At 43.1% G+C, this 241,748-nt stretch overlaps 4 protein-coding genes across 9 annotated transcripts in view; 3 read left to right on the top strand and 1 right to left on the bottom strand.

The window, feature by feature from the left end:
• The first annotated feature begins 11,086 nt into the window (after positions 1-11,086).
• Positions 11,087-61,007, top strand: XRCC5 (X-ray repair cross complementing 5). Its single transcript, XM_053982293.1, has 21 exons — positions 11,087-11,126; positions 13,230-13,343; positions 13,924-14,107; positions 15,767-15,815; positions 17,385-17,507; positions 20,209-20,397; positions 23,341-23,455; positions 25,062-25,200; positions 27,259-27,371; positions 30,742-30,804; positions 31,470-31,607; positions 32,302-32,392; positions 33,633-33,760; positions 37,844-38,040; positions 42,249-42,339; positions 43,754-43,823; positions 51,046-51,155; positions 51,670-51,766; positions 53,781-53,848; positions 58,582-58,653; positions 59,467-61,007. Exons 1-21 carry the CDS (start codon positions 11,109-11,111, stop codon positions 59,479-59,481), a joined length of 2,184 nt encoding a protein of 727 aa, XP_053838268.1. The 5' UTR covers positions 11,087-11,108; the 3' UTR covers positions 59,482-61,007.
• Positions 61,008-77,525: 16,518 nt separating this feature from the next.
• On the bottom strand, positions 77,526-183,488 carry MARCHF4 (membrane associated ring-CH-type finger 4). 2 transcript variants are annotated; one of them, XR_008437865.1, is made up of 5 exons: positions 182,717-183,488; positions 116,831-116,986; positions 107,743-107,935; positions 88,827-89,256; positions 77,526-77,598 (listed from the first exon to the last, which is right to left on the bottom strand). XR_008437865.1 is itself a non-coding variant. In XM_053982295.1 (4 exons), the coding sequence occupies exons 1-4, from the start codon at positions 183,173-183,175 to the stop codon at positions 88,895-88,897; spliced, it is 1,170 nt and encodes a 389-aa protein (XP_053838270.1). In that variant the 5' UTR covers positions 183,176-183,488; the 3' UTR covers positions 86,651-88,894. The 2 variants fall into 2 exon arrangements, 1 of the variants encoding a protein (XP_053838270.1); XM_053982295.1 differs by lacking the exon at positions 77,526-77,598 and having other exon boundaries at positions 86,651-89,256.
• Positions 183,489-201,236: 17,748 nt separating this feature from the next.
• Positions 201,237-236,367, top strand: SMARCAL1 (SWI/SNF related, matrix associated, actin dependent regulator of chromatin, subfamily a like 1). 5 transcript variants are annotated; one of them, XM_053982065.1, is made up of 17 exons: positions 201,237-201,257; positions 202,077-203,019; positions 203,706-203,756; positions 206,373-206,633; positions 207,810-207,860; positions 210,581-210,761; positions 211,709-211,859; positions 214,758-214,916; positions 216,670-216,735; positions 224,405-224,545; positions 229,325-229,543; positions 230,327-230,397; positions 232,529-232,631; positions 233,302-233,484; positions 233,973-234,073; positions 235,553-235,649; positions 236,053-236,367. In XM_053982065.1, the coding sequence occupies exons 2-17, from the start codon at positions 202,167-202,169 to the stop codon at positions 236,251-236,253; spliced, it is 2,889 nt and encodes a 962-aa protein (XP_053838040.1). In that variant the 5' UTR covers positions 201,237-201,257; positions 202,077-202,166; the 3' UTR covers positions 236,254-236,367. The 5 variants fall into 5 exon arrangements, with proteins under 5 accessions (XP_053838040.1, XP_053838039.1, XP_053838036.1 ...); XM_053982064.1 differs by lacking the exon at positions 201,237-201,257 and adding an exon at positions 201,359-201,545; XM_053982061.1 differs by lacking the exon at positions 201,237-201,257 and adding an exon at positions 201,552-201,686.
• A 3,718-nt stretch (positions 236,368-240,085) lies between these two features.
• The window catches only part of RPL37A (ribosomal protein L37a), a 3,012-nt gene continuing 1,349 nt past the window's right edge, over positions 240,086-241,748 (top strand). The window contains exons 1-2 of the mRNA XM_053982066.1: positions 240,086-240,175; positions 241,136-241,264. Coding sequence (XP_053838041.1) covers positions 240,173-240,175; positions 241,136-241,264 — 132 coding nt within the window. The 5' untranslated portion in view covers positions 240,086-240,172. The remainder of the gene's footprint in view (positions 240,176-241,135; positions 241,265-241,748) is intronic.

The raw sequence follows: 241,748 nt of genomic DNA, 5'->3' as shown, positions 1-241,748 counted from the left end.
GCTGTACTGCAAAGATTTCTTACAACCCTTGGGTACTTCAGGCATGACTGTGGTAAGTCAAAGGAGAACCCACCAGTACAGTTCGTCAAGGTGTCTAAATATTAAATGACGCCTTTGGATCTCTCCCACATGGTCTTATTACAGCCCTACCCTCCTGCTGGCACAGGGAAAACACTTATTTAAAATCTTCTTCTAAGAAGGAGAGATAGATCTTCAGAAAACCCAAACAAAATTCCTAGATGAGGGCTAGCACAGCTTCAGTAAAACAACTCTTTGAGTCAAAAAGCTACCTGTAGGTAATTCCCTCAAACTGGAAGTGCAACAGCTGGAAATAGCAGGAAGGGGCTTTTGGTTTGATGTCTGCTGCAAACATGGCCAGGGGAACAGAATTCCTTATGTGGCAGATGTATGTTGGGGACTCCCCACCTCTTCACCCAGTGAAGAGCACAATGAAGGACACAGCTTCCTGTGAGATGGAGGTAGTGGGCCCAGAGAATTAGCTCATTAGCCTTTGCAGTTCTCACTTCTGAGGTGCAAGGTAATCATTTTATAAGCTAATGGTTATCAGTGAGAGACTCCTATTGAAGATCTTTGCATCAGGCAAAGCACACCTGTGTGACTGCACCATGTATCTCACCAGGGGAAGAGGATGTGCTAATTCTGCCTGCTGACTTACCCCATTCAGTTTCTTTGAGGACTGAAACAGCATGAATGTGCTTTTATCTACATTTAGTCCCTCAAATTCACCCTTCTAGTCCCTCCAGCCTGTGTTTTGAATCCTAAGGCCAGGATCCTGCAATTCCTTGCTGAGATTATCAGCAGAGGTTGCACAATGGATCCTCATAACCACCCCCCCAGGTACCTTTTAGAAGCTGCAACCAGTAGCTAAGAAAAGCTACTCCAATGTGCTCTTGAACACTGAAGCATGCAATTACACTAGCATTACAGAGAGAAAATAAGGATGCACAGACCACAGTTCTGTACTGTGATGGACACAATTTGGCTCAACATTTATGCAACCCCTTTTTGTCCCAGGCAGTGAATTATCTATGGGATCAGTGCCCTCCCTGCTTCTTTCCAAGCATTTGGCAATGTGGAGGCAGTTGTATTAATGTGTTTTCATCCCTAGATTAGTCCTTGGACATTTATTCCCTGAATGGAAAAGGGAACTAAAAAAAAAAAAAGAAAGAAAAAAAAAAAAAAAAAGAGAGGTTGAGTCAAATTCAGGAGGGGCTAATCCACTTGGAAACACAACTTTTCAATTAATTTGGTGAATTAGAATAGACATATGTTTGCTAGTCTTAACTACTAAAGCATGGTTTCTCTTCCAACAGGCAGACACTTAATGATGAGGGAGGGCTTGTGGTTGTGTGTTAGGTCCAGGTAAATTACCCGGGGGCTCAAAAAGCCCCTAAGCATCCTTCCACATAACAGGTGAAGTGTGATTGCATGCAAACAAGCAGTCCAGAGAAACGAGGCTTGAGGGTCTGTCATGTATCCCCCCTGGTCACCCAGTTCCATTAACTTCCAGTTCTCCTAATTTCATGTCATTACACGGTAGCTGAAGTCTGTCAGAATGCATTAAAATACAGAGAATGCCTGAATCAGGCCAACAATGCATTTTTCCCTGTGTTAAAAAAATGCCCTTGCTTTTAGTGTGCCAAAACATAAAACCTTACTCCCAGAGTACAGCAGCTAAAATCCATTGTGGTTTGTATGCATTGAAATTAGATATGCCATGGATGAATTTGACCTGGAGCCCCTTAAGATACAAATCTTTGATGTGATCTCCTTGTCTTAGGGCTCCTTTTCCCAGCCATTTCTTCCAAGTGCAAACTTAGCTTTACAAGATAAAAAAGGATAACTACTGATTTTGATAGTATGTTCTGCCTGCAAATAGGATAAACCCCCCACCTCCCAGGCAACATGTTCCCCCAGAGCATGGTTTATTACAAGTTCCTCCAGCAGTAATGTATATTAAGATAAATATATTTGAAGGTGCCTTAGACTATCTTCATATATATGCCAAATTCTTTCTGCTCCTACAGTGGTAAGGTAAGAGAATAAGAGAATCAATTCTTTCTACTACAAAATACCAGCAAACTTGCTCATTAGGATATAACACAAATATAGCTTAATTTATTCTAGCCTGATTATCTGAATAACCTGTAGTTGTGATCTGAACACCCCAAATATCATAAATACACTGAATGGCTGTTATAGTGTCAGTGCTGGGCATGAATCCAACAGCTCCTGGGTTAGTCAGCCTAAGGAGAGCATGCATTTTATTCAGTCTTTCTAAAATACATTCTTGTCCTGAAGTATGGAAGTGTCAGTTTCTAATGATGTACTTAAATGTATTTGTAGTGAGTTTTAGAATTAGAGGCAATTACTAGAATATCCTTCCATGATAATGGAGATTTTCCTTAACACTTTATCCATGGAAAAATGGCATGCAGAATTAACAAACAGAAGCAATTTTAACCTCCAATAATTTATTCAAATGAGCTCCTCTGTGACCTAAGAAAGGAGCAGAAATAATTCGCAGTATCTGCATGTAGTAAAGAAAAAAGTGAAATATTTAATATAATGAGCAATATCATCCCAAGGCACACATAGTGTCATTGCTAAATGGTATCTCAGTTCTCCTCAAATATATGTTGGTGGAGCTGCCTTCAGTAACTCCCAGTGATTATAGCACTGGCTTGTCTCTAATATGATTAAACACTGCTGGAGCCATGGACTCTAATATCGAAACAGGCTGCAAGGCAAAAGTTTCATGTCATGGTGGTGACTTCAGCCAGCCCCATGATTACAGCAGGATTGCTCTGAGGCTCCAGTTCCACCCTAAAACCAAGTCTGTTTTGATGTCTAAATTTGCCATTTATTTCAACAGAAAGTTATAAAAAATTAAATGTCTGTCTTGAATGTCTAGTACAAAAGAACATGCAGAAATCATTGTCATCTTGATGACTTCCTTCCAAGGAATTTCTGTGAAACAATAAAATAACTGACAGAGAAAACTTGAAATTATTCTTCCCCTGGCTCTACATCTGACACTGTCACATATCTGCTACTGTAGTGGGTTAGCATCAATTCACACAAATAGAAACCAAACCTAATCCCTTCTTTCCTCTCAAATATAAGCTCTCTCCTTCACATTGCTGCTTTGTCCCCCTAAGCTGTACAAACTGGAAACTCACAAGAATTAAAACATGACGTCCCCTCCTCAATGCCGCAATGCTCCATTTCGAAAGTGCAATTAAAGCAAATATTTTTCAAAAGATCCCAAATTTCATCCTTTCAGTCTGATTTAATCTGCTTCCAGGTGCAGGCAAACAGATAGAAATTTAAAATGGGATCTTCTCAGCTCACAAAGAGCCTAGTTTGGCAGCTGAAGACTCCTCATCCCTTCCCACAGTTGAATGGATAAGGAAGAAAATCCTGTGCTGCGAGGATTAAATTAGATTATTAGCCAGCCCGTGTGTGTGTGCATGCAAACATGCACCATGCTGGTGAGGGCAGGATAAAACTAAAGGGGAGGATGCTAAAGGCTTATCCTTGTGCATCTGCTAAGCAAATCCCTCAGGCAGTGAGTTATCCCAGCTAGCTTGTCCTGAACAATCCGCTGCATGAAAGCGCTTTCCAGAGGCCCTGCAAACACAGCCGCATTGCTAATGGCTGCCAACAAAGGCACTGCACAGGCAGCGGTGCGGTACAGACTGCGAAACAAAGGGCACATGGAGAGCAAGATGGATGAGATTCTGCTTCCACAACAACCCCATCTGAAACAGCAGCAGCCACTTGGTACTTACTACCTCTTAATAAAACACTGGCTTTCACTTTTTCCAAAAGCTATTTGCTACTCTTTTGCTGGGCTGCTGCTTTCCCCAAAGCACATACCTGCCATGATCTCTCTGGTCTTCTCCAGGAACCCAGGTGCTCTGGAGCTCAGTTGAGCCCAACTATTTCTATTTGAAAGAAAATCAGACCCTACATGGCAAATAGTCCTATAAAATGTAATAAACAAATTATTTGTTGTAATAGATTTAACAACTAATCCAGAGAAGTCTGCCAGAGTTGTTTCCACTGCAGACACATGTCTGGGGCTTTTCAGTTACTTAGCAATGAGAAATATTTTGCTTCTCGTGATACCAGGCTGAATGGCCCTTGCATCACTGCCTGCAGAAATCCTTTGGCTAATCCACAGATTTAGAACTTGTGAAGCAATCCTTAACAGAAACACAGATTTTAGATGTAGGAAGAATTTTAAATCTACTTCCCCAAAAGGTAAAATGTAAGCGCATATGGTTTTTTGCTGCTGTTATTGCCTAATTTCTGCCAGACTCATGTACAGAAACTCCTCTGCAGTTCGGCAGTGCTTGCTGGGTGACGCTCCCTACTCCCGCGGGCTGCAGAGCTGCTACCTCTGCCTGGTGTCTGGGATCACGTTGCCCTCCAGTGGCTGAACTGAAAAACGGGGATAAAAGGCCCCTGCAGTACTTCTCTCTGCTATAAAAATGCTTCCAGAGAGGTCTACACGCCATGAAATTGCAATAAATTGAACTAAGAATTTATGTCATGCTAATTTTTAATATATGAATATAAAACTAATCCTTCCCTCCCTTCCTGTTCCTTGTAGGTATGCAATCTGGAACAATCTTCATCCTGCTCTTTCTCTGGTTTGCCAGGCTTATATAGTGGGCCATGGGAGAATGTTTAGTGAGAAACAAATACAGCATTTTGATTTGTCCCTATATATGAGAGTGTGGTCAAACTCCATTTTCATAGATTGTGCAAAGAAATTTCTCAATAATACATGCTACTGTAACGTATACGTCATTCTCAAAAATACTTTAGGGTTTTTTTTCCCCAATAACATGTGACATAAATGCCGATAAACTAATATGTGGCAACAAAGGCACAATATTTTAAAAGATACAAAAGTCTAAAAAAGCTCAGTGCCCCTCTGAGCTGGCCCTTGCAGATGATTTTTTTTAACATTCAACATAATGAGGCATTTTCTGTTTTGAAAGTGAAGCTCCATTCACAAATGCCTGTGAATGTTCAACATTTATGCAGATCTGTCATATCTCAAACTGAGCACTAAGAAAATGTGATTCACACAACCACTGCTTACTGGTAAGAGACTTGGTTCAAGTGATACATAAATCAGATTACAGGCAATCTGCTGAACAAAACCAGAGTTTAATTTGTAAAGTGCCATTTAGTTACCATAATCATAAGAATTTCCTCTTTCACTCTCTGTCTCCCAATTTTTGTAACAAATGAAGCAAGAGCCTCATGAGTCCTTGAGTGCACAGCCCTAACTTTATCCCAATATGTATTGAAATAGGCTATGACATTGTCAGACAGAAAGTACCTGGTCCTGTAGTTGAATCTGTATCACAGTGTAGAGAAATACTTGGTTAAGGTTGGAAAATAAACTTTAATGTCAGAAATTTCTGTTATTTTGGAGCTAGACTTTTGCAACTTTAATGTTCTCTTTACTTCTTACAGAAAAACAAATATATAATAAAGAAAATGAAATTACATTAAATAGTCTCCTCCTGACAGTTACATGAGATTCAGATGGGATGAAACCTTTGGACCCACAGCATATGCTTCTGCCTTTTGAGCTAATTAAATAATTGACAGCTGTGGAAGACTGTCCATTTACAAAGGTCATCTGCAATCAGGCAACAACACAATTAACATCAGCAGCAAAAAGTGATTAGAGATAAAACGGGAAATATCAGAGCTTTGCAGTGGAGATTTTTCAAATCAACTGAACCAGGTGAATTCCATTCAAGGCAAATATAAAAATAGCCAAAGCAAGCTTTAATGTTTTCCCTTGAAAATCATGTGTGAGATTACAAATATAGTGTCTACTTTGAAAAGGGATGAGAGAGGGCAAAGATGTTAGGGTGTTAGAGAATATCTGTGTTCTAGAGAGTGGAATGTAGAATAGCAAATAATTAAACCTTTAGTAGGTACTCAGAGCACAATAAGTTAAAGGAAAACTGGTGGGTGGGGTTTAAGGACAAATGTTGTTAAATCATCCACCTACCTTCTTTATTTTCTTTGATGCTGTTTAAAATTGCATTCTCCTGAGCAGGCTGGGAAGTGTTGTGCATTTTGGTGCATGACAAAATAGCTGCAAAAGTGGGTAGAGTGATGTATCTTAAGATATGCCTAGTGGTTATTCCCAGGACTGGCCACCTTGTGCTGTGCAGTGTCCTTTCATGACCTAGCTGAAGACAAAATAGTTCTTATGAAATCTGGAAATGTCATCAGAACGAGGGGGATGGCAAGCACCATGCCTGAGAAGATTAAAGGTAAAAAAAAATTATTGTTGCAATTTTGTAAATGGATTGAAAGAAACCAGGATTCAGCAGACATACGTGCTGTTCAGTTCATTGGAAATAAAAACCAGCAGGTGGAAGAACTACTGGATAGGCAGCAATTCTACAGGACAGTACATGCAGGCTTCAGCAGAGTGTGATTCTCAAGTGTGCCTTCATGACAGTGTGGAAAAGGTAAAAAACTACATGGGGGAAAATGGGCTGTAAACATTGTTGGCCTGTGATTTCATGCTTTCTCTCTCTGTGGCACTTGATAAGGCCTCTGCTGGTGTACAACAGCCAGTGGAAGGGGGGAGGTTTCTGCCTGAGAAATGTGTAATTACTGCATAATCTGGAGAAGGGGATGGGATGGGCAAGAGGAAGCTGTAAATTCAGCAGCTGGGGTGGGAGGCAGTGATGAGGAAGTGACACCCCTGTGGGAGAGGAACTGCAAACATGGTGATTCTGTCTCTCAGCTTCATGCTGAAGGATTTGAAGAGCTATTTCTCCTCTGCAGTGCTATGGGATTAGGAGTTCTGGGTGTGCTGCTTTGACGTAGTTTGTCAGCTGTGATCCACCCATTTGCCACTATTCAGGATCCCCTGAACTGTGTGTGCTGGCAGGACATACCCCAAGTCAATATACTCTCCTTACCCATTACCTCTCCTTCCTATGTTTTTCTTTTGTGTTTTCAGGCAAGGTTGGATGGTGTGGTATAGTCTTTCCTATTTTGCTAATTTTCCTACTGCAGTAATGTCTTTGTTTCCTAAGAGGCTCATTTTTTGCATTGCATGAACTAAACTCAAAATAGACAGAACAGGTAGACCAACAGATGAAAACTGCTAAATGCCCCAAAGGATTTTTTAGAAGTCATTTTCCAGTTTATTAAAGGCACAGTTTCTAAATGTGCCAAAGGTGGTTGAGTCACAGACAGAGAACAAGCTCTGTGGACTTACAGCTGAACCTCAAAGCCAAAGATCAGTTTTGCTTTAGAGAGTAGATCTTTGAGATCCTTTCCCTGTGGGTGTATTCCACAGAAGCAACTAAGCAAACATTGTAAGTTAGGCTTGCATCCCTTGGGAAGGGCCATCAGAAATCACTAAACAGACATAATAAATACTAGTGTTAGTCTGCATCACAGTTTTGGCATGTTCTTTCAAGCAGGTGTTTGGAACGGCCTCTTGGGAGAAGACAACTACACACCTCACAAAGCCCAATGTAGGAGGATGTTAACACATGTGCTTCCAAGCTCTGCTTTGTTTTGAGTGCCAATTTCCCATCTACTTTGTCTTCCAGCCTGCTGCCAAGCTTGTACTGATGGAAATACAAAGCTGATTGGTGTCACAGTGTGTTTGCCCTGCTTTGTTTGTATGTAGAAAATTCAGTTCATAATTCCTTCGTTTGCAGTTAGCACCCACTATTATGTATCATCCCAGGCAAAGAATAGATAATGATTGCAAAGTTAATTCCATTTTTCTGTAGAAAATTCTGCTTCATGTATCCATTTCAATACAGCTATTGGGCTAGATCCCAGATGGCTATAGTATTCATCTTTCCACCAGGCATTTATCCAAAGTTTTACCCTGTGGGTAAAGAGGGAGAAAGGCCAAGTCATCTTGCTACTTTTACATTTAAGCCATTTACATTTGCTCAGAGATGCCATAAGCAGCTGGGTCTCAGCTATAACTCTCTGGGTAATATATTCCTTCTTGTAAAAAAACAGGGAAGCCATTTTCCTTGCTGCCTTGTAAAGGCATTGAGTGAAGTTAAGCATAAAGCAGACCATTCATTGCTGCTTCCCAAGAGTGTGCTTGCTTAATCCAGGCTTGGTTTGGGGGGAGAATTAACCAAAGAAGGAATGAGCAGAGCAATGAGTGAGACCCTCACTGACACTGAGGTGGCACACACTCTGCTGTGAATGAGATTACAGCTGATCACCCCGGATCCTGAGTCCTCTGAGATGTCATATATTTATTATTTATACCCAGAGACTGGCATTCTATACAATAGAAATGGACAATTAGTCACAAACTTTTTTACATGCTTTTACAAGCAAAGATCCTCAAATCTTCATCCAGGCTAACAAAGCACCAGTGCCCCAGATGGAGTTGATTAGTCAGATTTGATTATTACCAATAAGGGAGCTCTGTTCAGACTTGCAAAGGAAAAAGGAAATGTGGATTAAGGTTTGTTTCAGGAATGATTAGCCAGTTTTTCTTTGAATGGTGGAAACAGCTCTGAAGAAATCTGGCATCATGAAGGTGTGAAGTGGAAATGTTTGGGTTTATTGTTTGTGTATTTTGCCAGACAGCTAAAAGCCCCCATTTATGTCAGACTGAGAGCTAAAAGACAGGACTATCACAGATGGAGTTTCATGATTACAGGTGTCTTTAGTTTTACTCAGACTTTGAAAGGAAATAGGATGCTGGTACCTGGGCTGGGCGTACAAACTTCTGCGATCAGAGGTTCCCAGTTCTGGCACAAATTGGGTTTCCCTGAGTAATGTTTGCAATTACAGCTCTAGCTGCAAGATCTTGGACCAAAGCCTGAGATTCAGCTTTCATGTCAAATCTAGGATTCAGAGAGAAGGGGTTTATGTCAATATTCTGTTCCAGCAGTCAGGGCTGGGGTTTTACTTTCCAACCCCAGCAAAAAAAATAAAATGTTCATTGATCAGGATGCCTTGCAAAATGCTTTTCTGCCGGTGTGTGAAAAGCTATTACTGATGAAATTGACGAGTTCTTGCTTCTCTGTTCTTCCTGCGTGTGTGTGCACATCTCCTGTCTTGTGCCTAGAATTTAAGCTATGCTGGAAATCAGCTGGAGTGGGGTTTGCCTGGTTGTGAGCCCAGGGGAGGGCTTTTGGACTAAGATAACATCAGGAATAATAATAATGATAGTAAGCAGCCCGATTTCCTTGGCTGATTAATCTGAAATCTCCTTAGAGACATTCAGGAAGACAATGCAAGATTTTCTCTGGCAGTAGCTGACTGTTTCCCCTAAAATGTTTGTCACATTGCCAAGCTGCTCTGTTCCTTTGATATGCAAAGTGCTTTGAAGAGAGAATCCCTCAAATACCCAATCCCTCAATTCCCAAAGCATGGCAATGTAGTAAGGAGGGAAAGGGGATTTTTGTCTTCAGACATCACTCATTATAAAAAGGAAACACTTGTTTTTGTAGGGTCATCTTCAGGTACAAGATTTTTGAAGTGTTCACATGAGATTTACTCTTTTGTAGCTATACTAGTATCCCAACTTCGAGCTCTGTTTTGAGAATAATTATAGATATGTGGGTTTTGAGATATACCTAGAAGTGAAAGACACTGGTAATGATACCCTCAAAGGATACAGGGAAAGTAATGAAGAACAAGAAGTACAAAATACATGTGATGAAATACTTGCTGTTCTCATATCTCTAATGATTTAATAGCCAATGGGCACCAAGATATACCTGATATAGCATCTATTTTACTAGGACTTAAAATCAGTGGGCTCCAGTTTGATCAAACAGCCTGGATGTAGTGTGGTTCTGAAATTCTCTAGTGTTGTGCCAGTGTTTAATGAAACAATCCTGACCCACTGGTGATTCACAGGCAGAATGCAACTTTTGGGATGCTTCAGGCAGCTGAAATCCTGTCCCAGTGGTGAAGGGGAGCAGCTGCTCCCCGGCAGGCTGTGTCCTGTGGGACTCTGAGGTGCCATGAAGAGGAGGCTGGAGAGCCCTGGAGACAGCCCCTCTGGGGTGATGTGCTGGGCTTGGCTGGGATAGAGTTAATTTTCTTCACAGCAGTTTGGTATGGGAATGTGTTTTGGGTTTGTGCTGAACACGGGGCTGATAATATAGAGGTGTTTTTGTTATTGCCGAGCAGAGCTTACAGAGCCAAGGCATTTTCTGCTTTTTGTATTGTCACGTTGGCAAGAGTTGGGGGTGACACAATTGGGACAGGTGACCCCAGATGACCAAAGGGGTATTCCAGACCATATAACATCATAGTACATAAAGGGGAGAGGAGGAGGAGGAAGAGGGGCTATTTGGAGTGATGGAGTGTGCATATTTGGAGTCTTCCCATCACCATTACATGTGATGGGGCCCTGCCCTCCCTGAGATGGCTGAACGCCTGCCTGCCCTGGGGAAGCAGTGAATTAATGCCTTGGTTTGCTTTGCTTGTGTGCATGACTCTTGCTCTTCTTATTACACTGTCGTTACCTCAAGCCACGAGTTTTCCACCTTTACCCCTCCCGATTGTCTCCCCAGTGCTGCTGGTGAGGGATAAGTGAGTGTGGGGCTGGGCTGACAGCCGGGGTTACATCACCATGGGTGAGGGATGGGGCAGCCAGGAGGTGCTCCAGGACAGGACAGAAGAGCTTCTGACATTTGCCCTGCCACCGTCTCTCCTCAGGGGCCCCAGTCCACCCACCTCGGGCTCGTCCTCGGCTACGCTCCGCTCGAACTACGGCCAAAATGACAGGCACGCCTGCGAGATCTGGCACTTGGAGGGAGGGCTGCGCGGAGCCCTGAGGAGAAAGATGCGGGGGGCACCCGACATCTCCCTTCCCTCTCCCATAGCCGGCCCGTTCCCACCTCAGCTTCCCCCTCCCTCAGCCTGTCCCGAACCAGTGCCGGGAGCGGCCCGGCCCGCGCCCCCTCCGCCGCTAGGCGGCGCTGCCCCCGCAGCGGAACGCGAGGCGCGGCCGCCGTGTTCCCGGGAGGACGCGGGGCGGGAGGAGCGCTGCGCGCGGCGCTCCGGGTCCCGGCAGGAGCGCGATGGCGCCCAGCGGCAAGGTGAGGGCGGGGGCCGGGGGTCCCGCCGGCTCCGGGCACCCACATGCACCCATCCCTGGCACCGGGTGACTACTGCCCGTGCTGACCGCCGAGCCGCTGCCAGTGCAAAGCTGGCTAGCTCAGAGGGAACCAGTGTTCCTGCTTCAGAGCGCAGTGCAGCTCCCGCAGCAGTGACTGGCATTGCTCTTGCTGGAGTGATGATAAAACTGGTTTTGCTCTGTTGAAAATGCAGTTTGTATGTGGGGTGCGTTTAAGGGAACTTATTGGTGAAAGCAGTGTTGAGGTCTCTTGTGTTACGGGGCAGTTTAGTATCTGTTAAACACAGCTTTATCTGTGCTGCTGTAGCCATCTCTCTCTTTGCTTTATTATAGCTACTTCAGCGCCGAGAGGCCAGAGATAAAGGCGGCTTGTTCCGTATCGCCCTTATCAGTGCCTGAGCAGAGCGGGTTGGTTTAGCTCAGGTGTGACAGTGCTCTCCTGCGGTCACACGTGCGGAGCTCCGGGCGGGTGTCGCTTAGGACCCCGCAGCTGACAGCAGCAGCTCTGGGTGCTCGGGTGGGATGGCCAGAGGTTAATAACAGCTGAAGAGAGACATAGAGGAGGGTTACCACGAGAGCTCTTCCTGAAGGATGATTTCACATACCTGAACGGGCACCCAGCCTGGGTTTGCTGCCTTCCAGAAGAGCATCTTGGCACTCGGCAATTGATCGTGTGTTTTGTAAGCAAAACAGCAGCTCTTCACTCCTGCACTTCTTTGACTCCTCTGCTGTTATCCTGCCATCTATGAAGGGAATTTTACCCCTTTTGGACAACAGGATGGATTTGGCTGCCAGCCATTGTGTGTTTTTAGGGAGCACAGCACCAAGCCAAGGAGGGTCTGCAGCTGCTGGTGTGGGTAGATACAGCAGTTCCTCAGGCTGGAGGTGGGCACTGACAAGGCTCTTGTGAGAATGCAGTGCAGCCTCTGTAACTGCCTCTGCTCCACTCTGAGCTTCTGCAGACCTGTCTGACTCTGGCACTTATTCCCAGCTCCCAGGGAAGCCACTGGTGAAGGCAGGGTGAGGAGTAGAGTGCTGAGACTGAGTGTAACCTGCTGGGCAGCTTGTGGAGCTCTGCTGCTCAGCAGGTACTTGGAGTTGCTTGCAAGGCCATATGCAGAGCTTAGACCAACACCTTTTCTCACTGTTCATCTATTTTGCTTTGTAGAAGCAGACTCTACATCTTGTGCCACTTGGCAGATTTAGGATTATTGCCCACATGCTTTTGTCAGCTTCATTTCTTCTGGAATTGGATATATCTTGTATTTTAAAACAAGTCAGCTGGCTCCAGCCTAGGTAATACCTGCCTTTCCTGTGTTCTGACAAACAATTTTTTTTCAGGCAGTGTAATTTCATCTACTGGCAGTCCATCAAGCAAGGTTTTGATGTATATTTAGAGAACTTTGGTTTAATCCATGAGAATAAATTTGAGCTGGCTTTGGACATGCAGAGCCTCATTTTGCTAAATTCTTCTTTCAACTACATTCATCTGGATGATTAATCAATGTAAGGGGAGTCTATGAAAGAACTTCAGAGGAACTTAGAGTCAAATGAGAAATTGCAAGAAACAATTTTATTTAATTCTAGTGTATAAATCAATTCATGGGCAGACTTGGGCAGTGTTTTATATAGATCACTTAAAGAGGTGATCAGAAATGCAAAAACATAGACTAATGTCAGGGATTTAAGCTCCTAAATTGAAAATGGAATTCATCATTCCAATTGTCAACTAAAACATCTGATTGATTTCCTGATGCAGAAAAGCCCTTAGATCCCTAATACATTCACGGGATTGTATAGAAATTACATGCTCTTTACAGGTTACTGTGTAACAGGATTTTTTTGTATTTTCCACTGAAATGTCTGGAACATGGTAGAGGATGAAATAATTTTCTTTTCAGTGCAGTTATACCAGTTCTGTCTTCCACCTTTGTCTGTTATTAACAGTTAGTGTAAAAGAAACCTCTTGTAAAGTAGCTTGATTTTTAGGTTTTTTATGAACCCTTTTAACCTTTTAAGTAATTATGCTTGTATTTTATTTTTTACTCTCACTCATGCTTTTCAGGTGGCAATAGTGCTGTGCCTGGATGTAGGCCTTACAATGAGCAGTTCTGCCCCTGGTGAAGAGTCTTCACTTGACCAAGCCAAGAAGATTATGACAAAGTTTGTGCAGAGACAGGTGTGTGTGACTTCATAAGTGTTAATAAGATCTGTGAAACATTTTTCTCATTTACTAATAATTGGAATAAATTATTGGAATGAGTGAGAAGTAGTCTCTATTTATGCAGGAGTGACAGTGCTCTTTGTTATTTTTGGTGGTTTGGTTTTTTGTTTGGTTTGGTTTTTGTGGGTTTTTTTGGTTTTTTTTTATTTTTTGTGCATGAGATGTGATAGTTGGGTTGGTCACCCTTTTTCTTCAGGGCAGTAGAAATTTTTAGGGAAAAAAAATTGCTTTTCTCTTTATCTAAAATATTTCAACACTTATAAGTTACCACACAGAAGACTCATTTTGAGGACTGATTCAGCCAATTTTATTTGTTTTATCCCAGATAGCCTCTTGTAAATTTGTTAGTTTAATTATATCTAACTTTGTGATCTCACTGTAAGTTTGCATTTTGAGAGGATAGCACCGAATAAATCAGTAAATCCATTGTAACTGATGTTTCAAAATTAGTTTGTCATGCTGTAATCTGCCTAACATAGTTGTGTGTGAATCTACCTGTGTTTTTATACCTGTTTTGTGTTCTCTCTATCTGCAGGTTTTTGCTGAGAGTAAAGATGAAGTTGCTGTAGTTTTGTTTGGCACTAATGGCACTAGAAATGACCTTGCCAGTGAAGATCAATACCAAAACATTACTGTACATAGATCACTAATGCTGCCAGATTTTGATCTGCTGGAAGACATTCAAAATGTGATTAAAGCAGGCTCTGAACAAGCAGACTGTATCCTTTTGCTGCAAAGCACTTCTTGAACTGATTCAGCTACGCAGGAGACAGGAAGTCAGTGTTGCAAAATTGGGCTCAGCCTCCCAAGTTTTAACTACTATCAGAGTTGAGCTAATTTGTAGTTGTAAGTTTGTCCAAAAGCAGACTTAGCTGCTTTTTGACGTTCTTTTAAGCTAACAGATGTAGCCTTGGCCTTAAAAGGAATCATTGCTTTTATGAAGTGTTCTGTTAATTAAAGAGAACAAAGATAGTAATATAATTTTAGACTTCAGATAAGGCATGTATTTTTAAAATAGCATTACAGAACTTGGTTTATGCTTTTTAATAAAAATGTTGTTTATGAAATAAGTCAGCAGAAGTTCCAGAAACCAGACTGTCGTGGTTTCAGCCCAGCTGGCAACTCAGCCCCACACAACTACTTGCTCATTCCACCACCAGTTGGATGGGGAGAGAACTGACAGGGTAAAAGGGAGAAAACTCGTGGGTTGAGATAAAGTTAATAGGGAAGTTAAAAGCTGTGCACACAAGCAGAGCAAAACAAGGAATTATTCACTGCTTTCCCAGGGCAGGTAGGTGTTCAGTCATCTCCAGGAGAGCAGGGCTTCATCAGACTTAACAGTTACCTAGGAAGACCAACACCAGAACTCTGAATATCCCCCCTTCCTCCTTCTTCCTGCCAGCTTTACGTGTTGAGTGTGATGCCAGGTGGTGTGGGATATCCCATTGGTCAGTTGGGACCAGCTGTCCCTGCTGTGTCTCCTCCCAACTTCTTGTGCCTCCTGCAGCCACCTCACTGACAAGGTGGTACAAGAACCAGAAAAGGCCTTGGTTCTGTGCAGGCACTGTTCACCAACAACTATAACATCCCTATGTTATCATCACTTTTTCCAGCACAATTTCAACTCACAGCCCCATACCAGCTCCTGTGAAGAAATCTATCTCTACCTCAGAGAAAGCAGAAAGAGGTTTATCCGATTGATTTATTCATGAAGTATTTCTAACATTGCCAAGTATTACTCCCTGGTTTGAATGCCATTCATGTTTGACTGTTCTGCTCTTAGTTACATGTAAGGTGAAGAGTTTTAAAGGGTGAGCTGTATAGTGTTCCTTCATGTGTTTCATTTACATTCAGTTCAATTTCCTGTATTGTCTCTCTCTGGCCATAAAGTGATTGCTGTGAGCTCTATCCAGGCAGTCAGAGCTGTTTCAGAGAAGTGTGCAGCCACTCAGCTGGCTCACACATTCCCAGTGGACATTGTGATGAGGAAGAAACTAGGAGATTGTCAGATGCAGGTGGTTCAAAGAAAAACTTGCATGAGGAAATGTTATATATTGAAATTTTGTTGGTGGAAAGGTTAGATTGCCTCTTCATGGACTTGAGCCTCTTATTGACAGTTGAGAGGCTGGGATCTGAAGTAGTCTTTTTAGTGTTCCATTGGGTAGATGGGGTAGAGACAAGATCACAATATGCACAAGTTATATAGGGACCTCTTGCACATCAGTTATTTGAAAAGTATTTATCTCAAAAGAGTATTTCTTAACTAAAATGCATGTCTGTCAGTCTTTGAGAGGGAGTGAAAGTGTAAAATTGTTTTATACGAAAACCACTTATCATTACTTGATTCATATTCTGAGATTTTTCTTAATTTTGCCTAGTTTTGGATGCTATTATTGTATGTATGGACTTGCTTCAGAAGCAAACAATGTGAGTATGTAACTTGAGGTCTTATACAGAAGTCTGTACTGTTTTCTTGTCAGTCTTATATTTACTGTAGGTATAAACATGGGAAGTGCTTTCTTAAAAAAAAAAAAAAAAAAAAAAAAAAAACCGCCCAAAACATTAAAGATAAACAGCACACTGTTTATCTTGTCTCCAAAGAATCCTCATGAGAGATCTGATTTGTCCAGACAACTGGAGAGCTTTCTGAGGCAACTGGCAACTCTGTAGTAGAGCCATGAGAGTATTAATGCCATTATAGAAGGCACAAAGCCTTCCCTTTCTGTCACATACCTTGTGTTCTGCTTTCAAAAATTGTTAATCTGGATGTTAAAATGCTTAGAAAAGGGTTACTGAATTTAAATGTGATGGCACATTTTAGAAAGAAAAAAAGAAAACAAAACTAGAAAAGTGAATTTGTTCAGTCTAGAAATTTAAAGACTGTTGGAGATGAAGTGGCTGCTTGTAAATATGCATGCTGTGGGAAATAAAGGTGCAATAGGAAAAAACACTCTTTAAGCTGAGAAAAAATGTTGACATCAGTGTTACAAAGTTATCAGTGAATGTACTTAGGCTGGCAAGGTGTTTCTAACACTCTGAACTAGTAGTGCAGGGAAAGGAAGGTAACTGCACTTGCTCTCAAACCAGAGCTTGATCATGTTTCTAAAAAGGTTATATGATCTAATTGTGAGCGCTGTGTGAAGACTGCACTTGATGATGCAATTCATAATTTTATGAATAAAGTTGAATCAGTGTGGAAAGCTGTATCCATTTAATGGTTAAAACTGAGTTGTGAATGAAAATTACTGTATTTATGGCATTATAGTCTTGAATAGCGATGGAACACTGGGTTTTCTTGTAGCCTGTATACACCAACCCCTTTGATATGGAGTTTGTCTTAATTTGAGAAAATACTATAGGGTAAAAATTCAAGAAAATCCCTCTTAAGTTTGATTATCCAGATCAAAACTGTGCCAATACAACTGAATTTTGTTCTGTCATTGGCCAGCCTTCCTGATCTGTACTGTACTTCTACTGTACTATCTATACTTCTTAGTATATTAAGTAGTCTTGAAAGTCCATCTTCTCTAATGAATCTACTGAATTAGATTACTAAAATGGAAACCCCACCAGCAACAGTAATTTAAAATACATTTTTACAAGAACAGACTTACAACTGCAAAGGAAATAACCAGTGTAATCCATAAACAGCCTAACATATTTTATTAGCATTTTATCCACATTGATGAAATTTGGCAGAATTCCATTCATTTAGATGTAGTTACTGTCTGCAGTCACAGGGCTAGAATCCTCAATTTTAGGGTAGGAGGGAGAAAGGGGAAGCATATAAAGATAAACACTTAGGATGAATAGTAAAACCTATGATAGAACAACTTCTACCAAATAGGTTTATTTGCTTTCTTTCATTTTACAAGTATCTCTCTTTGGTAAAAGTAATTACAAATGTATTACTTTTGTTATTATTTTATAAGGAAATAACTTAAAAATAACCTTAGAATATTTTCAATATATGTAAATGTTTTTCTCTATTTTAAGAGGAAAGAAATATGAGAAGAGACACATTGAACTGTTTACAGACCTTAGTAGTCCTGTCAGTGAGGATCAACTGGGAATTATCATTGCAAACTTGAAGAAAACAGGAATTTCGCTTCAGTTTTTGTAAGTATTAAAATGGCTGTTATGTACTATGCCATCTTTTAAAGGGAAATTATTCTTTCTTAATAATTATATTGAAATAGCTGGTGATCTGCTGGATATAGCCTCTTCAGAGATGTATGAGTAAGGAACATGATTATTGTAAGTACTTCTCTCAGTTATATGTACTTTGAATTCCACTTATGAGCCAAATCCCCTTGGTTAAGTAATGTGCAAATAAATGTTAAGATAATGGCTTTTTCTCCAGTTAAGCTTATAGCTTAGAGCCAAAGTGTAAAATGGGGGACAAAAGAAAAATATAAGCAGAGAATTAGGAAACAATAAGCCAAATATAGCCTCAGAAACAGTGGTTTTGTCACAGCAACAGCCTTTTAGGTAAGGACATTACTGGGAAGAAATAATGAGGTAGTGTTGCAGATGTTAATAGCTTGATTCTGGTGTCAGTAGAGGAGCAGGTCTGGAGAGAAGGGTTATATTCACAATGATGGGCTTGGAAAATGGAAGCAACGTCTTATGTGTTAGAATAGGAATCCCTTTATTGTCATGCTGTAGATTCAGGCATTGATCCAGATAATCAATAGTGGTCTGTATTGGCTGTTGCATGTGATGGCAAGTGGAAGCTGTGAGCCTTCTAGAGGAGTTTATTTAAAAGCAAAACTTTATGTGGCTGTTTATAATAAATACTTTCAAAGGAGAAAGTTGAAGCCCTAGATTTACTTCTGACCATGTACTTTAACCTAGATCCAGCATTCTATAAGGAACAATGTTGTGAACTTATTAATGAATTCATTTAAGCCATTTGCCAACCTATCTGGAAGATAAAAGAGGGGTTAGATAGGGAAATGTGACTGAAAATCGTGGTCTGATCCTCCACAAAACATCTTTGCCTTTGCTTAGGAGAGGCTGGATGCAAAAATATCAGGTTCTGTCTACACAGGAAAAACAGTTATGCTTCTAGTGTGACAGGCCCCTCCTGGCTTATTTGAGCTGTTGTTGGCACTGGAGCCAGTAGAGGTGCAACACCATGAATCTGAGTACCTCTGCCAGTCAGAGTACATCTTTTGGAGCCCTGGTATTCAGCTGCTGCTCCCTTGTCTATGAAGCAGAAAAGAAATGTTGCTGTTACAGCATTGGTTTCAGGTTTGCACCCTGTCTCCCAGCCACAGGAACAAAGGATTATTTGATTTTTACTTGTACAAATATAAAATGCTTATTTAAAAAAAATTCTTGATAAACCTTTTGTTATAACCTATGCTTCCATCTCTTATGCCCTGATCATAGACTAGGTTGTAACTTGCAGCAGAGAGTTGGTTTTCCTCCCTGTTTCCAGGTGCCAAGCACATGCTGAGCACTGTGTAGTGTTGGGTATTGCGTACTTCTCATCACAGTAGTCTCTGGGTATTGTATAGTGAATGTAGCCTAACTTTTACCTATCAGAGGTTTGAAGCTTTTTGATGTTGCCCTATCAGCTTAAAAGTACAGTTTCTATATTTTGTCATCAGAATCTGCTTCCTAAAAAGGTACCAAAAACCTTGCTGAAGCTTGATCTTTAATTTTGCTGTATGTGACACTGTTGTGCATAATGTTAAATCTGCTTATTATTGGTTGCTTCATGGATAAGTTTAGTGAGGGCTAATGAGGTGGAAGTATGGTAGAGACGTGTAGGTTGCCTTTTAAAAAACATAATACAATACTAAAGTTATTTCACTTTGTAGAAATGTGGTAAAAGGTATCATGTGGTTCATTCAGAATTGAATCAGGTGAAAGACCTGAAAAATCTGCAGGTGTTTTCAGAGGCACAGGATCTTACACATCTTTCTCTGCTGTGTTTGTTATACTTAGTTAATGCTCTCCTATATTTTGAAGAGTAGCAAAATCATTTTATCTATAACCCCTGGCTAAATTTTAAAATCTGATTCATGAAGTGCAGGAAAAATGTGTCATCTTCAGTTAGAAATTCATCCAGTGTTGTAAGCTATTAAAATCTCAAAGAATAGCATTGTTCCAGAAATACCTAATAGCTCCACTGTAGAGAATGTCCTGCTTGCTGGCATTTGGAGCTGATACAGAGTCACAGGCATGAATCACCTTTAACAAGTCATCTGGAGCAATCCTCTACTTCAGACTGGGTCAGGTGTATGCCTGTCATTGCTGAGCAGTGTTTGTCTAACCTTCTGATAAAGATTTGCAGTGATGGAGACTCTTCTCTCTCCTCAGGCAGTTGGTTTTAGAGATTATGGTTTGAAATGCCTTCATCAGGTTTTTGACTATCTGACCTGACTCCATGATGTGACTGCAGGCAGAATACAAAGAACTGATTGTTTCCTTACTCTCTGCAACAGCTTTTTATATTTAAGGCTGTCTTGCCCTCTAATTCCCTTCTCTACTGGCTTTATTTTGTTCAATCTTTTTTAATGGATCTTGCTTTCTAATCAGCATTGACTTTACTGTCTAATCTATTCCTGTATGTGGATGTCTTTATTGATGCACAATACCCAGAACCGGTGCATTGCTCTGGTCAAGATGTTACCAATGCCAAGTAGGCTTGAAATACTCCTTAATTTGTTTTGCAAGTTCTGTGGCTCTTTATATACCTGTCTGCAGCTAGACAGAAATCGCTGATCCTAAGAACATTTTGTTTTATTTGCTTGGTTATTTTAATAAGGAAGAAAGTCAAACTAACTGCTTCTTCTTTTGTTCTTAGTCTGCCATTTCCAGTGAGTGTTGATGAAGGAAGTGGAGATACAAGTGCCGGTGTATATGCTCATATGCATAGAAACTCTTTTCCAATAAAGGGCTTAACTGAACAACAAAAGCAAGGTATTGATGTGGTGAGGAAGCTCATGTATACTTTGGATGAAGAAGGAGGGCTGGAAGAAATTTATACTTTCAGGTAAATTTGGCTAATCCTGGTTATTGTACTATAGATATACTTCCTGATTTCTTCTCCAAAAGGTGAAGTAAAGTAATCAGTTGAAGTCAGTGAATTTTATGACTTGCTGTACCCTCAGTCCCCTTCATACAGCTTCTTCAGTGGCTTTAGAATAAGTAGAAGAGCTTAGAGATTTCAGGGAAAAATTAATTTTCTGTATCTATATTTAAATTAAAAAATCAGTTTCCTTCCATCTTTAGTGTTGGAGGATTTTGGAGGGAACATTTCTGTAAATGTCATTTCAAAAATATGTTTTAGAAAGAGATGGAATTTGTGGCATAGTTCAGCTTGAACATCTGCATTTAATGGTAGCCTTTGTTCCTTGGTTGCAAACTACTTTTAGCTCACTAGTTTGATAAACTCACACAATTTCTTTGAGTAAATGTTGTTTGTTGAATTCTACTCTTTAATCACATTCTGCTGTGCCACTGTGACAAACAATATACTTTATTTTTCATTTTTCTTGCATTAGTAATGCAAGAATTGAAAGGTGATTTTTCACTTGTTTTCCAAATGAAAGAATAAAAGTTTTTGTATCTCTGAAAAACTGTAGCTAATGATATATCCAAGACTTTTCTACATAGGTGATGTCTCAGTTGGGAAACAGGCAAAATGCACCTATCATAGTCTGATGTTACTGTCTCAGTAGTTCTGTTCTACAATTAAGAAAAGTGATCTTTTAGACAATGTGATTTTCAGGAAGCTTAGCAGACCATAGCTGTAATGTCGTTATCAAAGGTAATTTTTAGATGAGGGTTGTCCCTGTAGGTTTATATGCTGTAATTCGTCAGATTATTGGTGGGATTTCCTTCCCTCCCCCAGCTCAGCTGGTCAGCTTTGCACCTCAGCAGCCAGAGAAGCTGCTCCTTGAGCATTGCTGTGCATTAGTGAAGAGACACGTGTCACTGTGTCTGTGTTCTGTACTAGTCAACAGAGCAGTCTGAGTCTCTAGAAAAAAACAGGCTTTGTCGCTGCTTCAAAGACTGCACAGAAAAGCAGAATCTTTCCTGGCCTATTTATCCTTTAGGATAATCCATATGCATGAGCCTACCATGTGGCTTGGCCTCTTTATACTTTTTTTATCACAGACTCTTGCTACTTCACAAGCTGTCTTTGTGCCATACTTTCAGGGGAAATCCAAAATCTCTGGATAAAAAGGCATTTGGCTAGTAGATTAAAGCTTTAGTTGGAAAAGTTGTTTAAGAGTATGTGAGGTTTTAGATGCAATTAAGTTGCTTATCAAGCTTTAAGAAGTCAGCTTTGCAAATCTGTCATGATAATTGGCTAACGCAGATACACTCTCCATTTTCCTAGATTAATTATTCCTGCTGGTAAAAATATTTCAACTCTTGTAAAAATAAATTAGCCATGCCAGGAAAGTGAGTGAGGAGGTTTTGTTGTGATTTTTTTGTTATTTTTGTTATGATACTCAGCCTATTAGACAGGATGTACTTCTGCTGCCTCTGGGTTTTGAGGGAAGGGATTGCAGAGCAGAAGAGAAAGGTTGTGTTCATTAAATACAAGCTGAAATATATGTTTGCAAGGTTTTATTGACTGGATCATCTTTAATTACAGGCAGCATTTTTCTTCTGTAAATATAAGAAATTAAAGGCTAGAGATAATAAATTGAGCTTAAATTACATTTTTAGGCATTTGGCACTTGTATATTTGATTTTTTTACTCATCCCTGAATGTATGTGTTGCAGTACTCCTAATGATGCAGTACCATGTTCTGTTTTAAAATCCTGTATTGATGTCTTTATTGCTAGGAAAAAAAAATTCCCCTCTTTTCCATAAGGAAAAAAAAACCAAAAAAAAACCCCAAAAAAACAAAACTAAAAAGGAAATCCAGTGTTTATCTCATATAAAAAATCCAGTGTGTTTTTGCCTTTCATTGTGCTTTTAGAATTTAAGAACAACAACTCTGTTCATACTAGGAAACCTGAAAAATAGAATGCCAAGTTGAATTCTCTACTGGTCATTTTAGGAGTTCATCTTGATTTCTGCCAGACAAGTGCTTTAATCAAGAAAGTGGTGGATTCCAGGTTTTATCATAATGTGAAAAAGAGTACTTCAACTTTGTTTTATCTTTGCTTTATCATGCAATAAAAGAAAAAAAATTGAGAGCTTTCTCTCTGTTGGAATTTTACAGCCAAATTGACAATATAGTTTATATTAGCTGAAAGCTGTTCTAGGGGGCAAGCCTCTTTGAATTCACAATGATATATTATAAATTACTGTGAGTTGTTAATTTTGGACTCCATTGCTAAAAGTTGTGCAATTAAGTTAACACTTTTTAGTATAAATTCATTACAGTTCATTTTTTCGTGTTTTTTTGAACTTGTATATGTGCTGCTTAGGCTAGAAATAGCTGAAATAACTTCTTTCGCTATGACAGAATGCCCTTAAATTAATGACTTCACTAGTAGTGTATAAAAAAGCGCCAAAAGTTAATTTCTACATAAACAAAATCCCGTTAATTGAAACTGGATTCTTTATTTCTTCAGCTTCTCTATAGAAAGCATTTTACCACATAGAGAGCCTTTTCTAATTTTTGTTGTTCAACTTGCTACATGGCCTAATTGGATGAGCACAGAAAAATGGAAAATGCTTAAGAAGCAGTTGTGTGGTTTTAGCACTAGACTTAACACAGTGCCTTTAAGCCCTAGTGTCACACCATCATAAAAGCTGAAGATGGGGATAATCTACTGTACCACCTCTTTTTTTTTATTCTCTTTTCTGACAATGGGTAATTGTAAGATTATTGATACAGTTTATTTGCTTTATGCAATCAAAGCTGAAACAGTTTGGACTCCTGCATTTCCTTAAGGAGAGTGTATTGTCTATAATACTTTATTACAGTTCACCAGAGTTCATTGCTGTTTTGCTGATTCCTTCATTTAGAGAGAGCTTGGAACGCCTTTCAATGTTTAAGAAAATGGAAAGAAAGCCTATGCCTTGGCCCTGCCAGCTCACTATTGGTCCTAATTTGTCTATAAGGATTGTGGCCTACAAATCAGTAAGTGTGTAAGATCATATGTTCCAGTGTAATTTGGCAGCAAGTTAGGTGCAACTACATGTTGGTTTTTTTTTTTTTTCCTTAAAGCTAAGAAAATAAAGAAAAAACAACATCCAAATAATTACAATAGAGATTTTTGTTTGGTTAGAAGCCAGTACATCTAAAATTGTGGTTCCCACAGCAACTTTAACTTCACCATACACGTTAAATAACTAAAATTCATAAGGTACAGCCATAGGAATAATTGCTGTCTGCTCTGGCACTTAGTGGTATTGAAGTTGATGACCCTGATTAAAAATGTTGTGATTGAAGATTTACATTCAGCATCAATTATATGTGAGACTTTATATAGGCATGAGAAGAATTTTGGACATGTGTGCATAAAATGGTGGGTGTAAATGTTTTACCAGCCATCGTTTCAAATCACATCTGTTGTTATTTCAGACTTAGAATAAAAGGTCTGATTTTTCAGCTTGTTTGTACTGTTTGGCAGAGCTTGGGCCCAGTCTGTTTCTTATGGTTTATATGGTTCCTTTAATCAGTGCTAGGAAAAAGTAAGTGTATTTAAAGGCAGCAAATGTGCAAATTTCTTGTTATAGAACAGTTAATAGGTAACTGTGTGGTGTGGCAGTATTGATGGATCTGGTGAGATGGAGTTTAATTGGCTTGTTATTTCAACACGAGACTGGGCCTGATATTATGAAGATGAAATATATCTGAAGTCTGAGAGCTGGGTATATTAGCCTTGAAAGATATCAGCTTTATATTTATAGTTATTAAAATTTTTTTTATTAGGCTGTTGTGCCAGACCAGTGCAAATAGACAGAAAGAGTCCCCTCCCAAAGATGTTTACACACAAAATAAAGTAAGTTTGGGAGAATAAGCAACATGAACTGAGTGACTGGCCTGAGGTCATACAGCAGTCATACTGCTATAATCTATTCTGTTTTCTGCTCAGTTCTACATTTTTCTTCTCATGTACTAGCTAGAACATCAATTTCACTTAAGCAGAGAGAAAAGAAAGCAGTTTTATTTCCTTGTAGTTGGGAAACATTCACTCATTGTAAATACTTATTCCTTCTTTCCCACCCAAGTTCCATAATGCAACTGGAATCTTAATCTTTTTGCCTTTTGGGGAAGTTGCAGTAATATAAGGTATTTTTATCCTGAAGTGTAGTAAGCCTGATGGAAAACTTGGCCAAGCAAACTGAGTGAACATTGAGTCCTACTGTATCTTTAGCATATTTCTTAATGCTTTGTCAAAAATATTTATACAGTTGGAGGTAGTAAATTGCGTAGCAAGCAAGTTACATGGTATCCTGTGACTCAAAGACATCCACAAATGGCTTAACCTACAGGTTTAATGAAAAACCAGGACAAGAGTGCTGTCAATATGCTACAGTTCATGTGTTAGGTCTCATACAAATGAAGAAGTGCTGATAGCACTGTGGTGGCAGCCAGAGATGCATTATTTGACAATCTTCATTAGTTCTTTATTGGCAAAACAATGCAGCACTCAGGCAAAGGATTTTTGGTGTGTTCTGGTAAGTACTCTGGTTCCCATTGTAATGTTAAACATTCCTTTTCTTTGAATTCTGATATCAAGGTCACAGAAGAGAATGTGAAAAAACCTTGGGCAGTTGTGGATGCTAAAACCCTCAGAAAAGAGGACGTGCAAAAAGAAACTGTTTACTGCTTGAATGATGATGATGAGACAGAGGTTCAGAAAGATGATACTATTCAAGGTACGAGATCGTTATGTGCACCCTGAAGACAAAGGGAAGATAATGGCTTGGACTCTTAGGTCACCTAAGGGCCTCTTAGTTTTATAAATTGAAGCCTAGCTGTGGTTGTAGAATGTGAACCCTGTAGGCTGATGGAGCACAGACTGTTGCACGAGATGCTTTGTTTTCACATATTTAAAAAAAGTCTTATTTTGCCAGTAGTAGGAATAATAATAATAGGAATAATAGTAATAGGGCTAACAACAACAATAATAGTAATAACAACACATGGAAGTTAGAAGGCACTACAGCTTTCTGAACTACACACTGTGGAAGGCCATACCTCAGTTCTGTAGTGAGTAGTTCTGCTACCACTATTCCGTTTTTAGATCTTCAGTTGTACTGATAACATGAATGCTTTCATAGTGCTGCTTTTTTTGTAGATGAGCAAGTGCTCTAGTTATTCTGCACTTGGAAAGTTGAAGCCATCAAAGGAGGGTTTAGTGCTCAAGAGTACTAGCTTTGCTGTTCTATAACAGGATCAATCGGAAGAAGTGGTAGGCAACATACTTTTTATGACCTGCAGCTTCTTTCTGAGCAGATTAATTTCCTTAGAAGACTATAGGCCCAGAAACAGCAGGAAATAGTGCACTTAATTTTAAAAATTGAGTTAAGCAAATCTGTTTTATTTTTTGTGATTGTATAGATATACAATTTACTAGTTTTTTTTTACTTGTTACTAGTTTTTTCCTTTCCTTTGCTATTTCAATCCCACACAAGTAGGGCAAGTATATTAGCTATAAAGAGCAGACTAGCCAGATAACAGTATAGAGAGTGCTGTCAGATGAATAACATAAATTGAAAATTAGAATAAGCTGTATTTTTAAATTTATTTCAGTTGTAGCATTCATAGGTGTTTCATAGCAGTATCAGATAAAGTCACAATGACAATGTGACCTTCTTTAAGCAGAAATGATGGTTAAAAGATGGTCTAGTTACGTTCTACAACTTCAAAACTGTGTAAAAAAAAATCCAGTTCTTACAGAGAATGCATTTTGAAGGATTTGTGACTGTTCTCAGCTAATCTTTTGACTGCTTAAGTTAATAAGTAGTTGTGGGATACTAGTAAAAAGAAGTGGTGAGCAGTTCAATGTGAACAAAAGAGATAAAAGATTTCCCTGTCAGTGATGTGGTATTTCTAATGCTAAAAGAGGTACTGATGCCTCCTGGACTTTAGTGAATCTTTTGAGAAATGTCATAATTAGACAATATTTTGTATTTGCAGCACCTGTACTGAAATTTCTTTCATTCTGTGTGTTTGCTTTTCAGTTTGTAGGAAAATGTATCTTATAAGTTTTTCATCCAGGGATTTATCTCTGTTCCTTCTGCTTTCTTCACACCTGAGGATATCATCCTTAGTCTGTGGCAACATAATAAAGTGATGACATTACAGGGAGGTTATTGGAAGCTGAGATAGGAAAATAAGCAGTTGGAGCAGATGATACCTCTGAGAAAGTACAGCTTCCTATTTTATGGACATATACCTGTAATGTATAGCATGGGAAGTAAAATACAGAAATATATAAAAAGACCAGTTCTGCATATAAGAGTGTTTTGGTTTTCCATTGTGTACCTTGCTTCTACTGGTAGCACATTTTATTCTCTGAATCTCTTCTGGTGTCACCTCGTGTGGTATGATTTATTGTATGTTTGAGGTTGCTTGTATTATGCTTGCAGAGAGTGTTGCAATCTGTTTGCTGAAATCTATTCTGAATTGCTTAAATCTATTCTGTGAGCATAACTTTGTTAGGCAAGATGTTCCCTTATTTTCCTTCCTGCTCTCTGAGAGTAGTTGTGTTACATAAAATGATGTACAAGGAGTGCAGCTGCTGTTTGCGAAGTACAGAATGTGTCTATGGGTGTTTGGGTTCTTTTTGCTAGCAGGGAAAGTAATTTGATGAGCATGTGTGGAACGTAGCTGTGGGGCACGAATGCATTGTTAAAATATTCAGAGAGCTAATTTCAGTGTTAAAATTGTAGGCCCATATGCTTACCAGATGCTCTTCTCTCATTCTCCAGGTTTTCGGTATGGGAGTGATATAGTTCCTTTTTCCAAGGAAGACGAAGAGCAAATGAAATACAAAACAGAAGGAAAGTGTTTTTCTGTTTTGGGATTCACTAGATCCTCTCAGGTGTGATGCTAAATATCTTCCTATTCAGCTTCCTGGGTTATTCAAGACAATCAATCTTGGTTTGAATTCAGTAAAGTCATGGTGTTGTATTGGGTTTCAATACTGGGAATGGGGCATCTCCACTCAGGTATGCAGGGGTGACTTATTTGCTGATTCTAGTACATGTAAGCAATATGTGGTCTTGTGAAGGAGAGAAGCTCGTAAATGTGGCCATTGGTCCCTCAAGTGAAGCCAGACCCACTGAGTTCAGATCTCTGCAAAGAGGAGACAGAGGTATTGTTGTCTCATTTAATCTCACAAACTTTAGTAGTCTGTCTTCTGTTCAGCTCAGGCAGCAGCCTTTCTGGGCTTTTTCCAGCCAAGAGTATGGCTGCTTCTTAACAGAAGCTTTTCCTTCAAATAGTGTTAAAGTAAGCCTGAAGCTGTCTCCATTCATTCGCAATTCCTTAAGGGTTAGTTTGTGAACCATGACTGGTCTCATCTTTCTATTGTGACAAAACTTACATGTAGTGAAGACTTCTTCATGTAAGAACTTAGATAAAGGTAGCATAATTCAAAAAACTCTCCATATTTCCCTGAGATGCTTGGTGTTTGTAATATACTTATCTCTACCTGTGGTATTGACTTTGCTATTTGTTGTCCCTGACAGTTGTAAGAAACTTACTTTGAGCAAGTACTTTAATAAAAGTTACCCAGCACAAGGTGATTTCCTTCAGAAAATCCAGGACTTAAGCATTAGTAAAGCCTTAGGCAAAGGCTTAACAAAACCGTTCTTGAAGAAGGACACATGAGGAGAGAGTACAGAAATGTGAGTGCCAAGTAATTGCTGTGAATGTTAAGATGCTCCCCATCTTTTTTCTCTGAAAAAGTTTCTCACTGAAACTTTACTCATCTTAGAGTTACCCACGCCCAGTCCTCTTCACCAGTCAAAACTGAAATGAAATCTTAGGGCAGTTCTACACCTTCACTCTGACAGCTCCCAGCCTTCCTGCTCTTTGAAATCTCTCACTATCTGAACAAATGAGAACTCTTGATAAAGGCTAAGGCATCATCACCTTTACAATGAAAGAAATATGCTAATGAAATAGGAGGCATCTGTGGGAGCTTACTCTTAAATGCGTGTTACTAAACACCTTCTTACTTTACAGTATAGGTGTCACAGAGACCTTGTGCATGTTGCTAGATGTGTCATTAGACTACTGCAGTGCAGTGTTCTAAAACATAAGAACTGAGGAGCCAGGAAGTTACGTGATTTACTGAAAGCAGAAGCCAGCCCTACTGGAAACTGTAACCTGGTTGCTCCTTGAGGACTTTCAGACTCAGTTGTTGAGTAATGTGGGAGTTTGTGCACTTCAAGTGATTGATCAAGGAAACATCTCATGCTTGAGCTTATGTGCTCTAAATTGGCCAGGGCCAGAGAGGTGTTAGGGAGTGCTACCTCCTATACCAGAAACTGGATCTAATAAGTGAAATGTGTCTGAATCCTGTGTTCCAATGCAACAATTTCTTGGATCTCTCCATACATTATTAGCCTCCAGCTGAGTCCTACTATTGTTATTTAGTTCTGCAAGATGTATTTCACTGTGTGCAGAGTTTTCTTATGCTGGAGGTTGGCCTCCTGTTTCAACTTAGTCTGACTTTATTTGGAAATGGAAACTAAGAGGAAAGCAGAAGAGAAATATAGTGTTATTTCACGTGGATTTTTATTTTCCCGTCATTGGTCAGATAGTGTAGTAATAACTTCAAATACATAGTTAATGATTTTAGGGTTACAGTTAATTTTAGGAATATTTTTTGAGTCATGTAAATATGCATAAAAGAATTAACAAGTTGTTTTTAAAAAAATTCAATGTACCAAATACTGATTGCTTTTAATTAATTTTTATTGTCTCTGGATTTCATAACAAACAGAAATGATATTTTAAGTGTCCTCTGGTCCTGTAGTCAGGAGTGTGAGTAGTTATGCCGAGTAGTAGCTGCACCTCCCCTCAGTGGAGTAAAATTATTCAAGTGTGCTTGCAGGATTAAAATTACAGTGGGTGCATAATGATATCAGGAAGTTTTTAACTACAGCTGGAATTTTCAAGACCAGTATGTTATCTTAAGTTTTGCCTCCTAAATTTTATTGTTTGGAATGATAAAACTGACACTACTCAAATGTATGTTTTTATTAAATTGTTTTTTTTTAAAAACTTCCATGGAAAGATGATTCATTATTGACTAGAAAAAGTGGAACAGCTCCAAATACATAATTAAATAAGGAATAGAACCACCTTACATTCTTTTCCTGAGTTGTTCACATCCCTCAGGAAAGAAGATCAGAGGCTGCTTAAACTTTGATTTTTAATTTATTAGCCCATGCAATGTAAATCAAGAAATAATACTTGAAATATTACAAAGGGACAATTCCTTTTGCAAACAAAAAAAGGTGTAGTGATACATACGTGTAGTTACGTATACTATACTGAACGTAAAATTTCCTGAGCATTTAGAGACAGAACAGGAAAGAAGGATTGCAGGTAGAGTAATCTGAGCTGACGAATCGTGCTGTAATACCGTAAAGAGATCTGCTCTGGTGCAGGTTGTCACCGCCTTCAACAGCCTTATGGTAATTTGCTAAATAAAGAAGATAAAAAGATGAAATGAATGAAAGAAAAATCAAAGATATAATGAAGTTCTGAGACTGTAATTCAAAGAGTTTTTTCTTTAACAAAGAGAGGTTGTTTTAATCAGTGTCCATAGTAGTGTGTGATCTTTGTGACAGGTGATTGCAGACTTTGTGTGTGAGAGCTGCTGTAGCTCCAGCTATTTCAGTGATGCCCCTTGATGAAACTATTTTTCCTTTTTGTTTTAGATTCAGCCATGTTCATGAATAGAATAAACTCTGCTAATAGTAGTGCTTCTTTGCTAGCACAACTGTATATACTCTGGGTTGCTGTTGAAGTAGCTTTATTAATTAAGGATGCAACTTTTTGCAGCTCCTTTTTGATGTATCTTTGCTAGAAAAATGTAATAACATAGATATGATAACCGTTAGGTTTACGTCTTGTATTAACTATTGTAGTTTTCCACAATGACTTTTGAATTACTGAAGTATAATTCAGACTGGTAACAGCTGCCAGTAGTACTGTCTTTCATTCCTGCCCATCAGTAAGAAGCTATGAGAATATCCTACCCAATATGACTGAATATTCATTAAGTGATAAATGGAGATATAAGACAAATGCAGGACTTTAACCTCTATGCACTGTAATTAAATTTGGTGGCTTCTGACTTGAGTAACACTAGTTGTTTTGTAATTTAATTGGTCCAGTTGCATTAGTGACCTTTTCTTTAGGTCAGGCTAACTCTTGACCATTTGAATCTGTAGATCCAGAGGCATTACTACATGGGCAACCAAGCTCTGAAGGTCTTTGCAGCAAAAGATGATGAGGTAAGGTAAACTGAAGGTTAATGTTGAACATACTTTGCTGCAGAAAAAAAAAGAATAGTAGTGATGCTTGAGATTGTCCTGTCTTTCTGTGTTAATAAATACTTTTAATGCAGCTTACAGAAATGTCTTATTTCATTGCCCAGTAGGTTAAAAAGAAGTTGGATTAAACCCCAAATGAACACAGTATCTCATGAATAATGAAAAACTAATAGATACTATGTTTGAGCAAGGTTATGAGGAACCTGAAATTGGTGTTTAAGTCAATTCTCATGCAGAGCAACAGTGTGCCCTGTCACTGTGTTATTTAGAACAGACCTTCAAAGTACTGGAGGTAAAAAGCCCACTGTGGTGCTCTAATATGTTCTTTTGAGTGACTTCCCTCCTTTTCTCTATCTCATGCAAAACCTCTGAGAGTTCTTCACACCTGGTAAAAAAGGTGGAATGTGCTGAATCTAAAGTTGGCTCAGCTTTGAATGGATCCACTCTCGTGATGAGATTTGCCCTTTCTGCTTCTTTGATTTATGCACATGAAAAAATGCTTGTGCTAAAGTTATAGCTGAAATGGAAACTAGTCTTGACTAAATCAATGCTGTTGAATTCCCTGTGAAAGATGTATTTCATGATTAAGAACTTGCATGATTTTTGGAGTTCTTTTTTCCCTCCAGAATGCAGCAGTTGCTTTTTCTGCACTTGTTCGTGCATTGGATGAGTTGAAAGTGGTGGCTGTAGTGCGCTATGTTTATGATAGAAGATGCAACCCACAAATTGGAGTAGCTTTTCCGCATATTAAGGATGCATATGAGGTAACTCTTCTCTCTTACCCTTCTGCAGAGAGACCCAGTAGCAACACAGTATGTCAGAATTTTTGCAGCATATGTTTCCCCTGATCTTTCTTACGAGAGACTATTGAAAGAGCCAAATATGTATAGCATGGCTGAGCAGTGATGGAGGTGGGGGCGGACACAACAGTCTTCAGACTTTTGAAGGGTATAAACATAAAAGATGGAAAGGAATTATTTAGGGTGGTATGAACTGGAGGAGGTAATTGAATAAAGAAAAAATGAGGCAGAGAAATGTTAAAAAAACCAAATCTAGCTTTTGACTTTGGAATACAGTAAGCTCTGATAAAACCTCCCAAAGCACCAATATATTGGATATTTAAAGCATGGATAATTGGAAATCTGCACAAGAAAAAGGGATCAGATAGGTTGGGAGGTCTTTATTCCACAAGCAGAAAAATTGAGTGTAGCCATCACTATGTTATAAAATATAATGCTGTGTTTTATTCTGATTTAAAATTGTTGCTCTATAAATATTTTAAGTGTTTTGATGTGCACAGACATACAGACATGACATTTTCAGATTTTTCTTAGGTTTTATATTGCCCTGATATGGCACTCTGGGGATACAGATTTTTTTTTTTCTTCAGGCTCAGTTGTTTTTTCTTACACAGTGTCTCATCTGGGGTTACAGATATTATTCTTTTCTCTTGCACAGTGTCTCATCTATGTGCAACTACCCTATATGGAAGACCTAAGACAATATGTATTTTCATCCTTGAAAAACAGTAAAAAATGCATTCCTACAGGTAAGATATTTGCTGGTCAACTGGAAAAGTAACCTGCTTGTTGTCTTCTAAGATACTCTAAAATAGTTAGAATATTTGGCTTACCAATGAAAGCCTAAGTTTTGTTGTTATTTTGACTGAGGAAGACACCCAGGTATTTGGGCATCCATTATGGTGATGTCATCTTGAGGTGTAAATATGTGTTAGAGGTTTGCCACTTCAGGTGTGGGCTGAGCAGACCTAAGTTTGCAAGCAGTATTTCAGCTGTTCTGTTAAATGACTTCTGGCTCAGGTTACAGCATTGTGAGTCTCACAGGATCCTGTGATAGAGAGCTGCGATTAGTCCTCTGTATCCTTTGATCTTTGAACTCATTTGTGGGAGTAAATGGCCAAACCTTGTGGGATCTACAGTGTGTGATTAGCTAGCTAGAATTAGAGCAGAGGCAGCTGCTCTGTTGGTGCAAAGCTGGTCCCGTAGCCATTTGCAGTATGGCCTGTTAATATAATGTACAAAGGCAAAGACAGTATTTTCTGTGGAGTGTTATTAAACTGCGTGCTTATTGGTGTCCAGGTTGAGATGGATGGCATTTTTGGAGAACATGCAGCTACACAAAGCTTGACTTGCTGTTCTGAGAGTTTTGCACAGCAATGAGTCTTAAGTGGATGTAGTTTAAAATCCACTCCTGCTTCTTTCAATTGTTATGAGATGCATTGAATGGGCACCTGCACGTCAGGGTATATTTAGCATGCTGTTTTGTTTCTATAGCAGTTTCTGTCTTCTTGCCTGTAACCAGCAGTTTGATAACAAATCTAAAACCTATCTTACCAAAGCAGTAGCTGGCTCTTGTGAACTGTGTTAATTCGCAATCATAACTTTAAAAATTTATATTATGCCATTTAGTTTTGCAAACCAACTGTTCTCCTTATTTTCTAAGTGGCCTATAAACCTTCTGTTGCAAATGAAAACATCTTGAAAAAGAAGAAAAGCTAAAGCAGAAAGGCAACAATAATTGAGGTCTTGGGGCAAAAGAAAAAGGCTTTATCTTTACACTGTAGTCCTTAAATAAAGCAGGGGTTTATTATTGTGTCCATTATCCATATTCTTTATTAGCACATCTACAGCTGCAGTGCATTCTGTGGCATGTAATGACTCGGTGAAAATCTCACATTGTGAAGCAAATCTTCATTTATAAACTGTTTCAAGAAATCCATCCATCTGCAAGTGTATTTAATCTTCCTTTGTATGTGATTGCTACCTTAGTGGATCAGTTATCTGCTGTTGACTCACTGATTGATTCTATGAATTTGGTTCATGAAGATGGAGAAACTTTTGAGGACCTATTTAAGCCCAGCAAGATTCCAAACCCTCATTTTCAGAGATTATATCAGGTGAGATGAACTATATGGTATTTTTTAAAAACTTTTTTCTTAAGATTTTTCTGTCTTTCTTTGATTCACGTTGGAAAGATCTGCATTGTGAAAATGCAGATATAAATCTCTGGCATTAAAGTATGTGGTAACCAGTGATTTCTGTGTTGTCCCTGACATAAATTTATGTTTAAAATTTCTAGTTTCCAGGAAGCAAGGGAAATTATACCTGTGCTGAGGTGTCTACAACAGCATCAGTGATATTCACAGGCACATAGACTAGGCAAGTTAAAACTTGCCTCTCAACACTGTATTGTGGACATAGATTCAGTCTTTGACTTTTGGACAAAGAGAAAAATTGGCTCAGAATTTGCAATATCTTCAGTTTCTCATTCTGTGTCCCATCACTTTTCTGTGCATTGTTGCATCTAGCAGTGTTCCAAACCAGGTCAGTCTGAGATGAACTGGATCAGTAATAAATGGTTATTAACTTTGTTGACATTTAAAATATTGTGTTGGGGTGTCTAAGCTGATGCACTTTACAAGCCAGCAGAACAGTTCACACTTCCTGCAGTTATTATATCAAGCTGTCTCCATTTTGATTTACATTCCTTTCATGTCACGAAGACTTTCATTGCAACTGTGAGGATGAGAGACTTAATTATACATTGGAATGCAAGTGTTTAAAAAATGACACAGCAAATGCAAAAATAAAGAAAATTATGTTGCAATTTAAGCAACTGCAGAATTGTACTGTATACAGAACCATGGAGATATATTGAACATGTGACTCTTCTCTGAAAATTGAACAAAAATGGTATTATAGCAATCACATTCATCATATCTCAGCAATTCCACATGATGTATTTTGGTTTACAAGTAGGAAGATGTTTTTTTAAATTAAGAAAACTTACCCTAGCTTCCCAAAGCCTTGCTTTCTCAATGTTGTTAAAATAACTAAAGGATCTGAAGGTCAATGTGTGTTTCAGGAACACATGTAAGCCCACTGTCTTCAACCCTACTCTGATTGACACCTGAAGAACTCAGAGGTCTCATCAAGTTCTGCCAGTCATATTGACAAGACAGTGTGTAACTGAATAAAAGATTTGATCAGTTGGAGGTTATTGCAGGGCAAGAACTTAAAATGAACTGACCTCTGCACAGCTCTTATTTTAGGAAGGGTTGTTAAGCTCGGATATTACGAAACTTGGGCTTTGCTTGTAAATCAAATACTTGGGGGATAGAATTTCCTCTGTTATATTGCTAGATAGAGGTTTGCATTCTTTTAGTTTAGTGGATGTTACCTCTTGGTGAAAGATGTTTTTATTAGGTGTGCTATTTGTCTTCTGAAACAGTGTGATAGTGGTGTTCCAGCACTTGGGACAATTACTGCTGGAAGAGAATAACTGAGTAACTTGCCTATTTCCTTAGAGGATAATAGGATTTTGTAAGGTTGAGTGCTACTGGTAGAAGTATTTATTGACTGAATGTATGGGGTAGGATACAATTTTTGTCCTTGCTGTTCAGGAAGCCCTAAACTGTCAGTCCCCTTAGTGCTTTCTTTTGGCCACACACAGCCCCATTCATTTGTCTTATTACAAAATTACTATTAATCTGCGCTTGTTCTCTCCTTTGCTGCAAAGATGTTCCAGATTCTTAGTATTTTGCTCTTAGGCAAAGTGGCACTGCTGGTTCCTTAAGAACTGTGAAGAAAAATTCTGCATCATCTTTTGACTGTAGCCAGTAAGTGGATTGTTTGAATAGAACCTATAAATGGTTTTGAAAAATAACTCTGAAGAAAAGGATGAACTCCTACCTCATTTCCTTGCTTTGTTGCCTCATGAAGATATTTGGAACGATAAGTGACAAGAGCCAGAATTTAAACAAAAACATCAAGCTAAATTATATCTCTGGAAGCAGTGGTAGGCATCAGGAAATGACAGAGTGGATGAGAAGTAGATGTTAATGCTTGCTGGAGTGGAAGATGAGGAATATCCTATATCCAGACTTTCAACCTTTATTCCTTGCTTCCAGAAAAAACTAGGTGAACTTCTGTAGCTTTTGTAGTGGTAAACTTCCAACATTATTGTTTAAGTTGCCCATCTTAAATACAGGGATTTGAAGCACCTAAGATGTTTAGGGGATGCAGTTAATTTTATTTGTTAGCCAAATAAACAAACTGCTCAGCAAGGGTGGTTCTGTAGAAAGATGGACCTGTTGGTCTGTTGGTGCATATATGTCATTGTTTATCATGGAGTTAATGGTGTGAAGCCCGCTTCATTGCATCCATTGACCAGTACCTTGGTGTGACCCCTGTTCCTGAAAGCTGGCTGTGTCTCTTGAAGTGGAAATGTAAGAAATTAGGAAAAGCAATGAGGAGCTAGTGCCTTGGTGACAACATGCATGAATAGAACAGTGAGTCTGCAAGGCAGTGGCAGTGTGGGTTTCTTCTAACTGTGAAGGTAGGAGTGATTCCTGCTGGACACAGAAGGAAGGGGGGTAGCAAGGTTAAGAGGGACGGTGTTGCTTTAGAAACTCCAGGCTGTCTGTTTAACTTAGTCTCCATTTAGCACCTGAGTTTTGACAGTACCTGCCATCTCAGGTTTCAGATGTAGTCATCTACTTTAAAAACAGGTAAAAGTAGATGCTGTGGCCACTCAGTCTGCTCAGCTCCTGCAGCTGCACACATTAAGATGTCAGTTACAAAAGCCTGAAACACATAGGCATAACAAGGGACTTAAGTTTTTTTGCTTTGTGAGTTTAATTCAATTACCTAATTTTTTGATTTTTGGGTGGTTGTTTGTTTGTTTGTTTGTTTTTGTATCAGAAGAGCCATTACTGCAGCTTCCAGCAACATTTTTACTGTCTTTCAAAATAATTGTGCCTTAAATCATTACAAGTTTTCCAAATCAGTAGCCTTGTACAACTGCCTCCTTTTGGCAGTACGTTCTAATGTGGACTGGAATCTTAATGGCAGCCTGAAAACACATCAGTATTGATGTGTCGCATATTGTCTTGATTTTCTGTATTGGCAGATTTCCAGTATGCATAGGAGCTTCTATTTGCTTTGATTTTGTTTTTTATATTAATGTCATGTCTGACAGCCAACAGGGGAGCAAATCTCTGCTGTATTCCTAGTTTACTGAGTAGGTGCCTTCACATGGGTGTCTAATGCACCCAGTACAATGAGCATGGGAAAAAAATTTGTCTCCTTTGTATATCACATGTTTTGATGTATTTGTGTGCGTGCACTGGTATCTGTGTGTGTATTTGTAAATGCACATACCTCTCTACTGCTATCTCACACTTCACAAAATTGTAAAGATATTTACTTTGTTTTCAAAGCCCTCCATGGAATTTCTGTAGCCTGCCTCATTAACCTCATCTCTCCCCGTCTGCTTGACTCCGTGACTGTGTGCACTGACTCTACACTTGGGTGAAAAATCCTTCTCTGTAGCTCTCACCATCTGTTCCAGCTTTGTGCATCTGTCAGGCCCCTTCATTCCCTACTCCTGTCAAAGCTATGTTCCAAACATACATATATTCTGTGCCTCACCTGTGCACATTTAATATTCTCTCTTTCTATTTGCATTCTCTCTTAAGCTTATGAACATTCCTCCTGTATGCATACTGAGTTTAATTGACCAAGAAGAAATATTTTCTTTGAGGGACATTAAACTGTTAAAATAACTGGAATGTGTGGTTGGGATAGATCTCATTTACTTAATTTTGAAGTGTATATAAATATCTCCTGTGGGACTGTTTTTTTATAAGAGAACTGCTTTTTAAAGGTAGAGTGAAGCTAAAAATATGAACAATTGCAGATTGTTTAATTCCTGGGATTTTTCTAATTTTCATAGAACTCATTCCAGTGAGTGTGGGACCACTCATCTGCATCGGTATTCTTGTTTAATATCATTAATAATCTCCTTAAACAGTTGATCATAGACTTTCAGTCCACTGTGAGACAGGATATTTTTCAGCAATACAAAGGTTTAATACGGAAGATATTTTGCAGTTACCATATGGTGTACAGGCATTACATTAAAAGTTTTTAATATAATTGAAAGTTCTACTTTGCTCAGACTGTTTTGTTTCTTGCAGTGTTTGCAGCACAAGGCTTTTCACCCTGATAAGCCACTGCCACCAATAGAACAGCACATTTTACAAATGCTGGAAATGCCTTGTGTGGTAAGAGAAAGGTGTCAGGCTCCTCTGGAAAGAGTAAAAGCACTTTTCCCCCTAAAGGAAGTTGGCAAGAAAAAAGAAGAGAAGACTGCGCAAGACATCTTCAAAGACAAGTAAGTTAGAGATGTATTACGGATTTTTTGAAACTTTTTTTTTTACACTTCAGGTTGTTTTTGCTGGATGAAGCAGGCTCAGAATCTTTTGAACAGAAAATCAATGAGTTACACAATGGAAAAAATGCTGATGGATAGAGAATGTTGTAGTGCCACAATGTCTGGAGTGTTTTGTGAATAGTGGTGGTCATACTGTTGCAGTGCAGGACACACTAGGAACCAGTAAGTTCCTCATGTCTGGGGAGCCTGTACCTACTCACGTAAGTTCCTCATGTCTGTATTTGCTGCCACAGAATCACAAAATCCATCAGATTGGAATGGACCACCAGAGGCTTCTAGGTCAACCTGTTGCTCAAAGACCACCTGTGAGATCTAAGCAGGGATTCATACAGTCTGGCTTTGAAAACCTTCAGGGTTTGTGCATCCTTTCTGGGCAACCTGTTGCATTGCTGCTTGTCTCCTGGTCAGTTAGTTTGTCCTAGAGGTCTTTATAAAATAGTTCAAATAACACTAACAGAGGGTCTAATTTAGTTTAGAATAAATGCCATGGCAGTTTAAATTAGCCATAAAGTTGAGCCTTCCTTCTCAGCATGCTTGATTTAGGTAATTATCTAGCTTTCATTTTGAATATCAAAAGAAAAGCAGTTTCATTATTATGTACTGTGCATTTGATGTGGTTGTCTCCAAGAAAATCAAGCTGTTATAGACTCTTCCTGGAACAGCTATTGTTCGAACAGTTTTAAGACAGGGTATTTTTGATATTATTGAATATAGGTGTTTAGTTTATTTGTGCTGCAGAGAGGAAGAATAAATGCTAAATTGATACTGCACTTGTACTGTCACCTCAGCCAAATCAATTTATGTAAACAAAATCTGCTTCTGAGAAATTAATTTACTGAAATCTATAATTAATATAACTAGTGGGCCCCTGAGATGTTGGAGTGTTCTCAGTTAGCTCCTTCTCCCTTTGTTTTGTCATTTTTGGTTCAGTCCTTTCAGCACTAGGAATGACGTCTTTGAGGTGTTTTGAGCTCTTGCTTAGCTCATTCCTTTCCTCTGGGTTGGGTAGAGCCTCTTCAGCATGTTGTTTTGGGAAGACACAACACCGGACTCCTCACTTCGCTGCTTGAGGCTAATGACCACATTCCTTTCTACAGACTGGGACACGCCTGGCTTTTGTTGTTGTTGTTGTTGCTGATTTCAGTGTATTCCTGTTGCCTTGGTGTGTCTGTGAATTCATACTGATTAAATTCTCTTTTCCTTACTCCATGCCCCAGTTTCTCTGGGTTTATGTACATTTATATGTATAGCTTAAAAAGTGGTAGAGCCAGATTAGAAATAAAAGGTAAAAAATTGGGTTCAAACAAGCTAGAGAGAGAATTTAAACAAAAAGCAGTGACCCATTACTGTTAGTTGCTTTAAAATATATCTTCCCAAAAGCATCTGACAAGCAAGAAGGAAATCTATTTTGTTTAAAAACTGGTTTCCTTTAGAGGGGTGATAAAAGTAGTTGTAAAAGTAATGCAGATAGAAATTGATGTTGGGCATTAAAATTATTTAAAAAAAAAAACTGTAAATGAAGTAAAAGGATACAGACTCAACTATGCAAAGAAGAATGAATGATAGTTAGGATTTGTTTAAAATTGCAGAATAATGGTATTGCTGTAGTAATGAATGGGTCTGGTAGTATTTTATCATTGCTACAACAGCAGTCTTAACTGTATGTTTTTGTTCTGTGTTTGGGGAAAAGCTGAGATTATATAATTTATTCACTGGATCAAGAAAAGTGCATCACTCTGCAACAATGATTAAGGAAAATATTAAATAACAAAGGCATTGGTACAGGTTGCCCAGAGAGGTTGTGGATGCCCCTTCCTGGCAGTGTTCAAGGCCAGGCTGGGTGGGGCTTTGGGCAGCCTGGTTTAGTTGGAGGTGTCCCTGCCCATGGCAGGCGTGTAGGAAGTGGGTGATCTTTAAGGTTCCTTCCAACCCAAACCGTTCTGTGATTCTAAATGCTATGGTTCTATGAGATTCAACTCATTAATACTAAGATATAGGTTGCATTTAAGTATTTGGAAACACTGTTTAGAAGATGTCTTGACCATTATTTTTGTTTTCTAAAACTGATTTGTACCTCCTGTCATCATATTGACCAAATTCTTCTCTGTTAATGTTTAAGGTCTAATGGGACTAAATCAGCATAATTGTAGGCATGATATCTTAATAGAGATTTCAGTATTCATTTGTATCACTTTTGCTTAAGATATGTGTAGTTAAAAAAAAAATCCAGTAGTATAGAAAACATTTTACCTTTTCCTTCTTAGGTTGGCTATGGAGAGGTTGTTATCTCATACAGCTTTTTAGGATGTGAGAGGCTTCTATATTAATGTAGAAGTGGGTGTTTTAAATTAATCTTGTATTTTATTAATTTTTCTCAAATAGTAATTGCACGTTTTGCAGTTTAAAAATACTGCTAATCAGTGCATATTCTAAATGTCAGATCCTTGGCTGGTATAAATGGCTATGAATTCATTAGTTTCTGCTGTGCTGCACTGATTAATGACAACTGTAGATTTGGTCCTAGGCTGTTAAATGCAGCATCATCATTTATTTTCTCCTTCCTCCAATCCCAAAGCATTTTGAATCGGTAAAAATAATGCAGGAAGAAAAAGAAGAAAATTGATTGCCATATACTTTTGGAGGAAAATATTCTGAAAGGGAATTTTTGTTGTTCTTTACACCTTTCATCAAACCATGTTAATATACAAGATTTTTGGTTCCAGTGGAGTTTCTAAACTCTCTGTTGTTGATAAGTATCAGTTTCTCCTTTTACAGAGAGACACGCTGGTTTTTCAAAACAATCAAGCAACTTGTTCAAGGTTAGCCAGAAAGTCAGCAGAGTTGAGAATGAAGCAAAGGTATCCTATCCTTGTCCCTAGGCATAGCTAAAGTCATCGTTTCTCCTAGAGTGATAAGTAAGGTTATGGTGAATGACAGGAGTTGCTGAGGAGAAGGGATTTCATTTTTGGTAGTGACAAAATTAAGTAAAGGACACAGAAGATTGCTGAAACAAAGTGAGATAGACAATGATTGTAAAGTAGGGGAGGGAGTGTGCTATGGAAAGCAAAAAGGAAGAATGCACAAGTTCTTTCTAATAGTTGATTGCTTCTGTAACATGGAGTGCAGTTTTTGCAATCACTTCTAATCTTGCAGAATGAAAAGTGGCTCCTAATCCAGGATCTCTGGCTTTGTCCCTACATCATCATGCAGTTTCTTCTTTTCACAGCAGTAGAATTTTTCAGAAAAACTTGTTACTTTGTTTTGGGATTCCTTGAACACAAATCCTGCCCTTTGGGTTGCTGAGTAGCTTTCAGTCATTCTTAAATGGAAATCAATTTGTCTGTGTCAGTAGCCTGTCAGCATCTAATTTTCTTCCCCTTTTGTGATTATCTGGATTTTCCTGTTGCTGAGATGTGCTCTGAAGTGTAGCATGTTACATTTTAGAATTAAGTTCCTAGTTTGAATGTACACCTTGCTCTATGTTACCTGTAAGGACAAAGCAAGAAAGTAGCCCAAAATCACACCTAACTTTTAAAAAATACAGTCTTTTGAAAGCATTTTGAGATGTAGCTTAAAATGTCCTAAGAGAGTTCTGATCTGCTTAACTGGAGTTTGTCTAGCAGGTTTTAACAAATACAAGCTGCAAGTTTACAGAGTTCTCATGTGATCTAGCAGGTAGTGACTGAACAGTAAATTAATGTCTTACTAAAATGGTGCATTTTCACTTACATTTCATGTTTATAAAAAAAACCTAGTGAAAATACCAAACGTCATATTATATACTGTAAATTATCAAGGCTACCTCAACACAGAAGTTCTAAATAATGTGTTTGGAGATATTCTGTATTTAGAAAGATGAAGAAGGTTTGTGTGAATAAGGAAATTCACACCTGAAATAAGCAGTAAGAATCTCGTACCTTCTACAAGTGATGCCTTTGCTGTATGTGAATATGAAGTTTGGTCTGTTTCTACTGTCTGGTTTGTGCAGCCCAAGGGAAAAATAAGGCATGTTTAAGTGTTGATTTTTGGAACAGTTATGTAATGAAGTTTAGTTCAGTGTATATTTCATTAATTTATTGACTCCCTGGTAGTAGGCAGGACAGTCATCTTGAAGTGTTTGTATTCATTTTTGTTCTTCTCATTTGCAGCGAAGATGAACCCAGCCTTAAGAAACCAAAAATTGAAGATGAGGAAGAGAGCTTTAGCATTATGAAACTTGCTGAAGGCAATATCACCTCTGTAAGCATATTTTTACAAATCTGATTATCAAAGGGAAAGATTAATTCTCTAGGTCTATTGTAGTGAATATACAGAATTCCTGATAAAAGGAGGGTTTCTAGCTGAAACATAACTGAAATACTGTCTACTTGTACGTTTGAGACTCTGCTAGAGATTCTGAAGACAACTTTCTCTGCCCTTAGGCATGTGTTAACACAAGTTTCCATCAGTCATGGATATTTTAGGACAAAATTCTCTCCTGGTGTTTAGAACTCTAAAAGGAAAGCCTGAGGATCTGAAGAAAACAGAATTGGAGCTCAGTGGTTGAATTTTGTTCTTGCTGTCTTTCATATCTTCTGCAACATAAAAGTTGCCTCTGTGTATTTAATCAAAAGTATTGCTCTGATTTTAGACATTGTTTTCTGCATTAATTTGGGGTCTAAATCAGAAATTTGCCTTCATCTTGCCACTAGATCTAACTTAAAATTTGGTGGCTAGATGAAACCTGTATCATAACTGTGCACCTTCCTTTATTTAATGTTTTCCTATTAGCTCAATATTAAATATTTTTTTATAACTTCTCTTGTTTTCAGATGTGCTGTTCTTTAAGGTTCATTTTGAAAAAAGCATTATTGATACTTATAAAAATATTTGAAGTCTAAAAAGATTTCGGTGTTCTGCACTTCTAATATAATTTTCTGATATTTCCTGAAAAGTGACATTGCTAGATCTTGAAGAAATACAGTGAGACCAAGCAAACTTATTGCAAAGTCCATTAATTATTTTGACAGCAAAGCATAAAAAAGTAGAATTATGATTGCTGACAGAAAATTTTAAGATTGTTGTTTTTTTTTCCCCTCAAGTTAATGCATCCATTTTTCAGTGTTTATTTATGTTTGACCTGGTTTTAGTTCCTTTGAAAGGTTTCTGCATTTCCATGCCCATTTAGAGCATTTAGACTTTAAGATGTTAGACTCTGCCAGAAAGCCTAGATGATTTAAGTGCAAGCTTTTAATTTTGAGGTCCTATTGGAGTGGCAAACCACTGATTCTGTACCCATGTGCCATGGAGCCCACGCTCCTCACTAAGCATCTGGTGAGATTAGAGAGGTCTAAGAGGTCTGTGCTACAGAAGATCTCTAAGCTGAACTAGCAGATAACCTGAAGTGCTGTGCTTCTGTCCTCTCAGCACCAGGGAAGTGGTCGACTTGTAACAGTGCAGCAGAGTGAGTTCATCTTGCTCATGTCATAACCAACTTTTGCCAGGAGTACTGTGCATTAACGCACTTTAGAAGACTTGCATTTTTGAGTCTGAATGCAGAGAAGTACACAGTTCAAATATTCAAATAAAAAGAAATTTAAAGATTCTTGTTGCCTGACAAGAAGAAAGAGATGCATTTTGGAAGACAATTGAATTGGTTTTGTACTTTTTGTAGGTAGGCAGTGTTAACCCAGCAGAAGATTTCCGAATTCTGGCGAGGAAGAAAAATGCTGACTTCAAAGATGGTAAATGACTTTTGTCTATCTTAATTATATTAGTAGCACTTTCAGAGTTCAGTAAATGCAATTCATTTGTTTAAACATAAGTTTCTAGTGCAATGTGAGTTGCTCTGGAATTTACAGGTTAGCTTGTAGTGCCTCTCAGCCAAGGAAGGTGTCATCTGTAATTCCCATGTTAATACTTGCCTTCCCCAATTAATTCTCAGGTAGCTGTCTTTGGGTAAAAAGGCACTGAACAGCTACACTGAGGCACCTGAGCAGCTCATCAGATGTTTCTAACGAAGACCCCTTGGTATTCACTGACTGCCTCATTCAGAATGAGTCTCAGCTTCTCATTCCTGGGATCTTTCTGGCCTGAAGTGGACAGCTGTGGGGGTGCACAGTGTGAGAAACCTGTCTCGTGTTCCATGAACAAAAAAAAGAGACTCTCATGCCTGGGACTTAAATCTTCACATGCAAAGGTCATTTCCTACTGCTTGTGAGTGGAAGAAAGCACAGGTGAATTCAGAATGGAATAAAAAGGTAGTATTTGTAATCTGAAAGTTGAGAGAAGGCTCTGTGTGCACTGACTCTTCTCAGAGATAAAAATGAACACAAGGCACAGGTCAAGCACTGGCTTGCATGGCCTAAGTCTGAAAATGCTATGAAATTATCATTGATTTGTATGGTAGTTCCCTCCAGGAGTAGCTATACAGAGATATATGTAATCCAAAGGTGTCTTAAAAAGAAGGCACAAGATGGATGGGGTCCTTTATCTCATAAAGGGTGATTGGAAGGTTGTGGAAGGATAAACCTGATCTGCCAAATAGCCACTAATGTCACATTGCTTTTCAAAGAAAGATTTGCAGAGGTGCTTAAGTGAGGTACTGAGTATTTCAACAAGACCTTTGGTCCTTTTGGATGGAGTTTCAGGAGTGTGTTTAGCGGTATATTGAGTTGTAATATGGCATGTTTAAAGCCTGCATAGCTATTTCTCTCCAGAATTTCCAGACCTCTATGACAGCTAGCTAGCTTTTTTACATGGATTTTTCATTAGACCCAGAAGAAATTATTTATTTAAAAAATATTGAGTTGTCTTCTTAAATCTCAGCTATATTAAGATGCAGTAAAAAAAGCATTGTACAATTCATTAGAATACAGAAACTGTGAAACAGTTGACTACTTTGTTATGGTGATAAATTTTATCATGTAGGAAAGCTTTGAGGCAGAAATAAGTATAGTGATTATCCTTGAAGATGGTTTAACTAGAAAGAGTGTTTAAATATGTCCACTTGGTAGCTGTGCTGGAGATAACTGCAGTACATGGTTGGAAGGTTATGAAATTTTGAGCAATTTGCTTTTATGCTTTGTAATCTGCTCTGTAATGATAAGGTGTAGTTAAACAGAATGTAGTGCAGTCACCCATTTAAAGGAGAGATAGAAGCCACTACAAATAAAAACATACTTTGCATATTATCTCTTTCTTCTGGATAATCCTTTTTGTGCTTTAGAGCCTTTTAGGTAGCTTAATATATTGAACATTGCAGGCATGTTTTTAATGGCTTGCTGTATTGCACTTTGGTTATGTAACTAGTAAATTCTGCCTTAAAACTATTCAGTGGTTCTAAGGGGTTTTTTGGTATAATTTTATCACTTAATGATGATTTTTTTTCCCTCTGCTAGAACATAAGAAATATAAAATTTCTTTGCAGAAAAGGATAATCTGTGGCATTCAAATACTTATTTGTAAAAAGGTTAGCATTTTATGTGTCAGGATGCAGACAGGAGAACTGCTAAGTTGCATTCTGTTTTTCTTTCTTGTATTAAAAAAACATCTACTACAGTGTTCCTAACTGAATAGAGCTTACATTCACCTTTTAAAATAACAGCAGTCCTTTCATTGGGAGGAGAAAGACCTTTCAGCTGTTTGATTGGAGGTGGGTTGTTTTTTAGTAGATAGAGAAGTTGTAGCAGTAGGAAGAGTTGTACTTTAAATACTGACACTACAGTTGCTTTTTAATTCAGCTACAGGTTAATGGCACACCCACACCAAAATTATAAAGTTAGCAGTACCAGAGGATGGCAAGGTGATTATTTTTCTTTTTCTTCTGAAAGAGCTTGTAGGAAGTCCTGATGGTATATTTATCACTGAAAATAGGTACCAGTATATTTCCTGCAGTGCCCTCACTGAGATTTGTTAATCAGGGCTTGTTCCTTTCATAGCAGAAGTCTTAAGTGGAAGCTAGTCTGTGTTTGATGCTGTGTGAGAACTTTGCCACTAATGCCTAAATACATATCTGCAGAAAATCAAGGATTTTCAGATTGGCAAGGGTCTTAGAGATAGGTTTTCTGGACTGGCAGCTCAATTCCTGAAACAATAGTTGACTTTGGTTTTACCTGAAAACTGTGTTGTTTATTACAGCAGGGAGCTGCTTAGGGCTTACATGTTGAGATATGTTTGATGGTTTCAGCGTACTGGTTAATGCTGATGCTCATGTAACTAGAATTGTGTTCCCCTCTAGACATCCTTACTTTCTTATTTGCATTCATGGCCTGAGCAATGTCATGTTATGCAGGTCTTATTTTGAGCAAGTCACAAGTGTGCAGTTATCACAAAGAGATGTCTCCTGATAACAACTTCTGACGTTTGTCAATGATTGCACATAAAATAGATTAGTTTACCCGAGTAGAATTGAATTGTTGCTCCCAAGGGTGTACAATGAGTTTCTTCATTGCTGTGGCTTCAGAGAATGCAGTCAGTGCTTGCCATCTTTGTAATGCCAAAGGAGTAGCCATGTACTACCAGTTCATCCTCCTGTTTGGAGGTTTCCATCTATGTCTGCATCTCTGGAGAGCAAATCATGTCTGATGTGTTGTGTTGTATTTTCATAGGCTTTTGTATAAGAGAGAATCAGGGGAGTAGAAAAAGGTAGTGACGCATGCATAGTATTTTCTTTGATTTGTAAATTTTCTGTGTGAGTTTATAGGCCACATTCATTGCATCTTACAGTACTCCTGTCTGAGAACATGATGTCAAAAAAGCTTTTTTAATTTACTGATTTTCAGCTGGGAAAGAAATCTGCATGTCCAGAGAAAAATTGCACTAAGCTCTCATTTCTGTATTTATAGTAAATTAGTTAATATTTTTTTCCTAGGCATTTCTAGAAAATTATAGATGAAAGAATAAGTAATTGCATGTGAACAATGATGATATTTCATTGCAAGATTTTCTGTAGGAATAAGTACAGTTAATGACCTTTCTGGAGCCAAGATAGTTTTCTAAAAAACAAATACTTAATTCTTTGTTGGCATGTTTTTTGCAGTTTGTCTGCATTTTTATCTTACTGGATGTTTTTGTATATTTCAGAGACTATTCATGCTCTACTGCTAGGTAGGCCAAATGCAATAACTGGTTTGATGAAAATGATTCAGTCATTAGAAGGGGTTTTGCAAACCAAATACTTGAGTGTATAGAATCACTTTGAAGTTTTCTGTATATCTGCTTCACAGAGAAGATGAAGCCAGGTTTGTCTTTGAAGGGCATAGTGATTGGGTGAGACTCAAAGCTCTGAGTTGCAACAAACAGAATTTGAATTAGATGTTATAGGGGAAAAGATAATAAAGATCACAATGATGGGACTTACACAGAAAAAGGGGCCCATGAGAACTTGGAGACTCTCCATCTTTGGAGCTACATGGAACTCAAGTCTGTGGGGCACTGAGGCACCTGTTCCACAGTGAACCCTGTTTTTAGCAGGGATTTGGGTCGTATGTCCTTCAGACATCCAGCCTCAATCATGCTGATTCATACTCACAGGGCATTTAGAGACACCATTTCAAAACTGAACCAGCACCTCATAGGGTATTGGATTAGTTCAACAACCAACAGCTCTTGGTCTTAAAATTCTTATTTCTTGGCTTAAAGACGAAGGAGACCCTTAAAAATTAGTACAGTTTTCAGTTCAGAATTTCTTTCTTCTTTTCAGTTCTAGAAAGATGTTACAGAGCAGTATTTTAAAATTAATTTTCAGGTGATTTAACTGATCTGTTAGTGAATCACACTTTAAGCACTGCCCATGAATACAAATCATTACCACCAGCAGCACATAAATCAGAAGATTAACAGGAGTTTTTTGTCTAAAGGAAGAAATTTTTTTAACCTGATTTATTTTTTTTTGGGGGGGGGGGGGAATCCCCAAGGAATCAAGCTTGGATTGTAATAATAGACAGTTTTGGCTATTATTATTGTATAATCTGATTGGTATAGTAATCGAGACCAAGAGCTGAACTGAACAAACATGAAAATATAACTGCACTTCTGTACTGTAGCTGTTCAGAGATAACAAGTGAACATAATTGTTCATGGCATATTTCACAAAAAATGACAGCACTAGTGAATGTATTTTGGAGTAGCAAATGTATCTGAATGCCAGAGGGGAAGGGATTAAATTCTGCTAGAACTAAAAGATCTTCTATTCCGGGATTTATTTTTTCCTGCAGTTCTCCAACCCTTAATAACTGTATTTGTTATCTAACCTGTCAGGTACAGTAGAAAGAGGAAAGAGAACATTAAAATTTCTTGGGACGTTCTGCAGAATGTGGTGGTTATTAGGAGTGCTTCCTGAAGTGTGTGTGGAGTTCGGGAAGTTGGGCGAGAAGAAAAAAGTTACAATTACACAGGAGTGGCCTGAATAGGCTGTCAGTTTGTTACTCAGGGACCTACTCCTCAAAACATCAATGCCTGAGATTTGTCTGGGATACATCAGAGTTAATGCTTATCACAGCTTAGTTAAAAAGACATCTTTATGCAGAACATGCCTGGCTCCAAAAACAGGGACATCTATTTTTTGCAGCATCCAGACCCAAAGATTCAGACTAATGAAAAGGCAGCAGGAAATCAACGAAGTTCTCAGATTAGAAGTGTAAAGGAACAGCAACCACTTCAAGAATTTCCTGCTATAATCCTTATCTACTCTCTTTAATATTACTTTTGTCCCCCTGAAGTAATTCGGTAGTCTAATCAGAACATATGAATTTTTGTCTATTTTAGATTCATCCATCATTGGCCTATGATTTAAGGGAAACCTAATAGACAGAACCAACTTTTTAGCCAAGCTACCTCAGGATATTAGAGTAATGTGACTTTAATACTGTTGCCATGTAACCTGTTTGCTGCCTATATTATGGACTCTCAGTTCCTGGTAAAACATTGCAGGTTTCATTTGGTTCCTTACCACAGATTTCAAAAGGGGGCATCTCACAATCAGTAGCAAGAAAGTCTTTTCTTCTGATGGCTGCCAGGGCAATCAAATGGAAAGGGATTTAAAAAAAATTAAATGCAAAAGAAGTAGTAGAGTGTCTGATAATTTCAAACAGTATGCTGGAATCTTTCTGACAATAAAGACTTTTATTGCACCCTTATAGTGCCTGGGGTTTTAATTTAACACATCAATGAGAAGGCAGTGTTTAAAAAAAACACCACCACCACTGAAAACACCAGCAGGACTTGCTTTTATTAGTGCAATTCATAAGAAATTAGAACATTTAATGAGAAAATCATTAACCATGAAAAAAAATGGACTGACTTAACTTGGGAAGCTTAAGTAGTTAGACTTCAGTTCAGTTTGTCAGCTACTGGTGAGCTGATTACCTCTGGCACAATAGGCACTTTAGCACACTTAGTTGTGCTGTAGCTGCTGTTGGGCAGAACCATTATCTGCCTCCTTTTCTAGAAACTGTGAAAACCTAGTGGGAGAATATCAAACATGCCTTGTTTCACACTATGCAGAGATATTGTCCTTCAGATTCAGTTCAGTTAGGCATTTTATAGAAAATTATGTAACAGCTGGTGCTGTGCGTGCTCACAGTGAGCAGAGAGGAACACTGTACTTAAACAATGTCTTCTTGGTGTGTTTACGTCTTGTTTCTTCCACTACTCTGGTAGGTGCTTTTCTTTGTTGATGCTTCTACAGCTGAGGTTCTTGAAGTGATGTCTATGCCCATATAATATCTAGAGCTGGGAAGGGCTATAGATCAGAGGAGAGGTTCTGCTAATCCACTGACTGGTCTTCAACAGTACAAGAACAATAAAAGTAGATGCTGTGACTTGGTCAGAAAGCTTTCCTGAATCTTTTTCTTCAGTGGCAACACCACTGTTAATCTCCCTTGACAGACATCCTCTTTTAAGAATTCTAAGAATTTGTTCAGACATTTTTTAAGTTGTTAAAACTTAAATCAGCCTTTGGTAAAGGGGTTAACTGCTGATGTATGCTTCAAAAGATCCTGTTTTATTGTTTGTTCTTAACCCAAGTCTTGGCTCTTGTTTTGAGAGAGGCAGGGCACTATCAACTCCCTATTCATTCTTTTCACAATGCTTCTGAGTTTATAGATCACTGTTGTATCCTCACACTTGTTTTTTCCCTGGCTGAGGTGTTTGCCAGAGGGTAAAATTGGACAATTCCTTAACTGTAAGTAAACATGAAGAGAAAGTAAATTACTAATATCCAGCAGAAATTACTTTGGATTTGCAGAGCTCTTGGGTGACATTTCTCTTGTCTGTTTGCAGTGGTTTACAGCTACCTACCTTTTAGGAGCTCAACAGTAAGGGTAAAACTGGTGTTCCCCTTCTTGTTGGAACAGGTCTCACTGTTTACTTCTGATTCTTTCTGTCAGGTGTGCACAGTTTATAATCTCTATAATCACAAACCTCTTTGCTGTGATGAAAAATTATCAAACTACCTGTGCAAGAAAGAGACAAGACATACTCTGATGTCAATAACAGCAAGGTCTTTTAACTGCAATCACCCTACATATGTTGGTTTGACATTAGTACACCTGTCTCGTAAATTTAATGCTTTTATTGAAATATGCATTGATTGCAAAGGATGCTTAGGGGAGGGGATATGCTTGTGTTGTAGAACATTATCCTTCGTAAGCTTTAGAATCCCAAATTTTTATCAAACAAGTTAGGCCACTGCTTTTTTTTCTTGGCTTTCAGGGAAAAGTATGCCTTGGACATCCTTGAGGTTCTTCCTAGTATATCTGGCTTTTCCAGAGAGGCTGAAATTATTGTCACTAGCTTATATAACAATTATCAACTTGCATAGCTTGAGGCAGTGTGGGTATGATTAACTACTTAGATGCCTGTGGAGTAGAAAAAGAGAGATGTAAAAGAAAAGCTGGATTTTTTTTCCCTTGAAAGTGTGCATTCTTTTATTTAATTATCAGTTTATTTCTCCTTGTCTTCCAGTGAGTCAGCAGTTGATAAACCGCATTGATCAGTTCTTGGAAAATAAAGGTTCACAGTACTACATGAAAGGGATTAACTGTATCAGAGTTTTTAGAGAGGAGGCCATGAAGGTAATGTCAATGTGTGAATACTCTTGACCTCTTTCAAATTAAAGGCATGATGGGCCTATTTGCTTGATAATCTATTGCTGCAGCAAAAAGAATTTAACTTTAAGCATGTTTCAAATTTTAGAAATAGAGTTGCATTTTATGGGAATGGGGACTAGCCTCTCTGGTATTACTTGCTATTTGTTTTTGTTTAAACATAAAACAGAAGGCCTATGACCTGATGCTTGTGCTAGTTAAAAGTAAAATTCTACAGTTTTCTTCTTCAACAAAGCTAGTTACAAGAAAGTTTTTCTAACATTCTGGGAGGTGCTTTTTGTGGCTCACCTTTCCTTAGCACTCACAATTTTAATAGAAAAAAACAAACAAAACAAAAAAAAAAAAAAAAAACCAACCAAAAAAAATTCTGTAGAGACTTTTGTATTCACCATGTTAAATGACTTCATGAAGAATTAAGCTTGCAGTCCTCTTTAGTAGTTTTAATATTTCTTGCTTACAGTTGCTGTTACATTTTTTTCAGCTGTCCAAGGTGCAGTGCTTTAATGATTTTCTGCCGGCCCTGAAATCAAAGTTGGAAGATAAAGCCTTATCTGATTTCTGGGAGATCATGGTACAAGGTAGGATGGCATTTAATAAAAACTAGATAATTTCTAGTTGTATTGCATTTATCTACTAAGTAAGAAAACTTCATTAGCAGTGGGGCACTTAAACTAACCCCACTGCAGCATTTTGATAAGTTTCATTCCTGCAGCCTATTAAAAAAAGAAAACAACAACTTTCATGTTGCAGCTTCCTTTCCTTTTCTGCACTAATAGTTTCATATCAGCATTATTCATAATGCATTGCCAAGTCTTGTTGAAATGGTAAATTAATCGTGGAATAAGAGACAAATTAAATGTTATGGGGTAAGGAGAAGACACAATTTCAGAATAAATGGAAAAAACTCAGACCTATAAAAAGATTCTTGCAGTTTAAGCTTCCAAAAGGTCATAGATAGCGTTGAAATGTGTCACTGATCATTTTGTATTTACGCAACCTGAAGGACAGAATATGTGGTAATATGACACCTACCTATGATTAAACTGGGAGGTACAAGGCAGTGCCATTCTAGAAGACATTCAGAGGCTACACAAGTGATAAATAAAGGAACATTTTCACAAATAGAAAATGTAGTGGTCTAAAAAAAAAATCTTTTACATCATACTCTTGTTTTTAATTGGAACCAATGCTAAGAAAATCTGTTAAATGCCCAGCTGTATCTCTGAAGGGTGCATGCTATAAAATGCAGTGATGTGATTTTGTGTAGTACCATTCAAAGTGATGAACTGCAGACATGCTGTAATGTCTACTTCATCCAACTTTGAATTACAGGATGGGAATTTGTTTAGCAATGTGAAAAAAAACAGCACAGGACAACACTGAGAAGAACATTATATTCAGTAGTGCTGTAGGGGACTTTCTCTGTATAAATTTGGAAAAATAAACCAATGAACTTTGAAAGTAGCAAACTTGGATCTTTCAAAGCCATGAATAGTTTTTAGTTAGTATAATTCAGAGTTTTTGACAAACTGGAGTATGTTTTTGAGGAAAAAAATCAACCAAACAAACAAATACAGAGAGAGATGATACTTTCATGCAGCATAGATTATCTTCCTTTGAGAACATGATGAAATGAAATCTTGATGCTTAATGCATAATCTGGCTGCTCTCAGTAGGCAGCTGAAATTGCTTTTTACTTGCTGCTAACAAGAGCAGAAGTTCTGTTTTCTCTCATGCTTGCCATGTGACCCATCCCCTCTTTTCTACCAAGTGTGATGTGCATTGGGTCTTGTCATGAGTGACTGTCATCACCAAAAGAAGATGGATGTAAGTTAATGAGTTAGTGGCTCAGAAGAAAGGGAGATCTGTTTGACAAATTTCTTTGTTTTGTGAAACCCTGCCATGTGGCTCTGTGGGCACAAGGAGAGGATTCTACACTTACACTGCTGCTGAAATTTCTATGACTCTCTTATTTTTTGCTCTCACACCCACTGCTGCTTATTCAGGCACAAGCATTTGTATGGCCAAGTGATGAACTGGGCTGAAAAAATTGTTGGGGTCAAAATAAATGGAAATTTTTTTGAAGTTTTTTTTTGGGGGAGGGGTGGGACATCACTGCATAAGGTAGTGCTGCTGGCACAACCAAGGAGCAAAGTGGGGCAGGCCCAGCACTTTGGTAGTCAGACTAGTTAATCACAGCAAAAGTGTCTGAATGCTAGGAGTTAATTTTTGCTGAGGACCTAAGAGCATGCTGTGAATGACTAAAAGTGTAATTTTTAATAGATTTTCAGCATTTCATCTGTGATCTATGATTTCAGTGTCTCATTAGTTTGATTGTCACAATATTAGCAGTTTCCTAAATGGATACTTCCGCAAGCTTATGAATATGCTCATTAATTTATTTTTATATCATATTTTATATCATAGTTGACTCATTTATGCAAGTCACATTTTCCTTTGAGTGATACTCTTTTCTGCTGGTGATGATGACACATCCAGAAGTTGGAATGTGAAACATTTTTTCACTTCTAACATTAGGTGAATTTTTGGGAAGCCTTCTAATGATATTTTTATGTTGGGTTTTTTTTTCAGAAAGAATTTCTTTGATCACTAAAGATGAAGCAGAAGGAAGTTTGGTGACGGGTGAAGAGGCTGAGAAGGTATCATTTTTTTCATGAGCATCTGTTTGTATAGAGCCCTTGCTGTGGCACTGAAGACTTTATGTGGATAAATCTTCAGCTGAATGAAATAAGATCCATATGAAGAAATAAGAATGTTCATTTGCCACACAACTGAAACTTCTGCATTTCAGAGCAAAAATACCTGAGCATGTACTACAGTGTTTTACTGTAATTGGTCTTTAAAAAGTAGCATGTATTGAAATTATCTGAAAATATCCTCTACAAAGAATAGGAACTTCAGCAACTCAGTGTAGTGGAACAGCAGAGAGCTATTTACATATGTAAGATCACTATTTGAACTTCACAGAAAGAAATATATTCTCACTGGTAGCACCAGTTCAAAAATCTGAGTTTTTTAAAAAGGTTTTATGAGCTCCAGCAATTCAATTTGTTGAGGCTAGTTTTCACCATATATGCAGTGATACCAATATTTTGACTTCATGCAGCTCTTGTAGATTGGTGGACATCATATGTGATGCTGGGGGTATTATTGGTGACCATATTAGATCCTATTGGAAATGGAAGTTTTGGACTATTTACAGATATAATTTCTACAGATATGTAGCATTTTAGTAACTACAGTGATGAATGAAGGATCTCCCAGTTACAAAGGACTGAATTGTAACAGGCAGAATGGTGCCTTCTCTTTGGAAGGAATCAGAATTCAGAGCTGCTGTCAAAAATTATATTTGTGTGGAGAGGATAAGATGGATGTTTTTGTATCAGGCTGCTAGTTTAGGAAAAAGGTCCTTGTATCACAGACCCCCCTGAAGGTAAAATTGTGTCTAGAATCACAATTTTGCTTTTATAAAAATGGCACATTGATTTTTGCAACTTCCAGGCCTTCCATAAGCAATAGCCAGAAGTGGGTAGAAGTAGGTTCCCCATGATTTAGTTAATGAGCAAAAAAAGGTTGTATTTTAGAAACTGCTTTTTTCATCTGTAACAATTTACCTCTAGGAGAAGAGGGCACAGAAATGTCATGAAAATGAAAAGCTAACAAACCAGGAGTCCAGAAAGCTGAGCACATGTGCAGGACACAAATGACAGAGTATGCTGATTTTTCTAGACATGAAGGACCTTCTGGCTGTTTATCATTACACATAAATGTACAGAGCAACTTTTCCCCCAGTAGTGGTTTTAAAGAGTATCAGTCCTTTTTATCTACTTCAAGTGCTATGAATTTACTTGGAAACTTCCTAAGACAATATTGTTCTTGAGAACTGTACTTTCTAGTCTGAAACTACCACTGATGCTGAAAAAAAATGTGCTAATGCACATTGAAATAGCCAATAGTGAAATAGCCACTGTTCCTTAAGGAAATATCTATTAACCACAAAGACCTTGCAGCATACCATTGTCTTCAGTGTGAGCTTGTGGTGGCTAAAAAATACTGTGCCTGCATAGGAATCCAGCACAAATGATAGAGTATCATGGAGTGGATTCACAGCTGCCAGGCTAAGCTGGAGAAGGCATTTATAGACTGACTGCAAATTTACATTTCTGTTTACCATCATCCTGCAATCACCATATATTGCAATATAGGAAACTATTATGTGACTGAAGGTCATTTTGTGATTGATCATTTGGTCATACAATAGCTATATCTTCCCATTAAATTGGAGGAATACAAGCCATTGCATGAAATCAGTTTTGCAGCAGTGTTCTCTAATATGACAGTTACTTTAACTTCCAGAGTAATTGGATTGCATCTCTTTGCTAACTAAGCAGTTGGCAATTCCAGATATTCACTTGATAACCATCTCCTCACACACTGTCCAAATCCAAACCCAGAATCCTAATTCCCATTGTCTGTTAAGTCATATGACTTTTTCATTAAGAAACTGCAAGACTCTGTATTCTTGGAGTAAGATCTGCAGGGTTAGAATATTTTATCTCAATATTGTGGGGCTGGTATAAAATCTAGTCCTCTTTGGTCCAGTTAAACCCTGCCACAGTTTTCCTGTGTAATACAGAGCCAGCATTTTCCTAGGTCTACAGCAGATTGCAAAAGTGCTTAATTTGTTTTCTGAAAGCGATACCCTTCACTTAAGGGTTATATTGGATTTTTTTCAAAATTCCTAACAGAGTAAGATACAAGTTTTCTTCACCTCTGTAGAGGTTATGTGCAAGCCTGTAGGTCATGGGGATTTCTGTCAGTGTTGTCCTTTGTGACACAAAAGCCCATTCTCTTACGTGCTGTTTCCTAGCTGCTAGTAGTTTCAAGACTGTTTTGTCTGTAAGATTACAGGTTATATAGGGTTGCTGTCTGCAGGAAAAAGGAGGACTTACCAGGCTGCTTATTAGACAGGTCAAAATTTCCTTTTTCTTTTTGCTTGAGGTAGGTTATGCATGCATATTTTCCTATCACTGAGAATTTTTTTCTTCCCTGTGATAGTGGAGGTACTCTTTTTAGAGTATGAGGATTGTAGGTTAAAAGAGCAGGAATGTCAAGTGCTTTTTCTGGTTGCTTTGGGGAAGATAATGATTTCAGCACAGCTATTATATGTCATTTGCTTTTGCATAAATGTAAAACAGGTTTTCAGGGAAAAAATCCAACTTTGGATGTTCAGCATTTGATGGAAACTTCAGGTTTCAATTTACTGCAAATCTTCATTGTACATTTCTCTAGCTTTTAGTTTCCTTTGCATAATTTAGCATGAGAAAGCTGATTGTAAAAATTTTGATAAATGTGCTACTTCCAGAAATACCAATTGACTCTTAATTAAATGTGAAAAAAGGAAATTTGATCTGGCACAAAAAGCCTTTCAGAGCTGACAAATGTCATTAGCTTTTAGTTTCATAGTATCTACTTTATATTACTACTAGATTAAGAACTCTTCCAACAGAAAAGATAAACAGGTGTACAGCATCCTGAAATTCTAATTCCTTCTGTCACATTCCCTGCCTTTTTTTTCAGCTACACAAATCTCTATGCTATGTTAAACTCAGCATGTTAGAACATGAATGTTGTCTGTGGAGTGAGATTTCTATATTTCTCTTGGTTGTTGCTGCTTAGGATGTAGGAAAGGTCTTACCTTTGGTCACTGAGACAATGAGGCAGAGGTTGCCTGTATCCTGTGTCTTTGGTGTTACCCAAACAAGATGTATTTGCTTTTCATCCTAGATGATGCAACAGGAAAGTCAGAATTTTACCCCACGCCTAAAGCTGTCACTGGGATTCTAGAGAGGATCAGAATGTTTTATTTATTTAAAATAATGCTTAAGCTTTTCACACTACAAATGTATTGTCTCAGAGATTGGTGATGTTAATAGGGATCCCATGACCTCTTACACAACCTCTCTGGCTGATACAGTTGAAGTCCCCAGCTGAACAGCAACTCCCTTTTAGGAGCACAAAAGAGTTATCTAAGCAGGTATTTATAGCCTTTTTAATGTGGCTATTTTCTACTTAGCTGTTCTCTTTCATCATCTGGAGTTATAGTGAAGTTGTTTCTGACTTAAGGATGACAGGACTCCAAATCTGGGAATGTGGCTTTTCCTCGTTAGCTTCATACTTGTTTTCTTGGGGACAACGTTGTTTATAGCTCTGTATACTTGTTCTGGTGCATTTTAATAAGAAGAAAAAAAGAAAAGAAAATAAGAAGAAAAAGAAGAAAAGAAAATAAGAAGAAAAAAAAAAAGATTTTATATTAAGGATATTGGTAAAAAGGTAGTAACTAGGATTTGTAGACAACTGGATGCTTTTTTAAGTAAGAGTTGAGTATTGCCATTTTTTTCCTACCATTTTAGTGTTTTTGGGTTTTTTTAGGCTAAGAGAAAAATCTGTGAAATAATTTGGAGGTGGTTGTACTCCAGATATTGTCTGTATGTTTGATTTCAGTTTTTATAGTATCTGAGCAACTTACCTTTCTCTTCTGTTTATGAATGTCATGCTTTAAGTGAAGGGCATATGGTGAGTTGTATCAGCAGCTACGGCAATGTAATTTTACATAATGAATTTTCCATTTTTAAGACTGGCATTCTAACCATCTTGCATGTTAGAGAGTTTTTTTTTAATTCATATCTTTGTTCATTTGGTAAATGCTAATTGAATTAAATGGGGAAGCTTAAAAATTCAACACAGAACTAGAATGCTGTGTGTAGGAAATGTCTCAAAGAAGCCATTGGTCACCCTCCTGTATGTACTCACATCATTGGGAGCATTTTGTAGCTACACACAATATTTTTTAAGATCATAAACCTGGTCAAACTGAAATGGATAAAATTTCCATCTAATCTAGAATTCCATCTGAGAGTGGACAAAAAGGGATGGGTAGAGAAAAATGTATAGTCCCAGGCTGCAGCCACTGATGTCTCAAAGACTTTTTGTGCCCAAGGTTGTTTCTGTGGGCATAGTAGACTTAAAATGATTTCTCTTCTATGCATCTTTCTCATCCCCCCTTAGTTTAGGGAATAATATTTGCAGCATCCTGATCACAGGGTGCTCTAGAGCCTCACAATGTATTGTCTCAAGAACCATATCCTTACATCTGGTTTTTGACACATAAAATCCTTTAAAAGCAAGTCTTACAAAGTTTTTTGTAGTTTAATATCGTTTTGAAGGGTGGAAGCCAGAAAACACTTCCTTCCTTGTTTTTCATTTTATGTGGCTTTGTTTTGATATACAGAGGAGACATTCTGTTAATTTCACATTAAAGGCTCTCAGTTTTGTCCTCATTGCATAATTTTTCATTTTTTTTTTTTTTTAGTTCTTGGCTCCAAAAGAACAGAAAAATGAAACTCTGCCTCCTACAGATGAAGGTGGTGATGTTGATGATCTGGTGAGTACCATAAAGATATAGTGTGGCTTTAGAATTAAGCTCTAAGTGCAAGGTGCAATGAGAGAGCCAAATGCTTTTTAAAGCAGTAGTTATTAGAGTGCATGGCTTAGAAAACACCTAAGGAATTGAATCAGAAGAGCCACATGAAATTACTTACTTGCCGTTGTAAAACTTAGTCAGGTGTATAATTTCATGATGGCAAATATTATGTGATGTAGTAACATAGGTGTTTACAGGGGTGAAATGTGTCTTCTAATATGCTTCAAAATAGCCAGTGAGCCACTCATTTAACAGTGGATTGGTATAATTTACTATAATAGCATTTTAAAAGGTTTGCAGACCTTGAACAGCTACTTATGTGGGTTGAAAACTCAAAAACATTTTTAAAAAGATGTTTTGATCTTTTGAATTAAACTTCTCTATATAGGCTTGCTGAAATTCAAGGATACCAGGTTTTTTAATAAATATTTTAGCCATCTTTTACAGGCTGACTCATTACAAATCTGTCTCCAAGGCTTAAGCTGATGGTGTAGATGGTTTTAAAGAAGCTTCGATAACAAACAGATTTCTACTTTGGACTGTACTTTTAAAAATCTATACATTGCTCAGATTTGCAGAGATTGCATAGATTATGTGAAGATGAGATTTTTAGGTTTGTTTTTGGACTTTATAGAAGATTAGTACTGAATTCTGTGCAATCTGTTAATGTTACATGATAAGGATTTGCAAATTTGCTTGGTTTTCTCAGCACTGAACACATGTAAGAAATAACTTCAATGCTGCTTCTTTCAAATCTGTTTCTTCTGTTTGCAGCTGGACATGATGTGACCAGTGATATATGGTGACTATAGAAGCAAAGTTTTGGAAGAGATGTCTCTGTGAAAAGGGACACAAAAAAAGATGCTAATGAGAAGACAGTGCATCCATCTTTATTTTCTCAAATGAGAACAGAAATCCCAGAAAAGTTTCCAGCTGGTATAAATGTCATATGACTTTCAAAACTAGAACAGAAGATTGAAATTGTCTGAAGTATTTGGGAAGTAATAATACCTTTGAGGCATCTTTTTTTTTTCTTTTCTTTAGAACTGAATTTAGCTTGTCCTTTGTATTAGCTGAACACTACTAAATTTAATGAGAATCTGCTCTGATGCCTGAAACTTTTGTTGCATTGCCTGGGAAGGAAGATAGAAATGTCACAGCAAGGTTATCAGGTAATACTGAATATTTAGTGAAGGTAACCCTATAGGTTAATTGTTACAGAAGGGAAAAAGTCTCTTATTTTCATGCTTTAAAAAAACTAACCAACCAACTCAAATAAAAAACAAGATAGAGTAAAAAAACCCAACAAAGCACCATGAAAACCACCACAGAGGCTTGTGGGAAAAAATTCTAGGCCAGGGACTCACACGTTAATAGTTTGAAATACACAACAGGATCTAAAGCACACAGCAGGGTGTGCTGATTTTGCCACACTGACCCCAGGTCTGTAGTTATGGTCATCTCTGTACTACAGGTTCTCTCTCCTCTCAGCTCAGCAACAGCTCAAGGTCTCTGTCCCTTTCTGTTACACATTTTCATGTTTCATGTGCTGGGCTTTTTGATTTTTTTAGACTTCTAACTAGTAGGGTTACTGTAGATGCTCCTGGTACTAAAAGGAGAATGAATCACTTCTGTGTCCATTCCATACACTGCTGAGAACTGCTAACCCAGAGCAGAAGACTCCCTCAAAGCTGTACACTGACAGCTGTGATAGATACGTGATAATAGTCAATACTGGTAACCAGGATGGAGTAGTGTCTACACAGAGCAATCCAAACTAGTCAAATACTGCTTAGAAAGAGACATTGAAGTCTGATTACAGAGCTGAAGAGACAGTAATGACACCTTCACACATGCTTGTCTGTTCTAACCAGATTCATTCCTTTAAAAGCTGTTGTTTCATTATTATAAATGTATAAATATACTGTGCAAAATGGTATTAAGATCAGAAAAAAAGGAAAAATCAGGATCTGTAGTTGCAAAATGTTGTGGAATGTTTGTACTTTATACTGGCCAACAGCTCCTGTGTGGGAAATAGCAATTGTTTTTTGCCCCTACTTCCTTACACAGCAACCTACTCTCTCCTGTCTTACATCCTATCCTGACTGAGTTGAAAGCATTTCTCAAATGCAGATAGCAGGGAGCAAGTGATTTTTGCAGACCTTTATAGCTTTTGTATCACCAGAAGATATTTTTCTCAACTGTAAATAAGGATTATTTGATCAGTGTTTTAAAGGCCAATATATGGAGTATAGTGGCTGGGGGTTTCTTTTACACTTTATTTTTTTTGTTCAATAAAAATATTTTAAAGGTCAGGTTTTGTCTTCAGAGCCATGTTTGCTAAAATCAGGTGACTACTTATGCAGTGCCTAAAGGAAACTATCAAAAGCCCCTTTTCTGGGCCTACAATGCAAACATTGAATATCAAAATCCCTCCACAGAAGCAGAGTATACTTATTCCATTCTTTATGAACTCTAAACTTTGCAACACCCCAGTAAATTAGTTTTTACTATATTGCAGAGATAATAACATCTTGGGTCAAGAGCACACAGAATATAGAACCTGGTGAGCAGGATATGGAGTTACTTTGTTTCTTTTGATTTAGTTGACCACATTTCTAGACTGTAGTGCTTCTGTTGTGGAATATACATTTAGTTCATGGAGAATTGCTGCATAGATCTTCTTGCTACCTGTACAGCACAACATGTACAGGTAGGCTCGGTGTGGTGATTGAGTTGCTAATACTGAGAAGAGGAATGAGAATATATGATTCAAAATAAGTAAAAGTGAATTCTTGGAAGGCAAGAAGATCATCTTTCATTCTGCCCAGGCTTCCGAGTTCAGTCTTCAGAAGCTTTTGATCTTAGTGAGGGTCTGTCACATCAGCAGCCTGATGTTACATTTGTTCTTTGGCAAAGGACCAGCTTTCAGATTCTCATTCAATGAAAGAGATCTTGCCTTTAGTTTAAGCTCTCATTTTCAATTGCAAAGTCTGACTTACTGTTTAGTAGGCTGACTCACTGTTTACAGTGAGAATTCTCAATTGCCACACTGACCAGTCCTCAGGAGCACTAGAGCAGTTAGGTGTTCGCTTCAAAAGCAGCTATAAAGGAAACATAAAGTGCATTTGTTTTCCTGCAAGCAGCAGAACATCCCTTGTAATGTACTTTATAGGCAGAGAAATTATCAGAGCATCTGCAAAAAAGAAGACTCTGAAGTCTTCTTTAATTAGAATAGGGGTGTGGACTAAAAAAAAAAATATATTGCAGGGTGGACTTTGGGAGGTGGAGAATATTCAAAAGTATTATACCAGAAAGGGTAAGTAACATGTGAGAGATCTAGGACCATAGCATGGAACTGAGAGTATTCTACAGAAAAGGACAAAATACTGGGTTTGGGAGTCATAGAGGAAGAGTAAGACTCTTCTGGTTACAATATACTGTGAATCTGTAAGTATCTAGGCTATATCAGTTCTGCACAAAGCATTTTGCTCTGTCACTGTAGTGGGGTCTGCCACCTGTTATGCAGTTCTCAGGTTTGGTCTCATTCCTTTTGTACTCAGAAACCAAATTTGTCCTCTTGGACAGTTGTCAATATGCCACAGTAATAAAAAATAACTTCTAGAACATGACATAGTTAAAGACTTGTAATTTGTGTGAGACTAATCAGGTTGAAATGAATGTCAGGTCAATAGTATAATGTCAACATGTTTGGAGAATTCTGAAAGCAAGGCTTCATCTCTGTCCTTAGAATGTAGCACAGAAGTGTTACACGTGCCATCAAAACACTTCTAATGTGAAGAGACCTGTTCTGCTGCACTGTGTCTCTTAGTTGTCAGGGTGGATTTACATCTTGCAAACTTTTCTGGTGTTTGGGTTTTGACAGAATTGTCTGTTTGATGTTGGAGCAGGATCTTTGGAATTAGAAAATGAGGAAGGAAAATCAGTTATCTCAGTTGTGAATTCTAAAGACACAGGCCATTTTTATAGTCTGCATTTGCACATGAGGCAAGGGAGGAATTCCCTTGTGATCTCAGTAGGGTTGGGGATAATCTGGAAAGAAGAGTTTTGACTTGCATGTTGCTAAGCTGGCAAATACACTGGTAGATGTTGCTACTGTGCTTGTAAGGGTGGGTTTGGATTTGTTCAGCCTCACCGCTGTCAGTGTGAAATAAGCACTTTAAATTTAGCTGTTGGTTTGTGACAGTGGAAAACTCATTTCCAGTAAATTTTCAGCTTTGCTTTCTTTCCCATTCCATCTTCATTCTTCTCTCGGTACCATTACAGTATTGGAGCTCAGTGCTGGGAGCACTTGTGAATGTCAGATGTAGGAAACTTCCAAGTTTTCTTGTGTCTCTTTTGAGATGTGGGTTACAAAGATTTTTTAAAAACTCAAAATGTTCATAGCACTAGCAGGGGACTGGAGGCCCACCCAGGCTTTTGTTTCTTAATTCTTTGAAGAATTGCCACATAAATAAAACAGTTCTTTCAACAAACCATCACCACTTAAAGGTGCTGGTAAAGTGAGGCAGCACTGACTTCTGCAAGAGGTGACTTGCCTTTCTGGGGGGTGGAGTTTGTGTTTAGCATTTCTCTGCACTGATTTGAGGGCAGCTCTAGAAGAAGTTCTGTAATAGTTTGGACTCTTCTTTTCTTGTGATTACTGAACCTGAAAATTTTAGAGGAATAGATTACCATATGTTAAAGACAATAAAGGAAACCAGAATAGGTGAAGTTTTCTTTTGTAATACTGTCATATTCTGATATGAAGGTCTGAAATAGATATATTAAAAAAGGCAAGGCTGTGATTTTTAGCCTCTCTTACTTTTCCCAAAGGATCAATACCCACATTGAACTCCACATTAAAAAATTGGCATAGAGATAATAGATAGAGCTAGATAATAGATAAAGAAAATTACTTGGAAAACATTTGAACAAAGCTTAGCTTAAAGTTTGATCATATTTTTCCATTCAGCAAGTTTTGGTAAGTGGAAAGATTATGTCCCCCTCTACCTTCCCTCTTCTACTGTTCTGGAATAGTGCTTGCTTTTATGAAAATAAAAGAACAGGAACTAGAAAACCTCTCAATTTTGTTTTTACAAACTAGGCATAACTGTAGTGCATATGTGAGATGAGTGCCTTAAAATAGACTCTTTGCTCATCTGATTCTGCACATACTGTACTTTAACGACTTAAGCTGGATAGAAATTAATCTGCTTCTTCCCAATAAACTTTGTGAAGACAGCACGACTAAGACAGTAAAATTAATTCTGTTCCTTCTGATGCTTCCCCTGTACAAGTCTCAACAGTTGACCATCAAAAGCACCTCTTTTGCCAGTAACCTGAAATACTTACAGTACTTTTTGCTGTTACCAAATAATGAGTTATTTTGCAGCAATAAAAAGTACTCAGATTTGGTCACATATATATTTACTGATGTGTTAACTCTTAGGACACCTCCCTGTGCACCAAGTCAGCTGTATCGACTGCTGTGAAAGTTTCGGGGCTCTATAATGGAATTAGTAGGTTGACCATGGAAATATATTCACTGTTGCTTTAAATATATCAAACCAAAGGATTGTTTTTCTTCTTGGTCTTACTGAGTTCCAACTCTGTCTCATCCTTTCTTCCTATTTTACTGTACAATAATAGGCAGTAATAACTGTCATTTTCTTTTCCTCCAGAAGGGAGTGAATCTTGCAGCTTTCAAGATATTATCAGAAAACAGAAATACCTCCAATGTAGGGTATAACTAGAAACGTTTTCTGTCTGCTGTCTGAGACAATGCATAAGGGGAGCACAAGCCCCTGAGGAGACCAACTGTGGTGCAGATATTTTTGCCTGAAGCATGTGGATCAGACATAATGCTAGGAAAAGAAAGGTAAAATAGCTGTTAGTACCTGATTGCTGGAGTTTTATATGACTGGGATGTATAAGAATGCCTTCTCCAGCCTGCTAATGCAAGTAGTCAAATGACAAATGTTCTCTCCCCATGGAGTGAGTACATCTGCAGTGTGAAGAAATGGCCCCTTTGCTGACTTTTCACAAGAGTTACTTCACAAGGAGCTGTGTCAGAATGCTTAGGGACCCTTTACTTACTGAAAAAGGAGGGAGTGGGGTGGAGAGAATTTTTTTCCTTTGGTCCCTAGCAGGCCACCATTGAAGGCCCTGATCTGAATGGGTGAGAGCCAGCCAAGAGCATTTCCCTGTGATGCCTTAATACTGTGTGAGTCCAGTGTGAATTTGATCTAGTCCACAGTTGTCCTGAATGTTGAGGTGTCATTTCTCTTCCTGCAAAGCATAAGAAATGGCTCAGCAAAATTGAGTTGAGAAATTACATGATGTTTATCTAGTGATTGTGATGTAGATTCCTCCCTATTAGTCCTTGGGAACTTTCAGTAGTTGTCACCTGTAGGATCTCTACATTTCAGTTTAACACCAAGGTTTAGATGGCTAAATGCTCTCCAAGAAGAGCATAGCATAAGTGATAGTAATCCACCTTTCACAGAACTGTGCTGGGTACTGTACAAATTTTCATATCATCTGAATCCTACCTTTAAATAACATCTGATCTTCTAGCAGCTCAACTTGCTGATTCACTTCATTTTCTGGGGGGAATTCATCAAAGATAACATCAGCCAGTAAGTATATCCTTTTTCTCCCTGAGTAAGAGGAATAAAGATTTTGGGAAGGAAAGTTGGTTTGGTGATGGGGAAATTGCATATGTTTAATGAACTTGCTTTTGTTTTATATGCTATCCCTTAAAGTACCAGGACTATCAGTGTGTTTTTTAGCTATTAAGCCATTGATTAGTAGCAACAGCAACATTATCTTTGGATAATGCACTTACTGCAGAAATGCCTTGAAGAGGCAGAGATAGGGAAGGTTTCTGTCTTTAGTACTTTTGCTGGCTAACAAACAAGGAAAACTTGGGAGCACCTGCACTTACAGGGACAATACACATAGCTTAGCTGGGTGGGCTTGTTGCATGTTGTTTGTAAGGGGTCTGTGGCTTTGTCACAAGGGGTGGCTCAAAACTCTGTGAGATCTGGTGGTCAGGTTTCTTGAAAGATAAAGGAGGTACTCCAGAAGAGGTGAATTCTATAACAGGTGAATCCTCAATGATTCCATCTAAATCAACCTGTAAATTAAACAGTAAGAGAAACAGGTGGTGTCCTCCATAGCTGCATTAAAATTTTCTTATTGTTTTATTTTCTAAGAAAGTAAGAGATCTAATATGGTTCACTAATTGAGGACAGCAACAGTAAGGTTTTATTCCTAGTTGTGTTGAAGGCTCATTAGGGGCCATTTATTCACAGTTTCACAGAATATCCTGAGTTGGAAGGGACACACAAGGGTGATCGAGTCCAACTTTTAAGTGAGTGGCCCATACAGGCATTGAACTCACAACCTTGGTGTGGTGACCAAAAATCTCTCTGCCTGTTGATTATTCTCCCTCTGTAATTGGGGAAAGTTGCTTACTTACGGTATCTCCCAGGGAAGGCAGATGAAAGACTTTTGATGGACTTTGGTTGGATGAGACTTCATATACAGAAGGTATGTCAGTGCAAAAGTTTTATGACAGAAGATTTGGGGGGGATGGGAATAAATGAAGAAAAAAAAAAGCAAGTTATTGTGATGTTCCCTGGGCATGAGGAGAACATGATCATTAGTCTTGAGGAGAAATGGAACAGTGGGAGTTCCATTAAGTGTCCCACAGGCACCAGGAATATATGAAAGGCAGACATTAAACAGACAAAGACAGGTATTCTGGAGAAGTGGAGAAGCAGTTATTCCGCTTAATGACTTTGAAAGGCAAGGAGAGGAAACAGATGAGGTTTCAAAGCTTATTATTGGAAAGAACAGCCTTTCTATATCTCTTTTCACATTCCAGAAAGAATGATCTGTTTTACATAATGAGCATTTACTTACAGTTCTCCCAGACACACACACACTGACCTATTTAAAAATGCAAATGGTCGTGAAGTTCCCTTTGGGCAGCAGTGACAAAATCAATGTAGAAGGAATAGGGTTAGTCCAGCAAGACAAGATGTAATTGTGTTGTAGCTTGTCTGCAAGAGATTTCTCCGCAGTCCTCAGGAAACAGGAGTAATATAGGCTTTAGCATTCAAATGACTCACAGCTCGAGGTTTACACATGAGATTGTGTATAATCCCCGTTAACCTAAAGCTCATGATGATTCAGAAGTAAGAACTGTGATGAGACAGAGGACATGTGAAAAGGAGCAAACATGATGAGAGAAAAACATGCAAGAATGACCTTTTGCTACCCACAGGTCACTGTAACTTAAAATACAAGAATGACACATACCCAAGGGGACCACTGGAAATCAAGGGAACCACGTTATGGATATATGTTACAGATTGAATGTGTGCTGGAAGGCAGGACCAGCTTCACCTTCTGGACAGCTGTGCACTCCTCAAGGGAAGATTATTCTGTTCTTCACAGAAGAGCTGTGTGCAGTTTCAGAGATTTATTGTGGAGTAAAGAGAATTGAAACTCCAAGTCACAACTACATTGACAAAACATATGTTAGGTATCCAAAGCAAAATAATAATCCTTCTCTGAAGTTTAACTGCTGAAGTTTTTGTGCAGGAATTTCCTTGTGATGGAATCTGGTCTTTAGGTTGCCAGTATCTGGTCTTGAAAAATTACTCTAGGCCATGTTGCAAATGATTTGTAGCTGGTACAAAAATTCATCCTATGGGATGAGCGAAACTGAAGAAAATTCTATCATTCATTAAGTAGCTGCAGAATGGCAGGAATTATTGGAATGTAATTCTATATTTTGTTAGGCTTTAAGTCATAGAGTAGTTTGGGTTGGAAGGTGTGGTAGGCACACAGTTTGTGGTAATTGGAGTGGGGCTGCAGCTAAGCCTCATCCCCAGCGGGTCCAGCTGTGAGAAGCGGGTGAGCAGCACTGACAGCAATGAGCCATGGAGTGCCCAGGGGCACTGACCAACCACCAAAGGGCACAGAGGGCACACAGGTGCAACGCATGAACATGAGGGCTATAAAAGCTTGGGCTAAAGAACAAGAAGGGCAGATGCTTGCAGCCTTCTGATGAGGTCTGGTGTCACTCTGTATGGATTGGAGCCTTCTGATACTGTATGGTGACACTCTGTGTATGTGGCTGTCTCAACTGTGGCATGTGCTGTGGCATAGGAAGGGGCCTTGAAAAGTCATCTAGTCCAGCCCCTCTGCATTGTTTCTTTAAAGAAACAATCAACCCCACTTTCCAATTCCTAGAAGAGCAAATGCATCTGTAGGTAATGTACCCTTTGTCATACAAAGATTTCCTAAAGCCTCTGAGGATTTCCTGTGTACTCTCAGAGACAATGTGAAACCAGCCAGTGGGGCAGAAGTTGATGTCTTCATTGCACTACAATTTTCCTCTGGGTAGCTTTGACTGCATGGATGATATTGAGGCAAAATCCCAAGGTACACCTAGGACTGGCAGCCTGGTTGATCTGGTTCTAAATGGTCTGGTGGCAGGGTGCAGGGAAGCTTGCACAACTGCTGTGAATGCTCTTCCTCTAGATTCTTTTGGGGATTTTTTTGGTACCCAGCAAGCCAGGCATGTCTGTGGAGCATGAATTTTTCCCTGCGTGAATTAAAGGCATCAAGGCAACTAAGAGGAAGAGAAGGGCAAGGCAACTCAAAAAGCATATACAGTTTGAAGTCAGATATCAGCTAAAGAAACAGTTCTGCTAAGTTGCAGAAGCCAAGCCACATGATTCCCCCTCCAGCCTGTTTTGCAGCTGTGCTTCATTCCCAGCTCTTACCTTCAGATAAAATCAGCCATGTGTGCTGCACTTCCAGGTTTGGCAATCAAAACCATTAATTGCAGGAAATTGCCATCTGATTCTGACTCTTGGGGACTGGAATGACACCCCTCAAATCCTTCTGTCATAATGGCTTTTCAAAAGCCACCTCTCCAGAAGGGTACCAATGAGGTTCCAAGGTACCATTCTTTGGGGACATAACTATTTCTCCAATGCTGCATGGTAGACCTCTTGCCAATTTGTTGTGCTAGGCTGCTCCATTATAGCTTTTCATCTTGTTGTACAACTAATCTCTGCTCTCTGAAGCCAGTGTCAACTTGGTGATCTATAATTATCTCTCCCTGACTTACTTGTGATCACTAGTTCCTGAAAATCATTTTGGATGATAAGGTGAGAAGAACTCATATTATGATGCTGCTGTATGAGCAGTTATGGTGTTAAGCATATGTATTTAACTCATGTCCAGAAACTTCTATGAGTAATGAACCAAGAATTCAGGTCTCCCTGCTGCTGAATTTCTAGCATGTGCAGGTTGTAAGGTTTTTTTCAGTGAGAATCTGCTAAAAAGATTTCAGGACTTTGTGTGTTTATTAATAACTTAGTGGCACAGAGAGTACTGTAACAGCTTACTTTCATCCTGAGGTTTTCAAAAGAACAAGTATTGCTCCTATTTTTCAGCTGATTTCACAGATAGGTCAGTATTGGTAGAAATGCAGATGTAGGCAGGGCAAGATTGTTCCTGTGGAGGATTTTGAAGATGCCCATTTTGGGCTGGGGCACAGGCAGTGGCAAAGGCTGTGCTCTGCCTGCATATTCTGTGTGCATGTTACAGTGTCCCAAGGCTGCATTGATTTCCTTGCAAAATTAACAAAGAAACTGTTCTTTACCCACAGGCCTTGAGGGTAGATGTCCTCAGATGATGTCTGCAAAAATAGGTTAGATCTGAAAAAAATCCAGTGGAAGTGGGCTGGTTGTGCTGTTCCCTTACCCCCTTATTGTCTGTACTCAAGAGGCTAAAGCATCTTCTAGCAATAACAGAGTTTCAAACTGAAATCCTTCCTCTACCTGATTCCTCTTGGCTGTTAATCTCTAGTCTGTGTCTGTATCATTGAGGATGTGCTCTTGTATAAGGGTATATTCACAGGATGACCAGCTGGAAGCTGCATCTAGGAGGTGACTATGAAGTACCAACCTAAAGCAGCATTTTCTGGGACACTCTCAGCCTCCTTTGCAGGTCTCATCCCCTCTGGGCCACCAGCTGCTTAGAAAAGAGGCCCTTTGCTCTGAGGACAGTGTCTGTTTGACCACACTATAAACAAACCAACCCTGTGTTTTGCACTTCTGGGGGGATATGTAGTCGGGAGGTGGACTAAATAAAACAGGACATGATTTTACAGTAAAGGAGAGCTAGGCTCTGCTCTGGGTTCTGCCACAGATACTCTGCACCTTACATTCAATGTACTCCTCATTTCCTCCCTGTACCTGATTGCAGAGTGGCCATTTATCTGTGCAGTGGATAGATCCTCCATCTGAATCATGGTGGAAGTGCTGTGTTTACTTAGTGGCAGCTGCTCTTTGGAGCTGAACTCTGCTCCCTGCATTACAGTGAGTCATTTAGCTTGGCAATTTTGACCCTACTGTTTGTATGACAAAGAAATGATTTTTATAGCTCAAATAAGATCAAGCATAGATGATCTTTTAATGAAGTGATTCTTGTGCCTGATTGTATTAACATCACAGGGAGACAAATGAACCTGAGCTGCAAAGAGCCCCCCTGCAGCTATAATTAGATGAATAAGAGGTTCATATTGATCTATACATTGGCATGAAGAAGGAAAGAGCATCACCCATATATGCTTTCAAGACCAAAAGCTGGCGCAGGCTGCAGAGATGTCAACTTAAAATTGTGATCCTAAACCAAAAGTTTCAACCTGCTTGTATGATACTGCTCCACCTACTCTGCAAAAGAGATGGTCTGGAGCAGAGTCTGTGCCACTGGAGCTTTTGGGGTCACTGTTAATTTTATTTTTGCTGGTTTGCATATCAATACAGTTTCATTGACTTCATCAGAGAGATGCTTATTTTACATATTCTTGTGAATAAAATAAGTCCCTCTGCATATCCAGATGGGTCTATGACAAAAATAAGGCAGCTACACTGCAGTAACTGGTTAGTCAAGAACTATACTACATCAGAGAAGAGCTGGTTTTGTTTTCCCCTCTTCCTCCTCACACAGCTTCTAAAGGTACAAATGAGATATTCTCCTGACACTGAGATCTGAGAATGCAATTGTTCATTGTGCCAGGCTAATTAGTACTTCTCTTGACTGTCCATGACAATAATGCTATGTAACTGGAGGTATTAACTGGTTTATAAAACAGGAGTTAGAAAGTGATTTTTAAATTATTTTTATTGCTCTTCTACTACATGCCTGCTTGTGGAAGAACAGGACAGAAGTGCAGTAGAGAATCACTAATTCAATATGACACTTGTTTTGCAGTGTGGCAGGTTACACCAAGTTCTTCTGTAGTACCTGGTCTTTACAGTGGGTAAAAATAACACTGGGGCTTACCTCAAATTGACAGTGGTAAGAAAGAAATTTGAAGCTAATGTTATACCCACATCCCCATCTTACCTTGTAATGGCCAAATACTGCAGGGAGCTTGGAATGATGGTTCTCTTTGCAGTGTGCAGTAAGGTTTTAATGTTCTTATGAAAAGTGTTTCTTCTAACATGATTCTTTGGAGGGAGCTAAAATTTTAACACTAAAAGTTGATATGTGAAATGGGCTTAAATCTAAAACTGGGACGAAGAAAAGAAATCCCTGTCCTTGGAGCATGGTTTCTCATACTTTTCCTGCATGTGCAGTCTTTTGGGCTGGACAACAAGGGAAGGGATCTTGGATAATTCAATGAGTTAAATATGTAATACTTGGAGGGGTTAGAAAGCAAAAAGATGTGAAAACCCCAAATCCCTACCACATCCTTGCTCTCTGGTTTTTGGAATGCTCTTTAGTTGAGCTGCAGGTGGAGTCAGAAAATCTGACCCAAATCTCAGGTTGAGTAATGGATTCAGTCCACAGTGGATGCACATGTCTGTACCTGTCTGTCATGTCAGCTGATCTGCAGAGACATGCCACATTATCTGCTTCCTGAAGATGCCTTAAAATGCATTGGTGGAAGATTAACCTCCTCTTGCCCTTTGGGCTCAGGGGAGCACAGTGTTCTGAGGAGATACTTGCACAGTTCTGACTTAGCTGGCTTTTCTGAGATGCCTAGGGCACTTCTGCATGCTTCTGTTCTGCATGATGCAGACATACCTTGAGGCAGCTGGGGCTCACCTGGGCAATAACAGCTCCTTGTGTGTTTTGGTTAGTCTTCAAAAATTTTAATCCTTGAATATCTGGTCTGTTCTAATTTCTCTTCCATTCTTCTTCTGAGAAATATAGGTACATATGTGGCATCTATCTCTCACCCTCCTTTGCTCAGATCGAGATAAGAGTAATTACTATTTGCAAATGGCCACAGCATCTGTTGGAAAGTACCTTCCCCATTTCAGCTCTATTTCTTTCCTTGACTGTTTTCCTCTTTTTCTGTAACTGGAAAAGCAGTGCATTGTTACTTTACTTGTATATTAGAAGTTTGCTTTTTGAAACACTGTAAGAACCAGGTACTGTAATTTGAAACAAGAACTCCGTGAGTAAACCTGTTTTGTTGTCCTCTGCTAACTGGGTCATGTCTTACCCCTTGATACATGGTTCCTTTTCAATTACTGAACTAAAGACCCAGCAATAAGAGCCATAATCACCCTCTCCCTAATGTGGGGGTGGCAAGTCACTGGAACAGGTTGCCTGCTGTGGATGCCCCATCCCTGAAAATGTTCAAAGCCAGGTTGGATGGGGCTTGGAAGGCAGGGAGGTTGAAACAAGATGATCCTTAAGGTCCCTTCCAACTCAAACCATTCCATGATCATAAAGCAGTTGTTTCTGTATTTACTTCAGCATGTCTAAACTTGCTCTTTCTTGTCTGCTTCTTGCTGTTTCGTTCCAACCTGAGAAGCTATGGGAAGTTGCAGCTGCATCATGCTGAGCTGAGCTGCAGAGGACTGTCCTCTTGTCCTCAGGAGTGAGGCAGTATTTAATGAGAGCAGCTGGCATGATCCAATGCACTGATGCCTCCAATTCACTGGCAGGCAGAGGGATTGTTGCATTATGGCCATATTGACTAATCACTGCTGATAATTGTTATTAATCATTGCCTTGGATCTGTAGCATGAAGAAGCTTTATTTCCTCAACTGTTACTCTTCGAGGTGAAATGCAAGAACTGCTTAACAATGCATAAGTAGGATAAAAATGGAAGGAAAGGCTTTTCTCCCCCTCTCTCTGAAAAAGCAGCACCTTTTGCAAGGCCTCCAAACCACATGTGTGAGTTGCACTGGCTTTGAAGATGATCTGGTACCCTCTAGCTCTGTTTGTTGCACAAGAAAGTGGATTTTTGTGGTGTTCCCTCAAAATCCCATTGTGTTGTAGTTGTGCTTAATTTGTAAAACTTCTGTGCAGATGGAAGGCAAAAAGTGAAAAGCACTAATTCCTCCCCCCTCCCCGGCTGTGGGCATTTTTTCTGCAGTACAGTGAGAACATTTTTTGGGTTTAAATGGTTGTGCACTAGGGCTTTCCTCTTTTCCCTTCTTTGGAAAGCAGTTCTGGAGTCTAGGATTTCTCACAATAGAAAGTGCCTTGATTAGCTTCATCCTGTTGGACTCAATGATCCTTGTGGGTCTCTTCCATCTCAGGATATTTGATGGCTCTGTCATGCCCTGCCTGTGCTCTGATGGAATCGGGACACATGGTTTGTGTCTGGTTTCTCAGTCTTCCCTTGACCTGCCCACAGGTGCCCAGTTTGTCACTACTTTCTGAGCAACTGCTGCTGATTATTGTCATTCTTTGATTGCTGAACACAGGAAGCATTGGAAGAGTTTGGCTTCCCATTGCTTTTCTAAAATCCCTCTTTTTCAGGACTGGTTACAACTAGTCGAAGGAGAACAAACACTCAAGAGAAAAAATGTAACCCATTCATTACAGCTTGGAGAACCTGGACAAATAACCAAAAGGGCCAAAGCCCTTAATTTCTTCAGCAGTTCATGTGGTTTACTGAGACTGCCCCTTCTGATGTTGAGAGGAAAGAAAAGGTGATTAAACAAGAAGTTAAAACTACTAGGCCCCAGCTCCCAGCGACACTGAAAGATTAATGCATCATGTTGGGGATACTTCAAACTCCATTATATGCTCTGCTGTCTCTGTTCTGGGGCTGTTCACAGTGGACTCTTCTGCCAGTTCAGTCAGTGATGCTGCTAGATTTATTGAGGATTTTGGCAATTAATTGCTTTCAGACCTGAGAAGGGCCTCACTGTTGTCCATCAGAGTTTTAATTAATCAAAGCAGCAGATGGGTAGTATCAGCCTCAAATGCTGGTGTAATTAACTCATTCATTATCATGTTCTCTTGCTCAGTGATGGTATATAAAGGACATCTTTAATCTAGCTGTCATGATTCTGTCCCCATAGTAGGAGTTAAATCATCAGCCTTTACCATAATTACCTTCTGTCCAGGATACCATTAGGGAAAATGCTGATTTTTGCCAATAAATATGGAGCCCCCCCTTGGCTTCAGACAGATGAGTAGAGTTTGACCTGCAAAGATAAGCAGAGCTGGTGAAATTAGAGATCCTTTTTTAAAGTCTCTGGAACATACCTTTTTAGGCCCTCAAAACTGGCTGTGCAAATTGCTTCAGGCAGGTTTTGTTTGCAGCTGACCAAGTCCTTGCTGGGATATAGTGCCAGTTTGGGAGGAGTTTCTTGGGTCTTTCTGAATATTTGAGACATCCTTGTCATGAATAGATGTCCAGGAAACACTCCCAGGCTCATCTTGGTAAGTTGTTAACACAGATTTTGACCTCCTTTTGGCCCAAGCTGTCAGCATGAGAGTACCCAGCAAAATTCAGGAGTTGACACAGATCAGGAGCAATGGACAGTTTGGATGTGGTCACCCTTTGGCCATTTTTGCCCTGAGGAATAAGAGTTTGGACTTGGTAGAGTTGTGTACCAATTGACATTGGCACCAGAAAAAGGTCCTGAGCACACTGGAAGAAGTGTTGCTATAGATACACTTATCATGCGTGAAATAAAGAGTTTAAAGTAGAACCAGAAACAAAAAACCAAAGAACTTAAATTCTGTGTATCTGAAATATAACCAGTACTCCTCCTAAATAATCATGTGATGCCTGGGAGGATTTCTGACTGTCTTGTGGCAGCAGCTGCTTCAGGAACTGTGGAGTGACCTGCACAACTGCCCATATCCAAATGACTGCTTGCAGCCTGATAGGGCTGAAATGGTATTTCCCAGATTGCCTGCAGGGTTGTGAAAATGCAGAGACTTTGGCCTACTGAGGAAACTTTTGTTCTGGATGCTCTTCCGAAGAAGTGGAGGGGAGGTCTCAGCTTTATCTCAACTGTGGCCCCTTATGGATGGAGGCAACCTCTCCACAGCAGTGCCCATCCCAGCTGAAGCCAGTGCTTCTGTCCAGCACTGAGGCATCTTAAATAATGAGATCATCCACCTTCAATGTGGCATCAAGAAGGCAAAGTAAAGAGTTTGTAGCTCTGACTGTTGTGTGAAGACTTTCCTGCTGCCTGCACTGTTGCTTTCAAAACATTTGTTAAGAACAAAAAAAAACCCATTAAAATTTAGACCAAAATCCTCAGCCAAACCAATACTGTGACTTTATTAAGCACAAGGTTTGGAAAAAGAACAGCTTGGCTGTTCTTAATTAAGGTTGTCTTTCCCTGGCAGATTAATTACCCAGAATGCATTGCAGATTCCTGGCACCATGGATGTTATTGATCCAGTCAGGCTGATAGTTTGTGCTTGCAGGGATCTGTCTGTGATCCTCCTTCCATGGGAATTTGGGGAGGGAGAGAAGGAGAGAGCTGGCTGGTAGTTATTAATAGAATTTGGAGCAGGTTTTTTCCCCATGCTGTTTAAATCAAAATGCTAGACAGTTGCATAATCTCATGCATCTCAGTAACAGCAGCAATTACCACCACCACCACAGGGCAGAGAAAAGTGTGGAAGAAGTGTGGAGACAGATGCCAAGGAAAGCAGTGCATTTTCTTTCTGGAGAGGTAAAGTAATGGGATTTTTTTACACATGTTCAGAAACAGAAAGCTGAGAGTGTACTGTGGATGTTTCAAATGCCTCCTGGGCTGTAGTTTTAGTGTAATATGATGTGTTAAATCAAGTCCATGGCAAGGAACAGGGTTGCTGGTACCCTTTGATGTGCATATGCAGGTCAGGACTGATCCCACCAGTGCTTGAGAGCTCAGCCCAAGGCCCACTTGTTGGTGGGGATAGGAAGCCAGAGACATCTGCTCCTGCCCTGCAGGAGAATAGCATGTCTTGGCTTTCCAGAATGGGAGGCTGAGAGGTCAAGTGACGGGAGAGGAGCATTGCTGTTTGGGTAGCTGAGAAAGGCAGTCCAAGGGAGGTCTCCTGGGTGCAGAGCTCTCCCTGAAAACATCAGTTCCTTGTTGTGTGAGATCATGAATGATTCCCTTTCACAGATTTGTTACTTTGCAAAATTTAATGGGCACCAGCAGCTTTACCTTGTTGAGCCTCTGATCTCCTTCAACCTTGAAAATAGTATTTTAAAGCCTCAAAACACCTCCCTGTGCCTCTTCTTGTTTGCTTTGGCTGTCGGACAAATGCCTTAGTTAAAACTTTTCAGGCATGATTTCTAATCCTGAGGCTGTCCTGTAGCATGGGACTGTGCTTTCCATCAGGCCAGCTTGTTGGCTATGGTGGCTTTACTTGCTCCATTTTGTCTGGTACTCAGCCTCTTTCTACCTTTCCTTTTCTGTTTTCTCAGGATTTTTTTGCAGGCTTTAAACAAGAAAACAAACTATTCCCTAAAGCTCTGAAAGATGCTTCTGTTACAAGATGTGCTGTAATGATGAGAGTCACAAATGGTGAGGGGAAGCTGCCTTGCTGTTTGGAGAACAACTTTTTACTAGGCTTCATCCACAACCTTGAAGAAATTTGCTGTTTAAAAAATCCTGGGTTTCCCCTGAGTGTTTAGAAATTCAGGCCTGAATTTTCAGGAGGTAACAGTAATTTGAGGTGCTAAATTGGCCTAGAAAGCATTTTTGTTGGTTTGTTTTTTTTTTTTTTTTTTTTTTTTTTTGGGTGGATGTTTGTTTTGGTGGGTTTTTTTTTGTTTTGTTTTTTTGGGGGGGTTTTTGGGTTTTTGGTTTTTTTTTTTGTTGTTGTTGTTTGTTTTTTTTTTTTTTACTTTTAGGAAAAGTTGAACAGCATTTTACTTTATGCTTTTTGCAAATTCAGAACCAAAGTTGAGAATAGGAGGCAGGTTTCAAGCAACAGATGTAATGATCTGTAGACCCCAAGCAGAATTAGCTGCAGAGCTGAGAGATTTGGTAGCTGAAGTCTCACACTGACTGTGAACAGTAGGAGAACCTCACAGTTGCCATAGGTTCCTTCTCCCTTTTTCAGTAAGTGAAGAAACAACTGCTTTGGGGACCACCTCTTGTATTCAGCCTGGGCAGCCAAACTTACTTCCTTTGATTAATAACGTCGGGGGGAAAATGACTGATGCAACTGCTGGGTACATGCAAAAGAGGGGTGGGCGCTTTTTTCCTAACTTTACAGATAGGTGTCAATTTAAAATTGAGACAATGGAGGCCAGTCAAGCATCTCAAATCATACTAGACAACTGTGTGGGTAGTTTGTGCTGAACACAATTGAGATGAATAATTCCTAGGAGGCACCTATTTTTCTCTGATGATTACTAAGGAAGCTTAGAATTTGACAAGTGGCCTTTAGATGTATAAATTTGGGTGAGCTGTAGCTGTAGATGACTACATTAAATACGTACAAAGGCAGGTGGAAATAGATGGCCTTAAGCATTGCTCAGCTGGCAGAGGTTGTTTACTGGAGATTGAAGACACAGAGAGCTTCAAGGGTCACTCCAGGTGCTGTGAGCAGAGACAGCTCCAGATCTGGCTTCTTTCACCACCAAGAAACTTGATCTGAATGGAAAAGACACGGCTTGTATGTGAAAGTGGCACTCAAGTGAAATAATTTTGCCTCCTTGTACACCAGTTATAGCTTTGAAAACTATCCATTATGCTCTGACCTGAGACTGCTCCAAAGTTTGATAAGGCTTTAGTGATGCAATAAAGTTCACAGCATTCAAAAATTAGAGAGAAGGCTTGGGCATTAAAAAAAAAGTATATAAAGAAAGTGCATTTATGGGTGTCTGTGGCAAGCACATTTCTCTCTGTGCACCTCAATAAAAAATCTTGAGAGAGAGAGAAATGTGCTTGCCACATGTGTCTGTTGTTATTTAATGCATTAAATAACCAGGGCACTGTTTAGATAAGTAATCGGTGCTTGTTGCTCCCAGCTATACTTGAAATGAGAGTGAAATACTTCAATTATTCTCTGTAAGGTGTGCAGCTCTGTGACTGTAGCATGGGGCTACTTTTGGCTCTTTTTGAGGATGGAGGCCTTGTTTACAAATGTAACTGACCTTGGTAAGAACTCAGAATATTTCAGCTGATTACCATACCTGCCTGTGAACAGGCTCTTCTCCCCTGCAGATGCAGGTCCCTAACTATGGTTCCACTTTGGCTGATGCCAGTTTATGGGGCAGTAAGACAATGCATGCCAGGAGTCATCTCAGGTGGCCTTGCTCTGACCTTGTGTGTGCCTGAGCAGTGCCACCTCACACAGGCACGTGTTTATACACATAGGCATGACTGGGTGTAGCTGTGTCAATTCACACGAGGCTTTTGCAAATGTGATGCTTTAAATGCTATTAATTCAATGGGAAACATGGGAAGGAGGGGGCTGTATGGTTAAAATAGTAATTTTTGCAAATCCTGCAGCAACACAGGCTCAGTTGACCTCGCAGAGCTGATCCACTTCTCCTGTGCTCTTGCTTCTGGATTGCAAAATCAGAAAAGTACTGAGAAGCTGGGAGAACAAAATGCCCCAAGGGCACAGCCCTGATCTTATGCACCCACTCAAGCCTGAGGAAAAATCCTGCTGATTTCAGTCCGGTTTTTGTTAGCCCCTTAGGTGATCTCATTCAAAATTAATAAACTTGTTGTCTATTTAATAGACTTCTATTACATTGGGAATTTTACCACTGTAATTGCAGACAGCTGTTTGTTGTCTTCTTTAGAGATGGGCATCCTCTGGCCATTGAGTGGACAGCTGTTATATTGCCTCTGGAAGTGGCCAGTACTTCTGGATGGCAGGCACTGACTCGCTGCTTGAAATTCTCAAAAAAGATTATTCTCTTTAAGATTCAGGTAAATATATTCCCATTCAGATTATAGCTACATTCATTGTAGTTTATGTTTTGAAATTTCCTCCCATTTCCGAACCAAAATACTTGCGTGTTTCCAGGGGTTAAAACATCTTCCTGCCACCACCTTACCTCTAAAGCTTTTTACTCTTGAGCCTGTGATTTTTGCAATTCTGTGGTGAATTTGCAGCTTGAGCTCAGATCCCAATGTTTTGGCAACATTCCAATTCCTTTCTCTATCTGTGAGGGAATCCAGGCTGCAATATCACTCAAACCTCCCCGTTTTACAGGGTACCTTACATCTGTGTAGAGCAACCCAGTGTTCCAGTATCCCTGTTCTCTTGCAATCCACTGAGGTGGCAAAGGCCACGCTGTGTTACAGCTGCTACAGTTCAGCAGAACTGTGGTTGGCTGGTGTAGGAAATTACTTTTGGTCTGAGCAGGTGCAGGGCACATAATGGCTTTTAGCAATGGAGCTGTGTGTACTGAATAAAACTGGCCCTTGGAGGCCACCTTGAATTAGGAATAATACATTCTATTAAGAATAATTGGGTTTGAGGTAAGATGATGTGTGCAGTAATTCGTGTTTGTCTAGTCTGGGTGATGCAGGTTTTTGTTAATCAGGGCATATGATCTAGCAAAAAGTTTGTCAGGCTGCAGTCTGTGAAAGAACCAGTTTTGGTACTGGACTCATAAGCTGGGTGGAGAAGTCTATTTTGTCCATGTTTCATGGCTTCTTCCTCATTTCCCTGAGGATCCTCTAGAACCTATCTTGTCCTCTTTATTCCAAAACCAGCAGTGTTATCACTGCAGTAATCAATAATTGCCACCAGCCTCTTCACGTATCTTCCTTCCCTCTACCAGTCCTATCTGTGTTCCCACTTTTTTGTCCCTCATTTCTGATTAGCACAGCTGTTTCTTTACAGGCACCTCTTTGTCCTGCCTATTTCCTTTTTCTCTATTTGTTCTTTTCTCCCTCTCTGTCTCTCTCTGCATTTCAATAGGCTTACTGGAATAAATCTATATTAAAAAAAAAAAAAGTGAGAGAAGAAAAGGACTCATGTGCTTCCAGGGGGATGGATGAGGAACAGACTGCCTAACTCTACAGAGCAGTATCCTCACATGTGCAAGCATGGGGAAGTTCAGTGACCTTTTGGCATGAGTTTTCAGAATTCCTTGTGACAATCTTCTGGTGAAACACTGCCCCTGCTTTCCTCCTGAGATAGGAAGGCTGTGTGGCTGATGGCACTGGGCTTCTGGGCACATCACCTTGACAAGTGATGCTCTAGGCATTCAGCAGGCACCCCAGAAACAAGGGGCAGCCTCAGAAGATGTCCTGGGGTACAGCTTGGCTGCCACGTGCACTCAGGAGAGGACCTGTGGATCTAGCCTAGCTCTTTACCATCATCCCCTTCCAACCATGTCAGTGGTGATTGCTTCCAGTGTCCTCCCTTAGCTGTGCATGTTTGCTCTGAGCATTGCCTGTGTCTTGGTGTTTCCACAGCAATCTGTAGAAGGTACAGCCCTGGAGAAGAGGTTGACTCCAGCACTGTTTGGACAGGAGATGTTCTCTGTTGAGGGCAGTTCTGTACAATCCCTGGGAAGGACACAGCACATCAGGGTGGATACTCTGAAAACAGCTGCATGTACTTACCATGGTTGCCTCAAGCTTCTCTCTTGACACTACACAAGAATCTTATAGTGATGTTTGGTAAACAATTTTTGCTATTTAATGCCATAAACAATTAAAAGTGCTAACACATTGTGCTAGGCATGCTGAGCCCTGGCCCTTTGTTCAAATCTCCTTACATTAAGTCTTCTCCTCTGATGTGTAAAAAGAAGATAAAAGTTTACTGTGTAAGGCCCTGTGTGAATTGTGACCAGAACGAAAGAGTTTTTATTGTAGCAAACAAATGAGAAAGGAGGTGAATTTCACAAGATGTTACAAGTGAAGAGAGGAAATGAAAAGATTACCAAGAGTCATTAATTTTCTTTTTTTTTTTATTATGTATATTTTCGTTAGAAAACAATCTTGAACACCCAGGAATAGTTTTCTAATAAACGTAAGCTCATGAAGAGCACTTGGAAGTTTCCATTCTGGGTTCAGGAGAATGACGGGACAGTAACACAGTTGACATGGTCATTCCTTTTAGTCAGCCCCTCCCTTGTGGCTGATTTTTCCTTACATTGCTGCCTTCCCTTCCCCGTGCTTCCTGCCCTGGACAAAACCACCCCCTCCCTCCCAGCCCCACAGACTCTGTAGTAGTCTCAAGAGAGTATTTCTGCATGGATGCACCATTGAATCATATCAACCTTCAGTGAACATAGTGATTTCTTGCAGGCTTGAATGAGGATCCCAGCAACAGACCTGGGGGATCCATGCAGAGACACTGCTTCCTCTCCTGGGCAGACCCTGTAGTAGTGAAGGAGGCCTTAGGAGTGACTTCAAAGGGGACTCACATGTAGAGATGCAAAATTTGCCCACTGGGGATGAAGATTCAGGGAAGTGTTCTTGCCATCCCTGCTAGCCACCTCCATTCTTGCGCTCAGCCTCTCAGGGGCAAAAGTCCTGATGGGATTGATGCATAGCTACAGGCTGGTTGTGCTTCTGGAATGAGGAAGATTTCCTCCCCAGGCCTGGCCTGCATTGCCTACAAAAGGGTTTGTTTATAATGGAGAGCTGATGTAAATGAGCTAAAAACACGAGGGAACGAGGCCGTTTTGATTTGCTACTGTATGAAGCTAACAAAGATTCTTGCTCCCCTGTGATCAGAACAAGCCTCACCCACGTTTACCACCATCTAAAATACAAGTGCTTTGTCCTCACTGTGTTTCTGGCTCAGTTACATCATCCACTGTAGTTACCCTGAGGCTAAAAAACAAGATTCCCCATGCCATTATCCCACAGCTTGATAGCAGTGAAGGAGATGCTTGAAAGCAGTTGTTCTTCTGGATCAAGAAGTGAAACTCCATGAAAAAGGGTTCTGCTGGCCACATCAGTCTAGAGGGGTGGGAGGAATGTTTGTGTGCCTGTTAACAAGGAGTAGAAGGGCTGTCCAGACTCCCATCTCAAAGACTGCTACCATTTGGTAGCAATGAATCACCCCTTTCCAAAGGAAAGCGAAGATTATGGAGTAGTGAGTGAAAGGGGAGGGGGAATATAATCTCATAAGAACATAGGTACTGAGATCAGCTGGTCAGAGAACATTAATTTTTGTCTCTCTAGCTGGAAAATAAGATCAGGTGGGTTAGTCAGAAGTCTGTTCATCCTTAAAGGAGAAAGAACTTCTATGAAGTGTTGTAGAAAATCTCCCAGATAAGTGTGGCAGGCTGGATTTTAAAGGAAAGCTCTCCTGTGATGAAGACCAAAGAGCAGAGTAGCTCTCATCAACTTCAGCTGTGAAAGGATGAGACAGGTCACTTGCACGGGCACGATGGGAATGTGCAATTTTTGTGATTATTAATATCATAACCAATATCAGCTGATCAAAGTTGCCCAACAGTGACTTGCTAACAGGTGGTGATCCCGCCACAGAAGACTGCAGCTGGAGGCAAACAGCCTGATGCCAGCTCATCCAGATGGGAGCTCTGGTACTCTGGAGAGCTACACTCTAGGAAGTCTCGATGAGCAGACTCAGTCACTGAGACTTTCTCTGAATGATCAGGGAACTGAATGTGATATCCTAATTCTGTTTGGCAAAGCACATCTTGATGCATAATATAACATAGAAAGGAGCATCTTCTCTTAGTATCTCTTCTCTACTGTTACTTACTTCTTTAAGATTTAGGTATCAAAATACTCCTTTTTAATTTTCTCTCTCTTTTTTTTTCTTTTTTTAAATAAGAAATATGGGAAATGTGGCTTGGAAAAGAATTTCTGAGTTCTTGTCCCATTTAGAAATCCATCTCTTTTCAAGCAGTTGTGATGGCAGTTGTTTGTGCTTTTGCATCATTGTGCTTGTTTAAGGCTCAGATAATTTTGAGGGGTCTTTAGTCTGTTTCCTGCTGCTGGAGCTGAGTGTCTGTTTTCCACATATTTCTGTCTTAATCAAACGCTATACAATAATGAGCATGAACTAAAGATAGGCCAAGAGTGCCTTAAAAGTACTTCCCTCTTCTGTCTTCTCTTTGCCTGAAGTCAAACCCTGTGTCGCATTTTCCACACAGCAACTCCCTGGATTCTGTCAAGACCTATTCAAAAATCAAGTATTGTTGTAGGTTTATTTAGGTTTTTATCTCTTCTTTATGTTTCCAGGATAACATTTATAAATATATATGTATATGTTTATATATCTATTATCTTGCCATTCCAGTTCTGGAAGAAAAAACATCATTCTTTCATCAGAGGAGAAATTCACCCACTGACCTGGAGGTAATTTGAATAATGAACTAAGATAGTTTTTGATGTTTGTGTAAACAGCACAAAACTGTCAGATTCTGCTCTCCTTTTATCTGACATGATAGATGTGAGATCAAAGACTGCCTGCAGTAACTGCTGCATGTCAGACTTGCATTATTGAGGGAAATATTCCTATAGCCACTGGTCCATTGCTGCAAAATGGAGGACAACAATTGGTGTTTTCACCGTATTTCCTTCAGCATGTAAGAAATGATGAAGGTCAATGCAATAGGCTCCTATACTTGCTTGTCCTCTCAAGATCTGAATGTCATTGTTTATCAATAGAGTGAATTTGCCTGTCTGGAAATGCAAATGATGTAGAAGACTTAAAAACTACTCTGGGAGGAATTCTGTGTCTGTTCATGAAATCTTCAGGGCCAGAGTCTAAGGATGGCAGAGGGGATGAGGCATCTGTTACCTCAGGAATGAGAAGGAGCAGTCACAGGGGAGATGACGGTGGAGGGGAGATCAGGATACTCAGCCAGTACTCCCTAAGGCAATTGTACTGCTGACTGTTTTCCTCCAAGCGCTTGACCAACATAAAAGAGAAAGAGGAAGGAGCAGCTCTTCTGACCATGCATCCTCACAAGAAGATGGACAGGAATCCTGGTAGATGTACCACAGGTTGGAAGTGCTAATGGTACAGCCTCATCCTACACTGAAGAGCATTAGTGCTTTGCTTAGTCAAAATACTCTTTTTCTCTTAAGGAAAAGAAAGGGAGGATGCTTGGATGAAAGTCTACTACAAGTGGACAGAACTTGAAAGTCTTCAGAAAGGTCCTCCAGCTACAGCCATTTGCTCTAGTGTTTTACTGCTCCCAGATGAAGGGCTTTGAGAAGAGCCAGGGATCTGGCAGGCATGAGTAGTATTTTCCTGTCTCCGTGAGCGAAAACAGGACAGCCAACACTTCTCTTGACTCAAATCTAAGTTGCTGACTTTCTCTTTCCTTGGGTTGCCCATCCCATCATGGGAAGGTAAAACAAGAACCTCTTCACCACCTTGCTTGGGAAACCACAACAGGGAACATACCAGATTTTTCGGAAAAACAGCCCATCATTTCTTACATTTTAAATTGGAAATCAAATGTTAGCTGGGTATATGGGTTTTGCCAGCATTTAGTAGTATTTGCCAGCATTTGCCAGTAGTTTTTTTGTAGCAACCAATTAACAGGCACTGAGATTGGCAAAGTAAGTATATATCAAAGACTGATAGTTACAGAGTTTGACTTATTGATACAGACTCTTAAAATTCCCCGTGTTCTCTGGTGACCCTTGGGTTAGTGCATGTGCTTGACCCCTTGCAGGCACAGAGGAAGAGGGTTTGAACTTGGCAGTGAGTATTTACCAAGAGACAGGACAGCAAGAATGGAAGAGCTGTGGAAGCTGGAGGCCAGCACTGATGTTTCAGTAGGCAAGAACGGCATTGGCAACTGACACAGAGCAAAACACCTCTGAAGAGCATAACCCGAAAAGCATTACCAGAAAGACCTGTCAAAGCTGACAGAAAATCAGGGGACTGGCAGAAATCACAAGATTGAGCAGGACCATACACACATGATTTCTGATGATGGCTGAACACAGTCCTCCACACTGACCACCCCCAAACAATGCTGGAGGACCACAAAGCCCAAGAACTGAAGGGTCTCCACAGTAATAGGACCCAGAATTTTCTCCACTGGGAGAAACAGCTGCCAAACTCTGCAAGCTTTGTTTGTCAGTGGAAGGTGATCTGACAGTTTTGTAACAAAATACAGGGAACGTCTCTTCAGGGACCCAGCAGACAAGACTAAAAGAAAGACATGGGGAAGAAGAGATGCCTCTGTAGCATAGCTCTGCCCCATCTTGTCTATCTGCTAGAATCACCCAATATTCAACTTACTTTTCATGTCTCGGGAATGTGCTGTCTCCATTTGCACCTTTGAAAGTCCTGCATAGTAGCACAAAGGGGACAGCACAACGAGACTGTGGGAGATGAGAGAACTGTGCTATGGAAGGAAGAGATCCTCAGTATTTCTGCCATCAAAACTTTGAGGAGAGAAAAAGGGAATTCAAAACCCCAACCCCCATACTAAATTTGCACTTGTTCTCTCAGGCTGGCAGCCCAGAAGTTCGTAAACTCAGAAGTACCTTGTTCTGGAGTAAACTGTTTTGAAAATAGTTTCCAATGGCTTCCCCCGAGCTGCTTTGCTGGTGGCAGCCCTTCGGCTCCCATGCTGGCACATGTATGAAGCTCTTTGAACAAGTTTTGACCTTCCTTTAGCCCCTCTGCCCATCAAGCCAGCTAATGACATGCTTCGTATTGCACAGAACACATACAATTGACAAGTTCATTGTGTTGTTTAAATATTAAACAGTCTAGACAGGCTTTTGAGTCTTATGCCACTGTGAAAAGGCTCAGACCATGCCCATCTCTGAAACTGGGCTGCGGGATCATTTGCACAGTAAGACAGACAATAAGACTTGTATACATTGCCATGCAACAGAATAGACCCCAAACCGCCAGCCCTAAGTGGAAAGTTTATTTCTAAGCACAATATATGGAAAAAACAAACCAACAAACCCCACAGATATAGAAAACGTTGTAGCAAATCCCTGGTCAAGTAGGACTTCATGTCTGTCACTATCCTGCACCTCACAGCCGCTTAAAATGTCATGCAATGGAGGAGAGGGCACTCGGGTGACAGCCTCCGCTTCCGATCAAGGAGGGTCTCCAAGCAGGAGAAGGCCGATGGGACTCCCGCTGTGATTCGGACTGTAACCAGCAAAAGGGCAGCGCTGCTCACCCCCACCACACGCCTCGTGACTACTGGTGGTAGACTTAGCACTTCAACAGGCTTTACCAACGTGGATTCTCACAACACCCCTGTGAGGTAGGTACGTATTGTTATTCCCCCTTTGCGTGGAGGGGGGACTGAGCCAAACAGCCCAAGGCTACAGAGTCAGTGGCAGAGCTGGAGTGAGAGTATGCAGAGTCCTGTGTGCTCAGAGTACACCACTCTTTCACAGCAAGTTGTGCTTCTGACCTCGTAACATTTTATCTGTTAGCCAAATTAAAGGAATTTGACTTCTCCATATTAAATGAGTGGAGGGCAGGGAGGGAAATGACATCATGGGTGACAGCTGTCCCTTCATCTGTGTATGATTCCCCCTTCCCAAAAACACTGTAATTACTCATCTCTTGGAATGAGGACAGCTTCCAGAATAGGCATAGGGGTGAGAGGCTGCTGTGTTTGCTTGCTTTGGCCAGGTTTCTCTCTACTGAAGCAGTTCTTCCAGAGATCATTCATTGCAACACTTTCCTTCTGGGGGATAGCTACTTTCAGAGATGATTGGAACTGCCCCTTCCCTCTCCCTCTGCCCACCACCATCTCTTTTCTCCCCTCTGCCAAAAGCACTCTTTGGTAGATAGTAAATCTGGTCAGACAAAGGTACAATGGCCTCAGAAACCATGCTGTTTCACACTGGTCCTCAGTAAGCTGGCTTTCTCGGACAGTGTTCCACCTCCCACATTCTCTGCCAGAGAAGTAAGTACCTGTGCCGTTGCATTCTGATATTTAAAGGGACACTGTCAAGTAATCGAGGTGAAAAGTATGACCTTGCTTTAAGCTGCTAACCTCCATCCTCAACGCTGCAGGATGGCTGCCATGTTCAGAGGCTGAAGTTTGACACCTTCTCCAGTCCAGAAACACCTGACCTGTGACAGCCTGGCTGCCAAAGGAGCTGGTAGCCCACGTTTGCACTGTCTCCAGAGAAGGTGTGAGAGGTGCTGGTATGATGATGGAGGGCAGCTGCATTCAGCCATCTTGCAACGTTGCTTGGCACTGCTGCTAAATGGATGCAGTTTGGCTGAAGACATTATCTTGATTTTGGAGGGAGCTAGGTTCAGGCTTGAACACTATGGGGTCATTGTTTTGTGACAACTGAGCTTTTGCTCCTCAAAATCCTAGCTAATCTCCATATTTCTAGGGTTCCTGCTCTTATGCTTCCTCTGTGGCAGCTGCAAAATAACCCCATAGAGTTGGGACATACCCTCCATAGAATGAGGACAGTCAGCAGGAAATCAGAAATATGGATTTCCTCCTGTCACAGAAGAAAGCTGGGGAGGAGAAGGACAGGGAATGGTGAAAGGAATGGGGTGAGTGGAGAGAACCATACATGCCCAAATGGAAAAGGACAAAACTGATAGGGAAAGAAATTTTATTTTCAAGCTTGTAAGAGAATATTACAAACAATGGAAGAGTAAAAAAAACCCAAACCCTAAAAACTATTTAAAAAGTACTTGACAGTGTCCCTTTAATATCCACAAATGATTCAGCCATTGTGCATTGAAAGAGAATGTTCCTGAAGAGCAACCGATACCTTTGAGGATATATCCCAGAGAAGGAGACTTATTAGAAGTGCTACACAGTCAGTCAGCAACTGTGCTCCCTCTTCAGACTAACTCTTTTGGATGATTGAATGGAATAGACTCTGTAATAAACTAACAGACTGGATGTGAAAGGATCAGCCTACAAGACTGAGTGAGACTGTTGCAAATTGAGCAGCAGAGATACAGACACCAAAAAAACAAAGGTACATCTCTAATGCATGAGTGTCTGAATCAGCAAGGGAGCAGAAACCCACCAAAGGTGGGTCAGCTTCTTGTGATTAGAGTAAAATGGAAGGAAATTAACCTGGAATGTCTGCATGGAAAATGATGTGTGTGGGTGGCAAGGTCTGGATGCTGGATTTGGGGTTATGAAGGCATGAATCACACCAGTACTTGTGCTTGAGACACCTGCGGAATGTTTGTACAAAATTTGCCAAAAATGCCTATACGTCAAATAAAGGTTATGGAGCACCCTCCCCCCTCCCAGTTCTACCCTCACAAACCCTTTGTCAGGAACATTATGAAAAAAACAGGCTTCTTGGTGAAATTTGGGTATGCCTGGATTTTGTTAAGATTTTCTTAGTGAGATGATTCAATCTGTCTTCTGTAAATCAATATGGAAAAATCCCCAGCCATTTCACTTCAGGTACCCCATGGTAAATAAAACAAGGCTCCAGTGACTCATGAAACAAAACAACTCATAGCCCTGGTTAATTGGAGTCTGGAAAATAAAACCACTCCAAATATTTCGTTCCCTTCCATGTTTTTATAAATCTCACACTACGTGTGTGTTTGTGTGCGCGTGCGTGTGTGTACGGGGCTGTGCACAGAGTGTTACCTATTCCAGGTAATAGGATTTGTAAGACATGCTAAACCGTCTGTTCCTCTGCTTCCCCAGAACTCTGCCTACTCAGTTTGTAGTCTGTATTGCACTTGTTTTGTTGGTTTTTTTGTGATTTGTGTTGTTATTTTTTTTCTTTTTTTTTCTTTTTTTTTTTTTTTTTTTTTTAAACAGGCTGGAAAACATTAACCTCTTTAGCATGAGTGTGCAGCTCTCCCTCCACCTGCTTTTTTCCTTAGCTGGCCAGGTGCCGCCTCTTATATCTTGTGCAGTTACTGAAAGAAGAAAAGAAAAAAAGAAAAAAGAAAAGGAAAGAGAAAGAAAAAGGCACACCATGCTCCTCTGCTTTATGAGTTCTTTGTCTCCTCCACTTCGTGTTAAGGCCTCCTGAATTCCTCTGCTCAGACCGTCGTGACCCTCATGACGAGCTCTCTGTTACTACTAGACTGACTCCTCTGTTCGTGAGGCCTCAGGTGGCTGAGTATATGCAGGATGGTATAAGCACAGTGGTGGTCAGAGAGGGTGCCTGTGGCATGGCCGGCAGCCCGTGCCCCGCTGTCGGCTGGAGCGGAGTTAGTGGCTGTACCACCAGTGGAGGATGAGTGGGTGGTTTGGGAGGAGGGGCGCTGATTTGTCCTGGTCCCTGTTTTTTGCTCCTCCATGTCCTTTGTTTTGTCATAGTTCAGCACTTTCCACTGCTGATTGACCGCCTGCCACCGTTTAAAAATCCGGTAAACCGAGGGCCCTTCGTGTATTATTAGACCTGGAGGGAAGGGGGAAAGAAATAAACAGAAAACATAAACAAAACTTTAGAAAGAGCCATAAACCTTCCCCAGCATTTTCCCCCAGTTAGCTGGTTAAGCTCAGCTCTCCAGCCAGTGCTTTCTGAAGGATAAATCCTGTATTTTAATTACCGACAGGCAGAGCACTGGTGCTCCTCCTCTGCTGGATCCCTTTTTACCCTGAATTAAAGGGATTACAGTTTTATCTCAGCCATCGATAAACGGATCGTAAATGGAGCACAGTGAGTTATGCTCTTACAGCAAAAGAGTATCTGTTTACCAACAAATGCCCAAGGTTTATCTCTCACTGGGCTAATTTTACACGCTGCATAGGCATGATTCACTGGGCTCAAGCGTGTGTTTGGAGGGGGTGTAACTGCAGCTGACGTGTCAGTGACGGCTGCTGCACCAGCGCCGTGTATGTGCACAGCCCGTGTCTCTCCCCACACACAAAGCAGCAGAGCAGACACACCTGTGGAGACCAGAGGCAGCAACTGAGCAGAAAAAGTGGTCTGTCTGCACCTGTAAGTGGTTTGTTATCCAAGGCAAAGTTTTGCTCATCTGCAGAGCAGGTACCTCATTGAACATCACTCCCTCCTTTGAGGGGGAGCTCAGCACGCTTGACAGAAGGGGCAGAGTAGCTCCCAGTGTGTGCAGAGCATGCAGGCAGTGCCTGTATCCTGTTGCCCATCTCTAGGCACAGGACCGATGTCTGAGGACGGCTCTGGGCTGCAGGACATGGCACTGGTAATGGTCTCTGTGTTCATAAGAGAAGGAGCAGCTCAGATCCCTCAGTAGCCCACCAGTTATTGCATTTCCCAGCTGTCTCTATCATCCTCCCCACCCTTGCATGAGGACTAAGGAATTAAATAATTTCAGTTGCTTGGATGACAATACTTGAGTATTAAGCTCTGCTATTATTATTGAAGTTGCAGACTCTGGCTAGACCCTGTGGAAGCACTAGGTCTAGCAGTGGCTGCAACACAGGTCTTCTCCACTGAGGCTGGAGGAAGCTGCAACACCTCCTGTATACTGGCTTCGCTGGCACACTAATGTATCTCACAAGCTTTGCTAGAGATGGGATTCATGTGGAATGAGGGGAGCCTGAATGCCCCTGCTTTGCAGCCATCTGTCTCTTAGGCAAGTGCCTTTGTGTCCCATGTAACTGAAGCCAGACCAGCAGGCAGTTAGCAGGGTGAGTTAGCACATGGAATGGCTTCATTGTCCTTAATGATGAAGGCTTCACCATTCTGGGTCAGGAGCAAGATTATCAAAAACCTTTCTAAGAAGAGTAGCTCTCCTTCCTTCCTGTTGCAAACATAAAAATACGTGAACAAGAGTCACAAGAATCAAGCTCATGCCTAAACAAAGGGGATGACTTGACCAACAATGTGTAGGGAGACGATGGGCACCACAGAGTAAGTGTTTTACAGCTATTCCTGATTAATCAAATCCTACAGTTTTACCCACCACCTACCTTTTCCAGATAGTTCTAGTTTCTGATGGCAGATAATTACTGGAGACAACCTGTGCCATATCAGACCCCAAAATACCTGAAGGTCATCTTACGCTGGGGGCTGATCTCCCCATTACTCACTGATGGGATGCAGCCACTTGGTTTCTTAGGATCAGCATCTGATATTAGAGAGTTTAAATCACTGCTTCAGTACAGATTGAGATTCCAGTCTCTCTGGTTCTAAGGATAACTAGGAGCCCTGCTGACTTGATCCTAGATTAGCTTCAGGGGGACTCACATGCATTGAAATGGGTGCTGAGCCTGCTCACTGGCTATAGAAGTAACTCCACTGGATAGCTTGTATGCAGATCTGACTATTTTGGGACAGGGAATGGTGTAGGGCACTACACTACGAAAGAGCTCTACCCTCTGGTTCCCAGAGGCCACTGAGATTGCACAGCTGTAATCCTGCAGCGCTGCTGGCTTTTTATAACCAAAACCTGTGATGTCATAATAGAAAATGTGGGTTTTCCTTCCTGCTTTGAAACATGGTTAAGAATTCTGACGTGGTGTGATCAAAGCATCAACTATAAAAAGCAGGACTTAGGGAAAGCCTGCAGATCCAGCCAAGGAGACAGAGCTTTGAAGCACGCCAGAAGTGGATCAGCCCACGACAAGGGACATTAGACATACATTTAAATGAGCTGTCTGATTGGTAATGAATGAAATTCCACTCTGATCAATGTTTCTCAGTGCTTCTCAGAGACCACTTTAAGCCTGGGATAAAAGAGCCAAAATCAAATGTTTTCTCTTTGGCTGTAGAACATTCTCCATAGAATCAAATCTATTCTACAAAGTATTAAACACCGAGCCACGATTGTAAATCTATTCTTAATTACCTTATCACAAATATTTAATGCGCAGCCTGATTCAAGAGGGCTGTTTATAAAATTCTTGTTTGTTTGCCTTCTAATTATAAATGTTTATGATCTTATGCAATTAACTGTGTGATGCTGATGGATGGGTTGCTGAGTCAATTGAGCAGCTGTTTTCTTAGATAGTTTTGGTTTCCAAATATTTATAAAAGTACAAAATAACCTCTTTTCATCTGTATTTACTGGGCTTTAAATTACTTATCGATTTCCCAGTGTCAAGTTCAGGAGGCTGTAAAATTAAGAAGGAACCAAGTGGAGGGGTGGGCATGGAAGCGGAAGTAACAGTGATTCATTTACAAGAGGAAGTGCCAAGAGTAAGCAAGAGTCTATCAGTAAATATCAAGCTGCAGGATGCTTAATGCTCTCATTGAAACAAATCTGCTCTGCCTCAGATAAATTAGGATTGGAATTCTTACATTCAGCTCTGTGCATCCCTTAATAAGAACACCCCTCCCCTCAAGAATCATTCTTGTTGACAGAGGTGAAATGTTCAATTTAAAAGCCAGAATTCAGTGGGAAGTCCTTTAGGAAGGACTGTATTCAACTTGAGGTGTCCATTTAGAAGCAGTTATTCCATAAGCCAAATCTCCTGTGTGATTGTGTAAGGTTGCAGGCTGGTGTGATTCTCTCTTTGTGCAGTCCTCAACACAGAAATGTCTATAGCAGAGTTTCAGATGGATTCTGTGGATTCTGGGAGTGTCCTGGTCCTTTTCTACTCCTCCCCATTTTATTTCGCCCTCTTCTCCTTCACAAAATCTGTTCTCAGTGGATCCTCTGTGAAAATCATCATCTTCAGAAGGAAAATTTCTGTCAGTTGTACACAAAACTTGTTGGTCCAGGTTGTTGCTTGCTTCAAGAAATCCCTAGTTTGTAGTGCTGGTGAAGTGAAACTCCCATGGAATGTGGGTACTCATGATGTGCTGCTCTCATTCCCATTTTCTCATGTAGAGACCTGGCTGGACCAGCATTGGATGAAATTCCTTGATCTGAAAATTGTTGAAAGCTGGACTCCCTTGGGATTAGATGAGACAGAGGTGCATTGCATCAGTGGGCTTGTAAGAAAACTGATCAAGAGAAAGGTCCTCAGCCCAAGGGCCAGAAGGACTGCTGGAAGAACAGTGGCAGATGTAACAAGGGAATTGTGTTTCTGTCTCTGGATGGGGAAGCGGGGATCAGTTGCTCTACCACCATCCTGTGATATTAACCCAGGGGGATTGTGAGCCTCCAATTTCAAGTAACTTTGGAGCAGCAGTTTCCCAAAAATGACATTCAGTGAATTCCTGAACATGGTCAGCCTCTGCCACCAAGTGATGTTTTCCTCAGAACTTTCAGCCTCTAATTAACCTTCCTCTTATTCCAACACTTGCCATGCATTTTCTTGAAAGAAACAGGTAAAATTTTTGGGGCAGGAACTGTTTCACCTGTTTGCCAGTAAAGAAAACCACCAAAATAAGGCTTCTGCTGATAGTGGGTGGCACATCACCCCTGCACTGACACTCATATTATCTAAGGAGGAAAAATCACAGTCCATTCCAGACAGTTACCTTCTCAAAAACACCCTGTCCTGTCACTTCTTGTTTCCACCTTCAGCAGGACTTTGCCTTTTTGTTTTCCCTTTCAAATGCGATTTCATCTCAGCCAGACAGCTGCCATGCCTCAGCCTGTTTCTGTTGCTTTCATTATTGGGTGTCAGGGGAAGATTATGGCAGCTGTGATCAAAGCTTAATGTTTGCCTCCACAGCAGTCATGACTCAGGCCAAGGTAAACCAAGCTTTCTGGGAAATAACACTTTATTTGCTAGGCTTTCTCTCTATTGACATCATTGCATATACAAACCCTTCCCTCCCTTTCTGTGAATTCTTTAATCTTTTGTGACAATCTCAAATTTCTGCACTTTTGTTTCCAAAGCTCCACCAGCTCAGCCCTCACTAATCTTTTTGCCTTAATCTTATCTTATTTGCTCCATCCTTAGTCGCCTTTTATCTTGACCTAAGAATGGGAAAGTGGCTGATGATAAATCAGGAAAAGAGAGGCAGAAGAATCTGTTCAGACTTGGAAAGGGGTACGTAGTATCTGGCATCCCTCACCATTGTGCCCAGGTCAGTTCCAGCTGAATATGACAAGTTCTCTGAACAGCCTAGCATACTTAGATGTTCCTGTGGCTGATACTCAAGGCTGCAGAGCTGTGCTCTTCGGAAGAGGGTAAACCAAGGAGCAAGGAGAGGTAGCTTTGTAGTTGAAAACAATGTCATGGCATCAAAGCAACTCTGCACTTGGGATGATTTGGAGGAGAGTTGTGAACCTCGGAGCTGACTAGGCTGGGAATGAGCTAATGTCCTTCTCCTCAATCCTGCTCATCATCTCCAGAACCTCTTCATTTCATCCCCCTTTTTCTGCAGGTGAACTCCCCAGCAGGGTGCAGTCCCAGAACAGAGAGGTGCAGAATCAGCACTGTAACACCCCACCTGCCTTTTGATTCCCTGATGAAATAAACAGGTATGTCACTGTCTTCAGCAGTGTGACTGTGGTCCAGCTTGCATTTGGGATTCTGATTTCTCATTCCTAAGGGTAATGCTTTGCACTTCTCTTTATTCAATTACATCTTGTTGATTCCTGCAATTTGCCAAGATAATTTCAAATTTCAAATGCTGATCTGATCCTCCAAAGTGCTTGCAGCCTTTCCAAGCTTGGTGTCATCTGTATATTTTATAACAACACATGCTATTTAATTATCTAAGTCATTAATAAAAATATTGAAGAGAGCAGAGTCCAAAAGATCTTCTACTTGAAATGTGTTTCCAGTTTACAGCACACCACTAACAACTGCTGAGAAAGCAGTTTCTCCACTGGCTGTACACCTGCATTATAGTTATTTAATCTAGAACATGCTTCTCTGGGAGGAGACTCCAAAGGCAAAGCACCAAGAGCATTGCCTAAGCCACAGCATATTAAATTAACAGCTTCCTCCTTAGCCACTTTGCAATTACCTTTCCAAATTACATCTGGTTATACTCCTGTGCTCACCAATTGGTTAGCTAAAAAATATTCAGTATCTTTCTATGAATCAGTTAAGCTGATTTGCCCTTCATTTCCTCAGTGCCTACCTTCATTATCTGATAGAGATTATATTCAAAAAGTTAGGTACTCTGCTTGCATTTCCCCAGCTGCCTGGCACCTCCTGCATCCTCCTCAAGTTCCTGATGATGAAATGCTCGTGGGTCAGCCATTGTTCCTGCAGCTGCCTCTGAAGTTCATTAGGACATGCTGGCAAGGACAGAGCTAACTCATTTGAGTATTTTTGAGGCTCTTCTTTTCTGATTCTGCCCTGGGCTCCTTTTTCCTCATTAAAATTATTTTAGTTAAGTTTTGAGGACTGAAACAAAGGCAACATTTAACTATTTGGCCCTTTGTTATCACATATTATTTGAGCTCTTAGACTTGCCTTGTTCTTCCTCACTTATGCGTATGGACACAGTTCTTTTTGCCTTTTGAATCTCTGGATGGTCATCTTGGGGCTCAACTCTGACAGCTCCCCATGCCTGTCTGATTTCTAGAGACTTTTCATTAGATGAAGGGTATTCTTTCTGCCTTTTGTGTGATTGCAGCTTCTGATTTAGGGTCCTCAAAGAGTTCCTGATGCAGCCTCTGTGCTCTCTTCCTACGCTTCTGAGCTTCCCCCTGCACAGGCACAGTTTGCTGCTGTGCCTTTAGTATCATCCCTTTTGGCAGCTGTGAGCTGTTCACAGCTCTTTTATCCTTCAGATTCTCTTCCCAAGAGACTCTTACTGCTCTACTCCCCTGGGGCTGCTGCTGCTGCTTTTCTGGAGTCCATTATCCTCACATCTTACTTTTCTTCAGCTCTGGAATGCTTTCATTAAACACTTGTTTCCCATAAAAACTACCGATACTTTCAAATTTTCGGGGAGCCTTTGCTTTCTGGGGAAATTGAATAGGAAGTATAGATTCCTTCATAACTGTTATCTCCACTCTCCAAAATATAATTTTTGTCCCAAGAATGTTTCAAGAGCTGAACTGCCTACCCTGCATACAGAAGTAGTTCATACTGGTTAGGTTGGAACATGTGGTGCTGTCTTTTAGACATTTCTGGAAGCTGCAAGACACTGGTCCAGTGATCAGGATTTCTCTAGTCCACAAGATTTTTAGCAAAGATCTGCTCTGAATTATGCTGGAACTGCACAAGGTGGGTGTACAAACTTAGCAATTTCCAGCACTGAATGAGATAAAGTATAAATTGAAAATGTATTCATAATGATTAGAGCTCAAGTGAATGCTTAACATATGGAAAAATAATTAGCTGATTATAATCAGGCATTTTCTTATCAATCATTCTCAATGCACATTTTTTTTAATGTCTGAAGAACTGATTATGTATGAATCTGAACTGTGTTTTGGCTCAGCAGGAACTGGGATGTCTGCATGGCTGGACTCCCTTGAGTGCTGTTATCACTGGATGACATGGCCATCATGGATCCCACGGACCTGGGGAAGACAAAACCCTCCTTCTTCTGCGAAGTGCATTCACTGTAGTGAGGTTTCACTGCCACACAGCTTTCCCAGCACTGGGATGCCATGCTTGGATCTCCTGGGCCACAGGGCCATGACTCCAGCAAAACTGAAACTGAGTCCCTGGTACCTCCATGGCCAGGGAAGAGCTCCCACCAGTGTACACAGAGAAGCTGTTCCCAGTTTTGAGGAAGTATTTTATGGAGGTTTGGACTCTTCCATTTTGGGTCACTACAGCAAAAACAAGCTGGCCCATAACCTTCAACTGCCGCCTAACCAGAAAACCTTGTTTTTATTACAGCTCATTTCTCCTTGTTCAAAGGCAGCTGTGCCTCAGAGCTTCCTCAGCCCCTGGTGGGCCAGGACCACCCCCCCACATGCAGTGAGAGCCCTTCTCCTTCCTGCTTCCTCCACTCCAGCTGGCAGAGCCACGGGAGCAGCAGATCCCATCTGGGCAGGTCATTACGCTGCGTCCCAAGCTCTCTGCAGCCGTTTACACCCAGCCCCAGAGTCAGCAAGAGCCCTGCCAGGTGGGACACGGATCCAGCGAGCTGGCACCTCAGGAGTCCCCACAGCTGCTGCTTCACCAGGTGGGTGATCCTGGGGCAGAGTGTGGGGGGCTGGGGAGAGGAGGCAGCTCTTCTATGACTGCTGGGAGTGCCTGGTGGGGCAGCTGGCAGCGTCCCTCCCCCGGGAAGCACTGTGATTTTGTAGGATGCGGCTGAGTTACATGGCAAGAAACAACTTCCAGGCTGTGACACTGCAGCATGTCATGAGTTCATGTGACAATAGTATGCAGCAGTGATTCCTGTGTGCACAGGATGCCATAGGTTCCTCTTGGAAGCGGGAGCTGTCCACCCCACAGACACGGCATTTGTAGCTGCAGAAGGAGGAAGGTTTTATCCTGCAGGATGAATTGAGTTGACAAGTAGGACTGCCTGTCATGGGGCTTGTGGAGCTCATGGGAGCTGGGGGCAGGGTGTTGCAGGAGCATTTGGGGAGCATTTGGCTGCAAAGTAATGCATCTTCTCTGCGAGATGCTGCCTCCATCCCAGGGCAGCCCTGCTCAGCCATGTTCTCCACAGCACGTGGGCCTGGGCCCTGTAGAGCTGAGCTGATAAGACCCAACATGAGGAAACACTGGCAAAATTAAGGAGCTGAGAAGAGGTGTCCAATGGAAACGAAATTTCATTTTGTTCAGCACTCCCACATGGTTTGTTTGCAGTGGGAAAATAACACAAGTTGTCCTGCAGAGATGTGACAGATGAGCTGGGCTGACCCCTGGAGTTGCACACAGCAACACCATGGCCCTGGAGATGCCACAGTACTTCCAGCTGTAAACATGCAAGCTACCAACCACCACAACTTCCTCCTCCTGCACTGCCCAGACCAGTACTTTTTTACCCTTTGACTCAAAACAATGATAAAAACCACCCAAAAGCAAAACAAGAAATAACAGTGAAAATAGGTAAAATGAAACCCAAAGAAATTCTTACTCAGTCAGTCGATAAAAGCGTAAACCGAAGTACTCCTATAAACTCAGCTGGCTGTGGACAGCTACAGCAAAGTGGATGTTGTGCCCTAAAGGGCCCTTGTACCCCTGTAGTATTTAACTCACAGGACATGATAAAGCAGAGGATTAAAGGGCAGTCTGTAGTTATGCAGGCAGCAATAAATGAGGCTCTTCTTGGAAAAAGCAACTAAATAAATAGAGATGGGAGCTCCACCAAGAGAACAACCCCTTGCTTCTGAATCATGCCTCTCCAGCACCATTCCCCACTTGTGTGTCTATGTGTCTATCCATACCTGTGCCAGAACAGGAGGGACAGGGCTTGGAGGCAGTACTCATATACCCTCTTGCTGTCTTAAAGCTTCCCCTCCTTGCTTTGTAGCTAGGACTGGGTAGATCCTCTTGGGACCTTTATTTTCTCCTAATTTAAAATGGATATAACAGCAACACCCTACATCTTGAAAAGGCTTTGTTCAAGAGGTGAAAGACACTCACTGTGTGCATGACAGATACTGCAAGGTCTTTAAAAGAAGGGAGTAAATAATGATTTCAAGCTAGGTTGAACAGAGCACTGATCTCTAGGTGATTTTATGGGTCTTTTCTATCTTCAGATTTCCAGACTTTCCCTACAGAAGTTCATGGAGTTGAATACTTATAGTGAGGAGAGAAAAAGCACGTGACTTCCACTTCATTCTGTTTGCATGATGGAAATCATTCCTCCAGATCTGGGTCCTGAACCTTCCTAGGCCATAGCTAATGTTCCTCTGACCAAAGCATTGCCTGTGCAGTCATGCTGATCCTCAGACATTCCAGGGACACTCCTTTAAAAGGAAAGCTGGACAGCACCACTGTGCTGTGCAGGGCTTGGGAATCTGCCTTCACACTTGCTTGGAATGAGACCTGAAAAAGTCACATTGTTCCCCAGAATGGAAGAACACACATGTATTTGCAGACAGGTTAAAATGTTTCATTTGGAATTGAATTTTTTTTGAACGTTGTATTCCAAATTCTGACACTGAATTTAAAATACTCAGCATGAGCAGTCATCTCTAAATGTTAAATCAAAATGCTTTATTCAAGAATGATCAAAACATGACATTTGCTTATTGAAAGTAGAACTAATGCCTCCCTCTCTGCTTTTATTAGCAAATTAAATTCTGTAAGGAAAAATGAGAATAGTTTCACAATTTTTTCATTTTCTAAGGGATGCAGGTCCTTTTTGAGCCCAATTCTTCCAGACTATTCCAGTCACCTAAGTGCTTTTTTCACTAAGAGAAATACAAACCAATTAGGAGAGACACAAAGGTGAGTACAGATCACCCTTGACATCTCCCTGGGTAATGTAGGGCACATGGGATAAATTAATGGACCTGACATGGCTGTGATGTCAGATGTTGGTATGTGTGTTGTGATTGCTTCTACTGCCTCACTGGAGTGAGATGTGGGCATCTTTCCCCTCCAACAAGCAGGAAGGCATCCCAAGGATGTGAGGCAGAAGGTGTTCATGCTGGAATTTGGCCAGCCTTTTGTTGGGATAAATGTGTTCCTGGAACACACCATGGTGCAGCCTGTCCTGTGCCGCTTTGTTCTTCACAGCCATGACAAAAAAAATCTTTCATTGCAAACCCAGGATTTCTGTGAGATCTCCCAAAGCCTTTCACCTTGGGTGCTGCAGCCTCTCTCTGCTCCCTGACGGCGTCCCCACAGGTCTCACCCCACCTTCTCCCCTGCAAAGGTCTTCGCCTCTCCCACAGAGGCACTACTCAAAATTAACAAAGGTGGTAGAAGCCAAGAGGAAAAGGGTCTGTTGTTTCTGATCTGTTACTAGCTAGGATCTCTAGGAAGGCAAAACATGTTCCTTGCTTCTCTGCACATACAAGGGTCTTCCACCAGAGCTGAAGGCCTTTGTGGCTGCAATATCCAGATGAGTGAATGCTGAGAGATGCTGAGGGACAGATAAGGGTTTACCTGCACCTATGGGATCTGCCAATGCCTGGCTTACAAGTATGATAGCAGTGAACAGAGCTGAGTGTGGCTACACCTGCAGCAAAGGTTTAGAGAGCTTTGGAGAACACAGAAAAGTTCTTCATGTGGCTGTGGCTGAGCAGAGTGAATTGTTCCACCTGGCCTAGTATGGATATTGTGGAACCAGCTCTGCCATGGGGCAGAGGGGCTCAGGCTGTGGCTGTCATTTGTGGGTCTTGGTGCAGGAAGAAAAGCACTGCTTCAGGGAGTAACTTTCAGGGAGAATTAAGTTTAGCAACTTAGCCCATAGGCCTGTTTGCAATATTCTTCACTACAGCCTGTTGTATATGGGTTGAAAGATGGCTCTGCTGGTAGGTAGCCATCATCAGTCCCTATGAGGTGATTCCAGAGCTTGATTAATGTGGCTTCATATTAATCTCTTCTTATCTCCGCTTCTGGCTCCCCACTGAGCTGGGGACACACCAAAAGCAGCCTCATCCACTATGCATGGGGGTGACCCTGCCGTGGTCTCATTTTGATTATGGACTTGAATTCTCTTGCTACAGCCACAAGAGCCTGCCATGGACCACAGCTTCCACCTCCATGAGTAATGTGTCTGTGGGGTGCAGGCTGTAGTAGAAGGAGCGATGGGACAGAAGGCAGTTGGAAAAACACAGTCTGGCACAGAACTGAGGACTTTTTTCATCCCTTACTTGATAGCACAATTTGTGCAGCTGGCATGGGAGATCCTACCAGCTGCCTACAAAGGAATTTCCTGCCATAGTGTAGAGGTTGTGACAGGCAGGCAAGTGCTCCTGCCTCTGCCCACATACAGAAACTTAATTCAGGGACACCAGGCACTTGATTTTGTCAAGGAGTTTAGTGACAGGAAGGCACCATTCTAATTGTAATGTATCACACTTGAAAGCACATGATGCAGTTCACAAGGTGAAAGAATTTCTTTTTTCCCTCAAAAACTGTTAATTATGTTGCCCTCATTAAACGCCAAACACATTGATCCACTGGAGCAGAGAGCACCATATGGTTATTCACAATAAATACATCTCTGGAGCCCTGCTGCAACAGTGGGACCCTGCTGGAGATGGATGTGGGGAGGGAGTGTGGAGCTGAACGCGTACATGTGAAAGCCCAGGTGCTGCTCAGATTATGCTGGAAGCGAAGTTCCTTCCCTGCAAAGAGGGAGAGGGTTCAGAGCCAGGTCCAAAGCTGTGTCTCTTTGCTCAGCAGTGATGTGCTGGCTCTGTGAAGAGTGGCCTGAGCTGTGCTGGAGTCCTGTGGGCACACAGAGCCTCTGCAGCCCTGCCCACTGCTGGGAGCACACAATGCACATGTGCCAGCTGCCCCTCTGCTCTCTTATGCAACAATCAATGCAACAGTGGATAAAAATAGGTCCCTTCTTTCAGGGGCAGAAGGGTGGCTTGTCTCGATTTTGCTAAGCATCCACTGTTCCTGGATAACAGCCAAGGAGTCAGTGGTCAGATCAGCTTTGCAGCGTTGCTTCTCCTGATGCTGGCCCAGCTACAGGGCCCACAGTGATTGCTCCCCAGGAGGGACCCTGCCCAGCTGGATCGAGAGCCCTATAACATACCCTGTGGGGACTGTTCCTATCTACACAGCCTCCAAACAGCTGATAGATCAATGATTTGCTCAGTGGTTTTTAAAGCATGCACACTGTGGCTGAATGTGTCCAAACCAGAGTTCATGGTGAAGAAAAGGTGACTTTGTTGCCTAGCTTTATCCCAACTGCCTGCTCTGAAGGTAGGACCTGGATATGGCCACTCCAATTAGCTCCTGATAGCTCCAGTTTACACGCAAATTGGGTAAGAAATGCATGAAGAGCATGGCAAGCAGCGCATCAAGCTGAAAGGCACAGAACACTTCTGTATATTCTCACAGTTCTCTTCCAGGTATGCCAATGCCACACAAATTTGCTGTGTGGGCTGCTGTCAGGTCTCTCCTCCAAAGACATTTGCTGAACTTCTCTGCCTTGTGCTCCGCCTTTAGGGTGTCATCAAGCCAACATGTGGCTTTGGCAATTAAAACTGATTTCCTACCGCGGTAGCGATTCTTCCAGCTGTGTACCTTGGGGGACTGTGTAGACCTGAATGAAAACATCTGCTTTCCTTTTGAGAATGGGATCGATACAGATGAAGACCAAGACCCTGCAGACACCTCATTTCTCAGTTTCTTTTTATTTCATTGTGACTTTGACTCCTAAACCACTTGAGGGCCCAAGTGACCTGGCTAGATAACATCCCAAGCCTACCTCAGCCTGGTCTTTCCTCTAGAAAGCAAAGCTCATTTAAAACAAAATCCCATTAGTCTTGGCAGGAAGCTTGAATTGTCACTGTTTCAAGGAAGCTCCATTAATTATTGTTCCCACTGTACTATGAAAGATCAAATGCTGTGGATCAGTTTTAATTGGCTATTGATTTCTTATGTTATTACCTATGGTTGTGCTGAGATGCTGTCAGACATACTGGATGCTTTTGATTATTCTTTCTGGCAGCTGGGATTAAAAACAGCAGGCAGACATTTCCTGATCTGTAATGGATTGCCATGGTGTGCCAACAAGAATCGTTGGCTGGATGAATGGTCCTGCTCTGCTTATCTTGTGCTGCTGAGCTGCAGTGCCATTTTGAAGGCAAATACCATCAGGGGCCAGCCAGGGAAAGAGCGGGAAAAACTTCAAAGAGCACGAGGATTTAGTGCTTGCAGAAGTGCACTGCTGTCAGCATCAAGGCAGGGTGAGCCAGGGAGCAGGGACTTGGGCACAGACAAAGCAGAAGTGCCCATCAGTCAGTGATCCACGGAGAAGCAGATCAGATTACTTTTGCATTGCTGGGGATAACCCCACAGCATGCCAACCTCAGGGTTACCCCTGAGCAGGCCAGCACACACAAACCATATCGCCACAGCCCTGTGCACACAACCTGCAAATGGCCCTCCTGGGACACGCTTCTCCCTCAGAGCCCATCTGGGGATGCCTGAGCCTACTCTGTGACATGCTCTCATTAGCTGGCAGAGTTCCTCCTTGTTTAACAGGAGATGCTTTCCTGTCCTCCTGACCCCAAATGACACCTTATTCTACAAATGTCGACTTCCCCTAATTGTACCTTGACAGAGAGAGAGGCAAACCCCTCCTTTCCTCTCCAAGGACTGTCATTTAATTAACAGGCAGGTATCTCTCAGGACTTACAGGCCAGCTCTAAGCTGCTACTCTCTCCTGTGAAGGCTCATTCCATTTATCTGTGCATTTCGATAACCACATTTTTGCTAATCTCTTGCTATGCGAGAGATTTACCTCTTGGATTTACCTCTCATGGACCATGGAGAGAGCAGTTAATCAAATGAACAGTCCCCATCTCATATGGTTCCTGATCTCAGATGTCTGTGTTGTAGATGACTTCATAGCAGAGCAATACCTATGCCGGCACCAGCACCAGTTTCTAGTTTAATCCAACTCTCATATCTGTCCTACAGACATGACCAGAGATAGCACAGATGAAAGAGAGATCAGAATCAAAGACATTGAGGCTGGCTGGATATCAAGAAGTACTTAATTTGTTCCTCCTTCACAAACTGGGATCCTCTCTCTGCAACCTGTTCCTGACATATGTTTTCTAACAGGTTCTTAAATAAAATCCAGTACTGGAGGTTCCCACAAATCCCAAGCAATCTTTTCCAGTGCTTCTTGCTCTCCTGTTAGATGTCTGAGGGCAAGGGGGAGAACAGTGTTGAAAGGCCATCTTGCACATCTTGCCCAGATGGACATAGCTTCTGGTGCTTGAGGCCATACCACCTGTCTCGCTGATCATGAGGAGCAGACTGGTTTTACTTTGGTTGTGGCTTTTGTTTTCATCATGGGTGAAGAGATAGACAATGGTTCCTGACCCTTCCAACTGTTTTTGTGGGGCATGCTAGATCTAGAAAAGTCCAAATAAAACTAGTATATTACTGAAGGTTAGTGACTGAGGGTCAAATCCAGACCCCTGGATTTTGTTCCATGGATCAATGGTCTCTGAGTAAACAGACATATTTTGAGAGTTCAGCTTGGAGATGATTTGACCATTTCAGAACAAATGAGGATAACAACAACCAAATGATCTGTGCTGAGGGAGCTGTGTGTGCAAGGAAGCACTCATGCCCTCACCTTTGGCTCCACACTGGAAAGATCAGTGCTGCCATGGGATTGTCCATGCAAATTGCCACAGATATCTCTATTTTGGCAAATTTCTACCTAAATCCCTTACTGACTTGGTAGAGAGGAGATCACACAAAACAGCTGGGCAGCTGCTGACTGCCTGTCTGATTTTAGTCACACCTCTGCAGAGTTGGTGACTCTCCAGCTTTGAGACTCCACAGTGCCAGAGGAAGTGTCCTGCTGAGCACCTCCAGTGACAGGGTGTGTAAACTAGCCTCCAGGACAAGAGTCACTGGCTGCCCAGTGACTCACCCAATGGATGTGAGACACACAAGTATAACTGAAGTGCAAACTGCCAGGAACTACAGAGGAGCTCTGTTTCAGCATATCTGCTCTTCACTAAGTACCTTGTCTTTCAGCCTCTGCTCCTCTGCTAGCGAAAGAAAAACTTAGGGGTCAAGCTGGAGGAAGAAACAACTGGAATTCATACAGTTACTGTAGCACCTATGGTATCACATTCTGCTAGCTAAGGCTGCCCAGCCTGTTACAAAAATATGTACAGACAGCACTGTACATTAGCTGGAAGAAACAAGTGTGGTAGAACTGAGTGCACCTAATGTCCTGCCCTTTCCCCATGACTGAGTTGACTTAGTTCTTAAATCTTTCCTACCCACCCACAGGCTAGGTAACAAAAGAGGAAAAGACCTCTACTGCAGAGGAGGAGACACTGATTGCACAGACAACACTCCAGTATTTCAAGATCCATTGCCACTGTAATTATCCATGAGAGGTTTTATCCTAAACTTGCAGAAGTAGAACTAAAACCCAGGAATGAATAACAAGAGGCTTTTGGCCATGCTGGCAGTCAGGAGCAGAACTTTCAATCTCCAGAGCTGCCTTTGACCATTTTTGTCAAAAGACCCTGCATGAGACAGTAAGGTTTGGAAGAAGGATGAAGAGAGGGAGAGAAGCTGTTCCACAATGAGGAACTCACTGCAAGCCTTCTAGGGAGACATTGCTGCATCCATCACAGCTGCACAAAGTTATAATGAATGAGGAATTCACCTCAATTGCAGTGTTCATAGAATGGGTTGGGTTGGAAGGGACCTTAAAGATCATCTTGTTCCAACCTGCCTTGGGCAGGGACACCTCCCACTACTCCAGGCTGCTCAGAGCCCTGTCCAGTGTGGCCTTGAACACTTCCAAGGATTGGGTACCCACAGCTTCTCTGGGCAACCTGCTCCAGTGCATCACCACCCTCACAGTAAAGTAGTTCTTGCTAATATCTAACCCTTCTCTCAACTTAAAGCCATGACCCATGTTCCATCACTACATGCCCTTGCCCTAAGTCCCTCTCCAGCTCTCTTGTAGGCCCCTTGACATACTGGAAAGCTGTATCCTCAGACTCCTCTCTTCTCCAGGCAGAATAACCCCAACACTCAGCTTGTGTTCATAGGAAAGAATTCCCTGCGATCAGTCCCTTCCCCTGGGTCTGACCTGGCCTTGCCTCTCAGTGGGACAGACCAGCCTTTTGGCTAGTGCTAGTGCACCCACTGAAATCTGCAGGGCTGAGGAGAAGTCACCCAGAAAAGAGAGATGACCACATAAACAGCCAGGGCAGTCACAGCTCCTGCTGAAGATCTCATTTGTCACTGAGTTTGAACTGGGTAGAAGAGGAAGAGGAGGGGAGGAGAGTGAACACACACTCTCAGCTAGTATTGCTCAGAGCTCATTTCCTCTCCACTGCTGAGCTGGCAGCAGCAGCAGCAGCAACAGCTGAGATTTCAAAAAGCAAAAATGCACTATACAATCAAGTTTTACACCGCAGGGTGGCAGGGGCAGAGGGCTGGCAGCATGACATATGAGCTTTTTTACAGGAATGGAGACAGAGCTCACATGCTCCAGAACATCCCCTCTCCTGGATGAGCATGGGTGGGCTGCCTGGCAGCACGGGCAGACGTGCTGCACACAGCCCAAGTGGAGCCAGCTCTGGGTAGCTGCTGAGTGCTGGGCAAGAGAACCCACGTACAGACATGTTAACTCACTGCATCTGTAATGCTTCCCACTGGCTTTTGAGTCTGTGGGAAAGCCAGCATGCCTGGCACCCCAGGACTGCCAGCTGTGCAGGGCGGAACATGAGACAAGGGGATGCCCCAAGTCACGACTCTGAAATGTTCCTGGGAATGGGATGTCTGCTTGTTCTTTGGGGGAAAAAAAAAAAATCAAAGCTCACAGTTTAGGGCATTATGCTTAATGGTGACATCAGCGGAGAGGCAAATAAACTTATTTTTCCATCAGAGAAGGTGGAAAAGAGAAATAGAGGCCAAATTCTAGAAAAATTAACAAAAACAAACAAGTAAACAAAACCTAAAATCTGATCTGTCTGCCCAGTTCCCCTTCAGTTCAAGGTTGGCATGGTTTGTTCTCTGCTATGTGGGAAGATTTACCTCCTATTATCAGATGAGCTAAGCAGTTCCCCTCAGCTCTTGAAGCTTTATCAAAGCCAGTTAATCGTGTTACTGATGTCCGCCCAGCTCAGAGCTCTCCATTTCCGTCCCCTGCCAACAAGGTGACACATGTGCACACCACACACGCATAGGGAAAATTTTTCTCCACTTTCAATTCCTCCAGCAAGAGGACATCGCTTATTGTGCCTACTGTGCCAACATATAGGTGCTGCCCATCTCTCTTTAACCCCCTTTGCCATACTTTGTTCCTGGAGAAATGTGGTAGCTCCACCAGCATCACATATGAAGGAGCAGGATGATCTCTACAGGCCAAGCTCACATCTCATTGCTAGCACAGTGGTGGCAACAGTGGGAGGAATAGGTCTTGGCAGGCCCAAGTCCTGTGCTGGAAGGCTGCTGAGGCCAAGAGCCATTTGAACCTGGATACCAGGGTGTGCAGTCCAGAATTCTGTCCCTGCCGCTGGGTCTGTTTTACTTCTGCACTCAAATTCCACCAGCTGCTGCTCTGTCCTGCTTCTCCTGAGGGCTGGAACAGGGGCTGTTCTTCCCTCTGGAAGGGCTCTATCCACACATACACATATCCAGCAAGTCAAGATGACTGCCTTTTCCCACTGAGTTTGAGAAGGCTTCTTCTAACTTCATAACAGTGATGCCAGGACCCAGACACAAAGAGCTCTCTGGTTCCCTTTTGCTTCCTGTCAGGGTCACTTTAACTGACAAGTTATCTTGTGGCCTGGGCTTGGGTGGACACTGCTCAGGGGCACATTTGGAGGTGGCTGGTGCTCACCAGGAGCTGCTGCAGGTATTGGCAGCTATGTCCCTCCATCCTGCAGACCTGCACTGGGTCCCAGCGAGACTCTGCTGGGGCCAGGCTGACAGCAGCTGCTGTGCTCTCCAGGCTTGGGCAGTGTGAGTGAGGCAGCTGCATCCTCAGAGAGCTGCTCTGTACCAGCAACCTGACAAGGACCCCAGGCTGGCCCGTGACCTGGTTTGGACTTGCAGCTTCAAGGTGGCCCAATGAAGGGGAAACCATTCCTGCCTGGCAGAGAGACTGGGCTGGAGAGCCAAGGAGCTGCATGTGGAGAGACCCTGCCATGCCTGTGGGGCAGTCCCTAAATTAACTATTCCAGGAGAAAAGGAGTTTCTCTAAAGCCTTACACTCCTCAGACTCCCCAGACCTCCCCACCCACTTCTTGCTCTGAAGAGACATCTGTTTCTCTCTGGCGTTTTTGCAGGTCCCTCTGCCACCCCAGCCAAGGAAACACTCTGGGGCTGCCCAGACGAGCTGAGAGAACAATGGGCCATAAAAGCAAAGAGGAGCAAAAGCTGTGGGCACTCAATCCAAGCCAACCTGTATGGGCTGGCTCTCCATGCCACGTCCCACTCCTCTCCACAGGTGAGTGAGCGGGCGGCCGTGGCCACGGTGTGAGATACGATCACCCACCTATACAGACAATGTCCATGAAGCCGTACATTCCATAGCAGATCTGGAAGAGCAGGTCCTGGCGCTGCCACTTGGCTGAAGGACTGAAGGTCGACCAGATGAGCCACGAGATACTGGCGATGAGGAAGAGGGAACCCAGGATGGCTGCTGCTATCTGAACCTTCTCAATGACTGTCAGAGAGATGGCCTGCCACTGTACAGAGAGGGGAGAAGAGGGACAGAGGAAGGACAAAAGAGAAGAGATTAGTTACTTGGAGCACATCACTGTTTTACACCATTGTAGTGGCTTTGGAGATCTCAAAGAGCACATATGGGCATAGGTGCTTTTACCCCATCCAGATCTGGGATGGAGCATGGCAGTTGTTCAATAGTGCATGGCCTTGGGTTTCTTGACAGCACTGCTGAAGAGGCAATGGAAAGAAATCCTGCATCTCACCAGGAAAAAACAGCAACCTGAGTAAGGCAGGATGGATGAAGGTAAGACACCAAAAATAACACTCCCATGACAGTAGATCTGCGATGGCCATCACAAACCATAAAGTTCAGTTGCTTCCTCAAACAGAGGCCAGGCAACATCCTCATCCAGGGCATCCCAGTACCAAAAAAGTAAGTATCTCAAAGAACCAAGCTGTCTTTTGAAGGCCTCATATGAGCTGGCTCTGTGCCACTTTGTGAGATCTGACATGATCACAGCCCTAGGTAGAATCTCACAGTGGCAATACACATCCCACAGAACGTGCTACAAACAACACAAGTTGTTGTGGTTAGGACACTCTGCCTTTAAATTATGACATGTTCAGGCTGTGTTCCAAGGTAAACATCAATGCTTCTTCCTCAGAAAAAGAAAAAAATAGAAATAACTCCTCCAAATCCATTCACTTTGTCAAATAGCTTTGTATAAGCTACGTTATAAATATCCTAAACCCAGACTCCTCTCTGTCATCCAGCATAAAACCTCCCCACTCAGATTTACACTGCTGAGAAAACTGTCCTATAAAACCAAGAGCAGAAATTGGAGTCTTTAACAAGACTTGGGGACATGGTCCATAGCATCTTCTGCAAATCAAAAATCAAATCTGTAAACAGGCTGAGGAGAGACAGTCTCTCCTGGCATCAAAGTATATAGGCCACCTCTAGCTGTGAGATACATGCCCTTGAAATCACAGTGGGACAGGCAGGAGGATAAACAAAGACGGACTTCAACCTCCTCCAGGTACAGAGGATTCAGAGGAGTTGAAAATCTTTAGCCTAGATTCAGCCCAAAATCAGTTTCCCCGTGAAGTGACAGTCTTGTGAGATCTCAGTGCCCTGCATGTTGGTCAAACATATCCTAGGACAGCAGGATCACCCAGCAAGCCTTGTCCCATCCTTCTGCAGTGCAAGAAGGGAGTTCAAGTACTGGGTACCTCTTTACTGCTCAGGCCAGCCAGGAGTTAGCAATGTTTTTTGCCAGGACTTTTGAACCCTGACTGAAGGGCAAGAAGGACAAGAAGTGACTTTTGCTGGTACAGGCATGCATGGCACTGCTACCAACGATCAAACCCCTGAACCAAATGCACTTCCCTGAAAAGGGCTGCATTTGGAGAGGGACAAACAAGAGCTTCAGCTGGAGGCTGAGGTCTGTGGGTTGCAACTGAAGGAGATTGCTCTGCCTCTGCCAGCCTTGCTCTTTGGCTTACATCCTGCAAGGGCAGACAGCCCTCAAATGGTCTACCATGGATGTGTAGCACCAGCAAGGTGGGCAGTACCAGCTTATTTGGTAGTTGGCCACAGAAATGGCCACAGAGCCGCTAAGCAGAGAGAGAGCTTGTTCCCCAGTGACTGGGCTTGTTCCCCACTGAAGCAGGACTGGGCTTAGCTAAACCCAGTCTCTTCCCTGGGCCCAGCTACTCCACTCTCCTTCCTGCCATCTGCCCCAGCAGCTGACCCAGCCAAAGGCAAACATAGCACTAGGGACACTCAGTAATCTTTTCAACCATTCCCACTCTGCCACTGCCCAACATGCTCCATGCCTCCACCAAATCCACCTGGCCCCTCTGTGCCACTGAGAAGGTGACACAGTGAACAGCCTGGAAGTCCCAATGCTGCAGGGGTGCTGGAGTCCACAGAAGTGCAATGGTGCAACTCCTCTCCTGACATCAGGCAGAGCAAAGGCCACCCAGCACTCATCACGTATCTGGCTTCTGAGGGTGGGATAAGGAGCTCTGCCGTCCTCCCATCTGCTCCTCAGCTTTGTTCTCAACAGCACCATAAGCCAATGAAGGACAAATCTGCAAGCAATGCCATTAGCCCAGAGCTCCAGTACTAAATTCATGTGGTGGGCAGGGAGCTTGGCTATGTGCATGGGGTTGCAGTTTTGCCCCTGCAACTTTCCCCAGACCTCATTTCCCCTTCCACGGCCTGTGGCTCAGAGGGAATGAGAGTGCTGAGAGCACAGCCTGGTGCTGCGTGCGAAGGCTTTACTGCAGGCCCCTCACACTGACCCGCGTGCGCCTGTGCCAGCCAAATCATTCTGCATCATTTCTCTCTCTTGAGGAGGTAATGGACTGGCTCCTCACCATCTGCCTGGCAAACTGTAAGGCCTCTGGTAGCAACAGGTCCTTCCAAGGTAGCAAGGTAGAGGCGAAGGGAAGAGAAGAAGGAGTTTTTTTTCTACAACTAGAAGCCATGTACAACCAACACCATGGCTTTGCAGAGAAAGGGGGCTTAAGTGTAGCACTAAATACAGTGTCAAAGGGGATGGGGCTCAGAGAACAGAAGAGTTACACCTGAGTGCAAAACCTCAAACCCTGCTCGCCTTGGCTGGGAACAGGGAGGCTGAAACACTGGCAGGGACAGTGCCTGACACTGCTCAGCTGGCAGCGGCTGCTGGGAAGTTCACTGTGGTTATAATGAAGAGCCTGGAGTCTGACAGCTGTGCCAGGGGGTAGGAGGCTCTCCCCCTGCATCTGGCACTAAGTGACAGTGACATACACAGCAGCAGTCCTGACTCTGTTCAGAAGGTGGCACTGGGGTGTGATTACCCTCTGGCAAGGAGGTAAATGGGTCAAAGCTGAACATTGGGGAAAACAGCCAGCATGCAGAAGAATTTAATATTTTCCAGTAAAAAAAAAAAAAAAGAAGTAATAAATGTTGTATTTTCTCTCTGGCAACCCTGAGAACTGCAATTTAGTGTCCCAGATCTAGCTTGAGCCACTAATAACTAGAGTCATTATTTTTCATCTTTTAATTCCATCTTAGCGTATGAGATAGAAGATCTTAGCATGAGCCTGTTACTCCCATGAGTGCTCAGACAGAAAGGTCCAAGAGCTGTTCAGAGCTGGAACGTGCTGATGAATTTCAGCTGCAGGAGCTGGGCTTGATGTGTCCCTGTACTGGTAGCCTTAGGAGCTCACCTCAATCACAGCACTGTGCCTTTCAGATTTCATAACAGCCCTTAGAAAATCACCCCTTTTCACAAGGCCTCTCCACCCTCATTACGGTCAGCAGACCAAGGACTTGGCAGGTAACCCTATCATCCTTGGGTCCCCACTAGAGCTGCTCAGCAACTCTGGAGTCCCTCTACTGGCACATCTGAAACGTCCAAAGCTCTTTTTCTGAATGCCTGGCAGCAGACACAGTCCCCTCCCTCCAAATCTCCAGCTCAAATGTTCAAGATCCTGCAAGATCACAGTGTCAAGCAATCCCACCTTGTGGGGAGAGACCTAAAGCTGAGTCCTTCTCCCCTCAGCTGATAATGACTCAAGCTCCAGGCAGCCACTGAGCTGCACTAAAGTGCACCTTTAACAACGCAGCTCACCCAGGCTGTCAGTCAGGGACATGACCTTTAGGCAGGTAGAAAGCTCTACAGATGCTCTGCCAGTGCTGAACAGCGCAGAACTAAGAGTTCGTGGTACCAAAAAAGCTTTAAAGGCTCCTACAGGATAATATGATCAGCTTTGTGAACTCCAGACTCACAATGGCTTCAGAACATGCCCAAGCAGTTCTCTGTGATGGTCTGCCACCTGCACTGGAAAAGTGCTCCAACCCTCCAAACCATTCTGGAGAAGCTGTGTGGAGCTGTCTGTCTGTCCTCTGCTACCACCCCCCAGGGCCAAGTGCTTTGGCACACCACCCATGTCTGCAGGTGCAAAACACCTCTCTCTCTCAGACCAGTTTCCCCATTTTGCTCTAATCACAAAGCTCTGCAACCCAGATGCCTCAGAAAGGGCTTCTTAGGAGCTCAGGTCTGACATTTGTGATGACTTTAGTCAGGATCCAAGCTGGTACTGCTGCCTTTGAGTCATGTCACTTGTTCTCCTGCACTGTTTCAAAACCTGCAAGTTGTACTTGACATGAAGCTCTTTCCCTGCTTGCTTCAGTGCTTCTGCTTAGAGGTTTGTAAGTGAAAACCTGCTAATGTAACACAGATGAATAATGTCATTACTATAGTATTTAATGCCTGATCTGTATTTCCCTTTCTTTGGCACTTGCAGTCTACAAAGGTTCCCAAGCACCAGCACAAACATATCCAAGGCAGATACTGCAGATGATGTCTATGTCTTACTGCAGCAGCTTGCAAAGAAGTCTCATTTGCTGGAGAAGCCTTCCTGCACTCCCCTGAGAGCTCCTCCATGCCTGCCTCAGGCAGTTCAGTTTATTTTTATTGCTGTATCTGACACGTCCCCTTAATACACATCATTAACATCCTGAGCTGTGCTAGTAAGCAATTGAATTCTCAGACCCAGGGTCACAAGCAAGAGGAGCTTTTTTCCTAGAAGGTTGGAGAGGATCATTTGCAGCTTAGGTGTGGTTCTCCCCTTGCTGCTGTCCCAAGACCCTGGCCATCAATTATCTTCTGGAGGATGGCTTTTTTTATATAAATCTGCCAAGCAAAATTAAGCCACTGCTGTGGCACGGCTTCCCTGCTGTACACTTACAGATGTTGTGGTTTATTCACATACTAGAAAAGCAAAGAGGAGGAGGGAGGGCCCAGTAGGGTCATGTAATGGAAACTTGCAATGATGAAAACCCCCCTCCTTCATGTGCCACAGCATCGGGTAAGACTCAGGCTACAGCATCAGCATCCTGGAAAATTCCTGTTATAACACACAGGCCCTGAAGTCTCTCTTGCAGTGACTGCACCCATTGCATGCAGGCTGTAGCTGAAGCTCAGCAGGGACCAGCAAAGCTCATGCTCAACACAACTGATTCAGCAGGCTGGGACTACCAGGAGACATCAGTAAACTTGCCTCAAGCTTTTTAGCTCAGGATCTCAGGCTGAAGTTCAAACACCCTGTGAGAACAGCTGTTCTTGCAGTTCTGAGTATCCTGATGAAGAGGCCATGTAAGAGCACTCATCAGCTCCTAACAGATCATCACCATGGACAAAATGGAGCCAGAGGGGAACAGAGACCAGATCCCAACCCCAGCATTGGATAACTGGGGATCTTTGGAGCTGAAACAGCCCACAATGCAGGAAGAGTTAGAGATAACAACTGTAAATCAGAGCCAAACTCATCAAGACTGCAGACAGTTGTTGGGAAGGTTGGTTCAAACAGATTTTCTCTTTGCTAAAATTTGAGCATCAGAGTGGATGTGGTTCAGGACTGACTACAAAGGAGGTGTATAAATTAAATACTCTTCAGAGGCCCATCAAGGCAGATACCTACTCCATTATGTATCAGCACCAGGGTGCAGGCAGTACTAGCACGTGCTTCTAAGTCCTGTGCCTTCAGGGTCTTTTAAAACTCATGGGCTTTACACAAGTATTACAATGGAAGGAAGCATTTAAAGCCTCCAAGCCCATGACTCCTGTCTCGGTAACTGGCAAACTGGAGAGCAGGAATCCACTGGATTGGTGGATGGATGGATGGACACACAGACGGACGGATGGATGGATGGATGGATGGATGGATGGATGGATGGATGGATGGATGGATGGACAAAAGCTCTGGATTTCCTGGTTGTTCACAGCTGATGGAATATTTTTGCTTATTCGCTGCCCGACTGCTTCTTGGCAGGACACCTGTTATGTTTTCCAACAACTTTAATCCCCCAGTCTCAGCAGGTTAGCAGTATTGCTGCTTTAAGACCTTTGCTCTTAATTGCCTGCAATCCAGGGAGCAGGGAGTGGGGTGGGTTAATTTATAGAGATTAATTCTGCCAAAACAGAAGACTAAAGGTCTCTCTCTGGTATGAAACATCGCAATAGCCTGGAGGCTGGAAGGAGCCTGTGTTAATTATGCATGAACCCGGCTGTAAGTTCTCTGCCCACACCATGAGTCTCCAGACACATCTGGCCCATGCTGTGCTTCTAAGCACTCCAAAAAATGTGCAGCAGCTGTCAAAATGGGCAGAGAAACATGCAGGTCCCAGGGAACATGTGGGTGTTGGATGTGCTGCTATGCTTAGACCAACTGGACATGCTTCAGGTAGCCCAGGGTCTGCCAGCTGCCTGGATTTGGCTTCCCAGCAGTCTATCAGATACAGGACACAGGAGAGAGGTAGGCCATGTTGCTGGTTAGAATCTAGCCAGGTTCAGAGCATCACCCAAATAGATTATATTGGACAAGGACATGAGGCTTGTGTGGTCCTTGCCTGTATTATGGTTGGCCTGGAAAAAACAGATAACCATGACTTCCTACAGTATTTGCCCTCCGAAAACTGTGCTTGAGAAATTCAGAGATTTCTTGTAAGGATAAAGCTGAGGCCAAGTTCCAGCAGACCCTGAGAAGAAAGCTCAGGGACTTTGTATGTCCAGCTGGCCTGTGTTATCCACATGTGGGGTGCAGACCAAGCAGAAAGGATGCTCCTCCCACCTATACATGCTGTGACTTTTTATGGGATACAGTGTTGGGGCATCGTAACTCCTGTGTCTTCTCTGCCTCCTTTTCTCAGCATCTTACCAGATGGTGAGAGCCACTGAGAAATGAGGCATTCATAGTAATGGGTTACAGGGGGCCCAAGCCCTTAGTACTGGTACGAAGTCCTGGCCTGGTGCATCAGCCACTTCCCACAGGATTTTGCACATTAATGCCAGTGTAGCATCTGCTTCCCAGCAGTGCCTTTGTGCTGGCACCAGACAGGGCACCCAGGCACGCAGCTGTAGCTCTACACACTGCATTTATTCCAGGCCAAGTGGCTTTTCACTCCAGTTGCTTCTTCCCATCCTCCAAATTTCCCCAGTGCTTCTGTGAGAAGTGCTGTGAAGTCTAAGCCAACAATGTGAAGGCTCCAAGCCCTGGATCTGCACAGTTCTCTGGGATCCTTGCTCCTGGAGCTGAGCTCTCTAACTCAGCTGTTTCTGCCACACAGTTTTTGTGGCAAAGACCATCAGATCAGGCCACTTTATGACAGGGGAGCCCAGAGAGAGAGAAGCTTTGCATAGGCTCTGAAATTTGTGTGTGTGAGGCGGAAGCTTGTCCATGAGCAGCTCCAACAAATTTTAGCTGAGTGAGGAACAGGAAGAAAGTCATTGACCCATTGCCCTGAGCCACCTGAAAGTGCAGAGCATTTGGGAGTCATTCACTAAAGGCAGTTCTGGGGACACAAAGGCTCACAAATTTGTACTCACAAACCTTCAGCGCTGCTCAGCATCACATCCCCAATCTGAAACACAGGAAGCATTAGGGCACTCATGGAGCAGCTTTCCAGAAATAAACAAAAGCTGCTTTGTCCACATCTCCCCTCCTGTGTTTCAATCTGCTCTGAGTTGCTGGAGCCAAGAAATTAAAACACTCTGGGTCTGAGGCTTGGGATGAAACTACTGATGTGACCAGCCCATGGCTCATGGAAAATTGAATCAGAAGCTGTAGGGACTCTCAGAGAGCAGGCAGGTTTTTCCTTCTCCTCAGCAAAGTTTCCCCATGATGTTCCCCCTAATTTCACTACTTCATTTAAGTCTGGAGTCCTGATGGGTTGTCCCTTTTTCCTCAATGTGGTAAGTGACCTCAGGCCTAGAAAAAACCACACAGAGATCACAGTTTGAAGGAGAGAGCAGGAGTTTGCATTCCCCCACTCTTCTGTACAACTGGGCACCATCACCAGCACTGTCCTTGCCTCCTGGTAGAGAGTGACCCACAGAGGGCCAGGCACTAGACAGACCGAAATCCCTATAGACATGACCCTGGTCTCTAAACCACTGTAATGCCTCTCCAGTCCAGATGATGCTGATTAAGCAGAAGTGTCTGGGTGTAATGTGCTTCCTTATAGCCGAGGCACTAAGGATGCTCAGCAAAGGCATGCAGCAATTAATGCATCTTCAGGCATTGCCCCCGCAATAAATCAATAGCTATTAAGGATAATTTATCCCATTTTTAATAGTCACACATTTCCCCATTCTGAATCCTGATTTTAAATCACCAGTCTGTACTGCGACTGACTCAACAACAATGCTTTTCAGATAAGAAAGAACGTGGGTCCTTGGATGACTTTCACACACACATCAAGATGTGCTTTACCTGTTGTGTGCACATCTGCAAAAGCCCATCAAGAATCAGGCTTGAAGAGACCAGAGTATCAGAGTCAACACCTCCTGTGCCATGCCATGATTGTGTGAGAGTAGTAAAGTGAAAAAGGGAGTGAGATCAGAGAGGAGAGCTCTAAGAACCCTCCATCTGCCTCCACCATCCCTCACGCCAACACCGCGGAGTCTCAGCAGGAGGAGATCAGGATTAATGGCACAACTACAAACACAAGGAGTCTCGACTGCTCAGTCACAGACTGTGTGCTCTGTTGCAGTAAATCCCACAATAGCGCAGAGCTTGCCTGGCCCTGGAGACAGGCACACCTGGGGTCTCCAGTGGATGAACACATTTGAATGGCTGTGAGGTGTTATAGCACTATTGTGGAATTTTCAACAGGAGGCAAGTGAATATAGGAATTGCCAAGGACAGAAAGAGCAGACTCCTGAGGGATGCTCCCAGAACCACTGAGCAGAACATGGGGCCTCTTTGGACCAGCCCCTAGCAATCCTTTCTAAGTGTCTCAGACATATGAATCCCTGTGCACAGGAAAGGAAAACCCACTGAGGTAATATCCACTTGCTCCCAGAAACAAAAACTGAAACAAGAATAAATAGACTTTGAAATGTCTCTAGTACCTTTACCTGCAGAGGGTTCTTTGTGCTTATGGCAATGACGTGATACTTGTAGTAACACAGCTCACAGCTCCAGCAGCCTCTCTCGCTAATCCACTTGATCAGACATGGCTGGTGCGTGCACTTCACAGATCCATCGCATCGACACGGGCTCAGCAACTCCCCCTGAAAAGAGACAGACAGCATCAGCCAGGCTTCCCTCCTTCCACAGCATGGCACACGTGGCACGGCATGGCAGAAGCTCCCTTAGCCACCATTTGAACTTTCTTCCTTTTTTACCTGGTTTGGCTCAGGCAATCATGCTGCTTCCATCCCTTTTCCCTCTAATATTTCTTGGCTGATATGAACTGAGACTGTCAGGGATGTAATGGTCTCAGATACTGGGGTCTTACATGCCTTGTCACCACTGAAGGAAAAGCTAGATGAGCACAACTCTTACCACTCCAGAGGACTCACACTGACTCCAGCCAGTGCACAACACACTTCTGTTGGCAACCAGATGCCACTAGTTCATTCCTCAAGGTTTTGTCTCTCTGCTACCTACTTTAGAAACTGAGGTTGGTGGTGGTGTTGTGAGACAGCCTCTGCTGCAGACTCATGTCCTGCTCAGACCCAGGTAGCTTCCTCAAGCCCAGGCATGCAAAACGTCCTCAAATTTCTCTCCCACACTGTCCACCATCCCAGACAGTCATACTGGTGAACTACAGGGCTGACTATTTGCACCCTAGAAGCAAGCAAGATGGAGAACAAATTGTGTTCTGGCTTGTGACCCAGACAGTTATGCGTGGTGGTAGAAACACTGAACCTCCTGGCTCATTCCCTTGTTTCTGGTGCAGCTTATAACAGGGTATCCACGAAAACCTCATATTATTCTGATCTGCTATCATCCTATTCACCATGAGACTTAATTCCTCTGTGCACACAAGCTCAGGAGCCTTTTACAGTTGTTTGCCGTCGCTTATTTAGGTTAGGAGAGAGCCATCACATTTTACTCCTCACTGTTTAGTGTTTAAAAGCCATAGCATAGATTCCAGTAGTCTCTTTAGCTGTGCTCCAAGATTAAAAAGCTTTTAAAGGCTGAATAAGAATATCTATGGGATAGGGAAGGTTGGATCATACTTTCAGCATTGGGGAGAAGATATTTGCTCTTACAGCCCAGATCAGCCTCATCACTAGCCTGATGGAGCACCAGGATAACAGACCCTGGCACTGGACACTGCTAGATATGGTAAAAGACATCCATTCCAACTGCCTTGGCTTATGAACCTGCTCTTGCTAACCCTGGTAGGAAACTGTCTCAGCTTCTAGGTCACAACATCAGGTCTCAAGACCTAAGGAACTGAGGACCACACTGGGCAAGAGTGATACTTTTCACAAAATCTAATGTGAACATGTTAGTAATTTCATTTGTTTCAGCTAGGTCACCTAAAAATGTCATCTTTCATGAAATTTTAGCAAAACTGTAAATAACTGTTTATGTTCCAAACCCAGCCTTGGCTCTACTTGTTACTGCTCTTCATTACATATTAGAGGGGATAAAAAGGGAGAGGGGAAGCAAGGAGAGTTGTAGGCTCCATGAACCTTTTCCACCTGGCAATGTGGAACCTTTTCCACATGGCAAACCAGAAGAAGGGAAGTAGGGAAGGATTAGATGGGAGAAAGGTGCATGTGGGAATGAGCACTAACATTTGGCACTCAAACTCCCCACATGAAGTCCAGTTTGAGGGGGCTCAGGTTTGGCTGTGCATGTCTGTGCTCTTGGCTGAGACTGGGGTGGGACATTGCCAGTGTGATTAGGAGCCCAGAAGAGCAGGTACTGCCAGACAGAATGCAAAAGGGGAGGGACCAGAACCTGGCACAACTCCTTTGCTTCCCCACTCACCAAACCTCTTCTACACCAAGAGCCAGCCTGGTACAAGGACCACTGCTCTGTGCCTCTGGTCTGCCCTTCTCATCTCAGTCCCTGGTGCCTTACTTTGTCAACAGCTTCGCTCCTCAGCACACAAGTGTGGCCCCAGCAGTAAGGAGGTCACACAGAAACCTCACAGAGCTGCAGCATCCCTGCCTTTCCACCTCACTGCACACCTGGGTCTCTTGCAGGGCTCAAAATGATGAGTGCAGGACCCAGGCTTTGTCTAATGAGCAGCTGGAGGCATCGATGGTGAGGGATCAGGAATGGAGCAGAATGGAGCAGGAACGAAGAGCAACAACCTCCAGGCAAAGGCAGAGGGGAAAAGCTGCAGCTACAGCCTGGACTTGCGTTGGCTTCTGGGGCTCTGTAATAAATGAGTCTGTGAAATCTGAGCTTCTCTCTTCAGAGCCAAGAGATGTTCACAGATGTCCTACAGCACCATGGGGACCCAGTCTCCCTCCCTAACTGTGATGCTCAAACACACAGTCCTGCCAGCTCCTACAACCTCAGGATTCAGCTGTGGAGATGAATCCTCTAGTAACTTGATTTTAGCAAATCTAGCAAAAACCCAATTTATCACATTTTCTCCAGCCGTCTGAAATATTACATCCTTGTACATGGCACACAGCTATTTTTGCATACTGTGAAGCCCAATTCTATCCACAGCAGGCATTTGTAAAACACTGCCACGTGCACACATGTGCACATGCACTTCTGTATGAGCAGAAAAACAAGCACCAGGGGCATATTAAAGGAATAAATCCTTTGTACAGCAAAGGAGAAGGAGTCTCATTGCTAGCTGTACAGAGAGCTCAGGAACAGACCATTGGTTGTCATACACAGGAAGGTTTTGCTGTACAGAGTCCTCTGCTACTAAAAGCTAGAGGAACACAAAAGCAAACCCAAAGGGAGACACAAATCACAACAATTAGAGATGGAAATTAAATCCCTAACACCCATTTTCGCAAGTTTGTAGAAGATGGGTCTGCACAACAAATTCTCCAGTGCTCAAACAGCAAATCCCTTTGGGGACTGCTCTCAAAAAAACCTTTGAAGGGTCTATTTCCCTACTTCACAACATTTATTTTTGCGTCTTCCCATTGTAGAGTTATATCCCATCACTGGGATGAGTCTAAGCAGCATTTTTCCTTTGTCAATAACTAGTGGAGAAATGCTCTCCAACTGCAAGTTTCCTCTTTTGCTCCTCAGTTTGCTCACTACCATCTTGTTCTTCTGAAACACTGAAGTGTGCTTTGGAGTCAGGGCACCTGCCCTTTTTTTTTTTTTTTTTTTTTCTATTATCCAAGTCTAGATTAAAAAAAACCAGAGTTAACAAAAAGGGAAAGGTGCTCTGGCTCAGCCACAGCCATTTCAACATATGCATGAAATGCTCTTCCCTACTTCTGGAAAGAGTAATATACTAATCAATTATATATATAATATTCTTCCCTATTTCTCACTATGATGGGAGCTTGTCTAAAGGAGCAGCAAGGGCAAGGCCAGGCTGAACTGGCTTTACCCTGAGGAAGACAATACTGCTGGAGATGCACCAGTAGTGCAGCTCTGCTCCAGCTCTGTCCTTTCTGTCTGACTTCCCAATCTGTACCCGCTGCAATACGTCAAAATGGTTAATGATTATCTGGCCCTGCTATTTAAAGCCTACGGGCAGGAGTGCTGAGAAGGGATGGGGGAAAAACATTATTGCTGGTGCGTGCTTGTGATGCTCGGTATATCCAGGGAGAAAATAACCACGTCAGGAGCAGCGTCACCCCTGTTGAGTGGTGGTGGCAGAGTTTTGCCTGGCTTTTAGCTGCCATTTATCAGTGCTGGGAGCCCATCCGCACATCCACAGCTGCAGCAGCTCACCCACCAGCCGGCAGATACGGGATGTGTCTCCCTGGCCTGTTCTTTTAATTGGAAATTAAGTACAGCAAATTTGCCCACCCAGTCTCCTTTAAACAGGGCAGGGCTGGGGATGACAGTGTCACTGGGCTAGGAATTTGCTTGGTCTCCTGGGGTTGCCCAGCTGTGCTGACCTATGTCTGATGCCTGGGCTGCTCCTGAGCACCAGCTCAGCTGGAAAGAGCCATGTTACCAACATCCTACTTCCACAACCATTAAAGCAAACATTTTGAAAGCCAGTGCAAGCTGTACAGAAAATCAAGATAGCTGATGATGATCTTAAGACCTGCAGTTTTTTCTTCACCTGTGCATTTTTCCTGCACAGGTATGCAAAGTAGCACAAGCATCAGTCAGAGGAGCAGTGCCCTGGGCCAGAGCAGGTCAATGAGAAGACACTGGAGGAGTTGTCCCATCACAAGGGCTGCCATCTCTCTTTGGGGGTGAACATGCAACTGCTGCTGCTCACAGACCTGCATGCATGCATCTGATTGCTAGCATTTATCTGAGTTTGTCTTGTTTACAAAAGGAAGCCAGGGTCATTTAATTTCAGGTCTTCAGCTGTGTCTCCTAAATATACTTAAATCTTCACACTGAGTTTAAATGCAATGGGAAGTTTTATTACAGCAAATAAATGCCAAATTATTTCTATATTAGGAACTTAATTACAGACAAATTAAGTACAATGGCAAAGAGAAGCCCATTGTTACACAGCTGGTAAACTTCAATAAACATGCACTAATGGCCACCCTGTCTTCACACACTTAAAAGAGTTGCCCTTCTATCCTTTTGAACTAAACACATTATTACCAGCATCTCAAATGCTTTCCCATGTACACAAGCACTGTGCCAGCCAGCAACAGGCAGCAAGAGACATGGAATAGGTATCTATGTGTATGTGTGTGTATATATGTATATATATATTATATTGCATGAAATTCTCCAGCACTGGGGGAAACTGACACAGAGTATGGACCCACAGAGGAGTGGACCCAGGTCGCCTGTGGTGTCAGGACAGCAAAGGACATGGTTATGAATGGGGCTCTGGTGAGACAGCATTTCCTCAGGCACCTCAGCAGAGCTGGGTGCTGATCCCAATCTCCACCTTGGCAGAAATCTGATGACTTTCCTTGACCCAGATGGGGGAATACCCTAACTGGGTACCTCCCTAAAATCTGGAGAGCCTATAGGAAAATCTATGCGAGTGATTACAAAAAGAAAGCATCCAGACTGCCATCTCTGTGACCAGAATTGGCTCATCCCACAGCTCCCCTGCAATACCTGATATCCCTGTGCCATGCAGAGATGGCACTGCCCATGGCAGGCAAGATCTGTGTGCCCTGGGGTGCTATGAGTACCCCCATCCCAACAGCAAGAGAAAAATGCAGCCCCAAAAAGGAGAAAAATCCAGCTCTGAACAATTGTATCTGTTGCTTAGATGTGATTTTATGAGGTCTGTGACTACCTGGCTGAAGCTTCTGGTGTGCACTCTTGGCCTGGCAGCTCCCTGGGTCAGGATCGTGTCTCTGCAGGGCTCAGCTGTGGTAGGGGTGTGGGCCCCTCTCTAGGATTCCTCAACCTCTCAGCAGTAAGAAGGAGCAGCCACAGCTGGGCATGTCAGGCTGGGGGCTCTGAGATGGGTGTGCTGGGGGCACAGCTCTGCTTTTTCATGATTTTCTGCAATTTTCAATGGGTATTAGCTGTTCTGTGTGCCTCAGGCATCTCTGCCTATAGGCTGGGTGTGAGCAGACAGGGATCTCAGCTTTAGTACACCCAGCAAAACCATCACACACCCCTCTGGGACCACCGGGAATACTCTGATGATGTCTGCGAGTGTGGGTGCTGGCTGGGAAAGGGATGTGTCTCACAAGGTCCTGAGCCAAAACTCCACATTTGTTCCACAGTGAGTCTTGTCTGAAAAGCCATCATGTCTGCAGAGCTCCCAATGCTCCAAAAACAACACAAATTGCCTTTCCACCCACAGAGGCTGCTGCTGTGGCACCTGTGAGGAGCGCTGGGGCTGCCACGCTGCTCAGGCTTTTTCTGCACCTCTCTGATGAAAACACAAAAGGCTGCAGCCACCACTGTGAGCAGGGCAGGGTGGGACCTGCTTTGCATCTTCCTTCTGCTGGAAAACTCATCCCACCACTATCACAAGAGGCATGACTTCCCAGCTGAGCAGCTGATGCCCACAGCCTCTGGCTTCACCATGAACCAGGGAAATTTCAAGTTTTCTCTGCTCTTTCCCATCTGCAGTGTTTTGTGCTTGTCACCACTGCTGAGACAGACAATGACAGAGGTGTCAGCTCAGAATTTGGGAGTGGGATGGAGAAGTGGGAAGGGAGACTTTCCATTTTCTGAGCATTACCATTCCCCCTGAGGCCTCTTCTGTCACTGCAGAACTGAGGGACCATCACCTCATCTGGCTGCTCATCAGGGTAGGAACAAATCTTGCCCATGTTTTAAGTCAAACCATGGGGGGTTTTTGTTGAAGCAGATGACTCAAGAGTCTCAGCTGTGCTGGAGGCAGACAGTGGGTCAAATCCCTGTACCCTCATGTCCAACAACAGTGCAGGGATGTGGGGGAGAGACATCTGACAGGTCCCTTCTCAAGGCTGTTCAGCAGAGAACTGGAAAGTCCCAAGAGGGCCCTGAGTTGCACTGGCTGCCCTCTTTACCAAATTGCCCTGCTCCTACTCTGCCACCTCTGAGCAGGATGTTCCTCATGGCACTCTCTGTGTGCCCCAGGGGATCCCCACAGGGGGATCCTGCTATTAACAGGGATGGGTGCCACGTCACAGAGGCCTGAGGGCAACCTCCGTACTCCACCTTCCCACAGGGTAAGCAATGGTGCCACAGACTCAGCCAGGCAGCAGCAGGATCGGGTTTCCTCTGCACACAGATCATCTCTCACCTCTGCCAAGGAGCAGGAAAGAGGATGCCTTCTTTTCCTCCCTTAATTGCTAAAACCTTAAAGAGTTCTGCAGGGCAGGAAGGTCAGAGAGAGAAATGAAGACAAGGAATAAAATCTCAGGAAGAAAAGAAAGAAGAAGGAAGAGAAGTCCTGGGTGCAGAAAGCCCAGCGCATTAGAGAGGCGGCTCTGGCTCACTCAGCCAGGAGCCTTTGCTGTGGTGACTCATCCTGGGAGCAGTCTGGAGTGGTGGCTCTGCCCTCACTCCTTCACTGATTTCCAGAGCAAGGTGATTGAACACAGCTCCACTGAGCTTAATGTGAACTGTCAGGGAGCTGGGGCGCATTTGCCTTGGTAACGGAAGAGAAAACAGGAAAGTTGCAGAGTCTAATATAAAAGATTTGGACATGACCCAATCCCTTTTCACTATAAAAAAGGAAAAAAGGACTTAATCTAGGCTAGAGCTGTTTCAGTATTTATCTGACAGCAACTTGGTCATGTGTTTGCCCACACCTGGTACTATCCAACAGCTCTGGGCGTTTCTTTGGCACCACTGGTAAAGACCCAAGGGAGTTGGTTCAGAAGGGCTGGGTGTCTCATGGCTTAACACCAATTTCCTTCACATGAGCAGAAAAAAATGCATTTTTGTGAGAAACAAAGAATCACAGGGCATTTTATGTGCAATGAGCTATGGAGTACTTTAACACCTGGTTTCAGGCCAGTGAAAGGTGAAGGGCAGAGAGCCATTAAATTTAAGTCCCACTTGGCCAGGGAAGGGAGCCAGCATGGAAAGGGATGCTGGGGATTGGTTCTCACCTAAGTCAACCACTGCAGGGGATGTGAGAGGGAAGGGCAGTCCCTAAGGGCCCCCTTAACTGAGAGGAAAGATGCTGAACTCCATCTCTGTGTGCAGGTCTTGCCAACAGACGGGCCCTTCTCAGAGGAGATTCCTCTGAACAAGAATCCTGACCCATCAGTTTTCCTCAGAGCAAATAAGCAAATGAGAGCAAATCAGAACAAGGCAGTCCTCAGAGCAAATCAGCTCCTCAGCAAACACAGGGACCTGCAAGCACTCCTGCCATGTTGTTGTTGCCACCAGTGAACCCATGACAAAGCAGCTGAAACTGATCTTGAAAAACTGTTCCACTATAACAAAGTTGAACCTTACCTGAAATACGGAATAAGGAATCAGGAATTAATTATTAATAGCCCAAGGAGCAGAGAGGTTTCCATATATGGTATTTATTTGCTTTTCTCTCTATAGAAAGATTTTCACAAGAAAAATTACTTGACTTATGTGTTCTACAGCCCACTTCATCCTAATGTCATTGAACATGTTTTTGATTAGCTGATTTAAGTAATTCTTACTAAATGTTGCTTGGTTGCAAGGAATCAAAAGGCAAGTGTCTCAAATATCACCTGCTGTGCCTCATCAGGTGTGATAATAGCACCGATTAAGTGAAGAGCCTTCAGTGCATGGAAATCACAGTGCTGCACATGTGAAATCAAGATACCTGAACACCCCTGAGCACTTGGGTGTTGCACTGAGTTCAGCTCCAGACTCGTCCTGACCGAGTGGAGCCATTTCAGCATCCCAGAGAAGAAATGTCATAGTCTGTAGCTTCTGGGCTTTCACCCAAGGTATTGAGAGCTTTAAGCTTCTGGAGATTTACTGTAGACCCCAACCCTTTCATGAGCTAGAACACTCTAGTTACTTCTGAAAAAGAAATCCACAGTTGTTTCACTCTGGCTCTTCTTAATTAAATTTAAAGTATTTCAGACAACACTTAGATTTATTCTGTGTGAGATACAAGAGGGAACTCAGTTTTGCTCCCTAGGATGCGATGCTGGGATAAATCTGATGTGACACCATGAAGTCAAACAACTCTTCAGCACAAATCAAGAACCATTAAGTTATGGCTTCTTGTAATAAAACTTTAACCAATTAAAGAGGTTTTCTTTTCTTTTTTTTTGGGGGGGGGGTACAAATGGCTTTTTCACTAGAGAAAGCCTCATCTAAATAATTTTTTTCTACACATACTTATTTTTAAATAGGTAAAAAAGAAAACTTATTTCTAAGTTAATGCTTTCAGAATGCAAGTACCGTACAATGCAATTCTTATCCAAGATGTGCTCATAATTCAGCAAATTGAACTTTGCAGCTACTTCCCTGGGAAGCTGTTCATAAAGATACTCAGCTAATGGCCATTTCAGGAAACATTATGCCATCAACTGCTGAGGAGCAGCCATGGACAATCCATGGAAATGGATGCTGTTTTGACTCTCCAGATGTAGACCCCACTTTTAAAGACAGTGAAACAAACAGACCAATAGGCTTTTTGTCTTTTTTTTTTCCCTCAGAGGAAGCTGAAAATCCCTTCAGCATTAGACCTGAGAAAATCTTTACTCTGTAATATTTGCCTCATCTTCTTGGGTTCATCAGGAATGAGAAAATGTCCAGATGCTACTGGCAGTCATCCAGCAGTGAGATGCTCCTTCCAAAAGTGCAGCAACTGCTTAGGAGCTGCTTTGCCCTGGTACCAGCAGCTCATCAGTGGAGGGGAGCAGAACATGATGGCAGCCAGGATTTGAGGGTTGTCATTTGCCATAATATCCTCAAGTGACCCCCAGTCAGGACTGAGGGCAGCATGGTGGGGAACTGGGGGAGCCAGGTGCACATTCAATAAGTGGAAGCCAATAATAAGGTGCAAATCTCCACCACTCGAAAGTGGTGTTTCCCAGCTGGGAGTGGAGATGAGGACATGACAGGAGGGACTGTTCCAACAGGTCTGGATGGGTATGGTTATGCAGGAGCTTCTCCTGCTCCATTTGGGATGGTCAAGACTGGAAGCTCAGAGATGGAAACCCTCCAACGCTACGTCTGTCTCCGAAGCTGTTTGTGTCTCCTGTGGCATGAGGCAGAGCTCGAATGTGGGCTGCTGGCCTTGGGTGCACCTGGGGTGAAGGCTGAGGACAGCCTGGCAGGGGGCTGAAAGCAGAAGTGAGGTGGGAGACAACATACACATGGCTGCTGCAGCAGCCAGGGAGCTGTGATATAAAATAATGAGCGTGGTTTGTTTACTTTTGGCTTCACTAGCACTGCGGGACTGAGCTGTTTCATTAAGACATGGCCTGATCCGCTTTTCCTTTCTGCCTCCCAGACTCAAGGAGAAGAATATGCAATTACAAAGTTCACTCATGTAGAGCCCTTCAATTACTGGGTAACTCTGTTATGGCTTTTCCAAATGTTTCAAGACTCGTGCAATAGGACATGACATGTGAAGTAATTCATTTTTCATCTGCTGATTAGCAGAAATTAAAATGGTTCTCAGAACATCCCAATTTATGTGAGATCAAGTTCCTTATCGTCTTAGTGGTGAAGGCATTTCTTTTTAATGTCTCAGGCAACCCTGCAAGCAGAGATGCTGAACAAAAATACATGAAGGAGGCAGCCGAGGGGAGACTAGAGGCCCACAGGGTCAGCAGGGTGGTGGAGCTCCAGAGCCTTGTTTTCCAGTCCTGCCATAAGGTCACTTAAATGTCTGGCAGAAAGTCAAAATGCTCGCTGGCACAAACGTGCACTGGAGGCAGAAGCACCTCCTTTCGAAATGATGCAGCTACAGAGTAAAGCTAAACTTCCTTCACTGGCAGTGAGCTAAAAACCAGCCATAAATATAAAGGGTTTCTTCTGCAGGTGTCTGCCAGCAGCAGCAGACCAGCTGCCTGAGGGATGCACTCGTGCCATGATGATGGATACCACTCAGGATCCCAACAGGCAGAACTGCCAGCAGCACTTCTCCAGTGGGATCCAGGGAAGTACTCATGGGGCTGTGGTGGGAGGTGTCTGCAGGGCTGGCAGCTCAGGGGGCTGCGAGTCAGATGGAAGAACAAGCGACAGCATGGAGCAGCCTGAGTAAGGAATGGGATAAGGGTGAGGATAAAAGCAGGGGGTCTCACACTATTTGGCCATGGCAAGAGTGGTCACATTGCCCTTTCAGTTGCTTTCTATTTTCAAGGCATCCTGGGAAAGTAGGGGAAGTCCCCTGGGGAAAGGCTGGGATTAGGAGGCAGGGGAGCATGCTCTTGCTGACTCTCAGAACCACCCTCCCTACCACTGCAGGAGCCTGCTTCAGAGCTCATAAACCCACAGGTCCACTTAGCTGAAATGCAGCAAAAATACACCATGGGAAAAGGCAGCTTAATCCCCAAATCCTTTTGCCAAGTGTGACAACTTTCCAGTCAAGAGCAGCCCCGTAGGATAGAGCCAGAGATACCAGTGGCACTGGCCCCAGGGGAAGCTGCACAACATTAATTATGATTTTTTCAAAAGGCCTCCTGTTTTTGAAGCTGCATAAATCCATGCGTTTCAGTCTTTGCCTGCATACATCTCCTGGAAAGCCTTCTTGTGTTTTCCTACTTCAGCTGGGGAATCCAGCTTTCCCTTTCACAGGCAGAGTATGAAACAGAAAGGAGAGAAAGTAGAAATAAATGTAAGACTAGCTGTAACATTAGTCAAGTGGGTTATAGAGGCCATTTTCTTTTTTATATCAGTCTTTTGCACAAGTTGAAGACCAGGTTTACTGGTGTGTGTAAAAGTGAAATACACACACACAGATGTGCATATATAAACAGTGCCAGGGCTTTGAGGTCTCAGCACTATCAGTGCACAGATATTAAGCATTACATAGGGCTCACTTATCATCCAACTCTTTGATAACCTTTTGAAGATATACTGATTGGCAATTTACATACTGACAAATACATCAACACTGAGGCAATGTCAGATGCTATGCACAGCTATGCTCCACTCCAGAGGTGGCTGAACTTCAAACAGTGGCCAAATAATTTGTATTCCTCAGCATGAAAGATGCCCTATTGAAATATGAATTATTATCTGTTATTGGTCTTTATTGTGCTTTGCCAAATTGGTTCTCCTGCCCTTTTCCCATGGGATTTGCTGCATCAAATACAGAACCTGTTTGTGCCAAGCAAGATTCCTCCTACCACAGCTGGATTAGTCTATCTCAGTGAACCATGTCCAGTCAGACTGGGCTGTGGCCTTCTTTAGCTACAGGTTAGGCTGCCTTTCTCTGAAACAGCACATCTCCTCTGTAACAACCTACAGTTCTCTCAGCAAGTTGTGTCTCCACACAGGAAGGCTCAAATACCTGTTCCTGACTTCCAATGGTGGAGATTTTATTGTCCATCTAACCTTTACTCAGCTTTTAAGATGGGGTTGTCCTTTACATCCACCCAGCTGCTCTACTCCACTTTCTGGTGCACCAAGCCAGGAACAACAGGAAAATGCCCAGCCCACTTCCCTGACAGTGGCCTGCTGTATTCTGGCAAGACTCATCACTCCTTCACTATTCTTCATGCTGCAAGCAGCTGGGATGGAAGAAGGGCACTGGAGAGAGAAGAGGAATGAGGGAAGCTGTTCTCATTGCTTTGCCCTGGATGTCATGAGTACAAAGGGGACAGGGCTGCAAGTCCCAAGAGCTGAGTTCTTTTAGTATAACACTTCTAGGCTTTGTTGTGCCAGAAAGATTTTAAGAGGTTTTCGAAAGCTCCTAGTGTTTTTTTCCTTGCCTTTGCAGAATTGGGGTTGGTAGAGAAATAACCACAGAAATGATCACTATCCACACGTGTGTATTTCCTGGAGGCAGTCCCATTAACTGTTCAGGGCAAGGTATTGTGTAATCAGCTACTCATCTACTCTTTGGTGTCAAACGCTGAGAGAAGTTGTGCCTGCAGAGCCAAGAGCATTCAAGCAAGACTAAAGAAACTCATTACCCAGCTATCATCCTCCACTGCATGCTCCAGGAATGGGAAACACCTGCAGCAGCCACAGATGCTCCTCATGGAGCAGTGTGATGGGAGCACAGCCACGTGGGGATGGCATGGGCAGAGTGGGCCCCGGCAACAGCTCTCCCTCCCACAGCTTGCTGATGTCCTGCTGCTGGGTTTGGGGAAGGCTCCATGTTGTGATCCTTGCTCTGTGTACCAGACTCTTAACCATCACCCAGGGACAACTGGAGACTTCATTTATCTACAAGTGTCCATAGCATGTAAAGATCTTGAAAAAACAAGGCTGTTGAAGAGAAAATTATTAAGCATGGCCGGCCACCTGTCTGCATGGACATCGATCTTCACTGACGTGTCTTTGTTGCTCTGGCAGTCAGAGCATGTCCAGCCTAAAGCACTGGGGCAGCCAGTTCTGCTCTGGAGGCAAGTCCCATCCCTGCAGCAGCCCTTTCACCTGCAAGTGAAAGTGGAAGCTGTTTTTCAAAGGCCCTGCCAGTGTTCTGTGACAGCAAACTGAAACTTTAAGGAAAATTACCTTCCTACTGCACAGCCTCCTGGTAAGGGGCTTCTCCTCTTCAATATGTTTACATGCAAATTCTCAGTCTGCCTTCTGCATCCTGGGTGAAATAAATGGGCAGTGCAGATGATTTCTTGTTTCCAAAACGAGTACCTCAAGCTACCATGCAAACCTGTGAAGGGACAGTGCTCAGTGGTCCCTCACTGCAGGGATGGCAGAGCAGGGTTGAGGTGCCCTGGCAGAGATACAACACCTGCATCCAAAGCTCTTGCCCAAGCCGTGCCTGCCTTCATCTCTGGTATCCACACATTTCCACAGGTAGTAAATACATTTTGAGGTTTTCCTTTTGAGGGGCAGCGAGTATGAAATGAAAGCAGTGGTGCCCCCTAGCAAGGCTACGGCAATCATCCCAAGAAGCTGAAAGATTTCTGACAGCCCCAGGGCCTGGAGGGTGAAAACACTCGGTGTCCTCCAGACCCTTTCCTTGTGCTTGGTCACATTCCTGGGCTCTGGTAGCTGCCATGGAAGGTGAACAAGATCTCTGTGTGGGACCTACATCCTGGGCTTCACTGTTTAGGATCTCCTTCAGCTATTTTGCCCTCTTGCTGCTGGGAGGAGAGCAACGGGTTTTGAATTTTTAATTTAATTCCTTCTCTTTATTTCTTTGGAGATAACAGAGATGAAAGTCTGCCTGGTAACAGTGCTGAGGAACACAGGCACACAGGGGGCAGGCCTTGAAACGCGCTCTGCTGCACTGCCACGTGTTTTAGGGTTGGCTGTATTACAAACTGAAAGCAGGGTGTCCAAGTCCCTCCTGACCGGTTCATTTTCTGGTTAAATTCATTGCTTAATAGGAAAACAGTAATAATCCAAGCCTGCAGCTATTAGACTTGCCCATGGTTACAGAGGGGAGCTTGCCTCCCTCCTTACCTGAATAGATTTCAAGGAACCAGAGACATAAGCTGAATGAGATTTTCCTCAAGGTGAGCCAAAAACATGGGCATGTTTGCCACCACAGGAATGGTTTTATTTGCACAGCCTGCAGGTAACTTGGGCACGTGAAGGCAAGGCTGGGGCTGGAGCACAGGCGGAGGGAAGGCGGAGGGGAAGCGGTCACCTCGGTGTAATGCGATGAAAGGGAGCGAGGTGCGAAACCGCAGAGGAAGCGGAGCCGCGGGAGCTGCGCTGCGCTGCGGGCGGCGAGCACGGGCAGGCAGCAGCGCAGAGCCCGGGCCGGGCTGCCGGCAGTCACAGCGGCCGCCTGGGCACACAGAGCCAGGCGGGAGCCTAAAGAGAGTTCTTATGTGCTTTTCCCTATGGGGCACGGACAAAGCGCTGCTAGGACTGAACGTGTTAAAGTCACGCCACCTCGGGACGGCCGGCAGATCCAGCCCTGCCTTAGCCTGGGTGATGCTTTGCTTCTCTGCCTCGGGCCTTAGGATTATGGGCAGAGGGATCTCAGGGTTGATTATCTGCTCATCGCCCCAGGGCACAAGCCCTTCAGAGCAGGGCTGGCCCAGGCTTTGCACAGATCCGTGCACACTGTATTCCAGAAGCAAACCCAGCCTATTCCCTGCATTAACTATGAAGCAAACTCAGATATGCACAGGCAGATAAGCACTCAAACCTGCCTCACTCTGCCATAACCTTCCCTTTCCTCCCTGTCTGCACTTTACATCACCTCTCTACAGGCATGAGTGTCTTCTTTTTCAGTCCAGACTGTCAGGAGGAGATGACAACGGACAGCTGCTTATCCCATGTCATGTCCACCTGCAGTGTTGTCTCAGCAGGAACATCATCTATTACAGCTGTAAAAGATGATGGGACAATACCTTGGGAAAGACACAGGGAATGAGGGCCTACAAGGGAAATGCCATAATTCATCATTGGTGTGGGTGTAGTCAGGCTTTTTACACATTGGTAGTCAGTTATGGAGATTGTCACACATAGAAAAGCTTCCCAGTTCCCACCAGGCAGCAGAGGGAGGATCCTAAAGTGACCTAGAAGGTGAAGCAGTCCTACTACAGTCTTTAAGTATTAATATAACCCTAAAAACATCCTGTCTAAAGGAGAAAATATTTCCAGGCGCCTAACTTCAAAAAATACGGTCCGAGGAGACCCCAGGGCTTCCTCAGCTCAGACCTCTCTTGCAAGGACCACACAGCATCTTCACAGCCCACCTGCAGCTGCTACAGCATTCCACCTTGCCAAGACTGACCCAGGAGAAAGCCCACTGGGCTTATTTCCACAGTCCTGAGGGCATTATCAAACACACCTGAGTATCCTGTATACACCTTTTAAGAGTGGAAAGTGAGGCTGTTTTAGGGTTTGGATAAGGAAGTGGGGTGTCTTCTTGGGCTAGTGGCCAAAAGCAATCCCAAGGTCCCCAGGAGGGGACTCTCCATAGCTGAACTCCCTCTCAGAGCAGCTGTGAGGAGGTACTTTTTAAGTCTCTATTAAAGCAGGGAGCTGTCTGGGTATGGGCTTGCTATGGGTCACATCGGAAGCTTGGGAAGATTTTGCTGGCTCTCTGGTGCTGCTGCTGCTATTTGCGTGGCTGTGTCCATGACAAGCTCTGCTGAAAACCAGCCTAAAATCTTTACTGGGACCAGGGAAGATAGAAATATATAGAATGGAGCCTGTCCCTAGAAGCAGGATGGAAGGAGGCTGAGCTCCCTTTCAGTCAGCAATGTTATGGCCTTTGTTTGGCTTTAGTGAGTTGCGATATGTAACTCTGAGCCATGCAGGACTCATTTCTCTGGGACAGTGACAGTCTTAGGCTGCACCTCCTTTCTAGGAGGACTCAGCTCACTGGTCTTGCTGCCTCATGGCGAGCAGGTACCATTGATTTTTCTCAGCCTCCCCTTTCCTGTCTCCCCTCCTTGTCTCTCCGTGGTCATGCAGTGCCTACATGTGCTCAGTGAACTCATTCCCAGGCATAGATTGGAAGTGTTTGATAATGAAATGCAATCTAGTTTTATTACTAAAACACAGCTATTTTCATGTAGAAGAAAAAAAGAAGAAAACAATGAAAAAAAAAATCCTCTGGCAGCCTGTGGTGACCAGAAAACACTTAAACCCACCTCTCATCAAGGAATTTGCCCTTGCCCCAGTCCAGGCAGCCCCTAGGGAACTGATTTGTCCTCAGTGCAGCCAGGTACAAATGGAAGCGTGAGCTCTGAACTGAGCTGACTAGGATTCCTCCTGCATCCACCTTTATTTACTCTGGATGTTTCCCAGGTACAGAATTTCTCAAGAGCAGATTAATGGCTGAATGTGAGTAGAAAGCTGACATGAGCTTTTTAACCTGATGCTAAACACACTTCATCTTTAAGCATCTGTGGTTCAGAAGCCCCTCATAGTATTCCAGTCCCTAGAGAAGACTTTAAGCTCTGAACCATGCAGGACTAGAAGATGAAACTGCTGTAGGTGTAAATATTGTAGGTTATATCTAACATACCTCATCCCTGCTGTATTTTATGCTCCAGACTTGTTTCCTCTACCATGAACCTGAATACAGACCCTCAGCCAACAGGGAAGGAATGTTTTTAACCAGAGATCTGATCCAGTTCTGATTTTTTTTTTCCTTTCTTGAACCTCTAGAGTTTGATATGGTCTTGGGTCTAAAAATACATTTTCTGTCCACAAAGCACTGTTTCTTTCATGTTCAAGGACTGGAATACTGGCTCTGCTCACACAGTTTTTTGTTGTTTTGGTTTTTATTTTTCCTGTGGGTAAGGCCAATTTTTCACTTTATCAGGTCAGCTGATGAAACTCTCTGCAAACCTTACTGTGGACTATAGGACTGCACCTTCACCTCCCTACCCTATCCCCAGGCTCACAGAAACATGGCATTGCAACCCAGCAGCCTTTCACATCAGCATTTACTTAATTCTGTGATTTTGCTGTAATTCTGTGGGTTTGTGAGTTGTGAAGTGGTTGTTGGGAGTGCTGTTACTGCTCCTTGTGTTGCTGTGAACCGGTGATCAGGCATCACTCACCTCTGACCTGTTGTCTCGGGCTCCCTGGAAATGCAGGGAGCAATAATCCATCCACCATAATATGTCTTTACCAATCATTTTTGCAACTGTGACAGGATAAGGTACTGTGAAATTGAAGACTGAGACTCTTGGGAACAATTATGAAACCCACATCCTAAAAACGCTCATTTCCTTCTTGCAATTCTGTGTTTTCATTTATACTTTAAGCAAACTATTGCAGATTGTATTTTCTGAGAGACAAGCACTGCCAGCAGCAGACTGGAGATGCTGTTGAGTTCTTTGGGATGCTTTTCCTCAGGGCAAAGACTTCCCCCCCCCATTCTACTGAATGGCTCATTAGATCCTATTTAGGTGGAAACAGTACTTATTTCACTTGGGAGATACTCAGAGCTGTGTGCCAGGCAAGCTCTCTCTACCTGGAATTATTTTGAAGGATGCTCCTCTGCAGTACTACAGTAATTGTAAAAAGATCACCCAGGTGTATTGGCAAACTGGAAGCTTTGAGTGATAATGTTAAATGAGTGATAAGCTGTCTACTAATTTGAGGTTTATCTGTTCCCTCATGTGTGTGAGTTTGGAGCTGGCTGCTTTCAGTGATCATGGCTGGTTTCAGAATTGCTTGTCCTGATTTAGGTTTGCAACACCCAGAGGGGGTTTTGCACAGGGGAATACCCATGCTAGAAACAGCAAGAAAAGGTTGGAGAAGCACAGGTATGCCTGCTGTGTGTGTGGCCTGATTGAAGCTGCAAGGTCAAGGAGGGACAGTTGATTATTTGGCAAAGTTCAAAGAGAAGCAATGGGAGAAAGTGAACAAAAATGTGACAAGGGTCCACCTTAGCTGGGATTATGCTCTTCTGGGCTAGGAAGGGTTTTCCCCTCATACTGACTCTGGTCCAGCCTCCATGTGTCATGAACCACGATCTTCCACTGTTTCTGTGGGTATTAGGAGCACACACCTTCATCCTTGCAGTCAGAGAAATCAAAGCTTAAATGTATTCAAAGGAGGCCTTCCAGAAAGAGAGCTCTGTTGGGTTTGACTTCAGAGGAAGGAGTTTTTGGTGCTGAGATTTTGTTGCCTTGCACAGTAGCCTGACAGTATCTCCTTAGGGAGAGCAGACCATGGCAAGCAGCTCTGGGCTGTGGGGAGAAGCTGGTGGTGGTCACCAGCCACACATCTGCCCTTGCTAAATGAGTGAATGCTTTTGTGTTCAGAAATTGGAGCCTGCTTTCAGCAGAAACATGTAAGATTGAAGAGATCACTTCAGCCACCAGCTTCAGCCTCCTGTTATTGCATGTCATAAATTTGCTCTCAAACCTGCTCTGCTTCACTATAATATCAGTTCAGTTTTATGACCCAGCTCCTTCTGGAATGTTCCTCCAATAGCTCCCTACTTGGTCAGCTGGAAACTTGCGAGTTTCACCCTAAATTCATTCAATCTCTATCTATATTAAATATTCCTGTTGCAGAATAATTCGGGGAAGCTTGAACAGCTCTTTTCTCTACCCAGAGTTATGTCTCTCTTGTATATTTACAGGGACAAATCAGATCAGCAGTTTCTTTTTCCCTGGGCTCCCAAGCTCCTGCTCAGGAAGCCACCTTGGGTTTGTGTGTAGCCTGTTTCTGCACTGTTGCTGGATTGAAACTGCACTCCAAGCAAGGTGTGCTCCCTGTGCTACCCTGGCCCAGCCTTGCCTGCAGCCAGACACAGGTATTAATACTGCAGAGAACATAGGGAGACCCTATTTTCCACTGTGTTGCAGGATCACATTTGTCTTTTTCAGCCCAGACGCACTCTGGTCACTCAAAATCACTGATCCCAGAGTTCCTCAAGGAGCTCAGTTATCTTCTCTCTTTTCTGGGGGTAGAGATATCAGACACAAGGAACCATCATCTTTCTGCTTTTGATGTGTGCAGGACTTTACAGCAGCAAGTGCAGGAATATTATTTGTACCAGAAGGCATATACTGGAGCCTTGTGAGACCAGCCTGTTTGAGGTGGAAGCCTCACAAGTTACTCCTAAAGCCAAAGGGTCTTTAAATGATGGGAACTCCTAGCTACAAAAAGCCAAAAATATGAAAGAAAAACATGGAGCACAGCAGCAAAAGCCCGGATGAGTTGAAGATTTCCTTCAGCAAAGCAGATCAATGTCCCTCTTGTCTGTGTTTCCCTCCAAGGCCCAAGGCAGACAGTGATGCTCTGAGTCACGGAGCTGAGATGGGGGAGAGCTGAGATTTCCACTTCTCTTCAGGGGTAGAATTCCTATGCTTCCTGCTCATCAGTTCAAATGTTGCATTGTCCAAACAATTCATTGCAGAAGGGAATTAAACAAACATCTCCTTTCATTTTCCACAATAATAGTTTTATTCCCAGGAAACCTTGTTTGCTGCATAATAATTTAATGGGTATAAGACAAATATACTGATTAACTGTTTCTAAATTTATTCACTTGGTGCAGCAAAAGGGAGCTTAATCTTGCAATGATGTGATTTGAATGATGGGTACCTTTGAGAGGCAGATCAGGATATGAAGTCAAATAAGGAGCTGTGCTGGGGAAACCTGCTGTGCTGTTCCTCTGTGCCTCCAGCTGTTCCTGCATGTGGGCAGAGCACTGAACTGGAGGCAGAGGTTCAGACCTTTAAAATACCCTCAGTGCCATTCAGTACAAGGCAGTCCTTCTCCCAGGTGTGCTCAGGCTGGCTATGGCAATGGCAGTGTCACACCATGACCTCAGGTTCACAGGATGCACAAGGGGGAAGCCTAGAGTGTGTTATTTTCTGCTTGTCATCTTTTAAAGTCTATGGCCATTTTCAGACCTCATCCTGTGAAGCCAGTGGGAGGTTTCAGACAGAGATCTTGAAGTGCTTTCTGGACCCCTTTGGTGTATCACCCCCCCATAGCACATGAGCAACAGCACTCAAATAATAGTGCTAGAAAAGCAATGAGGTGGTGAATGCACTTCCTAGCACCTTTCTTCTGCTGTTTTTGCAGAGGAAGGGCACAACTGATGTTTCAAATCCCCCATGGCTTGGTGAACTTGGACTTTGGGTTTCAGTGTAGCCCGTGAATGTGGCTGGTAGCCAGTCTGAAGGCTTATTCTGCGGTGAGACCTCTTCTGTGTCCCAGCAAGGGAAAATCCTGAGTCATGCTGATGCCTCAATCAGCTCTGATGCCTGGACTGGATTAATAACTTGGTCAGCTTCACACAATTGTAAAGAGAGATGGCAAAATCCAAGGGGCTGCCACTAAAACTAGTTCATTCAGGCCTCCAGCCAACATTCCAGATGTTCTGGATCTTCTGGGACATGTGGCAGAAAGCATAAAAACAAAACAAAACAAAACAAAAAAACCAACTCAGCTCTTTAACAGTTAATTCACATAAATTTTTATGTTTTTTCTGATCCATGTGTCTATGGCTTGTGAGAATATGAAGGCACTCTAGGGATGCAGGCAAAGATTTAAGCTATAATCCCTTCAATTTCAGACATTTAAAAAATATAAATGCACCACAAGAGTAACTGTTTCTCCCAGGTCTAGGAGATGTTAGCAGTACATGAAAGGGAAGGTCAGAAAGGACAAAAGAAGACTCAATCTTGCTCTCCAGCAAATTCAACAGGAAACCTTTTTTTGACTCTGCTGAAATTGGGACCTTGAAGAAAGTGTCTCCTGCTGAAACATGCTGAGGGTATTTTAAAACCAGATTAATAAATAATTGGACCATCTGCATCAGAGTCTGTAAGTGGAGTGACACATGGAGGGTATCTGTAAATGGAACAGCTTCAAATATGCAGAGTAAAATACACAGTGGAATGGATTATTTTTTTTCCAGAATAGACATAATTATTGCCCATTTGTGTCTCAATGGCAAGCACAATGAGAGACACTGCCTTAGAGATGGGCTGATTTCTCCTAAGAATGGAACTGATAGATAGCAAAAGATTGTGCCTGCCCTGCAGAGGTGACAATGGTATTACTGAGACAGAGCTGAGTCGGGAGCAACACCAAGGAAATGGTTGTCCTGAGGCTGTGGAGCAGATCAGCTTCCCATTTCCTAGGATCCAGCTGGGTCCCTTTGCTGACAGAAGATGATATTGCCTCTAAGGCCACCAATATCTGTTGAATCACCTCCCATCACTCCTGGGCACTGTTTGTCCTGCACTGGACAAGTGTTTTAATTAGTGTTCCTCCTGGGGCTGCAGCAGTGGTTGGGGTTAATGCTTTCCAGCCACAGCCTTCATAAGAGCAGGGTCAGACCAGAGCTCATTGAAAGAAGCTGCTTCTGAACCACTGTGTTTAATAACTCCTAATCCCTCTTTCAGGTGTTTTATTTTTTTTTTTTTTTTCTCCTGCAGCATCCCAAGGAAGTGAGCTGCCCAGCTGATGCATTGTGCTTCCTTGTGCTGCTTTTTGATCTGGTAACTGGACACCCTTTGGCTCTTGTACTGGAAGAAGTGATGAGTAACTAACTGTTCCTTGTTCTTGATGCTGGATTTTGTAGCTTTCTACCCTGAAGTCTCCACTGCCATTCAAATGCTGAGCCAAGGTGAACTAGTTATTGAGCGTCTTGCTTTCTAGAAACACACCGAAGGAAGGTGGTGTATTTTTTTGGGGAAAAATGTCTCATCTGCATAATCTATAGATAGTAGCAACATCAGCCTTTTTTAAAACCTGGAATGAAGAGGAACATTGAGAGAAGCAGTGACAGCAAGAGAAACAGTTTGACTGAGAGACAGAGTGTGGGATTTATCACATCTAGTGTGCAGTGCTCCCCTGCAGACTCTTCATCTGAGCTTGGCTCCCTGAGCTCCTGGTTTAGGGACAAGTCAAGACAGGTAAGAGAGGACCAGCAACCATCCACAGCAAATGAATTAGTCTTGACACTTCCTCACTGGGCCATATCTGTTACTGATAATGCAGACAGTGCTTGGTTTCTAGATGTTTCTGGAGGCATTTGGGGTGCAGTGTGCTCACCTTCCCTTGAACACCTGGAAATTTCTGATCTCCAAGGCAGAAATTATGCCTCAGAAAACCTGAGATGTGGTATTTTTAGTCTTCTTGCTGCACAATTACGCTGACTAGAATTTAAATTTTTTATAAATGCAAACATGTTTTTGATCAGTTGATGTCTCGTTTACACTAATAGAATTAGCTTTTATAGAGATAACTCCTTATTTTTAAATTGCAGTTGAAATTGCATTATATGTATGTAGAAGGGAGACAGTCTTTTCTGTTTCAGTTGATTGAAATATATTTTTTCTGTGAACAATGCATGTCATATCTTTTAGAGAAAAAAAGAGAAAAACCTATATGTCACTTCAGCTCTTCATTTAGTGTCCTCATGAGCAAAGAAAGCAGTAGCATTAGCATGAAGCAGATGCTAAATATATAAATACATGCCAAAGACCTAGAAAAGGGTCCTTACTCATGGTAGAAATGGAGTCTATCTCTAAAAAAAAATATAAAGGAGTAGAGATAAGTGCATAGATATAAAGATGTAAATAAAACTACAGAGGAGTAAAGTATCAGTATCCCCTTGAAAAAAGGGGAAGTTCCACCTGGGTGGTAGAACAGCTAAGGCTTCCAAGAACAGTCAGGCCCTAACTTTAGACAGTATGTGACCTAAAGAATGGGACCATACCAGGACTGTACTCATGAGTGCATAACTGCAGGAGTATCAGGAGAAACAAAGCCTGCAGTACCTCCCTCCAGGCACTGCCCTGCAACCAAGGCAAGGCCATGACTGAGGACCTCACCTGAGCAGGCAGCTAAGAGATGATGGGAACTAAAAATGTGGGACAGCATGGAGGAGTGAAAATAGCAGGTGTTGCCACATGGATTGTACCCTCTCCCTTGCCTCTCTTTCCCCTAATGTGAATGTTGAAGAAAACTGCATGAACAGAGATGCATCAAAGGAGCTCTTTTGGCCAGGATGGATATGACGCATCCATGCTGCACCGTCAGTGTAAACCATGTTCCCTGCTTCCATCTGAGGAAGTATGAGGCCAGCTCCTGCTGGCATCAGTGGGTGCTTGTGCACACCTCTACACTCAGCCCCACCAGCCCACACCATGTAAGATCCTCCAGTGGAGTCTCCAGTCATAACCTGTGCCCAGACCCTTCAGCTGATGGGATGGCAAGGCAATATTTGCAAAATCATGGCTGCCTGTTATGCTGTGTGGTCTTATAGTCTTAACCCTCAAGGGTAGGAAGTTGGTTTTCATGAGCAACTTTCCACCTAAACCACCTGACCATCCCCTGCTGAAATTCATGACTGTGGGTTGGGGCAAGTTGGCTGTCAGTCTCTGTAGGAGATTTTGGACAGGAAACACAGAGGTAGCTCCAGTTTGCCACTGCTGGCAGGTTTGATAATGGTTTAATCCTCGTGCAGTGTCTTGTCTCTGCATCCAGGCATTTAATAAATGTAAAGCAGAAATAAAAGAACTGCCTCATTAAAATCTGGTCACAGAGCTGGAAATTATACCCCTGTTTTTGTCAGATATGAAATCACGCAAGCCCCAGCAAGGAAGGGAAATGATGGATGGAGTAAAATGTACCTCCTGTCCCTCAGACACCCCCCGCTCCTTTGCAGCCCATCCGCGGCTGCAGTGAGCGCGTAACATCTCTGGCAGTAATGAATGACTGGCAGCGCTGCATGGATCCCTGCTGGGGAGCTGTCAGTCAGGGGCTCCTGGGAGGAAAGAGTGAGGAAATGGGAGGATCCTGATTGAAGAAATAACCCCTGATGCAGATCTCCAGTGACTTACTCCCCACCCTCATTAGAGGATCCAGATGCAACCCTGAGGGCTGATGTCTGAGTTGTGTCAATGTGGCTCCTTCTTCCCTGCTCAGCACCAACACCTCCATCCTTTTGGCTTTATCACTCCAAACCCCTGGTTGAAGACTAGCTCCCTTGCTCCTGGTCTTTCCTTGAGCATGGAAACCACCTACCCCTTCTTTCCCATTAACCAAAACTCCCTGACTCCAACCCAGCACCACTAACACACAGCTGTGAGGACATCTCGACATCTTGCTCCTGTAAAACCACGTCATCTGGGACTATGGCCCAGAAACAAAGTTCAGCTCTTCTCCCGATAGGACCACCCTACATGGGCATTCACTGACCAGGATTCAGTGAGCTAGAAAGGAAAAAGCACTATTTTTTTCTGCTTCCAATCCCCTGAGCACTTGGATGCTGTGAATGCTCTGGTTTTTCAGAAAGGAAGCAATACCTGACCACACTGGGGATAAACTCCCAGAGAAGTCAGGTAGCACTGAAGCTTCACATCTGAAGAAAGGGAAGGGACACAATATAAATCTAGATCTTAGAAAAACTTTTCCAAAAAGCCTCTGAAAAGGCCCTCTCCCCCAAGATTTAGTTAGCACTTTTACATGCTAACTTTTACATGCACCGAACTCTAGAGATGTACCCTGGGCAGTGCCATTAGAAAAACTGCAAGATTGGAGCTGATCTGAAGTGACCCAAAAGCTGCTGAATTCAGGTCTAAAACCTCCCCTGGAGGGTTGCCCTCATTAGATTAGTCTGACTCTCAGACTTCAGTCTCTTGTGGAGATGCAGATAGGGGCAAGATGAGATTCCACCTGGAGTACTGCATCCAGCTCTGGGGTCCCTAGCACAGGAAGGACATTAATGTACTGTAACAAGTCCAGAGGAGTTCTCTGAGGATGATCAGAGGGCTGGAACACCACTCCTGTGAAGCTGGGGTTGCTCAGCCTGAAGAAGAGAAGGCTCCAGAAAGACCAGACTGCATCCTTCCAGTACTTGAAGGAAGCCTTTAAGGAAAATTGAGACTTTTTAGCAGGGCCTATTGTGACAGGAGAAAGGGTAATGGTTTTAAACTAAAGAAGGGACAATTTATACTGGATATAAGGAAGAAGTTTTTATAGTGAGGGTGGTAAAACACTGGAGCAAGTTGCCCAGAGAGGTGGTGGATGCTCCTTCTCTGGAAATATTCAAGGTCAGGTTAGATGAGGTTGAACAACCTGATGTAGGTGAAGATGTCCTTGTTCATTGTAGGGGGGTTGGACTAGCTGACTTTTAAAGGTTCCTTCCAATCCAGTCTATTCTATGACTCTGTGATATCCCCAGCCTGGTCCCAGCTGCCTATGAAGGGTGATCCTTCAGTGCCCTTGGGATGTCCCCCCTTGCACCACTGTGTGAAGTGTGAGGACACCTCCTCTCGTGGCTGGGGACAAGGATGAAGCGGGGATGCTGCAATGCTGGATGGGGCTGCCTTTGGGGGCACAACCTGGTGATCCATGAAGCTGCTCCAGAAACATCATCTCATGTTTCTGCAATGAGCAGTTGCTTTCAAACCCACCCTGCAGCAGTGCTGACTCAATACTGCAAAGCCCTGAGCACCCAGTATGTGAGTACTGAAGGTGCTCACCTCAGCACTGCTCCCCACAGAAACAAGCAGGAGGCTCAGGAAAGCAGGCAATCAATTTTTTTTCTTTTTTCCCCCAAATTTGCACACTGTAGTGGCAGTTCAGGTTGGCTCTGAGTGATTCACCAAAATCCCACAGGAGATCTCTGGTAAAATCTGTGTTCTACTCTCATTTCCTCTTAAAAAGAGAACCCTGCATGACATCTTATTTTTCCTGAGCAACACACAGATTTTGGTATGGGCCATTCAATAGATTTTCAGACAATTCCAGATAAGAATTAATGTTAACATAGGACAATCACCTCCCAAACTGACCATTGCAGAGCTAGGAGCAAGAAAAAGAATACAAAATCAATTTATTTGCTTACCATAAACTGGATTCAGTCTGTGATAACAGGACCAGGATGCAGATTGTGCAAATGAGGTCATTGCATGGATCTGGAGCTGAAATATTGCAGATCTCTAGACAGGGGTTGGTTTTCCATCCTGGCAAATTTTCATAGACCCCAGTGTCAGCTGGACTTGACAATTCACTCACAGCCGCATCCTTCTGTCACCAAACAGCTCACAAAAGTGCCCAGGCACAGTGTCTTAGCCTGCAGCGTCTCTTTGGTCAATTGGTGAAAAGAGAACATGCACTTGGTGGAAAATGTAGTATACTGTGACTGTAAATACTATGTGAATTATTAATTTGCTGTTTACTGACTTCAATATTTTTCTATTCAATTATTCTCTATAGATAGAGCAAAGGACTGGTCTGATTTTTAAATAACACGCAAATTATTTTTTGCACATATTTACAGGAAGAATTTTTGCACATCTTTTTATTTGACTATATTTTGAATTATTTGCTACATGTTTTATTAAAGCAGCTGTTCAATAATTAAGGAGAGTATATAATTATATGTAAGGCTACCGAATGATTCGTGTTGCAGTATTTATTAGCAGCACATTGAGAGTATAACCCCTCTCATATGAACTGTTTTTCAGGATTCATAGGTAGGAAGACCACAGTCTCCAATTTACTGCTGGGGAAACTGATGCACAGGAAGGACAGATGATTCAGGGGACTAAATGTGAACTTAAGAATTATACCCAGAACTCAGGACCCACTACAGATCTCCAGCCATCACACACTGCATCTTCCTGGCCTACTTTGCATTGCCCTGTAAGACCCTCAAACATATTCCTGTGAACAAAGCAATAATCTCCCTGGAAAAGGAGGGAGTGTGAATAACTAAAATCCTTATTGCTCTGTGGGCATTCTGTAGGCAGTGATTGACCTCAGCATTCAAAAGAGAGGGTCCCAGGTCCTCTGTGCAGATGGCATTTAAACATTAATAGCCTTAAAAGTTAGTTGGAAGAACTCGCTGACTCAGGAAAAGGAGAGCTCATGTTTCGGCTGGAGCCAATTGCACACACTGTGATGTAATTTATTCTTCACAATACACAACTCATTTAAGGCCCTGCAAGCTGTGAACCATTTAAAGCAGCAAGAGAGTGACTTTGAATGCTGTTACTGAAACATGTTGAAAAACCCTTCAGCTTAAGGGTTTGGGAGTTTGGAGATGTCCTGTTCCTTTCCAGCCATCAGAAAATTAGTCCAAAGGGGAGTGTATTTCTGTTTAAATGCAGGGATCCCAGCCCAGGTTTCCAGTTATTTATTAATTATTTGCAGCAGTAACCCCCAGATGCAGAATACGATGGACAGCGGTATAAATCTAGCTGAAAAAAGTCACATAAACTGATCTCAGAATCACAGAATATTCTGAGTTGGAGGGGACCCACAAGGATCGAGTCCAGCTCTTAAGTGAATAGCCCATATGGGGATCAAACCCACAACTTTGGTGTTATTAACATCATGCTCTGACCAACTCACCCAAAGCAACATTTGCTCCTAACTTTTGCTTTGCATTAGGTGCAGTCCCACCCCCTCAGCTGAGAGCTGTGAATCAGGCTTCCACCAGCACCTCATAAATATGACATGAGAGGTCCAGGCTGGAATGGTGGAGGAGCAACAACTGCACAGACCAGTCCTGTCTGTGGGTAGAGATTTTATGGAGCAGCCAAGCAGGAAGGTGGACATGTAAGGAGCTGGAGGTCTGCTTTCCAACATTCCTTGACTATGGGGAATAAACCCCCGAATGATGAACTGCTTGCCTGTGTTGTTTTTGGTTTTCCTGTGAGGGCTTTGTGTTGGCTGTCCTTGCCATGAGTTTCAGAGTCAACAAAGACAGAATTCTCTCCTAAACTGGATTTGACACATGGACCATGGAGTCACCATGTCTTGTGGGCAGGGCAGTGGCAGAGGTGGGCAGATGTCTGGGGCACTGGCCCTGGCCCTGTACAGGGAGCCCTTTCAATTCACCACACTGCTGTCCCTCCTCTGCAGAGCTTCTTGCATGTCACACAATCTTATTCCACCAGATGCACAAACTGGCAGAGCAAACGTTGCTCCATTGACTTTCTTGCCTCCCCTCTGATCTCCTTCTCCTCTGTCCTCAGCAAGAAGCTCAGCAAAGCCACAGTTACCACAATTTGGGGGTAAATACTAGGGTGGCTACCAGCACATAACTTGAAGCCCTGTGACCTTTACAGTGACAGTGATGTCCATTTTGGTTCTGGATCCCCACTTGGACCTCCCAGGTTTCCTCTAGGAGCCTATGTAACAATTGTTCCTTAAAATAATGCTATTCCCAAGCTCTGTAGCTCATTTCTTCCTCATCCCAAAGAGATGCTGTGGGGTGGGCTGGATAAGGCACTCCAACTCTCAAAGCTGTGCCTTCCCCGTCAGCTGGGAGAACTTATAATTACAATTCCCATTATTGTAAGTTGTGCACACAGTCTTGTAAAACATGACACTTTAAGCCTATTAATTGCCATGTTTTGAATTCTTGCCAGCAATTTACTCTCCCCCACCCCCAAAGACTCAACCCCCAAAAAAGAAAATATTAAATCAAATCTGTAGCACAACACCACAGCTACAAGAGAACCCAGATTGCTGTGGCTGGATTTGGGGCTCCCAAAGAGCTGTCCTGAGACATGGTTCACATGGGGCTGTAAGGTCCCTCTTGCAGCTGCTGGCAAGGTCTGCTATTCCAGTGGGATTAGTACCTCCAAGACCTTGGCATGACCCAGGCTCATGGATGCCAGCTGCTTCTCCCACTCCCTAATAGGATGTTTGAGCTTAATTAGTTCAACCCCTTGATCTTAGACCCTTTTCTAGTCCCAAATGCTCACTCTACATCATGGTAGACTCTCAATCCAGACTCTGCAGACTGCCAGGAAAGAAAGCTAGCTTGCCAGGAAAATGGGTTCAGCACCCACAAAATAACACCCAAAATAGCCTAGAACCTCTCAATGTGAACTTCACAGGCATAAGTGGGTTAGTTTATATTTCCTGCCCAAATTTCAGCTTTCTTCCTAGGAAGAAGTCCCTGTCCTTCAGCTCAGCCTTTTCCAGAGCACCTGGAGTATTTGGCCCCATGTAAGCTGTTGCACCTTTGGTGGCAGTGACTTTCTTCCCCTCCCACCATGAGTTCCAGCAGCAGGATCCCAAGCCTTGCCTTTGCACACCACTTTGGAGCCCTCTAAGTGAAAATAATGACACAGAAGCAAAAGATCTGTATGAAGCAAAGACTGTGTGGATTTAAAATACTAATACTTTTACTGTTTGGAGCATATGTGACGACCCCAAAGGGTCCTGGAAACACTGGTGAGACTCTGATCACGTTGTGATGTGGGAAAGCAAAGAAACCACGTGCACTCAGAAATTAAAGTAAATGGAGATGGTGAAGAGCCAAAAAGGAGATGGGGGCCCCAAATGCCTTTGACTTCTCCTACACATGGGACATCTCAGTGGTTCAGAGGGGAGAAAAGGGAGCACCAGCTCCCCTTTAAGGGAGCTGTTCTCCAACCAGACAAGAAAGAGCATAGTGGAGCATACAAAAGCACAACACAGAGATCTTCCTCAGAGCCAAACTCTGGCACAAGAGCCCCAAGAGCTGCATCGGGCTCTTTTCTAATCCCTCACCAAGTGGACTTTCATCATACTTATAATTAGGGATAATAATTTAAAGAGATAGTTGAATAACCAAATCTGCTAATCCTTCAGTGGAGCCTCTACCCTTTAATCTCTCTCTGGTTCACTAATGCATAAAAATGTAGCCAGGCACCCACTGCCCTCATTAGAGGGAAACTTTACCCTCCTTCTTCCAGCCTCCGAGGCCTGCTAGCAATGAAGGGAGGGCACAAAGGCAGCCCCCTGACTGCTTGAGACATGCAGGAACTTTGAAAACATCAGCCTGAGCTTGTTTCAAGACCAATGTCACAACAGTGGCTGGTTGTCATGGAAACAGGTTATCAGCTATCAAAAACCATTCATGAGAGAAATGTCACAAGGAGAGATGGCAAGTGGGGCTGCTAGGCCCTGCACATGGGCAACTCTGACTCCTCCAAGCTTCTTGCACCATCCGACCAGATGAACATCCTCCCCATTGCTATAGGTTCTGCTGTCACGAGTCACCCTGCTCTCCCTGTGACAAAGCTTGGTTTGCCACCAATGGGGTGGCAGTGGCTTTTGTGCATCCCCTCCAGCCCTGTTGTTTGTACCCTGGCCCCTGTGCTCCCATGTTGGGCAGTGGGGAGCCCACTGTGGGGATCAGCAATACCAGTGCTGGCATCTGCTGGGTAAGAGCTGACGCACTTGCTGGGCGAGGAGCAGCCGCAAGTGGGAAGCCATTGTTAATTAATCAGACACGCCATGTAATGGCATTAATCACAATCAATATATCAGATAGGGATGATGAAGATGCTGTGCAATCTCTGTCAGATAACAAATACGCCCACACATTCCAGCACAGCCACACACAGTTCTTGGGATGTCCATGCTCTTTGCCTGATCCTCCTGGCTTGATGACAGCATCAAATTGTCTTTTTACCTCTGCTTCTAGGATCCTACCATTCTCCTCTCCCCTGCCTGACTCTGGGCTCACCCTTCCAGTCTGCCTGCCTCCCTCTTCCCTCTGTCCTGCCTGTATTCCTTGTTTTTCTCCCATGACGTAATTTGGAGAGCTGCTCTGAGTGCCATCATCTCATCCACACACGCCTCCATCTCCAGAGCTGGCAAAGACTTTGGGAAAGGATGGGATTGAGACCTTGATGCGCTGTCGTGTAGGTGGGCAGTGCAGGCTGTGCTGCTCCTCTTGGAGGCCCTCTGCTCCACCAAAAAAGCACGTTAGCCTTCGCCAGAGCTGAGTGACAGCAGAGTCTGCCTAAAAATGCAACATGCTCACACCATTCATCTCAATTGTTCTTCCCCATGTTTTCCTGAAGAACAAAGCCCATCTTCTTTTCTCCTGGTGTCCCTCATCCCAGGAGCAGAAATTTTGTGATGGAAAGGCATCTGCACTTGGGTAAAGGGTCCTTCCAAAAAAACACTCTTCCCTTCCCACACACAGTGCCACAACCTCACTGCACAAGCTGGAAGAGTAATGCACTTCTCTGGCAGCTGCCACCACAGACATAAGAGGCATGTTTGAGATAACAAGACTTCATTTTAAACAGGAATGGTTTTCATGGCCGGCACAATGAATAAATGTAAGACATCTATTCTTTCTTCATGTCCTGCTCTCCCTAACACACATGGAAAAGAAACCCCAGACATACCAAAAACTTTGACAAAGCTAATCAACAGCCTATTTAAAAACATAAAATGCCTTGTATGGGGTTAAAAAAAAAAAAGAGAGAGAAAATAAAACTAAATGCAGTCCATTAAAAGCAGATGAGAGGATATGAAAAACACTTTTGGAAGCTAAATAATAGTAAAACATTTTAAAACCCCCAACAAATTGGCAGAAAAGCCCAGTGAGTCACTTAATGCTGTCTGTGCAGGCAGCATTACTGGCTGGGGAATTTATGCTTCTTCACAGCATGGTTTTGGGGCAGGTCACTCAGGGAGGGTGTGTTCAAACCCACCATGTCTTTGGCTCTGAAGAACTAAAGGCCCTTCCCTGGGCTCACTCAGACTGGAGGGAGATTTTCTACCTGCACTGGGGCCATGCAAAACAGGTTGGAAATTGGTTTTTGATGAGGAACAAAGCAGCTTGTGCATGAGGTCTGCTGTTCCCCAGGAAGGCAGTGCCAGCAGGGCAGAAGCAGGCTGGAGAACCCCAGCAGGAGCTGGGAGTCTTAAGCACAGTCTCTTATGACCAGAAGAAAGGAAGTCACGTGAGAATAGTGAGGGAGGGGCATTTGAAGAGTCCTACCACATGTGAAGGCTGAAGGAATAATTGTGTACAAAATTTGCTTTGGAGCTGATGAAAGCCAGCAGCCTCTTCTGAGTGAAGGAGAAATGCGAAGCAGTTACTCTGGGATGGACCAGCAAGAATTGCCAGACTCCTCCTCGCTCAGCTGCCCTCCTGCTACCTTTTTCAGATCCTGATTTGTGCTGAACACATTTCTAGGTGGAGAGGCCTGACAAACAGTGTGGTGCAACAGGGGACAGTTTTTCATAGAGACCACTCACCCCAATGACAGTCTTACCTTTTACTTCCCATGTTTTCGTGAGATTTCAGGAAAGGTGAAGCTATCCATTTAAAGTGGACCTTGCGATTTCTCAGTGGAAAAATAGAGTTGCTCTGAGTCCTTTGAGTACCAGCTGGAAAGCTTGCTGTCCCTTGGTCAGGCACAGGAGGAGAGCCTGATTCCCAGCTGCACTTGCTGGGAAGAGCTTTTTCCTAGCAAAGAGCATTAGGTATATTGGTGCTGGAGAGGTTGCAGTGCCTGGAGCAGATGGCTCAGGTACAGTGGGACTGTCAGTGCCTCTGAGGAGCCTGCACTGGCTACAGGTAATGAGCTACAGCCAGAGCCAATCCCAGCTGCCTGCTGATCAGTTGGATTTGTCCTCACACAGCCATGCTGGACAGCCACCAGTTGGACAGTGAGTAGAAGTTTAAATACTGACCTGAATGATTGATATCTTCTCTCTCATCTTGCCACAAGGCCATGACAGATGAGACAAAGCCAAGGTCTGCACTTACAACTTATGAGAGCAGGAGCTAGACCAGAGCAAATCTCCTGTCGCTGCCTCCTGACAGCTGACCTAGCTACTTAGGTGAGATGAAGAGTGTGTGTGGAGATCTAGACCTTGCTCAAATTCAATACTCTGAGTTCACAGGAGGCTTTACTTTGATTAAGACCCATTTCATCAACTAGATGTGATTAAAAGATTAACTGTCTGATTAATAGTTCTAGTTTTTGAGCTGGGAGAAGAAACCAGAGATGATGAAATAGTCATAAGTTCGAAGTTATTTTTAGTATGCTAGTGAATGAGTCTCAAATGACTAAAACAAACAAATCCAGCTAGGATTAAGAAATTGTACATACTGAATTGTATACCTACTGTTGGAATCTCAAGTCCTCTTCTTCCAGCTTAAGTTTCATGCCACCTTCCTCTTACCTTAGCACCAAATTTATTATTTTTGGCAAATAGGTTTTGGGTGTGTGAAGAATAGCAGAGTTACAGATTCTGAGTGGTTGATTTACACAAGACTTTTCTGAACTGACTATTTTTATGGGGGAGACTTTTAACTTGGATAGACCAAGTTGTATCCCAAGGCAAGCATCAATCCCAGGAAAAACACCCAGGCTTTTAAAAGTAATTTTTCTCTTTGTGTCATTCCCCTTGAGGCTGTTTCTGAATTTTTCTCCTTTGAGAATCATGCTGACTGCTAGTGGACATTGCTTCCTTCATGCTATGGTCTCCCACACCCCATCTAGCAGAGCTAGAATAGCCCAGCATCCCTCCTTCAGACTGTGACTTCTTAAGCTAAACGCATGGCTGGTGTCTGTCTTCCTCTTATCCAATAGGTCTCCATGCTTGCAACCATGGCAGAAATTCTCCTCTGCCTCTTAGGCCTCCCCAGGAGAGCTTGACAATGCCATGGTCATGATTGTCCTGTCTGCATGAAACACCCGGCCTGCTAGGTCTAGCACTGCCCTTTCCATCTGCAACACTGAAAGTCCAAGTTGTTATTCCCTGTACCTCTAAATAAATTTTATGTAATTTCTACTATGCAGAAAAACTCAAACTGAAGTTCCTATTTTCCTCTCCACAGATGATGCCTCTGAACCTCTTGTCTTCAGCAGATTTCAGCAGTGCATTGGCCCACCAAGCCACTCTGTCCTTCCATCAAGCTTTTCCTGCCCCTGATAAACAAAAACCACTATACAGCAGCCATGGCTTGGGCTCTGCTAGCAGTGTGGGGACTGCAGTAGTGGAGCTTACTCTCAAAGTGCTCAGAAATTAAGAAAGCTGAAGAGAATGCAGGTCTTCCTCAGTTACACATAATTTTGAGGGTTTTTTTTCCTTTTTTCTTATCCTTTAGTTTTACAGACTATGTTTCCCAACCTTCTCATGTTCTTTGTTTTTAAGGTGCAAAAAGAAATGTGAACCCGTAGATGCATATTTTCCCCAGAGAAACTGTGAATGCCCCATCTTACGCCGTGTTTAAGGCCAGCTTGGATGGGGTATTGAGCAACCTGATCTATGGTAGGTCCCCATGGCCATGGCAATAAGGTTGGAAACCTGAAATCTTTAAGGCCCTTTCCAACCCAAACCCTTTTATGATTCTACACAGTGAGCACCCATGATTGCTGCATAGGAAAGAATCTTTGCATGGGAGATTTCCTCAGTGTTATACAGTTTCTTTTGTAGTCTTGGATGGGATTAGAATTCCTGAGGCTTGAAATTGTCACCCATGACTTCAAGTACAAATGGCTAAACATCCCATCCATGTGTGTTCTGTGGAAGTCCAGAGGGACACCGAGGGGTCATTTTAACAACCACAGGGCCACTGACTTCAAAAGGTCAGCACTCTGATCCACTCACCCTGCCCAGTCAGCTAATAATCTCCTTACTTGCCAAGAAATGTAGCCAGTGTTAAGTTACATGTTTGATTGACTGGTGAATGCATTTAGCGAGGATTTATAACCAAAAAGACTGGAGTCTCCTTAGACTTTTTCTCAGCATTCATAAGGATTAATTCTTTTTAGTCTGAGCATTGTAACTGAGCGTATCTGCTACCTAAGACTTCTCATAGGACAGAAAGGGAACTGGGTCCCCATTACTTGCACAATTTCACCATTTCACCATCTGCTAAGCTTCATCTGCACAACCACCACCCTATCACCTTCCTGGGAAAGCAGATTCTTTCCCTGGAGAAGTCCCGTTGCTCTGGAAAGTCTGGTGCCACATAAAGGCATCAAATGTACTGCTCAATGTCCAACTCGCCTAACTGACACATGGAGAGGAGGTGTCCGTATGGGTAACTGGAAATGTGGGAGATTAGAGCCCAAAGCAGGGAGGCATTAGACTGCCATTAAAAGTAGTAATTTACCATCAATGCCACTGGTGTTGGCAGGCCTACCACAATTTCATAATTCTGAGCAGAGACCTAGGCAGATGACAGAAGCAGTGGTTTCCCCAGCCTGGCGAGTGGCCCAGACACTTGTTTTGATGCCTCTTCACCGGGACTTGTTTGTATGCCCTTTCCAAAAGCACCATGAGAACTTTCATTCCCACTAGTGGGAACAGTCACTACCATTCTGACTGAAAGCAAGCTTCTTGAGATAAACACAAGCTTTTCCATCACTCTGGGTACCAGAGGTCCTTAAGTCAGTAACACTGCTCTGGGCAGTCTGTGAAGTCTGGACAGGAAGGGTCCCCAAGCAGCAGGCAGACTGTGGTGACATTGGGGTAACTTCCAATAAATACTTTTCTTTCTACTCCCCCTAAAGCTTGGAGCTGTTTTCTGCTTAGTTTTGTTGCACACTAATTGAGATTTCTGAGTCTTGAGGACTCTTCAGTCCTTGCAAAGCTGGACACCCCTTTCCTTATTCCAGAAATCAGAGAAAAGAGGGCAGGAAAGGCATTGGGGACCTGATGCAAAACAATCTGAGCACATTAAGCCAAATCAGCTACTAAGGAATTCATGTTTCACAGACAACAAGACAAAACATCATGCAAAGATGCAGGATTGAACATCTTTCCAGCTCAGTCCCCAGCTCAGAGGCCTATCCCACCCACTGCTCCTGGGTGACAGCAATGATGGAATGTCCTCAGACTGCCAAGATGAGAAACTGTGCATTTACACTGAGGGAGAAACCTGTGACTGAGGAGTGTGGCTTGGCCAGAAATCCAGAGGCAGAAATACTCTTCAAGACTTGGCAAGTCTGATCAGGCACGACATGTCCTGGCTTTAGAGCAGTTCTGTAATGTGGAACCCAGGTCCCAGTGTTAGCAAGCTAAGAGAACATGAAATCAGCAATGGAACACTTACGTGAAGCTGCTCAAACTTAAAAACTTCCAATAAGTTTTAGGCTTTGGATCAATTCTTATTCCTTCCAGATTGCTTCACTCATCCCTCCTGGGTACGCTTGATTAAATCACAAAAATGCTGAGCAGATTCTTACAGCATACTTTCTAATAAACCATTTAAGAAAGCAGAGTTGACAGCATCTTACAGTTTTTTCTTCTTTTTTAAGCTAGCTCCACAGCCTCTGCCAAATTCAAGGATGCCAAATATGATCAGGCTGTGGATGGCACCATTCGTTTGTGTCAATCCTCTTCATACTAGATGAGCAGACAGGACATATGGGCCTATCCTTAACGAAGTGCACACAAGAAGTAAATGGAAATTTCTGCAAATCGGTAAACTTCTAAGTGCAAGATTAACTCAAAGACTGCCAGATCCAGAGAGGAGCTGCTCTAAGGTGAGATTGTTGAGAAATGTTCTTTCACCTCCAATTCCTGTAAATACATCCTGGAAGAAGATATGGTGGAGAGGAGAGGTCTCCAAGACTATAGAGTACTGTGCTTCATCTCCATGGACCAGAGTCTGGCAAAACAGCACCTCAGAGTGAGTTCAGCCTCTCAAACAGAGCCTACACCTTATCCTCATGTCTTGAGGTTAGTCTGGTCATCTGAACCATCTGGAGCATACCCTGACTCTGCACAAACCTCCTACAATTTCAGAGGTGAAAAGCAGAACTGTGAGTCTGTGTTTGGGAAAACCTGTCTCTCTAGTGAGTAGAGAGAGAAGCTTAATCTTCTTAGCTTAATGAAGAGAAGGTGAAGACGTGACGTGACTGTAATCTGTTAAGTACTACCACTGGGAGAAGGTTTTTAACAGTGGAGGGCTTTTTAATCCTGTAGACAGGCAGAATGAGATCCAACAGATGCAAGATGAAGGGAAACAGATACAGTAGTCTAGAAATAAAGTGCATTTTTTGAAGGAGTGAAAGCAATTAGTTATTAAAGAACTTACAGAGAGATGCACTAGGTCCCCCAACTTCTGAAGTCTTAAAACAAAATCTAGTTATGTTTGAAATTTTAAGTGTCACTGGGTCTGAAATGAGGGAAATCTGACAGAATTTCACACCACAGAGAAACCAAGTGCATTGTTTTATAAAAGAACGGCTTAAAGAAATCCATGAATTTACCTTTGTTTCCAAAAGGCTTCTGCATTGAGATTTCTGAGACAAACAGATTTCTGTCTGTTTAACAGCTGTCACCTTCCAGCCACGAGTTGTGCACTGAGCAGTTACACACGGGAGAACGTCAAACAGGCTCTTGATCACTTGCACACAGTCCTCCTCTCCCACTTCCATATCCAAGTGTTCTAAGGTACCCATGACCACAGCTCCATGACCAGAATAACCTGCCTCCTTTTGCAGCCCACTCCCCTCTTCTTCTACTGTTTTGTCCCTGAATCTCAGGGGCACAAGAATTTCCTATCTCTCCCCTGGGTGTTCTCAGAGGCTGCAAATGCATCTCAACCCAGCCAGAACATCTGGTTCTCAGTTTGGAATGTGTTTCTCCCTGTTTTTGTGCTTGCTGGGACATGAGGAGGATCTCTGTGCTGCTCAGGCTCACACTGAGTCCTAGATGCCTCTTCATCCCCCACCTGGATGCAGTTTTTCTGGCCAAGCTGCTACATGTCACTGTCGAGCAGGACAGGAACAGAGAACTCCAGATCAGAAGGTAAAGAAAATGAGCTCTGATTTATTTCAAATATACCGCTCTATATATAGAGAACATTGAGAAGACTAATTTTATTGGTCTTAGAGTAAAAACATGTCACACCATTGTTGTGCAGTGAATGACGCACAGTGGCAGAACATATCTATAAACAATGCGAATAACAAGATAGATTAGAGAATTATTTACATTCTTTCCCAACTGTTTCCCAGGCTCTTGCCTGGTTAGAAAACCTTTCTCTTTCTCTCTGACTGAGCTGAGAATATCCACAGCTACACTCTGAATAACAGAAAAAGTTCCACATGCTGAAAGGTCTTACTGGCATCCATCTGGTGACCAAAGGGCCACATGAGCACTGTCAAGAAAATCAAGGGGTTTCTCTCCTAGCTACTGCAGTCATGGTGATGACCTGTCCCATGGGCTTTTTCCATTCTCAGTGTCACACTGAGACCTTTGTCAGAGACCTTCTTGTTCAAACCCTTTGAGACACTTTGGCAGTCCTGCCCTCAAGCCCTTCCCTGGGGCACAACATGCTTGTGCTCTAATGCTGGCAAAAATGCACACACCAGTTGGCACCTGCTCCAGTCTTCCCAGGGACCCCCCAACAGTCTGTCCAGTTCTCTAGCTCAATCTCTGTGAAATACACATGCATGTAGCATGGAGGCATTCAAAACAATGCTCAGCCACACCTGAAGTATCAACCTTTGTCCAGAACTGCAGTGTTTTGGATCATCCTAGAGCATGCCAAATATATCCAAGTGCTTCAGCAGCACTGCTGGGTGTACTTCTTTCTCCTCTCCTGCAGTCAGAGCTACCTCATTTCTGCCATCACTGCTATCTCTACAGTGTTGCATCTTCCCCCATCATGACTAGTCGCACCAGGTTTTGCTCTTCCCCTTTTTAGCATGGTTTGTAATGGGAATGATGCTTGCAAGACTGCATAGTTGGTAATACACAGGTCTGCATAAAATCCCCAATAAATAATTTTTTAGTCGTTGGCCACTTTCAGCCAAACTTGGCAAGGATAAGAGGATTCTAAGATAATGTCTTGAAAATAAGGGAATGCGTAGAAGAGAAAAACCTTATTACAAACTGTCAGTGTAGGAAAATCAATGCATTGAGCTGAATTCCTTATTAGACTCTGGAGTATCCACACAAAATGGAGAGGACGCAAAGACAGGGTCAGAAGTGCCTTGGTATCCTGGAAATTGCTTTAGTTCACGTGGTTAGGCACCAGAGACTTTGAGTGCAAGGCACAGAGGAAAGCAGTCTTCATCAGTGTTGATCCACCTTTTCTTCAAGACCTTCCTGAAGATCTTTACTCCTAGAAACCACTGAGCTAGGACCAGCTGCCAACATGGGAGACAGTGTTTGCCAAGGTTGCTGATGGAGAATCCTCCCATCCTGAAGACTTCTAACAAGCAGGAAGACCATATTTTCCAGGCTTCTCTGGAGTTCTCTCTCTGCCTGCAAAGCAGCTATATCACTCAGTGTGACTGGGTGATGTGTTGAGGAGCAGAGAAGGCAGAGACTGCACCAAAAATGGCCTAGGAATTTTCCCTCCACAGGGAACTTGTAGGTGTTTGGGGGTTCTACTATATGAGGAGAGCCTGTCTGCCAAGAGCAGAGGGAAATCCAGGGCTGGGGATTCCTGCCTTGTCCAAAGCAACTCCGACAGGACAGCACTCTCAGGGCAGAGCTGGAGAGCTGAGCAATGGGTTCAGCAATAGCTAATAGAGTCACTGGGACTTAGAAGTCATGCCAAGGGGTCACTGCTCTGGCATTAGATCAGATGTGACTGTCCCATGCCCCGAGCCTGAGTGGGATGCCAAGAGCACAGAGTGCTCTGAGACACACAGCTCCTGCTGCGTGCAAACATGCTCTGCACAGCTTGGGCAGCCTTGGGGGTCCTGCTCCTTCCTAATGACCTGGTGCTATGTGTAGCTGTGAGACAGCTTCTGGCCACAGACTGTCCCTGCTTGAGGCCAATCCTTGGACTCCCCCTTGGATTTATCCAGATGCCCAGTAATTCACTTGTCTTGGCTGCTCCTGGGGTGGTGTGCTCTGTGCTGTCATGCCTTCCCAGTGCTGCTCCAGCAGCTGTCAGCCACACTTGGATTTAATCTGTGCAAAGCTGGGGCACACCAAACAGAAAAGCAGTGCAAAAGACTCTGCAGGTGACACCCATAGAGGACCATAGAGGAGGAGAGGAAAATAAACAGGAGTGAGAGCATGAAAACGGAAGTGCTGGACATTGCTGCATAAAGCCCACTTCTGCTGCCTCCTCCCCTCAGTGTGACAGCCTGTCCATGGACTCTCTCACCAATATTCCCATTCTGTGCTGGAGTAATGCCAGCCTTGATACTGCAGTGTCCCTATCCTTCAGATGAGCTCTGCCTGGGGGCTATCCAATCTGCTGGTGCTGATGTTGACACCTATTAACAGCAATAGCATGGCCGGGGCACTGCTGGGATATAAATCCAGTGATGGGAATGCATTCACAGCCAACTCTGCTGCATGGGAGGGGTCGGTGTGTGAGGCTGCATCCATGTGCATTTTGCTGGCACAGGCAAACTCCCTGCCAATGCAGAGAGCAGCTGAGCACTGGGCCTGGTGTGTGAACCAGAAATCACCTTTAGCTCTGCTGCACAGCTATGTTCCCTTCTGCTAAAGACTGCCACTGACTCCAGATACAGCCAGAGCCTTTGCCTCAATCTGCAGGGACCACAGCAGTGTCTGGGAGAGGCACTGGTGTACAACCCTGTGTGTGGAACCAGCAGACAGAGACTCGGAGTCACTGCAGCAGCAAGAAAGTGTCACTGCTTGATCCCCATGGCCTTTGAACTCCGTTGTCAATCCCCACTCTGCTTCCTCCTGCTCACAGAAAGAGCATCAGAAGGTGTAGATGGCTATGTAGGCAGAGGAGGAGGAAGGGCTGAGAAGCAGAGAGTGCTGAGGCTCCCGGAACAGCAGGAGGAACGGGAGAGGGATGCTGGGGACATAAACAGCAATGACTCTCAAAGGGAAACTGGCAGGGTATTGTGCATGACTTTCCAGTTTTTCCTACCTCTCCCTGTTCACTCAGTGACACTTAAAGCAGTCTCCTGGAAAGACATTTTTGCACAGAGTGCTGCTGCCTTTAATGTTTCCCAGGGCCGTGGCAGCTGCAGTGGGAACAGGAGGGAAGGAGAGCCACAACCAGGTCAATGCTGGGCCCTGCTCAGTGCCCCAGGCACAAGCAGTGGGAAGAGGAGAGAGGTTTCTTTTGGTTCTCCTGATTAAAATCCAGCTGGCTTTATTTCCCATTACACTGTTCCTTTGAAATGCCAGGCTGCACACATGAATTTGCTATTGTGGGGCTAGTCCTTCTGAAGAGGTTGCTACAGAAATGCATTTATTTTAATTAGAAACCAAATACTATTAAAGGATTTGTTCTGAAATGCGGGACATAGAGGAGCTTGTCAAAGAGGCATCCCATGAGTGAGTGCTATCCATCCCCAGTTGTCAACGGGTTTGAGATCCAGGTATTGGGCTCTGCCTGCTTTTTCAGACCAGGAGCTGGGTCTTCAGGGCTGCTCCTCCTGGTTTCCAGCTCTGGTTCATAAGATACCTTCCTGTAACCAGGTGCTGTCAAAAAACAGGCATGAATGAACTTGTGGGCATCCATGCTTATTTGAAGATAATAGATGGCATAAAGCCCCTGGACACAATGAAAGGTCAATGCCAAGAAGATTATGATCTATTGGATAGTGAGGCTCATTAAAGGGAAGGGATAGCAAGCCAGAAAGAGTGAAAAACTGCATTTTCTGAAGCTGAACTTCATAAAAAGACCTATATCTGCAGGCAGCACATCTTCTTTTGACAGCCCTTATGGGCTGGGATGGAAAGCAGAGGATAGGGGTGACCTTTTTTCCCTGCAGGCGATAAGGAAACTGAGGCACAGGCAGCCAATTAAATGGAGATAATCAGAGCATTTCTGAGAGCTAACATGGAGACAACCAAACTTCTCTTCCAGGCCATAAACATCTGTAGTTAATGACAAAATGTTAATTACTGGCAATCAGCTAATGAGGGTAAAAGCTGAACTAATTTTCTGCTGCCTGTAATGCTACTCTAGACTGTGTTTTGCCCATCAGCTGAACTGCTATTTAAAAAGAGGATGAAAAGGAAAAGGGAAAAAAAAAAACATTTTGGCACCTCACTCTGCCTCCTCTGCCAGACCAGATTAGTGCAGGGGGGAAATTCTCTGGTGCAGACAAGCCCTAGTTCATTTTCCCATGTCAGGCAGGGAATCAGCTACAAGCTGAACACAGGGCCCTGCTACCCAGCCCTGCTTCCTACTGCGATCCACTCAAATGACTCTATGGAAAGGTGGAAATTTTGTTTCTTCATGATGCTAAGAAAAGATTTCTTCATGTTTCTTCATGTGCTAAGCACAACTGTGCTCCCCATAGTGGGACAGGTACAATGTCCTGCCCCTCTTTTTGCCCATCTAGAATATCAGCCCCACTCAGCCAGAGCATGGGCCAAATCACCCCCTTCTGGCATTTTGGAGAGGCAGCTGGAGATGACCCTCCTGGAACAGTAAGGCAGCACGTACTCCTGCTGTGCATGAGTAACCAGCAGCCATTCCGGAGGAGGCTGTGCGCTACCGCCGGGCAGAATGATTCATCTCTATGTCACGGACATAGCAGCAATAGCCCTGTAACAAAAGGCAGAGCCATGGGGTAATTTGTCATTATGGTGACTATCAGCCTTGCACTGATCAGCCTGGGTGCTCACATCTCTGATGCTTGCAATAAAACCTCTCCGTGGCACCAAGGAGGGAAAGACACCAAGCTGGAGTCACTGAGGATCCAGCCCTAGTGGAGACTCTGAATTGTACAAAGTGGGTTTGGGGTTATGAAGACAAGCTATGGGGTTGGAGATTCTCTGTCAGTGTTGCCTAGGACACAGTAAAACCAACTTTGACTGGCACTGTGCTTTACCCTGTCATGGCACAGCAGGTTCATGGTAGCTCCGTGCTTGGGGATCAGAAATGCCAGGTGTAATCTCACGCAGGATAAGCAGCTAAATGTCCCTTATTCTCTGACTTAGTTGCCAGGGACAGCTACCTCTGAAAATTGCTAGCTCCAAAATTCACTTTTAAATCTGGTATTTCATTTCAGTCCCAAGCCCTCACTTAGAGCCCACATCCCAGGGATTTGTCTGTGGCTGCTTTCCTATGATCACATCAAGCCAGGTTTCTCAGGCAGCACATCCCAACTGCTGTCCTGTGAGTCCTTCTCCACACCCCTGGGGAGCCTGGGCTGACACACAAGTGCCTGCCATGGTCCTCCACTGTGCTCCTCCAACCCAGTGGATGCCTTCAGGCACTAATGCCAACAGATGTTTTTTCTGCCCAGATACCAGCTGAAGAAAACTCCTCCTGATTAAGCTGATTCCAGGTTTTTGGTAAGTCTCCCCCCTTTGCAGACTCACCTCCCCGTTGCCACGATTCTGACTGCCAATCAACTGCTGCTGCTGGTGCAATTAATTCCATCTCCCTTTGCAGCCCCAGTTCACTGCATGCAGGGACAGCTATCACATTTCATGCTCTAAAGGGCTTAACACCCCACTACACACACATATATCTGCACACTAGCAGGGTGGCCAGGAGGGTGACTGCAAACAGTCTAAAGGAATTGGAGGCCTCAGAGACAAAGGCCACCCTAAATCAGATTTAGGAGGTGAGAGGACAAAGCAAATGTTCTTGGACAGAGTGGCACATGGCCTCCATGACATAAGCCTCTTACCTGCGTCAGGGTTGATCCATCCCACAGCACTGTGGCTTAGGGTCACCTGAGCTCTGCATTGTCTCATTTGGGATGCAGCAGCAGCAGCGTCCTGGTAGTTCTTTCCCCAGTTAAAAGCTACCTGTCTTGCAAAGGGGCCAGGTGGAAAGGTAACCAGAGAACAGCAAATATGTTTAGTGTTTAGTTCCATGCAGAGCATCCCCTGCCTTGGCACTAAGGCAGAGCTGAGCTGGGCCGGGATGGATACATCCCATCATGCAGAATTTCCACAGGGGGCTGTGCCAGCCCTGAGCCTGGGAAGCTACAGTGAGTCCAGGGATAAGTTAAAGGGGGAGACCATTTTGCTACAGAGCCTGGGACTGGGAGCCAGAATTGCCATAAATCCAAACAGCAATTCCTCTCCATCTCCTGCAATATACTTGCGAACAGCTCCAAAGCTCCCCAAATTCAGCACATTTCCCAGCAATGCCACCACCCTCTGGGCTGATGCCATGGAAAAATACTTCTGGATTACTGCTGCCAACAGCTCCGCAGCTGACTGTAGTGTGAAAATCCTACAGGTCACTTTAGCTTATGATATGCAGGCTACATTTTATAAACATGCTCTCTCTGGCTCTGCTGGGTGAGAACAAATGAGCTGTGTGACTGGTGTGCAGGGGTTCTGCACCTCTCCCTTCTCCTGCAATAGCACAACATGGCTGGTTGATGCTGCAAGATTGAGTCGATAACTGCTATTGTTATTATCTTTATTAATCAATAGTAATGTCCTCTTGTAGGGCTTCCCAGTACATCCTTGCTTATTTATCCTCTGTCTTATTTCCATCCCGAACTTACAATCAGATCTGGGCAAGCAGCTGCCAGCACTGACCCAGCTGCTGAAGCCCAGCTGCACTCTTGAAAAGTCTGTTTCAGAGCAGGGACAATTCTGACTTCAGCCAGTCTCCCTGCAAGGAGAGAGCCTCATGGAGCCAGGGCCAAAGCCATCAGCTCCTATAGGCAGCTCTGTCTGAGCTGAAAGGGCTGTAAGTACCTAACATCCCTCCAGGGAGACACGGAGACATCTATGACAGCTGTAAAAATATATGAAATGAGGCAAGGTTAATAGTGGCTATCTTGGGCATGTGTGCCTGTGTCTCCTTTCATACTTCTGAGGGTGTTTAATTGTCAATGCCTTCACCCTGATGGTCTCCCTGGGGAGAAGGGACAGCAGTGTCCCCTGTGCCCAGGCAGGAGCTGGTGTGTGGGCAGAGGTGCGCTGGAGGACACACTGGCAGAGCAGACATTTATGCCACAGGCTACCAAATGCCAGGTGAGAGGTTTTGTATTGGCACCATCCTGTCTTCCTTTAACCAGCCTGTATGCCCCTCCCTGGCTTCTCATTCAGCCCCTTTCTAACGAAACCAGCTAGTCCTACCCAGACTGGCAACAGCCCTTCAAAAGCCATGGCAAATTCCTGAGCTAAGCCACATTACAGCAGTGAGAAGCGACTGCTCCATGAGAGAGCTCTTGCTCTTTGGGAGAACAAAACTCGTTCTGCTTAATTGCTTCTGGCAGTGCACTCTGCCATAATGAAGGTGGGAGCGGGTGGCAGGGAAAGGCAGTGCTACTTCTTTGTACAGAGCCTCAAAATCCATCCTTTTGTGCTAAAAGCACAATGCGACGCTGGGCTTGCTCCTTCAAGTCACTCGTGCTGGGGAAAGCAGCGTCTGCATTGAGCCCAAATCCTCCCTGCACACATCCCCAGCTCCGAGCGCTGGGAGGAGGCTCGTCTTGCTTTATTTTTAATCCCGTGAAAAGCTTAAAGTACGTCACGAGTGAGAATCTGCATTGTGGAAAGGCTTTTTCACAAACCCTTTGGACTCCGCTTCATGCGCCCAGAGGGTTTTGCAATAGTTAATTTTGCCTCCCAGCTCCCGGGAGGGAGGGAGGGAGGTGTTACTATTTGCGGTTTGCTAAGAGGACTGTGAGATGGATGTCTGAGAAATAAAGTCTGAGGCCTGATGGTGCTTCTCGAAAGCATTAACACACTTTCTTCCTTCTCACCCACAGGCACAGTGACGTTTCACACTTCTGCTGGGGTCTGGCTCGCTGGAGACCTGATAGCTGTTCCCTAATGCCTCTCCTTTCACAGCAGCTTAAATAAGAGTCAGAGCCAGTGCCACCATCAGGAAAATGGCTCCTCTGCAAACCAGCAATGTGGTACCAAGCCCCACGCGGAGGCTGGGAAAGCCTACCCTGTCCAGTTGTGGCACCTAATCCTAACTCATTGTAGGAGAACAGAAGAGAAATTTTTAAAAAAGAAAATTAGTAACTATTTAAATGAATGTGAATAATTTATTTTACATTTTTTGGAGGCCTGATTTTGGTTAAATAAAGGACTTAGTGGACACAAAACCAAACAGGTCTCAAATAGGCTGGATTTGTGGGCAGGCTAGAAATTGGTCAAGATTTCCTGGCCGTCCCCAGTGCAGGGGCTCTCTGGGTCAGTCCCCAGCAAAAGCAGGTAGGGAAAAAAATCCCTTCCTGCTGGTGCTGGGTATGCTCAGGGACACAGGGTAGCCATACCTGGCCAGCTGAGCCCATCTACCTGTCCAGAGCTCCCTCTTTGCCTGGCTTCTCCACTGGGGCAGGTTGCATTTTATCATTACTTTCTCCCTTGGTAGAATAGCACCAGATTTAAACCTTTCATCTACTTATTTAAGGGAGAAAATGAGCCGCATTTCAATGCATGTGTCAGGTGACCACACTTACACCTTTTGATAGCTGAATCCCACACACAGAAACAAGCATCCAGAGGCAAACAGGAAAGGTGTTTTCCCTTGAAAGAAGGTGCTGTAGTGAGGCAGAAATATTTCTCTTTTTTTTTTCTTTCTTTTAACGTCATAAATGAAATCCATTTAACAGTGATGAGCAGACGGCAATGAAAACAAACACCAAATTAAGCACACCCACTCTAAGGGAGAGGTTTTGCCTGCCTTCTCCTCCCACACTCCTGCCAGGGAGGAAGGTGAAAATAAAGGGAGGGCACCTGGAAGGACCATTTGGGGAGCTGGGCTGGGAGAGCTACTGGAAGAGGGAAGTGGGGATGTGCCACAGGAGAAAGAGCCTTGTGTGAGGATGGTCACAAGTGTGATGACTTTGCAGTACTGAGCTTGGGAAGCCTCTGGGAAGTGAGGGTGTAAGAGAGGTGCTGCTTAGTGGGGATCTGAGGTGACAGTCACTGGGAATATGCTGCTGGAGTGCCTCAGCAAGATGGGTGGAGAATAATACTGAAAGCAAAGAGGTTGATATCTGGGGAGCAGGAGTCTGATGTTACACTGGAGGGACCTGGTGTAACCTACAGTAAACCATGCTGATGATATGGGAGGTTGGGGGTTATCAGGGAATAGAGCAGGAGTCATGCCAGAGGTACATGTAAGGCAGATGGTGGGCATAGACAGCGCATCCACCCAGTCTTTTCCAGCCCAAATTTTCACTAGTTAGACATTAATTTGATCTCAAAGTGAAGGATGGCAGTACCAGCCCCCACAACATGAGTGGGGAGCACAGGCACCTCCTGGACATCAGTCATAGGCTGACTACTGCCACCAGCTCAAAAGGCCATAGCTTTGCTGTGCTCATTAGGACAGGCTCTCGTGCTGGACCAGCTCAATTGTTCAAAGGTCAGTCAGACAGAAGTTGGGACACACTGAGATGGCTGCAGGCACAGTCATGTCTGAAGGCAGGCAAGTGGGTGGGCTCACATCTCTGTGTGCTTATGAGTCTTCTTGTAACACTGTTCTCCAGAATGAGAAAGCTAAAACCTATGACCAGTGACACTGCAGCCACTTCTCAGTCTCCTCAGCCCCTGTTTTTTTTAAGGACACAGAATTTAGGTTGGGAGGTCCCTGGGTGTCTTTTGTCCAGCCTTCTGCTCAAACCTGGGCTAGCTTCAAGGTTGTTCAAGGCTTCATTTTGTTGAATTGTGAAGATGTCAGAGGACTGAGATCCTACTATATGTCTGGGTTCTTGTCTCAGCACTGCTCTGCTCTCACTGTGAAAGTTTCTTTCTGTATATCCAATGAGTACCCCCCTTGCTGCAACTTGTGCTATTGCCTCTAGACCTTTGCTGTGCCCCCCTGGCTCTGTGATCTTTATGTTCTGACTTCAAGCAGAAGAAGGCAGCAGATCACCCCTTTCATCTTCCTGTTGCCAGACTGAACAAGTCCAAATCCCTCCACCTCTCTTCACACATAATGTGCTTCTGTCCCTTTAGCATTTTAGCATCCCCCACTGACGAGCCCAGATAGTCAATCTCTCATTTGTGCTGGGGGAGTATTTGGGCACTAAGGAAGATATCTCTGGAATTTTCAGCTTGCAACCACCTTGTACATCCCTTCTTCCCAGGATGGCCAGAAGACCTTGCCTCCCTGAGCTGGGAACAACTTCAGTGTCACTTGGGAAAAGCTGCAAAGTGTGTAAGAACAAAAATGGTATGGCTCCATGCCTAAAAGTGTCACTGGCTTTCTTCTTCCTTTTACAGAGGTAAAAGGGACTCCCTCCTGAGACAGATATTCAGATGTCAGGCCAGGCAAGGAGCTTGTCTTCTTGAAGAGCTGAGCTTGATGTTTGTTTTATCGCTGGGCTGAACATAGAATAATCCCCTTTAAATTGCTGCAGAGTATCTTCAAATGCCTTACACGTCATTGTTGCTAGAAGGGAGTTGCTAAGTTCTTGGTATTGGGATGCAATTCTAGGCACAGTTTATATGCCTAAGTCTGTGCTGCCATCTCCCCCTTCCCACTGCCCTTCCTGTGTGTGCTGCCCTGCCCCGTTACCAGTGCTGCATTGGTGACCAGGTGGTCAGATAGATAGGGGAATCGATGAAAAAAAAAGCTTATCAGAGTTTTAAAAAAATGTTGGGATCATGTCCCTGGTTGCATGGTCCCTGGTGCTAGAGCTTGGAAAGGGTTGAAATGCAGAGCTGAGGCTGCTGCTCATTATAGCTGCAAGGTCTTGGACTGGCTCAGCTTGCTCATGAACACACATCACCAAGACAGTGGACAGTCACCCTTACCCTGAGGAAAGGTCTGTAGACAAGACTTTATCTTCTTTCAGTGACACTGACTTCTCTTTCAACTTCAGTGACACCTCTTTCTTTCCCTTGGGAATGTCCCTGCTGCTCCTGTCTGAACTGCTGTGCAGGGAGACACCATGCTGGGAAGATACAGTTTCTGAACTGACTTTAGCCTGACTGTGCTCACAGTGGATGTTCTGCCTTCCAGAATTGCATGTCTTTTTTCATGCAGCCTTTACCCAGTGCAACTCCTTTGTGCCAACCATCCCCCTCCTCATCCATCCAAGGTGTCAGTCTTCGTTAGCAGAGTGTGGGGTTTTGCTGATATAATTTCCCAAGCAGTCTGAATACACAGTTGTAGTGGAGCAAAGGGACTCCAGGCCTTTGCTCACTGTTGTGAGCTGGGACACTTGTGCTGGCATTGCCAATTTCAGCTAGGGTAGGGGTTCCCTGAGGTCCCAGTGCCTGAGAATTTTCTCTCAGGACAGATGCAGATAAATACCTATGGTCCATACTATGATCTGTCCCAGCCCCTGCTCTAGAGGGGAATCACTGCCTTAGAAGCTTCAAGGACATTGACTCTTCTTTATTATAAATATTCAGACATATCAGTGTCAGAGGGAGATGCAACTCTATTAATCATTTTCCCAACACTATTAACTAGGCAAATAATGAAGAAATTAATTAAGCAAAAGAAAAAACAGACTGAATACCTGGGAAAGTGTCTTGACACTGAGTTGCCTTATGATAATCTCTTAGGGACTTGGGGGAGGCTGTGGTACTCCTGGCATATGGAAACATGTGTAGAAAAGCAACAAGAGAAAGCAGTGGGAGCCATGTGTAGGTGCTGCAAGGTAGGAACCAGGAAGGAAACAACAAGTCTTTGATATCTATGACACAGCTGGAAGACTGATAGTTTCAGCCAGCTCAGATTTTTTAAAAATCCCAATAATGTAAATTCCTTAAGTACAAGCCAAGCCTACGAATAAGATAAATCTCTTAGTCACTTAGCCAGTGATATCCTTCTAATCTCATCCTTCCTCAACGATGCTGCTCAGAGTGAAACACTTTGCATAAATGGGTTTGCTGCTCAGAGCAATCACTCATGCTTCCCACTTCCACCCCAGGATTAGAGAAGTCCCCTGGATTAAGGCTGTTACTATTTAGAGTCAAGGGTGAGCCAGCTAAGCGAGGGCTCAAGAGAACTTTCAAGTGACTGCAAGAAAACGAGAAAAAGGGAAGGAGAAGTGAACAGGAGGCCACCACCGTCTGAGGGAATTGCATGTCCCACACTGGTGTTGAACTGTACTTAAAGTGCTTTACAAAGAGAAATGACCCAATAACAAGGAATTACTGACATGCACATGGGAAAATAATGAACAGTAACTCAAGGGCCAACCAAGCCAACTTTTTCTTTGAAAAATAAAGATGACATTGAACTGATGGTGCTCTTTGCAGAGATGCTGAGTGCCTTGCTTCCCATCAGACATCTCTGTCTGTTGAATAGGCCCAACAACTTGAAATTTAGAGCCAAGGTCTGCTGAACTCTCCCTCCCAAAAAAGAGATTGGAAATGACCTGCTGAAGGATAAAAAGTGATCTGAGGACCAGAGACACAGCCCCTGTGCTCCCATGCCCAAGAAGCATGGTGGAGCCACTTACATCCAAATGATGAGAGCCTCAGCACCATCCGATTTCAGACTGACTTAGGCCACTTTATGAAGGTGAAAAGATCATTCTGGATTCCAAGAATAGGAAAACCGTGTTGGTTCATCCAAATTACACCTAGGACCACCATAAACAATTTGCCTTTTGCTTACTGTTCCCCTGTAGCACAGACACATGTGAGAACTGTTCCCAGTACTACTTAGGTAGCATACACTGTAATAAAGTATGTAATCCCTTAATATACAAGAGCTTTTCTTATAATCCATGCTTGTGTGAACCCAGACAAATATTTATTACATTCTTATCACACCAACAGGAAATAGTTCCATCAATTCTGACAGATACATGAATTTTCAGAAGTGCCTGTAGCACGTTTACTGCATCATTCCCCAAGAATTGCTCCCTTTCACTATTGTTCTGTGAAGACCCCTTCTGCTGATGCTCCTCCCCATAGGAGAGTTTCCAGCAGCAATTCCAGTTGGATACCATAAAATGGAAAACAGTGACTTTTCAGGAGCCAGAGGATTTTTGCTGTTAGCAACATCAGACTGGATTTTCAGTGTTTTGCCAAGAGAAGGGTGTCCTCATGCAGTTTCTGCCTAGGTTTGCAGAGGAGCTTTTCTGGACTTTGGTTAATTAAAATACAGCATATCTTGCACAACTTTTGAACTCCATTTCTGTAAAAGATATGTGAGGCTGCAGGCTGTCTGTCACATTATGCATGTCCCCCATGCCAAGACTGTAGCATTCTATTTGACTGTAAGCCATCTATTAGATATAAGACAATTACTGTTTTTTAGTGAGTCAATTTTTTCTCAGTAATTAGCAGTTGTCAGTTCAAGTCAACCCAGTGCTGGTGTCACTCAATGACTTCAAGGTTGTATTTAAAGTCTCTTTTCTCCCACACAGCAACTCACCACAAACAATATCACTTTTCCTACCTTGTCCACTGGAGCCATTTTGCACCATGATTATCCTGATTAGGCAGGGCACTGGCTGCCTGAGCACACAAGGGACTGCCCAACAGGAGAGGAGTTTGGCCCAGAAAAGGCAGCTCATCTTCTTGACCCCATTTCATTGCTATATGCTTCAAATCCTGGCTGCGTCTGTCTTGCTATAAAAATGTCAGACTGTCTCTAACACTTATTTTTGCTCATCACTTCAGCGTGGCCTTACTTGGCAACTTCTCCCATCTGTTTACTTCTCTTCAGTGTTGTGCATGCATTTCTGAATTGTTGTTTACTTATAATAATGTGAACACTCAGCATTTGCAGAGCACCTAGGTTGAAGTAATTTCAGTGTTTTGTAAATGAGCAAGGATTCCTTAAAGCATTCCTAGAAGTGAAGGTTTCCAGTCTGCTTTATGGAGGCATGAAAGGGTCCTAGGTACTCTATGTAGATGTAGCAGCTCTGTGCGTACTGGACGCCCTAGTTCCTGTATAATCAATGGAGGTCTAGTCAATGTTGACAGCAGAGCCCTGGGAGTGAGTCAGCAGAGCAAATGTAGGTGTCTGGCTCTCCAGCTCTGCTGCCTGCATTCACTAAGGGCATGATTACCTACCTCAAGATGTTTTCCACTAAGAAATCATTGCGTGGGCATGACTCAAGCTCTTGATTTTTCACTGCCTGAACACCCAGACCACATGCAGACACCTACATTGTGACACTCACATTGAGGTGTCTGCAATTCAGAGCTGTGTCCCACCTTGGTGATGTGCCCAAAATCACAGTTTGTTTACAAAGCTCAGAGGAGAAGCTGAGATCCATGGTTGTTGCTCATCCACTTTCATTCACTTGAACAGGAAGAAGAACCTCCTCTAGTCAAGCCATCCCAATGGAGGAAATATTCTAAATGTGTCCTCTCAGAGCCAGAGACCAACCCTCTGCCTGGGTTGGGACCTGTTATCCAGTGACCCAGCTGCCACCCTGACTCTAAAATCTGGGGTTTGCTAATTCTGACCTCCTAGGATAACTCTTATCTGAGAGGACTGTGTTAGCTGCTCAGTTCCCCACACCTTTTAGTCTACTTCTTTTTCTTTAGCAGAAAGGCAAAACTTGGCTCTGCAGAAAGCAGAGGTGTTCTCTCCAAGCACTCATGGAGGCAGGCCATGTGGTTTTCCTCCACATCACAGTATGCCATTTGCTTAGCGATCTTCTGACATGGCCAGGAAGTTTTCTTTACCACTTGCATTATCCAGCAAGGGCTCACTACTGTTTCACAGTCACAGCCTTGACACTCTAGTGTCAGAAAGTACTCAAGCCTAAATCAAGTTCTGAACCATCTTCTTGGATCTCTCCAGGTCAGCCTGTTTTCATGACCTGGTGAACTTACAGCTGACCAGTCAGATGGAAAGATCTTTTTCAGTGGATGAACACAGAACACTGGCTAGTGGACTGTAAAAAAACCACAAGACATGGATGCCTGATCTGTGAGTCACTGTGATTCAGTATAGTTGTGATACACTGCAAATCACCACACTGCATTGGTCATGCCATGCACACACTGCTGGAGAAACAGGCAAAGTGCAGATCTCCCACAACAAATGTACCAGTAACAGCAGAGAGCAGCTCTCCCCAGCTGGGAGATCTCTTGGCTGGTGTGCTGTGTTCCCAGCCCCTTAGGGAGCTCAGCGGAGTCCTCCAGGAAAGTGCCTCACAGCAGCTGAAACTGCCACATCTGCTCCACAGCCCAGATGTGCATCATGGCATCAATTTGCCCTCTGCAGGAGAACGTGTCCCACAAATGACCATTTAATCTCCTCAATCCAATTTGGCTCAGCCACATGGCATCTGCCTTCTCCCACACTGCCACAAGCACACGTACAGCCAGTCCCTGCGCAGTGGTGAGCGCTGGGTCAGCACACGCTGCGGCGGTGCCTGCGGGCTGCCTGCTGCCTGGGAATCACACAGAACCTCTGAAGACAGAGAGGCCATGGAGTGCATCAATGGCAGCCCTGACCCCCACGGCCCTCTGACCATCTCGTGAGGGCCCCGAAGGCTGTGCAGTCCAGACGCAGAGCAGTGCACTGGAGATACCGATGCCAGTGCTGCTGTGCACATTTCAGGAGGGAAGAAAAACAGCTCAAGGCAATGTAGACACAGTGATTTAAAAGGAAACAAGATTAAAGACAGACACGTGAGTATAGCTGTGTCCCAGCAGTTATGCCATATGCATTTATAGGTAGATGGATATCTGGCAAAATTCCTTCTCTCTCCCTTGAAAGGATATAAATCACAGGAAGGGCTGTTATTCATGCTGCAACCCATCCATGACAGGTGAAGGTGTGTCAGAGGGTTCCAAACAGTATTGACCAGGTGGACAGGGCAGTCTGAGAAAGGGGACTTGGGGTGAAAATTTGTTCCAAACATGTATAGGGCATGCCAAAGGGGGGGAATCCTGATGGTTTTCCCTATCTCTATGGATTTCTACAGCCTTTTTTTGACTCCTCAGTATCTCTGGGATACAAATAGCTAACGGCCTTAGGAGTAAAGACCTTGGCCTGTACTGATGATTGTACAAAAATGCAAAACAGTCATCAGCGAAAGTCAGTTTTGAACTCAAAGTTGTTTCATTTCCAGCTGAGCAAATTTTCTCTTATTTTACAGGATACAGAGAGAACATACTCTCTTGTGCCTAAGCACTGCTCCTTGTCTCTGCAATACAACAGAACAAATAGCCTAATCAGGCCAAAATGCAGAGCATGCTGAAAAACTGGGAACATTCACAATGTAGTTAGAGAAGGTGAAAATCTCCCCTGTAGCCTAGGAGGGCTGGCATTGCTGCTCTACTCAGAGCACTTAGGGGCAAAAGATTATCTGGTAAGAAAAGACAGAGTTACATTGCCCTGTTGGAGAGATGCCACCTGGAGAGGGATGAAGTCATAAACGCTATGGAAGGAAACACACAAATGGGGCAATGCAGAACTGGAATGCAAAGAAGCAAGGAGCTGATGAATGCCATTAGGCTTTTTTGGTGGCAGTGGGATTGCAGGAATGAATGAATGAATGAGGCTCCATCACATGCAACAGAACCTTGTGCTGATCAGAGAAGCAGAGCATGTGTTTTTCAGCTTTCATCTGTCTGAAGAACATCCCCCTCCATCTTCTGTTTCATCACAGAAACCCAATCTCAGAGGCCTTCTCACATCCATTACAGGGAAAAATAACTGTATCCAACACAAACAGAAAGCAGAGCTATGCTATGGTAGAAAACCTCCTGCACCTTCAGAGATCACAACTTTTACCCTGTACATTTCTGATCCTCCTAAACACAGGCAGAGCAGCTCAGATACACACAAACACACGTTTGTATGCCTTGTGTTTGCAAATAATCTCTGATGTGGAGCTTATTGGAGTGCTCTGTGGAAATCTATAAGCCTGTAGCAGCTTCTACATCCCCTTTGGCTTACTATAGCAATAAGAAATTCTGAAGAGTCCCTGCAGCTTAGTTTGCTTTCCTACTGACAGATGCACTTTGAATGCCTCTGATCAAAGTTTCTCCACTTACTAAGTTGCACAGAATTATTTCTGATATTCTCCCTGCCAGTCATGATCACTTAACTACAATCCTTCCCCTGATCACCTGGCTCTCCACTCCAGCTGAGTTTTCTACAGTGATGGAGTGACACATAGAGTTCTGCAGTCTTGAGGAAGAGCTGCTGCTATCAGCTATCTACCAAAGGTGTTTCTTCAGGTTTTCAAGCAGTCCTAGGTAGGGCTGGATCAACATCCTCCCCTTTTGTGCTGCCTGAAGGGCAAGTCCAACCATTTGGCTCTGTGTGACCACCCTATTGTGAAGTGCCCTTGAAAGAGGCTGACTGAAATAACAGATCCTGGACTGGGTCAGTGGAGAAGTCTCTAGAACTTTTACTATACAGTTCCCTATGTTTCCTAAATGTACAGTTTTCTGAAATATTCCAGTATTGACTTCAAACTTGCTAGTTCCACTTCTGCTGGCAGATGGATCTTTTTCGTGCCTTTTTGTAAAGAGAATTAAAAGCAAAGACAACAGCAGAAGAAGAGGTTCTCAGAGCAATGGAGCCAAACAGTGTGTATATTCTCCCTGAATTGTACCTGGTAGTAAGGTGGCTTTTCTGATGTCTAGTAGGAGTGGGCCTCTTATGACAGTTCCCCTCCATGGCATCACAAAACCAGTGTGGGGACTATGCCCCACCTGGCCACACATTTTCAGGCAGCTCATAAGAGCTTAAGAGTTCTGCAGCCCTTTATTTATCCAAGGTGGCTGGGTTTGGCAGAGAAGTTTAAATGTCACTGAGTGTATCTTGTGAACTTAGAACTGACATGTATAAGTACTGATGCTTGGGGAAGCAAGTAAGAAAGAGAGAATATTTTTCATTTGTATTAAAACATATCTTGGGACAGGTTTTGAACAGCTTTCCAGGCAAATAAATTGAAGGCAGAAAGCAACAATGCCCTGTAGAAGAGAGATTCCAGAAAGCAGTAATTGTAACAGAATGCTTTTGTTTGTTAAAAAGAGATTAACGGCTGTTTTGGTAGTAATAAGACAACGTATAATAAATTTCTGCTATATTGCATATTTTTAGAGACTCATAATTTTTCAAAATCTGCTTCTGTGAAGTTGAAAACCTTAGTTACAGATCTCTTTTTGCTCATCCTTCTGTTCAATTTAAACAAAAACTGTTCTTGCTCAATCAAGATTTTCTACAATCAGTCTATAAGACTCAGATTTGAAATAGAATCACCTCCTTGAGGTTTAGTGATTATTGGATCAAGAAGTGTCCTGGCTATGACAAAGAGAAATAACTAAGTTTTTGCTATTATTAGCAATGTTTGTTCTCATTCTTCAAGGTATAGATGGGCAAGTATTTTCCCTTGGTATTTATCTGACTACCATTACACAAATCTCAGCCCTTGTCCAAATCCACACCGGGGAGTTAGAGCAGACATTTAATCCTTTCTTTTGCAGAGCTCCTCCTAAATCACTGTAAAAGCTACAGGGAGATCTTACTGCTGTCTTCAGCCATCTCATGGTACAGCAAGAAAGCCACACTCTTCTCAAATGTGTATGGTTACAAGAGGAAACAGATACGATTTGAAACGCAAGAAAATCAAAAATACCCCCCCCTTACACACATATTTTTACCACAAGGGAAGTAAATATTAAATCTGGTGTCCAGAGACATGACTGGAATAACAGTCCTTGGAATTATCCAGCTCTGGATATCTGGAGACCTGATTTGGTCAGATCTGCTTGAGAACAAGATGATCTCCTGAGGTTCCCTAAAATCCTAAAATATTTTGAGGTTGTGTGAATTTGTTTGACCTGAGTTATAACTCAAAATTTTCACTATCATCTGACATTTGCACTGAATGCCTGAGCACACCTTCAAAGAGATGAAACTCCTGTCTGGCGTCACCAAGAAAAAGATGAGAGAGGAAATCTCATGAATAGCTGCAGGATGGGAAGGACAAGAACCCTCCCACAGATTTCACATGTCTGCGAAAAGGGCAAGAAATAAATCATAAGGAGTGGGAAAGGTAAAAATAATGACCCAACATGACCAGCTGGGCCAGGTCATGACAGTACAGCAAGCTGGACTTTATGAAGGAGTCCTCACTTCAGGCTACGGGGGCTCTAAAAATGTTTTTCTTAGAAATGATGTAGCCATCCTGTCTATGAAGAAAATTCTCCAGATGTGGGTTAAATGTAGGTGACAGCACTTCTGCTCTCATATGTCAGAGGAGGCTATGAACTGTTTTTTTCCTAACTAGCTGAATCCCATGAGTGTTTTTCCAGGCTGAAAGTTTCTTGCTTTTAATCTGATGTGGAATAAAACTGTCTTCAAACACAGAACTTTTTCCATGAGGGAAATCTTCTCTGCCAGCTAGCCCAAGGGTTTTTGAAGCTGGTTTCTAAGGATGCACACAGTACACAGTTCTTTCTGTGACAGAAAAGACAAAAGTTGATATGCAAAGACAGTTTCAGTTCTCTGTTTCCCTAGATTTTCTCCTTGGGCACTGCAACAATTTCCCATTTTGGAGATCTGAAAATCAAGAAGAGATATTTCTTCTCCAGTCCTTCCACTGCTATTAAGCTTCAAGCAGGAATTTCATTGTGGGAACTTATTTCACTGCTATTACAGAGAGGTTCTGACTAGACTAACCCAGAAACTCCATCTGGCCTTAAATCTTGTAAGAATTTCTGCCTTTTTAATGTTAAGGAAATATTGGGGTTTTATGTCCTAAAATGTGAACTCTGTAGGGCAAGAAAAGGCTTTGCTTCACTTCTTGGTACAATGTTTGACATATTGACATCCTATAAAGGTTATCATAGCATTAAAATAAAGAATGCTCAGGAGGCCAGAAGCACCCATAACTCTCCTTCTGCCTCTTGTTGAAACCCTCTCTTTAATTTCTTAACTGCTATTTCTCTCTTATACAGTATTTTATTATTGCCTACTTTTCTTGAATGCCCATCTGATCTGTCTTAATGTTCTTTTAATATCACTTGGAATGGGATAATAATATTCTTGTACTTCTCCAGCACCTTAAGCCCTGACAGGTCCTAGTGTGCTTAAGAGGGGAAAAAGAAATGGGAAGTGCTTAATTTATCAGAGAGTGCAAGGTCATGCAAGACATCAGACAGAGAAGAAGACTGATAAAACTAAAAGCACTGGGGTGTTTGGAGGGGCAGGTTTAGCCCATGGCCCTGGACTTGCAGGAAGTGCAAACCATCAATTGAGCTTTAGTTCAGCACCTGCAGGAAATTGCCAGGGTAGGTGCTGATGTGATGTGGGTGAAGTGCCAGCAGGATTCCTGCAACGCTGATGCTGTGTGTTATGTCTTCAACAGATCCTTCCACATGGGTTTTTTTTAGCTCTCCCAAACACTGAGAATTGGTGTAAAAAACTATACAGGATCTATCTGGATAAGGACAGGGAACACTGAAGGGTGTGGAGATGCACATGGAAGTTCTTAGAAAACCACTTCTTTCATCAAGATACCAGTCAAAGAAGTGAGCTTCTTGGTTTTGACTCCACTGAAGCAGGACAATGCCTGTGCTGGGAAATTGGAGAGGGAGGGATCACAGTAATGAAAGCAATAAATGAGGATCTGAGCAAATGTCTGTGCAACCCTAGAGAAAGCAAATGAACACAACGTAAGTACACAGCTGGGATATGAGAGAAAATAAGCTCAAGCTGGGTGTAGGGTTAATGCCCCAAGTGACAGTGTTAGCTAGCACAGGAAGATGCTAGGAGGAAACGTGAGCCACCCCATCCATAAAGTGATTGAGAAGCAGGAGAGGTGGTGCGGGCAACATTTCAAGCAGGACTGGCTAGAAGCCTGAATCTGTCAAGAAAATCAAATTCAGCCTTGCTAAGAGTGGCTTTAATTGGAGCAGAGAGCAGATATCTGAACTGAAGGAATGAGGATCCATTCACTCTTCCTCCACATGGCTGTAAGTGGGCAGGACCAGTCCCAGCCATAAGTCTTACCTATGGCAGTCACGGGATCCTTAAAGAAAAGCACAACTGCTCCTCCAGGTTTTCCTTCCAGCTCCCCTCAGGAGGCAAGGAAGAAGAGCTCAAGTCATTAAGGATCTGAAGATTCAACAGAGTTAATGCTTACTGCATCTGCAGGCCCTCTGTAAGGGGCTGCTACTGGGGAAAAATGGATGCAATTCGGCAAGGCCAAATGCAGCTCCTCCACCAGTGCAGTAATGCCAACTGCACAGAGCCAGGATGGAGGATTGGACAAGAAGCAGCTTTGAAGGACGGGGAGATCATGAGTTGAGTAACAATCAATAATCATCTGCTGTTCCCTAAATAAATGAATAAATAAAGAGGGCAAACATTAGCCTGGAATGGATGATTTCTGCTACCTGTTAAACAGGATTCAAAACCTTTCTGCCTACTCAGCACTGACAAGGATTCAGCTGGATAACTGTTTCCAGTGCATTTATAGCAAAATATGGATCATTTGGTAAGGATAACACAAAGGATGATTAGTAGTATAGAAAATACATCATAAAAGGAAAGGAACAATGGGGATTTGTTGGTACATAGGCCATAGGAGAACCTGTGCAGATAGAGACAAATAGGATGGGTGGGACCAAGCTCTGATGAGTCAACTGGCTTTGGCCAAAAAGAAAAGAAGGAAGAGGAGGTGAGAGAAAACCACCCAAGAGTGTAAAGAACAAGAAATGACATGACAGAAGATGTGTGAGAATTTCAGTATAGGGGCCTTGTCACTGGAAGCAGTCTGCCCACCATGATTTTGCCTTATCTCATCACTTTTCACAGAGGGGCATGAGGACAGTCCATTTATTATCTACATAGGCTTCCAGGTCCTGCTGTTACTTTCTTCACCAGAAGAAAGTCATCACTCATCACTCTCCACTGCCAACAGTGTAATCTGTTCTACTGTAACCAGTGATAAATCGGAAAAGGATAAAAGGTAGGTTGTGAAAAGATGGGGGAAGATAAGAAAGTCTTCAGCATCAAGCAATTCATTTTAGGTAAGCAATTCTGATTAACAAAGGAAAAGGAGAAAGATAAAAAGTTAACAAGCTATTCTGTAAGTCTGGTTTCCCATGGAAACCATATCATGATGGGGTTATTCTTTTTTTGCCTAATGGGATACACGTTCCTATTACAGCTGCTGTTCCATCTGAAGCTCTGTCCTCCACGGACTCTGAAGTGTCTAGCACAGATAATGCTATAATCTCTCCCTCAGCAGGACATTTCTAGCTTGCCTAGTCTTCACCCAACTAGTTTTCATGAAGCATACAGAATTTAATGCCTTTCATATCTCCAGATGTGGCTGTCATTAGCCAGTAGGTTTAGATGAGCATAACCTGTAACAGCTAACACCATCACACAGCTTTATTCCTGTGGCAACCAGATAAAAAGGGGATGGGATAGTCACAGATATGGACCACTAACAATTACAGTTGTTATCTTATTATGTTACTACAGGCCTAGGAGGAATGGAGACGTACAGCAGGCACATGGGATACACAGTATCACAGCTTTTTGGCACAACCATTTCTGACTTCTGGACTGGGCCAGCCTTGAATGCAAAACCACCCGATGTGAGCAGAAGGCTGCCACAGAGGAGGCCCTTGCTGGGAATGAATTTTTGCTTAAAAGACAACCTAAATGCAATTCAGTTTTGTACGAACAGAGCCCTTCCAGAGGCAAGTGTTGCCTTTGTGGAAATAACAGTGACTCTACAGATGCAAACAATGGAGCTACACGTTCTTGCATTGCTTTTTCTGTCACTAACTGACATCAGCCACTGTTAATCATGGCCTGAAATGTATATTTAAGAAACAGTGACACACAGACAAGTTCCTTCATGAAGCCTTTTATACAGGGAAAAGTGAAAGAAAAGAAAAACTGCAGCTCAGACTAGCTAGTAGCACTGAAATAAATGGGTCAGGCGTCAGAGTTTCAGCAGGCACAAAAGGTGAAAACCTTGTCTTCCAGAGCAATTAAAAGTCAATGGGATTAGTGGCTTTCACTATTATTTATAGAAACCCCGCTGTGTGCACAACATTATTGAAATACAGGGGTCAGGTCCCTGCTACTGGATGCCTACACTTTTGCTGTTGAAGTTAATGGGAGCTTTGCCAATCAACTCTGTGGCAGCAGCAACTAAATCTAAAATAGATGACATCCTGGGCTCCATTCAGTTGATGGCTCAAGTAAAGCTTTTGCCAAAGCCAAGAATGTTCTGCCTGCACAGTACAGATTTCATCCTGGGACAGGTGAAAGAGGAGAGGTAGCTATAGAGGTGTTAAAGATTCAAAGATGGGAAGGCAGAGAGATGGACTGAATGTCACAGGAAGCATCCTCTCTTTCTTTCTTTCTCTCATAAATTATAATATACAGATTGAAATCTAAATGGCTGCACTCCAGCATCTCTTATTCTTCAGTTTTAGCAGGACTGGCTGTTTTCTAATGAATGCTTCTCCTTCTAACAGCAAAGAAATGAATCCTGTGGGAACATAACTATGAAAAGGACATGGACGGAAGCCTGCACTTGTCTGTCATGTGATCCAACATGTTTGAAAACAGTGTCCTGATGGTCTAGCCAGTTTGGACAGACCGCGTGAAGCATCAACATCTATATTTGCAAGTTTTCTGGGCTTTGGACACGCTTGTGACACTGGTTGCACAGTTGTTTCTTCTTCCACTCATTCATTATCATACTTGTTCTCTGAATGCTTTGACACAGACTGCCTATTTTCCTCTTTGTCTTACTCTAGTACTTCATCTTTCTCAATCTTGCAACGTTGCAAATCAGAAATCAGGTATCCCAGCCTCCTCTTCTCCTCCTCTGTGCTGCTGAGAGACCAGTCTGTATAGCAGCAGTATCTCCTGACCTTAGCTCATGCCTTCTCTGCAGACCCTGTCATGCAGGAGCTGATGATGCTTTTTGCTCATGTCTGTACCAGGAAGAGGTTGAGATTCTCACCAGCTATTTCAAGTAACACATGCTAATGACCAGCTGTTCAATGGTACTGACCATTCCCTCAATCTACACAGGGCCCCAAGAATGTGTGTTAGTATAGGATGAATAATTTGAGGTTACTTTAATTCTAGAGAAGTTCTGAACATGGCAGGTGCCTACACACTGAAGACATTACCTTACATGAGCATGTAATCTAGACATGGACCTGCAGGGATGAATCTCACTGGTCAGGCACAGGAGGCTGGTGAGCTGTGGGACAAGACACCAGCCCCAGGACCCTGCTCCTAGTCGGTCTTACCCTGATCTCTAGATTGGCTTCAGATGTGAAGGGTGAATTTTACTTTTAGAAGTGTTATCATTAATTGTGATGACTCTAGGTATTCATAATAATCACATGGCTTTATAATACTTCATTAAACTTTAGCTCTTTCATTGTCCTGCAGCAGGGAGCTCCACAGCCCGGTTACATCTCACACAGAAATGCGTGTCTTAATATCCAATTTAAGTTGTCTTCCCTTCCAATTTTCTTGAAGGTCTTCATGTTCTCATATTAAGGAGCTGGTTCCTAAAAGTCTAGCAGGAAATCTGGTGGGAAGAATAGTCTTCATCCAAGCATTTCTATTGAATACTGAGCTAAGTCCAAGCCACCAGCCTGCAGGTAAGAGTCTACAATCTGTTCTCTCTGATCCTCCATAGCCAACCAAATCAACCACTACTGACTTTTCAAATCTCCATCTTTTCAGCATCTTTCCCCAAAAAAGCGAACGCGAAACGCAGATTGAAAATGATAGGTAAGAAAAGATGTGCACACACTCTTAACTGACAATATAACAAGCAAACCTTGAAACACGTGGCTTTCCAAATGATCTCCATTTCATTTAAGAATGGTTTTCTATTTATTTTCAGCACAGCTGAAAGCACCACTTCTGAGATCCTAAACTCCAGAGTACTGCTAACTCCTTGTGACGTGGGATAACAGTTTATCCCCTGATGCAAACGGACTTTTCACCCATGTCTTTTTCTGGTAATCCTCATGACTTGCTTTCAGCTTGGGACCATACCAAATACTGTGAAACATTTGTGAGAGAGGAGCTCATCTTAGTTTCTTTCTCTAGTAGAACATTGTCAGAGATTCAGGAAAGTAGACAAAATTCTACAATCACTAAGCATTAACCACAACAGAAGAAAATACTCTAGCATTTTTCTTCCTCAGTTTCTCCCCAGAGCTTTGCTGCTCAGTCCAGGGTCTCAGAATTTGCTGACACAATGATGCAGGACGTTCAGTCATTGAAACCTTTGAAAATGCCAAGCAAGTCCCTGAAAGGAAATGCCATTGCCAAGAGCTGAGTTCAGTCCCTCATCTTCAACGATATTTTGCTCTGATTTTCAATGAAAGCAGCTGCCTTTTTCAACTGTCAGACCTAAGCAGAGTTTGCTCTTCATGCCCTCAAAACACGAGCCCAGATGCTGCGATCCCCTGGCCATCAGATCCACTCTTTTCTTGCCCACATCCCTGGTTACTCTTGACTAACGTGCAAGGATCAGAACAGTTTCACAATAATGAGTATTCCTCCTTCCTACGGTCCTCAGCACATTTTTAAATGAAAGAATCAGCTTACAAACCAACATGAAGAGCTTAAGATATAAGCCTGAAGTATCATGCATGTTGGGCAATCATAAATTTAAAGCAAAAATCCCTACCAATTTTATTTTGCATTAGATATTAAATAAAACCTACTCGCAAAGCAAGATTACTAAGAAACCTTTTTGGCTGTTGTTTTGGTTGGGATTTTTTAATATCAAAACAGGATTAAAACATCTTTTGGAGACTCACTGTCATTTTATCTGAGTAAATAAGCTTAGAGCGCCTAACAGTCAATTTATAATGAAGGCTTTTGTTTTTGTTACTGTGATGCGGCCCTGCAAATTTGCCCACAGCTGCAGCAAATTCAGATGGTTTTGACAGGTAAATAAAATACTGTTTAGATCTGTCACTGTTATTAATCTGCAGAGTAAAGAAATGGCAATTAGAGTTTGATTCCAAGCATATAAATTTTCATTATGATCTTGGCAGGGGTGGTATAGAATAATGTGTGTCTATGACTTTTACAGTTGGGAGGGTCCAAAATACGAAGAGTCTTTGGTCAGCTGTTGAGCTGTAAAAAAAAATGGGAAATAAAGGCTAAACTGGTATTAAACACCACAACAAAAAGGAACAAGGAATGTGGGATTTAGCCCTGTTGGAGTTTTATTGACATAAGCGCCAAATCAACCAAACTGCGGGTCTTGACATCAGCTGCACCAATTCAGTGCTCAGTTTTTCTGAGCTGTACTTCCAGGAAGCTGTGTCAGGATCTGGCTGTGCTTTTAAACCCCACAGTTTGGGCCTCCATAATGACTTGTGCTTCCCAGCTGCTGCAGGGGAAAAAGGTTTCAAATACTCTTCAAGCAATGCTGGTGAACAAAAAATTATTTGTGGAATAAGGTGCTGCTCAAGGAGGAGTAGCAGAATACAGCTGCAAATATCTTATTGTATTGGTCAGAAACTGAGAATCAAAAAAGAGAAATCCTGGTGAAAATCTTATGAGATGCCAGTCACATCTGCTCAGCTCCTCACTCAGGTAGGCTGGCAGATGGTCAGCAAATAGTCTCACTTTTACAATGCAACCTACACTGGTCTTCAGTGTGAAAATTAGCATCCAATTATTTTCAAGCATTAATATTCTCCAAGGAAGCAAGCTACCTTTTAATTCTGCTTAGGCTCTATTTGCTCTGACACGTAAGCCAATCTCGCAGGTGCCTAAGTCTTGTGTACAAAGGCAGAATGGCAAGCCAGGGAAGAGTATTAGAAATGTGGAATAATGCAAATTCCCAGGAAGTGAATTGCATGGCTTCCAAGTTTTAGAAGAGATGGGGACAAGACAAGCAAGAGAAGAAGGTGTACACTATCTCCAAAAAAGGATTATTTCCTCCACTCCCATCTGAAAGCCTATGGTGAAAACGGGGTTTCACAGCTATCTGCCAGCTGCATAAACCATTAGAGAAGGCTACAGTCCATTGAGCACAGAGCTGTGACCTATGGAACCCTTGGTATGACATATCCAGCAGGGCTGTGGATATTGGGATCGGTTGGTGGCAGACCCCGCTTCTCCCAACGAAAAATGGAAGCCCATTCCCCACTTTTCAGCACCCATCACCACCATCCTCAAACCAACATAAGGGAAGGCACAATCACTGTATTACAAATGTAGGCAACTTTGGGAAAGGCAGGATGTGTGCCAGAGCATGGCCACTTTCAAATGAGAACTGGTTTTCTCCTTAGCAGAGCACACAGGTCCATGAAGGGGAAAGAACACCTGGGGTAAAACCCATTTTGTGTAAGATTTCAACGTATTACCTTACATGCCAGAATCTGTGTCCAAAATGGCAATAGTCAAGTTGAACTTTGCAACCCTTTTTCATACAAGGATGCCATATTATGACAGGTAATGGAATTATCCTGAGTAATAATGGTTATTTGCACATACAGGCTTGATCCCACAGCAGAGGTCTGCAGCCTTCCTTGCACCTGCAAGCTGTGTCATATTAGGTACAAATGTTGCTGGGTACATCACTCTAAGGAAGTTGCCAGCCTGAAAATGCATGAGATGCTTTTAATTGTCATTAAATATGGAGCATAATGCTCCAGGGTGGCATCTTATATTCTAGCATGGTTGCATTTGTTTCATTCTCTTGTATGGTGGAGGGAAACTTCACTGGCCTAACCTCAATCTGTATCATGGAGCATCTCAAGGCTGCAGCTTCAGCAGGTACAATCATAGCTTCAGCAATGAAGGTACAATCGTAGCCAGCCGTGTTTCTCCTGCAGATAGTGCAACTGGGAGCACAGGAGCAGCGGAGCACCTGCACAGTTCCTGTTAGCCATCCCCTGGGAAACACTAAAGTGGGATTGTCTCGTGCCATGTGTTTTGTACAGACTGAAGTTGTATTTTTAAAAGCAAAGAGCACATTAAACTCCTCCTTTGTATCACTTTTGGAATCATCGCAACTGGGTACCCACAAAGCACCGAAGAGCCTCCCTTGCTGAGATGTGCTCCGCTCCATGAAGGTGCCAGCATGTCCCTCCTCCCATGCCACAGCTGCACGGCTCTCAGGCTGGGCATGAGTGCCCGGGGCAAGGCTGCCGGGAAGCAGAAAAGCACGGAGCACGCTGCCACCCCACACCTCCCTGGGAAACACTACCGAGGTGCAAAATATGGAGTCCGGGGCCTGGGCAGAAGGCAGAGCCCCTCTGGGTTTGGGGTCCTGTTCCGGGCAACAGGGACAAGCCCCTCAAGCAGCAGACCCCGGGTCCCTCAGGCTGGAGCATCGCTGCCCCCGGGCCCGTCTCGGCCCCCACCCCAGCGCCCACCGCCCGCGGTCGCTCACCTGCTCGGGCCCCTGGAAGCAGATCCTGCAGAGCGGGGTGCGGATGCCGCTGTCGACGCTGCTGCCCAGCGAGTAGCGGTCCTCGGCCTTGCCCTTGCCGAAGTCATCCGAGGAGGTGCTGCTGGGCAGGGAGGCGGGCGGCTCCCCGGCGGGGCTGCCCCACTCCTCGGCGGCCGGGCTGCCCGCGCCGCCGCCGCCGCCCGCCGCCCGCCAGCCGGGCCCGCGCCCCCCGGGCGGTGCGGCCCCCGCCGCCGCCTCTGCGCCGCCGGGCATGGGGAGCGGCGGCGGCGGGGAGGGCGGCGGCGGCGCGGGGGGTCTCCGCAGTAGGAAGACCTTCAGGTCATTGAAGAGCATGCGGCAGCGGCACTTGAGGAGGCCTTGGTTTCGCAACATCTGTCTCGGACGGAGGAGCCCGCAGCAGCAGTAGCAGAAAATGCCCGCGCCGGGTGGTATTAACATGTGCCTTTCCTTGGCAGGCGGGCACGGGGGAAAGAAAAGGGCAGGAGCCGGGCGCCCCGCGGCCGGGGGGGCTCCGCGGCGGCCGCAGTGCCGGGGGGGCTGCGCTGGCCGCCGGGGAACGCACAAAAGCAGAGCCGGAGGGCGAGGGGCGAAGTCCCCGGCAGCCCGCTGCAACCCGGCAGGGACGGCAATTGAAAAAAAAAATCCACGCCAGGAAAAAAAAAACCGACTCTGTGCTGCTGAGGGATCCTTTCCCCCCTCCACAAGTTTGCTTAGAAATCAGCGGGAGGAGGAAATAAATCTCCCACGCCCGACGGTCCAGGGGCGCAGGCGGCGGTCTCGGGAGAAAGCCCCCGATCAGCTCTTGCAACTCCTAAGCCTGTAAAAAAGAAGGGTCCACGTCTCCGGTGGGTGTGGAGAGGAGAGAGAATATGGTTCTCTCGACAGTATTTGGCATCTCAAGTAATTTTCCTTTTTCTTCTATTTTATAATAATTTTTTTTCAATTAAAAAATAAAACCCGATCGCACGAATCCCGGTGTGCATCCAGACAAAATAGCAGCTGGTCTGGCTATCAAAATGCAAAATTGGTAGCTGTTGTTATTATCAAAATTGCCTCTTTGACAAAAAAGACCTTCACATTGTTTGTGGGAAAACACCCTACGTTTTCAACACTGTGCTCCCAGGTGGCTTCAGATTTTACCGTTGCCTTTAAAAGATTTCATTGTAAATATTAAAAGTCCGGAAAGAAATAATTAGCATTCAATGAGCTTAATCCCAGATGTACTGAGACAAATATATTTTTATATATATAATATATATAGCATATATATTTTATATATATTTATATATTCTGACCTTCTCTATTCCAGCAGCTGTCTGGACCACACAAAAAAAAAAAAAATCAGGGCGAAATTGATGAGGGAAGGCGGCTGTATTATTCCCTAAGCTGTTACCATCCTGGACCAAAAACCCACGTCGAAATCGGATCTATTCTTCGCATGTAATTGACCGGGGAAACGTGGATCTTACATGGTCACGTTTCCTTTCCTCCTTTCACAAAACAGGAACGTCATCAAACGCCTTGGCAGCTTGTACAGACCATTGTGGATGGCGAGGCGGTCAGGGCTCTATCAGCAATTGCAGGGACCTCCTTTTGATGCATTGGACGAGGCTCCTTCTTTCTCTCCTCCACCGTCCCCACCTTCATTTTCCTCCCCTTCTGTCCTTCTCCTGCTCTGACTGTTGCTTTCTCTCACAGGCATTGACATTCAACCATCGCAAGTCTGTCGCACTCTCGTTGGCAGGGGAAAAAAAATCGGAGCAGATAATTTTCTTCCTCCTCCTAAAAGGCTCGGATGGAGCACAATGCGCCAGACACATGGGGCAGCATGGCTTATTTTTCGTGCGGTTCCTACCGCTTTGGCAACATCGAGCTGGTGTGTGCGTGTGTGCCTTCCTCCCTCAGCAGCAGCCTCCTCTCCGCTCTCCCATCCGGCTTGCCGTGATGATGTTGCTGTTGCTATCTCCCTTGGATGCAATGGGGAAGGCAGATTGTTTGCAGTGCGAGCGGGGATTTGCAGAAAGGGAGGGGTGGGACGTGGCCGCGCTCTTCTTCCTCCCCCAGCTTGAGGAAAAAAAAAAAAAAAAGAAAAAAGAAGAGAGAGAAAGAATAAGCAAAAAGGTGGGGTGAGAGGGGGAGAATCAAAGCGAGGAATGGAGCCCTTCCCAACCTTTGATGCCCCGAGCTGCCGGCTGCCTGCGAGAGCCCACGCCGGGGAGGAAGGGAGGAGGGGCGGGGAAGGGGCTGGGCGGGCGCTGCGGCTTCAGCACCACGGGGCGCGGACAGCTCCGCCGGGCGGGGCGGGGCGGGGCGGGGCGGGGCGCGGAGGCTCCGCCGGCGCTGCGCCCCCGGCCCGCCCCGCCGAGCCCCCCCGGCCCCGCACCGGCCCCGCCGAGCCCCGCACCGGCCCTGCCGAGCCCCCCCGGCCCCGCACCAGCCCCGCACCGGCCCCGCCGAGCCCCGCACCGGCCCCGCCGAGCCCTGCCCTGCGGGAAGCGGCCCCGCCGACCAGGGCACCCGGAAGGCAGTGAAGCCTCTGCGCCCCGGCATGTTCCAAGAGGGTTTCTACCTCCCACCGGCCGCTGCGGGGACCTGTGACACACGGGGACCTCCAGGGCAGGAGGCAGAGGCCGCAGGTGTGAGGAAGTCTCGGGCCGTGGTGCGGGTTTTACAGGTTCCCAGCAGGAAGCTGAAACCGCACCAGCAAACTTTTCCCTACCAGATTAATTTGTTGCAGAGGTTTTCAAGGTCTAATAGCTATAATATCATTATTACATTTTACTCCAGCAGCGTTTTTTGCTGATAGATTTGTTTTGTTTCAGTAGCATGTATTTCAGTAGAAATATGGGTTCCTTGTAGCCCAATGGAGGGTAAATATGACTGAACACTAGTGTTTAATTAGAGTTTTGCTGCAAATAATGAATGGATGCCAAGGCCCATAGTTTTTACTCTCTCAGGCTGTTTGACAATTTTAAGTAGCAGCTGTTGGAGGCCATTAGCTTTTCTCTGCAATCATCAGAAGAAGTGGCTTTCCTCACCCCATCTCGCTATGTGCGTCCATGCAGACCCATGCAACCTCTGAATGCTAGGGGAAATTTAGGTCTCCACTGGAACTTGGTATTTGCCATTCTAGCTGGAAGAGCTGACAAAGGTGCTGAGTTTGATGTGGACCAAAAGTGTTATTGATACAGTCCATGCAATATGGCTAATGTCAGTGGAATGCCTCAGCTCAGGAAACAGTGAATAGCTGCGAGACACACCTCTTGGCACCTGGGTCTGACATCATATCAATGCCATTGAAATTTCATTTAATTTGGTTTCTTCCTTAAACTTATCCTTGAGGGGGCCATTGTCTGCACCAATGCCCAGTCTGGGTTCTCTAGTTGATCTTGTGTACAAGGTCTTCATTGGCAGTGACCCAGGCAATACCACTGATAAATAATCTCATGTCTCTTAAAAGTTGTGGTGGACCCTAGACAATTATTTGAAATTGTTTCCCATAGAAAAAGGCATGGCATGCATAAAACAACGTGTCATGATTAGTAGAGGAATCTATGTTGTTACTTAATTAAAAAGAAGCAGACTGATTATTTGCTACAGGAAAATAAAACCAGCACATGCAATTAATTTCCAGGAAATAAATTACACATTGGGATGCTTTAAAACATTCATCAGTGCAGCCTGCCGTTCCTCAGAAAAGCTGGGCAGATTTTCTAGTGTGACTGTCTACAACATATTAAAGCTTCTCAGAATTTCATACATGTCTAATGGGGTCATTAGAGAAATAATAATGCAAAGAGCATTTTAGAGACTTCCTGTGTGTGAGACAGGCTGGCTAGAGGCTGAGTCTCTGTGTCCATGCTCCAGGATGGCTTTCCACCACCAACCCCCATGCTTTTTATTGTTCCCATCTTCTTGTCTTGATGTCACCAACATTTTCAGAATGGTTCCATCAATAACAGAATTGGAGAAAAATATATTGTTGTCATCCTTTGCTTGTGTAAAGCATCTTTCATCCTTCCCTCCTGCCCATGCCTGGTTTTACAGAAAGGATATTCTCAGGCTAGAGGAGATCTTTGTGTTATACTCTGGGTTTTAATGTATGGGCTGTGTGCCCAGAGATTTGAATGGCTGATAAATGTGACAAAATAAATAAAACAAATAATAAATCGGAAGTGCTCCATATGCTTCCCAGAGGTGAGTGGGTATTATTTCTGTTTTGGTAAATGGGACAGCTGCCAATGTTTTTACACTTGGATGCTGCATTCAGGCCCTTTGGTATGGATCAAGGTGTTTCTCTTAAAATGCTTGCACTGGAAAGAGCTGGCCCAAGACACTTTGGTGAGATCCCATTGAGAGTCAGGAGCTGTTAGGAGGCCAATTCAGCCTTCCTAATTTTGCTTCACAGGAAGCAATGTGCAGCAAATGATGGGCAGCACCTTCTTTTGCAGAAGAACCTGTTTCTGGGAGGCATCACCTCTGGCAGACCCTACCTCTGCCCTCCTCGGGTACAGAAAGAGGAAGAAAAAACACATGACTCAATCAGCTAAGAGTGGATAACTGGTTTCTCTTGGTTGCTTACATCCAAGCTACTGACCAGGAAGTTAGACTAGGGAGATGTCCAGGCATCTTGGCAGGCCTGTTTATTGTAGAAGGATTCAAGTGTCAGGCTGCAGGTTGGTCTCACATCAGACACTCTAACACTGGTTATCTAAAGCACAGTGTGGGCCCATTTGCCCTTAGCTACTCCCTCACGAAGGACAAAAAAAGTATTGCTATTCATGTGCCTCCTCTTCACCTCTCTGTACAAGCCGTGGCTCAGCACAGAAGGGGTGGAGGAAGCAAGAAAAAGAGTGGCTAGAGCTGCATCAATACTTGGTCTGCCTGTGTGGCAGCTTGATATAAAATAATATAAGCAATTTTTTTTAAATGTTGTTAGTTCAGGGATTTTTTTTAAAATGGCAGAGATAGTGAGAGGGCAAACACAAGCAGGAAAGCATTATGTGGACTGCAGCTGAACAGCCTGAACTCAGCACACCGGTCATTGTGCACAAGCATGTGAGAGACAGACAATACAAATGCTGATGTGGACAGAGAGGATCAGGGAGCCAGAAAGCTGCCAGAGAAACATTCCTTTGTGTTTTCCATCTCTCAGGAAACAGTTACCTAAACCCATTTTCATGCCCACCTACTTGGTCAATAGATGCACTGCACTCCTGCTCCACTTACAGCTCCTTAATGGTGCAGAGTAGCTTTGATTGCTGTGGCATGGGCCCCATCCCTCTGGCAAACCATTACTTAAATCCAATACATTGAAGATTCCTGCTGCTCTCTCAGTGATGGGGAGCTGCTCATCAGATGAGTACCCTCTGATTGCTTGTCACAGCCAGACTTCCTAGTTCTTTTTCCCGGACAGAGATATTAAATAAATCTCAAGTGATGTAATTACCATAACTCAGTTGAGGAAGCTTGTGGGCAGATGCAGCCAGGGGCCAAAGGGAGCTCTGTCACTTTTTTTTTTTTTTTCCTTGATCTTTCTTTCTTTCTGGGCAGTTGCTAATGTGCTGATGCAAAGGATGTTGCTGGTGAAAAGCTGGGCTGAGCAGGTGAGTGTTATGCATCTTATAAACATTCAGAAATAATCAATATATTGATTGGAATAATCTTCTCAGAGGAGATCACAAATAATTTCTGCGGTTTTGTGCCTTGGTGTATCAGCTGTCTTGGACTGGAGCTAAAGTCATCGCACTCTGCACACAGGGAGTCCCTGTGCTACTGCTTTCTCCCCAGGCAGGGACTGAACTTGCTCTCTTCCTGAAAAAGTCATGGTCTGTCTCTGAGTTGATACAGAGCAAAATTTTCTATTTCCAAGGAAGATTGCTCTCTACAAAAGGGAGAGAAAAGGATTGGTTCTTTTTTGAAAAATCAGGCATGTCCAGCAAGAAGACCCCAAGCAAAGCAAAGTACAACTGCACATCTTTTTGCCTGGGTTCAGGAAGAAATCCATGTCTTTGTTTTAGAGCTTTCTCTACAAGCAGGTTTGAGGCCAGTCAATGTGCAGGAGAATGTGGGTGAGAAGATACTATTGCTGATGAGGACAGCCCCCACCTTTCCTTCTTTAGGCTCTGGAATTAAAATTCAAACTTGCAGTGCCACAGCACTTCTCTTCAGGACTAGACAACTTCAAACATGGAGCTTTCCTGGTAACAAGTCCTACACTACCTCCTACAAAAGGAATTCCTTGTCCCCTTAGATGACTAGTCAGAACTGTGACTGGAACAGAGCAGCTGCAATAGACGGTGTGTTTCAGGATATCTTCAGAAGGCATTCAGCCAAATGCTGAGTGGATTTAACTATCCAGGAATGTAGTAATTGTCATGATATCCCAAGCCTAAAAGGATCTGAAAATTACACATTAAAAAAGAAAAGTATAATATGGATATGGAAATATGGATATTTCCATTACTCTCTTAAGTCAAATGTGTTTCAAGTATCTAATTGCATTATCAGATGTATGTTATTTTAGTGACACACAACAGTCCTACAACTAGCTTACACTTGTCTGACGGATTTAGAGAAAAACCAATGTTGTTAAACAAGCCCATTAGGGACTGGTCCTGAGAGATATCCCATGCTCTCCAAATCCAGGTGAACAGAAAGGATCTAGTATGTCATCCAGCATTTGCTTAGTTACCAGGATTCATCAGCAGACACAGTAACACTGAGGATATTCCCCCTAGGGTCATCATCTGGCACAACACTGCCATCCTCAAGAAAAAAACAACTGTTTGTATGGGAAGATGGATAGTCTGTCCGCAGGAGGATCTGTACCTGGCATAAAAGGTAGTGCAAGGAGACACCACCACGATGTCCAGGAGATTAATCCTATGAATCCTGTGAATCCTGTGCTGAGCTAAGAGTCTTCTTAACCTACAATTCTCCTTCTGTACAATGAACATTTGAATGTTTGAAACTGTATCCCTAAACTCTTACCAATATGTATCTTAGGATTTAACATCTTAGGTTGCCCAGATAGCTTCCCCATCTACAGCAGCTTGTTTCTGGATCAGAAGGCAGATACACACATGCTGCATAAGTACAGTGCAGGTAGTGAAGTTGCTTAAAAGCCAGATAATCTCCTTAGCTTCATCAGCAGTAGGTGAGTTTCCATGTTGATAGAGGCCAAGATCTAGACATGAGAAGAAGACCTTTTTAGGTGTCTCCTAAATAATCTTTGTTGCACAAAATGGGTCTTGAGAAGAGCAGGAACAAGAGATGAGAGAAAGGCACACTGAAGCAGATTGCAGGAGAACATCCTAGTGTCTCCCTGTGCCGAAGAATTCCTCACTGTATGCACCAGCTCCACATCATTTTCACAGAAGAAGGCAGTAGGCTTCCACATCTGCCTGGAAATGTCAGGCACAAAACACTGGGCTGACCCACAGCCTGTTAAGATACTGTGTTGTCTCTCTCTCTTGCCCTGAATATGCTCCAATGCACATCAGAAACACAGAAAAGCTCACAACTATCACTAGTAAGTGCACAAAGGTTCCACTGGCAGGTATCACTCTCCTTGGTGACCTCTCCCCACACTTCTGCACAAGGGATGCTGTGTCTGTCAATGAATGAACTGAAGGCTCCATCAGAAAGAGAGGAGTGTGGATTTAAAGGCAGGGCTGTTGGAGGTGGCATAGTGCAGACAATGAAAGCAGAGGGAAATAGAAGAGCTGTGAGTGGGAAAAATTAATGGATTTACATCCATAGAAACAGGAATTGATTTTTGACCATTGCATTTCTAAGGAGCATTCCCCAATAGTACCTCAGAATGGAAACTTTGTTCTGAAAAGGAGGTCTTGGCCTTGCATGTGGCCCTGATGCAGTATTTGAAAGGGAGCTTAAACATCACATTGACACTCTCCTAGGGCCTCAAGAGCACATGAAGTGAGAGACTGTTACGTCCAAGCGATGGCCCAGATCTACTGCTTCCTAATGCACTTTATGTTAATTAAAGCGAAATTTCAAAACCATACACATTTTCTTGCCAAGACAATTAATTGATTTAGAAGCTTATGTAGTTAAGGAATTTTGTAATTACATTTTATTGTGGGGGAGCATTTTAGGGATGGATGCTGCCATAAGCTGAACATCTCCATAAAGGTGGTGAGTGCCTGGGTTTACCTGTGGGATGAACCCTCAGTGCTGATGAGCTGGAAATCTCCTCTAGTCTATGGGGTCATGCAGCTCCTAGTGACTTGGTCCCCATAGACTGAAATATTCAGTCTCACAGACCCTAAAAGGAAACCCTCAAAAGTATTGGTTTCTGAGCCAGCATCTGCAAGTAGGCAGCAATTCCATGCTGCTAAAGGCACTTTTCCTTCCTAACAGGCTTGGGCTCTCTCTGGTGATGTTTTTAACCCTTGGGTCATAATGCAGATGATTGTAGTGATGGGCTGACTCTAATACCAGTCCTTTCCATCTTAAGACTAGAGTGGTCTCTCTGAATCTTCCTCCTAGACAATGTGCTCTCATTCAAGAAGAGGGGGAAAACACAAGCTGTCAGCCCCGGGAAACACTTCTCTCCCTGCATCATCGCCAAACTCACAACCCTGCCTTCCTATCCTGCCCTGTAAGGACGTAAGTTAACTCCTGGCCCTGAAAGCACTTAAGCAAGATGGGAAGAGCTACAAAATCCCTTTGATTTATATTGGGAAACTGAGGCACAGGCAAGAGAATTCTCCCTTTGAGTCAGCAGCGAAGCGCTGTGTAGGGAACTATTTTACCTCATAGCACGGCACTCTTCGAGAGCAATTTGCACATCCTTGTGTGAACACATGCAATATATCTCTATTTTTCATCCCTCTTTTTATGACTGAATAATCACACAATCTTTCTTCCATGGAAGTTTGACTGCTGCTGTTTATTGCCCCCTGGAAACGGGATGACAACAGCCCACGGCTCCTCCGCAGCAACTCGCAAAGGTCTCCTAAGCAGAGAATTATGCCCGTTGGAGGCAATAAACAGCAGGAACAGTGGAGTGACTAAGCACCAAAGATCCTGCATTTGTGTAGAAGCTAGTAATGAAAAGGAGGCAAGGATGCCTTGGAGAATGGTGTCTTAGGAAAGATGTTTCCAGCATTTTCTAAAAATGAAGGGTTTTGTGCATAAAACAGAGGCCAAATTTGAACCTCATTCCACTGTTGAACCTGCCTGTGGTCCTGGGTATAACTTTCATGCTAAGCATGAAGACTTAATGAAAAACTGGTAAATCACAGGAGAATTGGCCCAGAGTACACTGAGATGTATTCTCCTGCTCTCCCTGAAGTTGTTTGGGTGTGTGGAGTACTGGTAGAGCCTCCTGAGTATCAGGAGAACGTGCAAACAGAGATGTAGTCTCTTCTATCTAGAACCATCATATGTTGGGACTCTGCTGCTAAGCCTACCACTGACTGGCTCTGATGCCATTTGGGGAACCCTCATTTAGGCAGAAAAGGATCAAAACCTCAAGGGATCTCAGCACAGGATACTGCCCACATGGTCTCTTTTCTCTGAAGCAGAGCTGCACCTGCAGTAGCACTGGTACCACGTGATCCTATAAAATCACTGTCCCAATGAAATCCTGATGTACAAGGGGAAAAAAAAAATTAATCTCCTTTTGTTCTTTTCCCTGACCACCTCCTTCCTACATTTTTCTTCTTGATTCATTTTTATGTTCAGTGATATAAATTTTCCAGGTCACTGCTAAGTCCCTTGCTTGCGTGATCTTTACATACCAGCAGACGTATGCAGAGACATGAGAGGAGACCAAGTGCAAATAAATCCATCCTGCTGACACTTTTATTTATCTATTTTCTTTCCCCATCTGCCACTGCTCAACTGCCTCTGTGTGCATGTGAAAGAGGGATGGGAAAAGAAGTTGGGATACTGGTAGAGCCACTGAAGAGCTCTCTACTTGCAGCTGTAGCTGTCCCCTTTCCTTCCTACTACCCTGCTATCTGTTGCTCCCCATATTCATTCTGCTTCCTACTACCCTGCTATCCATTGCTATTCATATGCATTCTGCTTTGTGGCAATAAAAAAAAAAAAAGGTATCAGATAAAAATAACACAGAACTTTTTAGTGCTGATAGAAGATGCCAGGTTGACAGTCAGGAAGCCAAGCCCAGACTCAACACCAGTAGCAAAGCTGCACTGCTGCTGAGCGCATCGAGGGCTCCCAAGAGAAAAGCACCAGTGTCTGCAGCCCGAGCTGAGCTCCATAGCTGAAATCAAAGACAGACATACATTACCTGTGGACCAGGCAGAGAGGAGGACTCTCAATACACACTGACTATTATATTTCATGGTTGTGACATCCAGCAGCCACATGGAGAGAAGAGACAGGAGTTTGTACTTTTGGGTTTCCATTTAACCATGCCTTCCCACTGAAATGTGCAAGCCAAGGTTAATCATGGCACACAGTGGAGTTCTTTGCTCACTAGGCTTGGGCCAAGACCTGGATTTTTTCATGTAGTCTGTATCACCTGCAATAATTTCTACTCTACTCTAATCCAAGATGCCTCTGAATCATCAGCTAGGGCAGGGTCCAACAGCTATGAAGTTTCCTACATATTAAATAATTCACACAATCTCCATCTAGAGTATTTAACTTTTTAAGCAATCCTTTTTTCTCTTCTAGGAGCTAAGCCTCAAGAACTTATGACCCACCAGGTATTTGCAGAGTGGCATGCATTCAAAATGCAATTATTTTATAGCAGTGGTGTTATCACATAGTGAACTTGTTCCTGGAATGAGCATTGCTTAGGAGTTGTCAATACTTTAATCTGATTTGTACAAGCTGTGTTCTCCCTCTCTCCCCCTCTTCCCTCAAATAAACACTAATAAGTTCTCAACCTGGACAAATCCCAGGTAGTGGGATCAGTACGTGGCAATATATCAGCTTTGTTGCTGAAATCAGGGATGAAGCAGGGACAACTGAAAATGCTTTTCCCAGTTGTTTTTAATTCAGCTTGCAAATAGATGGTGCCTGTCTAAAGTATGACTGCCCTATAGGAATACACTTCAATTCTTATACTACAGAATGCCAATTAAGTAATTAATGAAAGTGTGGAAAATCTATTAAAAAAAGGTGGTGGCATCCACAGGGAACATTAATACTGCAAGATGTCATGCCCATGAATAAAACCTGACAGCACCTGCAAATTCAGAGGGAACTACCTGTTCTGCTGTTAAGAGATCAAGTTCAGGTGCTGATCAGAAGATTTTGAAGACCTGGTCTTTAACTTGTCTGTGGACTGGAAAGTATTTGCAGGGCGCACGGGGGTTAGTCTTTGTCCTCCAAGACTCAGCTGTCATTTTACAACCTTAAGATGCACTAGACATTGCAGGACATGAATGTCACTGCTTTTAGCCTCAAATTCTGTCAGCATGATATTGTGCCATGATGCAATCTCAGTCAGCATCTTAATTTGATTTGTGCATTCTTCACAATTCGCTCCAGGAGGGCTTAGGGTCCAATTCTGCAAACAGCTCTGCAAATGAGAAGTCATACCCACCACTGCTTAGAGACCTTGACATCCAGCAGCGCTCTCAGAGCACGGAGGAGTGCCTCCCATCCTCACAAAATTATATGGAAATTGTGGCCATTTCCAAACTTCACCTGACCTCAGAAGCAGTGCTTGATTTCTCTGTGTTAGAGTGAATCCAGATGGACAACAGGGAAAGAATCAAGGGACTTGCTGAAAACCCAGCTGCTGTTTCTGAGCTTGGATTTTCCAGGTCAATACATTTCAATTTTTTTCCACCGAACGAGAGAAGAGAAAACCTCACTTTTCCACACTCAGTCTTAAATGAAGCTCCTGCAAGATAACCTTAAAAGGAATTTCTTGCCTGTTAAAATAGGAGACCCACTCGCAACCCACACTTCTGCACTGACTGTCTTTGATTCAATAAACTCAGTGTTTGTACTGTCTCTGTATGTGTGCACCCTCACATGACAGAGATCCAATCAGACAACTCTTCCACTTTCCTCCTTTCTATGGAGCAATATGAATAGTTGCTCTATGGAGCAACTTCTGAATATGAAAGATGGAAAATGTCAAATAGATCATCAGAAATAACTGTTGTTAAAGCATATTATCAGCAAGGGGAATGTATTGCCTTAATATATAATCTAGAATCAAAATGTGCATTTTATAGTAGACAGCTATGTGATAATCACATGATCTGTCACCTAAAACTTGGGTCTGATCCCTGGTACAGACAAAAAAAAAAAAAGGATTCAGTGGACAGACATGCTGAATGGGAGAAGTAATTCCTTTATTCTTGTATAATTAAGCTAATTCTTCTCATCTGTTATTGTTGTCATTCTTATGCTTTGTAATCCTTTTTACTGGACATAAATATTCCAAACAACAGTAGTTTCTTGGGTCCCAGAAGCTGAGCTTAGACAAACTTTGTGATTCTCAAACCAGAGAGCAAACCATGAGCAAACTTTCTGTGGATCCTTCATAAACCTTTCTCAGTGTTATGCAAGAATCAGTATGTTACATAAAACATCAAATGAGAGCTACAGTTGAATTTTGACATGACAAACACTAAGTTGTTACTTATTGTACAATGTATAACATCTCTGTTTATTTATAGCCCCGCTGAGGAAAGTACAACTTTGTTCTCACTTGTGAAGAACCCTGCATACCTGTGCCACCACAGGAATAAAAAATTATTAATTGCATTACCAGTCCGTTGAGCTATTCATGCCACTCCTTCTCTCTCATCACCTTGTATTAAGCCTTTTAAAGACAAAAGTGGTGTAAATCTTTCTAAATGCCAGAGGACCATTTTGCTAGAACACTATCCATCTTAACAGCCTGTCAGATTTCTGAAAGGGAATGACTTCTTTGGTGGGAACAGGCCTATAACTTATACTGCTTCTCATTTCCCGAAGCACTCGAATTGTGCTGCTCCCTAATGTTATTTTATTAAGATGCGATTTGTCATCATGTTACTGAAAACAAGATAAAATGCTGGCTAATTAAATTCCTTATTTAACTTGATGAGCATCTGCTTTCTGTAGCCTCAATCTTTTAAACAGAACCTTTGTGGCTGTTTCTCAGGATCTGGCTATTATGATTTTTACTAGGATCAGAAAGGGGAAATGCCTTCCCTAAACAAAGTACGTGTGATCCCATTGCCTATGACCCTTGGTGTTTATAATAAGAGACATATGGGCAGATTGCAACAGTACCTTGCAAGCACACTGCCCTGACACTTCAAAAGCACTCCCTGTTGTGGAATAATTGCTATCCCATGGAGCCCAGTGGAAATCACTGAGACAAGCTGGTAGCAAAATACTGAAGCTGACAGCAAGTGTTTTCTAGATCAGGCTGCTATACAAAATATAACAAACAAATCACCTTGTGACTTCCTCCCTCTTTAGCAGATGAAACTCCCAACACAAAGGAAAATCTTCTCTGTTGAAGAAGCAGGCTTAACAAGCTTAAGCACACACTTCAAGTTGAGCATGTACTTAAGCATGCTGTATGTCAAGGCCAGATTCTGGCTCACTTTCCAAGAACTGCACTCACAGAGGTTTCTAAGATGAGAGCAACCTTCCTGCATCATTGGTTGAGTGAAGACTGGGGTAGAAGAGAGTCCTCTGCTGAGTCCACATTCCTAATTCAAGAAGCAGTCTTATGTTGCTCCCATCTAAGCCACAGCAGAGGATGGCAAACAATCGTATCAGAACCAACTGTAAGCTCAGGGCTTTTAGGAAAGTCTTGAGCATGCCACAGGTCGGAGTCTGTCTCTTGAAAGACTCCTTGGCATCAGACTTTGCATCCCACAGAACTCCAGAGGTGCTCTGCCAACTCCTTTTGGTCAGGATTATGCTTTGAGATCCTTCAAGGAAAGATGCTGCTCCTGTGAAAGAGCAAAGGACCATTAATATTATATTGGTGTAATATCACACCAGTGACCTCTGATTCTACTGCTTAAAGGATATCTCCATATCTCTGGGTCTCTTAAGCACCAGGAGGAGAAAGGGCAGAGAACTGTGACTAGCTTTAACTAACAGGATCTCAGTACTTGGCTTCATATAAACACAAGGCCATAGGATTAGCTGCTTATTCCGAGCTTGAAAACCATGCCAATAATTTAAGCTCCAGAATAAAACTAGGAATGCAACTTTGATTTGTTTAACCTCATTTCCTAAAGAAATAAAGCTTATGCAGTTAAATTGTCTCTGTGTGCACACAGGCCTTTCCTTCTAACTTTGGACCCTTCTGCCAGTTCAACTGTGTTTCACAAAGATAAAGTTCTGTTGAACGTCTAAACAAAAAATCCCAACCAGTCGTGTAGAGCAGAAGGGTGTGCTCTGCTCCAATCTTAAGCATAAGATACTGGAGAGTCTACATTGCCAGTGCCCTCACCCCAGCTGGATCACAGCTCATGTTGTCTTAAATGCTGGTGACACAGAAGCTTTGGAAATGCTCTTTGAATCTCAGGGTAGGATGTGGGGTTTTTTGTCTTTAAAATTTTTCTTCTGGGTGCCAAAGGGTTGCCCCCCACACCTGTCTCTTGTGCTGCATCACACAAAAGATCACGAGTAGACTCAACTTTGCAGCAGCTCTGTGAGGCAGTGGCCTGGCAGCAAAGCGGGGGCCATGTGCTGTGCAGACCATTGCTCTGGACTGGAGCTATGGAGGGGAATCCAGCCAAGACGGACAGAAGGCAGAAAAGAGACCCTGCAATCTGTTGGAGGGGTTGTACTATAAACAAGAGCAGGAAGGCTTCAGCGTGCCAGGGAAGAACAAGCTGTGTAGATAAAAGAGGCTGCTACAAAAGAATGGAGAGTGACTAATTTTTCTTGCACTGTGTGGCCAAAAAACAGGGAAAAAGAAGTGGTCTTCACTGAGCTGGCAGTCAGAGGAGGGGAGCAACCTTCTCATGCTAGAAAAACTCACTGAAAAGCCTCTGCAGGTGCCCTTTCATCAGAGTTTCAAGGCGAGCAGGATTCAGCAAATTTTGTCCAAATTTTGTCTATGGTCCTACAAAGATGCTCAGGGAAAGGACCTGAGCTGTCAAATGGGCCAAAAGGCCATGGTCCTCGATGTGCCTCAATGGCAGAGGGAAAGTTGAGGGGATTTACAGCTGTCTAAGAAAAGAAATCCAAGGAATTGTAGGTGATTCAGGATCAGCACCTCCCCAGACCCAAGCACACCCTGGCGCTCCAAGCCCAGGGCTTGAGTTCCCCATTAGGCAGCTTTGACCTCCTTGAGAATCCCAAACCAGAGCAGAGGAAGCACAACCCCATAGCCTACAGAGGACAGGTCTTGTAAAGAGTATTCAGGTCAGACCCTAGCAGCCCAAAAGAAAGGTTTCTCCATCTGGAACAAGCTCTGACAGTCCAGAGGCCTTTCTCTGACTTTCCTGCACCACAATCTTCTCTTAAAAGCTGACCTGTATGTCCCCAGTCCAACCATTTGACTGGTCTTAGCTGGGTATGAACTGATAAGATGGGATTAATTTATTTTACAAGGTGCAACTACAAGTTCTCCACAGCTAGTCAAAGACTGGTGCAATTGGGCATTGGTTATGGTGTCTCTTAGCTCAGTATGGGCTACCAAAACCCTCCCAGAAGCTGGGGCATCTCAGGATCCTTAGCCTGGGCTGATTTCCAGTTCTCTGTTGGATAACATTGCTACACACAGCAGCCCTGTATGCAATTCAGCCCCAGCAGAGAGTGCAGGCTGGCCAGACATCCAGAAGGAAGGAAGCGAGCTCTGTTCATGTGGAGAACCACTAAGGTGTGTTGGCAAAGTGGTGAAATGGGGCAAACATTTTCAGTATGACAATAGTAGGACCTCTAAAGAGCAGCCTAAGACCCCTCAAAGGATAATCCATGAGATTCCAGAATGGCTCTGGAGTTTTGGTAGATTCATAATTCAGATATTTGCTGCTGTTCATATAAGATGTACAATACAGGCAGTTCTGGCTCATTTGAAGCCAGCAGTCAGCCAGCCCAGCCCATGAGAGGAGGTTTAGAGCATGATCCAAATGAGACAAAGTTCCTCCTAAGAACAACACTGAGAACCTCATCTCCTTATTTTTTTCCACCAATGGAAAGGATGTGAACCATTTCCTCTGCAGCAGAGCTGGGGTGCATTATCCCTCCCAGGATTTTCACTCTGCATCTCTTCTCCTGACCCAGTATGTGGAGGGTGAGTCCAAGCCACTGCTGGAAGCATGTTCTGACTGAAAGGACACCTGGAGTGCACCAGCAAACTGCTTGCAAGTGGCCTCTCGTTTTGTAGGTCTGTTCTCTGCATGGCCGGGCTGTTCCTTGTGTCTCGCTGAACTTGTGCCATATGGAGCAAATGCTTCAACGTCTGTCTGTGTCTGCCTGACCGTGCAACCCAAGAGCTCTCTGCAAAGGATACTCTGCTCTCAATATTTGCATGAGCTGGGGACAGTCCTTGGATGGGGCTTTTCTCACTCTTCCCAAGTTGTTGTTTTTTTCCCCCCCACAAGATCTCTCAAAGCATAAGGAGCCATCTCTAGAGACCTGGAACTGGGTAGCTGCTGGCAGGGAGAAGGTGGCTGGAAACGGGGGGTTATGCTCAGCATGTTCCCTCTCTCTCTCATCCATATGTGACACTGGGATCTGGTTTAGCTCTGGGCAGTTAAAAGTGCAGCAAGAAAGAGAAAAAAAAGGTCTCTCATCCGCTCCTTTCTCTCTCTGCTGTGTAGCCACCTGGCGTCTGCTGGCTTGCAGGGGAAGAAAGGGCAAAGGCAGAAGATCTGGACAGAGACCATGGGGCTATGCAAACATGCTCTGCAGCAAGAGGACCTGGAACGTGCAAAAAGGTTTGATTTTTTTGCTTGAGAGAAGCTGGGACAAAACCCTGGACCCAGACGTCTCCTTAGCCTGTGGTTTTCTTTAGAAGTGGCATGTTTGGAAGTGCCTGTGTGCATGTGGTGTGCTTATGTCTGTGTGTGATTCCCAGGTGAGAAACAGCATTCTCAGGGTTGTGGTGTGTGTTGAGTTGCACCTCACTCTTCCTGCCTGCCTTGTTTTTCTCGGGCTGACAAGCTCCTGACTAATGGCAGTCACTGCTGCTTAATCAGGAAGCAATTTAATGATAACCTTTTCTAATTAACTAGAAGAGAGAAGAATGAATAAACTGTAAAACAGCCAGCTGCCTTTAGTGTCCCGAGCCAAAGGGCCTGTCAGGTGAGAGAAAATGGTGTCTGGGGACAAGGATGGCAGCTCTGGGGCTGCCACTGGGCAGGGTAGTAAAATTCTGAGATGGGAGGGGGCTATGGTGTTCCCCACCAGGGCCTCTTCTCTGCTTTCTCCCCAGTTACTGCTCTGGTCACCCACATGGGGAACATGACAGTTCAGGAAAGGCATCTTGACATGTACAATCAAGCCCTATGTATAATTAAAACCATTTAAACTGGTGCAAATATGAGTAATCACCTTATTTTGAAGATGTTCACAAAATCATAAACCAGCCCAAGTTGGAAAGCACCTCGGAAGACCATTTGATCTAACCCTTTGTGGGAAAGGGAGCCAAGATGAGGTTTTCTATCACCCTGTCCAATTGGATCTTGAAAACCTTCCATGATGGGGGCCCCACTGGGGGTGTTTAGCCTGGAGAAAAGGAGGCTCAGGGGAGACCTTATCACTCTCTGAAACCAACTGAAAAGAGATTGCAGCTAGTGCAGGTAGGGCTCTTCTCCCCGGCAGCCAGGGACAGGATGAGGAGGATACAGCCTCAAACTGCACCAGGGGAGTTTTAGGTTGGACGTTAGGAAGAATTTCTTCAGAGAAAGGGTGATCAGACATTGGAATGGGCTGCCCAGGGAGGTGGTGGAGTCACCATCCCTGGAGGTGTTTAAGGAAAGACTGGAGGTGGCACTCAGTGCCATGGTGGTGTTTGGGCATAGGTGAGACTCCATGATGTCAGAGGTCTTTTCCAGCCTACCATGGATATTCAAAAACGACAAAGCAGCCTTGCAATGCCAGCTGCTGCTCCTAACCCCCAGGGGCAGACTTCTTCCTCACTGCAGACAAGTGCCGCCACCCGTTCTCACACACCAGCTCCACTGCTGACTCCCCGCTCGGTCACCATTCACAACAGCGCACATCGGCGTGCCAGGCCCACACACCAGGGGCAGCCAGCGAGGGGGTCCGCCCCGGCTGTACAGCGCTGGTGCTGCCTGGGGCAAGGCTTCAACCAGGGGCCGGCTGCAGAGTCCCGCACGCCGTACGGGGCCTGAGCGGTGGCGGGGCCGGCCCCGGGGTCCCGGCTCCCTCCACGGAGCGCCGCAACCCCAGCGCCCCCGAGATGGCGCTGCGACCGGAAGACTACATTCCCCAGCGCCCCGCGCGCCCCGCGCGCCGCTGTTATCTCCCGACGTGCTGTGCACTCCCGGCCGCTCGGTGCCGCCGGGCGGTGGCGCAGGGCCTGCTGGGAGCTGTAGTCCAGCGGCGGTGCTCTGGGCCGTGCCCGCCGGCGGTGAGCGGGCGGCGGAGCCTCCGGGGCGGGCGGGGAACAAGGCCTGACCTCCGCGACGCCGGGGTGGTGGCGCGGGGGCCCGAGGGTCGGGGTGGGTCGGGACCTCCGTGGAGTTTGGGACGGGAGCCTGCCCGGCTTCTGGGAGAGCAGGGGGCAGAGGGTGAACCCCACCGCCCGCAGGAAGCTGAGGAGTGAAGGGGGCGGCCAGGACATGGGGCAGCGAGCGCATGGAGCGAGGCGGGCTGCTGGGAGAAGGCACGGGAGCCAGCTCCTCGCTTCTATTGGAAGGTCCGTGTCCTGCGAATGGATGCTTCTCGGGAGGAGTTGGCTCTGTCCTGTGGGGTTCAGCATGTGTCTGCCACGCTCTGTGAGATACCCAGGAACCGACGGTGAACAGGGAAGATGGGCATCGTCCCATCTTTGCTAAAGGTGCCCGAAATAGGACACGCTTCCACCATAGGCTGTGCAGGGATGTAATCCTTTGCCTCCATGTGCATTCGCAGGGCTGGCTCTGCAGTGCAGGGTGTTACTATAACAATGCTTTGTTATTTTATTAGTTCTGCTGAGAATTGCAGAGAAGAGTACTCAGAACAGTAGTGGAATAGTTTTCTCCTTTTGCCATATGTTTTATCCATGCAGCACTGGCATGCAAGGCCTCATCAGTGTCTGTCACCATCTACTTGCTGATGATGGCTCAGCACTGATGTGACAGCTTTGCTGTGCTACTAGATTCATGTAGGATCAGTTACAGTAATACTCAACCACTAATAATACTAAGTTATCAATACAATAATAATTTGTTCTTTTTTTTTCCTGTAGACGAGCCTCTCTTCCTCTGAAGAAGCAGTTGCCTCTGTGATTAATTCTCAATGTAGTTTTGGTACGGATTTGTTGTTGGAATTGTTGAAGATGTCATCAGGCCTTACAGAGGAGCAGAAGAGAAGGATTGAAGAGAACCGCCGGCTAGCTCTGGCTAGGAGAGCAGAGAGGCTGGCAGCCCAGGAGGCTGGGCACGTGGGCATCGCTGCACCTCCGCAGAAAGGGCAGAGTCTGGGCAATCGGGGAAGCTCGAAGGAAGAAAACAATCATGTCGGGTTCGCCAGGCAGCACCGACAGAATCCAAACACGCCTGTGGAGAAGAGCTGTCTCCAGAAAGGCTATAACCATTACCAACAGATGGCTGACTCACTCAGAGAGCAGCAAAAGAGTTGTTCAGAGGACTCGGAACAAGCAAGTGGCCTAAAGCAGTTCCCTGCAATGATCCCGAATTCTCTGAGTTATTCCCATAAACATTACTTGGATGCTGGTAGTCAGGAACATGGACAACACACTCCAATTAATGGAACATTCCAGCAGCCCAAATGCTGCCCAGCTTTCAAAAACCCCACAGGATCACCTCATCCAAGACTGACCGACAATGAGCACCCTGATGGTAGTAAAGTTTTACAAACTCAGAACAAATCTGCCATTAAATATGTTTCACCACCAAGCAGTGCCGCCCTGAGTGATTCAGAAATGCTGATAAACATAAACAGACCGACAGAAAGAGCAGGGGGAGGTTTTGTTTCTCAGGCCAGTGGTGGCATGCAGAAGCTGACCAGGTCTGCTGGTGGGGTCTCTACCTTTGAAGCTGCATCTTACAGGAAAGCAAATGTTACAAAAGGAAAATGCGTGAAATATGGGGAAGACCGATTCCAGGTTGAAATAGGGTACAATGCTGAACTTATTGCTGTGTTTAAGAAGGTACCAAGCAAAGCCTATGGTAAGAATTGTTTGTTTTCTGTTATCTCTGTATTAAATTGGGTTGAAGTTTTGGCATCTGCTGTTATTGTAGTTGCTGCTTGCTCTTACCAGTGCACCTATTGCTGGGGTGGAATATGTGGCATTAATGGGGGATTAAAGAAGTAAATACAGATTAAATTGGATAGAAATTCTAGACATAAATAGCTTGAGCTTGGATTTAGAAGTGTGAAGCCTTGCTTTATGAGCAGTGCTCTGAGAAGTTTAGTGGCAGCACCTGGTCAGTTTGTTGGAAGTGAAGGAAGCAAAGTTATTCATAAACTGGGATGTGAAAATGCGTCACTTCAGCTGTAGTTCAGAGTTATGAGCTGATTCTGTTTCCTGGGTTACAGAGAGCAGTGGAATCTCTCCCTTTTGTCTTTTTTCTGATCTTTTACCTTTATTTGTTATAGTCTATTTTTGTTTTCCCTCATGTGTTGCGGATCCCTGTGAATGGCTGTTGCATTCTTGTCTTGGTATTCATATTCCTCATGGATTTATCTGGTGTCATGTAGCTGTAAACTTGGGTATAACTGTTTCTCACATGTGTGGCAAAAAATGTGTATGAGTAGATTGAATACTTTTACCTCGCATGAACATTTCGCGTCACCGCTTTTTTTCTGCCCCAAATGATTCATATTCTGCCCAATTACTCTTGCCCTACTTTAGATCCTGCTACGAAAAAATGGAATTTCAGCATGAAAGATTACAGCAGTGTCTGTAAGTAAATGTTGAATGATAAAAAACAAGCGGAATCTTGACAACCCCTCCTTCCCCTGCTTTCCATAGTTATTGTTGAGCTTTGTTAGTGTCTTAAGTAATAAAAGTAGTGCTACTTAAAAACACTGCACAACTTTTAGGCGTCTAGCTCATAACATTTTTCTGATACTTTGTAGTTGATTAGAAATAATTTAATTTTTCATGTAATCTAAATACCAAGCACAGGTGGCACTTTCTCTACCATTGAATTTTTCAGCAACCAACAAGATCATGGGAAAATTATCGGCTGTGCTGGTACTTGTTTTGAATTTGTTTTGAAATCTGAGTGTATTCCAGTGGCTAATGCTTAATTTCTGGGTCCATTAATGTATTTTCTTTTTAAATAGCTCTTATATAAACACTTTCATTGTTCATTTTGTGTGTCAGAAAAGAATAAAGGGTAGCTCTCCAGGTTTTTGAGTGAGACTGAAAATGAATTTGCCTTTTTTTTTTTTTTTTTTTTTTTTTTAATAACAAGGATGGGTTTGTCTTTTTTTTCCTTCTCCTGTCATCTTATTCTGGAAAGACTGAGAGATTATAGAGGCAAACACTTCAGATAGGCTTTTCAGAAGCACACTGTACTGAAGTGAGTGATAAATCACTATTGATTTCAGTGGGAACAGAATTAGGCCTGTGTTGAGCACTTTAAAAAACCACAGTTGAGTGCTGGTATTTTAGCTTCCCATGTGGATTGCCACACATTTATAATTTAAATGCTGTTGGCTTGCTTGAAGTGTATCAAGTACAGATGAGAGCAGAGTCTCTGTACCAAGGAGCCTGCAAATGAAGAGAATGGTTTTTAGAAATAAAGCATTTTTCTTTAAAGCTATGAAATACCTGAGTACTCTGTGGAAAGTTCCTGTTCCCAAATGAAGACAGTATGTGACCAACATTGGCCTGTGAAATTGGGGAAAATAGCCTGAGAAAACGGAACTAACTTAAAAGGGCCTTGAAAATGTAAACCAATGTAAAGTGGAAACCAATTATTTTTAAAGTTCCCACTTGTAATTTAGTTTTTCTGACTAATGTGATCCCATATCACCTTTTTTTTCCCTTTGTACTATAAATTAAACATGCAGTCAAGCCTAGAAACAAATGTTGAAATAAAGGAGTAAAATATGCTTTTCCCCCCCTAATTTCTTTCAGTTTTAATTGTAGTGGTGACCTCTAACTACATAATGCTAAACCAGTAGCATTTAAAATATTTTGCTTGGTGCATTGGGAGGAGAAGGTGTAAATTGGTGTTTTTCAATCCCTCTAGTTTGAAAATTACTTTCAGTGGGTACTCTTAAACTTTTTATTTGGAGTAGAAATCTCAAATGCTTGGATTTATTCAGGAAGTCACTTATTTTAGAATAAGGTTGGATGATGCCCAAATGATTTATTTAGTAATTGATTAGGAGGAAATTGCATGAATTTTTTTCTCCATTTTCACACTTGACCACTGAACTTAAAGTTTGTACTTTTTTGTTGCATATCAGTTTTCTGGACTACTTAAAAAGAAGCAGAGAGGATCACGAAGTGCAGCTGAGTGCTCAAAGGACTGGATTCACCTGGATTCATTCTAAACATCTCCCAGAGAGGGGAAGTTGCCTTCCACAAGTACTTGAAGGCAGAGTGTGCTTAATGGTCCCCTGCTTTTGAGTCTAATGGACTCTGGAGATGTTCATGAATCTTTGTGTTACTGTAGTATCTGTGAGGTGGAGGCTTGGGCACAAACGTCACTACTTTGGTGCTGTAAAAAGTACAAGAAAGAGTACTCCCATTCCTTAACCATCAGAGTTCAGTTATAATAATAAAGGCAACACATGGATATAGGCTGGCAGAGAAACACAGGGATAAGTGGCATGTTTATTTCCGTGGATAGCTGTGTTCTCAGGCTAACATCTGTACAATGCTGTGTCCCTCCACTCTCCATGCCCTGGCATTGTGTCAGAGGCGATTGCTGGTGATGGGTAAGACAGGAGTGCAGATGGCTGGGTGGAAGTGCAAGTCTAACAGTAAGACACAGAATAAAGGGTAATGAACTTAAATTGTAACAAAAGAGATTTAGGAATTTGGACTAGATTCCTTCCTACAGCATTGTGAATACACAGCATTCCTCCTAGATGGAGTGTCTACCAGCCATTGATGTGAGGCAGGAGGCAGATATTTTTAAATCCTTCTCCTTTGCTGTTTACAGAAACACCTTCCCATTTTTTCAGACACATGCTAGTGATCACCATGCCCCTGTCCCTGTGATTTTCTGAGTGAAAACACTGTAAGGCTGTGTGCAATTTACTGTTAAATGTGCTTCTGCAGATTGCTTGCCCTGGCCTAGGGAGCCACATTTTAGAATTGCTGACAAAGAGGGAGCTTAGTGCAATCACAATGCTGGACAGGCCCTTGTTCATTTACTATCACATGTTCCCTTTGCCCCTGCAGTATTCTCTGTGGAAAATCCCACCAACCTCCTCCTCCAGGCCATTGCTTTCTCTATTCTTTGTCCCTGTGAATGAAAGCAGGGAATCATCATTCCTTTTAAACTTGTGTGGGTTCTTTGTTATTAATTCTTTTCTGTATCTCTATTCTCCCTAGTGGAAGCAGCAAATCAAGTTTCATCAGTAATTCTGGCACCACTGGAAGGAAAAAATGTGGTTGGCTTGGCATCAGGCTCTCATTTTGTTGGCAGTGGGGTTGATGTGAAATCCCTCTTGAAGATGTGTAAGAACTGGAAGAAATCCTCAGCCCTTGTCAAAGGGAAGTGTGTGCTTATCTCTCGCTTGCGATTTGAGGTCGATATTGGGTACTCTGCAGAAGTGATTGGAGTGTTCAAAAAGATGGATTCCAGAAATTATGGTGAGTCTCCTGGTGTGTCTGCTTTTTAATAATGGCCTTGTTGGGGCTGTTCTTGCTTTATAGAAGAGAGGTTGTGAGAGTACATCCCTCTGAAAGAGCATAAGAGAATGTGCTTTGGAGAAGACTTTAAAAGATCTAGTTTAGTGTTGTATCCATGTCCAGCACTTTATCCCATGGCAGAACATGTCCTTGGCCTGTTAGCTGAGTGGTATTTCAGATCTCAGCAGGATTACATTTACATTTACTGTAAATACTATAAATGAGGTGGGTTGTGTTGATAATTTGCTAGCAGTATGGAGACCATGCAAAGTTCTTGTCTTTATTATCAAATGCAGCTGGATGTTCTCTTACTTCTGCTTTACTGTGGTGTGTGGTGGCTGCAACTGCCTGAGCAGATTTAATTTACCAGGAGTTTTACCAATGTTTTCAAGGCAAGTGTAACTGTAGAACGCTTTTTACATTGGCATTCAGATTTCAATGGTAAATATAATTTTTTTTCAATTGTAATTTGGGAAATGAGTCACAGTGATGAGGTGACATGCACAGTGTCACAGAATGTCAGTGACAGCATGGAGAAGAAATTCTGGAGCTCTCTATCTTTGGGCAGGGCCCACCTGGCTCACTGTGCCTTCACTTGACTCTGAATTCAGTCTTCTTTCCCTGGCTGTTGCACAGAGATGCTACCTGGGGATAAGCCTGCCAGATAGGTCTGGCATTGATGTTACATTTTGGATATTGATGAATTTCCTCCTGTACCCTCCTGAGCACTTTGACTCTAGGGTACAGAGGCACAACTGAAAGTGATTGTTTTACTGACTGAAGTCAGAGTTTGTTGGTTCACAAACAGAAACTGCACACACTCTGCATCCCTTCTTGCAGTGAAGAGAAAGTGGTTGTCAAAATCCTTGAGCAGATGGGTTCCTTAGGAGAGCTGATCTTATCTTGCTCTGGTGATACCACCATTTCTAGATGTGTGGTCATACTTTTAAATCTTCTCCAAACTAACTACTTAACATGACAGCAAACAGAGGAGAATTAATTTTGATAAAGGTAATAGGTCTTCTAAAATGGTTCTGAAATGCAGAGGATATAGGTAGATAGACATGTTCTTATGGACAGAGAATTCAGTCTTTTTTTAAAAGAGACTTATGACAGTGTTTGTTGTAACTATTGCAGATATGAATACCAGAAAGTGGAATTTCCTGCTGGAGGATTACCCCAAACTAAGTGAGTAGCTGTGTTCCTCCAGTGAAGGAGAACTTCCTGTGCATCAGTTTCTGTCTGTTGCCTTTTGCCTTTATCTGTGTAATGATGCTGAAACTGTGACTTGCCAAACTGAAATGTAGAACTGTGTTTTAGTATGTTTTTTTTTCCTAATAGATGCAACTTTGCAGAATAATCCAGTCTCTGTAGCGTGCTTCTAGCACATCTACTTCTTGAGTTTTTGTGTTTAATTAAGTTTATAGAGTACTTTGAGATGAATAGCATTACACAAGTCCTGTGTATTATAACTATTATTTATCATCCCAGGCAGTATGCTGTGTTTGCTTCGGTGCTTATGTCAGGGTTTGTGGGTTGGAGTAAGTTTCAGAAGGATAATAAGCCAGGTGTTCTATGCACATCTTTAGGAAGTGTGAGTGTTTCAGAGCTGAAATGCTGTTTCTCAGAGTACTTGTTCTCCAGCATGGGCTCCTGCTTCCATGGGATACTGGAGTGCATTTAATAATTGAGTAAGTGCCTGCTTCTATGATGCATATCTTAATAACATTAGTAATGGTTGTAGGGCTGAAAGCCATGTGGTGGGGCTGTGTAGGAAGGCCAGGTCTTGAAAACAAGTGAGTGTGTCTTGGAGTAGACTGTTATGAAACTGCAGGGTTGGAATGTTGACATTTCTGATTTTGGTGAGTGCTGATGATTGCTCACAATTTGGTCAAAAGGCCTTTTGTATGTGCAAAGGACCTGATCCTGTAGCATGTGCCAGGCAGCCTGAGCAGACACATCACCTCCTAGTCTGCCATAGGCTCAGTCATGCTGGCTGGGAGTTGTACACATTACATGAGGTGTTCAGAATCCCACAGATTTGAGGAAAGGAAAATAATTCCATGAATCTTGCAGAGTGTAATTTGTAAGGGCATTTGAGGATTCCAGCACGTGCCTTTTAGAGGAACAGCATTTGCTTTCTTGCCTGTTCATTTGCCTACATCAAAATTTAAAAAAGAGAATTTAGGCTGGTTGCCATTTCCAGCAGAGTGATCTGTTAGCTGGGAACTGTTTGTAGAGGTTAATGTCTCTTTGCCTAGTTGCTCAGTCATCTTTATATAAAGGTCACTTCACTAAAAACTGTCTGTTGGATGAATCATGCTGGTGGCAGATATATCTTAATCACTCTCCCAGCTCATGTACAGAACAATAGCAACAGAATTATCAGTGAGCAAATTGTAGCAATTATACTAGCACATAGCTCAGTCTGTGAGTGTAATAACAAGCTTGTGCTATTCATTGGATGGAAGAGTTCCTGCTATTGAAGAAGTATAAATTAAACCAGAGAGTTTAAAAAGTTTGGTCATTGCCCAACCACAAATGGAAATCTTTTCATATGTATATTTCTTGGAATTGCTTTCCCCCTTTATATGGCAGGGGTCCATCCTGCTGTTTTCCTCTTGGAGACAGCTGAAACAAAAATACCTAACTGGATTCTAGAGCATTTACTGCTGGTATAGTGAGTTCTTAATTTAGGTGTTTTTCCAAGCAGGATTTTTTTTGCCTTCTGGACTTCATACACAAACTGACTACTAAAGAAAAAAATGGAAATTGCTTCCTGCAATAGAAATTTGTACACCTGCATTTGTGTTCCTAGGGTAGAGTTGTCTTTGATTACATAGTCACTGGACAAAAATTATTAAATAAGTTTTCTTGGTTACAACTCACTGTGTGTTTAAAACTGGTGTTAATTTGCTTAGAAATTAACAATTGGATTAAAAAGAAACACTTTTATTTTGGGGGGATGGGATAGAGAGGCTGCTGGAGGGGACTAAAATAAGGTCATCCAGGAGGAGAATTGGCTAGATGCTCTGATTGTTATGATGCATGGGTTGAAAAGATGAAGGCTCTGAGGTCTTGGCATAATGGATTCCGGGGATCCCTTTAGTTGAACTGGGAAGGTAGAGTTGTGAAGCTTCATGAGTGAAGGAACACTAATATTGAGGAACTGAAGTGGCTGCCTGTAAGCTGCTTCTGTCCAGGGGAAGAGCAGTGGCCACCAGCTGAGCAGGGAGGTGCTGTAGGTCCTGAAGGATGGCTGTTGGGGTGCTGCTGGTGGTACAAGAGCTGTTTCTCAGAGGTTTGAGGTGCTTCCTGTTTTTTTACCCAGTGTGGTAAATAAGCGTGGTAAAGAGGAGGCAGAACCCAACTGTGTGAATTCAGGGAACAGGAGGAGAAGAGAGTTTTCAAAATTGAAGATGAATGATACTCTTCAGGTGACTGTTTTGGTAACTGTCTTCTGATGGTTTTGGTATGGTGGAAACCTCAGAGGTACAGAATCCCAAGGTCAAGATAAAGATGCCCCTGCTCTCTAGGCTTCAGGAGTTCTTTTTTTCAAATTTGTACTTCATTTCTGAGTAAAGTGTGCCCTAAGCTGCCCTCCAGCATGAATAATCCAGCTCCAGCTGTATTAGTAGAAATCGTCTCTGAATGATGGCATCAGAGTTTCAGTTTTTTATAATCAACTCTAAGTACGAGGGGAGGAGATGTGATTCATCGTGTGGTTCTGAAATAGACTTCAGGGAAGAGGCCAGGCTAACACCTGTGCATGATGCCATGATTTCTGTGAGCTGTTTCAGGATAGGAAATTATATTTTTGACAAGGTTGAGGGTTGTGTCCTGACATCCATAATGGAAGTTGTGTGTATGTTGTCCCTTCAGATAATAAACTGCTCTGTTCTTTGCAGTGGAAGTGTTACTGAGCCTCGTGTCCGTAGAAGTGGAGCCACTGCCTGAAGCAGTAATTAAGACCTTTGCTGCTCAACTGCAGAGATCTCCATCACTGACAGACATTCCTGATGCTGACCTTTCAGTAGTGGACTCCAAAATTGTGACGAGCCTCATGCCCTTTCAGCGGGAAGGTGTGAAGTATGTCCTTTTTGCATGCTATTAAGCGCTAGTCCTTGTCTAGAATTGTGTAGTTTATATAGGTGCCCTGGTTGTCTTCTTGTCCATGGAGGGTTCTGCATTTCTCTAGAGTCTGGGTCTGTTATACTCTGGCACTTTGGGCTTTTGATTGTTTGGTATAGTATGGTTTGTTTGGGATTATTTTTTTTTTTTAATTTTTTATAATTTTTTAAGTGACACATCTGTTTTATTTCAAGATAGAAAATTCATCATGAGTCAGGTGGAAAGTAGTATTTTGCTAGTCTAAAAAATTGATCAAATGATACATCTCTGATCTCCCTCTTGCGATTCAGTATGTACATATTTGTCATATGATTTTTTATTTTGTAAGGTAATTTTTTTTCCAAGTGCATCTCTTCTGTTGTTGTTGTTTTCTGAATATTAAATATGCATGGGAAGGGACCAGGAAATGAGACCCAAGCCTTAAAACATTTAAAATTACTAATTATATGTACAGATAAAACTTTAAATGTCCCTGTTCCCATCATATATGATTATTAGTTGTTAATTTCAATATGCAGTCCAGGAGAGTCTGTACTTAATGATCTTTAATTACTACTGTTTTTAGTAATAATTTCTTAGCCAGAATGAACTCTGGAACACAATGTGAGTAATATCATGGAAAAACTGTGCTTTAAATAATTGTAAGGTCTTGAGACTACTTCTCATATGAAATCAAAACCTCTAAGAACTGAGCTGAATCACTCTGTTCAGGAGTTTCCAAACATTGAGAGATTTGTGAGAGTTGCTCCCTTGTATGAAGACTAAGAGAGAAAATCCAGGTTTACTGAAGAGCCTCGATCACTTCCAGGGGATCCACATTAGAGGCTCAGTCATGACTTGTGCTGTCTTGGTTGCCAGATAGTAACCCATTTCTTGACTCTTCTTTCCCTCTCTGTTTTCCCCAGTTTTGCAATTTCCAGAAATGGACGTTTGCTCCTTGCGGATGACATGGGCCTCGGCAAGACCATCCAGGCCATCTGCATTGCTGCCTATTACCAGCAGGAATGGCCCTTGCTGGTGGTCACTCCTTCTTCTGTGAGGTTTACATGGGCAGAGGTACTGTGGGCTTGGCCGTGTGCACGGGGTCAGTAAAGAGCCTGTGTGATGGTCAGGTGGTATTGTGCTTTGCAAAAGTTAAACTTCTAAATGTATTAAGGCAAAGAAACAAAAAAATGTACTGATTTAGAAACTTGATGGTGGGAGATTCCTTGGCGTTAACTGTATGGTATATGCCAAAATTTTTTTAATTGGCTGATTTTCTTTTTGTAGTCCAGCTGATCTGTTGGGAAAGGGGACAGCTAGAGAAAGTGTGCCCTCTGACCCTCTGTTAACTTTTCCCCTGCAAGTCAGTTGGCTCCAAGGGGGCATTTTACTCATCAGTGTCAAAGATAATAGTTTCAGTCAAGCAATTGTCTTGTATTCCAGCCCATAGCAGTATTTGCCAGTTCCTTGGCTGGAACAGAGGCCCAGATGCTGAGATTCTCCATTCTGTTCAAAAGGCTCCATTATCATCATCATTAAGTGTTTGTCATAATATGTCTTTTGGCCTGTCCAGTGTATGCTGCTGACTCCTCTGAGTCCTCTATCAATGTTGGTCAAAGCCCAAAAAAGCTTGTATGGTTGAGAAATGTGTCTTGAAATAAATCACTGCCATAGTTTGTACACTGAGGCTGTTGGGTTGCCATAGGCTAGTGAAATGTTCACTGTGGGAGAAAAAGGTGAGCCAGAGCTCTTAGATCAGTAAATTCTTTCCAGAGAAGGAGGAGGTGGGAGTTTAGCTTTTCCTGGAGTATGGCATTGATGAGAAAAGTATTGATTTGGATTTACTGTTTTTTGCTATAACCAGGTTGTTAGAGCATCTTGATGTGTGTCTTAATATCCAGTAGTGCAACAAAATGCAGGGTGAAAAGAAGATAAAGTTTTTTTAGTGAGAAAGGGAGTGATGATCGTCATACTTGAAATCTCAAGGTCTATAGACCTGTAGGACAGCACCTAACCTGAATCCATCGCTTCTGTGGGATATTTACCAGGAACAATTTGGGCCTAGGTTTCCTGAAGTATTGGCCAACTATAAATAAACTTCTACATTCTGCTTCAGGAGATTTAAGAAATATGAGGCATTTTGGTCTTGTTGTTTTGTTGGGTTTTTTTTGGTTTTTGTTTTTTTTTTTTTAATTTGAGTGCTTCATTTCTTCCTTCCCCTACTCCCAACTGTCCAGGAGGTTCTTGTGGGAGATGTTTCATTAGGACATTTGCTTTAGAGATCTGGTTGATTTTGTGAACATGTGATGGATACAGAAGAAAAATGTGTCTCAGAAATTCAGTAGCTGAAATTTATTATAGTCTGTAATCTGCTCAATTCATTCTTGTACAGGTGTGTTGTACTGTAATGGTACAAGCTTTTGTGATGTCTCTGGTACCAAATCAGCAGAAATTTTCTTCATCTTAGCGATATCAGTGTTCTGTTTTGGCTTTCTGTGCTCAGGCCACTGAGTGACTTTATAGTCAAGGTGTCATGGGAAGGAGCAAGGTACTCTTGGGTCAGAAGTGTTGCACCCACATGCATTTAGAATTCAGCATTGAAACTTAAATAATTAACAGGGTAGTTTCATAGCACTTCTTGTGGACTAAGGTCTGCACCCTGTGAAAATTCAGGATCAATTTTATGGTGTAAATTAGTCACATGCCTTTATAAAAGGAGAGGGCAGTACAGTAAGTTTCCAGGTACTTTTCTTTTGCTGCCACCTTTGTCTTAAATTTTGACATGGTGTCGAGCACATATTTTTTGGTTGGTATCTAACCTTGCCTGCACATTCACTCGTTTGGTGGTGCTTTCAGTCAGTGGAGAAGGATAGTTCATTGTTACTTTGACATACTGAGAAAAGTGAGAAGCTCACTTTGAGCTCCTCCTGCTGCTGCATGAGGTTGCTGAACAGTGGAGAGGAATGATTGTGGTTGGGGGATTTCAACAGGCAAAGCTCCTAGACACAGAGATGCCATTTCCCATCACCATTTGGTTACATTTCTTTAGGGACCAGATCCTGATGGGCCCAGACAGTTTTCTGCAGAGCAACATCAGCAGAACTCAAATGTTGCAGAGAGCTTGGTGTCACTGGGGACAGAATTACAAGGGAAATGGTGGGAGGTCTGGCTAACAGATGGGTTTGGGGGAGGATATCTTGCTCTGGTGTGTGGAGCATTTCAAGAGGTTGATTGAATGACAATTACCACATGAATTTCAGCTGCTGTCATAGAGCAGCTGGTGTGTTGTCAACTTGATCTTTTCATTTTGGTTTTGTTTTTTGGTTTTGTTTTTTTTTTTTTTTTTGGTGGAGTTTTTAAGAAGAGGAGGTAGTGGAAGAGTTTTGTTCATCTGGATGAGTTGTACTTCACCCTCACCATGGAGTAAACATTGCTATAATCATAGATGTTTACTGCTTAGAAGTCTGTGTTTCACAACTATAGGTTTCCTGTTGAGTGGGAAAACTAAATTTCCCTGTAAGCAGTGGTCACTGGCTCTGAGCATAGCAGGTACCTTTCTCAGGAGGTCATGTGTATTTCCACCAAAGATCAGATTTTTGTTTGGGTTTTTGGGGTATTACTGGGGTTGGTTTGTTTTTCTTTTGTTTGTTGGTTTTTTTTTTTTTTTGTTTTTTTTTTTTTGTTTTTTTTTTTTTTTTTTCCAGTAAGAAGGAATAGGGTTTGAACTTCCCTTGCTGTGTAAAATAGATATTGCCTTGTAGCCTGAGTTCTGTTCTTGATGCTCCCCTTACCAGGGAGGTTGCTTACCATGGGAAGGCTGCTTACCCTTACTGTTCTCCAAAGTGATGTCTAATGGTGGATGGGGGGGGTCCATGTTCTAAGTATTCATGAGGATGTTCTGTGTAGTGCTTTGGGATCTTGACAAAGAAGATAAGCACCAGAATGCAATTAATTTCTTTCCTCTTCCTCCAGGCATTTCACAGATGGCTTCCATCCTTGAGTCCAGGAAGCACCAATGTCATAGTGAGTGGGAAAGACAACCTAACAGGAAGCTTGATCAACATCATCAGTTTTGATCTCCTCAGCAGGATGGACAAGCAACTTAAGACCACATTCCAAGTAGTTATTGTTGTAAGTGGTACATGAAAATTTTCAAGTCAATTGTATGCTGCAAATGGGGTAGCCTTTGTACAGCAAAGAAGTGTGAAACTGGCCTTATTTAGGACTGAGAGTATCTTGCACTTGTGGCTGTGATCTCAACTGTCTTCATGAGTACAAACAGGAGGTTTCTCTGAAACATTTTGAAATAACTAGTGGAGTTCAATTCCTTTGTGATTCCTAAGGCTGTGTTTTCCCTTTTACTGGTTATGGTGCCTCTCTGATTTCATTGTGCTTGGTCATGTCCTCTGCAGGAGAGAAAAGTGTTTAATGTGGTGTGTCAATACAGTAGTCATGGAATTGTATCTTTTTAAGTCTTGGACTTCAGGGTGGTGTTAGTGTTTATCCAGTAAACCAGATAACCTTTCAACATCAAGTATGTGGGTAAAGCATAAAAAAAAAAATCTTCCTTAGCTTGTGCTCCACTGACAATCTGCATTAAGCCTTCTTTGATCATTTGTATCATTTCTTTCATAAATTACTGCAAATTCCAGTTTTTATCTTTTTACAGAGCCACAGTACATGGCATTTTTCTGGATTTCAGTTACTAAAAATTGAAAACATCTAGTGTTTCAAATCCAGCTTGGCTCAATAGAGAGCAAAAGTGTATATGAGGCTTACTATGAGTATTTGATGTTCTCAGTCTAGTTTTCAGCATACACACACCTGCTCAAAGATCATGACAACTGGAACATATTAATTTTTCTGTTTCTCAGCATCAGATGGGAATGTGGTAATAGGTGGAGTTCTTTGGAGACCAAGCTACTCATGGGGGAACTGATAATTTTCATTTTTATTTTTGTCTCCTACACACACTCTGACTAAACATTCTGTCAAGGTGGAAATGCAGATTATTATATTTGTAGGCTTGAGACTACTGCCTTGGAACTTTTAACCAGCCCTGAACTGGCGGATGTTTTTTCTTTGTGTTTATATGTTCAAATTTGGACCCTTGGTAGTTTTTTACAGACGAGAGTAGTCTTACTGCTTGCTGAGCTTTCCTGCTTTTTCTTCTGCTCTTCTTTTGGTGACTGGGAAAATTAATGTAGCTTATTTGTTATTTAGGAGGTAGAAGGCTGTGTTTGAGAGGCTAAGCAGTTACATTGTCTTTACATGCTTGTTTCTTCACACATGGAAAGATGAGAATATACCCTTGGAGGGTGCCAACAGCTTTTTGTGCCTTAAATTCTGCCTTACTATTGCAGTAGAAGTGAAGCCCATTTGAGGGTCTGAAGTAGGAGACTATTACCCACCTGGTGAGCCCTATCAGCAGAACAGTTGGATCTTAATTAGATTTCTTTTTTCCTTATCATTTGCATTAACCCCTTATTAAGGCAACTGGCACTGTATAGGCCTCCTATGTTTGCTGCATTTAAAAGACACATAAGGGCAAATGAGTATCAGTTATGGAAATAATACTCCTCTTTCTCCTTCCCTCTCCAGCCCCCTCTACTCACTTTTTTTTTTGGTGCTCATTTATGATTCATGCCTACAATGTTTGATTTTTGTTCTGTTTGCTTTCAGCTGAAGGTTTGAGTGCAGGAAGCCTACTACTCTGCATCCTGTCTTTTTGTTTAGAATTTTATGTAACTATCCCAATGCCTGAAATATCCTGAATGAAAGGCCTGTAATACTAGATAACTGAGAATACTGGGAATTTGTTCCGTGACCTGCATTTGGACTATGGATCTGAACTGACTTTGCTTTCATGCTTGTTTTGTTTCAGGATGAATCTCATTTCCTGAAGAACACAAAAACTGCACGCTGCCAAGCTGCCATGCCTCTACTCAAGGTGTGTAAGCTGGGTGCCAAAGCTCTCTGACTGCTAACCTCAGGCTCCTGGGGCAGTGTTGCTCCACTTACCAGGTTTAGGAGCCCGCAGCTGAATTCTTTAGGTGTGTAAGGGGAATTTGAAGTAATATTCTAGATCCAAGACTGAAATTTGGCTTTACCACTTGTTTCCATACAAATATTAGATGGTAAAACCTAACAAAACAACTTCTAAGCTCAGTATAATTGTGGTACTGCCACTGATGAGTTCTGTGATGACAGGGAAAAGGGAATGTCAGAACTTACTGAATGTATTCAGGGAGAGTGGTGTCAAAATAGCTTGTTAGATGAAAATAATCATTATCAGTTACTTCTTGGCACACAAATTGTTGCTGCATGTCAGAATGGCATTGCCTAGGGCCCTTCCCTGGTTTTAGGGTTCTAGGCTGTTACTGCAGGCTTACAATGTATTTGTGTGGCCGGGGCTTAGGAGCATTGCTGCTGGTTACATGTACAGAACTACTGGGAAATGGCACAATGTGAGGTTAGTGGGACAAGTGGCTCACAGAAGGGAGGCAATGGTCAATTATAAAATACCAGGAGAAATGTAACTTCTAATGTTTGCCTGTTGTCCTGGGATGAAAGAATCAAACTCGCCCTGGTAGCCTCTAACTGATACAGATTAAAGTTATGGGTAGTTTCTAGACACTGCAGGGTCCTTACATTGGAAGAAGGTAGATGCACTTCCTCTTCAATTCACCAACAGTATATATAAAGAGAAGATCTGATCTGTGATGGCTTTATAGCAACCACCTTTAATATGCAAGATTCTTAATGGCTTGGTGAAGATGGTTGTCCTTGAATAACTTGGTTGTTCTCCTTAAAAGCCTGACTCGTGTCTTCTCTTTGGTTTTCAAATCACTTCAGGCTTTTAATGTTTGGAAGCTTAAGTAGGAGGTCCAATTCTGTGAGCAGTTTGAAAAACAGTAATTAGGGTGTATGTCTGAAAATTGTGGAAAATAACAAATTCGCCCTCATTTTGAGCAAAATGCTCAAAAAAACAGCCTCATCCTTTGCTATTTGAAGCTTTGTAAGGATCAGCTTGTCAAAATTATTTGCAGGCTGGAAGATATGAGAGTGAAAGATGGTAGCTGTTAGGCAGAGGTTAATTGCCTGTATGCACTTCCTGAGAATTTACAGTTTTAGGCTGTCACATCACTGGTCTTAAAGAATTGAGAACTGATGCTGCTGTAACTGAATTTCAGTCTTCTGAAAGCATTAAGAGTTTCATATTCATATTGTGCATTATCTCACCTGCAATGAGCATGCAGTACCAGATGTTTTGTGTTAGATGTTCAGGTAAATTCTGTTTGCCTGGTTGCTGACTAAAATTTCTGAAGTATTTGCTGTAATAGCCATTTTTCCTCTCTCCTTGCTTTCCAACATAGGCATTTTGCTCTAAAACAATCCCCTTTGGCAGCTGTGTCTTCAGTGCCTAGTGAGTGATGCTGTGGTCACTTCTGGCACAACACATCACACCAATATTTTTGTATTTGAAAGAACTGCCAAAATATCAGGAGCTTTCATCACTTAAATACTAAATCTAGCAACTATACTATGTGATACTTATAGTAATTAGACAGTGGGGTAGAAATGGGAGTATTTTCATTGTTTTACATGATACCCTGAAATTACTGAATAAGAGGTGTGGCTAAACATGCTGCTGAGGATAATGTTCTTGCCTTCTCTACGTTAAAAGGATTTGCGTAGCAGTAGGGCTCTTAGAAGAAAACAGAAAAAGGTGTAGCTGTAGGCAAGTCCTTGAGAGGTAAACTGCTTCTGGTACCCCAGTCCCTACCTTACGGTTACAGTGTGCAGCTGTGCCAGTGCTGTAACCAGAGCCCCTGGAGCTAATGCATGCCTTTGTCTACCTTCTGAGCATTGCCACTTCTAATGTTAGCGTAATACTGCTTTAAACTATATGAAATTGCCATAGTTGCTGCTATTTCCTATGACGATCTCAGTGCCCTAAAGCATAAAAGCTTGAACTGAGTTTTAGGGACCAAAAAAAAAGAAACCTACTTAAGAAATGTGATCCTTGGTCCTTACGTGCTACAAAGACTTATGAATCCATAATGATGCTGAGCAGATCTAAGTTAAGTTAAAATGTTTTGGAGACAGAAGTGTTTTTCAGTTCTATCCATACTTAATTTCTTTTATCGTGATAGAATCTGCTCTTTTGACATCTCCATTTGAATAATAAATTAAATACAAAAGTTGTTGCAAGTGTTTATACAGAACTGCACAATAATTGGATTAAATTGGTGCATTGATAATAGAGATGACATACCTTGGATTTTAGTTTCTAATTTGTCTTGTTAGATAGCCAAACTGAATCTCCACCTCTCAAATCTTTATCTCATTGTTACAGCATTTAAAGCCTTATTTTAGTTTTTATGTCTGATATTGACCTGTTTTCAAAATGAAGTGGTGTTTTTAGCCACTCAGTCATAATTCATCTTTTCCTGTTCTCTTGTAGAAATTGCAGAGCACGTGTGGTGTGGAATTGTCAAGCAAAGCCATGTATTAAACATGTCACCTAAGTTTGCCACTTGGGGATTTTTAGACATCTTTTTAATAGTAACAAAAGCTGCAAATTTTGTGTGTGCAGCATTCAGTATCTTTTCTGACATACTTAGCTGCTACCCTGGCAGAGATTCAGAAGAGTTTTACTTGAGACAGAGGAAGGAATTTTGTAATGGCTGCATGTATGCAGTGGCTGTGCCTGCTGCCCCATGGCTTACCCCAGGTTGTCATTAGTTTAGAGTAAATATATAGACACGTTATGCAAAATTTACTGTTAGTGGACAGAACTTTGAGAGGAACTTAAAATTGCATGAGCAGTAAGATAGAGTGAAACAGCAGCAGCAAGATGTTTAGGCCATATATCTTATTCCCTTCATGTTCCAGTGGATGTGCAAACTTTGGGTGTGCAGACTTGTAGAAGAGGGAGAATGCTTTGTCTGCCTAAGTGAAAGGAGGTGGTAGAGTTTGCACACAGTCTGTGTGCATCCTGCAGAATTATGGAGAAGGATGGATTGAAAGCTGTAGTAGAAAACAGTCCTTTGATGTTTGGTCATGTGGCAAAAATGCTGCTTTCAAAGTCAGCCAGCTTTCACACCAGCAGGTCTTGCCGGCAGCTGCCTGAGATTTGTCTCCAGCTGCAGCAGCTTTCACTGTACTCAGGGGCTAGAGGCTGCTGTGTTCAAAGTGGTCTTTGTGTCTTGTTTCCATGCACATCAAAGTGAGAATAGCTTCATACTGTTGGGCTGTAGTTGAGTCACCAAAAGGCCTTGTTAGGCCTGGCATGTCCTTCCCCCTAATTCAAAGCTGTGTCAATTGGTAATAGGACCTACTTGCCATCTTGCTGTTTTCTGTAGTTTCATGTTTGGGACTAAGTTTTCCTAGGCATACTGACATTACTGGTTGTTCCCTTCACCTCTGCCCTGGATCTGCTTCCTCAGAGGCAGAAAGTGTCAATAGTGTTACATTTCTTGTAAGCATTCCGGTTTTTTCTTCTAAGATTAGACTGGCTCAGAGACATAAACATAGGAGAGGGAGTATACATACTTCCAATATCCTTAAACCAGCAAAGCCTCAGGGATGTGGATGGAGAAGAAACAAACAAAACAAAAATTTTTCACTGATCTGTAGTGGGATCTCTTGGGTACCAGAGTGGAAAGGATTCTACTGTTTTTTTGACCTGCCAAGGTGCTGCATGGTCTTTAATTCTTCTGTAATTGCATGGAATACTGCAAGGCATGGAAACTAGGGAAGGTCCCAATGGAAAATGGATGAGTTTTTTGGAAGCATGACAGTAAGTAGTGAAGAACTGCACTGGGAACTGATAAATAAAAGGTACTATCTAATAAAAAATTCCAGTGGCATTAAATGTTCTTATGGTCTTTGTGGTCTCTATGAGCATTGCTCTCCAACACATGGATAATATTACTAATTTGATTGTTCCCATTGAGCTGCCGTTCCAGTATACACATCCTGATGTTTGCAGGGTTAAGGGTCTTTGGTTTTGTTATGGGAGTCCAAATACACTGTGTAGCTGGAATCTAAACCTTTTATGCTTGTTGCCATAGAGCAACTTCAAAATAGTGGAGAGAAAAACAGGTCCATACTGAAGGTAGAAGGTGAGGAGGGAACACAAAAATTTCTATTTCTGTCGGGAAATAAACAGCAGCTGTCTTTGGGTTCTGCATATCTGTATGGATTAGATAAATAAACCTTTCCTTATTGTCGCCTGCTGAGAGAAGGAACTTCATCTTGAAACTGAAGAAGCTGTGGGCCCTCGGCTTCATCTTCAGATCTGCTCTTACCTTCCAATTTTTTTTCCTTCTTGGAATAGAAAGGCTGTTTAATTTGTTTCAGTCATAGCTTATCACTGCTGTTTGATACACATTGTCTGTCTAGATGTCGGTTAACAATAGAAAAAGTATTTATATATTTTTTAAATAATTTTATTTTATGAAATGCAGAGCCTGATCTCTTGCCCAAGTAGAGAAACAGACTCCTGAAAGCAACTGCTACTCTTCCCCTTTACCACATCTTCTATTTCATCAGGTGATTATTTTATTATGGTCCCTCTCAGACTTTTCATTTTGCAGAATAAGCTGTTCTTAAGCTAAGCAGTTTAAAATGACACAGTAAGCAAAAACTGGGGACACGAGTAAATGTACAGCCAGAACCAGCCACACTTATTTTTAAAAGTATGTCAGTCTGATAGCATATGGCAGAGCTCCTGCTGGGAAATCCATTTAACACAGAGACAGTCATTGTATGTTAATGAGGCTCTTCGTGTGGTCAGTTATTTGTCTGTCACATAACCACTCCACTCCCTTTGAATCATTGGTTGCTGGGACTTGACCTCTAGAGTAAGTGCCATCATTTCATAAATTATTCTTTGACTTTCAAAAGTGACTTTGTAAATGTTTTTACAGCTGTGGAATTAATTCTTGCTGGTGTATTTTGTAATGCTACAAAGCCACATTTGTCTTAGGCTACTTAGTAAATGAGAGCTGCAGACCAGGTCTCCACCAGTTCCGTGAGCTCAATGCCTAAATGCAACTGAGCAGCTAATGCTAGTTCATCTGTGTGGAAATAAGTATCAATTGATTACAAGATCTGATTTTGTTAGAAAGTCCTTTCTGGCCCCTGCAATCTTATTTTCTGTGGTGTTGTTCCATATTATTGTTACAGACCTTTGAAGAAAGAGGCTATGTGCTCACTCTTGGCAGCACAGAAGATTCAGCAGGAAACAAGAATTAAGCAGTGATCAGTAGAGGCTTCTCTGCAGGAGCAAATCTTTATTGGCATCTATTCAAAATGAGTTGCCACTAGAAAAAGAAATGGGAATCAAAGCCATTTCTTTCATCCAGAATTTAAGTCAGCCTTCAACACTTGGAAATTTGTCGTCCTAGGGGCTTTTTTTCCTTCTGTTCTTTCTTGAGCTCCATCTGTCACAGGTTTTAAAACTGAAAGGGACCTTTGAGATAATGAGTTAGACCACCTATGTTCCATGAAATTTTCTGGAATTAATTTCTGAAGTTCTTCACAGCTCTTGTAGAGTTAGTGTCTTTTGGGGTTTGGTTGGTTGGTTTTGTTGTTGTTTTTATTGCTTACCTTTCAGTTTGCTTTAAATGGTTAATTAGAAGACATGGCACAGCCCTTGGTAAGAGCTTGCAGTGTTTGAATACCCTTTCTGTTCAGAAATAAGTTACACACAACAAAGCAGCAGCTGGACAAGTTTAGAATTCAAATAACCTGTAACTTCTTCATCCTCTCTTTTGACACCTATTTAGGGACTGGGGAAGGAGCCTGAATAATTGTTTTGACTACTGGGGAATTAGTTCCAGCCTCATCCTATGCAGCTCCCAGGAAACACTGTCTGAGAAGAGAGAGCCTTGAGAACGGCATAAACACTTTCAACACAGTTGGGTTTATGTTGCATTTATTATGTCCCTGGTCTCTTTTGAGTGTGTTCTTGCTTTAGCTTGATCCAGAGTTTTCTTACATGAGATGTCTGTCATCCCATGCCTTCATGTTTCCTTTTTTCTGGCAGTTACTTTCTGTTGGTCCATGAGGAACAAGTTTAATTTGGAGGTTTCTTGCACTTGTGGGACTTGCTTCTCTTGCTTTTTATCAGATTTCTCAGGGTAGTGTGAGTTTCTTCCTCAAAGGTTTCTGCTAGATGTCAGATATTGTCTGAGTTCTATTCAGTTGTCCTCTAGTGTTACCTTAATTTGTAAAAAGGACCTAATTTCTGCTTGATCAGTTTCCTCATGGGATATGTTATCTCTGGTTTCTGTGACTCCTTCCTCTTTTGAGTAGCATTAGCACCTCTGTCTTGTGCAAACTCTCACCTTCTGACATCCTCAAAGGTTTGACCTCTCCTCTTACTTAGTTCAGTAATATTCTGCTTTTTTAACTGTTCATGGGAATTGTCTGATCCTGGTGGTGATCACATTTCCCTCTGATCTGTTAAGCAGGGATTATTGGGGAAGGCAAGCCCCACCTTGATCACAACCTATATATAAATAGCTGATAGAGTCTTGAATTAATTTCCGGAACTCTTTTTCCACCAGGTTTGATTGGTAAGTGGATGAAACAGCTGAATAGATCTTGGTGACTTGTTGATCTCAGTGAAATGATAAAAGAATTAAATTTTCTTTTTCATTTAAATGTGAATGAGCTGTTGGAACAGATGTCACTCAACAATCTCTTTGTTATTTTAATGAACCTGCAATAAACCATGTAGGAAATTGAAAGGCACGTGTAATTTAACTACAGTATGTGAATTTACAGCTGTAGAAATTCATAGCTTTTATCTAATAATAGAATTAGGTAATAGTGGCAGTATGAAGGTAGAAGTGTATCTTGGAGACTTTAATGTCTATAGAGTAATTTTTGCCCCTTCTTCTTGAGAGCACCTACTTTAGATGCAGGCTTTCTGTCCTCTTCCTGTCTCCCCTACAATACATTTTGCAATCTTCTTACATGATTTGTATTTATTCTCTCATGTTCTAGCATCCAGCCAGATGGGCCTACATTCACCATTGGCTGTCAGATCTTCTAGCATCAGAGAGCTTCATTTTTTTCTCCTTGCTAATATAATTTAAAAAAAAATTAACAAAGAAGTAAGAAAAAAATCCTTCTTCTTTGTATCTCTTCTGCTTTTTTGAGAAAGACAGCCTGCTTATGTCTTGCTGTGGCAGGTTTATTATGAGAGAATTTATTTTGGAGGTGGGGATGTACCTGTGAGGGTGTGTCATTCTCCTGTGATAGCTGGTGCCAAGTGAAAAGTTAAGCCATGCATAAGATGTGTCTAGTGGGTAAATGCTGATTCAGAAAGTAGTGTAGTAAAAATGGATGTACCCTTCTCTTAGAGCAAGTGGATGGGTATTAAGAAACTGTGTGGCTTGTCCTACTCCCTGGAAGTTTGAAGTACTGTGCTTGAATGTCTTCAGGCAGTGATAGCTGAAAGTACCTGTGAAGGTGAAGCACTTTTCTGTTTAGGGTACTTGAACGGAGGGTCTGGGATTTTCTTTCAGGACTGTGGTGACTTCCTAAGTTCTGCTCTGTTGTAAGCTGTATGGTAATGATGCCCTGCTTGGTTTTCCCAGGCTGCCAAGAGAGTGATCCTGCTTTCGGGAACACCGGCCGTGTCGCGTCCTGCGGAGCTCTACACGCAGATCGCCGCTGTGCAGCCGACCTTCTTCCCACAGTTCCACTCCTTCGGGCTGCGCTACTGTGATGCCAGGAAGGTACTTCCCTGGGAAAGTGGCAAACTGGGACTCTGCAAACAGCACTGATTTTTTTCAAAATGTGGAGGCTTTTCCGTCCTTCTTCTTTCTGCACGATATTACATCTTTTTTGAGAAAGTTTCTCTGGAACATTTTGAAAGTTTGTAAACTGAGGAGATATAGGTGCTGCAGTGGTGGGCCTGAGACATGAAGGCAGTAGTGTTTCTTGCCTTGAAAGCCATGGAAATAAAAATGGGGGAAAAAATCCCCAAACAAATGTGGTCATAACTGGTGAAAGGAGCCTATTCTTATCAGATCTTGCCCCCCCCCCCCCCCCAGTTTTTAAAAGGGTCAGAGTAGCTAAGGGGCCTTTAAGCAGCTGCAGATTTGGGCTAATTGATTTTAGAAAAATAAAAAAGAGCAAACAAAAAACCCTAGTTTCTAGTCTTAGTCACTGTTTGATAAAGGACTTCGTTGCTTGGGATTTTGGATTTTATACCTCCAGGTAAGTAAAAAATTGAAGACTTGCAGACTATATCTTTGTATTCCACCCTCTTCTAATTTAGGAGATGGATGCAATCCTCAGCATATTTTGAAAATAACTCCTCTCCCAGCTGCTCAGCAGTTGTTTCCACAGAGTTACTGAGTCCAACCACTGCAAGAATTTGGCTTTGCACGAAGCCAACATTTGCAGCCACAATAGCAAATGTCTGCCTTGCTGCCAAGGTATGGGCAACTCACCTGTACTTGGATTTGCCATCCCTAGGGCAGTTGTGTGTATTGGAACACACACTGCTAAGAGAAGAGCTGTTGCTGCTGCTTCTTGTACACAGAGGCTCTAGGATCTTCTGTGCTGGTTTGCATAGACACAAAAGAAGGACTCAAATTTCCCTATAGCTCTAATTTGGAGTGTTCAGCAAAGTGGTTGGAAACATCAAATGACCATTTCAGTGTTCAAAAATACATACTGAAGAGCTGAACATCATCAGTGTATGCCATAAATATAGTTACAGCTATTTGTAGGGCTCTTATGTTTGTTTTCTTTTCTGTTTGGGGTAGCTAACATATACCAAGTTTCCACCAAGAAGATTCTTACTGCAGTCTCACATAAAATTCTTGAATCCCCTTTTTCCTAGATCTGAATGCCCACTTGCTTTCATAGCCAGTGTAGTGCTGTTCTGTGTATGTCCAAGTGTGCAAGTCAGAGGAGCACTTAATTGGCTTTGGTAGTCAAGTGCTGATGCCATTTATTAGAGAAAGGCCATTAGCATGCAGAATCACAGAGCGTCAGTCCTGTGTCTCCATCCATAGTAGGAATCATATGGAGGGAGAGGCCACATCTTCTGGTAAGCTTCATTATCTTTAAAACGGAAAGATTCCTTTCTGAGCATTCCTTTCAGAATGGTTCCTAGAGGGAAATGAAGAGATAGAGTTTAATCTTCTTGGTTTTATGCAGCAAAAAGGAAAGTTCATTTGCAGCATATGAATATGAGTCTAAGTAGGTTTGGAGTTTGATAAGCCCTGTTAAGGGTAAAGTCCTGCACAAGTAGCTGTCATTTCAATTATGAGGCAGATGAACCTTGGATAAAAGAAATAAAATTGTTTTACAGGATCCAGGTTGTTACAGTGTAAATGACTTTTTAACCTTCAGTGAAACTCAGCATGGAGGTCACAGTCTATATCAGCTTCCCTTCAAAAGCTTTCAGGATTTCTAATACAATTTTCTTTCTATGTTTGACCTGCCTCTCCTGGACAATTGAACATTGTTGGTCTTCTCCATGCTCACCTGGGACATTTTGTTACAGTTAATGTCAGTAAATGATAGCATGAACCTGGGAGGAATTTGGTTGTTTGGAGAAGTAGGGCTGCTGGAAATGAAGAGATGTAGATAGCATTAGAGAAAAAGATGGGACTGCTGAATATGGGTTGCCATAGATCCACTTGGGAATGAAAAAATTTAAAAGGTGATTGTAGTTGGTTCCTTCATGACTGTAGAGTATCCCTGACATTTGTTGCTGTAGCTCTAACCTGAGACTGTGTTAGGAGTTGCATCCTCTCTGAAGAACTGTTGTGGTACTTCTGCTGTCAATACTCAAGTAAGTTCTGCTTTCTGTCCTGAAATTGGCAGCATTATGAGTGGAGATAGAATTGCACAGAACCAGAGAGTCTTTGCAAGGCTTTTGAAGATGTGTAAGGATGAAGGGTGTTGTGTTACGTAAAAAATGTTTTAGTATTAGTAATAAATCCAATTGCACTATAAGATTAAAGAAAAATTGGCAAACCTCATCCATTCAATTTAAAACTAAAGTCTGACTAGTTTCTGTTTCAAGATTTTATGACAGAAAATTGCATATACCTGGCAGATCTGATTAGAAAAGTTACAGAAATTTATAAGTTTTTATTAATTCATCCTCGCAGCATCTGTACTTTTAAAAATGCAGCAAGTGAAATGTCACCTGTTGTTTAGAAGATGTCCCAAGACTGTTTCCCAAAATACATGCTGTGAATTCATTTTTCAAATTGGCTGATGTTGGCAAATATTAAGTAATTTCTATCTGAGCACATGCTCTGAATTTGTAAGAGTTTGGCAGCTTCTGCTAACACTGTAATAAGTTTACTGACTCATGTAAGATGCTGTAACACTTTGGTAAGAAAATCACAGTTGGAAGCATGTGTTCTGGAATGTTATGGATCAAAGTCAGATGTGTATTTTGGCAAAATAAATGTCCCTTTATTTTCTTTTCCACAATAGGGTATACTAAAGCAAATTTTAATAATTCCAAAAGTAATTTTCTCTTTATAACTAACTAGGTGCAGCACAGAGCTAGAATGTTTCCTTGTATGCAAATCTTTCCAGCACCATAAGCAATATAACCTAAACATGCTGTGGGGACTCTGCCTGTATGTGCTTTTTAACACGACAGTAGATGGTATCTGGGCTCTGTTTGTGCCTTGTTCTTTGCCTTATGAGAATGCTGCTCTTCTGAAATCAGTTTGGCTATGTGAACATAGAGCATACGTATACTTGCTTGTTACAGAAGTGGAAAGTGGGAAAACATGGGCTTTTAAGTGGAAAGAGATAGCCCACAGCAGGCCTTGCTGAGCAGCCTAATCATGTTGGTCCTTCCTACTCACCTACCAGTGCACTGGGCAGTGTGGGCAGTGGGCTTTGGAGGCTGGGCACAGCACCAGGGGGGTCCTTCTTGGTTCTGTCCATCTCCTCTGCTGGGCCCACGGAGCCTGAGAAATGCAGAAGGGTAGCATAAAGACTGTGGCTCAGCAATGTCAGCTTTCATGTGGAATGCCTAAAGCTAATAAACCCAGGTAGACTTGAGCTAGCTTTCTGTGGGCCTGAGGGATGCATCTGTGTTGCACTCGGTTTCAGGGAAGCAGAGCAGTGATACCCATGCTGATCTTTTAAGGGGTTGGCTAAGATCCAGGTGGGCTTATTAACTCTAGCCCTGCACCACTGGGCTGTTGTCAGAGTCAAAGTTTTAATTCTGGAGGATTCAAACTGGCTATTTGTTTAGGGTTTGAATTGTTTCCTGCTTTAATGAACCAACTGTAGCTAATCAGATGGTGCCATAATTATGTAGGAGTAGATTAAGTCAGATGAGTTTAATGATGGCTATAAGTACCAGAATCTGAAGTCAGTTAATGGTTCACATCAGTACAAAATGGCAATAGGATTGCAGATTGTTTTATCTCAACCTGAAGTAGGAACATTCACATTTTGATGCCCAAGAGGTCTTACTTGCCTATAAGCTCTTTGATTCCTCCGCTTCCTGTCCCACAGCATGTTCTCATTCCTGTTCATCCAAGCAGCACCACCCCTTAAGACAGTCAGTAGCATGACTAACCTTATGATTTATTTTTTGTCTCATGCATTCTAGGAGAGGATGGAGGATGCAGTGAGTCTCTCTTTTACTTCCATTTATGTGTTGTAGCAGTTTTCTCTTGGGGAAGACAAAATCAATATAGATATTTAAGGTTAGATAGGCTGTGAGGTTGCTGGTAGGAGAAGTGATGAGCTGAGCTTAGTTGAACAGGTGTATATTGCTTGTATACAGGATCTTGAAGGATAGGCCAAGTTCAGAGGGGTGTGCTTCAAGAAGGAGTAAATGAATGGCTTGTTCAGAGGAGCTTTGAAGTGATCATGCTTTGAAGAGACAATGTTTGGAGTAATGTCTTTTGGGCCACAGTTTATTTCTGATTTGCTTGAGTCTGAGCCAAACACAGTAATGGCAGAAATAGAGTATGCCAGGAAGCAGAGCAGGAGTCAGGTCACAGTGCAGAACAGGCAGTTCTGACCTAGCATGTCAGACAAGTGTAACAACTCTGTGAAGGCATCTGGGTTAAGGACGTTTGTCCTCATGCTGTTAGAGAATATTTTTCTGTGTTTCTGCTTAAAGCTGAGATAAATGTGCATGCACAGAACTGCAGTGAATTCTTTTGGCCTGCTCAAAGCTGCAAGTGGAAAGCAGCAACACCTTGCTGTGTGAGAGTGAATATCAGGGCACAGGGCTGGAGAAGGGATTCTTGCCACCTTTCTGCATAGTCTTCTTCCCTGCACCTCCCTGGGCTCTTGTAGCTAGGAAGAAGGGAAGCTTGTAAGTAACCTTTTCATGTTGAGTGGATTAGTTTGAATGCTTCTACCTTATTGCCATTTTTGTCAAACCTCCTGCTGACCATCAAGTTTTTGCCTTGTCCAGATTCTCTGGAAATTTATTCTGCATTTGGATTGTATGCAGAGCAGTCCCTTACAGGTTTGATACTGATAACTGCTTTGATCTTTCCCAGATGCCATGGGGTTGGGATTACTCTGGATCATCCAACTTAACTGAACTGAAAATTTTGCTGGAAGAATCCATCATGATCCGACGCCTGAAATCAGATGTGCTTTCCCAGCTTCCAGCAAAGCAACGCAAAATGGTTGTGGTGGCTCCTGAAGGTGTTAGTGCAAAGACCAAAGCTGCCTTGGCAGCTGAAGCAAAGAAGATGGCCAAAGGATATGAAAGTGTAAGTCAGAAACTTATTTTCACGATGAGCCACTGCTATTTCACGTACTTTTAATTTAAAAAACTTTTTCGTGAAAAAGCAGTACCCTGAGTTCCACAGGTCAGAGCCACACCTTATGTGAAGCCACAGTTTTAAATGAGTGTACAGCACAATCAAAACTAGTTCAGCTTGATTTGCTTTTGATCTAAGTTGTCTACTTTGTCCCTTTGTGTGAAATACCATTTCCTCTCTTTTTTTTTCTCTTGTTAGTAATTTCTAATTGTCTTTCACATCTCTTGCCTCTCTACTTACTCTCCTGTCCAGCCTTGCAATCTCATCCACCCTACAAAAACAGGCTTATTTGAGTTGTGTTGTGAACAGAGCAGTAGCCAAAAATGTGAAGGGTTTATTTTTGCTTTTCTTGCTTGTTTTCCTTGTATGGGTGGAAAATGCATGTTCTAGGCTCGTAGGTTGCTAATACAGTTCTGTAAGAACTTAGGGGTTTTTCCTTGCCATTTTAGTTGGGACACGCTTTCTCAACTACAACTGCATTTGTGATACACTTGTCATCCAACTCGTAGGAGTTGAGTGGGAGGTAGGGAGGGAGGTGTCTGGGCTGTGTATCTGCTGTACCTAATGGCGAGTAGGAGACTTCCCCCCTCCAGGCCTCTATTGTTGTGCTTTTTTAGGCTGATTTTTTCCTAGCAAAGTGTTTATTGGCAGCAGCAGAAATACCAGATCTGTAAGCAAGAAGGAGAAAAGGCATTTTTGAGACTCAAATTTGTCTGTCTCTTCCTTCTACAGAAACAACAGGAGAAGGAAGCCCTTCTTGTCTACTTCAGCAGAACAGCAGAAGCTAAAATCCGCTCAGTCATGTAAGCTCCGTGTCACTGCTTCATTCTTGCCCAGTAAAATGTGGTTTTCTGCTGAGAAGAGGGAGATAGTGCCTTAGAGATAACAGTGCAGAGACATGAAGCATAGCCTCAAGTCAGCCTAGAAAAACTTGATTGTAATTACAAGGCACTAAACATTTTCTTCTCTTGGGGTTCTTTGGCTGAATAAGTCTTCTGGTTTCATTCCAGATACAAATCTAAACTGTTTAAAATGACTTTGTGTTTCAGACTTGGATCAAATACCCTGGTCTGGACCCTTTTTCAATTTAAGGAGCAGGGAAATAATGAAACTAAAAGCATCAACAGAATTTGAGAAAACAAATGCTGCAGCTCTGCTGCAGCAGGAATCCTGAACCAAAAAGCTTATGAGATGGGCTTAGCTTTAGTTGTACTGTGCTTTAAGAATCTCACAGCTCCTACTGAAGTTCTTGGCTCTTCCACAGAGCTCACATGGGACCTCAGTAGTAAAATTTTTGTGCCACATGTGTGCTTTTAACTCTCTTTTCCCTAGAAGTAATTTCTTTCTGTGCACTTTCATCCTTAGCCTTTTTGCTGGAACTGCAAAGGAGTTGCTTTAGGTCATAGCATAACTTTCTAATAAGTAATATGGTAATGTGAAAATGGTTTACTTTCCACAGCTCTCTGAATGTAAGGACCTACTGATGTGCACTGTGTGATTTCACAGTCACAGACCTTGCTGCAAAATTTGCTTGTTTGGCACAGAACTGTACTTCATAGTCCCAACATTCATTTCTGTAGAAGAGTTTCTTCCTTTTATGTTAGTGAACAGTTACAAGACTTGTGTGTTTTTATTTCAGTTACAAGTGCAAACTGAATATAAAACCATAAAGTGCTGTTTATTTGACTCTCTAGTAGGAAGTAGTCCATTTTTTCCTGGGGTTTAGTAGAATCTAAAATATCAGTTACTACAATCTGCTAAGGTACAGTACCATCTAACTAATGATACTGTCCTCTGATCATCAGCATTTCTGTGTCTTACCCTTAATGACCCCTTATCCTCCATTGCTTCCACTGAAATGACTTGCCATTTGTTAAATAGAATGTGGGAATGAGATATAAAATGATTGTGATGTGTTGGTTGGCTTACTACTCTGAATGTTTGCTTTGATATTTGTTTTCAAATACTGCAGCCCCACTTCTCTCCCAGATTTCTTTGTCAAAATAATACTGTCATGTAATGGATATCTGAATATTATGAACCCTGCGAAGTTATCTGCTATCTTAATACAGTACTGGAAATCCTTCTTGGTCCTTTGTGACAGTTGCTGCTGACCTGGATGTGCTGACTTTAGCAAAGGTCTTGGTATTCCTGATCTTCTCAACAACTTTGCTGTTCCAAAGAAAAAATTACATCATCTGTATGGGCTTATAAGTGTTCCTCAGGCTCCAGTTAACCTGATTGTAATACAAGTTACTACATAGAAATGGGTTCTATAGTTGTGCTGCTAGTCCATGGGAAAAGCTAGATGTTTTCATTTAAGTCACTTAAAAGGAGCCTTGTTGCCTCTCATTGGCCATTAGCATGCATTCTTATGCATGTGGATAACTCCTAGAAATAGCTGACAAATTTAGATATTTAAGCTGGAATAAATTGTCAGTAGGAACCCTTGCAAGAAAAGGTATTTTTTTCTGAACATTGTGTTTAGAGGTGTTTTCTTCTGATATAAAAACAATCCCAAATAAACTCAGGAAGTTTAACTGCATACAGATTAGTGTATTGTGATTGTACAGAAGTTCAAAATACAAGATGGGTGAGTGAGATTGTAATTAAGTATAGATGACCTTCAGTTGATTGGCGTGGGATGTCATATTCAAAGTAGGATATAATAAACTGATTCTCTTTGACACCCAAGTAAAATGTAGGCAGCTGTCTGCCTGTGGTGAAGAAAAACTGAGGGAATTTTCCTTTCTGTATTTTAATCTATAGAAGACTTGACTTGCTGCTTGCACTTTACTGCGGCTTTTTATGCTAGCCTGTTTCCTAGTGTTTGTGTATAGATGGGCAGTATCTTCAAAATTTGTTGTGAGCAAAGTCTGTATTCTCTCAGCGCGTAATTTTATAGTGTTTTGGTGTTTTTCCTTTTTCATGTAGAGAATACATCCTGGAGTTACTGGAAAGTGGGAATAATAAATTCCTGGTGTTTGCTCATCACAAGATAATGCTGGATGCAGTAGCTGCAGAGCTGAAGAAGAAAGTAAGTGACTGACTGATTTGGCTTAACTTTATCACTGTTCCAGCTTCAAAGCTGTTGAACAGACCCCTGGATTTATGGCTGGTCAGATAGTTTAGGACAGTTAATGACAGAGATGATTTCTACTTGCTGTGCTTCTGAGTGTGCCCTTCACCGAAGGAGCTGAGCTGTCAGGGTGAATGCCTCACAGCATGCACTTTGTATTAGCTGAACGGCTTTTATTGTATTTAATGGTCTTTAATTCCACTGTCTGCCCTGGAGCTTGTGAATTCTTATGTTACCCTGTGTGGCTGTTGTTCTCCAGGCTTTCCTCAAAGGGAGAATGAGACTACCCAAGCCCACCATCTCTGCCTGCTTTTACCTCTGTGGTGCTTTTACATTTTTGAACTAAGATACTGTAGGGAGAGTTGATAGACCTGCCAGTCATTTCTCTTGACTTCTCTTGTTTGTCTAACTTTTCATGTGAGATATCCATTGATACTCCTAAAGCCTGCTGGGTCATGCTGGAGCAGTGTGAAGAATGATTTAAGATAACATTCTGGACTATAACCCACAGTGGCACTGGTGACTTTGCTCAGTGGCAGTACTGGACGTGGGATCCACTAAAACATGGAGGGAGTATACAAGAAAGGGGGCACCAGGTCTCTAAACATCACCTTCTGCCTTTTCACAGCACGTTGAGCACATTCGCATCGATGGCTCCACATCTTCAGCTGAGCGGCAGTCTCTGTGCCAGAAGTTCCAGTTCTCAGAGAAACAGGCTGTGGCTGTCCTTTCCCTCACTGCTGCAAACATGGGCCTGACATTGTCTGCTGCAGATCTGGTGGTGTTTGCAGAGCTCTTCTGGAACCCAGGGGTCAGTGTCCTGGAGGGGACAGGGGTGGGATGTTCCCTGGAGAGCAGAAACGTTGCTGATTAAGAGATGTAATGGGCAGGCAGCTTTCTCTAGGGTTTGTCTCTTTCTGATGTCTGCTGGCTCTGCAACCACAGGTGCCTGGGCTTGAACATGTGAGGCTGGTTTACACAGCTTGCAGGCAGAGGAAGGTGGCACAAAAGGGAAACACGCTTCTGTCTTTATTTGACAAAGCTCTTAAAGGTTTGCCCAGCCAACACCTGAAAAGGTCCATCATCAGTGCTGACCCTCTACTTTGGAAAACTGTTGAGTGCCTTTTGGGAACTGGGAGTACCAGATTACTTTTTGGCTTACTCTGAGAATACAGGTCTTAACAGGATCCAGATAAGAAAGAGTTGCTAAGCAGAAGAAATGAGATCCTCTGTTCTCTGGTGCTTACACTGTTTCTCAGATGTTGTAGTTTTCACTTTTTGTGATGTTTTTACATTAAGATTTTGATCCAAGCAGAAGATCGGGCACACCGAATTGGCCAGACCAGCTCTGTTAATGTTCACTACCTGGTGGCTAAAGGCACAGCAGATGACTACTTATGGTAAGAAGTGAGAAAGACGCTTTGGTTCTCCTGACACGTGTTTACACTGTTTGTAACATATGTGGTGTGAGGGGTTAGTGCTAGTGCTGATTTCCACGGCCTGTGGGGGGAGGATCAATATCTGCCAGGGCTGCTGCAAGCTGGTGACATGGCCTGGCTGCAGTGGGCATGACTGAGTGGCTGACAAGCAGGAGGAATAAAAGCAGTTACCTGACAAAGAAAGGGCTCTCAAGAGAAATTCTGGGAGAGCTGATGCATCTAAAACCTTCAGTCTCTCTGTAAGGAGGAGGAATTGTCTCACATACCAGCCCAGAACATTCCTGTGCTAGAGTACTGTAAAGTGCTGAGACTCAAAGAAAGTCAGCAGACACTGGACATGGTTCAGTGTATTGTAGATCAGTTCTGAGGAGCTGGCTGCTGTGTGCTTGGACTGGGAGCTGTGGAGGAGGACTGCACTGTTGCCTTCCTCTTGCTCTTCAGTGAGCCCTTCAAATAGATTAAAAAGGTGCTATTGACCCACGTCTGGATAGTTGTGGTATGAGGCTTTTTGGCTCCAGTGAGAGTTACCAGTGGACAGTAGTTCTTAGGGCTGGGGAATCTGACATTTGGGGTAGGCAGGATCTGAGGAATCTTTAGTGCTGCAAGGGAGATGACCTGCAAATGATGACAAGAAATTATTCACCAGCTGCTTAATTTAAAGTCCAAAATTACATCTTTATTACCTTGTTTAAAGGAATGAATGAACTAAGTGAACTTGTGCAGTTTCCAGAATATCATGATGGCAAGTAATTATAACCCTACAATGCAAGGATCTGGAAACTGATGCATCACCCAAATTTCATGGAAAGTTAATGACAGTAATTCTGCCTTTATTTGTGAAATGCTGTCTGTGTAGTCATTAGTGCTTAATGGGGAAGAAATACGGCTCTTGAAAGGACAGTGGCATCTTTTTAAAGACAAGAAAAAGAACAAGAGGACAAGGCTACTTGGTAAATGCACTAACTGTGCTGTGGCATTGGCATCTTTCAGTGTCCAGTGTGCAGGTGTGGCCGGGACCTCTCAGCCTCTTGGGCCAGTGATGGATTCTTCCTCCTGCTGTACATTGGGAATTATCCTTGAAATGCTGCTGTATCTGTTGTTGGGGTTTACCATTGCTTGCCTTGGAGACTTTTAGCTGCATCTTTTTGGTCTGACTTCATACCACTGGTGTTGTCTCAGTCATCTAGTTTCTCTATTGGACGTATGTGTTCTCCAAATGTTTATAGCCCAAAATCCTCTAATTGTTACTAATTTAATTGATTGATACCTTAAGACAGTATACAGTGATTATAACCAAGAGCAGGACAGGTCAAGGAACCAACAAAGTTTGGTAGAAAAGCCATCTTTATTTCCAGTTGTATCCTTTTTTAATCTACACATAGTAAATGAAGCACTGTCCTTGATTTTTTCCTTTCAGTAATATCCATTTATCACTCCTAGGCCAATGATTCAGGAGAAGATCAAAGTGCTGGGTGAAGCTGGTCTTTCAGAAACCAATTTCTCTGAAACAGCTGAGTCAACTAATTACTGTCCTAAGGTAATTGACCTGAAAGAATATTGGTGGTCCCTGGGAGAGGCTGAATGGGCTTTGGCTTGTGTACACATCTAGATTGGCACAGGTGGCCTTACACCTGTTCTGCCTTTAATGCCACAGACCAGATTGTTCAGCTCCTCCCAGGATACACACCTTGGCTTGGACTCTCCACAGAAGTCCAAGCCTGCTACTTGCAAGGAGACCTGTTAGCATCCATGTCATATATATATGTCTTTGAGTATATAATGTATGAGATACATGTAGGTGTGTATCATGTATGAGATACATACGGGTATGTATCATGTAAGGTATGATCTACACATGTGCACTGTGTAAAGGGAGTGTCCTCTGATTTTGCTCACTATGTTTTGCATAACATCCTGTTCTCTTTTGTTTCCTTAGCCAGATCCAAAGCAGAAGACTATCTATGACCTTTTCCAAAAGACCTTCTCCGAGAGCAGAGATGACGCTGATGATGTTTTGTTTTTGGAGGCAGCTGATGCTGGCTGTGAGTTTGACTCTGGCAGTGCCTTGCAAGACAGAGAAGCAGAGACATGTTCAGCGAGTCCCAAAAAAAAGCGGCGCATTGAGGAAGTGTAAAAGGTGACAGCTAAAGATGGCAGCTAAGAGATATTTTTTTAAATTAAAAAAGAAAAACCAAAAGCCATCATGTATTATTTTTTTTTATTTTTTGAAAATAAAAGATTTGAAGTTTTCTGTATCTCTGTATCTTCATCTCAAAGGATGAGAAGGCAGTCTGACAGTGTGACAGATGTGCAGCACACACCTGGCAGCCTGCAGGGTTTGCAGTCCTGGTTTTGTTGATGACTGAATGGACATGGGCAAGTATCATTCTGCTGTGTTTCAGCATGTCAGCTTCCACAGTTGTTTTGTTTAAAAAGCAGATAATGGTTGTCTGTCCCCAGGGCAGAACTCTTGAGAAAAGCAACTCATCAGCAGCTGCAGTTTTCCATTTCCAAAAGTCTGTATTTCTAGAGTTTGTTCATTGGCAAATAGGGCCATTACTTGGATCACTCACAGACTGGCTCTTGGGTATTCCGTTTGGCCATGAGGAAAAAAGATCCAAACAGATCTTGATGCTTTGTGAAGGTGGAGAAGAGGAGGGAAAAGAGGAGGTTACCGCCTTGAAGCTAAGTAATGTAGCTGGGTGCCAGTAAGTGTGCATTGCCTTTTAGGCACGTCTGCCTCTGCACACTCATCTCTGGACTTGTGCTGAATATTAGGACCTTCTCCATGGCATGTTCTTCTTCTGTCAGTGGAGGGTGAAGCTTGTGCTGACTGCTAGGGATTAACCCTGACTTCTCAGGGAGATGGGGTGGATGGGTGTGTGTTTTCTTCAAGACTTGACTGATTTCTACAGGTGAATGAGGAAAAGGGGACACAGGCATACTTTTGCTCTTGTTTTGTAAGAAACTGATTCTGGACTGAACTGTTTAAATAATAAGTTGTTCTAAGTTGCGATTCACAAGCTTTTGCTACTTTCTCTATTTTAGCATTCCATCTCCCACTTAACTGTGTTTTACAGCTGCAGTCTGTAGAAAAGGTGGCAAACTGAAGGCTTACATTTAGCTCCTGGAGGCCAGTAGCTAACGTTCTTTGGAGCTGATGTGCTTGGCTCTGTGCAGATACCAGACACTGACAAAAATACCTGTCTTGCAAGGCAGATGAGAAAAATGTTTGTGCTGTAAGATCAACCTGGTAACATTAGGTATTTTTTCCTGCATTGAAAGGTTTGATTGTTCCATTTGCAGCTGGTGTCGTCATGGAAATGCCCCACAGGCTGTGTGTACAATTGTGCTGGGTGGAGAGCTGCTTTTCATTAGTGACTGCAGATGCTGTGACTGGGCAGCTGGAGGAAATGCTTTATCTCTGGGTTTGAGGCTGAGAGTTAACCATCACTGCTCTTACTTCAACAGCTGGCCAGGTGATGAAGACACGCTCTTTGACATTTTTAAATGTCTGTCATCTTGAACACAGAGTATTTAATCTGTCTGTAGGATGAGTGATCTTTCTACTTGCAAAGTGGGTTGTTCTGAGTAAGGGGTGAGAAATGTTGCTGTCTGCTGACTAAAAAAAAAAGAAGCAAAAGGCATTATTTGTGTACCTATATTGTTGTCTCCTATAGGAGTAGTTCTCTTTGTAAAGCTGCAACTATTTCAAAACAGTACTTTTCTAAGATACACTGAAAGTACCCTTGGAGAATTCTGCTTCTTATTATCTTGATTCATCTTGTTGTTATGTTGATAAATCCCAGCCCTGCTAGAGGAATGCTAGGTGAACCTTCCCTTTCTTAGGACCCATAAAATCTCAGCTGGTTTGCTGCCCAGCTAGAGATTTTTCAAATATACCTGAGATCCACTTTATCCTTTACTACATGAAAAAGGGGAGAAGAACCTTGCAGCAAAGTGCTGTTAGTGATTACTTCAAGGGACTGGAGGGACTGCAGGCCTTATCCCAATGGCACCATTAGTCCATCATTAATATGGTGAGGAGGTGGCAGGGCAGCTGGCAGCAGGCTCAGACAGGATCTCCAAGGCTTGCTGACGAGAACCTCTCTGAGGCAGCGTGCAGGACGCCAGTGAGACCCACAGCAGGCTCAGGAACATGGACCACTCCTGGGGCATCTTGCACCTGCCAGCTGAAGATAATAGAGCTGTATCTTTTTGGCATTATCTAAAACCAGTAGAGGAAAGGGAAGGACCCATCTTACTGGATCTTAGAGCATCTTACTGTGGCTGGATGCCTGCTTGTAAGCCTGCATCAGTGCTCCCACCTGTGTTGAAGAAAGGTGTGTTTTCAAGAAGGATGCAAAAACAGCAACAACAGGTTAAAATATATCAACAATAAGCTGGAGCAGTTCCAACTAAGGGTTCTGTGTGCTCCAGGCTGGCTAGCTTAATGATCTGAAAAGTTTAAGGGAGTAGACTGTGAAGGCATGGCTGTGCTGGCCTGTGTCCTTCATGTTCTCAGTCCCTTGGAAATGTGTGTTTACTTTGGCAGTGCTGGGAATGGCTGTTAGCCAGGGCAGCTGGGTTTGGTTGTTGCCAGAGCTGCCTGTGACCCTGGTAGATGATGGATATGACCGTGTGCTGTACTGTCACAGCAAACCTGAACTCTGTAGATACAGAGCAGAGAATAGCAGTAGATTCTCTGGATACATTAGCTGACAATTAATATTTTTTTAACCATATCATCACTAGGCAGCCAAAGGAAATCACTTTTTTCTGTTTTCTAATACGTTGATATCAAAGCTGTATCCTGTGAGTCATCATTGTGATGAGGATCTGAAAAGGGCAGATATATTCGTAGGATATATCAAATGAAATTTTGATTCAGCTGAGGGAGATAAAAATACCATTGCCTAAAGTCTTGCTGAGCCCTCATATCAGACATTGCTCTGGCCCACCAGCTCCCAGAAGAGCATGCAAGGATGATCAGGGAATGGGGAGCCTGGCATGACAAGAGGGAATTAAAAGTGTCGGTGTTCAAACCCTGAGAGCAAGAGCCAAGAAGGAATGTGACATCTGCCCATGAGCATCTCTTAAAGTACAGATCCCAGCCAGGGAAAGTAACAGAGTGGCTGGGTACACTCGATTCCTTGATTCCCTCTTAACTAAACAAACTGCAAGTGAAGAGTGCTGTCATTGCTCGAGGCAGCCAGGGTGGGTATGGAGGAAAATTACCTGAGGATGGTTTCTCTAGGTGGACTGGGAAGCTCTGGCCCTCTCCTGGCAGGAGGGGATGAACCGTAGCTGGCTCTGCACATGGAAAAGCTGTCATGCTAACTGGATTACATTTCCTAATGGAGGTTAATGGGTTGCTAATCACCTTAGAAGCATTGCAGCGCGGTGGCACTGGTGTATTTTTCCCTCTGTGTTTTGGTGCTGGGAATCACCTCTGAAGCAGCACACGAGGGCTTTCAGAGCTGGTGGTTTCAGCACTGGGTAACCCCAAGGAAATTAGGAAGTTGCCTTAACCTGACCTGATGCCAAAACTGTTGAAACGTCATAGTTTAGGGCTGGTATGTTTTATGGTAAGAATTCATCCTCGCTGATTTATGTATATGTTATTATTTACTTTTTCTGCAGTTGTGGACACGTTTTCTGTCCCTTTTTTGATATCTACCTGCTGCTCATTCTCTTTAAAAACCAGGTGAGTGAATGGAATACCCGGTCTCCTTTTCTGCTGTGACTTCCCTCGGTGGAAACCCAGGAATCTGAGCTGCGGCAGTGCTGGCGCTCAAGTACCGCCCGGGTCTCACACTGGGTTCCACAGGCTGGGTCAGGCTGGAAGGGCCCGCGGTGCTCACCTGCTCCAACCTCCCTGCTCCAGCAGGGCCATGGCAGAGCACACGGGCCTGCATCCAGACGGTTCGGAAGTGCCTCCAGTGACGGAGCCTGCAGACGCCCCCTGAGCCCGCCCGGGCTCCTGCGTCACTTCCACCCGCGCCGGCCCGCCCGCGCCTGCGCACTGCGGCTCCCTCTCCGCGTCGGCGCCGGCGGAAGATGGTGAGTGAGGCCGGGCCCGTCCGCCGCCATCCGCCGCCATCCGCACCGGGACAGCCGCGCTGAGCCCGCGGGGCGCGCCCGGGGCAGCGCGGAGCCGGGGTCGGGGGTGCGCCGCGTAACCGAGCCGGCCCCGGCTCCGCGCTGCGACAGCGGCTCGCTGGGTTCGGGCGGCCGGGGGGAGGCGGCCTGGGTGAGGGGAATGGCAGCCGGGGCGCGGGGGACAGAGGGGCTGCAGCGCTCCGTGCCGCCGCCGGTTAGCCCCGGAACGGACGAGGCTCTGCCCGGTCTCGGCGGCCCGAAGTGTCCCGGCAGAAGCTGCGGGGCTGCAGCAGCGCCAGCCCGGTGGCGTTTCATCGGTAATGCTCTGGGGGAGGGCAGCGGTTAGAGGACTGGAACAGCTCTCATGAGCACAGGCTGAGGGAGTTGGGCCTGTTCAGCCTCAGAAGAGGCGATTGAGAGGGGATCTCATATAAATATATAATAATAAAATAGTAAAAATAGCGTACGAATATCTAAAGGGGGTGTCAAGAGGCAGGAGCCAGGCTCTTCTCGGTTGTGCCAGGCCGTAGGACAAACGGGCAGAAGGCCGTGCACAGGAAGTCCCACCTGAGCACGGGAAAGAACTTTGCTGTGCAGTGAGCGAGCACTGGGTAGGCTGCGCAGAGAGGGTGTGGAGTCTCCCTCAGTGGAGATACTCAGGAGCCGTCTGGATGCAGCGCTGTGCCATGTGCTCCGGGCCGATCCTGCTTGAGCAGGGAGGTTGGACCAGGTGACCACTGTGGTCCCTTCCAGCCTGACCCATTTCCTGACGCTGGGAATACTCAGTTTTCCCAGCGGCAGGGGAGGCTGCAGCCCGGCTGTAGGGTGCTCAGCACTCAGCTGCCATGTCGGGAGAGGGGAGCAGTGAGGGGAAAGCTGTCTTTGTAGAGCTGCAGCTCATTCTGGTTTGCCTCCCAACAGGCTAAGCGCACCAAGAAGGTCGGGATCGTGGGTAAATATGGGACCCGTTACGGTGCGTCCCTTAGGAAAATGGTGAAGAAGATTGAAATCAGCCAGCATGCCAAGTATACCTGCTCCTTCTGTGGCAAGGTGAGAGATCTCCTTCCCCTCCCAAAAGTCTTTAAAAATCACATTGTTACTGATGCTAGAAAGGTGATTTGATGCTTCAGTGATTTTTGTACTGAAGAGAAACATGCCTAATTCCAAGACAGGGACTAGTGTGTAGTGAGCTTTGGGCTACCGTCGGAGTTCTTGAAAAAGAGAGTAGACATTTCACCTGTATCTTTAGTAGTAGTTAAATGAAAACAAACATTATTACATTTCATGATGCAAAAGAATGAGTGATGTTGCCATATTATATGTTTTACATAATTAATAAAATACACCTGACAGATTTAAAACATCACAGTTATCTTATGTTCTTATTGATATCTGTAGAGTAGGAATCTTTAAACTGGAAATTTAAAAATATTTTCATTATGGGTTTTTTTCTTGCTTTGATTTGTTGTTGGGTTTTTGTTTGTTTTTAACTTACTGCCTTTCTTATATGAAGTGAGAATGTTCATAGTCTTGC

This window comes from Vidua macroura, chromosome 7, assembly GCF_024509145.1.
Source record: "Vidua macroura isolate BioBank_ID:100142 chromosome 7, ASM2450914v1, whole genome shotgun sequence".
Taxonomy (NCBI): Eukaryota; Metazoa; Chordata; class Aves; order Passeriformes; family Viduidae; genus Vidua; species Vidua macroura.
This window is presented reverse-complemented; position numbering and strand designations above follow the sequence as displayed.

What these genes read in the sequence shown, in the direction of transcription:
- XRCC5 (XM_053982293.1), top strand. An exon ending in GGATTGTGGCCTACAAATCA is followed by an intron (nt 23,456 to 25,061) that starts GTAAGTGTGTAA and finishes TCTGATATCAAG; the next exon opens with GTCACAGAAGAGAATGTGAA. An exon ending in TTAGAGAGGAGGCCATGAAG is followed by an intron (nt 51,156 to 51,669) that starts GTAATGTCAATG and finishes CATTTTTTTCAG; the next exon opens with CTGTCCAAGGTGCAGTGCTT.
- MARCHF4 (XM_053982295.1), bottom strand. Translation starts at nt 183,175, where the DNA reads ATGTTAATACCACCCGGCGCGGGCATTTTCTGCTACTGCTGCTGCGGG. An exon ending in GCTTCCAGGGGCCCGAGCAG is followed by an intron (nt 116,987 to 182,716) that starts GTGAGCGACCGC and finishes GTCTCTTTTCAG; the next exon opens with GGGGAGTTGCTGAGCCCGTG. An exon ending in CATGGACATTGTCTGTATAG is followed by an intron (nt 89,257 to 107,742) that starts GTGGGTGATCGT and finishes CCTTCCCTCCAG; the next exon opens with GTCTAATAATACACGAAGGG.
- SMARCAL1 (XM_053982061.1), top strand. Translation starts at nt 201,660, where the DNA reads ATGGGCATCGTCCCATCTTTGCTAAAG. An exon ending in GATGGATTCCAGAAATTATG is followed by an intron (nt 206,634 to 207,809) that starts GTGAGTCTCCTG and finishes TAACTATTGCAG; the next exon opens with ATATGAATACCAGAAAGTGG. An exon ending in ACAGCAGATGACTACTTATG is followed by an intron (nt 234,074 to 235,552) that starts GTAAGAAGTGAG and finishes TATCACTCCTAG; the next exon opens with GCCAATGATTCAGGAGAAGA.